The sequence below is a fragment of the Sphaerodactylus townsendi genome, linkage group LG09 (genome assembly GCF_021028975.2).
Source record: "Sphaerodactylus townsendi isolate TG3544 linkage group LG09, MPM_Stown_v2.3, whole genome shotgun sequence".
NCBI lineage: Eukaryota > Metazoa > Chordata > Lepidosauria > Squamata > Sphaerodactylidae > Sphaerodactylus > Sphaerodactylus townsendi.
Genome location: NC_059433.1, coordinates 34,124,214 through 34,412,571, shown reverse-complemented (window position 1 = coordinate 34,412,571; position 288,358 = coordinate 34,124,214). Strand labels below are relative to the sequence as shown.

The window sequence follows — 288,358 nt, the reverse complement described above, 5'->3', positions numbered from 1 at the left end:
TTATTTTTTTGAAAAAATTATGTGAGTACTAATAGGAAATCATGAGGTACTCCAGAGAGTTTGCTTTCTAACTCTAATTTAGAATTGTGATGAGAGAAAACGAATGCCATCAGATCTGACAAACAGAAACATGAGGTACTGCTCTATTTGGTGACATTAATGCATCAGGACATATACTGCTAGAAACATACCTCAGGAGGTGATAAAAAAAGATTTGATGGGAGCTGAGGAGGAGAATTACCTTTTTTTGGGGGGGGGTGTACGAAATGTGTCTTTCCCCTCTTAAAATATTATCTCCAAAAATCTATCATAATATAATCTTTTATATTTTTCCAACAGGGGAAGGAATTATAAAATAAATTCCAGGTCTGCATTTAGTAACATGAAGATATTTTTGCTAATCATCTATGAGGGGAGGAGAAATGTCATAAGACTCTAGCTGATGGAGATCTCTTCATGAACATTTTGTTTTTTTCACATTCCTGTGTAGCTTCTAGCAGCTTTCCATTCACATTAAAGTTGCTACAGGTCTCCCTTATAGTCCTTGCCTTTTTGAACAAGACTGTAATCTAAAGCTTCAGGCCTAAATAGTAACTCAAACTTTACTGACCTTTCCTGTCAGCTACTCAAGCACTAATGGCATGAAGCCTGCCCTGAGCTCTAACAAGCTGAAAAGTAGCAGCAACTACAGGCTCTGATGTAGTGCTTTGCCTCGATAAAACAGTTTCTTTTCTTTTTTTTCCAGGAAGGCGACTGTTTCTGTGCTGAACATACCATCCAACAATGCTGACTTTTAGTGTGGATAATTGGCATGACATTGTACTGATGGCATGGTGCTACGCTTCCAGCATGTGCACAGAACGAACCTTTCTGTACTGTACATACAGAGAAGGAAGAGTTATTGGGATGGACATGTGGAGAATCAGCAACAATCCCAGCATGGAATCAAGTCTCTCACTCTTGTTACATTTCTGAAGTGCATTGCCCTTGCATTCCCAAGTAGAAGAGCAGAGGTCTCTCTAACGCTGCCTGAATTGACCCACTTCTTCAGAGTTCCCTGCAGATATTCATACTAGGGTTCATATGGGTCATGCCACTATCAGGTGTTCCCTCCCTTGGTGTGTTCTTCATGTGGACAGAGGCAGGTGACCCTCAGGCAATATCAGCATGTCATGTCAGCATGCTTTATCTACCTGTCATGGACACATTGTCCACATAATGTGCTGTAACTGATGGTGTGTTTGAGGAGTTACTGAGGACTCTGGTGGTAATGCTATGCTCTCTTGACCTTGGTGACAGATATTCCTTTTGAGCATTTCCTCTCTGATGAGCAAGCACAGGATATCAACTGCAACACTGCTGCTGTACTGGTGTCAACCAGGGCGGAGCAAGGGGAAACTGTGCCCGGGGCACATACTTGCTTGCGCCCCTGCTGCAGCACCACCCACCCATGCCCCAGAACACCTGCCACGTCCCTGCCATGCCACTGCTCCGCCTGGGGCGTCATGTCATGCCGCCCCACCCTGTTGGTGCTATGCTACTGGTGTCAACCATGTGCTTGTGCTGGGATCTTAAAATGGGTCTGTTAGCAACAAACAAACAACAAGTCCCTTCACTCTCACTACTCTGTTAACTAATTAACCAATGCACTTTGTGCTATGTAGTGTGAATTTCTCTTTTTCATGCTGGATCTTTTGAATATACTGGATATGGATGCCAGTTCCCTCCTTTGTATGACTTTTCCCCCCCCAAAATGCCTTAGTCAGAAAAATGGAGCCCGCATAAAAGGTGCATAGCTTTTTTTTTACAAATTGAGTGCTGAATGACCAATATGTCAAAGTGCACTAGTTATTGTATGCAATAACAAAAAAATCCTCTACTCAATAGCTCCCTGCTGTAACATTAAAAAGGTATGAATCCATAACAAACTTCTGATAAAACTGTTTATCTTACCAAGTGCTGTTATAACCGTGAAAAATAAACCTTTAGTCTTTTTCATCCATGCTCATTTTAGTACAGATCATAAACTCTCAAATTCAATAAGGTATACAACACAATTCTACCTCCAGAAGATACAAGTGAACTCAAAGTGTTTTCTATATGCTTGACGGTTTATTATTGACATATATATTCTCATTTATCATCACTTTAATTTTGAATTTGCTGCATCAGAAGCTATGAATAATTTATCACGAATTGCAAGAGGGTTCGCTCATTGAGAAATGTTAAGAACTCATAAGCTGATTCCAAACAAAGGGAGGATAGTTTTGGAAAATCCTCTGTGCCACATCTGCAAGGCCTTCAGTGTTCAGCTTTGAAAATATCTAAGCTAAGTTTGAATCACAAGCAGCTTTCTTAGTCAAATGCACACAGTGGCTGAAGTGTGCTGCTTGTTTCATGTGTCCAGGGGTTCTTGGGTGTTCTCTTTCTCAGGGACAAATTGCACGTGGAAGGGAGAGGGATTTTCCAAGCACTGAAATTTGGCACAAGGTTTGCGGCTTAAAAGGTAGTTTTAAAAATTCTGTTGGCCTGATGAAAACTTTAGATTCTACCAAATATTTGCCATTTCAGACATTCCATTGACCCTCTCTCCTCAAAAAAAATCACAATACTAAAAAAGAGGTTAAATTGAGCTTTATGAAAAGCTAATTTGCAACACAAGTTCATTAATTGAATTCATTGTCAGTTCATTGTCGTCTGTTCTAATGGTCTGTCAAAGAAAGATCCCATAGTGGCTCAAACCATACTTCAGCCATATTGCTGTCCCTTGTTTTTCACACCTTGTTTTTCACACCAAATGTGATTTCAGAGGGGGAAAAAATTCCTAATCATATTTTCCCTCTAACCATTGACATTAGGATTCATATGTTGCCTTACTGTCAAGCCCAAGGGAGTACATTCACAAAATTCATTTAGTGGTCAGCTATGAGAAACAGACTACAGCAATTTTCTTCACTCTTGAATGCTGCTAATTTAACCCCACCATGACCCTGCCCGCCTAGTTACAGTTTAATAAGGCATTTGACCAGGCCTGTTTAAACTATCCCCTTCCGTATGTAGCAATGGCCCCTTCCGCACACGCAAAATAATGCATTTTCAAACCACTTTCACAACTGTTTGCAAGTGGATTTTGCCATTCCGCACAGCTTCAAAGAGCACTGAAAGCAGTTTGAAAGTGCATTATTCTGCATGTGCGGAATGAGCCAATGTGAAGCAGGTGAAGAATGGCACTAATACCCACCGCCAATCTGGTATCATGCCCCCAAAATGCCTTCTCAGTTCATCAGTGATCTGCTAGCTCCACACTGCTATGTTAGGAGAAAGAATAGATGGGTAACATGGGAGCAAATGCCCACTGCAGAGAGGTAGAGGAAGCTCAAATGCTCCTTCATGTACCTTTCTCAACTGGCAGCAGTGCAACTTTCTCAACTGGCAGCAATACAACTGGCCTTTTGTCACACTTCTATAGGGTTGGAGATTCGGACAGTCCAAATCCGAATTTTTACCGAATCTGCACTGATTCGGACAGATTCGGATGAGCAGGGGCCGAATCTGAGCTGTCCAAATCCTAACAGATCCGAATCCATGGGATTCGGATCACCAGCCGAATTGCGTTTTTATTTTTTGGTGATTTTTTCACGTTTTGGCCTGCAGGGGGTGCAATTTTAAACATATCAGCACCAAAATTTCAGGGTATCATCAGGAGACTGTCCTGATGATACCCTCCAAGTTTGGTGCAGTTTGGTTTAGGGGGACCAAAGTTATGGACCCCCAAAGGGGTGTCCCTAATCTCCATTCTTTCCAGTGGGAAGTGAGGAGATGAGGGCTACCCTTTTGAGGGTCCATAACTTTCAGCCCCCCTGAATAAACTGCACCAAACTTGGAGGGAATCATCAGGGGACAGTCTCCCCTGATGACACACTGAAATATTAGCTACCGATACATTCTACAAATGCGCCCCTGCAGGCACCCCCAGAAATTTGCACAAGATTCTTTGTTCTGCAATTTGACTTAGCTGCATTGCTGTCAATAAGGGAATTTCTGTATAGAGGGGGCACCGTGGAGTGCACATTTTTTCGCCATGGTAAAACCCACACAAAAAGGCTTTCAGTATTATTTTCAGGAGAGTCTCTGGATGACACCATCCAGGTTTGGGAACTTTTACTTCAGGGGGCAGTGGGAGATGGACCCTGCCCTTTGGGTCCCATAGGAATTAAACCCCCTGAAGCAAAATTCCCCAAACCTGGATGGGTCATCATCTAGAGACTCTCCTGAAAGATACCCTGAAAGTTTTGTGACCATAAACACTAACTCAGAAATGTGCACCTGAGCAGCCCTGTACCATTAGTTTCCCCATTGACAACAATACAGCTAGAATCACTTTCTGGGCCTAAAATCTTGAGCAGAATACTCTGAGGGGCCTTTATTTTGAGATGTATCGGCACCAAATTATCAGGGTATCATCAGGTGACTGTCCCGATGTTGCCCACCAAGTTTAGTGCAGTTTGGTTCAGGTATGGACCCGGAGCCCTTCGGGGATCGGGCGGTATACAAATTAATTAAATAATAATAAATAAATAAATAAATAAATAAATAAATAAATAAATAAAAGGCGTGCAACTATCCCCCATTGTTTCCAGTGGTAGCTGATAGGGGATGGGGGCTACACCTTTGAGAGTCCGTAACTTTGGCTCCCCTGAACCAAACTGCACCAAACTTTGGGGGTATCATCAGGACAGTCTCCTGATGATACCCTGAAAGTTTGGTGTCACTAGCTTTAAAAATGCTGGTTTGCGTGTTTCACCGCTCACTCACTCCAGCAGGCTTCATGTGTACAGGAGTGGTGAAACATGAAAACCTAATTTTAAAGCTAGTGGCACTATAAATTCAGAGGTATCATTCAGGAGACTGTCCTGTTGACATCTCAAGTTTAATTACCAGTTTGGGGTTCAGGGGCAGTGCAAAGCATTATGGACCCTCAAAGTGGGGGCCTCTATCTCCCCATTTGTTTTATCAATTGAGAGCTAAGGAGATGGTGGTTGGCTGCCATTTTGAGGGTCTCATAACTTTGGCCCCCCTAAACCAAACTGCACCAGAAGCTTGGGGGGTTAATACATCAGGACAGTCTCACAGATGATACCCTGATATTTTGGTGCTGATATGCTCGTAAAAATGCGCCTGCAGGCACCCCCCCCAAAATTCTGCCCAAGAGATTCTTTTTTTTTTCTGCGGTGACTTCTGCATTTGCTGTCAATGGGGGAATTTCTGGTGGAGGAGGGGAGCTGTGGGGTGCAAAGCATTTATCAGCAGGTACAGTCAATAGCAAAATGTTCAGGGTCTCTTCAGGAGGAGTCTTTGATGGATGACACCATCCAGGTTTGAGGAACTTTGCTTATGGGGGCAGTGGGGAGATGGACCCTACCCATAACTTATTGAGACCCCTTGAAGCAACGGTCACCAAACCTGGATGGTGTCATGAAGAGTATTCCTCCTGAGAGACACCCTGAAAGTTTTGTGGGTTTACCATGAGAAATGTGCACTCCACAGCCCTCCCACAGAAATTTCCCATTGGCTGCAATGGAGCCAAGCCAGCCACTACAGAGCACCCAGAATCTGGGGAAATTTCTTGGAAGGAGTGACTATGAGGGAGTGCAGTTTTAGAGCTACTGTGCCACCAGAACTCTTCAGGGTATTTGCATTACAAGTACTGTCCCTATGATATTCCCCAAGTTTGAGGTGAAGTTTGGTTCAGGGTCCAAAGAGTTATGGACCTTCAAAGTGTAGTCCCCATTTCCTGTTAGCTTCCATTGGAAACAATGGGGGGGATGGGGCACTTTGCACGAGGCCTGTCAATAACTTTGCCCCCCCCCTGAACCAAATCTACATAATTAACTCAGGGAAAATCATCAGATGACGATCTCCCAGATGATATCCTCGAAAGTTTACTAGTCTGCTGCTATCTTTAAAATTGCACCCCCTGCAGGCCAAAACGTGTAAAAACACCAAAAATTCAACAAAATAATAAAACGGACCCGAATTTTTTGGATTTACCCGAATTTTCGGGCATATCCGAATCGGCTATGATTCGGATTCGGGCATACAAATCATTTTATGCCCCAAAATACCCAAATCCGAATTTTACCGAATTTTTTTAGTATTGACCAACCGGCACCTCTACTTAGCTGGAACAGTATTCTCTATTGCTATAGTGGAGTGAGAAAAAATGGCCCCTGCCTGATCAAGGAAGGAAGTGAATTTTGTTGTGCAGTGATGGAACTAAAATGGGAGGAAATGTATGTGCCTGATCCTCCTATGCACCAGATGGGTGTGAATATGGTCTGAAAAAAGAGGGTGATTTGTATGGCTATCCATAGCAGCTTCCACACATGGACTTACTAGATCAAAGTATATTTGGTGCATGACTATTTCTACGTAGTCACTATCATTTATCCCCAAACACTCATGAAAAGAGGAGAGGAATTAAAAACTCCTTATGATCCTGGATGTTACCCTGAAAGACAATAAATATGTTATTACTGAATTATAATATTAAGCTTTCAGCAACAATATTAAAATTAGTGGAATGGCTAATTCAGTCTTTTCATCAGTTTTAAATGTTGTTTTAACTAGATATTTTATTAGTTGCATCCAGCAGTTAAACTGGTGATATGGACATCTGCTGAACATTTAGCTGGTAACTAGAAACATAAAAATTTAATCATCAGTTTCTTCAACATTTAAAGCACCTCTATCAACACATTTTTCATAAAGAAAAGTCATGCACTACTGTCAGCTATATTTATTACACCAAGGACCATTTTGATATAATAATAATGCAGATGTCTTCATTCCATAAACTCCCAGTGGTACTTAAAAACCAGGATTTTATTACTCATGCCTAGGGCCAAACAAAGCTATAAACCTGCTAAATTCTAATTCAGATACTGCTGCTGGGTTTTACGCTTTTGTGTGCTGTAAATTACAGTGCCAAGTAATCAAATATGGAGAAAAGTGGTAGCTCCAATTGCAGGCATGTTGATTCATGAGACTTCAGAAGAAATCAAGGAAGGGATTTATAACCAAAACATATTCTGCAGTTAGGTATTATACAGATGTGTACACAAATACATAAGCACCTCCCCAAAATGTGTGATAATGATGTTCCAATAGGAAAAGATTGAAGTGTCAATCAAATGCACCCTCAATTCTCTAATACAAAATACCTTGTTTAAGCCAGCACTTCCAAAACACTTAGCTTCAGTTTCCACTCAGCCCAATAATGACCCAGTGCTTGATGCACTAGCAATATAGGATGGTATTAAAAATATTACAATTGCTGTCTCCCAAGACATTTTATTATATTTGCAGCACTCAAAGAGGCTGACTGAAGAACAACAGAATTAAAAGGATGGGCAGATTTCCAATACTTCAAATGCCTTGAGGCAGCAGTGTGAAATATTTCATCATAAACAGCTCGGATGCTTGGGGTGTCCCATTAAAGGCCAAATGCACTTGCTTACATTTGGGTGATGGTGGTGTATAAAGGTATGTGTGACACTTTAAGGCTCATAAGGTGAACATTTTATCACTTTCTTTTTAAAATATAGGAATGCCAAGTCTAGTAGTCTTGAGTTTTGCCATTGGTTTTGGCTGTGGCATATTTGATATGAATTTATTAAATGAGTTTGAGTCCTATCTCTTTTACTAAATGAACATGCTCTGGCAGCCTGACAAAATGGTATTCTACCTGATCACATGTGCCTATAGTAGACAAACAGTGGGCTACTGGAGTCTAAAACATGTGAAATTGTTTAAGCTTTTATTGTACATAGAAATGGCACGAAGACACCACAAACAACTAATAATGCAATCCTAAGGAGAGTTTTTCAAGTCTATGTCAATTAAACTTAATCTGGAGTAAGTCTGTGTAGAATTGCTCTGTTAACTCCATTAATTAACTCTGCAGCTACCTGAACTGCTTGCACCAAAGCCCCAAGCAGATTTAGTGAACAGGTTTGGAAGAGTACAGCTTGGTTCCGGGCTGCCATGTCTCCTACTACAGTGGGAGATTTTCTGCCTGGAACTCCTTAACCTTCCTTTGCCACATGGTCAGGTACTGGTGAGGGAGAATGCTGTGGAAATTGCAGTTGCTCTGATGTCCTCATGTCTGTACTCTAGTATTCAACTGAAAGGCTGTGATAAAACCAGTGGTGAGATTCAAATAATTCAACAACTGGTTCCAGTGGTGGGATTTAAAATAATTTAACAACTGTTTGTTTACAAGCACCAATTTAACAACCGGTTCTGCCGAAGTGGTGCGAACCTGCTGAATCCCACCACTGGATAAAACCATAGTTTTATAGAGCCCTGCCCTACCAAGCCTTCTGCTAGTTGCCAGCACTTAGCTGGCAATTTTGAATTTTATTTAGGAGGGAACTGTTAATCTCTGAAGTGTTCCCAACCAGGTAGTTAACAGGACCTAGTCTAAATATGCAGCCGAATGACATGGTAGAAAGAATTCTTGAGTTTGTAGGGGAACAGAATAACACTTTCAAATGCTCCCCCATATTAAAAACAAAGCCTCTCTGAAAACAAAATATTTAGCACTTCAGAGAGCAAAATTCTAGTCTCATTTTTGCATATTGTGCAAGGTTTCAAGTTAGAAGGTATTATGGGCAGTCCCATTCAAGCAGCCGGGTGCCCAGATAGGGTGCCGTGGCCACACTGCCACACACAAATAAAGTCTTGCTGTTGTTGGAGAGCTCCCATTGGGCATAATGGACTTTCACCACTGAAAAGGTCTAAAGCCCTAGCCATTGGTATAATGGGGACAATGGCTGGGTGGAAGCTTAGTGTTAGCTCCTCCCCTGGCCATGCCCCCAGACCTCCCTCACTACACTACCACTGGTGGTGGGAGTGCAGTGATGCTGGTGCAGCATTCAGCACTGTATCCAATCGCTATGGAGGGCTATGGTGATCACCCACTGGCTAAACCCCCTCTTCGCTGGGGCAAGTGCCCGAGGGAGGGCAAATTTGCCGGTAAAGTGTTCCCAACACTGCTCCCAACAATGAATTCCCCACCTTTGGATAGGGCTGTAAGAAAGAGAGACTTGTCCTAAAAATAAATTTGCATCATTCTAGTATTGTGTCACCTCATTCTGCTGAATGTATACATCTGGCTTAAACAATTGGTTATGAAAGGGAGATAGACATTTTCTATCTTACATCCCATGCCTGGGTGACTCCATCCAGTTTCCAAGCCTGACATCTGATTCCCATTGCAATCCATTAGGGTAGTTAAGTACCCTCTGACAGCAGGACACCTTCCACATCCATTTGACCTTGAAGCCAGCACTGCAGTGGCTGGCAAGAGACAGGTTTTTTTAAAGGAATTGCTGTCAACAATAGTATGACATCACATTTGGGGAAGCCCGTGATATTCTTCTTCTTTAGGAATCCCCGAAAACCCTACCATGTTGTTTCTGGAAATTCCTAGAGAAGTGTGATGTCTGATCTGGATTTCCCTGTAAGTGACATTGTGCCATCACTGATGACCACCCCTTACCCCACCCAGTTTCTCGATGATTGCCAGACTGGTCCTGGCAGCCCTGTCCTCATATCAATCAGCTGTTTCATTTATTGCTCCTTCAAAATAAGTCAAGTGAAACATGACAGGAAGATACCATTTTTAAAGCTGAGAGTCTTAGGGTAGATGAGAAAGATATGCAGCAGAGACACCTGCCCCACACGCCTGGCTTGAGAGATCGACCTGATGCCCTGACTGTCCAAATGATGCCTTGGTCTGGCCACTTTCCCAAAATTCTCACCATAAACTGTACAGTTTAACCAGTTTGATTGATACTAAGAAAAGCAACCGAGCCACCATTTGAAGAAAGCTGTGCCAGCATCATAACACAGAATAGGTTTTCAACAAGCCCATTCTCAGAGGCAACCTGAATTAAAGATCCCTGCTTGACTCCTGTAGATGGCCAGATGACCACATTTTTTGTCTACAGGGGAGGTAGATAGGTGCCACACTAAAATAAAAATGTCCCAAGAATGAGAATATTTCACATAAATAAATTGGCTGACCTTCATGTGGGGGCAGAGATGAGCAGAGCTTTGTCTAACCCACCTGCCCTTCTTCTATATGCAAAATACTCTCACTTTACCTGCTGAGCCACAGAGAGGAATAAAGAGGGTAGTTTAAAGAAGAAACTTTTCACATATGAAATGATAGTGCATTTTCTTAAACTTAGATAAATATCCAAAAAAACAAAAACAAAATAGGGTGTGTTCATTACCAACTGATTGAAATAAGCAGAAATGTCAGGATTCATTCAGTTGTTTGAAGCCAATCAAATACAGGCACTGAAGTCAAAACAGAGGGTAAAATGACAGTAAAAAAAAACCCAGTTAAATTCAAGTCCATTAGCATCTTAGAGATCAAAAAGATTTGGGGAGTATAAGTTGTTGAGACTCGAAACTCATTTTATCAGATACAGTTAGATTCTGGACCAGTAGCACCTCAGACAACATTTTTCGGTTATATACTTTTGAAAAAAAAATGTGCATTAAGAATTGTTTGCCCATGAAACATTTTGTACAGCACAAAATCTCTATTTGGCTCCAACACTGAAATGGTCAACTATCCAATACCTTCCAATGATTGCTCAGAATAGGTTTTCACTCAAGGACTAGGATCCAAAAATCAGTCCATTCCTACTGATAGCCAGGGAAGACTCAGCTTGCAATTCCTTGAACAGCTGGCCCTCCAATTGCATGGCTAATCGTTTTTTTTTTTAAACAGAGGATGCTCTTGAAGACAGTTTGTGGTATGAGTTACCTTAGATGAAATGTAGTAGGATCATGTCACAGCAAAGCAATATGGCTATTGAAAGAAATCCTTAGGGCTCTTGCAAGCAAATTAATGCTGGCATTGTCAGTACTAGATAACTCCAGATTTATTCCTTGAGAAGGGCTTTGGGCCAGAGGTTCAGGGCAGGATGGCTTCTAAAGAAAGCCAAATAGCCGTGGAGAGCAAATGCTTTCAAATCTCTTCTATCTCAAAGGACTGAGCTGCTGATCTCAAAGCATCGACAGGTTAATGGGGCAGTAGGCAAACCTCCATATTATGCAACATTTAAAAAAACCCATGGCTAAAATACCACCAGTTTTTTCCCCCTCCAATGAGTCTGTAAAATGTGGGCATTTCTTAATAGAGCTGCCGGTTTCTTTGCACTGCCAGACAGATGGCTCTGGCACTGCTGCTCTGAAATCACTGTAACTAGTTAAGACAACAGGAATCTTATTATAGCTGAAGGAAAGTATTTGAGCTACAATTTTTTCATTTTGCAAACTAGATTAAGGACCCTAACAGTTCAGTATCTAAGATACTTCTTTATTGAAGTGGCAGTGCTCAACTTCAAGCAGAAAACTTTGCAGTGTGTGTGTGTGTTTATATACGCTGCAAAGTTTTCTGTTTGAACTATATACATGTATATAGTTTAAGCAATACATTTATTTTAAAAAGAAGAAAATGCGAAGCCCAGCATTCCAATCCTTTAAAGCATGTACTATTTTGAGTCATTACTATGCCACTTCTCCATGTACAAATTGCTTAAGCTGCTCATTATCTTTGCAACAAAACGTAGAGAGGAGAGATAGTGACTTACCTAAGGCTACCAAGGAACCCTTCGCATTCAGCACTGGTTTGAACATTCCACAGTCAGTCTACTGTATTTCAGGGCCAGGCTGGTCCTGTGGGCAGCCAAATGTAAACCTTGAGACTCTGTTCTCAGGCTTTATTCCCAGACATCTGTAGCCTGAGCTGGAGGTTGGGGATGGAGCCTGCAGCAAGGATTTCTCTAGGCAAAAGCAAAAGGCTAGGCTCCTAGTGTCTGTGCTAATTATGATCGTACCTCATTCAACTAAATCACTACTTTTGACTGCAAATGCTAAAAAGAAACATAGACACACTTACTTGTTTCAAATAAACTCACTTTTTTGCTCATGACAGTTGTCTCACTACCATTTGAGAGTGACTATTTTGAACCCAGGGTTGCATTCTATGTAGGATTTCAGTTGTTGTTTTTCTCTTTCATATGTAGCATAGTTGGAAAAGATCATTTTTCTGGGCTCTACACTGTTCAAGGCAGAATTATTGATGAGCATTTCAGGTTTGAGACTGGGGGGCACTTTTCTGGGATGGTTTCAACCCTAATGAAAAAGCAGATTTCCGAAGTTAATGCTAAGGAGCTGCTGCTCATCCACTTGGTCACTGATCTGTAGGATCCTGCAAGACCAGAGGTAGGATCCAGCAGGTTCTCACAGGTTCCCAAGAGTAGGTTACTAATCATTTGTGTGTGCCGAGAGGGGGTTACTAATTGGTGATTTTACCATGTGATTTTTGCCTTAGTTACGCCTCTCCTCTCATCAATAGTGCGCAGAACTTGAAGCAGTCTAGCAGGAGGTGCACCAGTGTGCATGGCAGCCTGCGCCTGCATGCATTCGTTTGCCTCCCAAGGACTGGCGCAGTGGCTGCGTCCTTGCCACAGCCCCGCCCAGGAATGCCCCACCCCCGTCATGCCCCGTCCAGCCCCATTGGCACTACGCCACAGTTTGAATCCCACCACCATGGGAACCTGTTACTAAAATTTTTGGATCCCACTGCTGGGCAAGACCCCATTTTGTCCTCCATGCTTTTCAACATCTACATGAAACTGGTGGGTAAAGTCATCTGGAGATTTGCCTTGTGGTGTCACCAGGGCTGCCAAAGTTCTCATGGGTGCCCGGACAAAGATTCCCCTTGCCCCAGGCTATCTCGAGACAACTACCCACCCACCCCCCGATATTTACAATGGAAACAAAGAGTCTTTATTTATAGCTGGCATCACCCATCAGAAAATAATGCTGTATGTTTTGAAACTAGTCACTAACTCCAGCAACATGATTTAAGTTGCAGTACCAAAAATGAAAGGAATTTGAAGCAGGTTATCTTCATGACAGACAACACGTAATAAGAGAGTTTATAAACAACCTGTCATGTATCTCCAATACTCAGATACTCAATCTGCCATGGAAGGTTGCTGTGTGAAACACTCTCAGCCAAACCTACCTCATAGGGTTGTTGTGAGGATAAATAGAGGACATAAGAACAAAACAGCTTTGGTTCACCATTAGGTAGAAAGACTGGGTATGACATTTATTGAATGACATTGAAAATATTTCATCATCATAGCCATATAGCTATGTAGCCTTTACAAAGGGCTACTAGATCTTTGACCAACATAGGGGCTTTCCCCACTGACAGAGTTGAACTGGTTTCTACCTAGGTTCGCCTCAGTGAATCCCCACTGCCACCGAGATCAACATTGTTTTGTCTCAGTTCCCACCCCCCCTCAGAACTGCGATATCCTTGTTGCAGTTATGAACTACACTTTTCTGCCGGAACAAGGTCGATACCGCTTCGAAGCTTCAAAGTGGGGAAGCATCGAAATGACACCACATCCGTTCAACCAATCACAAGCCTCTTTTGTGGCATGCGCAGAACGGGAGAGTCGTGGCAGGCAGAAAGCGCATGTAACTGTAAACTGTAAAAACTGTAAAAAAAAAAAAGAACACTCCCGTTTCCCGCCATAACACAAGCGCCAATCACGATCGAGGAGCGAAACAGGCACCAAGATGATCCCGCCCACTTAGCTCGGTTCCAGGGGGCTAACTCAGTTGCTGTGGGGACAGCCTGGAATCGCCCTCCACTGAAGGGAACCGAGTCGACCTTAGCTCCCTTCTGTAGTGGGGAAAGCCCCATAGTAATAATGATAAGAACCCAGTGCATGAGTTGGAAATTCTAACTTCTGTTCCACATGTACAACCACTGAAACAAATTAGTGTTCTATTAGCATGCATGTGAAGGGTAGAGGAGGAAGGAAGCATCTTTTTACTACTTTGTTGAAACATGGGGAAATATTAACTCCTCCTTTCTGTTCAGATATTTACAAAGGTTTAGTACTATGTTACTATTAAATAATTTCAACTGCCAAACAGAATAGGGATAAAGAGACCAAACATTGAAAATAGAGGGGAGGACATAGGAAAATTAAAAGAGAGAGAAAAATGAATGAGCAAGGTATAGGGGAGAGAGGGGCATTAAAGAAAAGAGAAGGAAAGGTTGTTGTTTTTCTACAACATACTAACTACCAACATTTTTCTCCACTCTTGCAGAAAGGAGAGTCTACCCTACATTCAGAGTGACTTTTACTTTCCTGCATCCCTTGTGACTGCAGCCAGAAGTGCATAAAAATGAAAATCATTGGGAAGGCATTTGGATAGATGCATCAGGATGCTAACTCCAAGGGCCCTCCAGCTGACTTGGGCTTTGAAATTTGTCCCCCCTCCCCCAGTACCCCTTTCTTGGCAGTCCTAGCTGCACCAGTATGCAGATGACACTCAGCTTTATCTCACACCTCCTATGAATCCCAAGGAAACCTTCAACAGATGCCTGGGGGCAATTTAGATATGGATTAGAGTTAATCTCACAAAGTTTTAAATCTCACAAAGACGGAGGTGCTGCTGGTGGCTGGAAGGACTGACCTGGGATTTGAAGTGTTTCCCATTCTGTTTGTGGTTGCACGTCTCCTAAAAGATCAGGTTCACAGTCTGGGAGTGCTGCTGGACCTGGGCCTCCTGGTGGATTAGCAGGTATCAGCAGAGACCAGGGATGCCTTCCACTAGCTCCAGTTTATGAGCAACCCACAGCCTTCCCTGAGTAAAAAAAATTTTTGCCACTGTGATACATGTTCTGGTAACGATTAGATTACTGCAATGCACTCTACATGGGGCTACCCTTGAAGAGTACCTAAAACCTATTGCTGGAACAGAATGCTGCAGCAAGAATGCTATTGGAAGTTGATCACAGGAAACATATCACTCCAGTCATGTTTGATCTGTACTGGTTTATAATCTGTGTCTGAGCCTGAGTGCTGGTATTGAGCTTTCAAGACCTATGTAGCCTGGCTATTTACATATGAATATACTCAACCATTATGATTATCTTCAAATGTCCTGCTTTGGGTGTTCTCAGTATTGGGGGCTAGACAATTGAAGGCTAGACAGGTGGCAAACCCAGATAAGGCCTTCTTAGTCTTGCCACCAAAATTACAGAATTCCCTCCCAAGGGAGATTCACATATCCCCTGATGGCTGATGACCTTTATGTTTCCTCTGGTCTACCTGTATTGCCTTTCCTTTTTTCTTTCTAATTGTTGTTGTTGTTGTGTATCTGTGTATCTATCTATCCATGTCTACAAAGATTTTTGATATTTTTTAAACTTTTCACTTGCCCTTAAGGTCCCCGATTGGGCAGAAAGGATGCAGACACATATTCTAAGAAAATGAAGACTTTCCTGATTGATGGTTGAATTCTCTGTTCAAAATATTAGTAGCAGTTTTATAAAGATACTAAATGGTGATAATGCAAGGTGGTTGTGGAATATGCTCACATGACACTCTGCACATAAATAAAATAGCAACCTAAATAACAAGTTCTCTCCAAGGTCTAATTTGTAATTTTAGAACAGAAGCTGGACTGTTACTCAACATAACAGGAAACGGATGTCATTTTAACAGTGTCAGTGATAAGGCCATTGTTATGAATACGCACCTGTTGATTATATAGCATGAAGTCATGTTGTACATATCTCACTCCAGGCCTATCTACCTGTCACTTTATTTCTTATGACTCTACTGCCATCATTTTAAGCAGTTTCTTTTTGCCTCTTCTGCCAATACAAGGCTAACGGAGTAAAAATAACGATTCCAAATGTTATGGAGCGTACAAAAGCTTCAACAATCTAGTTGGAATTCAAAGATGTTCCTAAAGGCTATTTGACACATTAAACAGCATTAAAGTCAAGTTAACCACTGCCAGCCCAGCCAGACATGATGGAAAATGTGATGCAAAAGACAGTTTTTCAAAAATCCATTTGTGTGTGAGAGAGGGCAGGTGCAGGTACTTATACTTGCCCTTTTCCCCATGCAGAGCTACTTGCAGCTTTGGAGGGGCACATTAAATCATGGAAGATGCATGAGGGAAGCTTAAGCACCCTTGTATCTGACCTCCCTTCCCCAATCTTCAAAGCAATGTCCTGGCACTGCTAATCAGCTTTTAAAAATTCCCATGAATAGGGTTACCAACAGGCCCGGAGAAAAATGTCCTGTCCTTCTCATAGATTTTCTCTGTGTGAAAATGTTAAGCTGAAGCTATTTGTAGCAGGGAGGTAAATACCTGGTAAATAACATCTCATGAAGATTCTGTTAAAAGGACAAGAGATTTTTTCCTCCTCCAGGTAGTTTACAATGCAACACACACAAAATTCTAACCATGGATCTTTAATATCGTGAATGGTTTGAGCTCGAGCACCAGTCATAGCTTCCAAGCCAGGATTACTGACAAGTGTATCCATTATCCATGTCTATTTTATTTACATTACATTTTAGGCATACATTTGAAACATCATAAACTTACACGTAAAATGTAATTATGGTCTTTTAAAAATGTCACAGTCTCTTAGAACATTACAAGAAGGGGCCCTCAAGGATTTGAGGGAGGCATATTATTTCCCCTTCCCCATTTTTTCCTCTTCCTCTTCTCTAACAGCTCCTATAGCCATTCCAGCTTCCTTCTCTATTTCCCACCCACCAGTCAACCTGTTTTTATCTGATCCCTGTCTGGAGCTTTGCCTTCTTGCCTCCTCTGATAGTCTTATCCCAGGAAAACTCAAGTCAAGTTGTGTAGTGCTGGCCACCATGCTGGGTTCAGCTTCACACTGCCAGCTGCTGGGTTGGACTGGACCCAGTTGTGAGCAGGGATGGAACAGAATGGGCAGAGCTGTAACAGGACCAGTAGTGTGAAACCCACACTATTTCTGGTTTCTCTCCTTCTTCCAACCTACCAACCTTTCATATGCCCCATCTTCAGAAGTATTCTTCATTTACACCATTTATAACCTACCTTTCTCTGCAATGGGGACCCAAATTAGTATGCATCATTCTTCTCTCTTAGGCCCTTTCTGCACACGTGTGGAAATGCACCTCCACCAGCATGAATTATACCGGTGGAGGCTCAGGGACTGATCGCACGCTAGCATGCGAGTGGCCCCGACTTTCCCCTCAGCCAGAGAGGTGGCTCCGTACAGAGCTGCCTTCGGTCACCCCCCTCCACTCACCATCCTATCCAGCATCGCTCTGGACGGGTGCAGGGACCTGGAGGGCAGCATGGGCTGGTCTCTGCAGCCCTCCAAAGTGACGCTGGATGGGACGGTGAGTGGAGAGGAGGGGGAAATTGGCGTCTTCCCACTGGTGCTGTTCGCACCATGCCAACGGGAAGATGGCGCTTTGCAAAGCGGTGCCTTCACGCCGCTCCCGGGCGGCCAGGACTGTGCGAACAGCAGCATAGGAACGGTGTTTTTGCTGTCCCTGGGTTGCTGTATTTCGCCCGTGTGGAAAGGGCCTTATAATGTAACTTCACAAAAATCCTGTGAAGTAGGTTAAGGCTGGAATCCTGTGCTTGGCCCAAGGTTTCCTGTGAGCTTCCATGGTGAGTAGGGAGTTGAACCTGGATCTCCTTGATCCTAACCAGAAATTCTAACCACTACACCAAACTGTTTTTCATGTGATAGTTTTTGTTGAATAGTAGTAAACCACAGAGTCTACATGAGACATGCTGGTGATGTGTTGTGAGTTACCCAATGGTTGCTCTGTACCTGGTCTTGATAAGTTCTGTCTCAAATCACCCTGAAAAGATACTTGCCCATTCTCCTACCATCTACTACCAGAAACCGAAGACTGGAGGTTGGCAGTACTGCTGTGGTTTCCTAGCAACCCCACAATGGCCACTGAGAAGACACTAATTTCTTTAAGGCTTGGGACTACATCTATAGTTATTTCTTTTTTAAAAAAAATAGTTAACATTCTACAGTTTGTTTGTTTGGAGGGGGGATTTCAGATTTTTTTCTGCCAACCCATCGCTGTTTCAGGTTTTCAGAAAGATGTGTCTTGTTTGTGCTTGCTCTAACCTCCAAATTTAAGTGTTCACACATGCCAAATTGAGAATTAGATACACTGAAAAATGTATCTATGGCTGATTCCGCATGGGCCAAAAACAGTGGTGTGAAAACGGTGTGAAAACAGTATAAACCCTTTTACACCATTTGAAACCCTTTTACACCATTTTCACACCGTTTTCACACTGCTGTTTTTGGCCCATGAGGAATCAGCCTATGAGACTCTCAGGGTGCATGCCATCCTCCTTCACACTTGACCACAACAGTTCGTTCATCATCAACACTTCCACTGCAGCTTCCTCCTCATATTCCCTCACTACCAACCCACAAAGCTCACTCACTCACCTGCTCCATATGATTGAGGAGAAAAAGCATCTCCTTCCACCCCACCCAAACTTCTGCTCCTCCATCACTTGTTCAGCAATGAAGGGCAGCAGTAGTGTCTCCCATGTCACCCACACCTACCTGCCCATACCCCAGACCACCTATTTAGCGGTGTGTGGGTGGTGGCAACTCCTTGTCTTCCTTCCCGATCAACAGCTGCTCATAGCGTGGGCGGTGTGTGACCTCCTCCTCTGATCTCTTTATCTACCTGCCTGGATGAATAAATCATAGAATCATGGAGTTGGAAGAGACCACAAGAGTCATCAAGTCCAACTCCCTGCCATGCAGGAACACACAATCAAAGCACTCCCAACATATGTACATCCAGTATCTGTTTAAAAACCTCCAAAGAAGGAGACTCCACCACTCTCCAAGGCAGTGAATTCCACTGTCGAACAGTCCTGACAGTCAGAAAGTTCTTCCTAATGTTTAAGTGGAATCTCTTTTCCTGCACCTTGAATCCATTACTCTATGTCCTAGTCTCTGAGACAGCACAAAACAAGCTTGCTCCCTCTTCAACATGGCATCCCTTCAAATATTTAAACATAGCTATCATGTTCCCCCTTAACCTTTGCTTTTCCAGTCTAAAAATCCCCAGCTCCCTAAGCCTCTCTTCACATAGGGCATGGATTCCAGATCTTTTACCATTTTGGTTGCCCTCCTCTGGACATGGTCCAGCTTGTCAATATACCTTCTTAAATTGCGGTGCCCAGAACTGAACACAGTACTCTAGGTGAGGTCTAACCAATGCAAAGTAGAGTGGTACAATTACTTCCCTCGATCTAGACACTATGCTCTTATTGATGCATCTCGGAATTGCATCGGCTTTCTTAGCTGCCATATCACACTGCTGACTCATGTTCAGTTTTTGGTTCACTAAGACTCCCAATCCCTTTCACATATAGTGTTGTCAAGCCAGGTGTCACCCATATGTGCATTTCATTTTTTTAAACCCAAGTGTAGAATCTTAGGCCGTTTCCGCACGGCCCATTAACGACGGCCTGGGGGCGCTAAAAACGCCGCCCCCAGGCCGGCGTTCGCACAGGTGCCGCTGCTGCAACGCAGCAGCGGTGACCTGACTCCGCTTCCCTCCCCCCAGGGCGGCCTCAGGCCGCCCTAAACAACAACCTTTTAAAGGGTTGTTGTTGGGGAGGAAGCGTCTTCCCGGCGGCGCGGTGCGAACTGCGCTGCCAGGAAGACGCTGTGTCCCTTCTGCGCCCCACTCACGATGTCCTCGTCGTCGTCTGCTGGGTGTCGCAGCCCCGCCCACACTGTCCTCCGACCTCCAGGGGAGACCACAAGAGTCATCAAGTCCAACTCCCTGCCATGCAGGAACACACAATCAAAGCACTCCCAACACCCCCAGCAGGCGACGACGAGGACATCGTGAGTGGGGCGCAGAAGGGAGAAGAGGCGGCTCCGTGCGGAGCCGCCTGCCGTCTGTTGGCCTCTGCTTGGCCCGTTCGCATGCTTGCATGTGAACGGGCTTCCGCCCCCACGCCACCAGAACTCTTGGCGGCGTGGGGGCGAATGGAGGCCGTGCGGAAACGGCCTTACATTTATCTCTGTTGAAATTCATTTTGTTAGTTTTGGCCCAGCTCTCTAATATGTCCAGATCATTTTGAATCCTGCCCCTGTCCTTCAGGGTATTAGCTACCCCTCCTAATTTGGTATGATCTGAAAATCTGATTAACATGCCCTCTATTTCATCATCCAAGGTGTTGATAAAAATATTGAATAGCACAAATGAGAAAGCAGTAGAAGCAGCTCCTTCCTCATGCATTTACAAAGCTTCCCCCTCCCCTGCAACTGCCAGAAGCTGATGAGGAGGTTGTTAAGCTAGGTGAGCATGTGGCTTGTGTGAAGGCAGTCAGGGAGGGGTATAGCAGCAACTGACCAGCTATTCATCTATTCTTCTCCCCACCGCTTGAAGCTGGGGGACAGCAGCAGATCCTGGTCTCCCTCCCTCACAGTGCTGCCACCTTGTTGGTGGTGCTGGGGACAAGGGCGTAACTATGGTGGGGCAAGCCAGAGCTTGAGCCCCAGGTACTGCTTGGGGGTGCCAGGCAGCCCAGTGCATCCCCCATAAACCCTGCCCCCACTGTTAAATTGCACCCCTACACCAAACTCCATGTAGAGTTCTGGGATAGGGGAGTACTTCAAGGCTGGGCTCCTTGAAGAAAATTTTCTGGTTTCCAGTGGAGAGGCTGCATCAGGATGTGTGGGGTTGCTCCTTTCCTTTCCATGACTGCCATAAACATCACAAATGAATGGTCACACAAGTGCAAAAGCAGTACAGGCCCTCATCATGCTGTCAATTGTATGCAATACAGTAAATTCTGAGCAACAATTGCTATCTGGACAATGTTATGTTGAATCCTGTTAATTGTAAGGTGTGAAGCCACTTGAAATTCTGCTCAATGATGAACAAACAATAAACTGTGAACAAATCAACTGTACAAAAAGCACAATTCAAGAGAAGGGACATTACATCCAGGTGAAATTTGAGGGTTTTAACATATTCTTTGTAAAAACCAACCTGCAGGCCGCAACAGGTCATGCAGCATCAATTAAACACTAAAGCACCATCTAGAAATACAGAGGGTTATCATTACAGATTGCAGACAGGCAGCAAGATCCTTAGCAATCTGTTTAAAAGCTTAGAAATATTTAAAATTCAGTTGCATGAAAGTATTTTTTCAGAAGAGTATTTGTTATGCTTATTATTGTACTTTATTGTAACCATCAAGTTAGTTTGATAAGCAAAGGGATTTGTGGTTTTGATATTCATATCTAGTACATAGGTCCAGTTGTCTGTTTATAATAATCACAATGTGTTCAACCACTAAGAGGTTAAGAAATAGAGGTGTTAATGTGAAATAGCACCATGTCTGAAACATGATGGACAGGCTGTGGGGGCTACTCTGTTCTCCCAAAATGGTGTGTCCACTGGGAAAAAAAATTGTGGTCGTTTGCTGAACCTTCAGGCAACATTGCAATAACACACAAAATAGTCAGCAACTTACCTGCATGTGTCACACAAAAAGTTGAATGACTGGGCTGAGTAAAATAAATTGTCACATATCTATGACAAGTGACTGATGATAAAGCTGCCTTAATGTCTGTCAGAAATTCAAGTGAATTTGTTAAAGCAAATCCCCAAATCTGGCTCAGTATTTTAGACTTTAAGTAAATCCATATGGACTCGGTAGGAGATATATTATCTTACTAGCTAGACAATCCCTAGACAAGCTTCTAAATAATGAAGAAGCAAGGAGGGTGGGTGGTGGGGGGACATAATGAGCATGGAAGATTTCTCTCGAGAGAAGTGCCAATTTGATGTGTGTCTCATGCTTGCTGATGATATGATATGTTATGATTTCATCTCTCAGTCCTTTGTCATGTATTTGGTGCTGTTGTAAATGAGATGCTGTGGATGGAAAAGGCAATCCATTGATCAGATTTTCCGTTGGACTCACAGTGCCAGATGGCCTAATTATTCCTAGCATTTCTCTCACACATTTGCCTTCTCTGGGAGAGAGGCTTGCAGTTTCTTTGTGGCAGGATTTTTTAAAAAGAAAATTGCTCACAATTTGATAGAAGGAATGCGGTTTAAGGATATCTGTTGAAACGGGTCTGGAAAGGCAACTGACAGCTGACTGAAATATTCATTATACGAGCAAGTTTGCCTGCTAGGTTGACTCCTTCTGTTTGTCCATTGTCCAAAAACAGATAAATGAGATGCTTGTTATCCATAATTATTGGCTGCAGCATGGAAGATACATTTAGCCATTGCAAATGCAAACATTTCACAGTCTGGTTGTTGTGGGTTTTCCGGGATGTGTGGCCATGGTCTGGTAGATCTTGTTCCTAACCTGCATCTGTGGCTGGCATCTTCAGAGGTGAATCACAGAGGGAAGGCTGCTACTCACTGTGTCCAGTGTGTAACAGACTTCAGTGTGTAACAGACTTTTGCTAGGAATAATTAGGCCATCTGGCACTGTGAGTCCAACAGAAAATCTGATCAACAGACTGGCTTTTCCATCCACAGCATCTCATTTACAACAGCACTAACTGGACACAGTGTGTAACAGTCTTCCCTCTGTGATACACCTCTGAAGATGCCAGCCACAGATGCAGGAGAAACGTTAGGAACAAGATCTACCAGACCATGACCACACAGCCTGGAAAACCCACAACAACCAGTTAAATCCAGCCGTGAAAGCCTTTGACAATACATTTCACAGTTTGCCAAGCATTCAGTCTATGGAATATTGTCATCCCATAATTTGGTATGTAAGACCCATTGTGGCAATGCTATTAGGGATGTACACATAGAAAAGTAACATTTGAATTTGATATTATCATTTCACAAAGGGCATTGTTATTGCTTTTATTAATTTTGGGGAGTGTTTTTATTATTGTTCTGAACAGTCATCATGACAGGGAAGATTTCTGTTTTCATTAATGTTGGATCTAAAACCTGCCCATCATTTCCTATGTGGAAAAATGACAAGGTTTCTAAGGCAGGGGTGTGTGTGTGTGTGTGTGTGTGTGTGTGTGTGTGTGTGTGTGTGTGTGTGTGTGTGTGTGTGTGTGTGTGTGTGTGTGTGTGTGTGTGTGTGTGTGTGTGTGTGTGTGTGTGTGTGTGTGTGTGTGTGTGTGTGTGTGTCACCAGTTGGCACAAAATTTTTACTGCCCCTGGTCCTCCATTTCACCAAAAGATCCTTCAGGATTCAAGGAAATTGGACAAAGGGATCTCTGAAGAAGGTATTCCCCCATTGTTCTCAGTTGCTTTCATTGTACATCAGTCACAACTTGAACTGGATTGGGCAAATGTGTTTGAAATGGAAGTTCTCCATTGTGTATTCCTGCGTGACAGGGGGTCGAACTTGATGGCCCTTGTGGTCTCATGCAACTCTGATTCTTGGAGTTGTGTACAGTACACAGTTGTTTCACGTTTGCCCCAGGCCACCTTGCTCAATGGAAAATTCAGAGAACAAAAGTAAATGTGACAAAAATAAATTTTAAACATAGCTTGTGTATTGTATTGGGAATCCTATAAAGAGGGAAATAATCCCTTTAGTTGCAAAGAAATATAACCCCCCCCCCCCATCTGAAATAAGCAAAATGGCCTGGTCTATGGCTGTTCTGAATGTCACAGGACTTGATTCTAACTAAACACTCATAGGATAGAGCCATTAACCTTCTGTTTAGTCCAAAGATCTGTAGCCAAATTGTTTTTGCACCACTGAATCAATGCCAACATGTACATTGGTAATGTGGGGTGTGGGAGGGAGATGAAAATTAAATGAACAAATTGAGGGAATCTGCACACACATTGAATCTGGCATTTATTTTAAACATTCTTGTTGTTCAACTGAGAGTCAAGAAGAATGAAAAATAGTGTGTAGAGCAACTTTTCAAACAGTGTAGCAATGGAAAAATGGATGCTTAATTATTTGTAGTGGGAGAAGCAGAAACCTGTTTCAGCAACACAGGTGCCTATCAAAATTTTATTTATTCATTTAGGATGTTTATATATTTAGGACCTTTCTCTTGATAGAGTCGGAGCCCAAGGTGAGTGACAATAATCAGACTACAGTTAAAATATTAACAAGCAATTTAAAAATGTAAGAAAAACAATTAATTAAATGTAGTTAAAACAAAGCTAAATGTAGTTAAAACAAAGCCAAGCCCAATAAACTGTTTATATAGGAAGCTCTGGCTAATGAGGCTAGGATACTGCAAGCACTTAGTCCTTGCAGGCTGCTCCTTCCTGCTTACAGAGTCTTCTGCCATACCTAGCAGCAATGAGAGCACTTCTCCTTTTAGATTGAAGCTGCAGCCTCTGCCTTTGTCTCCTTCATACACCTGGCCGGTTGCTTGGCTCATCTACAGATTTTAGTGCTTCTTCTGGCTACATAGTATTCAGCTCTGCTTTAGCTGTCAGGGAAGAGCTTGGTGCTGGCTCTGGCTCAGCTTGCAAAGAAGAACTCAGAGCTGGCTCTGTTGGCTGCATCTCCTCATGACAAGCTAGTTCTGGTCTCTCTGTGTCTCCAAGCTCTATCCCTGAATCCACTGAGACCTCGTCACCCAGGGACTGGCATCCTGCTGGCTCCATGCCTCTTCTTCTTCCTCCCACCCCCTGCCTCAATAGCTCTCTGCACCCCTCCTCCTATTTCTCCCAACCTCTGCCTCTATCACCCTGTGCACTTCTCCTCTCTCCCCGGCCTTGATCACTTTTCATGCCTCCCCTCCTCCCACGCCCTTGCCTCAAACTCTCTCCGTGCTTCCTTCCCCCAACCTTTGCAGCAATTGCTGTATGCCTCTCCTACTCTTCCCCCCGACCTCACTCTACATGCTTCTTCTTACCAGTTGAGCTTGCAATGAAACATTCCAGCAGAATTCACAAACTGTGAAATGGTTGAGTGATATTCATTAGATAGGGAACCTCCTATTTCCTCTGGGATTTCAGGTGAACAGATAAGGTTGAAAGCATGAAGGGAAGCTCTTGGTTAGTCAGTCACCAGTCTGGAAAGGCAATTATGTGACATCTTGAAGTGGATGCTGCCCTTGGCTGCCAATTCCTATCAGTTTCACTGATGTCAATGTTGCCACAGACAGGTTTGGCAGAGAACCATCTTGAGGAAGTTCCTTCTAACAGTTGCTCTGCAGTGTTGTCATCCCCCCCCATACAAACTCACACATGTGGCACATGGCTGGAAGCTTGCTCAGTGACTTGAGCCCACCACAGAGGTTTAGCCTGACTTATGTCATAGGGTTCTTGTGAGATAATGGTGGAGGAGAGAATAATTTTCTAAGCTGCTTTGAGTCCCAACTGAGAAGATAAGTAGATTACAAATAAATAAATGCTAATGCCCCACTGTTATCCTGATCCTATTTGGTGAGCCCTCTGAGGGCAATTGAGCAGCCCATTGAGGGGTTGGCTCTGTACTAACATCTGGCTCTCAAGCCCCCTAGTTTCTGCACCAGAGTCAAGACAGAGTTCCAGCAGTGCTTCAAGGCTACCATCCCAGTCTGTGTCACTGTGGGAGGAAGATTTCGGAGTGGAGCAATTTCCTCTCATAACAGTACTGTTAGGATATGGCCAAGGTCTAAATGATGAAGGGAAATCAATGGGAGGGGAGGAGATGTGACTCAGTGGTATAGCATTTGCATGGCAGGCAGGCTCTAGTATCTTCAGTTAAAAGTGCAGGTAGAGACCTCTGCTTCAGACCCTGGAGATCTGCTGCCAATAGTATGTATATAATTGTGTATATAATTATATAGGACCATCATTTTGTACTTTTGCTACCCTTCAAAAATATAGATCTGGCCAGATCTCGCTTGCCTTGAAAATCCCTTTCGGGGGGGGGGGGGGCACCATAAGCTGTCTATAGGGTTGCCAACCTCCAGATGGTGGCTGGAGATCTCTAGCTATTACAATTGATCTCCAGGCAATAGAGATCAGTTCACCTGGAGAAAATGGTAGGTGGACTCTGGCATTATATCCTAATGAAGTCTCTCCCCTTCACAAACCCTGCTCTTCTCAGATTCCACCCTTCAAAACAAACTCCAGGTATTTCCCAACCTGGAGCTGGCAACCCTAGTTGTCTATGACTTGATGGCACTATACACACACACACACACACTGTGAAAAGCACAATTGCTGCAGATAGGTTCATGCTGAATGTGCTGGTGTTTGAACAATATGGGCTAAAAGTCATAAGGACATTAAGGAAAAGCACAGGCAACTGAAATTAGACTTGGAGACTGACAAGGAAAAGAGTGGACCTCAGAACTCTTGTTATATGATCCCAACGGGCACAGCCTACTAGCAGATGGGTAGGGTTGCCAGTCTCTGGGTGGAATGTGGAGTCCCTAGGATTTACAATGAATCTCTAGCTACAGTGTTCAGTTCCCCTGAAGAAGATGGCTCATTTGGAGAGTAGATATTATGGGGTTATTTATTTATTTATTTATTCAATTGATATCCCACCCCCACCAGTCAGTCGGTCTCAGGGCATTGGCCAAACATTTTAAAACAATTCCACTAATACAAAAATATAACTATAATTAACACTCAGGATGCCATCAAAACATAGGTCTATTAAAACCCGCCCAGCTCAAATCACACATAAACCCTTGCAGAGCTATTCAGGTGCAGGCGACATTGGGAGAGGGCAATGCTGAAGATGACATGTTGTAGGAATAAACAATTGCCCTTAGACAAAGGTCTGGTGGAACATCCCTATATTACAGTCCTGGCAGAACTGCTTACGATCCTGCAGGGCCCTGCTGTCAGCTGACAGTGAATTCCACCAGGCTGGAACCAGGCTGAAAATGTCCTGCCTCTGGACAAGGCCAATAACAGGGCCTAGGGACTACCAGAAGATTTTTGTTGGAGGACCAGAGCCTCCTCCATGGGAAATATGGGGCAATGCAGTGCCTTAGATATGATGGTCCCAAATGGCTCAGGGCTTTAAAGGTAAAATCCTTGAACCTGATTCGGAATTTCATTGCTAACCAGCGCAGCTGCCAAAGCACAGGTGTTATATGCTTTCTCACAGATGGACCTGTGAGGAGTCTGGTCACTGCATTTTGTACCAGCAATTGTTTCCAAATCAGTCTCAAAAGAATAGAGCGAGTTACAGTAATCTGGCCTGGAAGGGACTGTCTTGTGGATCACAGTGGCTAAGCTGGGATGGGATAAGTAGGGGGCCAGCTGCCTGACCTGTCAAAGATGGTAAAAAGCAATCCTTGCCTTATTGGTGACCTGGGTCTCCATAGAAAGGGAAGAGTCTACGATCACACCCAGGCTTTTAATGATTTCAGCTGGATGTAATGGTGCATCACCAAATCTTGGCAGCTAGAAACCCTCCACTGGACCATCCTGACCCAGGATTGCTGTTTTTAGCTTCACCTGCCCTTTTCCAGCTAGCTACTGAAGCCCCTCCCCATTCCAAGCCCCTCCCTGTCCAGGTCCCACCTCCAAATCTCCAGGAATTTCACAACCCTGAGTTGCCAACCCTGCAGATGGGTTGCATATTTTGCACAACTGAAGTGTCAGATCATCTTCAAGGCCATACCCAAATTAAGCACATTACAGTAATCTATCCTCATGGGTACAACTGAATGGATCAGCATGGACACAGCAGATGTTTGCAGAACAGGGACAGTTTTCAAAGAGCAGCTGGAAAAAATGTTTTATACCATATTATCCTGTCTTTTTTGTTCTAACCGGAAGTCTGGATCTAATAAAATTTCCAGGCTTTTAAGTGAGCCCTTCCATAAATGCTTCACCTTACCAATAGTGGGGAGAACAACCTTACATGGTAATAAAATTTTACTAACCAGAATCACGTTGGTGTTACCTGGATTCAGTTTAAGTTTATTCTCTCTCATCCACTTGACCACCACATTCAGGTACTAGCCCAGTGCGGAGATGGCAGTTCTTGGCAATTCAGTCAACGTAATTTGCAGCTCAATATCATTGGCATATTAATGACACCTCATTCCAAGACTCAGGGGTCTCACCGATACTAAATATATATATGGGAGAGAGAGCTGAACCTCATAGGGCCTTTCCCACTGCATATCCCATGGATCTAATTCAGCATCTTTCACCACCACTCTTTGAATCTGGTCTGTTATAAAGGAACTAAATAAATAAAATAACCCTCTGAAGATGCCAGCGACAGATGCAGGCAAAACGTCAGGAGGAAATGCTGCAAGAACATGGCCATACAGTCCAGAAACCACACAACATCCCCAATGAAATAATCGTCCTTCTAGATCGATATCCTCTTCTACATGACAGTCCAATTAGGAAACATGGAAGCAACTGCTTTTCACTGAAACAAAACACATACCTAAATAATTGAATAGCATCAGTCAACCCATGCACATTGTGAGACAGACAGACAGACAGATATCAAATCTTAGTTATGGGATATATTTTGTATTATAAGCAATTTTGGACATGTTATCTGTACTGATTATTAAATAATAAAAAACATTTATTTATTTATTTAAAAAAAGAATACAAATCTGGCCAACTAAGGTCAGCAGAATCCCCATTTGCTTCCTGTAGATCAGCACAAATCCATTTTGCATCTCTCTTGTCAGCTATCTTGACATTTACATATTCTGTCCATTTGAATATAGTTTATTTGTGCAAAATTGTTTTCTTTGAGCTATAAAAATTAAAACTATTTAAATGCATGGGATCTTAACTAAAGATAATTGGAATCTTAAGTAAGTATAGAAGCACCCTGTACAGCATCTTAAATATATGGGGTTAATTACTGCCGTCTTGATCTGAAGTTGGAAGAGGCATTGTCAAGCACGTGTAGCTCCAGTACTAAGAGCATCACCCTTAAAGGCAGTATGGTGACCCCCACAAAAAACATGCAACTTTACCTTCTAAAATTATGACCGTCATAATTTTGATAAAGTGCTATCACTATGGTTGCTATTCATAGATTAATTAAATCGTAAAGCACTTTGTTTCATACACTTCAATGGCAGTTCAAGAACACACACACATTTTGTCTCACCAAGTTTGGGGGGACTGCCAGAAGGGGGCAAAATGGTGCCTGAGAGGCAAAATAGCGCCCCCTTTTTAAAAAGAAGAAGCATCTTTATAGAGCAATAGTGCAAGGGTCCCAACTTGGAAACTGTGGATGCCACGCAAAACTCCAAGAATTCCCCAAAGTTGTGCAGCAATCTGAAAATGCTGCGCAAAAATGAGCCTCCTGGGCAGACCCTTATCTGCATGGCACCAATACAGTAGCACATTGCCAGCTGTGTGCATAGCTTGTAGGCAACATTGATACCATGCTGATACTCTTTTGGTCACTGCCAAGTGTTTTCAAAAGTGGTTGGGACTATGTGGGGGCTTTTGCTCAGATTGGCTTTTTAAAATCTGATTGGCTGTGCAGATTTTTAAAAATTGTGTCAGCTTTAGCTGGCAGCCCAGTACAAGTATCTTCACTGCATGACGAAAGGTAAGCTATGTGAATACACAAAAATATGTTTAAACACTTTCCTTTTAAAGGGTATCTTGTTAAACGATGTTCTGCCTGCAATGTTGAACAGTTACTGTTACATTTATGCATGACTCGGTTCCCTGATGTATTGTGGTCAGCTCCACTTCTTGTAGCACTCATACAGTAGCTGGCTGTACCACCTACAAAAGCCATTTTATAGCTGTGACCACCACCCTGTGCCAGAATTCTATAAGATGCTAAACACTCATAAAAGTTGGGGACCCATGGTATAGTAGATATAAAACCAATTCAGATTACCTGGGTTACACAAATGTTGGTCTGACTCAGCAAAATAGTGATGCTGATTTTGAATCTGAGTACAAAAAGATAAAAGCTCAAGTTAATTGGTTCTGGTGGGTTTTCCGGGCTGTGTGGCTGTGGTGTGGTGGAACTTGCTCCTAACATTCCACCAGATTCACCAGACCATGGCCACACAGCCTGGAAAACCCACCAGAACCACTTGAATCCGGCCATGAAAACCTTCGACAATACACTCAAGTTAATTCTTTGGGACTTTGGGAAACACTTCTGTTTTAGAAAGGATGTCAGTATATATAAATCTTCTTGGAGTTTCAATGTTAAATCTTGAGCACTGTTAAAAACGATGTTGAGATTTATTTAACAATGCAATGATAAAGTCTACTCAGAATCATACTGAAGTCTACTCAATGGGACATGGGGTTTTGCTATTACTACAGTTCGCCATTGGTCTATTTTTAACATGTAGATGAAGTCTTTTTGGGGTTAGGTTTTTTTCAAAAAGAATAGAATTATGAGCCAATTTGCATTATAGATACATGTGCAGAGGTACATCCTTCTAAACACATTGACTTCCCTGGCATTAGATGGTCTGTTTAGGACTACACTATACATCTTTTAATGTTATAGTATCATGCCACATGCTTCCATTTGTAGACTGGTAGATTGAGCAACCTAAACTTAATAGTTACAGATCACATTTCATAACGGGCAACAAACTGACATCACTTTTATTTTAATGTAGCAAGTTTTGCTTTAATAACGTTACCATAATAGAAAATGGAAAATATTTAATGGCCTCTCCTCACAATAAGTGACTTTTAAAAATATTGTACGTTATCCTATATTTCCTTCAGTAACTCAGCATGGAATTTACTGAGGTTTGGTCTGCAATAAAGTTAACCACTTCCAAGGCAGATGATCAGCTAAAATTATTTAATGATTGACTGATATGTTATTAAGCAACCATTGTTCCTTTTTCTAGCTCTAGGTGTTACAGGAGTCAGTATAATTATATACATTCTCTTTTGCCTGTATACAGGTTGCTGCTGCATCAAAGTAATAAAAATCAAATCTCTTTCAAATAAAGTCCAATTCTTTTTTTATAAAAAACCCTGTCAATTTTACTCTAAATACTCCATTCATTTTATTTCAAATATGGAAGGCCACCATTTAATAATTCAACTTAAATTATAATAAGGTTAAAAGAAATGAGCTGTTGTTATATAAACAGAGGTTTACAGAATATGATATTTACCTGTACACACACACACACACACACACACACACACACACACACACACACACACACTGAGCTACTCTACACTATACAGCTAAACTGGAAGTAAATTCTAACCCTTATCACCATAGATGATGTTGGGTTGGATCCCACCAGCCATGCCACAAGCTGAGGAAAGAGAAGGGGGCAATTTTGACCACCGAGAAGGTCATTCTAAGATCACAGGACCCATGTGGACAAAAACAATGTGGGAAGGAGTTGCCATGTGGAGGAGAATCAGGCAAGACTGAATGGAGAAGCTGGTTGCATTCAACCCACAGTAATTGCTGCCTAATGGGAATCAGGATTTTAGCACAGATGATCCCAGAATCATGATGAATTAAATATAATCATTCTACAAATGATAGGCAAGCAATTAAATTGTAAGAGACCTTTTGTAACATAATACACTTTGATCTGGTGAACTCACCACATGGTAAAGAGCTTCCATTTTATCTGTATAGCAAGCCATCGTGTCACCTTAAGGTAGAATTAGATCTGTGCAAATTATGACTGTGCCTCAAATACTTCTGCATTCTTGAAAAGCTCCATAGCAGATAAAGCCTAGGAAAGGTCAATTTCCTCGGGTGCAGCACGCAGTTCTTCAGCTGCATGATCTGGATCTTCTGGACGTGGACAGGGGTTCAGCGATGACAGCAATAGCAGAAGTGAAATAGGGAAAACCAAGCTTGTCTGACTCCTTCCTTCTACAGTGGTTTTAAATATCAGAGCTCCAAGTAGTTTGGAATATAAGTCTTAGCATACTTTGTTTTAAAATAGCATCGATTCATTAATTTACAACACAAACAATGTAATTTACAACACAAACAAAAAGAGATTCAGCAATATCACTAATCCATGAGTGCAGATTGCCTCTAAAAATACAAAACCTACCCTTAAACAGCCTTGAGCAAAAGTGTCAGTTTCACTGGCTTTACATAGAAGTCTATCATTTATTCTGATGCCTTTCTTTCCTAATGGAAGGAAAAGAAAGCATTTGGACCTCCTGCCATTCACAGTAACCTTTTCTTTTCATAAGCAGGTCAGCCCTGGAAAGATTCCAGGCACACTAGCCTTACTTAACACTGAGATAATGCAGCAGTTTGATCATCTAGCTCTAAAAGATCCATTGTGTAATATTGTCTGTACTAGGAGAACTTCATCAATGCAATTTCCCTTCCTTCTACTGTGTTGTCTCTGGCTTATTGCACCCCAAAGGACACACTTGCAACATGAAAAGATAGAATGTCCAGAAAACAACAGCCTGAACAGTCTATTTTGTTGCATACATTCCTAACCCGGTAGGGGGGAAAAAACATAGTTCTCATCCCTTGGATGCAGTCCAAAAGGTTAGTCTCACTATATTTGACTGAAATTAATTACATTTAATCAAGCACTTAAGTACCGTTAATTTCAGCAGCACAGCTTCTCTTATTCTTAATGTCTGGGATGGCAAAATGCATGTCTTAATGCTATCACATTCCTTGTCCTTGAAAGCTGGAGCAAATCAAGTAGCACAAAGGTGGAGGAAACTGCTACACAAAGATGTTTTTTGGCTCGTTGTTTTACGAGGGAGAGAATAGGCTGCTTTTGTACGTATTCGCTTTAATGTTTAGTTCTAGATCTAGCCTGAATTTCGAAGTCAGCTTTTACTGCTTAATAATTCCATTCTAAATTTAGTTTACCCTTTTAAACCTATTGACTGGAATTGATTTGAAAAGGCGTATCTCGCCTTCGGATGGCACTGCATGTCCATTGAGGTCAATTGGACTTGCTTTAGAAGAAACATGCTCAGGATCCCATGGTCAGCGGTTTTGCCTTGTATTATATGAGTATTAACACATAGGTTATCATGTGCTGGCACATTGAGGGAACTTTGTGCCATCCTTAACACTAACAACACAAAACAAATCTGCCTTTCCATATTGCTGTTAAAAGGCACTTTGATGAAAATGTTGTCAGGCAGAGCCAAATTAGGAAAAGGCATGCTTGTGTTCAAATTCATCCTCTGAATAGGTGACTTGTAGGCCAGGTGCTCTCTTTCACAGTCTGCCCAACCTAACAGGACTGTTGTAAAAAACCTTACTGAGGTTATTGGATGGGGGAGCAATTACCTGCCACTCAGTTTGTCCAGCAACATAATCCTATTCCAGCTGTGCCCCATGGAGAAGATGGCTGGCTCTTGAATGGCAACAGGGCTCAAAAGGCCAGCAGTGCCAGTCACCCTTCATGGCTCCTTTAAGGAGCTGCCACTAAGTAGCTAGGCCTGTGGCCAGATGGACTTGAATATGGTCATGGAATTCCCCCACCACGGGATAAAACCATACTCCCATCTGAAGAATACTCATGCTGGTGGGATTTCCTGCATGGATGGAGCTCCAGTGACTTCTTTAAAAGGCAAGTCAGCACAAGACAGAAAAGAATGGGCCTTAGCTCTCTCTGCCGGGCTGTGGAGAGACCCAGCATAGGACTGAATGGACTCAGGGATAAGTGTAATCTGTCATCTCCCAATGCTAAGGGCACAAAGACTTCCTATGAAGGATATGAGAGGGCATACACATCTGTGGGCCCAATCTGGCAGCCCCAGCTTCCAACATGCATTTGAATACAAGGTTGTTTATAGAATCTGCAGTTGCAGTTAATAAAGTGAGGAAGTTTACATTGTTTTGCTTGGAAGTAGAATCTTGTAGATGAAACCTCCCCTGTGACCGCTTCATTTAATTTTAAAAGTTGATGGAACCTTATTTACATTCCCTTGACTGCCCCCATTCTGATGTGGATAATGCTGGAACAGGGCTGCTGAAAATAACGGGAGTGGGAGAGGAAAAGCCATACGGTTCAATACTTGAAGAGAATCTCCCCCGCTCTAAGCATGATCGGCTGCTGAGCTCATACGCTCCCTTCTTATCACCAGGGAGGAACCGCCAGCACAAGACCCTGTGCTGAATACTGTCAAATCTACATCTCTTATTCACTGAAATCCACAAAACAACAACAGTTAACAGACAGTTTAGTAAATGGTGTGTTGAACATCTACGTTGATGTATTCTAAAAAAGGATTTAAAAAAACCCTGACTGTTCATTTTCCTAATTCATTTTAACTGCCTTCCAAGCTGCTGTTAAAAACTCCAATTCAGCTGAAAACCCTGCTTTTCTCGCAACTGAAGACTTCCCTACAGTTCCCACAACAACAAAAGATGATCACTGCAGTAAGCCAGAGCATGACAAAATGAAATCCTATGCTGACGTTCTTTTCCTGTACATAACATTTGTTCAGGATCATAGTACACATCTTCCACAATTGCACTTTGCATTTGCATAGAAATTTACAGAGGTCAAGCCCATTGTGTTTTGGTCCAATCTGGCCACGAATCACAGCACAAAACCGAGGTGTAAAGATTGTGCAGATAACGCCTAATGGTGCAATTCTAACAAAGCCACACCCTTCTCAGCCCTGTGAAATCAATATGCTTAAAAAGGTACAACTTTTCTTATAATTGCATCGTAAGGTAGAAATCCTAAAAAAAACCTTCCTGGGAGTAAAATGCACAGAATAAACTAGGACTTTTGTATAGGCTTGTTTAGGCAGAAAGGAGGCAGAATCTTACATCAATGTGAAGATCACAAAATCTTAGTTTGGACAAAACACGCTATGCAGTACAATAGTGATCAACCCCTATGGGTGGCAAAGAAATGTCTGCAGAGGGCTTGAAATAGGACGAGGCAAAATATAAACCCAATACTGAGAAGTATTGCAGCATCCTCTAAGAAAAATGGAAACAAATCGAAAGGGGAAAACCAGAGTCAGTTTTCAGAATTCTTGTCTTTTTAAAACAGCCTGAAGCACTATAGGTAATACAGGTAATACAGCAGTTTTTAAATATATTTTTTAACTGACAGTGACGTTTTAATGAGGAATTTACAATGAAAATACGTCCACTATAATTCCAACATGCAACATGTCTACCAGTTATATTCTGCAAACATTATTTGCATTTTTCTTGTTCTTTGTGAAGGGGAGATACTAACAGAACAAAAAATAAAATTAACTGAAATAGATTTTTTTAAAAAAATAGATTAAATTGACAGCTTCCCTCTGCCCCCCAAAAAATATTCAAGTGCCCAATCATAGCTTCTTTGAACCCAAACAGTCGTTTTCCTGTGGTACACAGTTACGTTTGACACTTATATAAAAGTGAAAAGAAGGCAAGTTGGACATGAAACCCATTTATTCTGAATCTAAAGTCCATTAGCGTTTTGGTTACATTGACACATAGAAGGTGAATTTGAATTCAACCTGAGGTTTCTTCTTTTATCATTTGGAATCAGTGACCTTTCTGGTATACAGTTTTGGATTGACTATATTTGAAAGTCTTTGGATGCTAACAGAGAAAGAATCAACAGAAAAAAATAAATTTCAAAAGTAAATACAATTTCTGGTATACTCATAGCTACCATATAAACCTTATGAAGCTTTTTCAGACTTGGAGTTTCCTGGTTCTGATACACATACTAACGGCAGCTGCTAATACCTGCCTAATCGTGGCAGTCATGATCTGTTGTTTTTGTTTTCAACCTAAACCAGAGAGGAGACAACTCATGGGAGCACTCAGAGACCAAACCACTACATATTCAAGGCATTAGTAATCAAATCCATCAAATAAAGCACCAAAGGACTCCCCAAAGTGCAAAAATTGCTGTTGTTTTAAAGTATGTTCAAATAGAAGATTGACAGACTTCTGGAACAGTTTCTGAAAATGTCAGTCCCTTCAAAGGTTCCAAATTGTAACTCAAGAATCAGATGTGCACTCTCTTCCTCAAATCATGACAAACTCTTCTATTAGATCAGCAGATAGTGCAAGCAGAACTGTTTTATTCGTTAGTTTCACTGCAAGCTACGGAGTACGGATGTGCTTGTTTTATCTTATCAAGTGCTCTAGCTTGCTTCTTTAGCACAAAGAGAGTCAAAAAAGGAAAAGAAAGAACGATGAAGAACACAAGGAACACAAAACAGAATAGTTTCCAATCGTGCAAAATTTGCTTCACTGGATAAAGCACTTCTTGACACAGTAATGTCCAAAAAATTTCCCTCCCCCCAAAAGATACAGGATTGAAAATGAAGCCATTCTTATTTTCGTCTTCTTTTTTTAAGGCTGTACAAACACAAAAAGAAAAGGCGTTGCAAGAATTCTTTCTCAGATGTCAGACTCTTCTTGGCCTTGGGGGTTAAGCCCTGGAGAAGCAGTCAGGTGGTCCCAGCTGATTTGTCCCTTCCGGGCAACGAAAAGAGAATGAGGGAGGAAAGTCAATGATCCCAACAATAAAATCCAAAATTGACTTTACAATCACAGGTACAAATTGCTCAGGTTGATAATTTTGTTTCTCTTAACGATCACTGTCATCTAAAACTAATTAGAGCCGCAGGTTTCCCAAGGATCTGTCAAGAGTCAAAGCAAACAGTGGCGTTGAGAAGGGTTCTCATTCTTCTATTATGGCAGTCTGACTGGGCGGCTGGAGTTATTAGCATGTCTGGCCAAGTTCTGGGAGAGGGAGGAGGGTGGTTTTTTTAATGGTCGGATCCTTGTTCCAGCTTGCAGATCAGGCTTCACCATGACCTCCCTTTATAGTGGAAAGACTAAGAAGCCAGAAAAGGTTGAATATTTCCACCCTCCCATGAGGTTTCCCCTCTCCAGTTTGAGGTGGACTTTGTCTTCCCTCTCCATAAGAAGCAAGACCCCATTGCTGGCTGCTTCTCTGGTGACGTCTTGATCCCCAGCAAAGGCTGAAATCACTGGGTAGCCATTTTGCATTAAACTTACCTAAAATGCAAAAGAAAAACACAACATGAGTAGTCCTGGAAGTTTATGACGTGCCTCTTCACCAATCACAAAACGTTCTGACTGTATAGCATGCAAGTTCACAAGCTCAACCGCAAGTCAAAGTTACTTCATTTGGATATTTGCATCCCGCGTCAAGCGGAGAAACAAAATAAAAATGATGAAACTGGGTCTCCCCGACATGCAAATATGATTTGATTTCAAGCATGAGGCAGAGCAGGAGAGAGAAAGATACTCCTTTTAGGAACATTTTTGGTGGTAAAAGGGTGCCTCCTCACCCAGCTCGTGCACATTTCTCTCTCACCAGAAAATAGTCCCAGCAACAGAGAGCAGCCTATCGGTGCTCGCCCTGAGCTAAAAGTCTTGATCGCATCCTGCTATTTCACAGAGCTGAGAAAGGGCATATTAATAAAAGATTCAGTGTATGAGTTTTAATATGTGTCTCTGCATGCTCTGCTTCATTAGCCTTCCTGTGAATGATTCTGAAAAGGAAGGAAAAAGTAGAAGAGTCTCCAACATACCTGGATAGTTTGTCTGTTATATACTTTCACAACGTGGAAGCTGAAACTATAAATCCCTTTTCTCGGTGCTACAAATATACTGGAAGCCAGGTCAAAATGGTTGCCAATATTAACTAATACCTGAAGGGGGAAAAAAAGAGGGGGAGAAGGTCACGCCTTGATTCCATGCTTGTGGGAAAGCAGCGGTGGGTGAGAGAATTCTATAGCAGTCCTCAAAGCAAGGTAACACCAATGGCATTTGCCATACAATTAAAATGGACTGTAGGGGGAAGGAGTCTGTTTCCAAGGTGCTTTAAAAGGAATCACTTCAGACATCTGATTGATTTACACAGTGGTGTACCCAAAGCTCTTGGAAAGAATGAAAGGAACTTGACAGCAGCCTGTATCTTCACAGTGTAGGAGAAAACATAATATATCCTTTCTGAGACAAGACACACAGACACACAAGAGAAGGGAGAGATAACCTATTAAGCAAGTCAGCTAAGGGTTTTTTTTCACATTTTCCTGTGACAGTATTGAAACTCTCCCTTGGGGCTCACAATTTAATGTGTGTCCCTTGGGGCTCACAATTTAATGTGAAACAAAACTAGATTCTGTCATGTCTTATGTGATGCAGTTGCAGGAAAGGAAGGTCTTCAATTTTTTAATAAGTTACTTCTTTGGATATTTTTTCCTCCCCACCCCCATGCATAGGAACTAATTCAGTTAGGCTCAAACCAATGAGTGGGATGGATGCATTTGAGCCCACAGAGACAGCACTAGCCATGTGTGGATGCAGAGTGGTAAAAAGTGAATGCAATCTGCCAATTAGAATATTGCGAAATGATCTGCCAAGCCATGCTATGAATGTTTCAAAAGCCTTTTGCAGCGGAAAAGAAACAGGAATGGATCTGCAAGGAATGGACTTGTCCCTCTTGATCTAGAGCGCTAAAGAAACACAAATCAGAGCCTAGAAACCATCTCATCACAAATGTTTAAGATTCTCCCTCTCCCTTTCAGAATCCAATCGAAAATTTTGCAGCTAATCTCAGATGACTGGTTATGAGGCTTGCTTGGGATTTGAAAGCTCTGTGAAATTAATGCAGCCTCCTGCTGGTTCCATCTTAAACAAAGGATTATCAAGATCGGACTCAAAGCTCACTGGTGCAGTACAACACACTTTAATAGAAGAGCTCCACAGATTCTTGTTTGGGGTATTTTTGCCTGCTGGGTAGCTCCTTATTCAGAACTTTTTACAAGAGCCTCACTCAAGCCAAAAGTGTTCATTTGCGTGTACACAAAAAGGAGTGAAAACAGTATTCAAACAGTAGTCAGTGAAAAATGTTGGCTATCTTTTACATAGCCCAGATTCAAATCTTTTAAGGATATTAAAGAAGGAAAGATCTGCACAACCAGATTCTATTTCCCGATACTATTGTTTCAATTAAGTAACCAAGGCACACCTTTGCCACTACCTGTTATTTACCTGAAAGCTGTGATTAAAAGCTCCATACACAAACCAAAAATACATAAATAAACAAAATAAAAACTGCAATACTTAAAAGTCTACTTACTGTAAAGATTGATGAAGTCACATAAACATTATTAACAATTTTTAATGTATACATGAAGAACTATCGGTCTACTGTTACAGCTCTCTATGTTGACAGGGGGGAGACAGTAGAAAAATTCTATACTAACAAAAAGAAGTGCATTTCTGTAAATGCAAAATTGGTTTTTTGATAATTTGTGACCACTGGAAAAGCAAACAGATAAAACACGGTGAGAAAAGAGAACCAATAGATAAGTGATGTCAAAAAAGCTGGTAGGAGATTATTCATGTTGGGTCATTCTGGGTGGATTTCCATTCATCTTTGTGTACACACAAATAAATATTTAGCCTTAAATCAGTTGCCACTAACAAGTATCTTCAGTACATATGCTATATTTTAAAGATTTCAAAAAATCAGCACTTTTTCTCTTTTTTTCTGTATTTTAGCCATTAGATTGGTCACAATATGCGCATGAAGGCTACCTCCAATAACTAAAGAGGAAAAGCTTAAGAATGCAGTGCCTACAGCTGACCTCATGCTGCTCTACGCCCAAATTTTGCAACTTCCTCTCCACCAACCTTTCTGTTTTTACCCACCTTTTAAATCCCAGAACCTCAACACTGGCAAAACCAGGTGTTGGAATGTTAGTGGCAGAGAAGGGAGACACTGTAACCGAGGAGTCACCTTCTTTTCTCTTGCAGATACTTGGTGACTGCAAGATCATAGGCTAACTGGACAGCATGGGGCTCAACATGGAGGGGAGAGAATTGGGGAACACTTTTCTGGGTCCTTGGAGTCCAGAATGGACCTGGCCTAAACTACAAGTCCATCTTCACGGTCCACCAAAAACTGTTTTCAGCATGACTTGTAATGTGAGGAATGAGATGGGGTCGGGTGAAAAAATGATGCTTGAGCACTAAGGCTACTCAAGCACAGAACCTGCCAAATCCAAAGGTTGCCACCGGAGCTGCTAGGATGCTGACTATAAAGTACTAAAGTGAACCTAAAATTGGGAGTCAGAGAGAGAAGGTGAAGCTGGCAGGAAGGACTGAAGGGAGGGGCAGCTATGAGAATGAGGTTGCAGGAGAGTTAGTTCAGGTAGAGATGGAGTTGGGGCTCTGTTAGAGAAATGCCAGGGAAAGGACCAGTGGGTCTGCACCTGAGAAGGGTCACTGGGGAACAGGGCTGACTTTAGGAAGACCAGAGGAAAGGATGTGGGGGGGGGGGAATGGAGGACGTGAAGCAAAATGTAGCTGGGGTTAGCCATGCAAGTGAAGAATGGAAAGAGGATGCTAGTCATTGATGTTGGAAGGGAGATAGAGAGGCTCAGAGAAGAGATGGTCCTGGGACAAAAAAGAAGGCTGATCCATATGTAGAAGGGGAGAAAAGAGTGGTTGGTTTAGGGACAGCAAGAATGGAGACTGAGCAAGGAACAGAAAGGGTGATGGAAAGAAGAGAGGGAGATGCTACCACCAGGGGGCGTAGGAGAAGAACGTAGCTGGGGGTTGCGACCTGTGGGAGCTTCTCAAGAGAAGGGGAAAGGCTTAAGGAAGGGAAGGGAAGCATCACTGGAACGGCGGGGTGGGGCTTAAAGGAGAGGGGCGGGGCCGGCGTAGGGGGCGGGGCCGGCGCTGCCTGACCTGGTCGAAGTAGATGGTCATGGTGCGGTTGCTCATCTCGGAGGGCTCGTGATTGGTGCTGCGCGTGGCCGAGAAGGCCACCTTGGCGCTGCCGGAGCGGACGGAGATGCCGAGCGAGGAGGTGATGGCGCCGTCGGCGGACGGGCTGGAGTCGCACACCACCAGGCACTTGCCCTCCAGAACGATGGGCTCCGTGTCGTTCTGCGTGGTCACCCCAGGGCGGGCAGCCGGCAGCAGCAGGAGCAGCAGTGCCAGCGCAGGCGTCAGCCAGGAGGGGCCGCCCGACAGCGCCCCCCAGCGCCCTCTCGGCCGCCCGGGCATCTCGCCGCAGCGCCCGCCACCAGCCGCGGGCTCCAGAAGGGGCGGCCGGAGGGCGGCTGCCTCGGCTCTCGTACCGGGGCTCCAACGGGAGCCGAGCCGAGCTCAGGGCGCTTCTCCGGCGGGGCGGCCTCACAGGCGGGCGGGGAGCGCGCTGCAGCCTGCGGGGAGAAGAAGAAGCGATGTCAGAGAGCAGATCCTCCAAGGGCCACCGCGTGGGGGCGCCCTGCTCGGTCTCTCGCCAGGCCGGCGGAGGCTTCGACGGGGCGGTCGGCTGCTTCGTCGCAGGCTCCCTTAGGAAGCCGTCAGCCGCGTCGCCAGCCCCATCCTCCCAGCGAGAGAAACGAGTGACCCTTCAGCCTGTACTGCGGAGGGAACTGGTCGTTGCTGGCCTTCATGTACCATACAGATGCTACCGTCTAGCATAGTGTTGGTGTGTGTATACATGTCATCTGACAACCCCCAGCTGATCCCCGACATTTGTAGAGCGTGGCAAACATTCAGGCTGAAATCCCAGGAGCTTTTCTCTGGCACTCAGCTTCACCAAGTCCAATAGTACTGTTCTGAATAAACAGGCATAGGTTCAAACTGTTAACCGCCCCCCGCCCCCCATAAAGAAAAAAAGACATTGTAGGAGGATCGTCCGCCTGTCTCTTCGCTTCCACGCTACACTGTTCTTTAAGCGCTTTTCAGTAGTTTACACTGGGGGAGTTGAAATTCTGCACCTAGGTTCAATACGAATGACAGGCGCTCAAGGTCTCGCTCCGTCGCCTCTCCCAGATCTTGCAAACACGCGTCTCTCTCTAGCGCTTTCGGTTAGTTGGGAGGCGGGCGCCCCAGCAAAGCGGCATCCCCCGCTGCACGGGCTTGCTCTGGGCATCCCGCACGTTCCCACGAAATTTCCGCCTGGATAGCTTCGCTCCGATTTCTATTTTCCTCCCCGCCCAATCCGCAGGCCTTTTAAGCCTCGATCGGCTGCATCCCCGCCCAGTTGAAACAAATCCGGTCAATCCACGCAGGGAGAGAATTCTTTTTAAAAAATAAATAAATCCCACCAAATTTCTCCCGCCCGGCAAAGTTCACGAGTTCTTTCCCCGCTAAAGAAAGTTCGACGTCGGGGAGGCACGCCCGCCTTGCTCTCCTTCCCCACCCCCAGCCGAGAACGGACCCCAACCCAGCCCAAGAGCCGTGCCTCCCGCCTCCTTTCCTGGGGGGCAGGCATCCGGATTCTGAAATCCCTCCCAGGGAAATGGGGAGAGGGGACGCGCCGTTTACCTGGCAGGTCCATGGTGGTCGACAGTCAAGCGGGCTAAGGGTGGCCGTCCGTGGAGTTGTATTGCTTAGAGAAAATGAGCCGAGATTGGGCTGGCAGGAAGGAGAAGAAACAGGATTCGCCTCATTCTCTCCCGCCCATTGCCAATAATTCCCCCCCGCCTTTCTTCTTCCCACCCTCTCCCTCTCTCAGACACATTCACACCCGTCACTGCTTCTCACACCAGATAAACTCTAGACCCCCCCCCCCCCGGAGCGCGCGCGCACACTCGCACTTCCAGATCTGCTCTGGACAAATCTCCCCCCCCCCCCCCCCGCAACCTTACACACACCAGCTTCTTCCCAAGCTTTCCTTCCTCTGGTCAGTTTCCCAACAGGCGTGCCGCACTCTGGTCAATCCCCCCCCCCCGCCCCGCCGGGCGCTTGTGACGCTTTGAAACAAGGACGGCTTCAAACCGAAGCGCAGGAGACTCTTGCCCCGGAGCGACCTTCCAGCTCTCCCCAAAGAGCCACCCTGCTCTTTTTAAAAGACACTCGCTCGAGAAGAGAAAAGAAAAGATCGACGCGCCTTGGCCGATCACCCCCTCTCCTGGCCCTCCAGTGAAGGTCAAGCATCGGCAGCGGAAGGATGCCTGGAAGCCATTGGAAAGCACAAGGAGAGCCACCGGGACCGTCGTTTACGGTTGGCAACGGGCACACGGGTGCAGAAGTTCGAGAAACAGGTCCCCGGCAAAGTGCGAGCTCCGGGAAAGGGCAGAGAAAGCGGGTTTTGATTTCATACCTCTGGGCACCGGGTTTGTCTAAGCAACGGATTTCGTTTTCTTTGGGATTTGCGCCCCCCACCCTCACCCCTTAGGATATACGATTAAGCTACTTGGGGAATAAGGGGAGTGAGGCGGGGGATGCCTTTAGCCGCCCTGGACGCTCCAACTTCCAAAAGCGGTGGGAGCCCGCCACCTAGCGGCGAACATCGCCTTTGCTCTCGGATGGGCAATCGGAATTTAGAAGACCGGCGGAGGTGGGTGGATTGTTTGGGCGAGGGAAAGAGCATCGGTGGCGGGATTCCCGGGGAGAAGGGGCGGAGGGTGAACTTTCAGTGGACCTCCTTTGTCCCTCTCGCCTTTTCTCCTCTCTCAATGAGCCATGGAGGGCATCCAGTCTTCGCAGATCTCTTGCTGCTTTCCCAAGCCAAATGCTGCCATTAGGATAGACGTCGCAGTCATGGTTAGCCTCAGTTAAGGGCTGCCAAACAATTCTCGCAGCTCAGCTTATGCAGGTTAGTGATGAAAACCAGACAAAGGCGTGCAGGCAGGAAGAACCCAATCATTCAGTTTGCCATGTCCCCGGATTATTTTTGGCTGTATTTCAGAGCATTAAGAAAACCATTTGGCTCCTCAGAGGAAAGGATGGGAACAGAAAGCCTGCCCAACAGCCCCATTTATTTCCATACTGATCTTGAATCTACATTCACTAAGTATCAGGACTTAACTTGAAGCAGGGATCTCCTGCTTTAAATCCCTTGCATAAAGTCAATTCCCTAATATGGTCATCTTATTCTAGACTGGAATGCCTCTGACCCTGTTTAAGGAGCAACACCGATCAGCATCCACATATCAAAGTCAGGAAGAGCGATTTTTGAGGGGTTTTATTTATTTAAGATTATTTGCATTATTTATAGTCTGCCTTATCTCACTGAGATTCAAGGTGGAATACACAGCGAATCAAATGCAATTAATATTATCCAATAAACAAAGGTTAGGTTGCGGAAATGGGAAAACCCAGTTGAAACAAAGCTGAAACAAAGCTTATTTATTAACGAGATATGGTAAACGGTGCAGAAATTGCATAGTAGAATCATACTACATAGTAGAATCTGCCCATTGTGCTCAGTGTAGATTTTAACTGTGTCATTGTCTTATAGGTTTATAGCTATTGTATTTAATCTTGTTTATATAAATTGTTGTGCACCCCCTCCCCCGCCAAGCCTGAAAGAAACAGAATAAAATAAAAAGAAATATTTAACAGCAACACACAGTACATACTACATGCAGTACACTGTTCTGGTACTTTACTGAATGTTTTTTTTTCAAAAACATTACAGTACCAATCTAATTCCTTATGGAAAAACAGCCCCCCTGAATAATTCTGTCTTGCACAGTCTGAAGAAAGCCAGAAGGGTGGGAGGCAGTTTCATCAGGTGGGGACCACAACAGAAAATGAATACGTATGGAAAAACAGGGAAAGAGGCAGAACTGTAGTAATGAGCAAAAACCATAAAAGGCCTTGTAGGTCCATACCTTGAATTGGGCCGGGGAATAGGTGAGCAGCCAATGGAGTGACTGCAGAATGTAAGTTGGTATCCACATGGGTGCGTGAAATTCTCTCCTGTCTAAGAAGAGATTTCCCCACCTCGAGGATTATGACCCTCATACAACTCCCAAGGCTACTGGAGACTAATGTAGATCTAATGATCGAACATATGCAAAACAGTGCAGAAAATAGGAACAAAAGGAGCAAGGTGGTCACTGGAGCAACAACTGACCTGAGCACAGCTACAATTCATGTTCATTCTTCTTCAAGAGGAGAAGAAATTGCAAGTGACAGGCGAGAGAGGGAAATGGAATTGATCAGTGTCAAAGTTTAAAAAAAAAGTTTCCCCCTCCCATCTGACCCAGGGAGCTTTGACTCCTGAAAGCTCATTCTTTGAAAATCTGATGTTTCTCAAAAGTGTTACTGGACTCAAATCTAGATGGTAAAAAGAAAAGCAAATAGACTGGTGAAGACCTCCTGACAGCTTTAAGATGGAGCGATCATTGTGGCAGGTGAGAGGGAACAGGAAACTGGCCATTGTGGTCAGCGTTGGCTCAGCCTCAGCCAGGCACTCTCACACTACTTTCTGCAGTCTGCTCACCTTTGGCTGCTATATATTGTGGTGGGGGGCAGCAGACCTGATAATTGGGCTCCACTTTAGTCCACCCAGTACACAGGTGAACAAGCAACTAAGGCTCCCTGTCTGGTGGAAGCTGAGGTGTGTGTGGGGAAGGGGAGGAAGGAATTCTACCTCATGTCCCAGCAAACAAAAGTCAGCTGCTGTCCAGGGAGGAAGTTTTGGAGGCAGGAAATGCTTGGACTGGGAGTGGGTAGCTAAGTAATCTCTCGCCACAACGTGTGTGAGCAGGAGTGTGACGGTTTCTTTTGTCCAGCTGCTTCCAGCTAACTTGTGAAACTTCACATTCATGCTGGGTGCCACGGGCAGTGAGATGTGGCTGATTTCGTGGCACACAAAAACATGAAGGGCAGTAGCCAATTCCAGGTTTTGGGGAGGAAGACAGTAAAGAAATTAAGAAATAAAGAAATTAACGTAGATCAAGCAGACTTATTCTGTGTATGTGCATGCACAGACATTGAAGCAGTCAGCTTTGGTTTCCCTCATTTGACCTAGACCCTTGTGATCCTTGGGGAGATGACAGTTTGGCAACTCCAGTACCATCAATTCAAGGGAGATCCAGACAGCAGGCATTAAACACAAGGGTGGGAGGAAGAGGAAGAGATGGCGTGGAGTGAGAAATTAAAATGGCACTGAACACAATTGCAGAAGTGTTCCCCATGCACCTCACTGATAAGGCTGAATGAACAAATCACTAGCAGAGGGTTCAGAACTTTTAGGAGCAATCCTGGACAGACTTCTTAAGAAGTCAGAAAATGAGTTTTTTTCATGAGATGAAAGCTTATCCTCAGAAGGAGAAATAATATCATTCAGGTAAAAAGGAAACAAAATGGACAAAATTGTAGGGCATGATAATTATGACATCCTTTGGTTAGATTGAGAAAACAGGCAGATTAGTCCAGACTAGATCTCATTGACTGAGGTCCACATACAAAGGAAAGCAACTAGGTATTTTATACAATCCTTGTAAGGTGGCACAGTCTAACCTGACCTTGTTAGAGCTCAGAAACTAAGCAGGGTTGGCCATGGTTAGTGTATGCATGGGAGACCTCCAAGAAAGTGTAGAGTTACTATGCAAAGGCAGACAATGGCAAACTGCCTCCTTTTGCCTTGAAACCGCTATAGGGATGCCATGAATTGGCTCAGTTTCACATGAATGCAGTTTTCCACCCCCCGCCCCCCATAGGTATAGTAAACACATGCTAGGAGATGAATAAACACAAAAATGCAAATTAAAATGGATAAATTATGTAGCAATGAGTTACATAGGTCAACAAGCCAGTACTAATCACATAGTCCATAATTTCTACAAGTAGACATTCAGAAACCACAAGGAAGGTTATCAGCACAGAAGCAGTTCCCTAGACTCCCTTCAGTGTACTTTCAGTACCTGGAAAATGGGTGACAAAAAGTAAAAGTGACCTGAAATCACAAGTAAGAAGAAATAGAGAATAACTTCCTGGGTAGAGCAGCCAACATGCATAAGATTATATAACTCTTCATATAAGCTGTTAGATGATTATCTTGTGGGTCATTTCTTTCCTGAAAGCAAAGGAAAATAAACATAAAACAAACCTCCAGTAGACTATAGTTTTCAAACAATGTGAGCTAACATTCCAAACATCCCTCAAATGTGATGGCATCCATAAAAAAAAAGAAACAAGTTGATGTCACATGATCATTTGTGAGTCTTGATGTCCTGATCATTCATTTGTGAGTCTTGGGATTGCTTTTTGGAGTCAGGCGGGGACATCGGCTTCAGGACCACAACACAGGTTGAAAAGTAAAGGGGCAAGGACACAGCCTTGCTTGACACCCTTATTAGATTCCAAAAACCTTGTATGGTGCCTCAATCTGGCTAAATCACAATCTAAAGCCTCTTGAGTCTATACAATCTAGCTTTTTTCGCAAACTACTTGGAATTTCGAACACCGTGTCATATCTCTCTTTATGTTCGGAATTAGGTCTAAATCTTCTCGAAACACGTATATGGCTCTCCTCGCTTCGATACTGGCTGCGCCTCCATTTTCGATCAGAGCAGGACAGCCTAACAAAGCGAATGCTTTCGGATTCCTACCTCTCCACTTGGAGTCTTCTGATCAAGGAAAAAATTAATTCATTAGGCTTCGCTTTAGACTTCTTCATGAACATGGACGAAGCGCAAATAGTCAAACTTCTGTCGCTAAGGCTACTCGAATGGAAAACCAATTGCTTTCTACTCAGCACATGAAGGGCATTTTACCGGAGGGCGCCTACCTTCCCCCCTTCAGTAAAGGGCTACCAAGGTATTTCTACAATATATCTTCGCCGTACCTCCGACGTACCTTAATGCTAGCCCGACTGAACGCCCTACCCTCAGCAGTCCTGAGCGGCAGATTTCTCCAGATCCCATACCAACAAAGAACGTGTCCCTGCTCACAAAAAGCCATCGAAACAATCGAGCACATCCTCCTAAATTGCGAACTATATGCTTCATCTAGAAGACAATATATAGACCCATACACTGAGAACTATGCCTACTCATCAGACAAGGTCAAATCTTTCTATCTGCTTTGTGATCAGTCTCCTCAGAGATCCCTAGACGTTGCCAAATTCCTGGCGCTGGCACAACAGATTCGCCACAGATTTTAGTTTATTTATTTATTTATTGTTTTAACTGCTGGAAATGTTTTTTACTTATTTTATTTACTTATTTTAACTTGATTCTCCTCAACCTCTCTGTTGTATTTTAAACTCATGCCAATAAAAGGTTGATGATGATGATGACCACAACACAAAGGGTCTATGGGATGCACCACAGAAAATATTTGCCTAGAATGGGTCCTGAAAGATTTCATTTGTTTTGTTCCCCATCTATGGAGCCACTAGTGACTTTTGTCAGTACAATTTGCTTTTCTTAGCAAGGTAAATGACGTAACGTTTTAACATTTAAATTAAACTCTTCAAAATAAATGTAACCCATTGAATGATGAAATGACAACCAGTAGGTGTTCTTTGGAATAAGAAATACAACAACACTGTTACATTTAAATGTATGTGCCACCCTTTTAAAAATGTCAGTCAGCTTATTTGTCAGCTTATTTGTCATGAAAAGTCTAACTGTACAATCCAGGGGGAGGCCAGAGACAGCACAGCCACAGCTAAGCCAACTTGCCTCCTAAACTTTCTCAATGACTGTGGAACTGTTCTATGCAGGTTCTTGGGCTGTGTCTACCTTTTTGCTGGCATATGTTTGTGATCAGATGTAATTCTAGAACTTCAGGCCCCATCTAGAGGATTGCAACTATAACTCCCCCTACCTGCAAACATAGGCCGTTTCCGCATGAATGCGGAAGCGGCCAGGTCGGCGTTTCCGACGCCGATCTGACGACGCTGGGACCGTCCGCATGGACGGTCCTGGAAAGAGCCGGGCAGCCGGTGCCACGGAGCGCCGGCACCCGGCCGACCCGGCATGTCCCCGGGCCTCCGGCACGTCGTTGAGGCCTGGGGACATGCCCCCTGGCCCTGCGCGCCTGCTCCAGTGGCGCAGGGCAATGGGGCGTGTCCCCAGGCCTCGGCGACACGCCGGAGGCCCGGGGACAAGGTAAGTGCCGGGTGGGGGAGGCGTCTCGAAGCTGCTGCCATTCGCTCGGCAGCTGCTTTGAGGCGGTGTTTCCCCAACAAGAGCGCTTCCGAGCGCTCTGGGGAAACGCCGGCTTCGCAGCGGTCGGGCGGCGGTTGGGCAGCGCAGCTGTGATGCAGCCGCGCCTTCTGTGCGAATGGCAGCCTGGAGATGGCATTTTTGCCATCTCCAGGCCGCCATTAAATGCCCGTGCGGAAACGGCAGTACAGATTTTTTTTAAAAGAAGGACTTGCTAAACTGGCTAGTAATAAGATGCTTTGGGACATTATCCTGTCTTCACTTGCGCATATATTAGTAAGGAAAAGGGTGAGTTACAGTGGTGTGATAGAATATGTAATTTATCGCATGGCTGCAAAAATAATTTCTTTATATTTATTTTATTAAATTAAATAGCCCGCCCTTCCAGCTAAGGCCAGGCTCAGAGCATGATATGTGTATTGGGGGTAAGGAGTAAAATACAGGGGCTCCCAATCCCCACCCCAGGCACAAGGCATGTTATGTGTTTTGTGGAAGTGGGGGGAAGTAAAAGATTGGTCATTTTACTAACTTGCTGGTCCCTACACAAATAGTTCCATATTCTCTGACCGATATTTAAGCTCTCTGTAAACATCTATCTGGTAAAGGCTTCCAGTGGCTGCAGCACAAAGATAAAGAAGTGCATGTTTCTTGAATTTAAGACAATAAAGTCCAACCACATCCACTGCACTCTCTAGTGAGGCTGCACCCCAGTCATAATACTCAATCAGCATGAATACCAATATTCCAGTTTCACTGCACTGTGGATTACCGGCAATGACATGAATGGATATTGCATATTCAAGTTCTTTCCCTACAGCTGAAGCTACTAAGCATCTTGAATAAAAGCAGGTGAGTATCCCTGTGCATCTCATTCACAGTATTCCTCTGATGTGTTTTACATTTCAATGAGGTCTTCTGAATTTATTTTCCCCCTTTTTAAAAAGCCTGGCTTTGAGTTGTTATAATGATGCATGAACTATGCGTTCATCTTTGCCAAACTAGACAAAGACATTGGAGAGGGCTGTGGCTGGCTGGTAGTTCATGTTATCCATATGCAATAAGTCCCAGGATCAATCCCTGATGTCTCCGGTCAAAGACTCAGGCAGCAGGTGATATGGAAGACCTACCTGAAACCCTGCAGAGTCGCTGCCAGTCTGAGTAGGATAAGCTGACTTTGGCCTGATGGTCGAAGAGATTCATTTGTTCCTCCATGATCAGGTGTTCCATCCTTTGTAATGTATTTTAAACTGAATGACTTAATGTTTGTGGATGGAGTGGGGATTGGTGTAGGGTGGCATTTAATACCCATTTTTCTCTCACACAAATAGAGCTGCAATTGTCAATATGCAGCAGACAATTTGCTGGTAAAATATGGCATTAGAGGTATGATATTTATTAGGCATCATGATTAGGTACAGTCAGATCATATTTCTGACACTCTCCTCCCATGCTGCATTGTGCATTGGATGCGCTGTACTGTCATTCTTTTTTTTCTTTGATTGGATTATCCAGTTTTACTGCACTTTTTATTGTATGTATTATCCTGGTCTTTATTGCATTATTTGGTAATTTGGTAATCCTACCCAAGTCCCAGTGAGAAATACAGATGATAAATGAAGTTTAAAAAATTAAAAATTAGTATGCCCTGCTCCTAGCAGGCTAATCACTATGCAATTAAATGATATATTTCCTTATTTTGTAAGGTTAACTTTTTAAAAAGCTCTTTTTACAATACTTTGCCTTTGGATCAGCACTTCCCTTTTCAGTACATGAGTGATGCAAATAATCTTGCTTTTCAGTATTTTTTTAAAGGAAATCTTGCAAAACAATTAACATTTCAAAGAAGTTTCACACGAGAAATCTAAACCACTCATTTCAAGCTTGGTTATTGCTATAGTGAGATCCCAGCCATCAACATCATCATTGTTATTAAAGAAGCACTTTACTTTCCTCTTAAGCCAACAGTTTTATTTATAAGCTACATTCCCAAGGGATTGTTTTCACCCACTATTCCAAGAGTGCCCTTGGCATTTCACGCATATGCAGTACAATGCAGACTGGAAAGCTTACCTTGGATACTGTTTAGAAAGAGCTCTCTTCTGTTTTATGATGCATATTAATGCTGCATTCACACACACACACACACACACACACACACACACACACACACACACACACAGAAACTCAAATCTGCTTTTAGTATCATGTTAACGTGCACTGGAGGTTGTGCAGGTAAAGACAGAGGTGATTTCCACACAGCAATGGACTTGTGTGGTTTCCCTGCTGCTGGTACAATTGCTGATAAAGCAGCGGCAGATAGGATTCTCCCTTCCTTGTGTCAAAATATCATTATAGCAATATACTGTTATAACAATAGATGTGATGGGTTCTGTGAATCCTCAGCTTTTTTTTTTACTAAGTCTCTAGCCCTTTTGATTATGGAGGATGGGCAGCCCCATCCAAAAGGCCAGGTGCCTGGACATGGGGCCATGGCTGCACTGACCTGCCATTCCCAAAGGGGCTGTCCGGTACAATGGGGAGGCAAATAACTTAAAAATCTCTCTGATGCTTGAAAGCCTCCATTGTGCTTAATGGACTTAAATCACCAAACAGGTGGCATAAATCCAAAGCTCCAGTCACTGGCATAACAGGGGCAATGGCTGGGTGGAAGCCTACTAGCATTTGTTCTTCCTTCTGCCACATCCCTGGACCATTCCTGCTATGTCAGCAGGGGTGGGGTTGCAGAGATGCTGGCACGGTGATCAGCACCACATTAACCTCCAGGTAAATCTGCACCTCTACCAGTGCAGCTCCCTGCCATCCCCAAACTTACTGTTTACCTTCAGAGTGAGGCTGAAAAGGCCTAGCAACAGAGGAGCTATCTGATTGACTGTGACTTCCTGCATTCTAATTGGGCAAGTAACAGAGGGGTGCAGAGGACTCCCTGTCACAAACATTCTGTGATTGAAATTGTTCCTACTGATAACTCCCAGTAAGAGTTGCTTCCCTTAATAAAGTGAAAATTAAACATCTCTGAGGGGATAGCTCTGTCAGAATGTGTGACAGGAATTATTGATATCAGCTTAAGTGCTGGTGGAAGCAATCACATACATTGACAAAGGGTACTGGTGGGAAAGGCTTATTAATAGGCTAGTCAAAGGACCTTTATAAACTAGTGTTCCAGTGGGTCTGTAGTATTAGGAATTTCTTTGGTTACCTCAGTAGAGAGTTTATGTATTATTTTTGAAGGTTTTATCTAACTGTGGTGGGCTGTTTGAGGGTATTGTGTGAATGGTCCTAGCCTATGTTAGGACCCTGCATGGGAATAGCCATAAGCCAGAACATCTAAGCAAAGGAACTGTCCAACCTGTAAAACATCTCTGAAACTAACATCTAAGCTGAACCATAACTGAGTAATTTTAAATGCTGTGCTGAAGAAACCAAAAACAGTAAGTCTCTGTGTCAAGTTCTCTTGTGATTAGTATAAATATATTCCTGTTGCCTTATTTGCTGCATATAAATCCATCTCCAAGTTAATATTGCTACCTTTACCATCTCCTCTGCCTGTTGAATAAACCTGTGTTATCCTGTCTAAGTTGATATCTGCCTTAGTATGTTTATTTTAGTGTGCCTTTGAGAGAAGGGCGTGCCTGCGGGAAAGAAAAATAAAAGTCAGGAGACATCCTTTGCCTTTTGGCGTTTGATATCAGGACTGAGAGAAAGTGCTTTCAAACAAATGCTACCATTTTTCCGAAGCACCTCAGTCTCTGAAAGGAAAAAAGCAAGAAAAAATACAAGTTCATGGTTACCCTCCCTCGATGATATATATAGAAGGTTGGAGGGGGTGTCCGTTCACCCAGTGGTGGATCTGTCCCTCTGCCAGGATGGCCCCATGCTGCTTCCAGTGGAACCCCCCTCAAATGGGGAAGATACAGACTTACTTTTTAAAAAATGAATGCTGAGAATTCACATAACATATAGTACTACAAATATATATTGTCATAACAGTATACTTGTAACTTTATTTTTTAAGAAATAAAAAGCCTCCAGGGAAGTCAGAATAGGCTAACATGGGAATGGGGTCAGGGAAATTAGCTGCTATTCAAATTATTTTATCCACAAAGCAACTTTTTAGATTTTAGTGCAACCCCCCCACCCCCCCACCCCCCCAAAAAAATTCAGAACAAAACAAGTTTGAGAAAAATCAGAGAAAAGCCTGGGAAACCAAAGTGGTGCATTTGTCAATTTCCCAACAGCACTGGGACAAAAAACCCAGTGCAGATAACCCTTGTGGAAAGAAACATGCTTCATGCAGCCCAGTTCACACACACGCGCCTGTCGAGGGAATTTCATCTGTCAACATAAGAACAAGCCAGCTGGATCAGACCAGAGTCCATCTAGTCCAGCTCTCTGCTACTCGCAGTGGCCCACCAGGTGCCTTTGGGAGCTCACATGCAGGATGTGAAAGCAATGGCCTTCTGCGGCTGTTGCTCCCGAGCACCTGGTCTGCTAAGGCATTTGCAATCTCAGATCAAAGAGGATCAAGATTGGGTGCCACAAATCGACTTCTCCTCCATAAATCTGTCCAAGCCCCTTTTAAAGCTAGAACCCTTGTTTGCCACCTGCCTTGCCTCTGAACTATCTGACCACACCTTTGCCTGCTGCCTGCTTTGAACACAACATGCCATAACAGCAGCGCCCACTCTTTGTCCAAAGGCCATGAAGTTGTGGCCTAATTCTCATCCATAAAATTTGTGACCATCAGATTTCTTAATAATAAGTTGTCCTTTTTTTTTCTTCATTGGAAGCAGGCATACTTTAAGTCAAACAACTTGTATTTGGGATCAGTTTTGTTCTCACTTTATTCTGAAGGTGCTTGTTCTTTGTTCACTCATGAAGACATACTGGAATGGTACAACAAATATTCTGGATTGTGTTCCAGATTACAAGTGAATGGCAGTGGCAGGACAAAAGGGCCTTTAATGTCAAGAAAGTTTCACTTGACAAAGTAAACTCATTACAAAAACACATACACACACAACCTGCAACCTTAAGATAATGGTTGTAAGTGTCTGGTCTGGGAATTGGTGAAAAATCACACTGCTTCATGAAAGAAGGGTGAGCACAGGAGACTTTAAAATCTGTCCCAACATCCATTTCTTCAAAAGTACTTTGCCATATGCTCTGCACATGCTGTGTTCGTAAAATGTAACTCCAATGACTTATAAAACTCTACTTATTCTTGAGGAAAAAAATGATGAGGGATCTACAGTGGGGAACTATTACAAAGCATTTACTACTTAGCTGCGTTTCTCTAAGTGGCAAAGTTCTGCAGTTAAAGTGAGTCAGAGCCTGAGATAAAAGAAAATGGTCCTTTACCAGTAGATCCTTTGGATGAATAACTTCATTGCACCCAACTATTTTATGTTTTATTGTTATTGGTTTTTCAGTATATTGGCCAGCAAGTAGCAGTATATTATAGGCTCTTAACATCCAATAGTAAAAAAGAAGAGCAATAGGAACCAATATGGTAAGGTACTGGGATCTTCTTTGAACAGAGAATTCCCTGAAATGGCAATGTATTCATGTACCTGCAGTGCTCTACACGGAACACAATGTCCCAGTTTAAGCTCACTATAACCACTTAGAATATGATCTTGCAGACCCACAGTACTGGACAGATATTTCATCTTGACAATATATTTTGCTTCCTGAATCCTTACACATTACATGGCAGTGCAGCTGTAGATTCCCAGACTGGAAATTCCAAAACTGTATTGTCAAGAGACCTAGGACCAAAAGATAGATAGCTCTGATGCTGCTTTTCTTATCTTCAGCCTGAAGGAATGCAGTTCAGACAATAACGAGGGAATCAAAGGCTGGGATATGTTTTCCCAGTCTTTACCCAGCATTTTCCACCACCAAAAAGTCTACTGCAGGTAGTCTACTGCAGCTTAGAAGAATGCCTCTGTTTAGCAGTGCAGTGTTCACTCACAAGAAAACAAAACTCAGCTTCCAATGGGTTCAGCAAGCAGCAATTTCCAAAGGGAAGAATACAGAATTCTTTTCCTACGGAGGTTCTTCATGAAGGCTTTCCATTCTCCTGCATGGAGTACCAGCTGGCCAAAGCAGTCTACATTATATGCACATAACAACCCCGATATATTTGGGTATTCTGAAAGAAGGCAGGGTAAATATAGGAAATAAATGGATAGCATCCATCACACCTTTGGAAAGAAACTTTTCAGTTATTTTAAGTCTACACAGCATTCAGGACAAATATATCCTCACAGTTAGATAGAGAAACCAAACACCTGATGATCCCTTCCACATGCCAAACTGTTTCAGTACCTGTAGTCTGATCTGAAGCACATTTGAGAGAGGTACTTTGCAGAACTATGTGGTTATGTTAATTCTCAGCTTCTTCCTGATGCTTGCCAATTACACAATGATTTTTCATATACTGTAAGTCAATCAATACTTTGCTTGCTCTTAGTAGGTGAAAACAAGAGAAAAAATGATGATAATATAATAGAAACATTTTGTGCTGCATCATCATGTAATTGTTTAATGAGAAAGAAGAGGGGAAGCAAACAGCCTCTGGTTTGTTTGTATTGCTTCTGGAAAAGCAATGAATGAACAAAGAAGGAAAGAAGGAACAATGCATGGTGCTTGACTGGAAAAGGTTAGAAATATTATTTGTTTATTTGATTGCATGTTTGTTTAGAAAATCTGTATACTATCTTTCAAGAACCCTGTTCAAAGCAGCTCACAATTAAAACAATTAAAAACAAAACAAAAAGTAAATAAAAACAACTTTGGCTAACGTGTATATGTTAAGGTGTGCCGAATTGTTTCCAACACATGGTGACCCTATGAAACAGTGTCTTTGAAATGTCCTCCTGTCAACAATCTTGCTCAGATCTTGCAAACTCTGGGCCATGACTCCCTTTATAAAGTCAGTCCATGTCTTGAGCCTTCCTCTTTTCCAGCTGCCTTCAACTTTTCCTAGCACTATGGTCTTTTCCAGTGACTCTTGTCTTCTCATAATGTAATCAAAGTATGACAGGCTCAATTTAGTCATTTTAATTTCTAGTTCAGTCTTGATTTGATCTAGATTTGATTTAGAACTGTCTTTTTGACAGTCCATGGTATCTGTAACACTGTCCTCCAAGACCAGATTTAAAAGGAATCTACCTTCTTCCTGTCAGCTTTCTTCACTGTCCAACTTTCACACCCATATATAATAATAAGGAATAGTACGGCATGAATTAACTCGACCTTGGTAGCCAGTAACACATCCATACATTTAAGAATCTTCTCAAGCTCCTTCATGGCTGCCACCTTCTCACTTTCAATCTCCTCCTGATTTCTTGGTTGCAGTCACCTTTTGGTTGATGATAAAGTCAAGGAATGGAAAGTGTTCAACAATTTAAATTTCCTTGCTGTCCACCTTAAAATAAAGTAATTCTCCAGTAGTCATTACTTTTGTCTTCTTGATGTTCTACTGGAGTATTCCTGCTTCGGCATTTTCTCCTTTAACTTGCAGCAGAAGGAGTTTCAAGTCTTCACTGTTTTTTCCCCCCCAATGATGTGGTATCAACAGCATATTTCAAATTGTGAATGTTTGTCTTTTCCATTTTCACTCCACTTTCATTTGTATCTAAGTAAGCCAACAGAAACAGGTTAATAAAAACATGACATGAAAACACACAAAATTATCAATCTAAAATGATACTGATAAACCAATCCTCACACTCAGAGTGAACAATACTTGAAAAAGATGGATCATCTCAGTTATAAAGTAAATTATTTGGCTTGAATTACACAAATCATGTCTTGCACACAGGCAATCCTATTTTCCCTGTTATAAATATCTAGCCCCTGTTCCACTCCCATTTTAACCATCTGGAGAGAGGGGAGGTAAGAATGGGGGGAATAGTAAACACCTAGAATTTTGGTTGAACAGCATTACTTGTGAGGTGATATCATTTTTGGATAGTTGCAGGAACTGATGCAGAGGCCAGGATGTTTCCTGCTGCAGTGAGAGACAGGCAGCCCCATCCAAGCTCGTTGGTGGCAGGCTGCAGTGGCAATGCGGCACCCCCCTGCTGCTTGTATGGCGGCATGGGGTGGCTTCAACAGAAAAAAAAGCCTTCCCATCAAGGAGAAGTACCCACTGGGCCAAATGGACTTACACCACCTTTTTGGTGGTGTCAGTCCAAGGCCCAGGCTTCTAATGTAATGCTAATGTTGACTGCACCCTGTCAACTCCCTCAGCTACCCCTCCACACACCAGAATCACTCTTTTACTGGGGCAAGTGCCCTGTGGTGGGAAAATCCACTGGTACGGTGTCATGCTGCTCCCATGAACAGATTTCCCCCTTTGGATGGAGCTGCTAATCTCCCTACCTCAGTCATATACATATTTATTTCATCAGTCATTAAAGAGAAAATTCTATTTTTTTAAAGGGTCATAACATGGCCATTAACTTGCATCCTGGTCGGCTTCCTCTCACAAACAACTGGGACCTGGCAAATGGGTTCAGTTTCCCCCCATTCTTAGATTATGATCAAAGTCACAGCTCATATTTCTGTCTAAATACAATCTTTCCAGACACTTTCCATATCCTTCCAACTCTCCAATATTTCCAATTTACCTATACCAATTACATGAATTATTTTATTGATTACATAATTTATACTTTGCCTTTCCCCTCAAAGACAAAACAGGACATATTGTTGTGCTCCATTTTATCCTCATAGCAACCCTGAGGGGTAAGTTAGGCTGGGAGTGTGTGACTAGCCCAAAATCACCCAGTAAGCTACCATGGCAGAGCAGGAATTCGAATCTGGCTATCTCAGATTCTAGTCTGCTACTCTAACAACTGCTAAAGCAGAAATCCAGAATTCATGAATGACTCATCGTCCCACCAGAGCCCATGCAGTATCATATAACCTACCTGCTGTAATATTAATCAGATCATTGATTGTGTTCACAGGATGCATGGAAAAATCATCCTATGTTGTCCCTGAAACATCATCATCTGGAATATCTGCCCTTTAATCTGTATCTAGGTGGGCAAGGGGATCTGGGTGAGCAAGGGGGGTGCCATTCCCTAGCAACACACAGAGGGGGGCAGCAACAGCAGGTTATATAATATATATATATATGTATATAATATATGGGAGGTGTCAATTCGTACTTCTACTTTTCTTCAAAAATATATAGATCAGTCCTGACTCCAGTTGGGAAATACCTGAAGATTGGTGAAGACTGAGAAAGGGATTTGGAGAAGCCTTCAGTGTGGTGTAATGCCACTGCAGCCACTTTCTTCAGGTGAATTGATCTCAATTGTAATCCCAGGAGCTCTCCAGTCATTCCCTGGGGGTTGGCAACCCTTTCTGTATCTCTTCAAGGCTGGACTTGCTGCTGAATTGTGGAATTGTCCTTTTGTAATATTGACTCAAATTTAGGCAAAGTCCACATACCGTAGAATCATGAATACCCTAGATTTCCGTGTACACGGAAATATCCAAGAGGAGATTTAGGGTGCTTTAGTGCAATATCCAATCGTAGCTTATTGTACTGATTTTAAATTGGAGTGGTGATTACATATTTTGCAGATTTATTTTGTTTTTGTGTTTAATGTTTGTTGTAAACTGCCATGGGACCCTAATACACACACACACACACACACACACACACAGAGAGAGAGAGAGAGAGAGAGAGAGACAACATTTATAGCTTATTTTTCTGCCCTATTAGGATCCTGTGACATACATACATATGTGTGTGTGTGTGATGTTATTCACTCTTTAGTTAGAATTAATATCACCTTTGTCCACCCCTAAAATAGTTCACATTTTATCCATGATCCATGAACACCTGTTTAAATAGCTGAAGTCTAGACAATCCTTGGCTTGGTAGTTGTGTTGCAGGCCCAGTCAAAAGAAACTTTGTCCTCCATCTCCTTTAAAAATCTCTTCCTCAAGTCCAGTTGCCAATAAATAGTTCACATAGTCAAAAGGGTTACAAAACGGCACCCTGCTGCAGTGTATTATCTGGAGAGAGAGAGAAAGACCTTCTCATCTAAAACTCATGCGAAAAATTAACCAATGTGACCTAAAGGAGTGACTGCCTTTTAGCCTAGATTCGCCACATGAATCATACAGATCCGTGCTGCTTTCCTACAGCTGCTCTCCAATGCACTTTATTATTCCTCCTGTAATCTCAAGAGACTTGAATTTCAAAATCACTTTTCCTTATGATGCCACACTATTTTAAGAATTATGGTACAAGACCTCCTGTCGAAGCAGCTGACGGTTGATAAAGTATTGTAGGAATAACGTAAGTGAAACAACGTCATCGAGGGAGACATGAGGGGGGAACGTGATTGTTCTCCTTAAGTGTTTGAAAGGCTGCCACTTAGATGAGGGCAGGGAGCTGTTCAGGTTGGCAGCAGAGGATAGGACTCACAATAATGGGTTTAAATTACAGGAGGAAAGGTAATGGCTTTGTATTAGGGGAACAAATACAGTAAGAGTAGTTCAGCGATGGAATTGGCTGCCCAGGGAGGCAGCAAGCTCCCTCTCACTGGCAGTCTTCAGGTAGTGGCTGGACAAACACTTGTCAGGGATGCTATAGGCTGATCTTACATTTAGGGGCCCATATGGCCCCTTCCAGCTGTATGATTCTATGATTTCTAAGACTTCAACTCCTCCTGTCTATCAGTAAGCTGTTATGGAAGAAAAGTTTGCTAAATGAGATCAGTTATTTCAAAATTCTTGTTGAGCCTGTTTAATAAAGTACATCCTATCTTTTTAGCATAAGTGCTGTGCCACTATGTTATGCTCCAGTTAGTGTTCTCTGAAATGGCTGCCTCTATTTTGTAAATAGGGCAAACTGCACATGTTGCCTTGACTTAGCCTCTTAACTGCTGTCAATGACATTCCATTCTCTCTGAGTGGTACTAAATAGACCCCCTAGCTTTGGAAAGGAGGTTAACTGCTGTCCAATAGGTAATGGGAGAGTGGCAAATCCTTATTCATTTTATTGTAAAGCCAAAGAGGATAAGGGATGTAGAAAGTAAGCCATTAGAGATGAGAAGCTCAAGGCTGATCAATGTTTAATTTTGAGTGTTATTACATTAAAGAGGGTGAAGTAAATAGTAGATAAAGAGTATGACTTCATTCTTGTTGGTGGAATATATGCCTGACTCCTACAACAGATTGGCCATTGTCCACAATTCAAAATTAGCTTTGGTAGCTACTTGCTAGAGAACCGTTATCTCAAGGCTCTTTTTGACTTGCCATTCCTACTTGCATCTGAAACATTGGGGTTCTGACAGTACCACCACCTATGTAAGTAGGAAGACTTTGACTCTGATGGATCAATTGGACTATATCTAATGGTAAAGTGGTGTCATAAAAGCAGCAGAGGTTTACACTGACAAAGATGGAATCTACATATATGGGGAAAGGGACTCTCCAGGTGTGCAGAAAAGATGACTTTGTAAGTTTTGCAAGAAAAAAGAAAAATAACAAAAAAGGAAGCCTGGTGAGAACTGAACATGGTCTAGGTGCACCTGAACATGGTGCACCTGAGAGTCAGTTGAAATGAGGAAAGGGAGGCATTAATTTGCTCTAGCTCCTGACTGTAGATTCTTTGAGACAAAGCTCTTCATGGTGAGTTGGATTAGTTTCTCCATCCCACATTCCCTCATGGGTCCCAAGTTTCCTTATGGCAAATATGTCACAAAGAAAAAGAAATGGAGCAATCCATTTGGAAAATGGCAAACAAGATAAGGGACAGGTTTTTCCATACTCAAGGGAAAAGTGCCATTAAGCCAAAACAAAGTTGACTCAAGGTGGCCCTGTAGTATTTTCAAGATATTTGTAGGTGGTTTGCCATTGCCTGCCTCCACATGAGCTGAGAGAGCTCTGAGAGAACTGTGACTGGCCCAAGGTCACCCAGCAGGCTTCATGTGGAGGGGTGAGGAATCAGACTCTTCTCCAGTAGAAAAAAGCAAGAGTTGAGTAGCACCTCAAAGACTAACAAATTTTTTTGCAGTTTATGTGTCCCCACTAATTTCTTCAGATAGCTATTTGGTTCTGCAGATCAGAGTCTGCTGCTCTTAACCATTCATTATACCACCAGTTCCCCAATTAGTTCAATCTGATTTTTATTTTAAAAAACTTTGTTTCTGTTCTAATGGGACCTCAGAACTTCAACTCAAGCAATTTCCCTATTTTAGTGAAATGATAAATAGATCCAGGACCAGGGGGGGAAAGCATTTAGCACAGCCATTTCTATTGAAGTAAATTAAAAAAAACCTTGAGTTGTGTGCACCATATTCCCAATAATTTCCATAAATCATTAGATTAGAGCAAAATATTTTTTAGGATTTTCCACACAGTATGGACAGAGAATCCAGTCCTGAGACTATACAAATTGAACAGCCATGTAGGATGCTAGCAGGCCAATCCATAGGTGGCCAGGGATGATCCCACCACAATACCACCTCCAGAGGGCTTCCAGGCAGGGCAGGGAGGCCACGAACACGAAGAAATTCTCCAGCCCTTCATAACCCAAAACAAGCTTATGTTCAAAAGAAATGGGTGGCACAGCACAATATTTAACATCAAGGTATAAGTTCTTCTGGAAAACTCCAGCATCTATATCAGTTCTGCTCTAGCACTCATGGGTAAACATATCTTAGTTCGGGTAGCAAAGCCACCTACGTCCAAGAATTTCACTGGCCTCCATATCCCCTTTTTCTTGCAAAAATAACATGCTAATACAATACTGTTGCTATGCATTATGCATCCTAATCATTTTAGCAAAAGTTTATTTTGTGTGGTATAAGAAATAAACAGGTGGCAATAGTCATTTTCATTTATGATAATTGGCCCCAATTTTTTCAGTGTAAACTTATTCATAAGTGGTCATCTTTTACTTTCAAGTGAATCAGAAGTATATCCTAGGGCAGATACTTCAGGTTTCTAAGCAAAATAGCATAAAGTATTAGTTCATAACCTTTAAGGTGCATTTGTGCCATGTAATGTGCATTAACCAGGATAGCCAGTCGATTATCAAAAGCCTACAAGCACTTATAGAGTTATGTTGCTCTGCAAACATGGCAGCTCATTATACAGCAATGGACACCCATTAAGCACTAACATTAACCACATTAAAAACATTATCGTCGTTGAAGCAGAGAGCTGAAAAACTGTTATTCATCAATGACAACTAGACTGTGAAACTTGAAATGCTTAATGTTATCCATTAAGAAGTGAAGTAGCATTGACAGGGATCATATTGCTATGTGTCTGCACACACGCACACTGTGTGCTCACCATTCACACATTAATTCTCATTTGTGCATGTTGCCTGTGTCAATATGTGAAGTACTTGGCATTCTCTGAGGGAGCTGAATGCTGTTTTGAAGCTGCGCAAATCTACTGAGTCATGAAAAGGTGGAGAAGAAAATTAGGCCAATTAAATGTCATGCAAAAGGGTAAACGGTGAGAACCACTAAATCAGAGTTCACACACACTAAATACATCGCCAGGTATAGGTTAATATTCAGGAGAAATACCAAAGCACTAATGTAACAGAAGATGAAAAAATAATTTGTATATGGGGGTATAGTAAAATGATGGTGGTGGTGGTTGTTTTCACAGTGACATTCAGGAAACTGTAAAGTTCTATCAGTTTGAAGAAGCAGAAGAGCTTGGACTTATACCCCACTTTTCTCTCCTGTAAGGAGACTCAAGGCAGCTTACAAACTCCTGTCCTCTCCCCACAAGAGACACTTTGTGTGGTAGGTGGGGCTCAGAGAGTTCTGAAGAACTGTATTTAGCTCAAGGTCACCCAGCAGGCATCATGTGTAGGATCAGGAAAACAAATCCAGTTCACCTGATCAGACTCCACCACTTATGTGGAGGAGTGGGGAATGAAATGTGATTTTCCAGATTAGATTCCGCAGTTTTTAACCACTACGCCATGCTGGCTCTCTGATGCACAAATCTGATCATCCACATGGATGCCAAACACAGGTGACCACCTCTTCCCATCACTGTCCAAGTTTTCAAACAATGATATATCAAACGTATTAGAGAATCTCATCCCAGATATGTTTGTAAGGTTCAATAGTCAGGTAAGAGATGGCAGTAGAGGGCCATAGACCCAATTAAGGAAGCGTAATTACACGACCATCTTCACACAAGTTGCTGTGACTGTCAAGACTGATAGCAAAAACAACCCCAGAGCAGTTGCAAGTTGAACAAGTCAAGCAACTTTGTCATCACATCCCCATTTTAAAAATGCACACACACTTTTTCCATTTTATTTTCAAAGCAGAGGTTCCCTGGAGCCAGACAAAATTCCTTAATGCCCACAGTGTCTGCAATTGCCTTTTGCACAGGTTTTCAAATAAGCTTAAGGACATGTTTTATTAAATCATCTTTACAGTTTTGAGTTTTGTTTTCAGTTAATGTCCTTCTAGCTTTCAGTTTGCTGTTCAAGCAATCTTTACTTACAAAGTGTACATCAGGGGAAAATCTGAATCACTTTTATTGGTTTCAGGGTGATACTAAACCGCAGGACATGAAAGAGATAGGAGAGAAATTTTCCATCAACACATTGTGATGACGAGGGGTGTAATAAAGGGCTTTCCTCTCTGGTACCGGCTGCCCACATCAACATACTTTAAATGTCTGCCACAACCCTTTGTTTATTTGTACAACTCAGAAATGGAATAAAACTGAGATTGTTGTATCAGTGCTAACTATCATGATTAAGTTCTGGTTGTGGGTCCTCGATGATGCTTTCTATCAGCTATTAATTCTTGACAGTATTTAACTGTATAAACAAGAGTCTTGTGGCATCTTAAATACCAATGCATTGGTGGCAGCATGAGATTTTGTGGGTTTGATCCCATTTGGTTGAGGCATGAAGTGAATTTTCTGTCAGCAAGATTTTCAGCTAAAAAGAGAGAATCATAACAATGAATGGAAGATCTATCTTGATGATATTCCTATGCAAGCCTGAAAAATATACACATGTACGACACATGTATATTGCAGTATGTGATAACATAAACTAAGCAATCCATGCAGAGAGACAAAATGTCAGTTCTGTTGATACAAACAAATCTATTGATCAGTTCTAATTCAGCAATTTATAACAGGCATTCTTTCTTAAAGCTATAATTTATACCAACTGAAGCAAAAAAAAAAGGAATCCACACTGTTAGCCAGGAACAAACTCCTACAGAAGTAGCCCCCAAAATAAATGACAGAACATCTACAACTTCCAATGACACCCTCACTCCAATCAGTGATCTACAGCTTATTCTCAACGTTGGTACTTCTCTCCAGGTCTTGGATGATAGGCCTCTGTTTACATACTGCCCTCTAATCTCACAGTTACATACCAGCAACAGTGCACCAACCGAGGTAAAACCACAGGGACCAGGCACTGCAGCAAGCTTGGATGCCACCTGTGTTTATGAGGCAACACTATTACAGGTCCAAATAATGTCGGTCATACCATTAGGGATTCATTCACAGGCTAATGTGACATATGCTACTATCTGTCAGCAATGCCTTCCTGCGCTGTAAATAGGATGAACCGGTCAATCAGAATGCAACTGAATAAATGGACATGAATTTGTCATGATGTGGCAACATTCAAAAACTTTTGGGAGGACATCCCAGTTTTCCAGGATACATTGTTGTTGATCTGAAAGTCACCAAGGTTTAACAAAGGAACTTCAAAGGAAGACTCCTAGAGGAAATTTCAGGATTAGAATTCATCAATCGTTATGGTAATATTACTCACAGACTCAATTGAGACAGTGTTCTCTATTTGCATAGCTGTTAAATTGTTTCATTGCCAATGACAGCTGTTGACAAAAATCCCTGTGCGTACATGCATAGTTCAGACAAAGTCAGACAATTGTTTATGATTTTGTTCTGAATTGGCCCATTAGAGTTCCTGGAAGGTTGCTGCTCTAGGATGCTAAGAGGCCACTTGTAGCTTTGACATCGCCTGCAGTAGTACTGACAGATGTAGGGTTATTGTTGCCTCCTCTGAGTTTCCACCAGTTGGGTCCAAGTCAAGTGGTTCCTGCAACACTACCCTACAGACGATGCCTAGCCTAAGGTTGCCAGATTTGGGCTAAGAAATACCAGGAGATCTTGGAGATGGAGCCTGAGGAGGCAGGGTTTTAGGAGGGGAGAAACTTCAGAGTAGATAATGTTATAGATTCCACCTTTCAAAGTGGCCACTTTCTCCAGCTGAACTGATCTCTGTCACCTGGAGGTCAGTTGTAATAGCAGGAGATCTCCAGCCACCACCCAGGGCTGTATTATCCATAAAGCTGACTAGGCTGAAATCTAGGATCCCCACAGGGACTAAGGGCCCGTCAATGTACTTTTTGCTGAAACACTGTATCCAGTGCCGTAAGGCTTCAGCCTTTCTACAGGTGTTAACTGAGCGGCCATGTGAGGTGGTTGGGAGCAAGTTGCAAGGCATTCTTATAGTCAGCTTGTGTTGGGATGTCATGCCACCTCCTCCCTTATTACACCTCCATAAGCAACATAGTCTAGTCGTGACCCCGATTGCATGTGGGTGAGTAAAATTCTTCAGGAAATTCTCAAAATGTATATGGGGCTATGTACTGTGATCTAGAACCTAGTGTACCAGCAGGGTCAGGTTGTCAGCTGTAGTTGAGTGAAAGATTGAAGTGGGGGGGTGGGCACAAAGTACCTGAAAGTCTAGGGGCCTGGCCCTGGGTTAGTATGGCCCTCGCATCATCTCAAGGTTGGCAACTATAGTTTAGCCTGTTCTGAGACCACTGAGCGATTTGCTCCCAACAATTTGTAATCAATGTATAATATTTAGGATGGATTTAGATTGTCAACAGAAGGCACAGACAAATGTCTTAAGGGTAGCCAGAAGTGTTTGCACCACAGTCATGATTGGAATTTGGAGGAATGCCAAGCCTGGAGGTGGGCAGAGCTGCTTTCTAACCAATCACCGTGGTTTTTTTTCTCATTCAAAAACAATCCCCAAAGCAACACAATTTGCCACTATCTCTTGGACTGTAGAACATTTAAGGAAATTGCTGATAGGCTTTTAGAGTTATCAGGTAGAAAAACCAAGGGCATTATTAGAGAATAAAATCCAGAGCGCCAGGAGGCTAATGAAATATATTGCTCAGGTTCTTCTTTCCCTTCATAATTAATTTAGCACAATGAGAGAAGGCTATCTGCCTCTCAGGCAATTATCTGCATATTTTATTGGAAGGCAACACTTTACCAGGGTTGGCCACAGGGAAATCCAAGACTGAGATTTTTTTTATTATTATTAAAGAAAATGTCTACATATGCAGCATCCACTTGAGATGCAAAAAAGGTCCAGTTTTTTCTTGGTTCATCTGAAATATCACATCTGTTTGGAGACGGAAGTTAATAGCTCAAAAGCTATTCTGGGTTTTGACACTGCAGAAATACGTTGCTTGCAGCTGCTTAGCTATTGAACCTTTATGGGCTTGGAATAACTGTCCTGACAAACTTAATTCATGATTAGCACAAAAAGAAAAATAAAGGTTTGTATCCTCCCACATTTTTCATGCAGTCTCATCTAATTCCCCTCCTTACTCAACCCCATCCCACATGCATTTAGCACTGGGGAAAACAGGACCCCAATCCTTTTTTCCTCAATGGAAAAGCTGGTTGAATCCAACCAAAGAATATGTTATGTTTTCATGCATGTCTATGCAAGATGTGAGGTGTGAGGGATCAAAATTCCACTGAAGCTGGGTATTTACATTCTTTTATCAACAACTTGATCAAAACATATAAAATACATATTGCAAAATGTGCAGGATGACACATAAGGTGGTCAAGATCTTACCTTGGTTAATTGCTAGCCCCATGATTGTTGTGATCATGAGAATGCAGATATTGGGGGAATTTAATCAATGGCTAAAGAAGGAGGTACTTTTTTTCACATCGGTTGATCTTTCCCTGAAAATGATTGACCCTAATGATTCTTTCCTGTATGTTGCATTCTTTTAAGCTTAAAATGGGAGGGAAGACATTTAAAATGGCTGTTGGGACATTTGCAGGAGAGAATCTGCAGAGAAAAGAAAAAAATGCAACACATCTTTCTCATCCTCAGACTGTCTCCTTGCTGATGTCTCTTGCTTTCCACTAGTACTACATGTAGTGCATAAGAAATTTCCTCCTAGGAAAACATGCAAGCTTAGCATACTTTGTACTTGCCTTGACTTCATGATCTAGTTCCTCATAAGTTTCTTGAAATATCTAGCCTTCAAGGGTTATTAAATCTTGTTGGTGTTGTTTCCTTCTTGTTCCTACAGGTATCTATGCATTAAGTTACTACAGCTTGTGCACAACTCTGGGCAGGTAGCAGCTGGCTTGGGGACAATAGCATTAGAGGAATTTAAGGGGGGATTTATCATGATCAGAGTTCTTTGTCAGGTAAACAGCACAGAACACAATCCTGTCATATACCACAGACTATGGTGACAAAGAGTTAAAAATGATGAATCAATGTTCTATTCCACTCCAATGAAATATTAACAATTTAAGTCTCAGTCAGTACTAGAATAAACCACAACACCTTGGGATCTGAGGATCTAAACTGAAACTGTTTCGACATAATCAAGAGCATTGATCATGACTAGCACCACTCAAAAATGAGTACCTTCAAGTTTTTTTGAATTAAATGTTCATGTCTTCTTGCATGTTATATGGCTTCATTACAACTCAGAATTTTATAAGCCATCAGAATTTAATGTGAACTGCTATATAAAGTTTTCTTTATAGCTGCCTGCTTAAGAGACAATCCTTTTGATTGTAGAAGGAAATGTTTTTAATGCCAGGTATGGAATTAATGGGACTTTGGGCAGTTACACTACAAGGTTCAGTAGTCTCATGTAATCGAAAATCTTCATGATTACTTACATGGCTGTGCGTAAGAGTACTGCTCAGAATTATCTATACAGAAGTTAACACATTATGACCTTTCTCAGTTGGAAGGAGGTCAAATTAAAATAACAAACCATGTGGAACTTACTATTATGGCCCATACTCATTTGTCACACTAAGAAAAGAAATAGCACTTTCTTTTGGATTTATTTCCTGCTTCTCAGAGAATTCAAGAAAACTTTTTAAAAAAATTTTGGAAGGGAAATGATGCAATATGAATTTTGGAAGGGAAATGATGCAATATGAATTCTGAGTGCTAAATGGTGGGAAATGGTCTTGAATTGCTACAGAGATACTGTCTTTGGATGTTGATGCCCCATTTAGACTAGCATTAACTTAGTTTGTGCCAGTTGGTACACACCTGCTCAGTCTATATATTTCTAAATCTAATAAACACCAAGTATTCTGTTCTTACAAGGAAACTGATACTATAAAGCTGAGCTGTCAATTAGGTGGAACAGCAAGTCCTTTTTTAATTAAAACATTTATACCCCACCAACAGTAAAGCCCCTTTGTACAAACAAATACAACAAGCTCTACACAAATGTTAGTAGGTTAACAATACTCACAGAGGGGGGCAACCCCTCCTGCCTTTCCTCCCGCCCCCCCTTGGCCCTGCATCACCAACTCCTGCCTCCTCCTCCTCCTGGACTCCTGCACTGGCATGCAAGGGTTGATGGTGCCCACTGAGGGGGGGACACCTTCTGCCTTTCTTCCCCTGTCCGCCCTGTGTTACAAGCTCCCTCCTCCTTCTCCTCCTCTTCCCAGATGTCTGCTCCTATTGCCAGATGTCTCTATCACCACACCACAATTAATGGCACAGTTTCAACCACCAGCAGTTGCAACCCTCTCACATGGAACCACCAATGTCTGCTCCTACTCCTGCCCCTCCTGAGGCAGCTGCAGATGGTACAGTGACTATAATTATTCAGTGGGGGGAAAGGGTGAGTGTGCAAGAGAGTGAATGATTGCCACATTTCGCTGTTTTGTTTGTACTCTTTTTTAATGCATTCTGTGAAAGCCCCCTCCTCAAGCTGTGTATGTGTGGCAATTGTCTGAAACTGAGTTGGGTAAGGCAATTGGCTGAAAGTGAGTCATCACCACTACAGCTAGCCTTTTATATAATAGGATGCTTGTCCACATAGCTTTTTAGGTGGTTTCCAAAAACATTAAAACAACCCAAATCACAATACATGAGAACAGCAATAAACCACAACTAGAATTTAAAAAATAGCAGAGGAAAGGGAATTGTTATGGAACATCTTGCCACTTATACAACATCTCAGCTGTCTTTCTGTTTCCTTCAAGTGTGTAGGTGCCTGATTATGACCAAAGATGTGAACCTTTGGACAGCAACTGAAGGGCAAATGCCAGAAGACTCCTGGCCCATGGATCACAGCCTTTCACCTCTGGGTGAACCAGTCATTTGGTTTGTATTTGGAAACAAGCGTCTAGAAGGCCAAGAAAATTAGGGAATAAATTTTGATTTTTGATAGAAATACAACAATATTCTGGAAATAAGAAAACCTTCATCCTAGTTAGAAACAATTACTATTTTTCTTTTGTTTTCCATTTAAGAATTGGGTATTATTGGCACATTGTATTACACTTCCTAAGACAAAATAACCTGGATGCCAATCTAAGCTAATCTGTAGTAGGTTTCTTTTCCCAAAAATGGTATGTATTGATTATGCTTTATGAATATTTCATGTGCTATATCAAATTGGCTAATTATTGATTTTCTTTTTTCCCTTTTTATTTTCTATAGACAATTGGTCTCTGTCATAAAAAAAAGCTTTATAGCTACTATTGGTAATCTGGAAGCTAGACAGTACATTACTGTATTAATTTTGACCACTGGGGAAGGCTGTTTGGTTAAAATGTGCCTGTTTGTTAGGATCAAAAAAGTGTCCTATTGGATCCTTCAGTGTGTTGTAAGTGATTTTGTATGCTTGAGGTAGGCTATTGTGAGCCTATTACAAGTGTAGATGATTTTAATGTACAATAAATGTGTATGCTATTTTGATATGTAGTAGTTGTATATTTAGTGGCCCTTTTAAACATTTTCTTGACCTCCTAGATACTTTATACCAGTTTTGAAGGGTTAAGTTTGTTCCCCTCTTTTGTTTGTGCTGTATTTAAAATCTGCACAAGATATGGCTTTGTGCTTTGTTTATTTATGAATTGGCCACTTGTACCCAAAAACTAAAAATCAGAATCAAGCCTGGTTTAGGAAAAAAAGAGAAAGAAGGAATGAGGTATTACAAGGTTGATGTGTTAACGACTCACCCATTTTCTTCCCACTTAGATTATCCCAATTTCTTACATTAGCGCTCAATTTCACATAACATTCTGCCTCAGGTTACAGTTTAATACCTTGAAAATAATCTCATGCAACTCCACACACTTCTATAAATCCAGGAATACATTATCTTCCATCCATATATCTAACATATGGGAGCCCACAAAGACTTGCGGGAGGCATTTCATTTCCTCCTTCCTCACTATTTCCTCTTTCCAATTCCTTAAACCTCCTCACAGCCTCTCTCTTTTTTCTGCTTCCTTTTCTCTTTCTAGGGTTATCATCCTCCATGTGAGGCCTGGAGATCTTCTTAAATCACAACAGATCTCCCAGCTACAGAAGTCAGTTCCCCCTTAGCTCCAGGTTGGGAAAGTCTTGGATATTTGAGGAATAGTGTAAAGGATTCAATGGTGTTGATGGTGAAGTAACCTTGAGCGCATTCCACAGCCCGGGCGATGGGCCAGCTTCTTCGGCGGAGACTTTATCTTTGCGCGGGAGATGAGGACTCCGTTCCCATGGGAAGCAGGAAGGGGGGATGGGGTGAATGGTGTTATAACCTGTGCCTCTGGCGGGAAGAGTCATTCCTGCCACTACGTGTATGTGAGCTTTCTAGGATGTCTTAATAAACGGACTTTTACACCCAAAAAGCCTTTTATTTCTGCTTCTATGGAATTCCTTACATTGTGGCAGGAATCTTAATTCATCTATATTCCTGTGCAGTGGACCTCTTGTCTTGCGATGGAGAGGTTGAATGTTACTGCGGAAGTTGCGCGGTAGCCCCCAAAGAGGGTCTGACCTTTCCCTTCTGGATCTGGAGGAACCGGCAGGAGAACGGGCCTCGCTGGTGGCTCTTTCCCGTCCTCGTATCAGCACGAGTCTTCCTTTACTCCGTTGGAACGTAGGGACGGACGACGCACTCATGGGGACTTCCATGAGTCGCTTGGGGCGCTGTTCATGGATCGAGCCTGTGGATCGGATCTCTACCCGCTGTGGGATTACAAACCTCAGATGCAACCTGTCATGGAGGAGACGGGCTTGACCACCTTTCATGCGGCAACCCAGGAATCCATTGAACCATTCCTGGACTCGTATTTTGGTGATGCTCCCAAGGAACCACCGTGGCACAGCACTGGGGCCCGCCCAAAGGACACCGGGACTCAAACCTGGAATTGGGAGGGGTATCCGTATCGCTTCCCAATCGGACCCCTGATCCCTGGCCAGCGACCGCACCTGAGGTGCCTCGGGAGCTACCGTGGCTACGGCGGGCTACGGTGTCTCCGACGCCTCGCTTCCAGACGACGAAGAGTCCGAAGAAAGCCTGCACTCCCAGCCGGATCTGTTCCCTCTCCTTCGAAGGAGACCTGGGATGAGGAAGTGGGGCTACTCGCGAGATGCCCAAGAAGCATGGACCCGTGAACACCAGCTATGCGCGGAGAAACGGGCATAGTTGCAGCAAGAGCTGAAAACCTGCAGAGGGACCGAACGGTAACGCAAAGAAGTTCAGCTCGAAGTTGGACCGCTAAAGACGCGATACCAACGACAATATGCCCAGAATCTGTCAGTCCATGATAAAGTCCTGGAACACTCCAGACTGGATTTACAACGGCAACGCGAAAGCTGCCTTCAGGCTCTGCGCACGCAAAGTGAGCTTCACTGAAGCCCTTAAACGGGACCTAACTGGCTAAATTGGAACGAGAAAAGCTGCTTTGCATGCGCATTCAGGATGCATTGACTCCGCAAGGAGAGGGAGCTGGCTGCGCTGGAGAGGGAGCTAAGGAGGCAGCAGACCAGGAAGCCCTAAGTTGGAGTCTATGCTGTTACTGATCACGCCGGGTGCCAGGGGCCACGCACCTGGGTCCTGCCACTCCAAACGCCAGCGGCACCGGGCCAGCCCCCTCGCATAACAGCTGCCTGCCCAACCTGCTCAACCCGGCAACCACCTCCCCAGCAGGCGCCAAGAGCCGCTGAACGGGCTACTATCGCCCCCCGATACCAGCCCGCTTTTGATGGTACCGCTTCCAAACTTCCCTACTTCATTTTGCAACTCAATGCCCACTTGGAAGACTATGATGATTTATACCGGTCTGAGCGCGAAAAAATACGGGACATCGGCTCAGTCCTGGATGGGGCAGCAGCCGACTGGTTCGTGACTGTTTTGGATTTGCGGGATGAAGACTCTCGCACAGTGCCCGCATTCTCCAAGCCTTAAGAGCTTTCAAGATCCAGGCGCTGAATGAAGCTATCCGCACCATCAAAACCATCCAGCAAGGCAACCGCCCGTTTGCAGAATTTGCCCGTGAATTTCGTGCGGCGGCTGCTCGACTTCCTCCTGAGTGGCCTGAACGCATGAAATGCGAATACTTCTCGGATGCTGTGGACGGCAAGCTACGGAAAACGTAGCCTTTCTTCAGCCCCCATGGACATGGGCCCGACTCCTGACGCGGTGAGTGAAGGCAGCGCTCCCATTACTGTTCAAGCATTTCTGGCCAACCCCGCTAAACACACTCGCATTATAGCCTCGGCCCTTGTGGATTCCGGCTGCTCCCACTGCTTAATGCGGCCCCAGGTGGCAGAGGAGCTAGGTCTGGACCGAATTCCCCTGGCTAAGCCCATACCATTCACCCAAATGGACGGCAGCCCCCTCGGGAACGAAGGACCGGCCCAGTACAAAACACAGCCGGTTCTCCTCCGTTGCGCCGACCATTGGGAGAAAATTAGTTTTATTTTGGCGCCAGTGGCCAAACCCTCCATAGTTTTGGGCATGCCTTGGTTATTGTTACATGAACCAAAGTTCATTTGGAAAGAACGGATCCTAGAATTCACTGACCCTCCCTGCGGTGAACACATGAATTGGGGAGAAAACCCAACGTCTCCTGACACACACCCCTCCCTGGCTTCTTCAGCGATTGCTCCCGATTCTATTGGCATCCCACCGGCATATCATGATCTAGCCAGAGTTGTTCAGGAGCAGGAATGCGATCAGTTTCCACCCCACAGAGACACTGACTGTAAAATTATTATACAACCAGCGCAACTACCCAAAGGTAGAATCTACCGCATGAGTCCCAATGAGGAGAAGGAACTTCGTGCCTTCTTGGACAAGAACCTTGCTCGTGGTTCATACGGCGAGCTACCAAACACACACACGCTTGCTCCCGCTTTTGTTTGTAAAAAAGAAAGATGGGTCTTTACGGCTTTGCACAGATTATCGAGGTCTCAATGCGTCTCCTGTCCAATAAATATCCTTTGCCTTTGATCAAGGACCTTTTAGATGCACTCCGGGCAAAGGACGATTTTACTAAATTGACTTGAGAGAAGCTTACTACAGAGTCAGAATTGCTGGAAGGCTATGAACACTTGACTGCGCTTAACACAAAGTTTGGACAGTTTGAATACTTAATAATGCCATTCGTTAAGTACCCCCGGGCTTTTATGGCCCTTATCAACGAAGTTCTCCATGATTTATTGTACAAGGGAGTTGTTGTATACTTAGATGACGTTTTAATTTACTCACAAACCATAGAAGAGCATGAAATATTGGTTCGAGAGGTATTGAAACGCTTTCTTGACAACTCTCTCTTTGCCAAACTCTCCAAATGCTGTTTTCATCAGACCTCCATTGACTATTTGTTATCGGATCTCGCCCGAGGGCTTGAAAATGGATCCTGCTAAAATTGACGAGTCCTCCAATGGCCTGCTCCCCACCAACCGCAAAGAACTCCAGTCTTTTCTTGGTTTTGCTAATTTCTATCGTGACTTTATACCCCAATTCCCTGAACTGACTCTCCCTCTCACAGACCTCTTACGCACTAAGGGTAAAGATCCACTGTCCGCCAAGCCCGGGGCCCCCCTTTCCTGGTCTGAGGAATGTCAAACAGCCTTTCAACTCTTAAAGTCTGGCGCTATCGAACCTATCCTAAAGCACCCTGACCCAGATCTCCCGTTTGTGGTTCACGTGGATGCCTCGGACAAAGCACTTGGGGCAGCCCTGTTACAGAAAAATAAAGATGGTAGGCTGGTTCCGTGTGCTTATTTGTCTAAGAAATTCTCTGGTGCTGAACTCAACTGGACTGTGGGAGATAAAGAGACTGCGGCCATCAAAGTAGCACTCTCCACTTGGCGCCACTGGCTGGAGGGGCTAAACACCCCTTTCAGGTTTGGTCGGATCATAAAACCTGGCAGCTCTTTCCCACCCCCCTCAAGATGTCCGCAAAACAACTTCGTTTGGGCCGCATTTCTTTTCTCGCTTCTCTTTTACAGTCCATTTTTCCTGGGAAAACCAATAAACTGGCTGATCGCTGGGCCTCGCGCCTACCCGAGGGGTGGAGCTGCCCACGGTGACATTCCACGCACTGTTCTTTCCAGTTGGGGTTGGCTGTCACCTGTTCTCAAACGCTTCTCTCCTCCTCCACCCCCCATTCCTAGTCTCTGCTCTCCTTTCCCCAAGTGGGAACTTGAGGAGGCGGGCTGCACGAGCCTCCAGCGGAAGAAAGTGACTCCCAATTGCGCTTGGAGAATGGAGTTTGGCGGAGGGGGGGAATGTTGGTACGTGCCTCCCCCGCAAGCAGGTTCTTGAAGCTTGCCACGATGCCCGCTCGCTGGACATTTTGGCTTTTGAAAACTCTGCATTTAGCCCGCCGGGCAGTTCTGGTGGCGCGCAATGCGCAAAGCACATTGAGGCATACATTAAAGGCTGCTCGGTTTGTGCAGAAGCCAAACCATCTCGGAAAGCCCCATGGGCTATTGAAACCTCTCCCGGTGGCCTCCCACCCTTGGGAAGTCATCTCCATGGATTTTATTACTGATTTGCCCGAAAGTCATGGCAACACGGTTTTGTGGGTGGTGGTAGACTTATTTTCTAAGCAAGCCCATTTTATTCCATGTGCTTCCATCCCTCCTCCTCCTAAGTTGGCACGGCTGTTTATTCAACATGTTTACCGCCTCCATTCCGCTCGCTAAGGTAGGTCTCCCCATCGCGCCCCAATTCATCTCAAAGTTCTGGAAAGCGTTTTAGTTGTTGGGGCCGCTTCCTACCACGCTCAAAGTGACGGCGAGACGGAGAGAACGAACAGAACCCTAGAGCAGTATTTACGCTTGTTACACCAACTACCACCAAGACAATTGGTGCGAAGCTTATTCCGCTTGGCGGAGTACGCCACAACAATGCGGTTCATAGCAGTACAAAGAAAACCCTTTGAAATAGTGTCTGGTCGCGCCTTCGCGCCGGTACCACAACTAGCCGCAGCAGCTTTGGCCGCCCCAGCATTTCCACCATGGACTTCAGCCCCAGCCGAGGGATGGAAGCCGGTCCACACCGCCTTGCAACAACCAAAGGACTCCCAAAACTGCAAGCGGATAAACACCGCCAGATTTTCCTCATGCGTGTGGGCTCTTGGGTGTATTTATCTACAAAAATCTCAGAGACGGCATAAATATTCCAAACTGGGCAAGAGATTTGTGGGACCTTTTCAGATTACTAAAGTGATTAATGATGTCACTGCCCGCTTAGATTTGCCTAACTCTCTTAGTAACATCCATCCTGTCTTCCATTCCAGCTTGCTCAAGGAGGCTCCCGCTTCCGCTGCCTGGCACGACCCGCCGGAGAGGCCCCCACCGACTATTATTGATGGTCACAAGCACTACTTAAAATTCGACGCTTATCCTGGACTCTCGCTTTAATCTAAACGCTAATATTTAGCCCTTGGGTGGGATATTCCTCTGTATAATCAGTGGGTTTATTCCGAGAATATTGAAGCCCCCACCCTTATTTCTGCTTTCCACCGCTTCTTTCCAAGATAAACCTGGGGGGGAGGGGTCTTCTTTAGGGGAGGCAGAGTGTAAAGGATTCAATGGTGTTGATGGTGAAGTAACCTTGAGCGCATTCCACAGCCCGGGCGATGGGCCAGCTTCTTCGGCGGAGACTTTATCTTTGCGTGGGAGATGAGGACTCCGTTCCCATGGGAAGCAGGAAGGGGGGATGGGGTGAATGGTGTTATAACCTGTGCCTCTGGCGGGAAGAGTCATTCCTGCCACTACGTGTATGTGAGCTTTCTAGGATATCTTAATAAACGGACTTTTACACCCAAAAAGCCTTTTATTTCTGCTTCTATGGAATTCCTTACAAATAGGCCTTGGGATGATGAGGTTTGGGGAAGGAAATGACTTCAGTAGGTTATAATGCAATAGTCAGCTCCAAAACAGCCATTTTCTTCAGAGCAACTGATCCCTGTCATCTGAGAGCAGCTATAATTCCAGGTGATTTCCATCCTCCACCTGGAGGTTGGCAGTACTAGTTCCCATGGAGGAAATAGCTGCACTGGAAAGTGAAATCTTTAGTACTAAACCCTTCTGAGAGCATTTCCCTCCTCAAACTTTCCAGGAATTTCTTAACCTGGAGTTGGCAATCCTATTTCCTTCCCACCAAACAGCCAGCGTACCTTTTTCTGCTCATCTATCCCCTCCTTTCCTTCCCCTCCCTAAGCTGCCTTCCCCTCCCTAATCTAGATTAAAATAACAGGAGAACAATGTTAATTTAATTCAGTAAACATCTTTTTTTTGTGATCTCTGAAAACTTTTATAATAAATGTTTCTGCAGATTATTGTATTTGATATATATTAAAGAAGCCAACTCAAGGTTTACATAGCCTTTCATCCTTCAGAGTTTGGTAAAATGAATATCCAGCTTGCTGGGGGTAAAGTGTAGATGAAGGTAATGGCAAACCACCCTGTAAACATAGGCTGTTTTTACACTGTCAAAATGCCCCAAGGCAAATCTGAGAGCTTACATGCCGTGATGCTTTTTGAGCTGTTTCTGATTCCCAAAGGTTCCCCAGTTCTTCCTGGGAGTCGAGGCAGGGCTGGTGCATTACACCCCAACTGTTTCCATGCGAGCCCATTTACACTGCGAGGGGTGGTGGAGGGCACCACAAACAGGAGTGCGCCCACTCTCTCAAACACACATTTTAGACAGTAGTGTGGTGGTGGTGGTAGAGAGCGTCGCAAATGGGAGTATGCCCACTCTCTCAAACACACATTTTAGACAAAGGAGTGGTAGTGGTAGAGGGCACTGTGAACAGGAGTGCACCCATTCTCTGAAACACACATTTTTGGTGACAGGTGGGGGTCAGAACGGCAAAGCACGAAAAATGGAAGCACACAGAGGCAAGCAGAGTCACAAAGGGGCATTTCAAAAGAACCTCCAATTTGGCGGTTTTTGAAAGTCACTGGGAAAAGGGAAAATGGCAATGCAACACAGGGGCAGACCCTCTGCAGCTTTGGGGATTGTGAAGAATTCCTGAATGCATAGGAGTATTCCCCGTGCTAACAACAGTACAATTTCACTGTGAAAAAAATGTAAATGTCATGATATGGTGTCACCCTATGCATCAGTAATGAACCGGTGCTTGCCTTTACCTTTAAAAATCAGTAACAACTATATTTTTAAGGAGGGAGGAAAAACTTTACTTCAGCCAACAATTTTTAGTTAACAAAAGTCCTGTCAGCTCTTTACTTCCCACAATGACAACTCATCCCTCAGTCTCCCTAAAAACTGTTAACTGTCAACCCACTAGCAGTACTTCCCTCATAGTGCCTACGTCTTATGATTCATGTGACCAGCTTGATGGAATAATTACTTCAGTCAGTCTGCAAGGACTCCCTCAAATCATGCAAGTTCAACATCTTTTTTTGTTAACCCTTCCCCAAACATCTAAGATGCTTCAAGTTACAATAATAGTCTTTCTGAAATACAAATACTACACACAGTGATGACACAGCCCTCTTGAGAACCTCCAACTCCTACATTTCCTCACTAATGGACTCTCACAAAATCTGAAGGAGGCTCCAGAGTTAATATTTCCTCTTATGTGGCCAATTGCTTTCTAATGTTCTTCTTTCCTCCACTTGGTCAAATCAGAAGGAACTCAGTCACATGGAAATAAATGAACAGAAAGCAACAAAATGTTCTAGGGAAAGGCTTAAAAACCTGCTTGGTCCTGAAATGACGAGATATTTGAAAGCACATATTTCTGAAATTACATGTAGAAAGAGTCTATGATAATATCTCCCGATACAGCTGATTCCTAACATCATGAACATACAAAACCCAGAGGATGCAAATAGCAAATGAGAACTCTTATTGAAGCATCAGTACACGGTGTATGGGAGGCAGGATGCAATTACTGTAAGCTCTGCCCTCTTTCTTCCATTGGTCTCCTCATCAACTCTCCTTTCCCCACCTGCTATTCCTGTGTCATGAATTACAACCTGTTTTCAACTCATGTTTCTCAGGATATCCAAATGTCCTTTGTGGCTACTTGTTTCTGTAATTTCCTGCTGAGGCTTTGCCGGTAGAGTGGCTACTGCCATCCTTCAGTTTCCTCAGTAAGCTGTAATTGCTTTGAACAGAAGGTCCTGAAAAGAGTCTGAAAACATGGATATTTTTATATTTCTAACTTGTCCAGAGTACCATTTTCATTCGGGAGCAGGGGGTGGGCAACTTTCCAATGTTGTTTGTCCCTTTAATGACTTTTAAATATCAGCTATGCATTATGCACACTTTTTATTCCACATATTCCATGCATATGCAACTGATGTAAAAAGTGTTAGTTTTGTCAGAAATATTTATGTTGAAGTTTATTAATGTGGAACCTGGTACCATCCTTACTTCCATAATGTCTTGTTGTGAAACTTAAGAATGCAATCCTAACAGTTTCTTCCCACTGAATAAAATGGGACTGAATAAAGTTATAAGTAGACCTGCTTGGGCCTTCTCCTTTAAGATCCACAGGGAACATTCCCCTGCTATGTGTTTAAAACACTTGGTATTTTGTTCTTGTTGCTTTACTTCTAGTACAATAACTTGGCTTTTCATCTCATCCACTTTTCATCTCATCTCACTTAAAAGGTCTGGATTCCATGCCCTATGAGGAGCAGCCTAGGGAGCTAAGTATGCTTAGTCTGTACAAGAGAAGGTTAAAGGGTGACACGATAGCCATGTTTAAATATTTGAAGAGATGTCATGTTGAAGAGGGAGCAAGCTTGTTTTCTGCTGCTCCAGAGACCAAGATGAGGAGTAATGGATTCAAAGTACAGGAAAAGAAATTCCACATAAACATTAGGAAGAACATCGACAATAAGGGCTGTTCAACAGTGGAATATGCTGCCTTAGGGTGTGGTGGAGTCTCCTTCTTTGGAGCTTTTAAATAGAGGCTAGATGGCCATCTTTCAGGAGTGCTTTGATTGTGTATTCCTGCATAGCAGGGGTATTCTAACTGTGAACCTCGCTAACAGGGGGTTGGACTTGATGGCCCTTTTGGTCTCTTCCAACTCTGGCCGTTTCCGCACGGCCACGCTCGGGGATGCGTCGGCGTATATGACCCGTGCGGAAAGGGCCTATGATTCTATGCTTTCAGTTGTGGGTGTTCTGACTGAGACAAGCTGGAGAGGCTTAGAAAGCAATTCTAAGCAGGTCTACTCAGAATCCTACTCAGGTCCATTCAGTTGGGCTCACTCCCAGGAAAGTGTTCTTAAAATTGCCCTGCAAGAATCTTAACCACACCCTATTCCTCCTAAGTCATACCCTGCTGCTGCCTAATTTTACACAGGGGTTATAGCCTGAAAAAGGCATGATGCCCGTATACCATAACTGATACTCATATTGTTAGTATAGTCCACTTCCCTCTATTGAAATGAGTTTCTGAATCATTCTGTCCTAATGTAGCCACATTCCTTTGTGAAAATGCTCTCATGGAAAGTTCTGTTTTACAGTTTGCAGAAAATCCAAAGTGTGATGCTTCCACACCTCCTTAGGCAGGCTATTCCATAGGGTGGAGACAGCTGCACTGGCTCAGATGCATTTCTCAATCCTAAACTATTCAGAGGCAGTCTTAGGATGGTCCCTTTTGTGCATTAATGTACGTTGAGTTGGAATGTAAGAGCCAAGTGCTCATCCAGGCCTTATGTTCTAGGTGGAGTTCTGGCTGACACTCCGTTCACAACCGAGAAGCTACATTTGTCTAATGTTTCTCTGACTAAACAATATTTGCACTTTGAAAATATAAAACCACAACCTCATTAGTGGCAGTAATAATGTTTCATCCATTGACTTGGTAGGTAACTGAATAGCCTCTAAATAGTTGAAAGAATTACAATAAGGTTGAAGTGCATATGCGTGACCCTCTGTTCTCCACAAATGGAACATCTAAGAAGAACTTAAGTTTTCAATTGGAAGGGGATGGAAAGACTAAAGATCAATTTGATGCTTACCAGACAACACCACACAGATATATTTTATTTAATCAATAGTGCTCTGCATGCTACTCTGCAGAGGAAGGCAATGGCAAACCACCTCTGCTTACCTTGAAAGCCCCTTGCTGAGATTGCCATTAGTCAGCTGTAAATTGATAGCACTCACATATGTCCATTTGCTGTGTGCTCTCTTTGCAAAGTGTATCTTATATTCACCGGTGATTTTTCTGAAATCAGCATGCTTTTAGGAACGTAGTACAATGAAGTCACCAGAAGTACAAACTTAAAGTACTGGCAATGATATTCAAAGAGAGCCACACTCTTCTAATCTCATCAATTTCAATGTACTTAGAAAATTGTAACTCTTTTTTAGGATTGCACTGTTGATTTATATGGAGGAGGAGGAGGAGGAGGAGGAGGAGGAGTTTGGATTTATACCCCACACATCTGTAAAGAGGCTCAAGGCAACTTACAAACACCTTTCCTTTCCTCTTCCCACAACAGACACCTTGCAAGAAAGGTGAGGCTGAGAGATTTCTGAGTGAACTGTGACTACCCCAAGGTCACCCAGCAGGAATGTAGGAGTGGGGAAACAAATCTAGTTCTCCAGATAAAAGTGTACCCTTCATGTGGAGGAATGGGGAATCAAACCCAGTTTCCAGATTAGAGTCCACCTGCTCTTAACCACTGCACTATACTGGCTCTCATGAAGTCATAGTTTGGAAATTTGTGGAGCGAATTGCGAGCTATTCATAGAAAGTGACTAACCTATAATCATACAGTCAGTCCCTTGTCAGTTAAACTTGTCTATTTGAATTCTTCTCTCAAGAAATCTTGCAGAGCAAAAGTTTAAGGGTAAGATTCAAACAGAGCTGTGAAAATTGGAAAGGGGGAGCTATTAATGAGAGTTTTAATTACCATAATGGGATATTCCAGAATTCCATTTGTCTGCAAAGCCCTCCTCCAAGTGAGAAATGCATCCTTTCATATTTGGGACATAGAGGTATGTCAGTCTTATTGAACAAAAGGACACTATGCATGACCAGAGTATTCTCTTCACCCTGTCTGCATTCCTTCACTTTCACACCAAGGATTATCCTGGACTCTGATTTAGTACATCTTCCCTGATTTGCTTCTCCCCTCCCCCACAATAAACAGGTGTGAGCCTCCTTCCCTCTTGTCCTCTTAAGTCAAATGTGTCCTTTTTCTGTAATAAGAAATTTTGGAACTAGAACCTGGCTGAAACCTAAGTTTCAAGGAAGACAACAACAGAGTCTTGAGAAAGCGTGACCATTTGTGTACATTTGGGTCAAGTGGACATTACCTCTTAGTTAAATTTTCAATTGTTCATGTTCCCCTTCCCATCAGATCTCACCATGCCACAGATCATTCTGTGGTTTCCAGGAGCTGGGAAAGCATGATCTTTCCTTGTCCATGCAGGGCAAGTGGTGCACACCAGTATGCGTTTTTCTCTGCTCAGCTTTACTGGTCCAATATGTCTACCCTGCCCATGAAAGAGCAGTTCCCTTGGTATTTCTGGGGGATTGGTGGGGCCTCCTTAAAAAAATAAGACTTTGATTCCTTGCCCCTGTTACAGATCATTGAAATGGTGTCAAAAGAAAGAAAAGAGCTGGCCAACAACTTCCTGACTTGGAAACAGGGATAGTCAATGAAAAACATGCAATAGTGTGCCACAAAAGCGGTATTAAAATTGAGCAAAAACAAAGTAGTACACTTGGGGTGAAACTATGTCAATCACCATATAACAAATATATCAACTGTATATGTATTTTTAACCCATTATAAAAAGTGTAAAGACAATCACATCTTATCCATTTGAATTACAACCTGAATGATCTATCTATATATACATGTAACAAAGGATATAGACACCATATAAGGACATAGGTGTGTAACAGACATACCCTACAATAAATACATAATGCCTGTAAGGTCCAAGTCCAGTTGGAAACAGGGAGCCAGGGAAAATGGCAGCTCGGCTTGACAGAAGCAGCAATACACCTCCTCATGTGTAAAGTGAGCAAATGGTCCATGCTGTTTGATGACTATGAGACATTCTAAACCTGCTCAGAGGCACACATTCATGCAAATAAAAAAGTTGCAGCATGAAATTTTGTAATTTATCATTAAAAGCAGACCGTAGGCTAACTGAAAAGGGTCACTCATTTTGCTTGTTCTCTCTTCTTTCTCCTTCAGGAAAATTTCCCAATGAAAAAAGATGAAACAGCTTCTGTTTCTGCACACTCTTGTTTAGCACTACTGATATGAAAGTGAGGAAGGAGGTAGGAAGGAAATCAAGGAGCAAGGGACAGAAGGCTATTTACAAGACCTGGTAGATACGAACTAACAGATTCAGAAAGGGGAGAACTGATTTAGAAAAAGTGCACTAAAGCCATCTTGCAGGCCCCACCTTCCACCATTTGGGAGGAATTAAGGTGAAAAATTGCGTATACAGTTTCTTTTTTATCAATATAAGATAAGCAGTTTTAGAAGTGGCAGTTCAAAGAGGCAAGGCATACCTCTAATGGGACATTGTCACCGTGTGCTATTTTGTAGCTTTATGATTCAATTGAACCATGACTATCAAGTGATAGAATTCACATAGACTAGAAAAGCCAGCATGTCTAGTGGTTAAGGTCCAAACTCGCAGCCCTCCAGATGTTATGGACTACAGTTCCCATCATCCCCTGCCAGCATGTTGCTAGCAGGGGATGATGGGAACTGTAGTCCATAACATCTGGAGGGTTGTGAGTTTGACACCTATGGACTAGGACATGGGAAACCCAGATACAAATTCCCACTCAGGCCATGGAAGCTTGCTTGATGACCTTGGGCCTGTCATACACACTCACCCTTTGAGCCTGGCTACAATTTGGATGGGAAACCTCTAAGGAATACTAGGATCATGACACCAAGGCAATAGCAAACCACCTCTAAACATCTCTTGCCTTGAAAACCATACAGGGTTGCCATAGGTCAGCTGTGACTTGATGGCAAAAGGGAGCCTTTCTGCATACAAATAAACAGGTCTGCAGAATAGCTGCACAGTGGTATTTGATTCTCATGGATGGAGCAGCAACATAAAGTAGTGTCGGCTTACATGGGTGTTCTACAAAGAAATGGAAGAAGATAAAGCACCATGATATGCTTTGTCTTTGTACAACAATGTAATCACAAAAACCTCTTGAACTGTTGCAACCTTTAAAAAGCATTGATTCCCAGATGAAATTCACCTGTAAAGTAGACAATGACCTAAGGCTAAACACAGCTGTGATTTTCCTTTCTGCCTCTAAGATGGTGTAGTAGAAATCTTACAGATGAAATGAGAGAAAACAAATCTTATTAGTGTAGTAGTAGTAGTAATAAGTTTATTGTCTTGGCCATAGGCCTTCACAATCTCATCATACACAAACATAGTAAAATTAAAACCAACACAAAAAAACACCCCATTAGTACCGATACCAATTTCCCAGTAAAATAATAAAACACATCATCACCATTAGTAGCCTGATTCTTCTTGTGGCATGAGCAAAAATGCTACTCGGTTGGAAATGTATGGATCGCCATCGGATAATAGACAAATCTGTTTCTCTGTGTTATCAGTAAGCCCCACAATTGGGAGAATAATATATTTGGTCCTTATGTCATCATAAAGAGGACACTCCAAAACAATGCAGAATGTCCTCATCTGCCTCACTGCCACAATTACATCTATAATTAGATGCCGGCACATTACTGTATTGTGTGATATACACTACCATTGATATAGCCTGGAATCTGAGGTTAGTAAATGCCATTCTAAAAATACAAATTGACAAATTCTCTAAATATGGTGACCTAGTATGGTCCTTCTTAAATAGTTTAAAGAAAAAGGCAACTTTGGACTGATTAATTCAGTCTCTCTTATTAGTGTAAATCGACCAATCACATCATTAAACTGCACTTCTTCTTAGGAGCTCAATTGAACGTACAGAATTCTCTTCTCTTCCAAGTTTTCCTCACAACAATCTTGTGAAGCAGATTAAGTGGAAGAAGAGAGAGTCCCTACAGGTCACTACAGGTCATTATGGTTCAGAAGGGATTTGTGCCAGAGTCTAGAAGACCGTACTACAACACTTGGACAAGGATACGATGCTCTCAACATGTTGGAGCATAGCAGTATTAACTACTGGATTGGGAAATGTTTATAACAATTTATAAATGTTTATAAATGTTTATAACAATAACAGAGATACAGCTTTTATATAGGAAGGGACTTTATTTTTCTCGATGGAGCAAGATTAAATCTTGTGATCCCTATCTGCCCTCTAAAATGGTACACTCCAGAAACAGCTACACTTTGCTTGGCTAAGAATATTGCTTAGAATCCTAGCTTCAGAGCACTCAGCTTCTTTATTGACAATCACAATTGCACGTTTCTTCTTTGTGGGAAAAGACATGGATATGGGCTTACCAGAAAATTCAATACATAAACATTTGATTTACATAATGCCCTAGTGTAACCTCTAGGAAAAAAATCATGCATTTGCCAAATCAGTCTATGTATAGCTGAAACAATTTTGCTACAGATTCTCTTTGAGAAAGTAGTTGCTGCCCTCTTGTGGAAAATCACATGTAAGGAAAGTTTCTCTTGGCTTGCCATGTTAAATCTGGTCACATCTTTTTAAACATTTAAAAAAAGAAAACATAACAGCAGGAAAAAAGAGAAAGAACACAGAAAAGAGAATAATAATATAACAGCACATAAAGTATGGATCTGCATCAACTATCAATGATACTGAAGGAATTTAAAAAACAGTTTGGAATAAAAAGTAATAATATTTTGATATAAAAGATTTTCTGCAATCTTATAATTACTTGATTTAGAATTACTTACCAATATTGTGAACTGTTATGTATTTAAAAGATACACTTGGGTTTGTACACTTATACATTGAAAGCATGACAGTTGCACTTAGAGTTAAAAAACTTTACATTTTTATAATACTTAGAATAGATTCCCATTTTTCTTTAAATTCATGTACAGGTCTTCTATTTACAAAATTGGTTAGTTTCACCATGCAATAATACTCTCTTGTTTTGTCCTTGCAAAGCATTGGAGAAGGGATACTTTTCATTTTCCAAGTAGATGAATAAATGGTTCTATCTGCTGTTATTAAATACAAGAATAGTTCTTGGTGGCTTTTTGGGGGGGTAGATTTTTGGACAAGATACCCAACAGCATGACTTTTGTGTCCATTTGAAATGTAATAGCTTCTCAGCCTTTTGGCTAAGATCAAGTGTAGTATCTGTTCTTATCAGTTTATTTATTTATTTATTTTGCATTTCTGTGTGAAATAGTATCCCATTTTTTTTGTCTTGTTGCAAGTTCAAAATATGGTCATATCTTGAGGAAGGATTTGCACACCATTGTCTTATATATATACTAGCAGGCCTGGCCACGCGTTGCTGTGGCAATTGTCCTTCTCATCACAGTCCACAACCCACACAGATGTCCATGCAGGTCCAATGATCCCTAGCATAGCCTTTTGGGGTGGTCAAATGGAATCCATCTTTCCCTTTTCAATGCACATTGTTATATGGTGCTGTCTTGTTTTTTTAGTATAAGGTAACCCTTCCTTTCCACAACGGAACTATCCAGAGTGTGAATCCTGCTGTCCATGAGGCTGGTTGACACGCACAGTCCTGGCTTGGGTAATGCAGAACTGGGGCAAGCAGGCTATCCCAGTCAGGCAGCAGAGGCAGGGTGGTGAGGCGCTCAGATCGAGGCCAGCTCCCTGGGTTCTTAAAGGGCCATGTGCAAAAGAAGCGGAGCCGGTAGTGTTGGTTCGCCCCCACACCGTGGATTTCCTTAGAAGAAAAAGGCAAACTCCAGCTTGTTTTTAGTAAAAGAGAGCTGTGGCAAATATGGGTGAGGAAGTGGGTAAGTGGTGGTTGGATGTGAGGGAGGGCAGAGTGAGGTGTGTGAGGATGAGCTGGATGTGTATTGTGTGGTAGCAGTGGGTGAGGCACAGAGAGTGAAAGTTACCTGCGTGTGAGGGGGGGGGACTGCACCTGATGTCTCACATGGCAAAGTGTGTATGCATTTCACTTCCACTCGTATTACCTAATAGTATTACCTATTTACTGTTTTCATTGCTCATCTGTGGCCATCTGAGCGAACATTCTATGCCCTCATACCAATCCCTCAGGCTACAGACAGACAGGCTGCATGAACATTCTAAGGGTGACAGTTAAACAGAGACAGCTTCATGGCCTGGTGCGCCAGGAAAAAGACATTTTACCTGGCTCAGGTATGGACTTTCGGTGATTTGAAGGTCCGATTACCTGTCCGCAACAGGGAGGGACGTCCTGTGAAAATTTGGGGGCGATCTGTCCAGCAGCTTCTGAGGGAGACCATCAGGGACAAACACACTGTTGGATTTATAGATATATAGATATATACTAGCAGGGCACCCGTGCTTCACTACGCATACTTCATCACAGGCTCTCTATGAATTTTGGGGTGACATTCAGCATACTTCTTTACAGCCTGTTTGTGAACTTTGGGATGACATGCAGCATATTTCCTCACAGCCTGTCTGTGGACTGATGGGTTTGTTTTTGCATATTTTGCAGCAGCTTCCTGTAGTTGTCTTCTAATGCAATGTGTTATTGATCTCTTTCACCTGGTGGGCTCCAAAAGATGTCATGTGGAAGCAGCCGTTGTATTTTTGGGATGCAGAAAGGAAGTGTTCTGCCATTGGATGCTGATGAGTGAGAAGGCTGTGAAGAGGTTCAGGGTAGGGTTGAAGGACAGGGAGCTGGACTGGACTGCCACTGCAGCACATTCCTGGGGACTCATCCCGCCACTTCAGAGCATGACACCAAGCACAGGGTGATCAGAGGCCGAGAGCAATAAACTTGTCTCCACAGTAAGCAATCTGATGTCCATATGCAAAACCTGACAAATGTTTAGTAGTCCAAGGTGGTAGTGTGGTTTGTAATCTGTTTTGATAGTATTTGGCTGTAGCGGTGTTGTTAACGTGAGGGTGGGTAGAGGAGTACTTTTTCACAGCCTGTCTGTTAACTTCCGGGTGACATTCAGCATACTTTTTTGCAGCCTGTTTGTGACATTGGGGTGACATGTGAACTTTGGGGTGACATGCAGCATATTTCCTCACAGCCTGTCTGTGGACTGATAGGTTTGTTTTCAAATAGGTTCACATGCGTTGTGGAGGGCAGTGGTAGAGTGCAGTTGGTGAAGGACATGAAGCTAGTGGTGTTGAACTATCACCCTTAGAATGTTCGTGCAGCATGTCTGTGGACTCAGCGGTTGGTTTGCCCTTAGAATGTTCATGCAGATGGCCAGAGATAAGCATTGAAAATAGTAAATGGGTAATAAATTGAGTGAAAATGAATATTTTGGGAAATCCTTTCTTAGTGAGCACCTGGAGTATGTAAGGAACAGGTGTGCCAAATTTCATGTGTGTGGCTTTGGTGGTTTTTGAGTTCTGTTGATGAGTCAGTCAGTCAGTCAGTGGTATTTCACATTTATATATATACTAGCAGGCCCGGCCACACTTCACTGTGACTTTGGGGGGGGGAAATCAAAAGGGCAGCAGGGCTCCCTGGGTGGGTGGGATGCGGCTTGAGCGTGTGCACAAGGGATTTCGGCGGTTGCTGCTGGGATGCGCCAGGAGGGTCCTGTCCCAGGGCCGACGCCTGTGCAAGTGGCTTGCGTGTTTCCTGCGGAAGGGTTGTGAACAGTCCTCCTGCCTCTCCCTGTGGGGGGCAGCAGGGGTGTCACGTGGCGTGCACGCGCACGGCTCTGCGAAGACGGGCAAGGCACACCCCTTCCCTGGCACAGCGACCCCTGATTGGTCCGCTGAGGGATTGGGGAAACATGCCTTTTACCGGGCTCCGGTGTGACCTGTGAGCCTGGTGAAGAGCCGATTACCTGCCAGCAACGGGGAGGGATGTCGTGGCAAAATTAGGGAGCAATCGGTCCAGGCGTTTGGGCGTTAGGGCGTGACTAACAAAGTCACGGTTAGCTTTTTATATATATAGATGCCGTTTATATATATATATATATATATATATATATATATATATATATATGTCTGTGTGTGTGTGTGTGTGTGTGCGTGCGTGTGTGCGTGTGTATGTGCCAGGCCTTTGTAGCATATTCTTCACCATATGCTTTATTAAAATCACAAATGCTTAGGAGGCAAAATGGATAGGATTACCACCCAATTTAATAAGTAAGTGAATGAATGAATGAATGAATGAATGAATGAATGAATGAATGAATGAATGAATGAATGAAATAAACTGAAAAACTATCAAAGTTACTAGTTTGGAAGTATCTGCCATAGAAAAGAGAAGGAAATGTCATTGCTACCATATGAATCTGGTTTTGTTGTCCTTAAAGAATTAACTTATTGATATTTGAAAGTAATGTTCATTTGTGGCTTTAGGCACCATGATATTCTTGTCAAGGAAAAGTCCTGTTTCAAATGCAGGCAGTGCTGAGCTAGTAGATCATTTTAACAAATTGACGATGACCCTTGTGGACATCAGGCTTCTTCCATGGTGTTTGAGAAGATTTGTTCCCAGATTGTGCAGGCAGCAACACAGCACAAATATAAGTTGGCTATTGTGCAGATTTAAAGCTGTCTGGCATAATGCATGAGCTGAACATGGAACAATAAAATGGAGGCAATCTGGTGAGTTAATTTGACCCATCTATCAATGAGGGATCTGATCCAGGTAGTTTCAGTGTATGAATACAGTTTTGTCGAAGTTCTCGGCATTCTGGGATGAAATAAAGGTGCATGAACAGAGACCAAACAACAATACAGCAGAGGATTAACATCAGTGAGCACAATAGTTAGGGAATGCAATTTGTTCAGCATTGTGGATGGGATCCAGCCATCTTATCTACTGTTGAAAATTGGAAGAAAGAGTCACCTTTGACAATCAAAAAGATTATGTTGGAGATCATGGAACCATGCTTTGGAAGGTGAACTGTATGGCATTTTCTCTACTGAAGAAGAGAAGGAGGAGTTTGGACCATTACATCCCACCTTTCTTTCCTATAAAGAGACCCAAGTTGGCTTATAAATTCCTTTCCCTTCTTCTCCCCATGACTGACACCTTGTGAGAAAGGTGGGGCTGATAGAGTTCTGAGAGAACTGTGACTAGCCCAAAGACACCCAGCAGGCTTCATGTGTAGGAACAGGGAAACAAATCCAGTTCACCAGATAAAAGTCCATCTCTCAGGTGGAGGAGGGGGAGAATCAACCCCAGATTAGAGTCCACCTGCTCTTAAGCACCACATCATACTAGCTCTGAGGTCCCTCTCAGACTCCACTCTTAAATCTCCATTTATTTCTGAACCCTGAGTTGGCAGCCCTAGGTGGGACCCAGAGTTAGCAGCCTTTCCCAGGGTATTACTTTAAAGAGTCACACAGAGATCAAAACCCCTTTGACTGAATCAAAGCAGTCATTAACCACTAAATCACTTGGTGCTGCTTGGTAAATGGGAGTCCATTTAAAAATTAATTCCTGACACCTCTAAGGCAGATATTCAGGTTTGTTTCAGATTCAAAGTGTATTTCCCACCCAATAATCAATTTATCAATTAAAAAAATAAAATACTGATAATTCCAGCTTTGATTAAACAAAACATCAAATATATAACATGAACGTTGAGACACTCCATAGAAATCAATCCTGAATAAATATGCATGATGTGACAATTTTCCCCTTTGTTCACAAGCTCCCTGAGGAAACTTTACCCTCCAAAATTTCTAACAGTCACTTTCAGGGCTTACTGAGAAGCAGAACACCCCCACCCCCAATTTTAATAATGTGGTAGCACAAATATGTTTTCCTCACTTTTTATAATGAACCCCCACAAAAAAGGGGTAATCTTCTGCTCAGTATATACAGAGGACTATGATATGTTTGTTTGTTTTTTAAAAAAACTAAACCACAAAAACCTTTTTCATTGCTGTTAAGGCACCAGAGGTTTGGGTCCTTTAAAAGATGAAGAAATGAAAAGAAGTATTTATAAGAACAATAAAGGTTTGAGAAGGTAAAAATTGACTTGAAGCAGGTAAGTTATGGAGATAATACAAGTTACATTGATGCTGTAGCTCACAATTGCATTTGATACAAATTAGTTCATTCACTCGAGTTCAGCCCTTCTCAGCAGGGGCATACCATTATAAAATGGAGTCCCAGGCGCTGTGGCCCCCCACAGCTTTGAAATCATGCTGGTTTGTGTTTGTTTTCTGCCAAGCTGTCCTGGCCCCAGAGGTCCAGCAGAAACAGAATGGCTCTTGTCCATCTGTGCTTTGAACAGTCCTGAGGCAGAAGGAACAGTGTTTGGGGGAGTGGCTCAGGCAGGCTGGGGTGGTGGCAGAGAGGTGGGTGTAAAGCAAAGCCACCTCTGGCCTTTTGCATCCAGAGCTGACTCCTCCCAGTCACCCACCCTGCATTAGTTAACGGCCCTTCAACAACATTTCCCCACTGCCACTGCCACCACGCAGGAGCCCCCAGGGGTGCTTGGCTATGCCAGGGCTGTGCCATGTGCCCTGGGCCCACCCACAATGTCACAGCCAGGTTGTGCAGCATTGGTGCAACCTGGTCAGTGGAGCTTTAAAGGGGCCATGGCAGTCAGTGATGGGCAGGCCATGCTGGGCACGCTGCTAGTAGAGTTGGTGCTGCTGGTTGCAGTGGAGGGCAACAGCGTGTGGCAACACCTGCCCGACTCAGGGACTGCTGTGGGGTGGGACAGAAGGAACCCCCAGTCCCAGGCCAGTGATCTCTCACTTTCAGAGGGTGCCTTGCTGCCACTGCTGCCCCACCAGGCCCGTTAGTGCAGCGAAGGTGGGAAGGAAGGTCCAGGTTTGTAGGTGGGCAGCCTCATGTTGTCATCATCACCATTCATCTTTGAGTGGGAGTTACCATGGTGGGAAGAGTCAGATGTGCAAAGCACTTGGCTTGTGGGATGGGCTCAGAGGTGTGGGACAGTTGCTTCTGGGGAAAGTGATGCTTGAAAGTGGCACCTGGGTCATCTGCTCCCTCTGCTCCCCGCCCCCAGATACTCTATTGCTTCTCAGTAGATGCAATCTCAGGCTTCCTTATGTGGATGCTTAAATATATATAAATAAAACCATTTCAGTTATACAATTACAGTTTGGCTTCTTTTGCTTCAGTATAAATGTTTGACTCAACAGTCTTTTCTCTCACACAATCCTAGTTTCTGAGGATATGTCCTGCCCACGGGTTGATTTCCAGAGAGGGATTTTTCTCCAAAATGGTGGAATTCATCTCACATGCCTTTTGTATTATACCTAAATTGTCTAGAGCTTTGCCAAAAGGAGGGGGGGATTTCACTGCTTGAAAGTGGCACCTAGGTTATCTGCTTGATTTCACTGAATTTAATTTAATAAATACTGATTGATTCAATTCAAAACCTGAGAGATTCTGATAGGGTTTCCCCAGCCTATATAAAATCTGTTACATAGGTCAACAAACCGCTTTACAAAACCTTTTGATTTGTTTTTTTTAAGGCATGAGGTAAGACATCTCTCAGCATCCTCAAGAATAATTGTTGCAAACTCTGTTCCATTTCTTCTGAAATTTATTCTGAGCATGAGGTCATTATCAGTTAACCTGCAAGGCTGACAATTGTAAGTTAGCTACAACAGTGGGGGTGGAGGGAGCATGTTTGTAGATTTTCATAAAAATCTAAAAGCAAACTCATACTTTTTTGTTATTAAGCCCCATTTAATTTACAGTGATCTGCAGGTTTTGAAGGCAAGAGGTGTTTGGCAGTGGTCTCCCATCAGATGGTATTCCTTGGAGCTGTCCTGTCCAAATTTCAGCCAGTGTCAGAGCTGAGAGTGTGTGACTGGCCCAAAGTCACCCAGGAAGCTTCCACAGCATGAGTGGAAATTCGAATCTGGGTTCCCAGCTTCTTTTCTGATACCTTAACCACTACACTATGCTGGCTTCCTAAACACAAAGACTACAAAATCTTCTTTCAGAAACAGATCTATCTATCTATCTATCTATCTATCTATCTATCTATCTATCTATCTATCTATCTATCTATCTATCTATCTATCTATCTATCTATCTATCTATCTATCTATCTATCTATCTATCTATCTATCTATCTATCTATCTATCTATCTATCTATCTATCTATCTGTCTATCTATCTATCTATCTATCTATCTATCTATCTATCTATCTATCTATCTATCTATCTATCTATCTATCTATTAAATTTCTACCCTGCCCTCCCCCTAAAGGGCCTTAGGGCGGTTACAACATGTAAAACCAACAGTTAAACATCATAGAATTAAAACAGATAAATAATTATCCAAGTACAAAACTGATGGATAGGTAGAATGATTATGCACATTTTTGCTGCATGGTGAGAGTAAATGTCAGTTGCGGCAAGATTTCTTATATGAATGTATTTCTTCAAGTCCCACATTCACTTTTCGTTCTCTCTGCAGCAAATTAAACCACTTCAAGCACAATTTTAATTTTGCGCCTTCATTTTAGAGCCCTCCTGGGCAGCCTGACATACCTTCTGTTAAGCAACCACTTCCATTCGACTTGGCACACAAAAATTATCAATCAAATTAACAATATAGGTGTATCTTTTGACCAACTTCTACTGATGGATGAAGGACAGGCGTTTAGAGTTTTGAAACAACTCACTCTTGACATCGAAGGGCAGCTTCTCACAGCTGGAGCCAGTAGAACTTGCTCTCCCACATTTTATGGCATCTCACCACCTTTACCGGGTTTTATGCCTAAATACATGAGTAATTTAACCAGTCCACACCTTTGTAGATATTTTATGCTTGCTCGACTTAATGTGCTACCAACTGCCCAAACAAGAGGCAGATATCACAACATCCCACAGGGTTCCGGTTCCGGCTGCCGTGCTGATCGGACGTTATCTGCGGGGCTCCTCCATCTTTTTAAGATAAGTTCTACATTTTTTACATCCCACAGGAGAACAGAGCATGTTCCTGTGCAGCAGGCCTTCCTGAAACAACAGAACACGTGCTCCTTCATTGCAAAGATTTACCAGTCTATCGGTTACTTTTTCTTGAGGCCATCCTGAAGAGAAACTCAGCGAGATCAGACAGGGAAATAGTTTCATACTTGCTCAGTGACCATCATCCCCACACTACTGAGTCAGTTGCCAGGTTTTTAATTAAGGCACTTGGATCTAGAGAGAAATCTTTTTGTAAGCTTTAGTTATTTGGTTTCAATATATTTTTTAAATCACCACCTCTTTTATGCCATTACAGGTTTTTTGTTGTTTGTTGTTAATTTTTTTTAATTTTGCTTCACAGCCAGAGCAGGCAGATTTGCCAGTGAGCATGGCTTTGCCCCAGATGTCACACCCAGCCTTCTCACTCCCTCCCACTGCCAGCCACACCTTCTCCCTCACCCCTCTTTGGAGCCCCTTCAAGTGAAAGTAAAGAAATTCAATCATATGGGCTTAGCCAAAACGCATGGTCTCTGCATTCTATCAATATATCAAGATATTGACATAATAAACAAACGTCTTTGCACTCTCATGGGAGCAGCAGTAGTGGGGAGGGGGGATTTCTACTATAGCACAGTGTCCCCCTTTTTAGCAGTGCATGGTCCAGGGAATTGCTTTGCTCTTTCATTGCGGGAGGGGGATTATTTTTGGAATATCGATAAAAGTGCAGTAAAAAGACTGAGCCAGCAATCTTGACTACTGAGCACAATGCGATGTGCCTTTATGAATAAGAATAAGTGCCTTTAAGTTCTGTGTCTTTAAGAATAAGTGGATGGATGGAATTAGGAGAACCAGACTGGGAGAGTTCTCTGCAAAAAAAAACTGCATATCCAGGAGAGATTACCTCCTCATGTGTAAACAGAGAAATGCGAGGAGAGCCCACTGCAAGCCCATTGCACAGAGCAGAGTCTCGAGGTAAGTGTTCCATGAACAATGAGTCATAGAATGAATGCAGGAGGGTGGCTGTATGTGTCTGCAGTTTCCACTGGCGCCATTTGAAAGTCAAAACACACAATAGTAGCTACTTTTAATGAGACTAAGTTGATCAAATCTTTGGTGTTTTGCTTAGAACAAAAGATAACCCAAGAGACTAATGTTTCCATGCCACCATAAAGTCTATTGAGCCATAGGCACTTGTAGAACTCCTCTGCAAGAGAAAGGAGCAACAGCAAAAATAGTACCTCTGGGAAGGGGAGACAAAAGACAGAAAAGGGCAGCAGGAATAGCTCAGTCTAATCAGAGATCTCACCAGAGCTTTAAAACTAAGCCATGTCAGCCACAGTTAGTACTTGGAAGGGGGACCAGGGAGGAGCATTAGCGTTGTTATGCAGAGGATGGCAATGGCAAACCTCCTTGGCTTACTTCTTCCCCCTAAACCCCATGGTCGTGGGGTCACCATGACTTGGTTGTGAATTGATGACAATTATTATTTATTAAAGGGAGGGCAAAGGTGGGGAGAAAAAATAGTTGCCTATTTCATGTACAAGAGAGTCACAACTTGTGAAATAAAAATGTACATGATAACCAGCAGGCTTGAAAGTAACCAATTAAAACATACATAGCATTTAACTTGCTCAAAGAATTTAGGCTCATTCCGCACATGCAGAATAATGCACTTTCAAACTGCTTTCAGTGCTCTTTAAAGCTGTGCAAAATAGCAAAATCCACTTGCAAACAGTTGTGAAAGTGGTTTGAAATCACATTATTTTGCGTGTGCGGAAGGGGCCATAGTGTTTCAGAACTCACTCCTAGGTTGTCCAAAGAAAGAAGGACAACATGTAATAAAAGCAAAATGAACAATATTAAGTATAGATTCAGTTTGAGTGTATGGGAGCTGTCCTAACCAGATGTACTCAGAACTAATTTCCACATTGATCAATGGCTCTTACTCTCACAGTGTCTTTAGAATTGCAGCCACAGTCACTTTTCCCTCCAGGAGGATTTTGCCCTGGCTTTCCATTGAATTCCAAAAACATATTCCTTTCTTTGCCATTAGATGTCTCTGTTATACTTTTGAAAGAAGAACATTTCCCCACATTAAAAAAATCCTCTTAAATTATTCTAGCTTGGAGCTATTTTCTTCTGCCTTTTGTTTTATCTTATTATTCTCCATAGATCTGGTGAATGAACACTCACAATCTTAGACAGAGCTTTTGTTTAAATAGAATCTTGGAACACGTTGACAAAATAGCTGGAGGGAACACATAATAACTGGTAAAGAAAGGGACACAAAGGGAAGTTTAATCTTTCTTTGGGTTTCAACTCTCAAAGGTTTGTCTCAATGGCACTTTTAAAACACAAACTACAAGGCAATCGGTGGCTGTCCCATATTTGGCAGCTCTGTCAGGCTTCATGAACTATCTTGGTATTCAGAAGTCCACCAATAATATGGTGAATCAGGCAACCAGGCTAAATGCATAATCTTCAAGGCATGGCATAGATCATTTTTGTAATGAGGTTGCACACCACAACTTGTTCATAGTACAGCAGTGCCCTCTATTTTTTAAAAAAAAATCCTGTTATGTCTTTATCCATTGTTAAAAGCTGATCTCTTTACGTCTTTCCTTGGAAGGGTTAAAACATGCATATCCAGGAGAGATTGCCTCCTCATGTGTAAACAGAAATGCGAGGAGAGCCCCCTGCAAGACTCAGGTTTGAATTCTGCTCTACAAACTTGCTGAGTGACCTTGAGCCTGTCACATATTGTCAGTGTAATCTCATAGGGTTGTTGTAATGATAAATGGAGGAGACGAGAGTACAAAAAAGGAATAGATTGGTGGAAGGAGGGATGGATGATGAATACTTGATTTTTCCTTGAAATCCTGGAAAAAATGGGGATGGGAGGAGGGACTATTGACAAACTATGTGGCAGGAGATGAACAAGAAGAAGAGTTTGTGTACACCACCTTCCTCTCCTGTAAGGAATCACAAAGTGACTTACAAGCTCCTTTCCTTCCTCTCCACACAACAGACACCTTGTGATGTATATTGAGTTGAAAAAGAGTCTCAAGAGAACTCTGACTAGCCCAAGGTCACCCAGCAGGCTTCATGTGGAGGAGCAGAGAAATAAATCCAGTTCACCAGATAAGAGTCTACCGCTCATGTGGAGGAATGAGGAAACAAACCTAGTTCTCCAAATTAGAGTCCACCCGGTTCTCCAGATTAGAGTCCACAACTCTTAACCACAGATAACCAAGTTATCTAGAAGTAACGTGCCCAGCGGTAACTTGCTCTGACCTGGATAATCCAGGCTGGTCTCATTCCATCAGTTTTCAGAAACTGGATTGAAAACCACCAAGCAAATCCAGAGTGTCACTGTTCAGAAGCAAGCAATAGCAAACTACCTCTGAATAGTTCTTTCCTTGAAAGTTCTATGTGGTCACCATGTGTCAGCTGTGACTTGATGGGAAAAAAAACCCCTTTGTGAACTTGTTGATATAGAATGATACAGCTAGCAATATTTCCTCATTGAGAATATATTGTACATTAATGGTTCTTGTTTCTAAAGGTCTTTATATCTTCCCATCAAGGTATTATGGAAAGTTACATTACACATCATGTATAGCAGTTTGGCCAGTGGTGGGATTCAAACAATTTAACAACCAGTTCTGGTGGTGAGATTCAAATAATTTAGCAAATGGTTGTTTACAAGCACCATTTTAACAATTGGTTCTTCCGAAGTGGTCTGAACCTGCTGAACCCCACCACTGAGTTTAGCCCTTTCTGCACATGCAGAATAATGCACTTTCAATCCACTTCCAATGCACTTTGGAGCTGGATTTTACTGTGAGAAATAGCAAAACCCACTTGCAAACAATTGTGAAAGTGGATTGAAAGTGCACTATTCTGTATGTGTGGAAGGGGCCTATGCAGAGGAAATAGATTTGGACTTAGGGCAACAGGTCAGTGTTGCTGTGGATCTATGGCTCAGGGTGATTGTTCTTATGCCTTATGATGCTTGTTCTGTCTGCACATTTGTGAGTGAACTATTACAAATATACAGCTTAAGTGTTTTCTGCTCTACACACAAAAAAAGTCCATAAAGGCTACCTAAAGAATCTGACTAAACTGGGAAACAGGAACACAGAATGATGCACTTCCTTCTGTTTGACTAGTAAGACTTGGTGCAGTTTTTACAAATGCACAGTAAACTGATTTCTCAGGAGGTCTTATACATATCTAGTAACTATTGCATAAATCTGGCTGGTCAAACCAATAGAACAATGTAGATATAAAAGCTCCATTGCACCAGGCCCAGACTCCTTGTATTCATGCCTCCATCTCTAATAATCACGTTTTTTTAAACCTCTACACCAGAGGCGGTTGTAGCAGCCAATTGCTTCTGCTACTTTAACAGCAATGGGCAGCGTGCGGTGCTGGAGAAGGCACATAGAAGTTAGGTATCATTGAACATCAGCTGAAGTGCAAAGATCTATCGATCTGGTCTCTGCAGGAATTATAAGGCTCTGGGCATGTATTTCATCACTTGATTTCAGCCTCCCTCATTCATTCTTTAATTTGTTGAAAGTCTTGTTCTGCAATGGAAATCATTGAAGGACAATTGATCTAGAAGAATGAGGCTATTTTAAAACCTCACCTTTCACGTCAGAGTTGCACTTGAGTGTGCACTGCTGTTAGCCTTAGGCTGAAGATGCCATCTGCTCCTTTTAATAGCAAAGGAGCTGTGTGAACTGTAATTAATGCTGTTGGTGTAAAAAAGGGAGAGGGATGTGATAAAAATGCTTGTTGACAGACATAAACATGCATTAAAACATGAATGAGCCCAATCAGAACAATATGTATCTTTTTACTCACCATCTGTTCTGGAAAGATAAGGCCACAACATGTTAATAAAATACGTTCAAGCAAAATGTTGGTTCAGTGCATACATCTGATAATATAACAAACTGGTATTAGGTTGGACTAGCACAATTGATTATTACATTTTTATTCTGTTTTTCAGGCAAAATTTGGTTCCCAAAGCCATTTGCAAGAATCACAAGATAGTACAATGAAAGCTAAATATTAAGTGATTCTCAGGCAGGTGAATTCAGATATGGTAGCAGCCAGCAGAAGGACCCAGGGCCAATCTCCAAGTAAAAGGACCATATATAAGAAAGACATCTGTCTGAGACTCTAGAAAGCTGGTGTCTATCAGAGTAGGCAGTAATGACCTTGGTATGCCAATGGTCTGATTCATAGAATTATAAAGTTGAAAGGGAACTTACAGGCCATCTAGTCCAAACTCCTGCTCAGTGTAGGAGTAGCCTACCCCAACAAGCATTCTTCCAGCCGCTACTTGAAAACTGCCAGAGGGGAGCAGATTATCATTTCCCTAGGCATCCAATTCTACTGCTGAACTACTATTACTGGGGAAAAAATCCTAATGTCATGCTGGTAGCTTTCTGCACATTTATACCCATTATTGCAAGTACTATCTTCTGCTGCTGACAGGAACAGCTCTCTAGCATCCTCTAAGTGACATTATTTCAAATAACTAAAGAAAACAATCATGTCCTCCTTCAATCCTCTCTCTTTTTTCAGTCTAAACTGGAAGTCCCTCAGCCTTTTCTTGTAGCGCTAGGTCGCCAGGTCCCTGATCATCCTTGCCACTCTCCTCTGCATCAGTTCCATTCTTTCTACATCCTTTTTGAAACGAGGCAGCCAGAACTACACATAGTACTCCAGGTACAGCTTGACCAATGCTGTGTTCAGCAGGACTATGACGTCTTACAGTTTGTATGTTATGCCCCTGTTGATGCACCCCAAAACTGCATTAGCCTTTTTTTGTGCTACATCACACTGATTACTGATTACAGTCTACATGATCACACTGATTAGACTACCAGACTAGGATCAGGGAGACAGGTTTGAACGTGCCACTCTGTGCACTGCTCTGCCTACGTTTACCTGGGCCAGTCAATCTCTTATTCTAACCTGCCTCATAGGGTTGCTATTGTGAGGATAAAATGAAGGAGGGAAAGAATGATGTTGTAAGCTGCACTGAGTTTCCATTGGGGAGAAAAGAAAGGTATAAACATCAGAATAAATACATATAAAAGACGGAGTATAAGCAGAAGGGTTGGAGTTTAATGCAGATTATCTGAAAAAAATCTTTGAGATCTACTGCCCTATACCAGAGCTCCAGTGTATACCCAGTGTTTTTGCACGTTACAATTCAATGCAGCAAAGTTTATACTTCTTGTAACATACATGTTCCATGTTTAAGGAGCTCCCATGCTGTTAGATGTGCATGTGAAAAGTGCAACAGCATGTCCCCAGGAAGGTAACAGGTGGCACAATTCTAGCTAAAGGGAATCTAGATCAGTAACTATCTAGGTAGGATAAGATGCCAAGTCATGTGATCTCAATGAGGATACTTTTCTTCTTCCAGTTCTTTCATCTACCCCATAAATTGATTTTTTTCCAAACAAACTCCTTTTTTGCCTAAGAATACAGCATATTTAATCCATACAATAACAGAACCATCTCCTTAAAGTCTGCAGAAGTGCAATCCTAAACAGAATTACTCCAAGGCACTGCACTGTAAATCTCCAAGGTTCTTCTTTGTTTTCTGGTCTACTTTCTATTTCTTTTCTGTTCTAATTTACACTGAGGACTTGGCAAATTGTTGCCAAGTCAAGCCTGTCTTGGAAATATATTCTATAGAAGATTCCTTCCTTTCTTTGAATTTCCTTGTTAGCATGGGTGAAATAAGGCAATTACAGGGTGCGAACAAATCAGTAGCCCAGACAGTCTGAATTTTGAATAGCTTTACTTAGCACTTGAACAAATCCTGATCCAAAAAAGAAAAATTCTGAGGAAGTAATTGATGCTTATACTAACTAAGCAAATAAAAAATTAAGTATATATAGTAAACATATCCTTTTATCCCTAAATCTTAAAAGCCCAAGAGAAGGAAAAAGAATCATTACTATTTCTTGAGTTAAAGACAAATTCTTTCCTTTTTTTTAGATGATCTCAAATTAAGGAATGGCTTCTTCCTTCTAGTGTCCCTTTAATGGAGTCCCTTCTCTTTGGTCTCTCTTTGGTTTTCCCTCCCCCCTCCCTGCCATCACATTATTTGAACAAATACAACCCTCAAACATAAAAAATAAACATTTAACAACAATGGTGTATTACCTACAGATAAACATCCAGAAAAGGTTTCCAAATACACAAACTATATCCATACACAGTTGGCATCTATACATTGTACCATATATACTCGCGTATAAGTCGACTTTTTCAGTACATTTTTGTGCCAAAAAAGCCCTTCTTGACTTATACGCAAGTCACCCACTGCCACCTCTGCCCGCTGCCGCCACTGCCACCGCTGCTGCCGCTGCCACCGCTGCCACTGCCCATCATCCCCCTCACTCACCCACTCATCTTTTCCTTTCCCCGCAGACTCTGAGGCTTGGCTTCAGGGAAGCTGCTGCTCAGGCAGAGTGTCTCTGGAGCAATGCTCCAAAGATTGCTTAAGTGAATGCTCTGTCTGGCATTTCCTTGCTTGCAAGCAAGGAAATGGCAGAGCAGCCAAGGGTTGGGGCTGCTGGGGGAACTGGGAGGTGGCAGGGGGAGCAATCCAGTGGGGAGCGGGCACCCTGGCTCTTCCCTTCCCCCACCTGCTTTGGAGTTACCACCCTAGACTTATACATGAGTCAATAAGTTTTCCCAGTTTTTGGTGGTAAAATTAGGTGCCTCAACTTATACACAGGTTGACTTATACATGAATACATAGGGTACTTCAAATGTGGATAAGGTTATAAAATTTTCAGCCCATTGGATTATGGGCATGTAGCTCTCCAGTGTTATGATAGAAGTCTTTTGCCAACAGTTAAAACATGATGAATCTGTTTTTGTTAATTATCAGTTAGCCTCCAGGAAACAGGCAATTAATGTAATACAGGCATATGTATTCACAAAGATCATTGAATGATACAAAATTGATACGAGTACTACATCTTCCCAAAGCATATATTTCAATGATGCATTCTGCAAATTACAATGTCAACAATTAGATGATTCTTTACTGAAATGGTAAGGAGCAGCTTTACTAAAAAGTGTTCCAATATATCCTAAACACAATTTTTATTGAAACGAGTAGCAGTTTGCAATCCTCAGAAACAACCGTCTAAAGATAGGGCTATATCCCATCACTTTGTCAAAATAGGCCAATCTATCTCTATTTCATTCAATTCCTGAGACTTTGTATGTCATATTTATTAATCAATGTTGAAATTTATAAGCAAATATTTTATTTTCTGCATTGATTAAATGAGCATTTCTAGGAATAAGGTAAACTTTGAACCACATACAGTACATTCCTAAGGAGAGTTACTCCACTCTGAGTCTATGGTTTAGACTTGGGTAATTCTCCTTTGTATTGCATTGTTAGTACTGCAGGACTGTTTTTAAATACCAACAGATGTTGGAGTTGTAAATGTTGCTATTCACCTGAGATTGACAAATCATATCTAGGCTGCAGCTGAGAAAAGGACAAAAAACTTGTCATCACAGTTTATTGGTTAAAAGTTTTTTTAAAATACCCTATCTGTATGAGCCTTCCATTTAAAAAAAATCCTCCCCATTTTAAGATCTGAATTGGCCCATAATTTTATTTACCATGTGAAAATGGGTCAAATTGATATTGTTGTAACATTACGCCCCATAATTCTCTAACTGCAGAAATTGCAAAAGGATCAGGATCTAAATTAAGAAATTAAGAAGGATCTAAATTAAGAGGCCCAACACCAGGCTCCCACACCTTCTGAGATTAGGTGGATGGCAATATGGAAGAAGGCTTATTCATCATGGTACCAAAGCTTTGGAGCACTGTCTCAGGGGGTTTGTCTGTTTTCTTTTGTTACCATCTTCTGCCAATGGATGAAAACTTTTGTCATGATCCAGCCCAGTAACTGAGGACTCCTTGGAGGAGGAGGGCCCCTGTGCAACTAGCCTACAGCTGGCAGCAGATGATCACCAGGGATTTCAAGTACACCCTAGGTGTGGCCCACAGTTAGATCAGAGGCACCTCTAATTCCTAATTTTTCCCACCATAGAACTTGCTGAAGAGCCTGGCAGATTCTGGGGAACTTCTGAGTGGGTAAGCACTGGCTGCACATTTTTGAAGATAGAAGCACCAGACTTTCAAGGTGGTTCCAGGAGGCCCTCCTGGTAATAGCACCCAGTCTTGGTGAACTTTGCTTCTGGGGGTGGTGGGAGGGGTTGCGTTGAGAGAGTTCTGAGTTTTGTTTCTGCTAGCTTTAAGAATGTGCCCCCTGAAGGCCAAAACACAAAAAACACCAAAAATTCCACCAAAAAATCAGACGGACCTGAATTTTTCAAGTATACCCAAATATTCGGGTATATCTGAATATGTTATTTGTCTTATTCGGGCATACAGATAATTTCATGCTGCATAAATCCAAATCCAAATTTTACTGAATGTCTAGGACATTGATCAAGCCTAATTGTGAGAGAAGTGACGATCTGTCACTTCCTGTACTGTTAGGTGTAGGAACTGTTGACAGAGGGATTTTTATACCAAACAGAGCTTCTATAGGTTCAGTGCAGACTACCGTGAATGTAGCAATGGGATTTCCACAAAGTATACTAGAGTCCTGAACCTCCATGCCCCACAATACACATGTATTGTTGTTCTCCTGGGATCTATACCAGATCATTACAGGTAATGAGAGGTCTGTGTACCTACCTTATACTCACCCAGCCAGCCACTATTACTTGGAACTGATGGTCCTTGACTGAGAAGAGGGTAATGGGTTATTGCAAATGTTGACTGCATGAACAAGCAGTGTCATACTCAGCAGGTCAACTCATAATCCTACTGAGGGCTGTTCAATGAGGCTTACCCTGAGCGAAGGGTTCTTAGGATTGAACTGTAGGGATGTTACTGAATTCTATGAATATGCTGTTGAAAGTCAAAATCATCAGTCTCTGCCAATATTTTTTTTTGCTTAGGATAAACTTTGTCTATCTCCCCCACACCCCATCCTACCATACTACTGAAATTTGATAGAAATGTTACCATTGAAACTTATTTTGTGTTGATACTTATTTTGTGCTGATACATTCAAAGCCCCATGGCTAGGAACCAGCATACCTGAAGTGCTGCATACTCCCTTAAGAGCTTACCTGACCACTATAGTTATCTTCAGAGGTCCTGCTTCAAGAGCTCTTGTAGACAACTCAACTGAGGTCCTCAGCAGTGGCACCAAAACTCTGGAACTCTCTACTGAGCTATCACCTTCTGTTGCTATCTTATGCCAATGTTTCCATTTCTGTTTCATCTGGTGTTTCCTCAATGGTCCCTCCTTTCCTCCTCTACGTTTTAATTGGGTTTTTTGGATGATTTCCTATTTCCACTTTTGTTTGGATGATGTGTTTTTATTTGATTTTAAGACGTTTAAAATCATGTATGTTTTTAATCTGTTATTGCCTCGGTGGGGCATACATTTTGTAAATAAAGAAATGAATGTATTGTGCTTGAAATATAAAGGTACAGAATGTTTTTAAATTAAGTTAATAGAGTATAATGCAGGGAAAAGCAGAAAATGCCATAAAAGAAATAAACAAATCAGAACCACCAGCAAGGGGAAGAAATGAAAAGACAAGAAGAACAACATATGAAAACACACACACAGAGCGAGAGATGATGATGATGATGATGATGATGATGATGATGATGATGATGATAGATAGATAGATAGATAGATAGATAGATAGATAGATAGATAGATAGATAGATAGATAGATAGATAGATAGATAGATAGATAGATAGATAGATAGATAGATAGATAGATAGATAGATAGATAGATAGATAGATAGATAGATAGATGGATGGATGGATGGATGGATGGATGGATGGATGGATGGATGGATGGATGGATGGATGGATGGATGGATGGATGGATGGATGGGTGGGTGGGTGGGTAGGAAGATTCATTTATTCATTCATTCATTCATTCATTCATTCATCTATCTCTGGTATGAACTGGCCTTCCATGCCCCTTAAGAGAAAGCTTCTTCCCTCCCTCTGATATGAGTTTGAGATGGGATTATGCAGCTAATTGGATTTGACTGCGTGAGCTTGTCCGAAGCCACATTAGAGAGAGGGCAGGAAGCAGTTCTCCTTGAAGCTAAAGTAAAAGGAAGAACAATGGCCAGCAATAGCAGTTCATATGATCACTACTATGCTTGGAACACATAAAGAGGTAGTAACGAAAGAGGGAGTACCCTTGTAGTTACTTTGCTTTGCCCCCTTCCCCAGTTTGGAGTCAAATACATCTTTAAAAAAATAACTTGCAATATATTTTGACTTGTGATTTTACATGTTATTCAAGTAATTTTGGCAACACACACACATATTGAACAAGAAATCTGGTAACCAGAATGCTCCAGTCTATGTGACATGGTACATATTACCATATTCTTAGTATATACACTGAGGAGCCCACAGCCTGTATTGTATGCATTCCAGTTCCAATTTGCTGAATGTTTTACCCAGTGAATGATAAAAGTAATAATTTTGTTCTGTAGAGGCACAGCAACAGCACCCCTATTCTTTTTTTCTTGACAATACACATGGGAGGAATCAGAATGCAAACTACATCAGAAATTGATGAAACTGACATTTAAATAAGAGATCTGTCAAAGTAAAGCTGGCATTCAGTTATGTCAGAGTTCATTCATTTTAGTTAGTGCTCCTTGAATGCTATGTCTTATGACATTAATCCTGTATTAATTGTATGCTTTAGATGTCTAGACATTGACTGGAGTTCACAAAGAGAATAAATTTCAAATAACGCTGGTATTAGATTACGGAGCCCAGTTTTTAGATACAGGTGCCCCAATGTTGACTTCTGTGAGTGCTTTAATCCAGGTACAGAGTTCCTGCACAACTAAGAGAATGGCAGTGAAGAGAGCAGATGTACACATACAGAATTAGTGGAGAAATTGTCCATGATAAGGACATTCTCAGTACTCACCAAAGATCTCTGGAACAGATGCTTTGTATCTCTTTGATGAAACATGTTGGACTTGCATATCTGTGGGACCACCTCTCCCCATATTGCCCTTTATGCTCACTGGTGGTCCCTGGCCCAAAAATATCCAGCTGGCCTCCACAAGGGCCAGGACATTTACAGTTCTGGGCCCTACCTGGTGGAACAGGCTCCTCAGGGAGATCAGGGCCCTGCAGAATTAGAATGGTTTCCGCAGGGCCTGTAAAACGATGCTGTTCCACAAGGCTTTTACATCTGGCCAGCCGGGTCTAAACTGAGTTAACCGATATTAGTGTTCTCCCTGCAACGTATAAGGGTTGCACGTCGCTGTTTATTGTTGTTTGTATTTTGGATCCAGTGACATGAAATATTTTCACTGAAACAGGTCTTTCACACCTTGCCTCTCTCTCATCAGTCCCTTTTGACCTCTGAAAAGCTGAAAGGGAAAAACCTTGCCCTTAAGGCACGAGGAGAACTGCAATGAGAAGGGCAAATTGTGTAAAATCAACCTGCCATGAGCAGAAGAGGCAGGGAAGATGATTGTTCATCCAGCTCATGCTTCTTACCACAGCTCCTGGATCCCATGGCATTTTCTTCACAAGGGCTACTCAAGTCCATCATCAGCTTTTGAGTGGGTCAATACCAACTACTGGGAGAAGGGAATATTTATAAATATCTAGGCTCCAACCTAATGCCTTCATTTTTAACTTTAACATACTTCACTGGTTTCCAGGGAATTTGACAGACTTTACTGCCATCATTTTTGTTTGGCTTTTCTCTCTCCACCTTCCATCTCAAGACTGATGCCTGCTCCTCTCTACCACTAACAGAAGGTCCCAAATGTGTTTCAGATCATCTCTAAGATTCATCTCTGTGATGAAGTTGTATCCTGTAATTCCAACAGGCAAACTCGCACCAGCATGACAGATAGCTTTGATCTCCTGGACGGAGAGCTGGAAAAGCATAAGCAAATTTACCAGTAAGCAAATGGTCAAAACACCAAAGCCTAGATTGCCTCATGGCAGGGAGGGTAGTTTTCCTGGGAAGTGGGGACAAAGGCTTGAGGGGATTCTACCTCAAGACTTGACCAGAGAACCATCTCTGGGCCATGGGCTCCCGAGATAAAGACAGAGGAATCAAAAGGAATGTACTATGCTAAGAAATCTATGGCCGTTTCATACCCGAGATCGGTGTAATGGCTGACCTGGAGACGACGCAGAAACGCTAATCCCCAGGACATGCTTTATTCTGGCACAGGGGAGGCGCAGCTGCATGGCAGCTGCACCGCCTCTTTGCACTGCCTGACCATCCCTTGAAGCTGGTTATGTTTCCCAGCCGCTTGGAAGCGCTCTTGCGTTAGAAACACCTGGCCTGGTGGAAGCTGCTGCCGAAGCGGTACAACGGCAGCGGCTTCACGCAACGCCTCCCCCCAATCTCGCACCTCCTACTACCTTTGTCGCTTAAGGCTCTTCTCGAGTGCGCCCTGCTCCTCGCGCCGGCTGGAGCGAGGCGCTGCAGAGGCAAAGAGGCGTGGTCCCCAGGCTCCTGCGGCGGTACGCGGAGGCCGAGGGGACATGCCGGGCTGCTCCAGCTGTGTCATCGGGTCAGCATCGGGAAACACCGACTCCGGCGCTTCCAAGATTCGCGTGATTCGTATGAAACGGCCATATAATAAAATATATATTTTATTATTTTCGTTTGAAATAAAGCCTTTGAAAATTGGCAGTTTGGAGTGTTTGGTTAGAGAAGAACCCAGTAAGAGATGCAAGATTGGACCCCCCCCCCCCCATCTTGATCTCGTGACAATCTCACATTTCATCCCAATTCATCCCAATTCAAAAAATTGGGAACCAACTGCTTTAACTACACGGCTTCTCAACCCAGAGATTTCCTGTCTCCTTCCTTATTTGAAAATATTTCTCAAATTTCCTCTCCTCACCCACAGACTAAATCAGGATATCTCTCAGCATTAAAGGAAGAAACCAGATTGTTTGATTGTAGGTGAATGTGTCCTGATAAACCTTTGTGACAAAATAGATGAATATTATTTTCAAACAATAGCAGGAATAGGCACAAAATCCCATGTTAAAGAACAGGAAGCATAGTTATCAATTTTCTGACATTGAATTTCATGTTGCAGGAACAACAGAAAAGCAACACTGCTAACAATAGTACCCACAGACAAGAAAATCAGGATGGATCTGATTGCAGCTAGCTTTCTTTTTGCTATGCTGTATGAAATCAAAGAACTTCCTTTTGTGTCAGGTACAAGTACAAGTAAGAGCCATTTAAATGGAAATGAGATTGGAGTTATTTGTCACTATTGAAAAATGGTCTTGCAGCTACTCCCCTGCTAATTAGAAATCATCTGGTTTCAGGAAAGAAACAAGGGGATTTAAGGAATCCACAGAAAATAAGGGTGAATATTATCTCTTTGTTCTTGATTGAGCTGTGTTGTATATATACCTACCCACATTGAGGAAGGGAGCTTTGATTCTCAAATCCTTATACTTTAAAAAATCTTCTGCGTCTTTAAGGTGCTACTGGACTTGAATCTTGCAGGACTTTCCTGGTTACTCAATCTAGACCTTGGGAAAGGATTTCAGTTCCTCCCCTGGCCACTGTCAGTAAGTCTGAGGCAAACCTTCTTGCCAAGTTAATTCTTTCAACAATCGGAAACACTGCTTTTTCTAGGTACTTTTCTCTGATGCCATTACAATAGGAAGTCTGAACTGAAACTTTGACCATGGTGTCTCAGAGAAGAAAGCTGCAGCAATCTCAGTGCCACCCAACTTTCACTAATGGGCAGCCAGATCCCAACATTTTGGCCCAGTGGCATCCTAGTTCATCACCAAATTCAGGCAATAGCATTACTTCCTATAGTTTTCCTCAGGTAAGTCCAGGTTGGTAAGTGGGTATGCCAAGCCCTCCATTCTTGTATTTGATTCTACTCTTGAACTTTATTTGAGTGCTGAACTAGATTCCTTTTTCTGTATTTGGTTCTATTCCCAAACAATCTTCAATCATCACTGATACTGTAATCATTGGACCTCTTCATCAAGACAAGTAGAGTTTTTTTCTTCTTTTTATTCCACATTCTGCTTCCTCTACTCATATAACTCTCCACATCTTCTGATCTGCTTTCCTGTCTCTTAGCTTTTCCTTTCCCTGATATTAATAAGTGAATCTTACAACCAATGGTCTTTTTCCAATACCATTTTCATCCAACTTGGGGCTTAAAAATCCTTTCCTTGACAAACTCAATACACATGTTGGTCATTTTTGGAAAACCTCTTACCAGTTTCTTCTCTCAGAGCTGGTTCCTTTGGATGTGGGAAGTGCATGCATGAGTTTAAATGTAACTTTAATTAGGCTTTAGCTTGAAATAAAGTAAATGAACAGTAGGATTGTGATCATGTGTGTAGTTTCTGATTGGATTGTTATAATTAAATTGCTCTGTATTGCTGTCATTGACCAGTTCAGTCTTACTGTCTTGCTATCATTTTACTTCCCTTCTTTCTAAGCTGCATCCTGCCTGGAGTAATAAAATTACTTGTTGGTTAATCATCTCCCTTCTATCATTTCCCTTTTTTCTGGGGCCGTTTCCACACGGCGTTGATGGGGGTTGGGTCGGCGCATTCCACGCATGGGAAGACAGCCCCGCGGAGCGCCGTCACCCGGCTGACCCAGCGTGTCTCTGGCCGTTACTGCACGCGCGCCGTGAGACCTGGAGACACACACCGGCTCCCTGCGCTAACTGCTCCAAGCGTTGCAGGACAGGGAGCATGTCCCTCAGGCCTCAGCGGCGCTTTAATGCACGGACGCTGGAGCACAAGCGTAAAGTGAAGGGTGGAAGGGGAGGACGCTTCTTTGGAGTCGCTGCGTTCGCCTCAGACGCCTCGAGCCCGAGCTTAAGTTGGAAAAAATGGCGCCCTTGAGCGAGGAGTTGGAAAAATGGCGGCTTCGCTTCACCGGGTCGGAGTAGGTGTGAGGGTGCGTAGCGGCCGTGAAGCAGCTGCGCCTTGTGTGAATGAGCTTCCCCTGGGGTGGCGCTTTTGCCGTCCCCAGGCTCCTCACCTACTACCGATCGGGTATGCAAGGAAAGGGCCTGGGATAAGCACACACCTCAGCCCAGAATTGCACACACAATGGACTAGACCAGGGTAGGAACCTGCGGCTCTCCAGATGTTCAGGAACCACAATTCCCATCAGCCTCTGTCCAGCATGGCCAATTGGCCCATGCTGGTAAAGCTGATGTAAGAGTGTAGTTCCTGAACATCTGGAGAGCCGCAGGTTCCCTACCCCTGGACTAGACAATCCTTGCCACAGAGCTTGTGTTCTAATTGTATGCATGTGGAAGATGCCCTTCATAGGTCTGACCTGATATGGTGATCCATTTGGGTATCAGCATCTGGGACACAGGAATGGATTTCCTCTTTCTATCCCATTCAAAGTAAAGCAGCAGGAGGACTGCATTTAATTTCAGTGAAATTGTCAAGTAGCCAATTCTGTGTCTATGTGTTTGTGTGAGTGTGTGTGATCTATGTGAGTGTGAGTGTGATATAGTAAATAACACTGTATATAACATACATATAACATATATAACAGTGTTTCTATATACTGCATATAACACTATGACATCATCTTGTTCAGTATGTGGTTCCTGATTGTCTGGGATTTAAAATCTATCTCCTCTTTGGGAACATGGGACAAAGTGAAAGACAGACACATACAATTGCTCTACTCTGTTGTTGAGTGGGTCATTCCTTGTAGGACAGTTCCCCTGCAAGAACAGGAAACAGGAAATTGACTATGTCTAAGGATATAAACTTAGAAGGTAGACATGCTGGTTCAGGAAAAGCGAACACGCAAACGGGTGGAGAGTTATAGCTTCTAATCCTTCTATCTCTACCAGCAGATGGGTAGAGGAGCACTGGCTGCCATGAAGCTAATGAGGCTTAGAGGGAGTAGGTGACCTCAGAGTCATGCTCTCAGTGACCTTTTCTCCACCTACTGCTGACTTGTTTAGTTGTCTGCTGCATAGAATTTCCTTCCTTTCTTCTTATGGGGATTTTCACCCTCTTCTTGGAGTAGTATGCAATACACAAGTATAGTTGGTAAACTGCTGTGCAGGCTAGACCTTCTAGACTTGCATTAAAATAGAAAGTAAACAAATTCTTTTCTTTTTTTTTGCACATTGCATCTAAAAGTCAAAACATTTGCTTACGCATACAGGGGTCCTGAGTCTTTGGAAATGCCCTTGCCTATTTGAAAGGTGGCTGACGTCAGGCTGAGCTTGTCAGCTTATCTATAATTTGTACACTCAGATAAAAAGGAATTTGGAGCAAAGAAAATTAATGTTGATTTTTTTTTCTTTTTATCTTGAGTTAGTTCAACAGATGCTTCCTGAACAGTCCATCATGGCAATTGGATATCTTTTATCTCTGGATAAAATGGGGGTGATTATTTTAGCAAATGGACGAGCAAATCGTTTCAAGTCCTGTTCCCTTATCATGGCCCAGGGAATGCAGTTTGTAACACATAACATGAAATACCTGGGAAGAGATCAAAGCAGTCTCTGTTCCAACTGCTAAGGGAACTAGAATCCTCATTACCAGAAGGTCTGGCATGGAGACATAGATGGATGCTGGGGATAAGAGTTCTTTGTGCTAGGAAAAGATGCAAATTCAAAAAAGCACCTAGATGTTTATGGTAGTGCTGGGATCAGAAATCTGGGCTTCTGGGATGCAACTCTTTATGGTCCATCAGTGTTTTTTTTAACTGCATGCATTACAAACCAGGTAAATAAAAAGATTGTGTTAAACTGCAGGTCTCAGCCAGATAGCATATGGACAGAGACCATAAACATATTTCTAACAAATCACATTGCAACAGCAACAAGTCATCTGGCAAGCAGGAACAGCATGAGCAGCTATTTTGTTTTTGCCTGACAGTCCCACGTTTATCTGGCACTTGAGAATAACTCAGGAACAGCTTTTATACATGTTACATCAATCAGGGGCAACTTCTCACTTTTAATGTACTGGGAGGGCTTTCAGCAAGGGCGGTGGGGAGAAAGCTCATCCCAGTTTGCTACCCTCTACAGTCACACAGACACAGCCAGTAGCAGTCAGTGTAGACTTTCCCATCATTTTATGACCCAATTCCCTTGACATTAATATAGAAATGGATTAATATATAACCATGTCAAGGTTTCAGCTGTCCAACAACCTTGCCTGGAACCATAGACCGAGGTTTGGCCTTCAGGGGTCAGTTGTAAGCAGTTGGTAATCCCATTGAAAATGTAGCTTTCAGAACATAAGGGAAGCCTAACATACCCCATCTCACTGCTGTGAGAGTGTTTTTTCACTGCTGGATATCTCAACAAACACTGTTGTCCATTTCCCTGGAAACTGGTATGCCTGCCAGTGTCTTTCTCATTGTGCTTTGATGTTCAAACATCAGAGGAATTAATAACACAGTGTGCCGTATCTTCTGGAACAAAGAGTTGGCTTCCTTGGGTATTTTCATAGTTGGATAGTGAAGTGAATAAACTGGGAAAACACTGCTGAAATCTGAAATTTTAACTTAGCTGTCATAATTAGGATGTTTCCAAAATTCTTCTCCACTAAATTTCTCCACAGGTTTTGAAAATTATTTGTCTTTGTTCTGAGGAACCAAAACAATGAAAATTCTAAAATGTTCCATTCTGTTTCTGAGTTGCATCGAGATCCTTTTTGTGTGCTGTTTTACCAAGGTACAAAAGCATGTGTGCACATCTTTGAAACACCACAGAAAGATGCTCTCTTTTTTTGCATAGTTTTGCATGTACACATTGTTAACATAGGGGCATGCTAATAAACTGCAGGAACTAAAAAAGGAGCAAACAACCCATCTTCTATCTTCTGTTCTCTCTCTCTCTCTCTCTCTCTCTCTCTCTCTCTCTCTGTCTGTGTGTGTGTGTGTGTGTGTGTGTAGCAGATAATTCTATTGTACTTCCAGAATAACAGAATATTTTTGCCACATCTCTTACCTCCTTCTACTTGTGTTATTCTCTGCATTGCAAATGTGCACTTGCATGTTGTCAAACCCCTGCAAAAGACAATATTGTTTGGACAGTTTATATGGTGGCATCAAACCATTATTTCTATTTTTAAAACTGGATCCGATGGGAGGATAACTTTAAATATGGCCAAGTTTGTAAGAGGATTTTAAAGTTTTAAATTAGTGATTATTTTAATTCAGTATAGATTTTAACTTAACTATGTATTTTCAATTCTGTACGTTTGCCAATTTTATTTTTATATGATGCTGGTCAATGACTGTAATAAACTTACTACTTACTACTTATATGGTGGCATCTACATTTTGTGTGTGTAATGTTTTATTTTGTACAGATATGATTGGACTAATTGACTAAATTCTAAATAATCTTGATACAGTTAGTATATGATTAGCCTTCAGCGATGCTGTATGGTAGATTTTAGAAAATAGAGGGTGTAAAAAGATTCTGTTCCTGACACTCAAATCAACTGGAAACTTTAAATACAAGGGAATTAAGGGGAAATATGCAAATACTCTTCTTTTGAACTGTGATAGGATATCAGATACCCAAAAGATCTTATATTTGTTAAATAATTCTGAACTTGAAGTTTGTGAATTTGTGGCCAAGTTTTTTACCAGAAACCATACACTTTAAAGGATAGCTCTTTTTTTTTTTAATTTTGTAGTGTCACTCTGTTATTAAGAGATTCTTTGTTATTGTTTTCTTTGGGGAGGATGTATTATAATTATGCCAATAAAGGCTCTTGTATTGTATTGTATAGTGATTACATCAGGATTGTCTTTGCAGTATTTTATGAATGCACATGGATAGCAAGGAGAGAGAATGATGTAAATTAACTGAAAGAATTGAACTCTAAGACAAACCCTACAAAATTTTAAAATAAAAACAATGGATTTTGTTGTTGTTATTGTTTGAAATAAGACCATGTCATTCTGAACTTCAAATTTTAGAGAGAAATTTGGATAAGGAGAAATTTGGAAGCATGCTTAAATCCAATTGGTTACCAGCCTACAGGGCTGGGCTGCTGCTTTGTGCCAATTCCAATTTCAAATATGAGAGTACTATTGGCTCTGGGTGAGCCATAGTTTGTCTTATCTAGAACAGCCAATAGGAAAAGTGGTTAGATGGGGCTATTTAAACTTTTTCTCACTCTATGCAGCAGACTGGCCTGTCCACCTTCCCTGTTGATAATATATGTTTATTTGATCACCTTCTGGAGAGCAAACAGGATTTTTTTCCAGCTCACTTTCAAATTGGACTAAAAAGGGATTCTTTTTTTCACCTGGCAAGCACTTTGAGATTCTGAGCATGCACCATGAGCAGCTTTTGACCATCTGCCAAGTCTAAGAATGAATGCTATTGAATGCATATGTACTGAAACCACAGCTACACGAAAAAATACAAACTATTTTGCACTCTGAACCAATTACTGCTTCCCAATTGTCTTGGGAGTAATTTGACATGAAACACTAGGTTCCATTTTAACCATCAATATTAGGATTTATTTGAATTTTGTAACTACAAAATCTAAAATTGCAGCATTTTTTAAATTACATTTGCCACTTAATCAAAAAGAAGAATTTATGGTAGTTATACTGTATGTACCTACCCGAAAGACAAAGTAAAAATTACAACAGGAGTTCCATAAATGAGCCCTTATGGTATTTTTAACTATAACTGCAGGGAGCTTTGTTTAGGATTGGGACTACAGCGCAGAGGATGAAAATTAAACATGCTCACAATTGCTATTTTTGTAATCTCAAACACTTTGATTTCTACTATTCACAAAGAATGTCAATGTTTGCAGATGATACCAAATTATGTAGGGTGGTGTAGGGTGTGGTGTAGGATGTAGGGTGGTGTAGGATACCAAATGTATGGATGTAGGATGTACCAAATGTAGGATACCAAATGTATTTATGTAGGGTACCAAATGTATTTATGTAGGGTGGTGTAGGATACCAAATTATGTAGGGTGGTGAGAACCACAAAGGATAGAATAGAATAGAATAGAATCTTTATTGGCCAAGTGTGATTGGACACACAAGGGAATTGTCTCCGTTTGCTCTCAGTGTACATAAAAGAAAATACATTTGTCAAGAATCATAAGGTACAGCACTTAATGATTGTCACATGCATGCAGGAGGATTGCGAAGAGCTCCAAGCGGACCTTGATAAATTAGGTGAGTGGGCTAAGAAATGGAAAATGCAGTTCCAATGTAGCAAAAAATGCAAAGTGATGCACATAGGGGCAAAAAATCCAAACTTCACATACAAGCTACAAGGGTCAGTGCTATCAGTCACAGTCACAGACCAGGAAAGGGATTTGGGCGTCTTAGTTGATAGTTCCATGGGAATGTCAACTCAATGCATGGCAGCTGTGAAAAAGGCAAACTCTATGCTGGGGATAATTAGGAAAGGAATTGAGAATAAAACTGCAAAGATTGTCATGCCCTTATATAAAACGTGAATTGCAATCCACACAATTGGAGTACTGTGTCCAGTTCTGGTCACGCATCTCAAAAAGGATATTGAGGAGGATAGAAAAAAAGTGCAGAGAGAGAGAAGGGCAACAAGGGATGATTGAGGGACTGGAGCACCTTCCCCTATGAGGGAGAGGCTGCAAAGCAGATTTGGGACTCTTTAGTTTGGAGAGGAGACGGCTGAGGGGGGATATGATTGAAGTCTATAAAAATTATGCATGGGTAGTAGAAAATGCTGACAGAGAGAGAAATTTTTCTCTCTTTCTCACAATAATACTAGCAATCCAAGGCATTCATTGAAAATGTTGGGGAAGAATTAGGACTCAATAAAAGGAAACACTTCTTCACGCAATGTGTGATTGGTGTTTGGAATATGCTGCCACAGGAGGTGGTGATGGCCACTAACCTGGATAGCTTTAAAAGGGGCTTGGACAGATTTATGGAGGAGAAGTCGATTTATGGCTACCAATCTTGATCCTCTTTGATTTGAGATTGCAAATGCCTTAACAGACCAGGTGCTCGGGAGCAACAGCCGCAGAAGGCCATTGCTTTCACCTCCTGCATGTGAGCTCCCAAAGGCACCTGGTGGGCCACTGCGAGTAGCAGAGAACTGGACTAGATGGACTCTGGTCTGATCCAGCTGGCTTGTTCTTATGTTCTTATGTTCTTAATGCACCAGGGGTATATTTAGGGTGAGCCAAGCCAGGGCTCATGTCCTGGGCACCATTTGCTCAGGGTCACCCTGGCTACCCCCTTCCCACTCATGCATACTGATTCCCAGTCACTGGAAATAACTGCTGCAGCCACCAAAACAAAGACTATGCTGCTGCCTATGGCCAGCTCTAGACTGGGAGCAGGAAGGGGACTGGGAGCCAAATACCCACATGGGCTTACTTACCCCTTGTGAGGAGAGTAACTATTTTGCTTGTTCATTTGTTATGTCTTAGGACACTTTATTTTGATTGTTGGGAAAGCTTGCTACAAAATCATGTTTTCTTTCTCTCTTGTTTTTCACACAGTTTAGAAGCAGGCGTTTGCACTTAAGAGATAGGCTGTACTAACCATTGAGGTCAAATTTCTCATTAGGGGCATGAAATCACCATCATTATTTTCAGCTGGATACAACCCATAAAGCCCTAATTAAAAATTAAATTTTGGAAGGGAGGGGTAATTTGCTCACCTTCTAGAATGTTCTTACCAACTTGATATTTAATTGGTTATTTGCTAATTGTTTGGTGTGGTCAGTCTATGCCATACATTCATCACATTGGAATTAGCAGTCACCTTTCCTTTTGTGTTTGTCTACAATTCGCCTCTACTTTTGCTTGATGAATTTTGTTCATGTACTGAGGACTTAGATTATCTCTTACACGTATTTCTTTTAGTAAGAAAACAGCAGTGGCATAGTAGTTAAGAGCAGGTGTATTCTAATCTTGAGGAACCGGGTTTGATTCCCCACTCTGCCACTTGAGCTGTGGAGACTTATCTGGGGAATTCACTCCAACACATGCCAGATGGGTGACCTTGGGCTAGTCACAGTTCTTTGGCACTCTCTCACCTGCACCTACCTCACAGGGTGTTTGTTGTGAGGGGGAAAGGGAAAGGAGTTTTTTTAGCCCCTTTGAGTCTCCTACAGGAGAGAAAGGGGGTTATAAATCCAATTCTTCTTCTTCTTAAGTAAATTGTATCTTTACTATTTTATTGCGTTACCAGAAATGCACCTTATGATTATTTTACAACCCTTCTTTTAATAAAAATATTTTAAAAATCACTTTGTGTTTTGAATAGTGGTTCAGAACTCAGTGCTTGGCATTGCTACTACCCAAAGGCCTGGATAGGTCTTTTATACCCCTGGTCTCTCTCTCCCTAGCCACAGGAGTTAGGCAGGCCATCAGCCCTGGGCAAAGGCTGGGTGGGGCTCCCAGGCACTTGGCTGGGCAAGGATGAACTGGCAGATGCTTGGTACATAATATTGACTTAACCGCAAAATCTGGAGAGCCAAGGCCAGGGAGCAGGTACTTTGGGTATGACATGCAATTGGCTTGTCTTGGCCTGTGGAGACAAACTTCACTGCTTTGGTGCAAAGGCAAAACTAGGAAAAATGGAGCCTGGGGCAAAATCTGAGGGGGCCCCCACGACCAAAGAATGATTTTTTTTTGCACCAGGTAATCTCAAAGTCACCATCACATTATAGAGGATGCTCCAACTCACAAATCTGAACACAGCAGTGGTTCATGCAACACAACAGAAATTAAAAAATTGACATCATTTTCAAAATGCTTTCAAAATGTTCAACAACTGTTATACCACTTCAAAATGTTTTAAGTGTCATATGACTTAAAATGTTTTCAAAATGTTTTATTACTGCAGTGAAAATGTTTTATGGTGTTAAATCCAGCAATTGCCCCCCAGCATTGGAAACACAGCACAGAACCAGGAAGGAAAGAAGGGAGGGAGGGAGGGAGGGAAAGGACAGGGACAAATTTCATGTCAGGTTTTTCACAGTAGTTGCACACATTGAATTTTAATACTGACAATAGAGGGCACTTACTAAAACGAACTCACAGGGGGAGAGAGTGAAGGAGTTCTCAAATTACCTGGGCAGGTCAAAAACCCTAAGCAGAAAAGTCCATGTACTGGATGTCTTTTTTTGAAAGGGAGCAAACACCACTCCATCAGGAACTTAATTCTATCCTATCGGCTCGGATCCATCTGATCCTGCAGGAACATCCGAGAAAATCGGATGTGGTTTTATTTTTTGTTTTGTTTTTACATTTTGTCCTGCAGGGGGCGCGTTTTTGGGTGTATCGACACCAAAATTGCAGGGTATCCCCCCCAGTTTTGGTGCAGTTTGGTTTAGGGGGGGCAAAGTTATGGGCCCTCAAAGTGGGTGCCCATATCCCCAGTTTTGCAGCAAATACGGCAGCCCAGCCTAGCCTGCTTCATCCATTCATAATTCAGTCATCGGACTGGGAAGCAGCAGCAGTAACGAGTGTGTGAGTGGGGTCATTTTAGGGGGGTTGCAGGGGGGTATTTTGGGTTGGGGTGTTTGAGTTGTGTTGCTGCAGGAGTGTGTGTGTGTTCCCCCGCCCAGGATCCCTGCCGGCTAGTGCAATCAGCTGGCGTCTCACTTTTTCCCGGCTTGTTTTTTTTTCTGAATGAATGGAGTTTGCTGGGAGAATTTGGGGGGTTGCCGGGGATTATTTTGTGTTGGGGTGCTAAAGTTTTGTGCCACAGGTGTGTGTGTGTCTGTGTGTGTGTTCCCAGCCAAACCTTGTCAGCTGGGAGTGTTTGGTTTCATTTTTAAACTGCCGGCTGGGAGGTTTTGTTTTGTTTTTTGCAGGGCTCAGCTGCGTGCGCCCGGAAGGGTTTTTTCTTTTGCGGGGGCAGGGATCCCATGCTGCCCTTGCAGGGCTCGTCTGCGTGCACGCAGGGGGGGGTTTCTTTATTGGGGGCGGGGATCCCACGCTGCCCTTGGAGGGCTCCTCATGCATGCAGGAGGATTTTTTTCTCCAGACTCGCGGTGAACTGCAGTTCGGGGGCTCCGCCGCTCCGAACCTCATGGATTGGAGCAGCTGATGTTCGGAGGGCCTTGGCTCGGCCCAGCGGCACCCGAGCTTGCCTGAGCCACACCCAGCTCGGCCCGAACCACTGGGTCGGAGCTCCAGAACCGCCATCTCTAATCACATATAGAGTAAGCAATTTGTAATTCCCTAAACTTTGTAACATATGAATTTCCCCTGATAACACAGCATCTGAACACCTATATGTTTACCTCATGCTACAAACAACAGTTTGAGTGGGCGTTAATATTACCCCCAAAACATTTTGGGGGGAGGTATCATGACCTCTATCCAAATCATCTTATCCTCTTCTTGAATGTTATTCATGGTAATAGAAGAAAATCAAAATCTTTTCATGGATCTTCTGCTCCCTAACTATTTCAGTGGTATTTTATGCCATATACCAAGCCTTGACTTCCCGTTTAAGAAATCCATGGGGAAAGATGTGAAGTTGTTAGTTATACTTTTACATCCTGGATATTGCTTGACAATTTGAGGCTATGGTATAGACGAATCCCAATTTTCTCTCTTCTGTCTGATTCAAAAGTAAATGGCTGACATTTACTATGTCGGAGTAAGAACGAAGACCTCCAACATGGTTTAGTTGAACATTTTGTACCCAGATAAATGAATAGGTATTATGTGTTTAAATTTAAATGAAAACACTCTAACCCAAATTCTGAATCATGAAATAAAATAGGCTTAAGCAAGAATGAAACTACTTACCAAAATGTATAATTTTTCTTCAGAAGAGATTTTTTTCCCCTTCATGATCAGTTGGCTATCTTGCAGACTTATCTGACATCCAGGCAGAGAAAGGCAGAAACACCTCATCTGATTTTAGTTACATGGGACAATTCAGCTTTTCTTTCTGAGAAAAAACTGTTCATACCACCAAATATTTCTTCGAGAGTCTTGAATGCTTCCCAAGTGTCTTTGGTCAGTTCAACATTGTTCTCTTAAGAACGAGGTATTTGTTCTTGTTTACAGAAATTGCTTGGGCTCACCAAATCAAATATAGGTTCTTCATGTCTTACAGCAATCTCTCATGTAATGTCATGGAATCAAAAAAAGTTGGCAACAATGGCAAGTTAAAATGTGATGTTAAAGCTGTGCAGTGTTCATATCATGAAGCTGAAGTAATGAGCTGAATCATATTAGTGTTGAACTAATAGTGGATCTTACTTTGGAATACTTCTGGTGAATGAAACCTTGCTCTGGTAGAAAAGGTTGTATTTCACCACAGGAAGGCTCATTATTTGGAGGAAAGTTCCACCCTTTGCAGAGCAAACTCATAGTGTAACATAATATGTGACCTGATCTCTTGCATTATGTGAGGACTTCTTCATTCTTTGAAAACTACACTCCAGTTAAAATGCTTCCTCAGGTGTAAGTGTAATGGTGATTTCAATTGATTTTTGCAATAATAATGTCAAACCTTTGTATTCTGTTGCAACCAAAGCAAATTGTCTACGCATGGCCCATTCTTTTGCTGTCTCCTTCCACTTGTTCAGTGAAAAGAGTAGACAGGAAAGAGATAAGGGATAGAAATGACAGTGTTCTTACACAGTTCCAATTTATTTAAATGAGATTTTGGCAAGATTTTCTGAATTGGGATGTTGGGGAAAAGGAAGACTTAAGAGAGATGGAACTTTTTGAACACATAAGTAAGACTGCCTCAAAAGCCTAAAACCTGTTCCTTTCAAAACATTGTGAGGTACCATAGTTCTAATATCTTGTTGATTATCTGTTTCATGTGGGTGAGAGAGCAGGGGAAAGTACAGAAATAACTGTCTTACATCTTCTTTCCAACAGCAGAATGGTAGAAGCCAGGATGTTCATGCCACCGAGTCATGGAGAGATAATCAATCATTTGAAATGGTACAGGTATAATAACCTCTCTCTACCATCTTAGGATCTACTTAAAGACCACTGTGCCCTGAGGAGAAGGCAAGAGAGGACAGACTTGAGTCTGGAAGCTAGTATATCATGACTGGGGAGAATTCTGATATTTTCATGTTTTTCAAATTTTATTTTTGTTTTAATATTTTAAATTGTAATTTGCCTTGAAGACCTTGGAAGAAAGGCAATACACAAATATAGCAGTGAAGTACAACTTTTGTCACTGATCTGTAGATAAGTCTAATGGTAGCCTATTACATTAAAAGACACCCACCATGTTCATGAGGTAATTGAAGTGGCTATTATAGTGAAGCTTTTCCTGACATGGAAATAAGCAATTGGAAAAGCTTTACCTGCCTAATGCTAGGTTGCTGATATTATTTGTAAATGCACGATGAATGTTTGTATTTTCTATTTTTGCAATGAAGGTATATTAACCTAACGCACAGGTGCATTGCAATGTATTGCCAAACATGCCAGTACACAGGGGTGCTGTGTGGTTTCCGGGTTGTGTGGCCATGTTCTAGCAGCATTCTCTCCTGATGTTTCTCCTGCATCTGTAGCTGGCATTTTCAGAGGATCTGATAGTAGGAAAGGAAAGCAAGTGGAGTATATATACCTATGAGTAACAATGAAGATAGCAAGGTCAATAGGTGACGGCATCTGAATAGAAGTAGCCTGGCATGTGAGTAACAATGAAGTATGTAGCATGTGAGTAACAATGAAGGTAGCAAGGTCAATAGGTGAGGGCATCTGAATAGAAGTAGCCCGGCCTTTGTTCCCTTTGATTGTTTATTGTCTATAGTCATCCTGTGTTTGTGTGGAGCTGATTAGTCACTGTCTTGACTCTAGTGTTTTTCAACACTGGCAGCCAAGTTCTGTTCATTTTCATGGTTTCTTCCTTTCTGTTGAAATTGTCCATGTGCTTATGGATTTCAATGGCTTCTCTGTGTAGTCTGATGTAGTGGATGTCAGAGTGGTCCAGAATTTCTGTGTTTTCAAATAATATTCTGTGTCCAGGTTTGGTTTATCATGTGTTCTGCTATTGCTGATTTTTCTGGCTGAAATAGTCTGCACTGGCTGAAATAGTCTGAAATGCCAGTACACACATTGCAGACTGACTTTACTCTGGTTGTTGTGATTTGTACTGTGAACCTTTTTTGTATAGTTTAACCAGGTAAGGTGTTGGCAGGCACCATGTACACCACACTGAGGACCCCTGGTTTAGAAATTAAAAGCCATCCTCTCCCAAAGACCAATGCAATTTATGAAAGATCCTATTTTACATGCAAACTCTGAAAAAAAACTGCAAAAGAAATAGATCTTCTGGTAAAGTACCATTAAGGGATGTAAGTAATACTATGGGCTTTAAGAACTTAGATTAATGTGTGCAAGCTGTGAATTTTATGTCTTTAAACATCCCCAAAGGGAAATATTCAGAAGGAACAGTTTTCCTAAATAAACAAAAATGAATCTAGATTAATTTGTAACAATCCAATCTAGTGAACCAGCTGCAAAAGGATATAATTTCTTACGGTTGCAAATGGAAGGACCTTGTATCTTACCAACTGTATTCCCCCCACCCTAGTATTCATATGAAGAGACACAAAGTAAGTGAAATGATATCTTTTATTGGATAAACTTGGGAAAGTACAGGAATATATAAGCTGTTGAGTTTCACAGAACTCTTCATAAGGCTGATTTTTTTCCTGACAAAGGTTTCTGTGAAATACACATGCTTCTGTTGTTCCAATAAGAGTTATCACTCTTTTTCTCTGTGTCTTCAGTTATTTAAGGCCAACATGGTAGTCACCATTTAACTCATATTAAGGCATGTACTTAGAGTGGATAATTTTTAAAAAATCCATTAGACTGAAGCAAAGTTGTACTCAAAGATTCTACTCCAAAGTCTCTTCTGAAATGTTGATGTAAGCTATTATTTCAATATTCATACATTTGCTGAATATTCCATGAATACATGGCATCAATTGATATTTGCATTTAATATTTGATATTTCACATGTTATGGTATTTAACACAGGATTATATTTGCCAATTTGCTAATAAAAATATTTAATATTGGCCAGCATTTGCTCGATAATGCACCATTCCATTTAGCAGTCGAGAGATGATAGTTTAGAAGGCTTCCCTGGTGAATCCTGGGGTGCAAAGATCAAAACCATCACCAGATGCCAATAAGGGTAAACCACTCAAATTTCAAGTTTTGACTTTTTAAAAAAAATTGTATTCAAAGTTTGAATTGGAAATTTTCTGCACAGTCTGCAGCTGCCCTGATCAAGTTAGAAACCACATACATGTGGAAGATTACTGGTTGGATGGTAATCATGTTTGATTCCTATCTTTATCCAAAAGCCAGGACTTCATGTATACAGTCTACGGTAATTGTTTTTTAAAAATATAATATTTCACCAATCAGCTCTTGGGGATAGAGAGAGCAGAAGAATGAATTGTCCCACTCCCTCTGTCTCTTGCCTTGTTGAATAACTGATCAGTAGGATCTCACTTTTTAAAGAAAAACTATTCCATGCATTCTTTGTTAGATAAAAATCAGAATACACATCCCCATTTTGAATCCTTTGGTGAAGACATTTGCTGTTGTCAAATAAGAATACCATGAAACTCAATGTAAGAAATTATTATACATTGTTTTATGTTTCTTTATATAAAAAGTTACAGTTAGCAAGCATATGACACGAAGAAATGGATAGGAACAGTAGAAGTTATGAATGCATGCTTTTTACAATGTATCTCATCAAAAGGGATTTTTTTTGCCAACTCAAATATTCAGCAACACACATGCAAACCTGTTTCTGAATGTCAGATTCAATTCTATGATTTGATTTATATCCAACAAAAAATTCAACCCAAATTATAAATTGTTAAATACCTGATTTAATCATTTGGTTCCTGAAACTGGGTAATTGTTCCATTGTAACAAAACAAGACAGATAATAAATATAAAGAAAGAAAAAATACTGATGATAATAATAAATGATAGCAATGATTGTGGTAAGAGTCTTATTGCCATCCACTGATTTTACTCATTACTGATTGATGCCTTTTTCATGAAATTGGAACAGCTGGTCAGAGTCCAAAACACCTTTAGCTTGTAGTTCCAAGGCCGACATTTTCACAATTCACTGTAGAATATTCAAAATCACCCAGGAGCGCACTATTCTCAAGCAGTCTACATAATGAAAACAAGTTCAATGTAAATAATCTTCTTGTATGGCACATACTATACAAATAGAGTACAAGGACAGTATTGTGTATGACTTGAATTCAACATCAAACTCTGTACTCTCACATAAATTTACTAGCAAGTATGTCTTCTAGAAGTCTGCAGGACTTAAGCTGGTCCACAATGGTGCCGGAATGCATGCATTATACCTCAGATGATCCTTTATCCCAGGCACAAAATGTTTGCAAAATGCCTATGTACAGTGGTGGGATTCAGCAGGTGGTGGGATTCAGCAGGTGCACACCACTTCGGCAGAACCGGTTGTTAAAATGGTGCTTGTAAACAACCATTGTAAACAGTTGTAAACAACCATTGTAAACAGTTGTTAAATTATTTGAATCCCACCACTGGAATCGGTTGTTAAATTATTTGAATCCCACCACTGCCTATGTATCTACATATCATCCAATCAAGCTACCTACTGTAAAAAGAGTGTATAGACTGTGTGGGAAGTTTTATTTGCATATGACTATGCTCATGGACATCTTGGAGCCATTATATAAGGTTGTAAATGGTGGAGAGGGATGTGTGCAGGTCTGAGGTTTGTTGTCAGTTTATAAGGTTGGATCCAATCACCTGCTCTGCTGGTGAAAAAGGGAATTTAGGTTCCCATTTTACCACACAAAAGGTTGTGCTGGGGATCATGAGATTATATGGACAAAGGCCATGTGAGATACTCTGCAATAATGAAGGGAATTAGAGATGGCTGAATTTTTTAAAAAATCTAACTTTATCCAACCTACTATATATCCAAGTAAACATGTTTGGGACTGCCAGGATATATTGATTCCAGTGGAAATTAGGAACATCTACTTGTCCATGGATTGCAATACAAGTGATCCTGTGAGCTCCTTCTGCAGGTCAAAAAGGCTGGCACTAAGGCAACTAGTGACCTCAGTGTTGGAACTGATCTAGAGAAAGACATCAAGGGTAATGCATTGGGTTGACACTGGGAAAACTGAAGGCAGTACTTTACATCACAAAGGTGATTGGAGGGGAAGGACAACATTGGAGAAATGGTAACACTTCTTACAGTGATCAGTACCAGCCATCAAATCTATAGTCCAAACAGACTATTGGGGCAAACTAGACTTGTACTGCCTACAGACTACAGGGACAAACTAGGCTCCCAGCTACAAGACAGTGAAAAATATAAACCTCTGATATTCTTAAACACATTTAATTATTCAAGGTTCCAGTCAAACTATCTTTCAAGTTAAGGAACACTTGATCCAGTTGAGTCAAAATATAAAATAGACACATCTGTGGATTTGGAAGTATAATGCTAAGAAAGAAATATTTGTAGCTGTTCTATGCGAGAAGTGCAAATCTACTCCACACCCTCTCAAAAGAAAGCACCTCAAAATACTACCAGAAGCTGAAGAATTTTGTTTCACCTTGCCAGCAGTTTAGAATCTAAGGCCTGCTTTTACTCATACTTCACCATTTTCCACAGTGTTGCTTCTTTTCTATGCAGAATGTGCTCCTCCTGTGTTAAGAACTTCCATCTGTGCTACACATAGGAATTGTGCAAGGTGCCAAAAAGCACCTTGCGCCAGAGGAAAGCACTGTACACAGAAGGGTCACCTCTGCTATGAATGAAAAGGAGACCAAATTGAATCAAAGTTAAAGATCCAAGCCAGTGGGGTGCTGTCTGGTTTCCCAGCTGTATGGCCATGTTCTAGAACACGGCCATACAGCCCAGAAAACAGACAGCACCCCAGTGATTCCGGCCGTGAAAGCCTTCGACAATACATCCAAGCCAGTGTTTGTACAAATGGTTTTTCTCTGAAGTGAGTAGCCAGCTGAGTTTACCCCCTCCCCACAAAAAAACCCCAAGGCTGATACATATACCTCACTTGAGAATACATATACCTCACTACTTGCAAAAGTCAAACATTTCTTTCCTGGAAATTTTATTAGCAATATATAGCTTTGAAAATACACACATATACCGACTCAGTGATGTACAATGCAGTTCTTAGCAGAGTTATACCCTTATGTCCATTGACTTTTATGAACTTCAAAGGATGTGACTCTGCTTAATTCTGCACTGTTAAAGTGAGGCATGAATGCATGCATGGAACTTCATAATCCCTTTCTATATGCTTAGTGTGCTCAACAGGAATGAACATGTGGAACTTTGCCCAACACTTAAAAGAACAGATGTTTTAGCAAAATTTCACACATGCATCAGACACATGTGGAGCTTTGGATTCCAGTAGAAAAAAATGTTTGTATTGAAAAATTTACCAATACAGAAACAGACTGCAGAGCCATTAGAGCAAAATAAGATTATAACTGTTTAAACCTTTCAGTAAAAACAGTAATTAGAGCTACCAAAATGAAAACACAGAGATTAAATCCTTACACTCTAAATGTTTAACCAGTCCTCCTCTTGACACCATCAATCCAAATTGCAATAGAGTAAATAAAAGGACAGATGTTCCTACATTTTCATTTGGCTAAAAGTTTAGGTGGCATAAAACAAACAACCTGATCCACAGTTGTTAGTAGCAGAGAAAGACCTGGGACCAATACTGTTCACTCAGCAGGGAAAGGCATTATGTGTGAATCCCAGCTGAATTTTTTAAAAAAAATCTCCTGGCATTTACTCTACCAGTTGATTACTCAATACTGAAACTCTTGGTTAAATAGAGATTTGGGGGCACTGTTTTCTGCATGCTACATATATCCAGTTCCCAGAAGCTATCCTTCTAGCTCTCTCCTAATGCAAGGAGGAGAATATTGGATATTAGCAGTACGACAACAATACCACCACATGGAAATCTGTCATAGTCAGACAGAAAGAAAATACTGAAGAGCGCAGAAAAATGTTGGGCTTAACACTGGTCTGTAAATGTCTCCAAGATTACTATTAACACTGAACAAGTTATTTTTCCACCCAATTAATTCACATTGAAGCTAAAATAAGGTAACCCTTTTAACATCACCTTGGTCTCTCTGAAGGAAGGCCAAGTTGAAAAAGAGACTGGTAAGTTGACTGAGGTTCTCTGTACTCATACAATGGATCAAGCTGAAAGTTATTATCCAATAAAGCAACTTTATATATAATTTTCATACATAGAGGTGAATGGGTCATGCCAAGCTTCTCTTTAAAATTCAAGCTTAAAAGGCAGATAAACTTTAGTGAGATGTTATAGAGCAACTGAGAATAGTGATTTAATAGATTTATGCATTGTTTGCGTTATTGCAGCTCCTGCCTATCATGTGAATGCCTTTGTTTGCTCAGAGCTCACTCAGCCAGTAAAGATGCCAGCTACCTAGTACCATTTTGCTTCACAATAAAGCAAAACACACAAATACACCACAGAAATGCACAAAGCAAATGACGGACAGCTAGACAGTTTCAAAGAAAATGGATGGAATGCAAGAGATGGTGAATTGGGAGCTAGATATTTGTTCACTTACCTTCCATTTGTCTGTTACACCCTAGTTGTGTTGTACTCTGATTCGTGTTTGCTTAGAGACCCAATGAGGCAGAACCTGGAATGTTATGGCTATTTCATTCAACATAATAATGTTTGCATAGAAAAAAAAGAAATATATACATACACATTCTTACTTGTAAAATACCTCAAGAACCTGATCAACTTGTTCCAAATCACTTAAAAGTGGCATGCAAGAAGACAGCAGTACCGTTTTTGTTAAAGCAAGCAACCCTCAAAGTGGCTCACCTATGGATCTCATTGCAAGTGAGTGGCCTTAGGTATGCAGAGTGCTTTGAGGGCTTGGACTACCAGGTGGCTTATATGTACAAAATGAAACACATGGGGCACATAAACAGAACAGTAAAGACACCGAGAAAGAAAGCATGCATATGAAACACAGATCCATTTAAAAAGTACTGTCTGCCTCCAAATAAGTTGTACAGAACTGTTTTTTGTTCTTGTTTGCTTTTTTGCTTTTACTTGAAGCTTACAAGCTGAGAAGGTGCAATATGCAGTAAAAGAGTCTCTGTTTTTTTCTTTAAAATGGAAATAATGCCAGACTTTGAACGATCATTGGATTGGAAAGGTTTTTCCCCCCTGTATATATTATTTCATAAGCAAATCTAAAACAATAGCTACCTAAAACAAACTTTTAAAATCATGTTAGGCTGTAAATAATCAATAAGTACGAGAAGTAGTGATGCCATGGTCAGCTGCAAGATGGATATTGTAAATGAAAATATTGTCATTGGCTAAATAGAAAACTGTGTTTTACAAGAAAGGAAAGGATCTTTTCTCATTGATCAGTTCATCTGCAGTGGCTTGGGCTTAGGGCAAAATGCAGGGTTACTTTTTGTTATTTTTGAAATCATATGCATCCTGATTTGTATTTCAATGAAAATTCCATTAAATTTAGCAAAAAACTTCTTTGGTATAGTTGAATGCAACTGCCCTTTCTTGTATTTTTCTATCTTGATATTAAAATAGTTTTTTAAAAAAAGATAATAGTGATTTTCATGAGGATTAATGGGAAGGGAAAGGAATAGAAAAAAAAATAAGTAGAAAGATATTAAACTGTCCATTCACACAACTTGTGAATTTACTTGCAACTCTTCCTGAGAAAGAATTCACGGGCAAAACTGCTGCGGAACTGAGTTGAGATCTACTATTCAGTGATACAGGAATACAAATGACATTTCAAGAATACGTAGCTTTGAATTTTGGGGGAAAAACGGCTCTAGGCCTTTGTATTTGTACATGGATTCACATATGATAACTGCTATGTGTAAGTTCATCATAAGCTGTGTGAATGGATTCTAAGAAGAAAGGAAAAATACAGTGGCTTGAATGCTAAATGGAAAGAGCAATTAGAAAAACTGAAAGAACAAGGGAATACTTGGGATGGAACCAAGTCCTCACACAACAGTCTTCATCAAAAATCTATTGATACTGACCGCTGGACAGCTTTATCATGTCTGGAAAGCCTGTGACTCGTGGTTGGTACCTCTTCTATTTCATCTATTTCACACACATCTGCAGCGTCTTGTGAGTAGCTATGCTTCATGACAAGAATATTTCTCCTGTTCATGGGCTGGATGAGGGGCTTTACAGGCTGGGGTTGAATGTCTGTCAAGATAGGCGTATCTCTTGTGCTGAGGTTACTACGGCTGCCCTTAGTGCTGGATATCTGTGATCCACAGTGGTGGTCATGAATGCATTTGGAAGATGATCTCCGCAGTTTATGATAGTTTTCAAAGTCATCGGCAACATCGGCAAGGTCCGCTGTAGCCCCTGCCCCTCTCAGAGTGCATAACTCATAGTGAGGAGGCTCAAACACCTCCTGAAAGACTGTTTGATCAAAGTCTGCTTTGCGCTGGACAAATTTCTTTCGAGGCTGTTTGATCTGAACTATGACAGAGATAATGATAAGGAGGACCACAATACAAGAAGTGATTCCAATTACAGTTCCACCGGTGTTGGTAAGCTGGTCCAAGATGTTCGCTTTTCTCTTTTCTGTGTGGAGGACAAAAGAGAAGAAATAAATAAATATCCTTTTAAAAAATGTAACTGTGATACTGTTATCTAACCTGATACAAGACAAAGAGGGAGAAAGCAAAATACAATGTTCTAATGGCAGTATAATAATTTCTGTCGCCTGCGATTCTGAAGAGATAATAGTGCTCAGTGTCAATCACCCACATAGAGTTACAAAACAGAAATTGTTACAGGCTCCAATCCTCCATAGTCCGGTTCGTATCTTAGTATCTACAGTCTTGTATTTGAAGGACCTGATGAAGTTCAGGAAGGAACAGAATGAGGTGTCATCCTGGAGATTCCTAGTTTAAATCTTGCAACATTCTTTGCAAGACTCTTTCAGCCTCATCTAACCCCAGCCAACAGTATAAAGCTAATACTGACCCAATTTACAGGGCTATTATAAGGCTTACAAACAAGATAATGTCAATGAAACCCTTTGCTCTTTGAAAGTACAACAGAAATGATAAGAATTATTTTGTATTTGTCAACATAACAGCTTTTACAAGATCCAGCTTGGGATTGTAGCTAAAGTCATGATGTCAAAAATACCGGACTGTCCTGCTCTCCCACCCAGAGATAGCAGAGCTACGTTGTCATGAATTCTCTATAGCAATAACTTGGACCCTAGGGTTGAATCCAACATTTTATCTGTGGAAGAAATTAGCAGATACAAATTTCTGCCATTCTCCCATCCCCCAGCATTCCTTCTGACCACCTGAAATATTAACATTAACATTAAATATTAACACCTGAGTCTGCAGGAGCTGCATGAATCTACAGCAACATGGGTTGGGTTAAACTGCAGTGAGGAGTGGGAAGGATGTGGCAGGTGGCATAATTTCTGCTAGCAGAGTTACATTTGCAGAAAGACAGGAAGAAGGAGATTTTGTCTCCACACTGCATCCTCTGAATCATATGCCTAGTTGTCTGTGCAGCTATTGCAACCCCAGGAATCAACCTTCTGGAGTGTGGAACAACAGTGGAAGGGGAATTCAGCAAAAATCCACATTCGTCCTACTGATGGACTGTGCCCGATTTAGATGAAGAGAGACCCAAATCCCCCTACTTACTGCATCCCACTACAACTCAAAATGCTTCTGCTGGCAGCTTCCAGTATAGCATAACTTGTGATGCAGAGGTGACATAGAAAATGAAGAAAAAATCAGCACCTCCTTCCATCAATGTAAATGCTATTCCATGGCTGAAGACAACTCTGGATCCAACCCTATATTTCCTTGGTTTCAGTGATTATGACGGACAATTTGAAATAGCTGCATCTTGTGGATAATTAAATAGAAATACCTCCTTACCCTTGAAATATTTCAAATCCAAGCATTAATGATTTATTTGACATTGCTGGGGTTAGTTAACATTCAGCTGACTCAGGAAAAAAAGCAAGAATTATTACAAATATGGTTTCCAGAAAGAAAAAAAAACCTTCCCTGTGAGCCATTACTTACCTTTTTGATGTGATGTATTCCCAGGTTCATGAGCATAAATCAGTGGAACATCAGTGGCCTAGACCCAAAGGATAATCTTCACAGGCTCCTTGTCACAGCCTGTTCATTGTGGTAGCATAAATTTTGATTGCTGTGCTCCACTGGCCATGTGATTATCACTGTATGCTGAACTGACTCCCAGATACTGCCAAGTTTCATTTTAATATAGACTTTGCCCATAAAACGAAGAAATTTGTAAGGCTGAAGCAGTGCTTCAGTTGCCAAGGCCTCCAATATATTCCCTCATAGTCAGAGACACCACGGAGAAGGAGGCAGCAGCTATGAGGATGAAGTCACAGTGCTGCACAGGCAGGAAGGTAGTGTGTCTTCAGGCTCCCCCCCTCTGCCCCCACCCCCACCCCCTTGCTGCCTTTGGTATGTGTGTATTGCATTAGACAAATGCCTCAGTAGGTATGCCTAATTCAAAGCTGCTTCAGTATAGTAAGCATCAATAAACTGATAGCCACATTAGTCTTCCATTGTTACACAAGATAAAAGATACAAACTTCTTTTCATCTGTTATGCAATATGCACTGGTATAGCCTTAACAGAAAGTCAGAGAAAGAGATTATAGCTGTGGTGCCTGTTATCCCACTACTGTAATGATCACGAGCCCTTTCGACCAGTGAGCCATGAAGTGCAACTACAAAGCTGCTTGTTATCACAGACTGGAGAAAATACCAGAAATACAGATCAACCAATCTAAAGGGAGAAAAATCACTATGGTTGAATAATTTTTTGCTGCTTCTGGGTTAACACAAGCATATGAGAAAACAGCAGTCTGGGTGGACTTCAGTTAGTTCAGCATTCAGTTAACAGTGATGATCAAACTAGATGTGATGCTGTCTTCATGGGCACCAACATGATGCTGTTGCCATTTTAAAATTATTTTAAAATTCTATGAAGGCCTAATCTTGACTGGGCCTGTAGCATGGCACTCCTGACCCCTCACCCCTGGGATGCCTTTTCAAACATGTAGCTACTGGGGGATGCAGCCATTCTGGCATTTGATAAAGCAAGAAGGGGAAAGAGCATCACACTGCCAGGAGGCTTCCTAAAAATGGTCGTCATGAGGATGCTGTGATGTCTAGTTTGGCCCTTGGATGCCTCCTACAAACCTACAACCTTGCTACATTTTTTCTAGAGGTTTTGCCTGATTTCTCTTCTTCATTGAAGTCTCCTGTACTATGTGGCACTTGAGAGTTCCTGATCCACCAAAAGAGGGTTTTCAGGGAAGACAAGGAGTTTCTGGGGGGAGTAGAAAGTTAGAGAGGCAATTTTGTACAACCTTCTGCTTGCACACGCATAGTTTTTCTGTGGTGGACTTTTAATACTTTGGAGGACTATTAATTTAGAGGATTTTGTCTATCCTGCCATTCTTTGTGAACACAAAAGATGTTTTAAAGATGCATTTTTGTAAAAGATAGGAGTGCGTTTCTTTTGAGATGTCTTAGCGTAGTTATTTTTGTAACGTTTAAAAATGAATCATCATTATAGTCATTGTCTGCACTACGATGACTCAAGGCATCATAGACTGAAGTGAGCATCTGACTGCGATTACAGGTGAACAATATAAATAGCAAACCAATATGAGTTTGAATTTAATCAGACATGGAGACATGTGTTTGGATTAATGTTAAATGTTAGATCTGCATGTGGGACTTTTAAAATAATGTGATTATTAATTCCAAAAGGGATTGTTTTGTTAATGGGTTGTTTTGTATGGTTTTGTTTATTGTTATTGCTTCATTTTCATAATTCTATTTTGTTATTATTTCTCTTTTGTTTCAATGGAAGACCCTCCCCTCCAAATAATAATCTGCCCCTTTATGTTTTTTTGTACAAATTGAATGACGCTCAAGAGGGTTACAGTACTCCTGTGGAACATCCATAATACTATATCTCAGATAAATACAAAAAGAAAAAAAAATGGTCCCCTTTTTTGAAGAAATGGATTGTGCCCATGCTAAACATTAAAGTCAAAGAGATAATTGACAGGAATTGACAAGAAACACTGCAAACAGTAACACAGACATCCCTGGAACTTCTGAACTTGAAAAACAGTAGCATAAGAATGAGGCAAAATGACAAGGCAACAGCATTTGATGGCACAAAGACAACAAGGCATCAAGGCCAACATGCAGCAGAGGGGGAATGTGCATTTTTTAATTACTGGACAGGGTGTGATTGATTTATTTATTTATTTTAAGTGCTGAACTTGGGCTACACTTGGAACATTTCTAAAACACAGGGTGACTCACAGAAGGCATACAACAATATCATTTTAAGGAAGGAATAACACTTCAAACAAACTCCAAATTAACAGGAATTCTCAAAGAACCTCAGCAGCTCCTAGGGGTGGGAACAGTTGAAAAGCAAAAGGGTTCTGTATTACAAGGCAAGGACACACTGAAACAACACTCAGTCAGAGCAAGTCACACACTTAAGCACTTTATAAAGAAGACTAACCAATACAGCAAATCAGACTGAGGTGCAGTGAAAAAAAAAGGGTAATTAATGGATCAAATGTCACAGGAGGAAGCAAGAAATGGAAAGAACCAAATCACAACTCAAATAATATTTAAAGCACTGAAGAATTAGCTGTTTGCACACTGGGGCCGTTCGCACACAGAGGTTCAAGCAGCCCCAGAGTGGCTGTGGCCTGCGGAGGTGCCTCCATGGAGGAACTTCTGTTTTGTTTCCCCACACTTACTTTCTCTCCATGTGGAGTTCCGCAGGGACAAGGAGACATGCCCATGCTGCCATTCAACCCCTGGGGGTCGAAGGACAGCATGGGCATCTCTCCTCATCTCTGCAGAGCTCCGCAGAGAGAAAAGGTAAGTGTGGGGAAAGTAGGAGGCGCCTAAAAGCGGTGCCGGCTTGGAAATACTGTTTTCCAAAAGCCTTGTTCATTGAGCAAGGCAGGAAAACAGCATTGCCCCACCAGTTACGGGGGGAAAGCACAGTGCTGCCTCAATGCAGAGGCGGCAGCCATGCAAACAGCGCCCCTTGAACAGTGTTTTTATCATTCCAGGGGTGCTGTTTTTGGCCCATGCAGAATGTGCCAAAGTCCCACTCTATATCCATCACATATAGAACACCTAACACATGTATGCAAGCATAGAAGCTACACCTTACAATCAATGGAAAAAATCTCAGAGGATCTCTTTTCCATACCCATAGAGAAAACAGCTTTTCATTCACTTATTACAAAAATACTGCTTATAAAAACAAGAGAGAGAGTGTGCAACAACCTTATAAACCATTTAGGGTTTCATTTTTTTGTATTAATTATGATAATAACTAAACTCCCTATTTCTTAATTACTGTAATTAATTACTAATGAAATGTACAAGTTTAGAATTCAGATGGGGAAGTACTACTGGCTGTATATTGTAAAGGCTTTTCCAAAAAGGGAATATATTTCCACCTGAAAGCTGGTGGCTTTCAACACTGTTTAAGATCAAGCCTTTGTGCAGTAAATTGAAATGGTGAGGACTTTCTATTCATTCAGGTTACCATTGTGATACGATATTGTACACTATAAAAATGTTTTCAATTTAAGAAAAGTATCAAGGCTTAAAAATGCTTTCATGCATCTTTTTTCTGTGAAGAGGATAAAATCAAGGTTTGTCCCACAATATTATTTGTTTATTACTAAAATATATAAGAGAGGACTTTTAATGCAACCTTAAATACCGGGCTCAGAGATAAATCATGTCTCTTAGTGTGTTGAGCACAATAGAAAGCAAACTGTACAGATATGTGTGGAATGGCATGGGGAAATTATGTCACTCCCTTTGGAACTTTGGGGGCATGAACTGATACCAAACACTGATACCAAAAACAGACTCAGGTGTAACATTTTCATTTCCTATTTGTGAGAATGTTGCAAGTTTTTTGAGGAAATACTTGGTCAGGCGCAATCATTGCCTACATATTAGTAACGGCTAAATTATTTTATGTGTGCGTGAATGTTGTGAATGTTCAATGCTGTTTTAATGTATTTTAATATTTTAATGTCTCAGTTAGTAGATAAATGCCCCTTTTTACTAACTCTGTAATTTATAATGCCAATAAAGGCTTTGGATTGGATTGGATTGGATTTCCTATTTGTAACCCATGGATACTCATACTTTTTGCAAGTACCCTTTAATAATGATAATAAAAGAAATTATAACCATTATAATTACAATTAAGGTGTATCTAGAAGTTAAAAGCCTGCTCTGGCACCGCCCCAGAGTGCAATGTCAGTTCTGATGCAAAACTGGAAATTATGTCATAACACTGAGGCCGTTTCCACACGGCCACGCTGCAGGGGTGCGTCGGCGTAAATGACGCTGACGCACCGTCTCGGGACCGTTCGCACGGATTAAACATAATCCTGCTTTTGTGCCTTTAGTAACCAGTGGTTTTGCATGAAAAGGTTTTAGATTTTTAACTAACAGTATTTTTTTAAAAAAAATGTGACTTGCTCTGAATATGGAGGACATAGTGAGATATACATTGAAATATTTACATAACATGATGGGAAATCAAAGGTAAAGAGAACATTTCCAACTAGTTAAAAAACACATAGAAATGAAAATACATTATGGTTCCAACTAATTTTGATACTGAAGAAAATAAGATTTCCATACTCATAAAACAAATACATCCAATTTCTGTTCTGCATGTCTGTATATTACCTTTGCAGTGGTTTTCATCCCATGGATAGACACAGTTCTGAAGTCCATTGCAGACCAATGTATTATTAATACACATATTACTATGGCAAAAGAATGTGTTGGCTTCACAGGGGGCTAAAACAAAGCAAACAAGAAATCAGCAACATTAAGTAGTGCCTTTTTAACCTTACCAATAGATAACAACAACAATAACAATAACAACATTTAAGTACACAAGTCCCTTCCCTACAACAAGGGAGTGTCCATGAGGGGGAATAATTCAATGCAGAGTCATGCAAAGACTGTTGAATTTTGCAACTTTCATTTCTTTAATGTTTGTAGACTGTCTGAAAACTAGCTTAAAAGCATTTAGATAATACTAGTGAAGTAGCCAAAAACAGAACGGGACTGAAAGGAATTTGTGGCTGAACTCCATGGTGAATACTGCAGTTTTTGCTTCTCCATCATGTGTCATGAATAAGCATGGAATGAAATATAAAAAGAGCAAATATATGCAAGCTTGCTAAATGTTAATCACTGATATAAGATACAGAATTTAGCTTTTCTTTCATGCCAAGTTTGCAATCCCTTCATGAACAGTTTTAATTTCTGTGGGAGTTTTTTTGGGGGGAAGGGGGGGAGTTGCATATTATATCCAATCTTGTCTAACAGCCCCATCCAGATCCCCAGGCATTTGGGGATGACACCCCAAATCAATCCAGAGGGCTTTCCGCTGGCATGGGACGGCAGAAAAAGCAAACTCACAAACACACCCCTCTGGAAAACCATAAGGCTTAATTGACTTAGGTCACCCAAAAGGGTGGTGTAAGTCCAGGACCCGGGCTGCAGCGCAACCAGCTGCAAACCCAGGGTCGAAGTTGACTAACATTAGCTCCATGCCTGGGAATGCTCTGGCCTGCCCGCCCCCCCTGCTGGCTGGTGCGGATGACCCTTGCTCTGGCAGAACAGGAAATGCATTGGCAGGCTCCTCTGCCGCTTCCTATGCACATTAGCCCTCTCCCTTCTGGATTGGGCTATATGAGAAGGATACTTTGTTCAAACAAAACAGATTCATTAAGAACATAAGAACATAAGAACATAAGAACAAGCCAGCTGGATCAGACCAAAGTCCATCTAGTCCAGCTCTCTGCTACTCGCAGTGGCCCACCAGGTGCCTTTGGGAGCTCACATGTAGGATGTGAACGCAATGGCCTTCTACGATCACCTGGTCTGTTAAGGCATTTGCAATCTCAGATCAAAGAGGATCAAGATTGGTAGCCATAAATCGACTTCTCCTCCATAAATCTGTCCAAGCCCCTTTTAAAGCTATCCAGGTTAGTGGCCATCACCACCTCCTGTGGCAGCATATTCCAAACACCAATCACACGTTGCGTGAAGAAGTGTTTCCTTTTATTAGTCCTAATTCTTCCCCCCAGCATTTTCAATGAATGCCCCCTGGTTCTAGTATTGTGAGAAATAGAGAAAAATGTCTCTCTGTCAACATTTTCTACCCCATGCATAATTTTATAGACTTCAATCATATCCCCCCTCAGCCGCCTCCTCTCCAAACTAAAGAGTCCCAAACGCTGCAGCCTCTCCTCATAGGGAAGGTGCTCCAGTCCCTCAATCATCCTTGTTGCCCTTCTCTGCACTTTTTCTATCTCCTCAATATCCTTTTTGAGATGCGGCGACCAGAACTGGACACAGTACTCCAAGTGCGGTCGCACCACTGCTTTATATAAGGGCATGACAATCTTTGCAGTTTTATTCTCAATTCCTTTCCTAATTATCCCCAGCATAGAGTTTGCCTTTTTTACAGCTGCCATGCATTGAGTTGACATTCCCATGGAACTATCAACTAAGACGCCTAAATTCCTTTCCTGGTCTGTGACTGATAGCGCTGACCCCTGTAGCGTGTATGTGAAGTTTAAATTTTTTGCCCCTATGTGCATCACTTTGCATTTTGCTACATTGAACTGCATTTGCCATTTCTGAGCCCACTCACCTAATTTATCAAGGTCCGCTTGGAGCTCTTCGCAATCCTTTGTGGTTCTCACCACCCTACATAATTTGGTATCATCTGCAAAATTGGCCACCACGCTACCCACCCCTACTTCCAGGTCATTTATGAATAGGTTAAAGAGCACTGGTCCCAAAACGGATCCTTGGGGGACACCACTCCCTACATCTCTCCATTGTGAGAACTTCCCATTTACACCCACTCTTTGTTTCCTGTTTCTCAACCAGTTTTTAATCCATAGGAGGACTTCCCCTCTTATTCCTTCATATAGGCACTGAATCACAAATGCTCACAGACACAGTAGTAGAAACAAACATTCAGTGTTTAGTAGCCGGGCTCTGTCATATGGAACTCTTGACCAGACTAGACCAAAAACACTGCATCAAGGGAAAATACCTCTCTGAAACATACTCAGAAAGAGTAAGAGCATGTGTATTTGGCATAACCACAAATGGGAGGAAATGTAGCTAATGTTCTCATATTCCAACCAATTCCTGTTTTGCCCTCTACTTCAATAGAATCTGTTACTTGTGGATGAAAAATGAAACCAATGAGATTAATGTAAGAAGTCATTCAGTGGTAAGTTCAAGTATATATTCTACTTTAAAATAACTTTAAAAACAACAGATGCAATAAATGTTTGCCTTTTTGATACTTCATTAACAAAGAAGTTCACATTCCCTGAGCAGGAGGAAAGGAATAGTTGCCTAAGGCTCATAAATTGGTAGAATCAAGTGAATTAATATAACTAAAACCCTATGATGGAAGTGTTTCTGGAGGCCATTTGCTACATTTTGTCAATTCATGGTTGACAAAAAAAATCTGCAGCAAAATCCCATTAAGATTTGTATTATTGATACTAATTTACATATTCATACATTATTTGGAGTAAGGGGTGAATGCTGAGATGACATAACCAAGTATGCACATAACACCAATTTATTCAAGATGGAGAAAACGTAACAGGTTGAATTCAGTGGTGCTTTCTGCTAGAGCAGGGGTTTGCAACCTGCAGCTCTCCAGAGGTTCATGCACTACAAATCCCATCAGCCCCTGCCAGCATGGCTGATGGTAATTGCAGTCCAGATATGTAGTCCATGAACATCTGGAGAGCCGCAGGTTGCAGACCCCTGTGCTAGGAGAAGAATCGTTTAATGGAGGAAGACTCCACTAAAGACTCAAACGGGGTCTCTCCTCGCTTCGATACTGGCTGCGCCTCCACTTTCGATCAGAACAGGACAACCTAACTAAGCGAATGCTTTTGGATCCCTACCTCTCCACTTGGACGAAGTGCAAATAGTCAAACTTCTGTCGCTAAGGCTACTAGACTCTGAAAACCAACTGCTTTCTACTCAGTATATGAAGGGCATTCTACCTGAGGGTTCCTACCTTCCCTCCTTCAGTAAAGAGCTACCAAGGTATTTCTACAATATAACTTCACCGTACCTCCGGCATACCTTAATGCTAGCCCGACTGAACGTCCTACCCTCAGCAGTCCTGAGTGGCAGATTTCTCCAGAGCCCATACCACAAAAAGCCATCAAAACAATTGAGCATGTCCTCCTAGATTGCAAACTATATGCTTCATTTAGAAGACAATATATAGATCCATATATTGAGAACTATGCCTATTCATCAGACAAGGTCAAATCTTTTTATCTGCTTTGTGATCAATATCCTCAGAGATCCCTAGACGTTGCCAAATTCTTGGCGCTAGCGCAACAGATTCGCTGCAGATTTTAGTTTATTTATTTATTGTTTGTTTTAACTGCTAATCATGTCTGAACCTACTTATTTTAACTTGATTCTCCTCAACCTCTCTGTTGTATTTTAAACTCATGCCAATAAAAGGTTGATGATGATGATGACACAAATGGGAAAAAAACACCCTAGGACAGAAATTCTGAATTTTACTTATATGCTGTTCAGGTTGATTTGATTTGTGAAGAGCTAGGAAAGAGTTTTTTAGATCCTATTTTGAAGTTTCACTGAAAATGTAATTCAATGTGGTGGTGTGGTGAAAAGGGCAGATTGAATACTAGGAATTATCAGGACAGTAGCTGAAAATAAACCAGCAACTGCCATAACTTTGTTTAATACATTTTCAGTGTAGTACTCTTCTGAGTCATTGTATGGTTCAAATCATGTCCATTCAAAAGCATATTATTGATTTCTAATAAGGCACTTTGCTGCAAGGAAAGGCCAAAGCATGGGTAAAGGACATAGTTTCCCCAAGCATGCTGCATCAGAGCTTAAACTCTGATGCTCTGATGCAGCATGCTTGGGGAAACTATCTGCCCTGAGCTTTCCAGGTGCATTTTGCTGGACAGCCCTGAGTTCATAGAGCTGACGAAATCATATATTGAGATTTCATAAACAGTTCTGAGGTAGTCATGTTCTGTGGCAAGCATTGGACACAAGGTGGCAAACTAACGCTAAAAGATCTGGAAAAACTGAACTTAGCCCTTAGGATAGAAATTAATCTGATCACACTGCTAAAAGTAAAGCAGCAGTGTTTTCCCTGAGGATTGTGTTACAATTGAGAAAATGCACACAAAATATAGAAGAACGTATTTGTCCATGAGTGAAGGAAGGAGACCGAGGTGGAATGTGACAGGCATGTTCAGCTGTGCAAGCATTAAAATACTGTTCTTTTATGATACAAATTCAGAAATGCAGGACTTTAAGTTAAGGCATTCTTATGAATGCTGAGTTTCTATGGATGTTCTGAATTGCAAAACCCTCAAAATAATGTACAAGTTCAACTTTTTAAAATGATGCAATTATTATTATTACAGTCATGCTAAATCGTGTCCCCCAGGCTTCAGCCTAGAGGCGATGTTGCGGGGGGGGGAGGAATGAATGAAAGCCTCCTCCCCGCCGGCCGGCTGAGGATGTCACGTGGCCGGGTACCGGCACGTGACAGGGTCCAAACCAGCCTTTAAAAGGCTGCGTCGGCAGGGGCCGGGCCTCTTGTTGAGGCCGGCTGGCTTAAAAGGCCCTCCCTCCTCTCCCAATTTGAGGGTTTTTTGGGGATCATTGCATTGTTATGTTTTGTCGCAGTTCACTGGGTGGTTAGGGCATAAGAGCACATACTATTTTGGGAAGGCAGTTGCTTGCATGCCAGACCTTCCCACCTCGGGGGCCTCCATATGAGGTCTGCGGTGGCAATAGAGCTCTGGAAGGCAAAGCCTTGGGTCCGCGCTGAGAGCTCGCTGCCCGGCAGGGAGGGGTGTCACAAATTGGATTTTCGTCCATGTGGCATCTAGTAACTTCCTGTTCCAGTTCCCTTGGGGGATGTGCTGGACAGGGGTTCTGTCCGAAGGGCCTAAGGGGTCAGCTGGGGCTGCCCTATAACCAGGGTCAGTGGTTTGCTGCCTGGGGGCCAGGATGTGCTCTGTTATGCTCGTCCAGCTTCAAGGTTTTGGTTATACGTTAAATAAATTTGGGCTGCGGCCGATTTCTTTTCCAACAAGTATGTGTTAGTGTCTTTGTTGGAATGAATCTCCACATATCCCCATGCAAAACTGGCATTGTAACAGAGTGGTTACGTTTTCATGGTCTTTATATATCAAATGAGACATAATGGGCAATAATGTTACTTTGGCTGCAGTGCACCAGGAGGTGTTGCCTTTACATCTTTCTAAGCATTTCAGCAATAGACCAGAAGAAGAGAAAAACAGCTTGTGGTTCTCACACTGGCCTCTAGAGAACTACAATCCTGTATTTTCTTTTGCTTCTCCACTGCAGAAGTAGACATAGGAAGATGGCGAATAGGAGCCACAAGAGGGAACCTGAATGTAATTTCTTCCTCCCCCACTATTTTCTCTTTCCCTTCACCAAAAGCCCATTTTACAGCTTCCTTCTCTCCTTCCCATCCAGCAGCCAACCTACCTGCATCCCTATCTTCAGGTTTTCCTCTTCATTGGCAGCCTCTACCTAGGAAAATTATGGCCCAGGTGTGTGGTGTTAGCCACTGAATCAAGCCCATTTGCATGGTAGGGAACTCTTAAGGACTTGTGGCAGTGGCATACTGGGCCTAAATAGCACCTGGAGGTATGACCAGGTCCCCACGCCCCACTGCCTGTCTCTCCACACCCCACTTATGAAAGTCAGTAGGGAGGCTGGAGGAGGGTGGGGCTCAGGGGTGGGGCTCAGGAGCTGCTCGGACAGCCGCCATGGTGGCAGGCCAGCTCCTAGGCTACTGGACTGGCTTGCCACCATGGCGCCTGCCTGGGATGCCCACCACCGAGCCCCACCGCCCTGGTCATCTGCAGTGGCAAATGGCTCGGATGGATGATTCAGGTGGGCACCACAGTGGTAGGCTAACTCCTGCCCTCTCTGGCTTCTCTGGGGGGGGGGCGAGTGTCAGCCTGTCGCTGCAGCAACCAACTTGGCTGGTGACCGGTGCCCTGGCATGGGGAGAGCTGCCGGGCACTGGCCATGTTACTGTGCCACAGGAGAGGCTGGGCACGGGGAACCAGGCCAGTGTCCAACACCCCCATGTGATGAAACCATATGTGCCTGGGGACATGAGATATCCTGACTTGTGTGGGGTATTTCTTTTCCCCTTACCCCTTTCCTTGCACTATTTCCATTTTCCCTTCTCCTGGCAACCCCCATATCCACTGTGCTTTCCCTACTTCATTCTCTCCTTCTGAACCATTCACCAGCTCAGCTTTTATCTGCCTCCCATCTTCAGCTATATTTATTAATGATTTACCTCATTTATACTTCCCTTTTTCTTCTGTAGGGACCAAAGCAGTTCACTTTATGCTCCATCTTTTTTTACTCAGGCTGAAAGTATGTGTCTGGCCCCAAATCATCCAGTGAGCTGCCACAGCAAGATGAGAATTCAAGCCTGGGTCTCCCAGTTCCTATTGTGACACACTAACTCTCTACTACACTGGCTTTCATAGGGTGGCTGATGCTAAACAATAGCAAGCAGCTAGGTCTAGTTGAGTCATGCAAAGCAGATGGTATCAAGTCACCTAGTGTTTGTTGCCTCCCCCGGGTTCCAATCTCCAGGCGGAACCTGGAGGTCTCTCAGAATTAAAACTGATCTCCAGATGAGAGAGATCTGTGCCCCTGGAGAAAATGATGGTTTGGGATTGTGGTCTTTATGGCACTATATCCTGCTGAGCTCCCTCTTCTCCCAAAATGCTGTCCTCCCCCAAAATCTCTATGAATTTCCCAACCTGGAACTGGCAATCCTAGTTAGGCCTGGCCCCGAAGAGTCCTCCCTTAATGGCCAAAAAAGGACCTGTCCTCGCCTTCTTTTTTAGTCACCAAAACCCATCCTGAAAAACTGTGATTGTGTAGCCTCTGTTTCTTAAAGCTACAGGAGAGCCTTTTTATCATTTTTGAGTTTTCAAAACCTCACAATGCAGTTTTTTTTAGATCTCATAATTTTCTGTAAACCTGGGGCATTGTTCAGGTTTGATCTGCCTTGCTTGTTCACAGCTGCTGAGGATTTAAGTATCCTCAGATTTGGCTGACTTCACCATTAGAATATAAGATATTTTGATGGACAGAGAAAATTAGAGTCACATCTAGAATAAGGGAGCAGGTATCCAATGATATCCACTGTTTCATAAACACCATCTAATTTTTTAAAAAGACCTGGCTATCACATCATCATACCATAACCTTCTTTTCCAAAAAGTGAATAAATCTGGAGGTTTCATTCTTCCCTTGTTCACCGTCCAGTCATTGTACTGTTGTCCTTTCCTATTTGCTCTTGCAACATAATAGCCAGATCTAGACACATTAGCAGTATCCTAAATAGTACCAGGTAGAGTAGAACAGTTCTTGTTTAAATTGTGTTTTCAGTGATGCTGGAGCTTATACATTTATGCATTTTCTTCCTAGTGTGCAGTCATTTATACTTGTCATCTTTGAATTTTTTTTCATTTTCTGTCCAATGCTCTAATTTATCTAGGTCCTTTTGAATTTTAATCTTGTTCCTTCTGCAGCAGAAAACCTTTCACAGACCTAAGTTATATTACAGGACACAAATTAATGCAGTGAAATTCCAAGTTAATAAAAGCATGTCTCCTACCAATGCCAGAAACTATTCAATTCACACTATACAATGCTACCATTTCTGAACTGAAAAGACACACATATTTCTGTTTTAGTATATCAAAGCCTAATCCAAGTCAGTCTCACAAACTGGATCCCAATAATAATGTCTCAGATGGAATGTTGTTTCTTATCAGGGGTCTGCTGTGTAATGGGGAAACTGGAGAAAATTTGCTTTCTCTTCCATTAGGGAAAATCATCTTCAAGATAAAAGGCATGTTCCTAAAGCCACTGTTATGTTGAACCAAATAACCAAAGAAATCTATTTTGCCAACTCAGCTTTCAGCTCAAGAGTGCAGTTATAATTAATCATAATTTTTAATTCAAACTTTCTATTATTCGTTTGCAAAATTGCAAGAAACATAACCAAACCAAAATGATATTTGGAAGATTAATCTGCTAATTCACTGAACACAATCAGAAGCAAATATTCCCAAACAGTTGTATGGTTTAAGAGACACCTAGGTTTCCTTTGTGGAGGGAAAGGGGGGTTTCAATGCTTTCCTGCCACAAGACATTTTTTTGTAGTGGTCAAGAGCAGTAGACTCTAATCTGGAGAACTAGGTTTGATTTCCCAGTCCTCCCAATGAGTGGCAGACTCTAATCTGGTAAAGCAAGTTTGATTCTTCATTCTTCCACATGGAACCTTCTGGGTGATCTTGGCTAGTCACAGTTCTCTCAAAACTCTCTCAGCCCCACCCACCTTACAAGGTGTCTATTGTGGGGAGAGGAAGGAAGAAGTAAGTCACTTTGAGACTCCTTGCAGAAGAGAAATAAAGAGTATGAATCTAAACTCTTCTTCTTCATCTTACTTTATACTTCTGCATAAAGTTACAGTAATGATATAATAGCATGAGCTTGCTTTCTACCCCACCCTCCAAAGTACCATCCTCAGTTTATCTTTGATATTTTATTTAATACCTTTCTCATCCATCCCTTCCTCCAAGGAACTCATGATGATGTACATCATTTATCCCTCCTGCATTTTATCCTGACAACCACCTTGTGCCGTAGATTAGGCTGAAATAGAATCATGATTGGTCCACTCCAACATCATTGAGCAAAGTTCACACAGAGACTGAATTTGAACTTGGGTTTCCCAGCGGATAGTACCTCTGCTGAATGGGATCACAATATAAAGAAGAATGCTGTTCAAGGAGTGGATGAGCACAAACAATATGATTCCCAGGGCTAGATGGACTGTTGGTTTATTTATTTATTTACTAATTTATTTATATTAAAGCATTCATAGCCTTTTTTTCCCCTCTAGAAGCGCAAGGTAGCTAACAGAATGCAAGCATGGTCAAAATATTTTGGAATCAAAATAAAACAATATAGCCAGCATATTCAAATAAGGCAACTGCACTCATAAAAATTCCCTCTGGAACAAAATTGTTCTTACTGCACATCTGGAAGCCTGTAATGTAGTGCTTCGACAGAGCTTGTTCCAAAGGGATGGAGCCAGAATTAAGAAGTCCTAGGAACAGGTACTGGCAAATTTTGTCACACAGCAGAAGACAGAACCCATCAATTCTCAGTTCTGAACTTTCTTTTGGGTTGTCTCGATCAGGACTACATGTAGACATGAATCCATTCCAAACTAGGAAAAAGCCATGGCAACTCTATCCATTCCCATAATTTCATTTGTATGATCATACGAATTGGATTCATACACTGAATTCATACACTGAATTCTAAGTTTTATTTATGAAGCTAAATGACATGTATGCCTTTCACTTAAGAAGAAGAAGAGTTGCAAGGAGACTGCAAGGAGACTCAAAGGGACTTACAAACTCCTTTCCCTTCTCCCCTCACAACAAACACCCTGTGAGGTAGGAGAGGCTGAGAGAGCTCAGAAAAACTGTGACTACCGAGGTCACCCAGCTGGCATTTGTTGGAATGTACCGGCTAATCTGAATTCCCCAGACAAGCCTCCACAGCTCAGGTGGCAGAGCGGGGAATCAAACACGGTTCCTCCAGATTAGAGTACACCTGCTCTTAACCACCATGCCGCTGCTGCTCTAGCAAAGAAATGCTTTGTGTGGAGCATGCAAATACTGGCCCAAGCACCAGGGTGGGTTGGCCCGCAAAAGCCGGACCCAGGCTTCCTAAGCCCTACACTGAGTGAGTGGATGTACTATAACCCGGCCACATCAAAGTCAATGGTGGGGCCATGAAGCTAAGAGTTAATTGCCCAGTAACCAGCCAAGGAGTTGACGAAGCCATGGAGGGGGCCTTTCTTCCTGCTGTTGGCCCCCCGGCTCCTAAGCTGTGTCCCTTTGGACAGTGGGGGAGGGGTCTGGCCCATGCCCCAAAACATACCACTGAGTACAGGGCCTAGATACCCCACCGGTCTGAATGCCCTGCTTCCCCCCTGCTAACGCCTGCGCCACTTGGGTTAGCAAATGGCCCCTGGTGCATTTTTTCGATGCCATACGCTGACCGAACTACTTCCCAGCAAGGTGTCGCTAAGGAGGGAGCTGGATGGTGTACCAATTCCATTACGCCCTTCCCAGGAGGAAAAAAGCGGGGGCAACAGGATACACCAGTTCCCATAGGGGAAACGGACTTGTACCACCAGTCAAGGTAAGCCTTAACCTCGCATTCCCCATGGCTTAGCTCTCCGAAACAAGCACCAGTTCAGTTTGCTCCAGGCATCAAAGAAGGCTGGAGCAACCTCGTGCTGCCTAATATATATGGAGCGTGCTCCACCCCTTGAATTCATGCGCAGCACGTGATCAGGCCAGGTGTGGCTCGGCCGCCCAACCAGCCCAGGGCACGCATGCTCACTGCTCCGGAGCTCACCATGTGCCGTGCCCCCTGTCGCAATTACAGCCTAGTTGAATCTAGTGCCGTTATTTATTGTGATGGAAACAAAGAGCATGGAAGCAGCTTTGTTTCAGGTTCAAAAATGGATGGGACCTGGAAGTGACTGAATGCAAAAAAAAAATAAAGAATCAAGGAAACATAAAATCAAAACAGGGATTTTGAGGTTGAAATAGCATAGATGAGAAATTCAAAATTGTCCTTTAATGTCGAACTAACCTCAACAGCAAGCCAGTGAACCCCAAAAAGAAGTTCTACAGCAAACTTTTCTGAAATTATTGGGAGATCATCATGTGAACTGAGGAAATCATGCTTCCAGATGAAGAATGTGCTTAAGGCAATTCTGACTGGCAAGAAGGTCAAACGCTGCTAGAATTATAGGTATCAAGAGAATGAATCCTGTGAACCAGCTGTCAAAGGTGATAGAATGAGTTTCTGTTTTGATGTGCTAATAAAGGGATTTCCTCTGATCCTGATGCCCTGAATCTAAGACAGTTCTTTTAGGTTAAAAGTGTAGGTGTTTGTACTCAGAAGCTAAGCTCTTTGGCAGAGCTGCGGTCATAGCACATCTGTCATTAATCAGGTTGGAGATCACTGCTGGAACACTAGAAGGTAAGTATAATATTTATGGGTACAATTCAGGGGCAGCTTTTTCCCCCAAGTATTAGTTTAAAGTAGATTTATTCTTTTCCTTAGTCTTTTGTTTCTAATATTGATGCTACCATTCGGTATCTGCTAAGTGCTGTGGCGTGTGGGGGGACAGGGTTGCCTCCACCTTTTTGGAGAAATGAAGGAGAATAATTCCTTTTGGGCTAGCAGCTGAGGAAAAGAGGTGACTGGGCTATGTGAACAATACAAAATTCCACTTCACGATTAGCAGCAGCAATCCTCTCTTCCACCCAACAGTGGAGGATTAGCTGGTTGCCTAAACAGGTGAAGCAGGAAATTGCGCATGGCGGGGGGGGGGGGCTTCTCAGCCCAGTCTGGCACTTGCCTTTTTCACATATTCTGCAATGCACCATTTGGGGTAGTTAATTTGAACGGCACATGATGAGAGCAGAACCTTGAGGTTTCAGGCTAAGTGTCATCCTAAGAGACACAGTTTGGTGACAGTGTTTACTGATGTAAGCTGTTACAGGCCAGACTTGTAACTAGTAAAGGTTGACCCACTTTTGGTTGTTGTGGGTTTTCTGGGATGTCTGGCTGTGGTTTTATTTTGTAACAGTTGTTTACATCTGAGGCTGGCATCTTCAGAGGCATGTCATGGTAACATGTGTTTCTCTCCATGGCACAGTTTGGGAAACTCTCAATAGCCAGTTCATTCCAGCTGTGAAAGCCTTTGACAATACACTGATCCATTTCTGTTGTATAATGTTTTTATTCTGCAGGTATGGTGGCAAAGAGTTTGGAAAGAGGGGGACAGATGACAACACCTTCACAATGCATGATAAAGAGGAAGGTGAAGTTCTGTTGCAATTCATGTCAGGCATATAGCTTGATACTTTAAAACTGGGAACTTTTCTGTATGTGGTGCATAAATCCATTATGTAGGTAGAGCTTCAAGAGTCAGCAGTAAAACTTGGGGAGTTCCGCAGGGCCTGTAAGATGGAGCTGTTCCGCCGGGCCTTTGGAGGAACCAGCCGCCAATGGTACCCCTTCCTTGGCCCTTAACATCTGGGCCACCAAACATCTAATGCAGTGATGGCGAACCTATGGCACGGGTGCCAGAGGTGGCACTCAGAGCCCTCTCTGTGGGCACGCACAAACAGTCCCCGCACACACATCTAGGCTGACCTGGGCCGCTGTGCTCGATTATTAGCATTAAACCTAAGACCTAGTTTTGGGGAAGCAGTGTGGGTAACCCTGATAAGCACTGTTAAACCCCATTGATTTTCATGTGAAGAACTAAAGGGCGATCCTTTACCTGGGGGTAAGAGCAGTTGCTGGCAATGGGTTTTGCTTCTGAGTAAACCCTCCTAGGGTCGTGATTCACCCGTTGGAAGAGTTGCACAGTTGTTTCAAAGCAAAGCCACCAACTACCACCAAGCTTACTCCTGAGTAACGCACGCCTCGGAGCCCACCGTTTTTTCTAAACAAAAACCTCAGTATTCAGGTTAAATTGCCATGTTGGCACTTTGTGATAAATAAGTGGGTTTTGGGTTGCAGTTCGGGCACTCGGTCTCGAAATGGTTCGCCATCACTGATCTAATGAGACTCACCACGCCTCCCTCTACCGTGGGGAGGGAGGGATTTTATATTATTGGAACGCTGGACGCCACCTTATATCTTGATTTTAACTTTAAATTTAAACCTTGAGTTTTATATTCGGTAAATGCATTGGGAATTTTATCGCTGCTTTTAAATGTTTATTTACTTACATTGTGTTTTAATTGTTGTACACCGCCCAGAGCCCTTTGGGGATGGGGCGGTATAAAAATAAAATAAAATAAAATAAAATAAAATAAAATAAAATAAAATAAAATAAAAATAAAAATAAAAGGCTGGACCTGGCCTGGGCAATCCTGCAGTTCAAAGCTGGGTTCTGCCTGGCTGCCTCTATACCTCCAAGTGGATCTCAGGGGCCAGAGGCGGCCCTCTGCTACCTCCAAGATCCATGTGGAGATCTGAGGCAGGTGTATTTTTTGGGTTCAGATTTAATAACCCAATTTTTTCTTCCCTTCCCATTTCAGAATTGTTCTGTGCTTATAAGAGATAAATGTGGCCCAGAGAGCCTGAAACTGATATACCCTTTCACTAGATATGGAATAATTTTTGCTTCTCTTGATGCCCAGCAGATAGGCTGAGAGAGAGAAAAAGAGTGTGAAGGCTATGTGGTCAATAAAAGTATGGGCTGAAATGTGAATTATTACCTTTTATACTTGGTTAGAAGACCATTTTGAACCATCACTCACTGGATGGTGTTCCACCCACAAACCTTTGGTGAATTCCCAAATCAACATTCAAAAATCAGTTCCCCAGGCTATTTGAATATTCATGCTGCACTGAATATTAAGGAGTATTCAAGCACATTTCTAAAGAAGTGGCATTAGTGTGTTTGCTTCCCTGTGCCTGTATTCTAGCACTACATACCTTTGTAAGCATGCAGCTATATCTGATGATAGAAAAGCCCTAAACTGCAGTGATTAATGAAGACAATTTGTAGCATAGTGAAACATCATCTGTCTCTTGTGTTGAATTTGTTTTATTTTACTCTTTGCTCTGAATGAAACTAAACATCTCTTTCTCTCTCTCTCTCTCTCTCTCTCTCTCTCTCCCCTCCCCAGAATGCTGACTGCATTTTGGAAGATGCATACTGAAGGAGGATGAATATGTCATATTCTCTGGGTGGCAGATCTTATCATTACCACAAACACACAATGCAATCCTAAGTAGAGTTGCACCCTTTGAAGCCATATCAGTGGATTTAGATGGGTCCAACTCTGCTTAGGATAGGACTGCTAGCTCTCTACCTCTCAGGCTTTGCCTCTCACAGCTGGCACATCAAATAATCAATTTGTTTGCACATGCAAGTTATTCTTTATTCATATTTAATCTGCTGTCTCCTGCCCAACTAATATGGTAGCTGCCACTAAATCTGCTGGTGCCACTAAATCCTTCTGACCCAAACTGTCAAAATGTACACACAACTTGCACTACTATCCATGAAAAATGAGTGCATAATTAGCAGACACAAATGAACTGTAAACGATATAGCTGTGAAAAGTAGGTTGCTTACCTGTAACTTTTTTATTCTTCAAGTGGTCACCTGTGCCTCAGAACGATGTACAAAGACTATGAAGCAGTAGTATAATTTACTAGAAAACATCTACTAGAGAGATAATGCACTCTAGAAAGAGATGCAGCCTGTCTGCTTAAGGATAATATGTAATATCTAACAAAATGCTTATGTATAGTCACTGGACCTTAGCTGTTTCACAACTGCAAGAGCAAGTGCTTGGAGAATATCTATGGTTGAAGCTGATTTTTTTAAAACAAAATTCCATGCTTGTGCTTCAATTTGATATCTCTGTAAACAGATCCTGACTTGCATCCCAAGCATGAGTTAGTGACCATATGCCTGTTTGTCAGTTCTTGATAAGTAGTGAATCCCTGAATGCCTGCATGGTTGTTTCTAAGGTAGCACAATATCATTCCTTCAATTTAAATGAATCAAACTCTGAATATTCAAGACCACTTTGATCACAGAACAAATCAGAAGTAATAGCACTGGACTAATATGAAGTATTATCTCTGAAACCAGCTTGATTTATGTACAAGAGAAACATAAATTACCTTTTAAATCATATCACAGAAGAACTGGAGGATATGGTTTATGATTAGTAAGGTGTAGCAGAATATTCTGAATTCACAGCCAAATTTAGCAAGAAGACTGTTGTAAACAGCTCATCTTCAATTACTTTGTCATTAACAAAAGTGTTAATGTGTCAGACGATCATGTATGTATTGAGACATGGATGACCTTCTAGCCTGTCATTTAACTGGTAGTTTCAATCACAGATATACCCAGTGGTGGGATTCAAATAATTTAACAACTAATTGTTTACAAGCACCATTTTAACAATCGGTTCTGCCAAACTGGTGAGAACCTGCTGAATCCCACCACTGGATATACCCCATCTTTCTCCTACCAACTTCACCCACAACTTCTAATCTGCACTTTAGTGGATTGTAATTCAAAATGATCTAATATATACTACTTCAAAGCACTTAACATGAATGATAATTTGACAGTAACAAAGATACATGCAGTTTTTCTTTAAAAAGAAAAGAAACCTCCTCTAAACTCTAAACATATGTTTTGTTCACAGTTGTCTGCAGCTCATTAACAATCTTTGCTAATGATTGTTCCCTTGCAGTTTATATCATCTTGAGTGATTTGTTTCCTTTCAGCCAAGGGAGGGAACTCCTTCCCTATGCTATTCCACTTTTAAGAATTATGGGTATTTTTTCACTGTATCTATATAGATTTAATTAGCAAACATTATGATTTAAATGTAAGTTATCCTATTTTTCTTGTTATCTGTATGAAGTATCCTGCCAAAATACATTGTCATCTTTAATTATGTGCTGGGCTGTGGCTAACATGTGCCTGATATAAAGCACTCTGTCAATGTAATCCTGTATTTTGCATGTCAAAAACACACAAAAACATCCTTTTTGAAACTTTGGCTATTTCCGCATACACGTGGAAATGCAGCTCCACTGGCATGAAATGTGCCAGTGGAGGCTCGGGGACCATTTGCATGCTATCATGCGAGCAGCCCCGACTTTCCCCCCAGCTGGAGAGGTTCTCTGCACAGAGCCGCATCTCGGTCAGCCCCCTCCACTGACCTTCCTGTCCAGCATCACTCTGGAGGGCTGCAGCGACCCAGCCAGGCTGCCCTCCGACCCCTGGAGTGATGCTGGACAGGAGGTGATGGGAACAACGGCGGCATCCTGCCGGTGCGGTTCGCACCGCGCTGGTGGGATGCTGCTGCTTTGCAAAAACCTCACTCAACGAGCGAGGTTTAAAGTGAAGAAAGACAAGTATATGCAGAATACACACACACTTTTCCAATGACTTATGATGGTCAGTGTTGTAGTGTGGTAATTTTAGTGTGGTGTAGTGTGGTAATCTGGCCTCAATAGTCTTATGGATGTCTTCTCCCTTGCCTCACAAGATATAAGCAATATGAACAATTTCATAATTTTTGGCTCCGAATTCAAGATGAAATGTTGAATTCCTTCATATATACTATTGGAAAAGAAAAAAATCCTCCCTTCCTCACTCCAATCTATTTGTCCTATGTGATGCCCAGAATGTTGAATGTACTATTGAGTGTTCTTGTAACCACAATTCCCAAAATGCACCGAGGAAATACAGAAATAAAGAAAGTAAGACATGAACTAAAGGAAATCGAGGTGTCTACATATCCTTTCAGGATAAAGAAGACAGTGGAGTTGAGTCAGGGGTGTAGATGCCATGGGGACATGTGGGGACAAATGTCCCAGGTGCCCACCATTTGATTACGAGGGGTGGGGGGAGAAAAATTTGGATTTGTTTGTATTTTTTGCATTTTTAGTGTTTTTGAGGTTTTTGGCCATCAGGGAGAGCAATCATTAGGCTAGCAGCAGTAAAATTTTAGGCTATCCTCATGATGATACCACCCAGTTTTGGTGAAGTTTGGTTCAGGGTGTCCAAAGCTATGGACCCACAAATGGGGTGCCCCATCCCCCATTGTTTCCAATGGAGCTAATAGTAGATGGGGCTACCCTTTGAAAGTCCATAACTTTGGACCCCCTCAACCAAACTTCACCAAAACTGGGTGATATCATCAGGAGAGTCTCCTGAAGATATCCTAAAAACTTTTGGTACTGATAGCTTAAATACTTCTCCCCTGACAGACACCCTCAAATTTTCCCCAGATTCTCCCTTTAAATCCACCTGCTTTGGTGTGGATTTAAAGGAAGAATCTGGGCTGTCTAGTTTAAACCACATGAAAAGTGATGCTGTTTGGGGGGTGGGGGAAATCCACCCTGAAACAGCATTATTTTCAATGTTGTTTAAACTTGGGAGCCCAGATTCTCCCTTTAACGTGGATTTAGAAGGAGAATCTGGGCTCTCTAGTCTAAATAATGTTGAAAGTGATGCTGTTTTTTTGGGGGGGGGGGGATCCACCCTGAAATAGTATTATTTTCAATGTTGTTTAAACTAGAGAGCCCAGAATCTCTCTTTAAAGTGGATTTAGAAGGGGTGGATTCCCCCTTTAATGTAGATTTAAAAGGAAAACCTGGGCTCAGTCTAAACAACAATGAAAGTGATGCTTTGGAGGGGGTCCACCCTGAAAAAGCATCATTTTCAATGTTGCTTAAACTAGGGGGCCCAGATTCTCCCTTTGACATGAATTTAAAAGGAGAACCTGGACTCCTTAGTTTAAACAACGTTGAAAGGAATTCTGTTTTGGGGTGAATTCACCCCCCTGAAACAGCATCACTTTCAATGTTGTTTAAACTAGGGACTCCTGGGTGTGTTCTGATTTGTGAGTTGGGGAATGTTCTATAATGTGATGGTGACTTTGAGAGAACCTGGTGCAAAAAATCATTTTAGTTGTGAGAGGGGCGGTCACCCACACCAGCGGGGGGAGGGGGGAAGGAAAACTCAGATTTTGCCTCGGGCTGCATTTTCACTAGCCACGCCTCTGAGTTGAGCATTCTCTGACAGAAGTTGGAGCAAGGTGCACCTGCATTACAAAGAAAGCTGATTATCTGGCAGCATTTTAAAATCTTATTTAAGTGCCACTGCCATTAAAACCATTATTATCTGCACCATGAAACAGCACTTTGAAAAATAGCATTTATATTCCTCTGAATGTCTGTTAGCAAGACCTGCCTGTTTGTAAAGTTGCACTTGCCCTTTTCTTTCCCTTTCCTGCCACTAATTTCAGTTTCTAATTACAGACTTTATATTTCTGATTTTAAACAATAAGCTCAATTAAATCCTGAATTAAATGCTCTTAAACCTTTTGATTTGAGCATCCCCATCCAAGCCTGGAGGAGGCAAGCTGTGGTGCTGATGCAGCATTGCCCTGCCACCTCCAGAAGAGCTTTTTGGCAGCATGGGGAGCAGGGAAAAGCCTCATCACTATTGAAGAGACCCACTGGGCTCAATGGATGAACACCACAGAAAGTGTGGTGTACATCTGAGTGCCAGTGCACCATGCAACCACCCCAAACTCCAAAAGGGAGCCAACTAATGTTGATTCCGCCCAATGGCATAGCATGGCTGTGACATGGCATGGCAGGGGCGCAGGGCACACACATCCCCTGGCCATTGTTCCCCCCTCACTCTGCCCCTGGTTCTGCCCCTAGGAACACCCTGGCTCTCACACACACCATTGGTGTCTGAGCAGGATGGCACTGCAGTGCCACCTTGGCTCAAACTTCTAGGTCTTTTGGTGGCAGGGCTGCAGGATGCACAGTCACTGGCACCTCTGCCCCCTCTGCCAGGTAAGTGTTCCAGGAAGGACAAATGCACCAGTTCAAGGTCACACCACTTCCAAGGTCACAGCCCCTGCATCTTTGGATGGAGTTGTAAGAGTGTGTAAATGTATGCTGGATGATGGACAACATCTATTATTTCAAAATAAGAAAAACATTTTAACTCCTTAATCCCTTAATTTTTGTTCTAAAATATCAATGTCCATATTTATAGGAGTACAGCTGCAGTTACATAATATATGCAAAAATTAATTCATTCTAAAAATATTCATCAGGTTTTGCACAAGTTCTATTACTGACTATTAAAATGGTAAAATGAAGAAGAGACATTTTAAATGCTAGTGCAAGTCACCTGAGTATTCATGTTTCAGATTACAACCCACTAATTCTATGTTCTCGTTGTGCACTTTAGCACACATTATTCCGTCATGGGCTTGAGCCAGTCTGTCACTTGCATGCACAACAGCTTTGTGTGTGTTAGTCACCCTAAGGCCGTGGTGGCGAACCTTTGGCACTCCAGATGTTATGGACTACAATTCCCATCAGCCCCTTGCAGCATGGCCAATTGGCCATGCTGGAAGGGGCTGATGGGAATTGTAGTCCATAACATCTGGAGTGCCAGAGGTTCGCCACCACTGCCCTAAGGCATTCCAGAGTTTTGTTCCTCCTCCACAATAGAGCATATAGGAAGGCACCATTCAGGCCTTCTAGGATGTGAAAGTCTTGCATTTTCCATATTAGGGAAAAGCTGCTTAGACCTCTGTGAAGGCTTGGGGCAGCCAGAGTCAGAAGTGAAATATTTTTAGTGAGAACACCCAACAAAGTCCAGTGTCACTGTCCTCTTGATGGTAGCATATACTGATTTTGGAATTAATTGAAGACTACATGTTCATACCACACTTTCTCCTCACAACACAAAGCACACCTACAAAATAGGCCAAAGCAATGGTTGTTTCCTGTCCTGCAAGTGCTTGGCATTATTTACTGCTAGCCATCCTAGATGTAAACTGTGATGGTGTTCCTGAGGCACTCCCTCCCCTGCCTTGGTAAAGCCTGATTATACACTTTCCATGCTTAATCCCAAGTAGGAGAACAGAGATGGAATGCATCAAGATAAAGGTTTAGTTATGCTGTGTGTGGCAGAGGAACTAAACTGGAGCCATTCAGGACCAACTTTATACTATATATTTTATGTGTATAGACACAAGCACATATTGCCTCATCCAATCATCCAGAAAGACTACATTTGAGATCCATACAGCCTTGCATGTCACACCATCCACCATACTAAACAGATCATTTTCACATCAAGATACTGAATAGAAAGCGAAAACCCTACTTAGCCTAAGGAACCTCTAAAACTTCCATTAAATCCTTCTTTTTTCTCTGTTCCTTTCCTTCCTCTTCCCTCTAAGTGTTCAGTGGGCCCAGAATGGTCATTTCTGGCTTTCTCTCCAGACCAAAGGGGATTGGCAGCTGCTGAAAAGGGGGATGGCCTTGGCTCTGTCCATCATAGCTTCCCACTGCCTGTAATGACCTGGCACACTGATGACCAAGTATGTGAATTAGGGATGGGGAGGAGAGACCAGGCTGTTATGAGGAAGCACCCATGTGGTGAACTGATGGGAGTTTGGACTAATTATTATACAATGTCAGAATGAGAAAAAAACAACCCAAAACCTTACTTTGTTACTTCATATATCAGTGCTTACTCTGTCTGAAGGAAACACCATTAATCTTTTATGAGACTTGAATCATTTGACATCCTGATAGAGTCTTACGTTCTTGGAAAGATGTGAAGAGCATCTGGAATCGGCTGCTTCGACTGCCTTCATCTGCCCACATGCGGATTACTCCAAGACCTGTGCGCAGCATCACATCATTAGCAACAGTGCTGCAAAACTTAGCTTTTAAATCCTCCACTGAGCTACTTCCATCATAGACAGCCACAAAATTCCTTTTGCATTCATTAGAATTCTGCATTTCATAGTCCAAGAACCGTAAATATATCTACAAAACAAAAAAACAGTGAATATGACAGCATAAACCAACATTGGAACAAGAACAGTCAACAGCATTCTTTCCTTTTTGTAACGATACAGACTGAATAGCAAGAAAATAATCCAATTTGCTCCTGAACAATAGAATATTGCTCACGTTGAATGTTCTTGCTTAGTAACAAGTAGCAACAGTACCGGAGGTTGAATTGTATTTTTAGCTATTACTGAGTAAGGATTCCCTAACTCAGTATGAATCATTTTTCCACAAACCTTTTCTCTGAGAAACATATAATTTACTCATGTATGAAGTTATTTTGTTTGAATCAGAGACCAAACACAATGCATAGGTTTTCAACATTATCCAGTTGGGACTAGTCAACTAAAAAGCTCTTATACTTTCAGACACTGTTATGATATTTGCACATTCAGGAAAAAAAAAATAAAGCCAAGAATTGTTTTTAGTCCTGTTGGGCAATTTGTGTCATCTCTCTAACAAGTAGAAAATCTGCTGCTTGACAATTCGGCAGCCTCTCAAAATTGAGGCTTTAATCTTCTCAAGCAGTTTGTATGTTACATTTTTAAATTAATCAGATCTTTTTATTAACATCTTTGGAACTGAATACAGAAAAACCAGAGCAATTTGTAGATGTTCTCTAAAATGTTACATTTTAATGAAATTTCTCTTTTCAATAATCCTTAACACCAGTGTTTGCAATTTAGTTTTTTAAAAAAGCATCATTGTAATGAAGAATAATTGTACAACTTTAAAATCAAACTTTCTGTTAAGACACTATAATTTTGTTATAATCTATAGGAATTTATATTATATAATCAGATTTAAAAAGTTGAGTGAAAGTACACAGTCATACTGTTAGAAGTTTCAGACTCTGCTGGGCATTTATGAAAGTTCTGTTCTATCTGCTTGACTGTGGCTTGGTTCGGTTGACCCAGCAAAGAGAATACTGGTGTGTGGTATTATTTCATAACATCTCCCACCAAGCAGGCTTCAGGACTGATAAAAATTCCCACTCCTGCAGAAGCGAAGTGTTTGTATGTGGGTCTGTGTGAAGAAGGCACACTGCTCAATTTTGGATGAGGTGCTGACAGAATCTGACATAGATATTGGAAAGCAGCAAAAAGAGCAGCCAGCCATTGCTGAGTGGCTTGACTTAAGCACCCTGAGGTTTATGCACTCCCCCTCTCTTTCTCTCTGAGGATAAAATGTTAAGTAGTGAATCTATAGCCCCGCAGAAGTGCCCTCACATGGTAACTGTAAATTACGTTTGTGATTAGGGGTCTGTGTCATTCCTTTCATTTTTGTTATTAATTCCAAAATAAGCTGTTTGGTTATTGGATTTTAAAAAATGGTTTCATTTCCTTATTGTTTCTTTTGTTACTGTTGTTTCATTTTCACTTTTCTATGCCATTATTATTGCCCATTGGCAGAGGCGTATCAGGGGAAATTGTGCCCAGGGACAACACCTGCTCCGGGCACCCCCTGGCCCTCTACCCACACTCACCCTTGCCCCCACTGCACTCGGGGGCAGGGATTGGAGGTGGTGCTTGGGGGTGGCTCAGACAGGCACTGTGGCAGCAGGCCAGCTGTCTGAGCTGTCCCCTTGAGCTGCCCCAACCTCCCTGCAGGCCGCCTCCTGCCCTCTCCAGGCCCTGCAGGGAGGCAGGGGGCAGGGTGCCACAGCAGGTGGCCCAGGAGCCCCCCCATTGCCTCTGAGCCCCACTCCTGAGGACCTGGGTTAGGGTGCTAAGGGAAGATGCTGTGGTGGGGAAGAGGCCGGCATGCCAGTGTAACTCCCTGGTGGGGGACAGGCCTGGCTGCCACATGGCTGGGCCTGGCCTCACGCGCTGGTGAGAGGCGCTCCAGTATGAGGGAAGCCACAAGGCACCAGCTGGATTGCCACACCACAGGGGAGGCTGGGTGTGGGGGAGAAGAATGGAGCTGGAGCAAGACCATTTCAAAGGGAAAGAAACTTTATTTTCCCCTGTCCCTATCCCTCATGAAATTTTGTGAGCATTATTTGATTAAGCCCTCACCTGGATGGCCCAAGCTAGCCTGATCTCAGCAGATTTAAAATACTAAGCATGGTCAGTCCTGGTTATTATTTGCATGAGAGAACATTAAGGAATTCCAAGGCCACCATGCAGGATAAGGCAATGGCAATCTACTTCTGAATGTCTCTTGTTTTGCAAACCCTAGGGGCATTGCCATAAGTCAGTTGTTTGTTGTTGTTGTTGTTGTTGTTGTTGTTGTTTAATTAAATTTAATAAACCGCCCGCCCACCCCCGGGAGGGCCCTGGGCGGTGTAAAACAAATCAGTGCATAAAATTACAATAAATAACAAATAAACAAGAAATATACCCGTGATATTAAAACCCTTAAAACACAGCAGCATTAACATAACCTCCATTGATGGCGCCTGATCCCAAGACCAGGAGGGGGCTGGCAGTCCCAGATAGAATATTACATCAGCAGTGCCAGAGGTGGCATAACAAATAGCGCAGGGGCATCAGTGGGGGCAAGCAATCCGCGGCCGGCCTCCCCAAAGTCCTGGCAGAACAATTAGGTTTTGGTAGAGCATTAAAACGAGCCAAAGTGTACACTCTGCGTTGTTTGGGGTTGCACAGAATGTACAGATAGTTGGCACAGTAATCTGATCGGACAATTCCCAAGGCCTGTGGGGAGCAGCTTTTTCCCCCCTCCTGCAACATTCTCAGTTTCTCTCGTTCAACTAAAACAGATTTAATTTCATTATGAATTCTGATGGCAGACATAGTTTGGAACTGGTCAGCTGTTAAGCCCATGTTGTTAAGTTTCTTATCTATGTCAGCCAACCATTTCACAGATGTAGATTCTGATAAGAGTTGATGTATAAAACTATTGGGTCTGGGCTCAAAATGAATTTGGGTCCAGTACTTAAGTACTCTTGTCCATGCCATCAGTTCCATACTATTTTGTCCAGTTTCTCTGCATAGGGTGTCATATGGGACACACCTTGGTGACCCTAAAATTCTTCGCAAAAAGTATCCCTGTACTGACTCATAAGGTGATTTAATTTCGGGGAACCATATTGGGGCTCCATATAATAGTTGAGGGATTATCTTTGCATTGAAGATTTTCAGTGCAGCGAGGACAAATTGGTGTCCTTTAGAGTAGAAAAAATCGGGAGAATGCAGCTGCAGCATTCACCCTAGCTTTGTTCTCTGCTTGTTTTGCTGTGAGGGACCCAAGATAGGTTGTAACTGAATAGGAGCCCTAGATATCTAAACTGACTTACTTGCTCTAGGACATGGTTGTTCACTTTCCAGCTACATTTACACCTAGATTTTGCAAAGATCATGACTTTGGACTTGTCATAGTTAAGCGTCAGCTTATTTACATGACAGTATTCTGCACTGCAGTTTAGTAGGCGTTTTAAGCCTACTTGGGAATATGACAAAGAGAACAGCGTCGTCTGCATAAAGCAGAGGTGGATATATGCAGCGAACCTAAAGCGTGTGGATGGCCATCAATTTTAGTTAAGGTTGCAGGAAGTCATTGAGAAATAGGCAAAATAGACTGGGGGCCAGTGGGCAACCTTGTTTAACGCGTTTGTTAACGATAGTTGGTTCTGTTAGCGTGCCATCTCTTGAAGATCTTATTTGGCAAGTTGTATTAGGTGTGGAGGCAGCTTTAATTAGAGCTAAAAGCCTCTGTTCCATGTTTAGGGTTTTTAATTTATGCCATAAAAGTTCCCTATCTACCGAATCAAAGGCACACTTCAAATCCAGAAGAGCGACATAAAGCATGCTTTTTCTTGTGCCTACGTATTTGCTTGCAAGATGTTGGAGAATTAGACAGTGATCTAGAATAGAGTTACCTGCCGAAACCCGATTTGTTCTGGGCGAGTAGCTGATGTTTGTCTGTCCAGCTCTTTAATTTTTTCAGTAGATAGTTAGCATACAATTTGCCTACGATAGATAAAAGGCTGATCGGCCTATAATTAGAGAGGGACACTGGGGGTCTCCTTTTTTTATAGAGGGGTACAATGATAAGCCTTTAACCAGTCCTTGGGAATCATTAAAGATTTGTTGATATATGTAAATAATGAGGCAAGCACTGGAGCCCACCAGTCTGGGTCAGTTTTTAACATCTCTGCTACAATGATATCAGGGCCAGCTGCTTTCCCAGACTTTAGTTGGTGAATTAATTCAATAACCTCTCGCCTGTTAACTGGGGCCCATTCAGGCAAATCCTCGGCTGGGCTCATGCTAGAGCTTCGGTCAATCTCTTGGTCGGAGTAAAAAATTCCAGAGTAGTGTTTCTGCCATAATGAAGGAGTGATGTCAGCAGCTATTGGGAGATTTTGATACATGCCCCTATTTGTTAATTGCCAGAATTGTTTTGTGTTATTGGATAGGGTGGCATATAGTAGTTGCTCCCAGTTGCGCCTTATTGACTCTTGACGTTTTATTTTGATGTGGTTGCATAGAGTCTGTTTGAGACTAAACAATTCAGGAGGCGGGAATTTGGCCTTGGAGGCCCTAAATCTATTGTATGTGATCCGAATCTGTTGATTCAAATATTTGCACTCAGCGTCAAACCAGTCTCTGCCTTTGAGATTTCCCTTCCCTCTTTGTTCCCCTAAAAGGGACACCATTGTTATAATGCCAATAAAGGCTTTGGAATTGGAATTGAATTAGGTTTTGCAGGCCCTGCGGAACTCACCAAGGTCCCACAGGGCCCAAATAGCTGATGGAAGAGTGTTCCACCAGGCCGCAGCCAGGGTCGTAAAGGCCCTGGCCCGAGTAGAGGCCAGCTGCATCACAGAGGGGCAGGGGACTGTCAGTAAATTAGCCTCTACAGATCACAGAGGCCTACCTGGACATATGGGGTGAGAGTGTCACGAAGTTTCAACTTGACAGCACTTTACACACACATTTGATTACAGCTTTGACAGCAGTGGTTAATGGAAGTGATTGTCTTTGTGACAGGTGGTCTTAGATAAGAGCAGGAATGAGAAATTTGTCTCCCATGCATAAGTCCAATATGTTTGATCAGGTCTACTTCACTCATGCCTCTAAAATAAATTGGAACTTTTCCAGGTAACTTCAACAGAGGATGTTGTATAATGTGTTAACAAAAACACCTGTTTTAAGATGAGTGTTTAATTACTGGGGTAATCTCTGACAAGCTTTTTACACTGAAGTATACTTTCCATTGGTAGTCATTAGATTAGAAATGTAACTAAACTGTATTATTCATCCCAATAGCAGATGATTTGTTGCAGGAAATTTAACCAGGTTGCATCCAGCATCACTGGATATTGTGCAGTCATATAACCACTCACAGATGGAATGTCTTATCCACAAATCCATCTATGAAAGATTGCTCGGAATTCTACAATAGCACAATATGCAATGAGCTGTGTATGTAGCTGCCATTTATTGGTCCATTGGTTTCAAAAAGTCAAACACAATGGCTCTGGAAAGCAGGAAAGAAGGTGGTGGCAGCTGGGGGAAGGAGAGACAAGCTCTGTTAATGAACCCAGCATTGCCAGTTTCACCAGATTCACTGCTCCATCAATGGACTTTAAACAGGAAAATAAAAAAGAAAGAAACCAGCGTGGGAACATCCCCAAACCTTCCAATCATCCAGAGTGGAAGGAACTACTGTGGTGTGGTTGGGGAGGCAAGAGAAAACACTAGAGAATGTTAATGAATAGGGATCTCCTTTGCTTTCTCTTTGCTTTCTCTACTCTCCCTGAGTCGCATTTAAAGAGGATTTGGAAAACATGGGGATTCTCAGATCTGAGAGTGGGGTGAGTGCCGTAGGGGAGAAAATGTGTATGTAAATGAAAATCAAAGTGAAGGAGTATCCACGCATATATAGCCAGAGTTTTCACTAATAATGTAGTGCCTAAGTTAATAACTATTTCTCTATTCCAGATCAGTTTTCTGTAATCAGTTGATCTAAAAGCTTTACCCATGATAGAACAGACAGTCCTGACAATCTGCAAAGACCATTTTTGTTTTCTCTTATTCTAGAGCAAAATAAACAACCAAACAAAAATTTTAAATCTCCAAGCTTTAAATGAAACAAAAGAGGTGTAGGATGTTTTATTACCTAGAACTCCTGACTTGCAGGATGAAACATACTGATTTTAAGGGAATTCTACTTTTATATTATCTAGCATCATAAGCCGATCAAACTCTTACTAGTGCTACTATAAAAATGGAACACTTTTGCTTTCGTCCACAATGTCCTTTGCCTGAAAAAGCATGACAATAGATGCAGCAGTTTTTATTCTGCATTTCACACATTACTAATCATGTGCAATTGATTCAAGAATTCTATTACAATTATTTCAGGTTCTGTGGAGTATTTTTCATTCTTCTGGATCACTTTCTAATGGAGATTTTCCTTTGGGGGCTAATCTTGACCACTTGTACCTTTCATCCCTTTCACATATCAGCAATAAACCCTAGGTATCTACAGCAATTCCTTACTCTTCATGGCAGAGTACACCATTAGGAATAATCAGAAAATTATAAGGTTGAAAGGGGGGATAGACATTATCTGGAAAAAGCTCTTTTACTGAGGCAATAATATGCATTTTCAACTCGTTTCAGTACAGTAATCACTGATTCTACCATTTCAACTGCACTTTACTTTTGCATTCTATTTAAAAAGAAAATGGCTACATAAACCCAGTTAGTGTCATAGAACATATTCAGAGGACTTTGCTTAGTCATTTGCATAGATAAGAAATTTGTCCTATGGGAGTGATTGAGCAGATGTCTCATGACTATACCTTATTATCTTTGAAACCAAGAAGGAAGGGCAGCCATCATCTTTGCAGAACAAATACTGGAAAAGGTAAGGGACTCAGAAACACAATGTCCTCTGCAAACAATCTCCACCCTGGTTCACAGCTCATATTTTTCATCATAGCCTGGATACAACTGTTAGATTTACACATGGGTACTTCCACAGTGCCTTGACCTGAATGACCCAGCCTAGCCTTATTTCATCAGATCTCAAAATCTTAAGCAGGGTTGGGTCTGCCTAATACTTATATGGGAGACCACTAAGAAAGTTTGGGGTTGCTACACAGTGGAAGACAATGTCAACCTCTGTTCATCTACAGATCGCCACAAATCAGCTGTACTCAGGCAGCACTGTCCACTATCATTCTCACAGAATTCACTCTGGATCTAGTACTTCAGATTATGTAAAGCATAATATATAAAATACAAATACATTTAAGTTTTTATTAGCATTATACTCTCTTGAGGCCCTTTTCGCATGATGGCGGAAACGCAGCTCCACTGGCATAAATTATGCTGTTGGAGGCTCGGGGACTGCTCTCACGGCAGCATGCGAGCAGCCCTGCAGATCCGCCACACCGGAGAGGTGGCTCTGCATGGAGCTGCCTCTGATCCGTTGCCTCCAGTGACCTACCTGTCCAGCGTCGCTCTGGAGGGCTGCAGGGACCTGCCCACACTGCCCTCTGACCTCCAGGGGTCAGAGGGCAGTGTGGGCAGGTCTCTGCAGTCCTCCAGAGCGGCACTGGACAGGCAGGTCAGTGGAGGCGATGGGAAAAGCGTCGTCGTCCCGCCGGAGCAGCAGTGCCTCCTGTGTGAATGCTTCCCCCAGGGACGGCATTTTTGCCATCCCTGGGTCGCTCTATTCCACCCGTGTAGAAAGGGCCTGACTTTTTTTTTCAACTATCTGAAAACACCACACCTCACAAATTTCCCTGCATGATTTGCCAAGCTGTCAGGGACTTGAGCAGGCTGATTTCCCTCTTCCATACAAATACACCCTTTTTTTCTTAGCTGCTCTCAACATACGTAGGGCCATGAAAGAGAGGACAAGATTTTTAATCTCATGTAGTTCCCTCTAGGCCACCCCTAAAGGATTCCCTCCCTTGTTTTGTTTGCTTTATTTGTAGGATTGCCAGGCTACCAGAGGGAGAACTGGGGAGAGACATGGGAGCGGGCATCTAACATCATTTCGACAAAAACTCAGAGGTGGCATCATGCTGCTCTAGGAATTGCTGGAAATGGTATGGTTTTGCATGGAAATGATGTCAAATGGTCACTAGAAGACTGGCTAGCCTTATTTACAGCCATCTTTCTTGGCCTAACTGGAGAGTTTCCTGGGTAGGTAGAGACTTCTTATATTTCTGCAGGACTGCAGGTAATCTGGTTCTTCAGCTTTTGCTATCCACAGAAGAGCCCACAAAAAGATTTCACACAACTAACAATTGTGGGGTTTTTTCCAAACAAAATGAATAGCAGCTCTGTGGGACTATACGACAAAAGAAAATATTTGCAGCAGACTCATGTCCCATGCCACAGTCCTGATTTAAATCAAAGCCTCATGCAGCTGTTATTTACAAAATGCTAGAGATAGAGTCATGAATCTTGCAGCATCTTTAGTTTGTTCTTTTAGTTTGTTTTTAATAAAAATGACAACATTTTGTGGTATCTGAAAAGGGGGAAAAGATGTAGTGCAGCTTTTGCTTATTTAGAGTAAAACGAATCCCTGTGCAAGCAAGGGTCATTACTGATCCATGGGGTAATATCACATCACAATGTTTACTAGGCAGAAAGTGTTTACAAGGTGGTCTGCCATTGCCTTTCCCAGATGTTTACATTTCACCCCCCAAAATTCTGGGTACTCATTTTACCATCATTGAAAGAATGGAATGCTGAGTCAACCTTGAGCTGGCTTACCTAAAACCAGAGTGAATTGGGATTGAACTCAAGTCGTGAGCAGAGCTTTGATGCAGTGCTGCAGCTTATCATTCTGTGCCACGGGGCTTTGCTTATTTATTTATTGTTTATTTCATCTTATTTCACTATATATGGATCTCCTCTCCTGATGACACTACTCTGCTCTATTCCTGAACAGAAGTCTGACCCTTTCTACCAACTGGAAGCAAAATACCTCAAAGAGTTGGGAACATTGGATTCAAAATACGTTGGAGGAGGAGAGGCCAGTGTGATATTAAGGATGATGCAATTTAGGAGAGAGCATCTTTAAATTCCTGCTCAGCCATGGAGCTCTTTATATCATCTCTGAACAGTTACAATCTTTCAGTCTCACAGTACAGTGAAGATAAAACAGAGAAGGGGGAAAAGACATTTATGCTACCCCAGACTCCTGAAAGGAAGGGTGTGTTTTTTTTAAAAAAATCTGATAGTTAATATGTCTGTCAAACTCTTTTGATTTTCCCTCAGCTTCCCAACAATGAGGAAATAAGCCCACACACTGCCTATGTCCTGACCATATTCATTCTCCCTGGATCCTTTGCTTTTTTCTCGGATGTCTTTTATTGTTTAACATCCACAGTGATAAAGTGAGAATGCTGGGCAGAAATAAAGTGAGATTTATACTATTCTGTGGTTGCTGGTTTTTTTACTGCACTGGGAAATTTGCCTCAGGAGTAAGTGGGGCCATGGAGGAGAGTGCAGAAGCAGAAAAATGAATACCCAGTTTTCTCAGCCTGGAAGTTGGTTTTAGTAATTAATCACAAACCACCTTGCTGTAACTTTCCTGCATGAAGGAATATATGCCTCTGAGCAATTGCAGAATGCCTTTTATAACCAGTAAATAACTACTTCCAAGTGTCTATCCCCCCACCCCCCCCCCCCCCCCAAAAAAATCTAGGATAAGAATTGGAGAGATATAATTGTGGAAGTATTATATCTCTTCAATTCTTATCCTAGATTTAAACTTCAGAATCTTTCACAACACAAGAAGGATTAATACTATAGAAGCCAAATGACCGAGAAAGCATATTATCCAGGCAGTTTTAAACATCACCACATCTCAATTCAGATAAAAATGAGGTTTTGGGGAGAATCTAAATAAATCTGAGCTCAGAATAATCAATTCTTGTAGTACAGCTTTTGCTTATTTAGGGTAAAAGTAATCCCCTGTGCAAGTACTGGGTCATGGGATAATATCACATCACAACATTCTCAGAAAGTCAGAACTTTTCCCTCATTGCACAGTAACCACACACAACTACCTTACTGGGCATTTGGGGTCATTTATTTGGAGAAATTCTAGGCATGCGTCATCTAGAAGTCTTCCCACCCGACCCCAACTTTCCCAATACAGTCTGGAATCCTACCACCAACTCTTATGCTCCGCAGCATCTCTTGAGAGAAAAATGCAGATTTGCTAATTAAATCAACCAGGAACTCCAAATATGGTCATAAGTAGTCACACCTGTCTCTGTGTTTAGGATGACGAGGAGTGGGCAAAGTGGACTCTGCTCTCACCACATAATTTCTGACTCTGGACCTGTGGGCAACCCCAGAAGGGAAATAAAATGGTGAGTGCAGGGCAAAATTTGAAATAAGCTGATTTTACGAAGATATAAAATGCACCCATCGACATTTCTTGTATTTTTGCAGTGGTATTTGGAGACTAATGTTTGTCAGGGCAACGACATGCAATGAAGTCATTAGTGCCATGCTATTCCAACTACAGTGAGTAACAGCTACAGAGCTGAATGCTGGTCATGCTTGAGTTTTGCACTGCCACTGCAAATGTTGGGGCCATTAGCAACAAAAGTGATAAAAAGTTAACTTTAGCAGTGACATATATAATTTATGTTGCCTGATCATATTATGGCTTAAATACCGGTAATTATCATTTTTAAGGCTTGCATTCCAGCAAATGGGGAGGTGGGAAGGCCGGAGCCCGGCTTAAATAGGCCGTGCAACCCCACCTCCCCCAGGTGACCTCAGGGCACCGTGCATCATTGCTTGGCACCCTGCGGCCTGCCCGGCCCATGCCTCATGCACTACAAGGCCTCGCGAGCCCCAACGAGCTCGCGAGGCTGGGGAAGGAGGCAACATCATGGAGGCTGTCCCTTCCCCACCAGCAAAGACCGCCGCGGTCAATCGCAGCTGCTCTTTAGCAACAAAAGTGATAAAAAGTTAACTTTAGCAGTGACATATATAATTTATGTTGCCTGATCGTATTATGGCTTAACTAATTATCACCTTTAAGGCTTGCATTCTTGTTTTAATAGTAATTTTTTAAAAAACCAATGCTGGCTGAATTCTACTTTTTAGTTTAATTTGAAAAATAGAAAGACATGACTGCATGTATTAAGAGAAAACAACTACTGCCAACAGCAAATAACATATAACTCCAGTGGAACAGCCAGATCATAATCTCTTAATAGTGCATCACTTTTGATGAATTCTCTTTCTTTGTCTGTCAGTGACAGTTTGCTCTGACGACAAGATTGATTAGGTAGGGCAGGAAACAGTTGCAGGATTCAGTCAATATCCCAGCCAAGCTCATTGAATTCTCACACTCGCTCATCCAAGATCAAAACATATTTAGATAGGAGAACAAATATCCCCTGAGAGACTTATAAATATGCCACAAATACCTCAGAAGCATGTGTTTTGAAAAATAAGTAATACAATTTCTAATCACAGTAAATGGCGAGGTTCACCTCACTGGAAAGAATTCGCTTTTATGGCCTGGGAGTCTTCTGTAATATTCATAGACTTGTTGAAATTATGGTAATTCCATGCATAGGGAAATGCACATTGTACATGCTCAATACTTGGTTGAAAACTCAGCCATGGTTCTGAAAACAGGCTCCTATGGAGTTTTATAAAGCAAGCCTCTGGTCTGACACCTATGCTTAGAGAGGGTTTCACAAAGGTTTCCCTAAGCTAGTCTGAGCAAGGATATTGGTTAGGCAGACAGCGAGTGGGAAGAATTAAGGCAGGCGAATGCAGAGGGAGCACTATTTCTGGAGATACTTTCAGCTAGAGCAGCTGTTAAATTACTGACAATTCACTGTTTCATATCCCTATTGTATTGTTTCCATGCCTTGTACCAGAGCCTCCCATTGTGCTGGTGGACAACTTCTCAAGAATCCATCCAATTGATTATACTAATCCAAAGGAGTCTGGCAGTAGTGAATCTGGAGAAACTAATTGTCAGTTAACAATGACCTCCTAAGCAGTTATTAATTACAGCTGAACCTAAAAGGAAACCAGCCAGAGAATGGAGAACGTGGATGTGAGGAACATCTTAATGGCAGGATGGACAGTATCAGGTACCCACGTTCTGAGCAATTTGGGGCTTTAAAACCAAGAACTAGCACTTAAAGAATGTCTGACAAATTTAATAATCAAAATAAAATGGACATGAAGAATTGTATTACTTGAAATTGCAGGTTACAAACACATTCACAGAGTATCCTCTATAACTGGGAGTGCTAGTAAACAACTATTTAGGATGATATATATGCAGCCTCCCATCAACCAAATACCTATAAATCATGATTTTGTTATAGCGCCACAGACACAAATGCTCTCCAGAATGTGAGAGATTTGTCTTTTTCAGATTGGTCAGTCTTCATATTTCTAGTTATTTCACAACACTGCTAAAGACAGATCACTTTTAGAACTCTGCATTTTTAGTCCTGTGCTCAGCAAGCTGTAGCGTTCATTCAGGGAGCTCTTAAGCTATACTCAGCAAAGTTTCCTCGGCTGGCATTCAATCCATTTCCTCAGCCATTAGACAGAAGTGTAATACTTCTATGCCTGATGTTCCTTTCCCTGGTGCCAAGATAGGTTTCCACAAAATCATAGATCATGGACAGGGTGAGAAATAGGTGGAAGATAAGCAGAAGAGAAGATTTGTGTCAGATCTCACAGCCCTGACAGAGCTGCGGCTGCTTGCACAATTGGGGAGGGATTACTGCATCTTATTTTGACTTGGCAACATTTTGAATTTGTAGGAACTCCTTCAGACTTGATTCTCAGGGCCAAACCAATCCAGTTCCAGTGAAAACACACACACACACACACACACACACACACACACACACACACACACACACACACATTGATAAGTCTAGGATGCACATAGATAAGTGTGGTGAGGTAATAGGAAACATTATTTTCATGGTGTGGAAAATTTGTTGCAAGAAATTACTCATAATGTCTTATGATCAGCAGCAATCCCTGGCCATGAAAACCAACAGAGGCTGGAGACAAATAGCTGAAAATCAATGTGATGAACAAGAATAAAAAATGAGGGTTGAAGAAACAAGATGAACCCATCATCAAATCAGATGTTCTGATAATTCCTAAGAATATATCCAAACAAGAAATTTTCAGGTGCATTTTATTCATTTTTTTAAAAAAAATAGATTTATCCTTAATTAACCTGTGTTATACCTGCAATTTCATGTTTTGGTTGTTCAGTTTAGAATGTGGGCTTTGTTCCCCCCCCCCCCTCCAGAAAAAGTGTTAATTGTGAACAAATGTAGCTATTCATTCCTACAAATATTGTTTATTTAGAACATTTCTGTACCACCACTTCAGAGTTCTGTTTTAGGTAGCTTATAACATAAACTATGATATTAAAAAGAAAGAAAGTCTCTTGAAATGTACAGGGGGAAAAATAGAAAGTAAGGGAAATGATGTATGTAAAGAGAATTTCATGCTTCAATTCCAAAGGGTGTCTTCATTCCCTGTCATCTTCTTTGCATAGTGGGTTATGTACCAGCAAAGTTCTCAACATTTCCAGCAAAGTTCTCAACCTTTTTCTTTAAAAATGTACTTTATTATTCCAGAGTTGGGGTAGAATACCCTACAAAGTAAGACATGGAAATTGATATGTCACCACTTCACAGACCTGCTTGAGGCATTTACAAGTAAAACCATATGATACAACCATATGATACAACCATTTAAAAATATAAAGTGAAGGGCATGGACACCACAGGGCAATTGGCCTCATTAACACTGAGGAATGCCTGGAGATCAGAATTTCAGGAGATTGTCAACAAAGTATTTTATTCCCCTTCTAGGTCAGTTTGACCCCACTTTCTGTTAACAGTCCTGCTAATGTTATGAGGAAGGGTGAATTTCTATCCTCATTACAGTTTTTTTTAAAAAAAGAAAATATGCAGAAGTATCTTTGGAGATTCTTTTATGGGACATTATCACCTGCATGTTAATAAACAATGCCCCTCTGAAGTATAGCCACTTAACAGGTTTTTTTCCCTGTAACTCCTCCCAAATCACCTGAGAATAAACAACCAAAGTAATCTATTTGATTTTGTTTGGGGTACATTGTAACCCCTCCCCAAAAATTTATTGGAATACAAAAATATCCCCAAACCACTGATCCAGGGAAGCACTTCCAGAAAACGTGACCCAGGACTCATCCTGGGGTGCCGTTGTGGCAGGGGAGGAGTGAATGGCTGCCCTCCTCCCCGCTGCTGATCGGGACAAGTCACATGACAGGGGATCGTCATGTGACAAGAGGAACCGGCAGCGCCTATAAAAGGCAGCGTCTGGTTGGCTCACCCTCTTTCTGAGGCCAGCAAGTGAGAGGACCCACCCTCCCACCTTAAGTTCAATGTTTTTGGTTAAAATATTATGGTACTTTGTTAATTCTTTGTCGCAGCTCGGGCAGTTTTGGGAAGGCAGAGCTTGCATGTCGATACCCCATTGGGGTAGTGGAGGGCTCAATGGTGCAAGCCTTGGGGCTATGCTTGAGTGCTCGCTACCCGGCAAGAAGGGGTGTCACTAAATGGGTACGCACATAAGTGGCACCTAGTAACTAGCCAGGATGTGCCCCTTATGCTCGCCCAGCTTCCTAAGTTGTTATTAATAAATGGGCTGCAGCTGATTTCCTAGTCCAACTAAATAATGTGTCAGTGGTCAATGGAGCGAACCTCTGCATATCTGCACACAACATACTATGACAGAAATCATAGAGGGACATTGAAGGACAGGCAATATTGACTAACTGTGCAATCCTGTGAGGGGGGGGGTAGTTATGGTGTGGCCAGGGATGGCACAATCATGCTGCCTCCAAAAAGGCATTCTGTGCCATTGCCAGCACGTCACAGGGACCCTCCCCCAACTCCCATTGTATTGATCCATGCAGTGCCACGGCTGCACCTATCTTTTTGCTGACATAAGTCTGTGCTGGCAAATGGGAATGTTCCCAGGCTGAAAGGGCCCAGTAAGCTGGCACAGCAAGCCCTGCTCCTGGGAACTCCCCCTTTGGCATCAACACTGGCTCCTGCACCCGAGGGATTCAAGCATTGTGCACCTCCCCAGCACCAGAATAAGTGCCTCTGTGCCAGCATAAATGCCCCTTGCACCAGTGAAAGGGGCGTTTGTGTCGAAGGTGGGGTTATACTGTCTTTGGGGGGGGGGCGTTCTGCCTGCTCCCTCAGGATTGTCTTGTAATCTCCTCATAAGTAAAATTTAATGCAGCTTACTCTCAGGAAGGGATAAGAAAATCACCTTCAGACGCAGGACATCAGAAAGAAACAGTAATCAGGACAGACTGTATAACTGGTGCAGAATGTAAGTCACTGGCAATATTTCTTAGTTCACATGAATAAGCAGAAATGTGCTTCTGCCTGGACATCAGGGGAAAGGACAAGTCATGCAGAATTCTTTCCCCCTGTATTCCCAAAACAGAGTCCTAATAATGAACTATGCTTGCTTTGAGTGTGTTGTCAAATGAAGAAGGCCTGTGGGAAATCCGATGTTTTTCTTTAACATTGCAACACTTTTTTATTATGTACTTTTAGATACTTGAAAAAGCAAACTCTTCAGAAAAATTAAAATACTGTCTATATAGCTGAGACATTCCAGTCAAGATCCTCAAATTGTATTAATAACATTCCTACCACATAACACAGTATCAGACTAATAATATGCTCATCTTATGTATCCTACACTGTACAGAATGGAAGTAACATGAAAATGACTTAGTGCCAAAATTGACCATGCTAATACAAACTAGGTTATTGTTTTGGGTATCTGTATTACGCTGGTTTTAAATCCTAATTAATATATCATCTTTGCAATGTAGTTATTGCAACAAAAACACCTGTTAGAATTGAGTCCAATGTCACATGGGCACTGGATGGATCTTCCATATCATGTGGTTAAACAGGATCACATGGGCACTTACCATAGCCCTGTCAGTGATTCCAACAGAGAGAACATGAAAATGAGTCATAATCAGATCCTGCTCAAATAATATGGAACATGCATGCTTTACCCATGTATTGTAAGAGTGTATCACAGCAATCACACCACAAAGTTGACCTATAACAAATGAACTGGACCTTAATGCATTTCAATCTTTCTCTGTACTACAAACATATTACTTATTTGGGAAAAATGCATGGGAAAAATGAAAATTAAGTTGAATACCATAACTGATCACTCATTTTGTTGTACAATAGAACTGACACGATAAAGCTCAGTCTTAAAGTTCAATGTTTAGCTCCTATTTGGTGAAAGATCCCAAAACACCAGCAGCTTTGGCTGGCTAAAGCAAATATTAGAATATATGACCTGCTGAGGTAATAATGTAAAGCCATTGGACTGGATGTCCATTATAGCTTATGAAAACTCATAGTTTACTTGAAATTCAGGGAACCTCCTAAAACAGTTCTGTGAGCAACATGGAGATGTGCAATGGGAGGTTTAATTGGTGAGAGAGTGGGGAGAAATTGCTCTCCATTGCCAATGTGATGGGATCCTCAGCCCCGCACTCCCAATCCCTTCTGTTTTGAGTCGCTACCACCCAACTTCAGATGAAGAGGGAAGGAGATTTCAAGCATCTGGTCCCTTCTCTTCTCTTCAGCACCTTTCCTGAGCAGACTAGACTGAGTAACCAGAGCTGTCTTGACTTGTTCTACTCTCAGGCTTTTATCAAGGCAGTGCTGCAACTTATACACACACCCCCCTCATCATTTTCCCTCTCATACAAGGAAGGTGAGTCTCCTCTCTTGAGGCAAAGAGCTGCTTCACCTGTTGGCACATCTGAGTTCCATCCCCCCAGACCCTGCCCAGGGATGCTGCTGAGCTTCTGTACTGCATGTGGCAGCTTTCTAAACATAGCAACCATTCTACCACTCAGCAAACTCCCCAGTGAGATCTCCCTACCCACTGGTGGACAGTAGAAGTGCTTTGCTACAAAGTTTGGATCCAGCTAATTACTGTTGCTCATAAATGGAGACAGAGGAATGCAAAATGAATTGTGAAAATCCCAGTCGCCATACTTCCTTATACAGCAAACAAGGGGGGAAAAACCTTTTTGATGAAATTGGAAAATTTGTGGATTTTTTTTTTATGATCTGTGGTACTAAAGTCCACATAATGACTGGGCGGAGCAGCATCAGGCTTGCTTCTGAGCTAACCATATTTATATATCAACAAACAGTACCTATATGCCCCTTAGCACTGTGGGACAAATTTATCACTTCAAAGATTTCAAAGACATGGGGCATTTCTGTGAGAAAAGAGGGCACTTGTATTCCTTACATTTTTCCCTTCCTTACTTACATCCATGTTCCTTACTTGAATTAAGCATAAAATGTAAAAGTTAACAAAATGAGGTGAGTACAGGCTTATTTCTTAGTCAATACACCCCTGTGAAAACATTCATCATCTGTACTACACATAGCCCTTAAAGTAGCAGGTGACTGAGCTATAGACTTGCCTTGTACCTTACCTCAGCTGTTGCTATTTGCTCAGCTCATCTTACCTCATCTGCAACACCCTCCCATTTTCAATGTATGCTGCAGATAATCATACTAACCTGCCTTATAGGTTTGTTGTAAGGACTACAAGGTAAGGTATAGAAAGGGGGGTCTTTTGCATACTACATAAATAAATAATATTTTTGCATATTATATAAGTAAATAATTCTCCCCCTACCCCCAGTCATATAATATTGTTCTTTGAACACCAGAAAAATGCAAAAGCCCCAGAACAGACCTGAATGAATGATATTTGAATACCATACAAGTAATATGATAAGACTGTGGGTGTTTGGGATATAAATGGGTGACTAGGGATGTCCTGAGCCTAGAAACTTCCTGTAGCACAAAATGGCCTACCTGTTTTGCAGTGCAACTCATTATTTATAGCAAAGTGAAGGTTACATTGGGCAGTGACAAATTATTTCCACCCCCACCCCCCAAGAAACGAAAATAATAGTTTATAGATTCAGTGCTGCAAGCCTTATTAACCAAAGTCTGTTTGTACAAAGTAATGAATGCTGCATTAGTCAAGTCACTTTCTTAAATTAAATCCCAAATCAGAGAATGGAACAGGACTGACCTTGGATCGTGGTGGTGCTCGTATGTACCATTTACAGTCTACTGCCTCAGTTTCAGAAGCTTTCCCTTCCTTCCCAATTTGCACAGATTCCACAATTCCTTCGGATCCTCCCATCTCAAACTCACAAACTGAAAAAAAAATGAAATATAATAACAAAAAAATCAAGCCCAAGGAGGAAGTTGTTCTTGTTGTCATTATTATTATTACAAGAAAAAAATTGAAGACTTCCAAGTATTATGAAACATTGAACATACCGACCTGGCAATGGTTTCAAAACACCGAGGTCCTTGAAGTCAGGATCTTGAAATAAAATTGAGGAAGAGAAAAAAATTAGTCTTGTTTCCAATAAATTCAGTTACAATGCAGGATAAAAATCTATTCTGGAGGTTGGCAGAGAAGGACTAAATAAACATGACTCACAAGTCACATACTGAAGGATAATGAAATGCATGTAGGCATTTGAACAAGCTGAGATTAGAACTTCCTTTATGGAAAAAGCTTCCTTGCATCATAATTCCCTTCTTCCCCATTGATCAAAATGAGTCAGAAAAGTAGGGGTTAGTAGTAAAAGCTGATTTTATCATAAACAGGCTTGTAAATAAATCATCACAGATAATAATTGAAGTATGAAACATACATCAGGTAGGAAGGCCAGCCCACATAAGTAGTAGTGTGCAATCTATTAGTACTGTGTTCTCTGGGAAGAGGGACTTCTTTAACAGCCAATAAATACTTCGTGCTTTTCGAAAAGAGAAAGAGCTAATAGATTAAAAATCTAGAAAAGTCACTGGAATCCACAGAGTTATTTATCCAGGGCAAATCTGCTTCCCTGTAGGGGCATGTTGTAAAGAGTGTTGATTTTATTCTTCATAGTTCTTGCCTCAGGCCCCTTCCACACAGTAAATGTATAATTGGGATATATATAGTTGGGATAAATAAACCAGTTGTCCTGTTTCCGTGTTCACATGCATCCGTGCAGGCAATGATTGGAGCCCATGGAAACAATCCAGGTTGCTGTCACGCCTTCCCATGGAGACTCATCTCTTTTTAAAATTATTTCCCATGTGTAGCTACGCAGGTGTGCACAAATGAACCCCCACAGCCATACTGATGTCCCATGATATGACCATCTGCATAGCTAAGCAGATGCAAGATGGGAAAAAAATTAAAAAGGAAAAGGGAGGCAAATAAAGGCCTCCTGCCTGGCTGTTCGCTCGCAAGCGGCTGCAACCCAGGATTGTTTAAAAGACTTGCTTGCTTAGTGATTTTCAAAAAATCCAAGTTGGGGGAAATAACATGGGGCAGACTCATTTTGGGAGTGGAATCTGTGCAGAGTCCCCCCTCCCCCCAAAAAACTTTTTTTTAGCATCCTACATCCATGTTTATTGATATGTATGGAAGGGGCCTCAGGGGGTTTCCTAGAATTGGTACAGGATGCTGCTGGTAATGCAAAGCAAAACATGACATTGGTGCAAAGGTTGTCTGGCAACAACATTAACTTCAGAGGTAGATGTGCAAACTGGAGTATCCTGTAGCACGTTACTTCAAGAGTGCTTGCACCCTGAGTAATGAAGTGAGGTAATATCAGCACCCAGAGAAATGAATACCTTCCTCCTCAGAAATTTCCCACAGCCTGAGAATACTCCAGAAATGCTATAATTCACTGTAATGCACTTCTTTTCAGGTGACTTTGGGTGGCCACAATGTAGTGGATAGCAGAGGGAGAGAGGGAGCTAGCTAGAATGTTAACCTTTCAGGATCCGGAAGATATTGACAGATGCTTTGTAGCTTAGAGCTGCTTTTTCTGCTTTTATATTTGAAGGTGCTGCAAACAACTCTCTGCATTCAGGAAAAAAAAACCTTTTTTATATAGGTAAGGACGGTTTATAGGTATTTTATAGGTAAGGATGGTTTGGCTATCATTCTACTCAGTGAGCGTATTTGATATTCACCTTCCTAAGCAGCCATCCTTTCCCTCATCACATACAAAAAAATTGCTGACCCAGAAAACTTGACGAAAATCTGTTGGGACTCAGCCTACTAAAACTGATGATTAATACTTGTTAATTGGTTCAATGAGTTTATTAACTTTAAATTGTTTTTCCCCCAGCTGGATTAGACTGCAACAACCCGGTAAGGAGGGAAAAAAATTAAAAACATGTTTTTAAAGACAGCTTCTGAGTAAAAAAAAAACTAGGGGAACAAAACATGCACACACAGAGTAGAAGTTTAATTTCTACTCTGTGTGTGCACGTTTTGTATATATATAAACTATATTATGGAGTTTTACATGACATACACCATGCTGTGGTTTTATCTTCACAGTAATTTTTTAGATAGGTTACACCCACAAAATAGCCGCTTGTTTAATACTACTGGTAAGTCTGAGCAGAGGTTTGCCCACTTCAGTCCAATCTTCTATATACTGAACTTTCCATCTCTGAAACAGTATATATTCACTAAAAGGCAGTTTTGAATAATTATGCATTAATCTCCACATGGCACTCAAGTCATTGCAAAGCTTGTCTGATGAGGATGTGATGTGTTTCTGATCTCTTAATTGTGGTTAAGAGATATGAGATGGACAGAACTTGCCAGCAGTCAGGTAGGTAGTAGGGGGATGTTGATTTAATGTCAGGAGGATGGGGGTTTCCTACTCACTTTGCCAGACACTGAAAAACAAGCTATTTGCCAATTGCTCTACAAAATTGCTGTTTAATAAACCCAGTTCTGCTCTCAAGGCCAGGGACTAATCCTACCTCCTAGTTAGCATTTTGGGCAGACTAAACCATGACTAACATTGATGGAGCAAAGGAAGATATAATTGACTGCCCATTTCCTATTTCCCAAAAGGGATAGAATCATAAAGTTAGAGGGGGCCAAACAGACCATCCAGTCCAACCTCCTGATCAATGTAGGATCAGCCTGAAGCATCCATGACAAAGGTTCATCCAACCGCTGCTTGAAAATGGCGGAAGGATGAGCTCACCACCACCCTAGATAGTCAATTCTACTGCTGAACTACTCTTACTATGGTTACATTACAACTGCACTTCTGTTTCGGATTGTCTTACATCTACTGCCTACCCTAGACTAGCAGAAATGTTTGGAAAAGGAGTAAAACTAAACAAAACTGTCTACATGTAGAAAAGATTAGTCCCTCTAAGCTTGTACTAACTACATAAAAATCTGCCAGAGTAAAGGCCAAGATTATTTCCAGGCTTGAATACTCTTGGAAGTGTGTAGAAAGAAATTTGGGGGGGGGGGAGAAAGAGTGAGACATCTGTACTTATTCCTAATTTAGGACTAAAAATCCAGTATTTTCCTTCTTTCTGCCCCATTTTATATCACTAAATATGTTTCATTTCTTTTTTTCCTCCATGTCAATAATTGTCAAGAGGAGATTCAGTTTCCTATAAACCTGGGAATGTATTTTTGCTCATTCAGCCCTTTGTAAAAGCTTGTCCCATTTATCAGCAGCAAACAAGCCCCCACTCAATGATGAAAAAAAGTTTAGATTAGCATTTTAATTTTTTTTATTTTAGAAACATATGTTTTCTAAATTGCTTATAATTAATGATGTTGCGGTTTCTCATGTTTCAAAATCAATCTTATTCTGCTTGCTCTCTCAAGCTGAATACTTCTATGCTTCAATGGATAACAGTTCAGTCTACAAAGAGCAATATGTTGAGTATATTTGTATCTGTACAATTGATGGCATTCATTTTTACATGGACAGTTGGACAGAGTCTACTGTCAGTGTATGTCCAGAACTTTCTAGTTTCATTGGACATATGTAAACTGTCTGGTACAATTCTGGAAGCCCCCAAAACCATGTTTCCTATCACCTCCAGCACAATGTCATACTGTGAGAAGAATACTTTATAAAGAAACAAAATGGTTCTGTTCAAAGATTAAATAGCTATTTCCTGTAGCTGGCTTCTCACCCTCTCTCCAAGCCTTACCTTACAGGGTCAACTAGGAAAGAGGAAGAGTAAAATCTGCACATTTTGCGAAGATGTGTCAACCACTTGCAAATGCCCTTCAAAGATTTTAGAGCAGTTTTGGGTCAAGCATGAAGGTGTTTTCACATCAGCACTTACAATCAACAGAAGACCCATATCCAGAAGCAGGGCTGAATCTGCCAGTGGGAGCAGCATGCAGTCACACAAGCAGATTTGCTTCCTCAGGGCATTTGACTTCAGCAGAGGAGCGATTCCACTGGTGTGGGACTGCTGCTCTCCCCTGGCACTGGGACACGGTGCCAGCCAGGGTGCCAGCATCCCAGCACCATGCCACAGCTGGCAAAGCAGGGGTAGTTCAAGGGCTTGGTTGGAGAGGAGCTGATTTTAGTTGGCTCTCTTCCAGCCATTTGCAGCATTATGCCAACAACCAAGAATTCAGGCATAAGCCACCCTTTTGGAAGGCATAAGTTTATTGCGGTCCATAGGTTTCTTGGCAGCAGGGAGGTTTTTTCACCCCACACTGCTGGGAAGTTTCCTTGGGAGTGACCCTCCCCCCTCCACTGCCAGAAAGATTCCTGGGGTTGGTGTGTGGGGGGTGCCCAGGCGTGTGGTTCTTGGATGGGGTTGTTAGTCTTCCACATAGTTTCTCCAGACCATTGTCCTGCTTTCACACCACTACATCATATTAGGGAATACTCTGGCCTGAATTAACTCGATCTTGCTTGCCAGTGATGCATTCTTGAACCTTAAAACTTTTTCTAGCCCCTTCATAGCTCCCCTTTCCAGACTCAGTTTCCTTCTGATTTTTCTGTTGCAGTCTCCATTTTGGTTGATGGGGGAGCCAAGGAACAGCAAGTCTTCAACAATTCCCCATACTATATTTAAGTTTCCATCTCCAAGAGCAGTAAGGAGTAGGGGAGAAACAGCAAGAGAAGAGCCTGAACTAACAGTTACCTGCCCCATCTAGGCATTATCCAACCAGATCACTAGTTCACTCAAAACACAATCATTCAGATTAGCCATTCTATGCAATATAAACACAGAAAGCACTGCACAAAGTCAGGAACTTTGTGGAGCTTTCATTGATGGGGTCTGTTTGCTCAAGGTAATCTGTTATGTGGGGTTGTACATAGGTTAGACAGGCAGGGGCCAGAAGGTAATAGAAGCAGAGGTTTAGGCTTGCTCCCTGCCAATGATAAGCAGCCTCCCTGTTGTGAGGTAGGCCCTTAGACAGATTGAGAGCAGGTTGGAAAGCACAAGTCCCTTGGAACAGGACCTGGAACAGGAGTTTCACAGCTTTTACACCAGTTTTGTGGCACTATGATGCAGCAATATTCTTTCAGACAGGAATCAGGCACGAGGTAGGGCTAAAATGCATGTCACAATAATGTATACCTATTTTAAAATACATCTAAGTTTGCTCTGCGATTTCCAGATATTGCGAACAAATTATTTTCATAAGGAACAGAGATGTCTCCACTTGTTTCAGCTGTTTTCAAAGCACCATAGAAGCAAAAGGGCTGAGAAACAATACTGCAGCCTAAGAACTCTTCTTATCAGTCATCTGGAACAGTAGCACAGATCCATGTGTCCCCTACTGAGTCATGTGGACATCTATTCCATTGATAGGAACATTACAAGTCAAATTCATAATATGAGGCAGTGCTGTTCTGACCGACCCTGGTCATACATACACAACCCCATTCTGCATAGATGTTTTGCCTCTAGTCTAAAGAGATCAGAAGCAGGCTGCAGTGGAGGACAGTTAGGAAAAACTGTAGGTCTGACTCAATACAGGTTCACAGACCTTTGCTACAAACTGTTTATGTCTCTTTTATCTGCCCATGACCTAAAGTGAAGTGACATCTTCCAGTTCATGCCACGGTGAGGTCAAACACTGACCATTATTATTATTTATCTGACTGTCTACATGATACATGCTTGAGAAATTCACCTAATCTCTCCTACATCAAGCTTAACCAAAGGCAGAGAAAAGGCTCATTTGTCCCAGCAGGGTTTAATTAAACCTCTCCTCTAAAAGCGAGAACACTGCTTGGCCTGATTTGCAGAGGAATCACTCACAATATTTTCATGTTAAGTATAAGCCTGCTTCCCTGCTGAGGTTTTGCTCCTGTTCGACATGTGTATATGTTTGGAACATCCAGATGACATCTTCTCTGCTACCAGTTAATCATTCATGCTACATGTTTTGCCCCACTTTACTGCAATCTTTTCCAAACCTAGTTTGATGTTCTAAAAAAAGATGAACTGAAGTGGGTTTGTATACAACATGGATGGGGGGGCGGGCACATGTTTGTGTAGGTCCCAGCTATCCTGACAACATGTGTCTTCTTCAAGCCCCACCAGTCAGTCCTTCTTGTCACTGGAGGGCTTTTACCAGAGGTGGGATCCAACCAGTTCTCACCACTTCTCTAAAAATGGTTACTATTTTTTTCTGAGTGCTGAGAAGGGGTTATTAAAGCAGCCTCTCTGCCCAATAGGGACTGGAGGTGCGTGTGTGCAGTGGCACCACTGTTTGAATCCCACCACCATCGGAACCGGTTATTAAAATTTTTGGGTCCCACCACTGGCTTTTACATACTTAAAATGGCACTTCATCTGTTCCTGTAGAATTGTAACATTACAATGATCTATCTTATTTATTATTATTTACTTCATCTACACCCCAGTTTTCTCTCCTCCATTTTATCCTTACAACAATCCTGTTAGGTTGGTTAGACCAAAGTCACCCAGTGGCTTCCATGGCAGAGCAGGGATTCAAACCCAATTCTTCCAGATCCTAGTCTGACACTCTAACCACTGGCTCTCCTGATAATTTCTCTGAATACAGACAGACAGACAGACAGACAGACAGACAGACAGACAGACAGACAGACAGACAGACAGACAGACAGACAGACAGACAGACGCCTTTATTGGCATTATAAATTACAGTATCTTTTTATTATGGATATATTTCTTTACCCTCATCTCTGTGATAAAAGGGATTAGAAACTTACTTTTTGAAACCAGAAGCTGAAAATTCAGAAGACCTAATGGATGGATTGCTGTACATTCACAACGCTATAGCAACATGTCAACAGTTGATTTTTAAAAGCTCCAAAAAAACCCTCTGGTGGTAGAGGGAAATGGCAGCCAACTGGGTGGAATGTGGGAAGCAAACATCTCTGCCTTCACAGTGGGAATAAAAGATACACAGAGAGTCAGTGTTCTGTGGAAGCAACCTAAAACACCTGTTTCCTACATTTTATGGCATATCAAGCATGTAGTTTAAAACAAGTATTTAAGAGAAATAAACATTATATTTTTTATCAAGGTTTAAAGAGAGACACACTAAAAGCATAATGGATTAGAAGCTCCTATGAAGAACAATTGTGTTAAATCTGAGTGGAGCAGAGCCTGCATCATAATCTCATTTATGCACTGATCGCTAGCCTGCACGCTGTCAAAGAATGAGTGAAAACAAAGCTCTCAGTGGCTCAAGGCAAAAGAAAGCAGCCCATATTGCTACTGACATGACTAGTTGTTTTTCACATACACTATTCCCGTGATTCCCAGAGCTGTTTGAAATTATCTGGCATTTGAATCCATGTTCTTGCTGCCAGCCATGTTTCCCATCGTCCTTCCCATTTTAAAAGGACAGTTAATGGTGGAGCTGATTTTGATAAATGGAGCATCCATATCCTCATCTGTATCAGTTAAGGATGTCTGATGATCCTTAATTTAAAGGAGTGTTTCATGTCCCGTAACATCAAAGCTAGAACATAACAGATGCCCTTTACTTCCAAGCTGTATAGTTAAATTCAATAATATACTCCACAGCAAGTCTGCTGTAGTCCTTAAGGGTGTTGGCTCAGCAAGGAGTGCCCCTGAGGCTGCCAAATGCTACATCAATCTCCTGCCTCCAGAGTTCCTCCCTACCTAAAGAAGTTAACATTCCTCCCCTTCTCTTTTCCCTAGAGTACTACACATGATCTTAGCTAAAATGCCAAGAAGTGATCTTCCCAAGAACAGCAAATTATAAATGCTCAGTAAGGTTTTCCACACTCTCACAGACTTCTTATAAGAGTTTTAAAATGCCCATCTGGACATGCAGGTCATTCTACACTGAGCTTGTCACACTGAAGTTAAAGATTCTCAGAGAAGTATGAAGGAAAGGTGTGCTAAATACCTTGGAAGTATGAAATAAAAGGTGTGCTTAGGTGTGCTCTTGTGCTGGGGATAAAATGATGCAGAAAATGAGGTAGCAGTACTGAGGGATGGAATGGGACAGTGGCTGCCAACCACCAAAGTCTGACACACAAGGCCACTGACTTACCTTGCTTGTTCTTAACCGATTTATTGAATCTAATTACCAATACAGTTCCCATATAATGAATCAGAGCAAGAGAGTATCTAACCCTGTAAGCCAATTCTATTCTCCAGGACTCCAAGGCCCCTTTCGCACATGCAGAATAATGCATTTTCAATTCACTTCAACAATTGTTTGTAAGTGGATTTTGCTATTCTGAACAGTAAAATCCAGCTGCAAAGTGCATTTAATTGTGCATTATTCTACACAGTAAAATCCATCTGCATAGTGGATTGAAAGTGCATTATTCCACATGTGCGGAAGGGGCCCAAGCAGAGACCTTTCCCAATCACCTACTATTTAATTACTATCAAGTGAAGATAGAAAATCATCTAGACCCTCAAGGGTGAAAGTCATACACTTAATTATAGAGCATTTCAATAAATACATTTAAAGAGTATTCCTGGGATGCATGGGCTTGTTGAGAATATGAAGCCAGGATCTACCACACAATGCAAAGGCAATATATTTGCCCCAAGATTTTGACATATTCTTCATGCTGGGGCCAAAAGATTTGCACTTGCTGCCCATTTGTTTCCAGGCACATTTCAGAGTGCTGATTCTTACCTTTGTAGCCCCAAATAGCTTGGAGGCAGGGTATCCTTCAGGGGACATATTGCCCAGCTCATCAGTTAAGATCTGCCTCACAAACTCAGCTATCAGAGTCCCTGCCTTCAGACGTGAGGTGGGGGCAACTGGAGACAGGGAATTCTCTGTGGTGACACCTCATCTTTGGAATGCCTCTTTAAGGCTCACATGAAATCCACATTGCTTTCTTTGGGTGTCAGGCCAAAAAATTTCTTTTTACCCATGCCTTTTTAATTCAAGGGGAGGAGAAAATCACTGGCAAGATCACTGAAAGGGATGGTATAGAAATGCCTGATGGCCAAATGATCAAGTGCAATCAAAAGAAAGCATATAAATACCTAGGCATTTTGCACCTGGATAACATCAAGCAAAGGTAAGTGAAGACTGTAGTCAGCAGAGAATACGCCCAGAGGGTCAGGAAATTTTAAAATCTAAATTAAATGGCTCAAATACCATCAAGGCCATCAAAACCTGAGCCATTCCCATCATTAGGTACATCACTGGAATCATAAACTGGACACAAGATGATTTGGATGCATTGGGCAGAAAAACTCATAACATTTTGAGAATGAATTATGCCTTACACTTATGTAGTGATACTAATAGATTATTAGTATTATTAGAGATACTAGATCATCTCTAATTATTAGAGATTATTAGAGATCTGGTGGCAGAGGGTTACTGCAAGTAAAGAAAACAGTGAAGGAAGAGAACCATGTGCTGGTCAATTATGTGAATGAAAGTCAAGAATAGGCATTATTGATGTGAAGAACAGGAATTCCAGTGAACCAAGGAGGAGTACAGGAAAAAAATGTGATGAAAACAAAGATTGAAAGCTGGCACAACAAAACATTACATGGCCAGTTTCTGGAGAAGATCAAGGATAAGGTGGACAATGGAATGACATGGCTCTGGTTAACAACTAGAACTTTGAAAAAGGAAACTGAACCACTGATTTTAGCTGCTGAAGAGCAGGTGATTAGGACAAACAATCAAGGACAGAATTGAAAAATCCTCAGTGCAGATTGATGCAAAGTACAAATTGTGCAAGGAAGTCAACAGAACTGTGGAATACATACTCAGCTGCTGCACAAAAATTGCTCAGTCTGTGTACAAACAGAGGTGCAACTCAGTGGGTAAGATGATCCACTGGAGTTTACGTAAGAGTTACAACATCAGGACAGATAAAAACTGGTGGGAACATTGTCCAGAAAAAGTAATGGAAAATGAGAAGGTCAAGATTTTGTGGGATTTTCAAATCCAAATGTTGGCACATAATAAACGGACATCACAGTGGTTGAAGACAAAGAAGTAACCATCACTGACATGGCAATACCTGGTGACAGCAGAGTAGATGAAAAAGAACATAAGAAGGTCACTAAATACCATGATTTAAAAATCAAGATCCAGCAATTATGGCACAAACCAGCTGAGGTCATCCCAGTGGTAATCTGCACTCTGGGTGCCATTTTGAAAATACTAGGGCGGCCCTTGAAACGTATTCAAATTGACAAAATCAACATCTGTCAGATTCAAAAAGCAGCCCTTCTGGGATCTGCATGAATACTTCACTGATACGTTACAATGTCCTAGGCCTCTGGGAGAAGTTTGAATTGTAATGAAAGGCCAACAACCAGCTAAAGAACTGGCAGCTGTGAGATTAAACAAATAATAATTTAAACAGTATTTTAGCCTGAAAACTATTATTTTAATATCCTTTGTTCTATTCTTATGATCTATTTTCTTATGTTGGTCTAAGGCTTTTTAAATGCTGAATTTAATAAATATCTTTTGATTGTTATTGCATTTTATTTTGGTAAACCTCCTCAGGAAAAAAAATATGGCATAAAAATGTTCTAAATAAACATGGCATGATTTTTGAGGACTGCATCCAACCAGGCTGAGCCTGAACCACAGAGGGGATAGATCCCTCAGATTGTTACTCTACAAGTTGAATAGCTAAGATTTTGGACCCTGAAGGTGTTTCTAAAGGGCTAAGTAGAAGATTAAAGGTTTAAAGAGAGAGGCCTGTAGTTTTGCCAGATTAGGATGAAAAAAAGTTTCAGCCTGCTCTCAGTTTTCTCCTTATCCCACAGCCTCAGTGAACTGTCCAGGGTCCTGAATTTTCCCCAGCAGTGGTCTTCAGTCTGTGCAGAACAAGGACCCACTGAACATTTTTATGCCATCTGAATGCTGCATTTTGTGGTTCCTATGTAGCATTCAGACTCGTATTAAGGAGCACGAAAGACACTGTCGGCTTAACCATCCTGAAAAATCTTCAGTTACAGAACATGTGTTAAACAAAAATGGACATAACATTTTATTTGAGAACACTGAAATTCTGCACTATTTATTTATTTATTTATTTATTAAACTTTTATACCGCCCCATCCTCTAGGGGCTCTGGGCGGTTTAGAAGGTTACTATGTTAGACTGCACAGGGAGGCCATTGAAATTCACAAACACCAAGACAACTTCAACAAGAAAGAAGAGACTCTGAAAATTAACAAATCTTGGCTACCAATACTTAAAAAATGGACTGATAACCCCACCTGCATACAATGTACTCAACCATACCTTTGCATAGCAAGTTCCACCCAAACACTTACTGATTGGTTCCCCATCATGGGACATGAACAACATACCCCACTAAACTTTCCCTTCTCACTAGACACAGTGTGAAACAGACTTTTCTCTGTGATACACCTCTGAAGATGCCAGCCACAGATGCAGGCGAAATGTTAGGAACAAAAACTACCAGACCACGGCCACACAACCTGGAAAACCCACCACAACCAGTTGAATCTGGCCATGAAAGCCTTCGACAATACATTAAAATACTCTGTCTGACCTTTGCTACATATTTCCCAACCTTTCTTAATCTTTTTCCCACCAGCCGTGGAAGTTTCCTGTTTCTTATAACTTTTTCGCCATGGCAAGAGGGGGGGGGGGGATCCCAAAATGAGAAACAATTATCCTGTTAACTTTTATAGTTTGCTAAGAGAAGAAGGAATTTGCCATCCCAATCTGGGAGGGGGCAAATTTACTGATGGGAATGGTGTGCAGCCACACCAATGCATTTGCCCTCCCTGGGGTTTTGGCCCTGGCAGAGGGGAGAATCCACCAGTGTGCAGCCATCACCACCCTCCCCAGCAGTGGGACACAGTGCAAAACACCCACCAGCATTCTCCCCCCCGCCAGCCATGACTGGTGCAGCAGGGGTGGTTTGGGGGAATGGCTGCAGCTGAGATTGCAGACTGTCCTGTTATGCCAGCAGCTGGGACTGCAGACTTACAGCACTGAAAAGGTAGCATAAGTCTATTCAGACCATTAAGAGCTTCCTGGAAGCAGAGAGGCTTTTTGGCATTTTAAGCCTCCCATTCTGTCAGGAAGCTTCTTTGGGGGAAACAACCCAGTGCAGCCATGGCCCTACAGCTGGTTGCCTGGTCTCTTGGACGACGCTGCCCATTTGCTAACTGGGAATCTTACAAGATCACAACACAAATCAACTGAGAAGAAAATGTTAAAATAGTTTTATTGGGGTAAAAATTATTAGAGGATCTGAAGATACCAGCCACAGATGCAGGCGAAACATCAGGAGAAAATGCTACTGGAACACGAGCATACAGCCTGGAAACCCCACACCACACCACACCAAATATTGTTATAATGTTATAAAAATGTAAGAAGTTCTTGACATTGCTTATTTATGTGTAAACTTCATTTCATACCATTGAGGGGTGATGGATGAATTCATTGAGGGGTGATGGAGAAATTGGGCAGGTCAGACTAGGATTATATTAAGGTTTGGGGGAGGGTTGTGTCAGTGTTGCTCATGGCCTCTGACTGGGTACTTACTCCTAGCATGCATCCAGGTCACTTGCAGTTCCTCCTTGGCCTGTTGATGTGCTGGCTGGAGGTGCTGCTTTGCCCCTATAACTGCTTCTCTCCACACGTCCCCTTTACACCTCTGTGCCCACCAGTTTCTGGTAGTTCTAAGCCCAAGTTCCAGGAGAGTGGTTGACCTTGGGTCCAAGGTTCTCCTGCTGACCTGCTCTTGTTGGACTGGAAATCCCACCCTTTAAATTTGGGCTACTGCCCACTGCCCAGAATCCATTCCTGCCCTACTTGTCATCTTGGGGTCTCCAGATCCTCCAGCTGGGGCATTGTCAGCTGACAGCACTGCTGCAGCCAGTGTGGTGTAGTGGTTTAGAGCAGTGGTCTCGATAATCTGGAGAATTAAGTTTGATTCCCTAGTCTTCCACATGAGTGGCAGAATCTAATCTGGAGAACCCAGTTTGTTTCCCCTCTTCAACACACGAAGCCTGCTGGATGACCTTGGGCTAGTCACAGAACTCAGTTCCACCTCCCACCTACCTCACGTGACTGTTGTGGGGAGGGGAAGGTGTTTGTAAGCCATGTTGAGACCTCTTGAAAGTACAGAAAAAAATGGGTATAAAAACCAACTCTCCTTCTTCTGGACCCCTCCTAGTTTCTGCTACCTGGCCCCAACCTGCAGCTGCCTGCATTGTCCCAGCTTGGGCTGGCCTTTTTTTCCTCCAGAGCAGCATCCACTCTGCCTCCCTGCTGCAGCCACCTCAATGTGTCTTCTAATTGCCAACCTTCACCCTTCAGATGGAACAATGCAAATGACATGAGATCACTGTACTTCTCTATGTCTTTTTCTTAAAGAAACTGCAGTAAGGGAGATTTGGGGCTGGAAGCACAGCACTAGAACCAGTAAGATAACTATTCTCCCCATGCTGTCTCCCTGATTTTTTTTAATCCTCTCTGGCTGCTATTAGTCCTGATATAAAGGCTAAGGGTTAAGCCAGGCTACGGGTTAAACCTGATGCAGTGGAAGTCTTCATGTATTTATGCATGGCTCTACTGATTCACATCTAATGTAGGGGAAATCTGTTTTTGATCAAAAATAGAATATACAAGTGAAAGGAATGTTGTCAACTTTTAACTTATACCTTGCTATTCTCCATTTCCAAAGAACACACTTAAGAGATGGAGATAGTTGCCCACATTCATGCTTTCCATTTAAAAAACAGATTTCTATTCCCCCCCACCTCCACACACACTTATTTATTTATTCTATTTTAAAACTATACTTATTTCCTGGAACTCAAGGCCTTCTCACAACAATCCTATGAGGCAGAGAGAGAACGACTGTCTGCAGATCACTCCAATGAGATCTGTAGCAAACTTGTAAGTTGAACCCAGGCCTCTCTAGCTGTGGTCCAACACTCTTAACAGTACAACCCAATGGTAAGAAAAGGTGGACTTTTGTATGAATACATGAGGATGACCCCATGGAAAGCTTCATACAGCAATGTCACAAGACAGTCTAAGGGCTTGTTAGTGATCTGAAAGGAATTCACCACTCTCATCCAATTCTTGCGTGCCAAACGTGAGATAGTGTGAAGGTCCAATAAACATGATGTATCCAATCTGCAAGCAAGATTTTTATTTGTTTATAACACAGGGATCATTCCCCCTCCCCAACTATCTGATATTTGGCAGGTAGAAGAAGTAGAAGAGTTTGGATTTATATCCCCCCTTTCTCTCCTGTAGGAGACTCAAAGGGGCTTACAATCTCCTTGCCCTTCCCCCCTCACAACAAACACCCTGTGAGGTAGGTGGGGCTGAGGGAGCTCTGAGAAGCTGTGACTAGCCTAAGGTCACCCAGCTGGCGTGTGTGGGAGTGTACAGGCTAATCTGAATTCCCCAGATAAGCCTCCACAGCTCAGGCGGCAGAGCTGGGAATCAAACCCGGTTCCTCCAGATTAGATACACAAGCTCTTAACCTCTTATGCCACTGCTGCTCCTACGCCACTGCTGCTTGAGGTAATTTCCTTTGAGTAAGAAGTAAAAACCCTGAGAATCCCAGTTTGATAAATTTCACACTGAAACCAATGGAAATGAACAGCAAATTAAATAAGTACAGCCAATAGCCATAATGAAAGATTTAATGAACCCCATTTTTTTCAAAGGAAAATGAACTGAAAATGAAAACAAAAAGAACTGGGTACATCCCTTCTGGCTAATAATAAAAGCTTGAAGTGTTATGGTACATTGGCTAAACAAGAATAGCCAGTTTGTAATTTCTAATATGTAATCTAAAAAAAATTTACTTTTAGTCAACTTGACTGAAATGCAACGGAAGTTAGACTTCTATCAGCCCAAACCAGACCGTGAAGGTGGCCAGGAATGGCACTGCTGTTGCTCCACTCCACCACCTACAGAGGGCTTTCTAGAGTCACCAGGAAGGAGAAACAGCAAAAAAACCCTTCCTGGCCTCTGGCATAACACCAAGGTCAGGGCTGTGGTGGAACTGGCCTCAAAGCCCAGGTGGGATAGACTAACATCAGCTCTACCCCCAGAAATGCCCTGGCCAGCCCCAACCCACTGGCATTCATTTTGGATGCCACTGCAGCCCCACCATGGTTGGAACTTCTGACTTTTGCAGTGGTGGGGCTGAAGGCCCTTGGCTGCCCACGTATCAGGTCCTCCACTGGAGCATTTGCCCCTTGCACCGGTGGGGTGGGCACCTGCATCAGCACAAGGCTGCACTGGTTCTACATGTAGGTCTCCCTTCCCTCTGAATCGGGCTGCCCCATGCCAATTCTCAGCCCTGTTCAGTTGAAGTATGTTCAACAATTTCGCCTCTCTAAATTCCATTTGAATCCAGATTCTTTCAGTGAACAGGTTGGGCAAGAATGCTACCATAATCTAATCAGTACTTCCGAAAGGGTATTAGCAGAAATTGGGTCAGGACACATTTCTTCAAGATTAATTCATTTGAAAATATTGTATTGATATTCCTCTTTCAGCAGACAAGGCAAACTTTGCAATAAAATGTATAATTACCACAGAAATTATGAGTCAGGTGCCTTTTCAGACTGCTCTGAGGCTTCTGCCAGCTTTAAGTTCTTGCTATTTATAGGATGTTAATCTATTAGAACACACACACACACACACACACACACACACACACACACAAACTTGAGGGGTTGAAGCTTTCAAAAAATATGCTTTGTGTGAGAAAGTCTAATGATCAATCCTTGGCAGTTAAATTGTTTCAAGTAGAAATTGTTGGGAAAGACTTTTGTTTTCTGGAAACCTTTGAAAGACTCTGGCAGTCAAACTGAATGATACTGAGCTAGATGCACCAATCGTATGGCTTGTTAGGAGACTGCTTTACATGTTCAAGACACAATAACTTATTAATGTAGTACTACCATCGGTAACTGTACATAAGAAGTCAACTTGACTTAAAAAATAAAACTTCTATGACTTTTTTGGATATGTTTTTAAATAAAAATGCTTTTTAGTATGTACAGATGGCAGTCAGAAGCCTGCTGTATAAAACTTCTATTTCAGTGAACCATTTTCAGAGATGGAAAATTATTTGGACCTCTACCCAAGTAACAGGTGCTTATCCCCTGCCTTTGTTTTTAAGTGTTTTTTTCTGTTCCTGACCTCAATTTGAGACATGCTGGAACAGAAAAGCAAATTCTTCTAAAAGGCATCTTAGAGAGCCTGACCTCTTGCTTCATCTCACTTACGATTAGTTTATCAAAAACAACATATGTTCTGCTTTCTATTGTTTCATTCAAGCCTTCTGGGTTTTCTTAATTCTCTCTGAATACTTTGTTATCCCAGGAATGAAAACATCTAAAAATCAATTCAGCTATGGTGTAATATTCTAGGCAAAGCAATACAGAGGAGGAAGGGGCCCTGTAAACACATGCTGTATGCCTTCAAATGATAAATCAATGCCACACCAACTGTCAGAACAGTCTAGCCTTGCTATCAAAGTTTTACTTGAACAAGGAATACACCATTTTCTTGAAGCAAAAGAAACCATCTGAAGACAGCTGGTCATCTAATCAACAGCCTGTGTGCTTGTCATAGATAGCATGAGACAAAGTTACAGCAAAGTCAAAAATGACAAGATCCACCAGAAAGCAATAGCCATGAATTTGAAAACAGCATGGTGTTGCTAGGTGTTTAACCAATGCATCAAACATGGCAAAGATCAAGATTCAGTGAAAGTATTAATGAGAAGCAAGCTTCTCCACAGAAAGATGGCTGTTCAAGATGTTGATATGGTCTTCCATTTGTTACTGGAAACACTAAAGAGCAATATTCTTCTGCCTGAAGGTGAAGGCTTGTTTGTTTCATTTGGAATTCCCTCCTTCCTAACCAATATTTTAATTGTTTTTAAATGTTTTGTATGTATTTTAATGCTGTTTTTCAATTGTTTGAATAATATGTATTTTGAGGGGGGGTTGATTTTAATAGTTTTAAAACGTGATTTTATCATGTAAGCTTTAAATTGGGGGCTATCATGGTGTCCCTTATGAGGACAGAAGGGAAAATATAAATTTTGTAACTACCGGTAAATAAATAATAAAATCATTATCTTTAAAGATTCAGCTTCTCTTAGGCTCATTCCACACATGCAGAATAATGCACTTTCAAGCTGCTTTCAATGCTCTTTGAAGCTGTGCGGAATGGCAAAATCCACTTGCAAACAATTGTGAAAGTGGTTTGAAAACGCATTATTTTGTGTGTGCGGAAGGGGCCTTAGATCTGCCCCAGAAGGCTTCATAATATCATATCATCTTTGTAGCTATAGTTTTAGAAAACATGTTGGAGTTTAGAAAACAGCATGCAGCATTTTTCTTGTTGATTTCTTTGCAATTCCATCTGTAGGCAAACCCTAAGGTGTCATCTTTTGGTGTCACAAATATGGCTGGGAACATAGAAGAGTAGCTGCTGATGTTGACTAAAAAGATCATGGAAGGTGCTTCTGCAGGAAGAATCGGGGCTGGACCAGTCTGTTAGCTGCTCATTGGGATGTGCCAGGTAGGGACTCAAGAAAACCACAAAGAACATTGTTTCTGATATTGTTTTGATTAAAAGTAGAACTAATACAGCATCTATATAACTTTAAAGGCCATGCAACTATTGATAACATTGTGTGGTGTTTGGAGTTATACTAATTAACAAAATACTTGAGTCATAGCAAGCTAACAATAGTTAGTGATTATTATGAAAACAGACAGAAGCTGATTGCCAGCTTCTTTTTGGAAGAAACTCCTTGCCTTGCAAATCTGCTTAATTTTGTGCAAGGCATTTGATGTTTGTTTTTAACCAGCAAGTCACAGCTGACTTATGACAAAACAGGGTTTTCAAGGCAAGAGACTACCAGAGGTAGTTTGCCATTCATTGCTTCCACATAGTGAGCCTAATATTCCTTGGTAAACTCCCATCAAAATTCTGTCCAGGGCCAATGCTGCTTAGCTTTCACGATCTGGTGAGATTGAGCTAGCCTGGGCTATCTAGGTCAAGACAAGACATTTAATAAACCCATGTAATTGCTCTCTTATAAATATTTATGTAGAATTAACAGATGGTATTCTCATATTCTTTTAAGTTAGACAGAAAGTGTAGATGTTAATAGTTACTTTCATAAAGATAAAACTGGGGTACAGATTCTGTAGTAGCATTTACATTTACTTCTGTAGTAGCATTTCCTACTTTGCTAGGAAATGAATGTTTGGATATGGAGAAATCATAGGGAAACAGGCAGCCCAATCTGGGGGTGGACCTACCTCTGGAGCTGGTGCAAGGGGCAAAGGCCAGATATATGGGCACCCAGATATATGGGCACCCAGAAGCCACATTGCTCCAATTCACCCAACCCTTGAAGAAGCCACCATACCCCAGCCCTGTCAGTGCAGGATGCTGTGCCAACATGGTTGGGGGCATTCTGGAGTCGTGACGGTGGTGGTGTCAACAGTTGGTTTTCACCCAGGCTTTGACTGCTGGGATGCTGAGGCACAGGGCACAGAAACTTACTTTTTTGCAGGGCTTTTTTCTGTTTTTTTGCATCCCTGTGCCACCAAGAAGCCCTCTTGGTAAGGTGCCACTGCTGCATCCCACCACCGGGGGGCTCTTGATTGGGCTGTAAGACTTTTTAGGAGCACATTTATGCCAGAATCAGGCCTAACAAGAGTCATCCAGAACATCAATTTTTTTTATGTTTTCTAATATTTAGGCATTTCTGATTTATTTTCTCACAGAAACCTTAGATAGCTGTACCCTTGAAGGACAAAGCCAGGTAGTTGCACAAACATATAAAGACATACAGATCTCTTTAATGGGCCTGGGAACTTGGATCAGGTTGCCTTCTCTGACTGGCATCAGCTCTCCTGGGTTCATGGTAGCATCTTTCCCATCATATACTTCCTGATCTTTTTAACTGTAGATGTCTTGGGACCTTTTGCATACATAGCAGATACCACTGAGCCAAGGGCAGCTACTACCCCTAATATTTCCTACTAGCATTTTTCATTCTGCAATACAACCTTATATTACATGAGTCTCTCAAAATTTTAAAAAGTAGCAACTGGGGGTTCATATGAGGAGTTGGTTTATAGAAGACTTCAGTGAGAGAGAGAGAGATGGGGTCAGCATGTTATCATAGAATGAACCAACAGCTGCTACAGCAAAAGCAAAACAGAGTGGTGAAGCAGTTTAGAGCTTTCTAATTTTAAAAAGACAAGGAAGAACAGAGAGAACAGTTTTTCATTTTCAGCATCAGGTCAAGCACACTGGTCAACCCATGCATGCAGGATTTTGAAGTGTAGGTCAGTAGCTTATCCAGCAGGCAGGCAATAATTAAATTTCACTAGACTGAATAAGGTTTTTGACTGCCAAATGAGAAGATTTCTTCTAGCCTGATTGACAGGACTTGTGTAAAGCTACAGAAATAATGGCCCCCGTTTGAGCAGAATATTCCCTTGTGAAATGTGTCATGAACTAACACAGTGTCATACCTGGGCCAGCCGTTGAACACACAGCAGATTCTATCAATCTTAGGAACCATTCACAGGACAGATGCCTGAAAGAGTCAATGAACCCAGCAAGTTTTAGTAACCATAGAGAGGATTAGTATTTATGCCAGTTTGAATGGGGACAGGGAGAAATTTGTGACCACAAAAGACACAGAATAACTTTTAATAAACGATGCTGGCTGAAAGAAATAATCGGCGAGTCAACTAGATCCAACTTTTACCTCAGCCGTCACCTTACTGGATATTTGGAAAACCTCTGTCTATTTTTGGATGGGAAACTGAGACTAATATTACTGGGTTTTTTTGTCATAAGGTTTACTGAGATAATGCATATGATGCCTGGGCAGGATTACTCCTGTCTAAACCTAATGTTTACTCTGGACCTCGGTTGGAGTAACTTTGCATAAATTCTGTTCAGTGGGGCAAAGAGATGCACATACTTGACTCTCCCTTTAAAGTTAACAGAAGCAAAAAGTGACTAACTTTAAGGAAGGGACCATGGCTTAGTGACAGGGCATTGGTGTGGCATACAGAAGGTCCCAGGTTCAGTCCCTGGCACATCCAGTGAAAAAAGTGGTAGGCACTGGAGCGTCACTGCTAGTCTGAGTAGACCTTGATGGACTGATGGTCTGATACAGTAAAAGGCAGCTTCATGTGTAGAAGTGGCCCCATCATGCCACAAATTTTGCTAGTTTAGTTTGGTTAATTAGAACTAATATACTACCCTTCCCTGTTGGGTTCAGAGTGGCTCACGACCATTCAGTGTAATAACGTAACAGTAAAAACATTTTAAAACAATCCTGTAAATTATAATTATCCTAATTGGCTATAAACAGTATTCCATACTTATGAGGGATTGATGCATAGGTGTGTTGAGGTGGTGGGGGGCTCAAACCCCAGACACCACTGGAGGGGATCACATGGGGAGTGGCTGAGAGGGGAGGTCCCGGCCCTTCTTCACTTTCGGTGACATGCTGGCCCATGTGCCAAATGCAGGCTATGCAGGCCAGTTCAGGCTTTGCTGCACCTTGGGGAAGCAGATGCAAGGCCAGAAGGCAAGAGAGGGCCCAGGCATGAGAGGGGGGTTCAAGGTGCACCTCAGATGACCCCTGGTGGCCACTTCCCATGAGGGGTGCCTCTGCCACCCTGCCTCTCTGCAGAAATAGGGACCTATGTCAGAAGTAAATCCCACTGTTTTGCCCGCCCTCCCTCCCTCCCTCCCTCCCTTCCTTCCTTCCTTCCTTCCTTCCTTCCTTCCTTCCTTCCTTCCTTCCTTCCTTCCTTCCTTCCTTCCTTCCTTCCCCCTTTGTCTCTAAATCTGTAACACAAGGTATTTATAAATGGAAAAAGTTTTAATAGTCTTTATAAAAGTCTTTATAAATATCAAATAGCGAAGTGTTTATAAATGGGGAAGGAAATATTAACATCTTGCAACACGTATTGCTTATAATGGAAATGTTTATAATGTCTGTCAAGAAATCTACAGAAAACAATCATATTCTGAACGAAGTTGCTATGGCATACTCTTTTATTCAATGTTGTCTGCATACACTTGAATCTTGATGGGCTCCTTTATAGCATGCCACATTCAGCAGAATTATATTTTGTGTGGCAAAAATCTGATGTCCCAAAGTAAGGAAACTGTTGCCTTCCAGTTTTAATTTCTGGATCAGGCTCAAGGGTAGGCCCACATAAAGCAAGTTACAGTAGTCTAATCTGGAGGTGACTGTCACACAGATCACTATAACTGGATCAGCATGGGAGAGATAGGGGCTGAACTGCCTAGCCCTGCAAAGATGGAAAAATGCCAGTCTAGCCATGTGTATGACCTAGGCCTCCATCAATAAGGAGGGCTCCAGGAACACACCTATGCTTCTAATGGAGGGAGCAGTTCTTAAAGCCACCCCGTCAAGCTGAGGCAGTTGAAAGCCCTCAGACATCTTCCAACAGCCCAGCCAGAAGACCACTGTCTTCACTGGATTTAGTTTCAGAAAGAAAGAAAGAAAGAAAGAAAGAAAGAAAGAAAGAAAGAAAGAAAGAAAGAAAGAAAGAAAGAAAGAAAGAAAGAAAGAAAGAAAGAAAGAAAGAAAGAAAGAAAGAAAGAAAGAAAGAAAGAAAGAAAGAAAGAAAGAAAGAAAGAAAGAAAGAAAGAAAGAAAGAAAGAAGGAGGAGGAGGCCAGATGGTATCACATCCACCTCACTCTTATGCCTGGTAGAACAGCTCTGTCTTGCTGTTCCTGCATAAGTGTTCCACTAGATTCATGCCAGGGCTGAAAGGGCCCTGACCCTGGTTGAGGCTAAGTGAACTCCCTTTGGACCAGGAACAACCACTACGCTACTGTTTGCAGATGTAAATCTTCTTTGGGGAATGTGCTAGAAGAGACAGTCCCATAGGTACATGGGTCCCAGACATTAGTACAAGACCCTTGAATCTGATTAATCTTCTTGGAGCCAGTGCAGCTTGTAGCTGCCGAACATTTCCAAAAACTAAAGGAAATCGGAAAGCCTTGTCTACCATGAGTGATCAAAACCACTTTTGGAAACACTGTGAATGAAGCAAAACCTACACATTCAGCAGAATGACACAAGAAACCCTGAGCTAGAACAATGTGCAGACTGCAAGCTGGATAATCCCTGAGCCCAGCCACTCACTGAGAAAAGCAGAATATTAAGTCTAATAAACAATAATAATTAATAGTTAAAGACACATAGGCACAACACAGAGAGGCCTAGGCTAGAACTTGCTATGCTAGTTTTCTGCTACCATTTCAATCTACTAGACCAGGGGTAGGGAACCTGCGGCTCTCCAGATGTTCAGGAACTACAATTCCCATCAGCCCCTACCAGCATGGCCTATACTAGACATTTAGAGGTAGATCTGTGATTCAATGATTGAGCATCTGCTCTGCACGCAGAAGACCCCCGGTTTCATTCTTGGCATCTCTTGTCAGAAGGTAGAAAGTTTTATGAAGCCAGCGAGGCAGGCACATAAACCTAGAAAGCTGATGACAGTCAGAGTAGGCCAGACTGACTTTGATAGACCAATGGTCTGAAGTGGTATAAAGCAGCTCACGTTTCATTCAACCATTCAATACATACATTTAAAAGTTGAATCACTTCTGCAGAATGTCATGGAAAAACTGCTGAATTGGAATTCATATGCAGCTTTGAACAGGGACTTTGTTTAGCACAGGACAAAAAGTAATTGATTCTCCTTTCAGATGCATGTACACTATTCAGATTCATCCTACTTTGCTTAATTCATCAGCAGGTAGGATGTTGAGCAACCACTGAATGGTTTGTTTACTGTTTTGTCTGAATCTTGTTTTCATCCCTGCTCTGCAATACAAGCCCTCGGATTTCTTACCTTTCTTTATAGTTCCCCTTCCTCAGAATTCCAGGGGTATAAATGTCTCTGCCAACTGACCCTTATGCTTTATGCGTATGAAGGGATGTGCTCCGGCTCATGGACGTTTGTGGTATAATGTATTTGTTAGTCTTTAATGTGCCATAAGCACATTGAGTTAATTTAGGTGGCTTCTATTTTTATATATCACCTCTGCCACTCAGAAATTTATGAACCCATTCAGCTGCATGTATAGCCCAGGTCAGGATTGCAGAGATTCTGCAATTGTCTCTTCAAGCATGTAAATCTGTTTAAGCATGCATTCAGTTTGGATACAATCTTATTGAGATGAATAATATCTGGGAAAAGTCTTACACTGCATTGTGGGTTTTTTTAAAATTCAGATCATTTAAGACATGTGCAGGAAATGGCATCTCATACTTCATGACACATTTTCTCAATATAAACTGAAGGACCATATTGCTCCATGCATATCTGAGCACAGGAACAAACAGGGTTCTTCTTAGCAGTCTTACAGCCCCATCCACAAGCCGGCCACCCCGATTGCCACCCCAAAGTGGCTTCCTGGTGGTGTGGGGAGGCTTGCAAAGTACAACAGCTTTCCTGCCACTGAGAAGCCTCAATGGGCCACAATGGACTTACACCAGCCTAAAGATTGGCTTAAATCTGGACTGTGGCCTGCCATGTAACACCAGAAAATGTTCCCCAGCTCTGCCGCAACCCCAGCTGACCCCTGCTACACTGGTGGAGACAACAGAAGTGCTGGGACACTTGCATGGCATCCAGTGCTATGCTACAGCACCAGGGGAGGGGGAGTAGTGACAGCCACATGCCAGCTGTATCAACCCTTCACTGGGGTGATCGCTCCGAAGAAGCCAAATCTGTTGGTACTGCAGCACACCACTTTCAGAAGTGAATTTGGTTCCCTCTTTGGATGGGGCACCTGAGCAGTTTCTGTTTAGTTCCACCTACTATGAGTAGAACTAATATGGTTTTGGGCTTTCAGGATTGCAGCTCAAACCTGAAAGAATGGCCTGCCTTAGGTGGAAATCATCCATTGACTTCCTGTCAATCTATTTGTATTGAGTACGGAACAATTATTTACACTGAGTATTTAGCATTCTTAAAAGATGCTATGTGATAAATTTCAGTGTTGTTGAGCTTTTAATGGAATTCATAAGCTTTTTTGCATTTTTCCGTGTGCTACCTGGGGCCTATAGAGTAAAAGAAATGTTTGAAAGCTTCTAATGGGTGATTTCAATCACTGCTAGGAAACAATGTTGATGGATGGCAACAATTATAACTGGTTTCCTAATCCCTCTGATACAATCTGACAAAACTAAATGAATGAACACTTTGCAATTTAATCTTCATTCCAGTCATCAAAGAGAAAAACTGGGCTGTTAGAAAAGTGAAATAAACAAAAGAGAAAATGCTATAATACTTTTAAGAAACCCTCACATTCTGAAACAAACATATTTGATAATATCGTCCCTTGAGCCTTAAAAACCAGATACCATCTGGCAGATGATGATGGCTTGTAAGCCCTGTTACACAACAACTCCAGGCTTCTCTGTACGTTCGAGCGGATTGATATGTGACAAGAACACAATGCTTTATGCTGCTGCATTCACTTTCCTTGCGATAATTTTATAAATCATGAATGCCAGCTGTGATCAGCTTCTTGTTATTCCCCAAATTATTTATCGTTACTATTATCATCATCACTGATTGCAATCAAATTAGGTTCACCAGCAGAAATCAGTGGGACTTAGGCTTCATGCTTACTTGTCACAATACACTCAACTAGATTCACTTCCAAGTTAACAGGCAAATCAGTATACGGTTCAACATATTGGCAAGCATTTATGACGATGGTAGTAAATAAATTGAATTAAAATGCAGTTAAATGTTGAAGTTCATTGATTTCTGTTGAACTTACAGGTATCTAAATTCCTCTAGGTTTCACACATTTGGTTTCCTACTGTCAATATATGGAGTGGAGATGGCTTTTGCAGAGCAAGTTAAGAGCTTGGAGGTGCACATGGATCTGACCTTGGTGTTTGGAAAATATATTGGTGTAGTCTTTAGAAATACCTGATATGATCTGCATTTGGATTTCTAAGTCCCACCTGTTAGCTGATCTGCCCATACTAATCTACACTTTTTTAACCTCTCAGCTGAACTACAATAATGTGTTCTATGTTGGGCAGCTTTTGAAGACAACCCAGAAACTTCAGCTGGCTCAGAATGTAGCAACCAAATTATTGTGAAAGACTAGTTGACAAAAACCACCATATTTTACCTTTCTTGAAACACATTTTGCCTACCTTAAATAATTGGCTGCCAGTCCAGTTCAGGGTGCTGGCTATAACTTTTAAAGCCTTTCATGGCCTAGGGTTCACATATCTAAAGACCATCTCCTTCCATATATTCCAGTGTACCAACTGTGGTTTTCAGGATGCCTCCTGCTGGTAGTTCTTCAGCCAGGAGAAAAGCCTACACTTTCTCCACTGCCACTTCAAGTCTATAGCATGGGCTCCCTGAGCAGAAAAGATAGGCCACTGTATTCAGAAAATTTTAGGAGGCTCTTTATGACCATATTGTTTGTCAGGATATAAACTGCATGGGTTTCTTGGTGGAGAGGGTTATTTAGGGAGGTTATTTTGTTGCTGTTCAGTTGCAATGTTTTTAGTTATGATTTGTAAGCCACCTTGACCTGCAAGGAAAGGTGGGATGTAAATATATTAATCAGAACAGTGAAAAACAAGGCAAATTAAAACCTTACTTGTCCAGGCCACCCAACCTATGTTCCTTCACTTCAGTGACAGATTAGCTGCTCTGATTGGGACACATAGGAATTTGTGGGACTTCATTTAAATTGGCTGAGAAAAAGCCCTTTCACAACTGCAGATGATACTGAGCATCATTAGACAAACAGCTCTGGTCTTAAGGAAGACCATTTAAGCTCTAAGGGGTTAGCAAGATCAAAGTCAGTTGGCTGTTCATTGTATTTGGATAAGAAGTACCCTGAAATATTCTCTAACAATGGGAAGAGTAACTCAAAAAGACTCTTTGGCAAATGGGACTAGGAGTCTGAAGAGATAATTCTCTCATCATTATTGGACTCCACATACTGACTCACATAGGGAAATGGAACTGATGGCCAACATTTCTAGGTCAGTTTGGTTTACAGAAAAGGAAAAGTGAAGAGTGGTGATCATACCATTCTGACCTTGAAGCCAAGGTGGGACTACCTAAACAAAGGCAAAATCTATTGATCAGTCCCTTGGACAGCTCCCAGTAAAAGGCAAGGGGGAGGGGAGAAGCTAAATAAGACCCAATTCAGCAGTTAATGTCTCATTTATCTCAGTGCTAGTATTTGGGTTTATGTTTCAAGGGCTTCAGGACCTACTTTGCAACTGAAATATTACCTATACTTATCCAATCACCAAAATACTGTTTAAATGCCAGCTTCAGCCTCGTAATTACTACATATAATACACTTATGCTGGTCATTGACTATGATAATAAATACTGTACTGTACTAAATATACATGCAATTAGAATGGGGCAGATTCATCAATGCCATTTCTAAAATTGATTTTATCATTATAAATCCAAGAAGGACTGTGAGAGGCATTTTTGAGACACCTATTGGATGGAACTTTACTACGAATGAGCTAATAAAGTTCATTTCATTTCTATTCCAAGTTATTATAATTGGTTTCAGTTGGCCTCCATTTAATTGTTGTCTAAATTATTCTTTTGTTTCTTTTACATCATACTTATGTCATTTTAAAACAAATTATGTTAGATGCCATTTATATAGTGGATGCAAAATGAATGTTGAAAGATACCTTAATTTTAACAGGGAAACAAATTGTGTGAAGCAAGAAGCATAGGTGTGAAAATAGCCACTAGTTCCTTTCACTCAAAAGAGAAAGGAACTGAAATTAAACCAATCAGCTTTTGAAATTCCATCTCATCCCTATATTTTACTCATTAAGAGGAAGTACCTTATATACTCGCATATAAGTCTACTTTTTCAGCATATTTTTTGTGCTGAAAAAGCCCCCCTCGACTTTTATGCGAGTGAGGGTCCCACTTAATTCCTGTGTAGCGTTCCCCCTCTCCCGTCTTCGCTCTCTCCTGCCTTCTTTTCTGCCTTCCCCATTTCAGCCACTATCTTTGCCCTCCTCTGCCTTCTTATCTGCCTCCCCCCTTTCAGCCACTTTCTCAGCCTCCTTCTCTGCTTCGCTCTCCTCTGCCTTCTTCCCCCTTTCAGCCCCTTACTCTGCCTCTGCATCGCTCTCCTCTCCTTCTTCTCTGCCTCCTCCCTTTCAGCCACCTTCTCAGCCTCCTTCTCTGCTTCGCTCTCTGCTGCCTTCTTCTCTGCCTTCCCCCTTTCAGCTGCTTTCTCTGCCTCTGCCTTCTTCTTGGCGGCAGCCAGCCCCTGGCTCTCGGCAGGTGACAGCCAGTTGACCTGAATGAGCTGGACAAGCTGCAGGATGGAGAGGTTGGTGGCAGAGACCTTGGGATTGGTGGTATGGGGGATCAGTGGCAGAGACCACCAAATAGCACCCGACCGTATCTATTTTATTTTTGAAATTTACCAGTAGCTGCTGCATTTCCCACCCTAGACTTAACACGTTTTCCCAGTTTTTTGTGGTAAAATTAGGTGCCTCAACTTAGGCCCTTTCAGCACTGCAATGGTGCTGGGGTGTGTCAGCATATACAATGCCGACACACACCCCCGTGACCGTTCGCATGGATGGTCCCGGGAGAGCAGCAGGCAGTGGCGCAGCCTTCACACAGGCTGCGCCGTCACTGAACACTTACCTTGTCTCCTGGCTTCCAGCTCATCGCAGAGGCCAGGGGACACGCCCCCACAGGCTGGAACAACGGCTCTGCGACGAGCTGGAAGCCAGGAGATGAGGTAAGTGTTCAGGGATGGTGTGGGGGAAATGGTGCCTTCCAGCTGCTGCCATTCGCACGGCAGCAGTTGGAAGACGTTGCTTCCCAAAAACCTCGCTGGGGGAGTGAGGTTCGGAAGCAGTGTCTTCGCGCCGCTCGGGGCTTGTGAGGTCAGCGCTGCTGCGATGCAGCGGCGGCGTCCGTGCGAACCCCTCCCCAGGGACGCTGTTTTTAGCATCCCTGGGGCGCTCGTTACGGCCCATGCGGAAAGGGCCTTATATTCAGGTCAACTTATACACAAGTATATACGGTACCTCAATAATCAAAGCACTGCACATGGCTACAGATAGAGGGCTTTTTCAGTAGTGACATCACATTGTGCTCACCTACTTTGCAAATATTTTTCTCCACCATCCTAATCTGCAAGACTTCAGTGTACCCATGGAACTCTTCAAAAATTAGATTTGTGTACACAAAGGGGAAACATATTATTGGAACAGTGTTGAACATTTAAGGAAATGGAGAAGTTAGAGCTCTGTGTGAATATCAGACTTGGTGGATCGGATAATAATGGGAAATATCAGTAGTCAGGTGCATAAAAAGATGACAAACTTGGCCTTCGACCTGCTATAAGAAGCTACTAAATCACTGTTACTTCTAGATTGCCAGAATACCTCGAACAACTCTGGAAGTAGCAATGCTCTTTTCAGCTGTCCATTCTAAACTATTAAAATATTCTAGAAACTCTTGAATGATTTTTTAAAAAAAATCTCAAATTCTTAATTTGATTCCCCAAAAGTTCCAGTGTGTTCTATGATTGCTTATAGCTTTTGAAAACATCTGCAATATTGCTTGTTAAATCAGCATAACATATGCCTATGCAATTGTTACACATGACCATCTACATATGGCTTTCAGATGTTCCCCGGCATTTCAGTGCTGTCTATATTCAGGAAGTGTAAAGTTTGAAACAGCCCTCAATATGCAGGTTGTAAGCTGTTTGGATAGTTCCAAGAGGATACTTTCAAGAAGGAGAAACACTGATTGCTGAAGCGGTAAAGGTATAGATCACAGCAGTCACATGACCACAAATTGTGCAGTCTAGCTGAAGAGCGACTGGCTGGTTGCTCTGATCAAAAGATAACTTCTGTCAATTTACTACAACTCTTCCTAGAAAACCATAGCATCCTGCAACAAAAATGTTCAACTGCTGCTGAAAATCCTTCTTAAACCAAAGATTGGTCAGATGTACAAAGGCAGAATTCCTGAGTGTTGCTGTCACATGCATGGTTTAGTTGGCTGTTGGCTGTTATGAACATGTCATAAATTGGTGGCAAGAGGCATCACAATTTCCCATGATGAGACTTACTGGTAATCACTTTGGATTATGCATGTGCCAAATAATAGCTTCATATCTCTTATGAAAGTACATTACTCACATCCTTGAGTGAATCAGGGAAGTCCCAGCAACTTTATGTATATAGGATGGCACACTTTAGCATATGCTTCTTGTCAAGTTTAACCCTTCCTGCAAAACAGATGCAAAAGCTAATGAGCTACCTAATAATTTCCATGTGCTGTCATCATGACAGCAGTTTTCCTTTGGATGTAACAGACTTCAGCCGTGGGTAATCTGAGTGAGCCAGAACTCTAAGCAACAGCAAATATTTACTGGCCTGATGTTAGTAAGCATTTAATAGCACCACAAAATCTGCTGCCTCTGCTTTCAAAAGGCAGGAATAGCTCTACTGACAGTAATATTACCAGGTTTGTTTGTATGTGCCAGTAATATTTTGAGTGACGCAATGTGGATTGTGCTGTACTATACAGATTGTCAGCCCACAGAACAGTATCTCTGACAGGCAGGGATAGATGAGCATTTAACACATGAATGGGTTTGCAGATAAAATAAGAAAAAGAAACTGTGGTAGGGTCTTTTTCATTCATCCTTCATCCTTCTCCTCTCTGTATGCTTTTTTTGTCTCTAAAGAAAAAAAAATATATCTGAGCCAAATTCATTACTGGAATGCACTACAGCAATGATACATTTCCCAGGAGAATTTAACTCACTGATGCTAGCAGAGAATTTGCCCATGTTGGTTTCAATTGCGCGCGTGTGTCACAGTGATTCATGAACCAGTTACAAAATTAAGGACTTAACTTATTATGTTAACAGCCAATATTATCCAAGCACCTCTAGGGAAAACTAGAAAATAACCCTTTGAGTCTTAGAGTATGCATAGTTTACTGAAGTCACACTGTATTATTTCAACATGACTGGCTATTTAGTGTTGAAACTTTATTATTATTATTATTATTATTATTATTATTATTATTATTATTATTATTATTATTATTATTATTATTAGTTTTGTATACCGCCCTCCCGCGAAGGGCTCTGGGCGATGCACAACATATTGATATATATAGTAGAGCACAGTTTAAGACATAACAAAATACAACTATAATAACATATATGGGACGCTATTTGGATTAAACAATTAAAAACCCTCATTAAAGCACCGTGTTCCAGTATACCATCTCGCGTCCGACAACTAAAACCCTCCCAAGAGGGGAGCAGTAGGTCCCTCAGATGCTATGGGGACCATAAGATGTTATGGGGACCTAAGGTTGCCAGGTTTCTGCAAGGAGCAAAGATCCTTGGCACACACCAGAAGTGACATCATCATGTTGCTGGCAATACACAAATGTTCTGGTATTTGGAGCAAAAACTGACTTCTACCATAGAGTTTTTGCCTAAACACAAAATGTCGCTATATCTACCCACCACCATTATGATGTAACTGAGGTAGTGGATTACTCTTACTGTCAAGTTTATACCTAATCTGAAATAGCTCGTCCAAGAAGCACCATGCTTACAATGCCAGGTCAGTAAGCTGTGATGTACTCAAAATAAATTCTGTGATCACAACTGTGTGCCTCTTGGGCACACATATCCAAATTGTGAATGCGCACATTCTAGAGAACCTGCATAGCAGGCTTTCATGAGTTGTTGATTCTCCTCAATTCTGATGTGTGCATTGACCTATTCAGATTGAGTACTGAGGTTGTGACTTGCATAAAGAAGGGGTATTGCATTGCAAATTTGTAGCAACCCTCAGATGCTGTATTTGGCCCATCAGAGAACCCTGTGTACACTTGTGGATTTTTTCCTCCAGTGCACCAGATGGCACTTGCCGGATCAATTTCAGATCAGGAAAATAGTATGGGGCAAAAGGCTGATGCCTCTTCTCCAGGTATGCCACTGTCACAATCCAAATTGGGTACCATGTGCATGGGAATTGAGAAAAACCAACGACTAATGTGTAACATGGGCACATGATGGGAATTATTACAATCCTGCCCTGCATTCAAGTACTTTGCCCTGCCTGTGTGTGTACTCCAGAGGCATAGCTACCAAGGAGCCTGGGGGTGCATGTTGCACCAGGTGCGCGCCTGGAGGGTGCAAAAAAAAATCAGGTTTTGTTTTTTTTGTATTTTTACTGTTTTTTCAGTTTAAGACCTGCAGAGGGCACAAATTTTAGGATAGCAGCACCAAAATTTCAGGGATTTTTTGGAAGACTCTCCTGATTATACCACCCAAGTTAGGTGAGGTTTGGTTCACGGTGCCCAAAGTTATGGGCTCCCAAAGGGGGTGCCCCATCCCTCATTGTGTCCAATGGAAGCTAATAGAAGATGGGGGCTACAACTTTGAGGGTCCAAGACTTTGGACCCCCTGGACCAAACTTCACCAAACCTGGGTGGTATCATCAGGAAAGTCTCTTAAAGATGCCCTGAAATTTTGGTGTTGCTAGCTTACCAATTGCACCCCTGACAGCAGGCACCCCCAAATTTCCCCAGATTCTCCTTTTGAATCTACCCTCTTCAGCAAAGATTTAAAGGGAGAATCTGAGGTCCTCAGTTTAAACATTGAAAGTGATGCTATTTCAGGGTGGGGATAATCCACCCTAAAGCAGCATCACTTTAAATGTTGTTTTAACTGGGGACCCCAGATTTTCCCTTTAAGGTGGATTTAAAAGGAGAATCTGGGCATCATTGAAGTGATGCTGTTTGGGGGTGGATTCCAGCATCACAGTGGCCACGGGGTGTGTGTGCGTGCGTAATGCGGCGCGTGCGCGTCGCGTGCGCGGCGTCGCGTCGCGTCGCGTCTTGCGCAGCGCGTCGCGATGCGTCGATGGCGTCGGCGGCGTCGCGTCGCGTGCGTGCGCATGCGTGCGTAATCATGCAGGTTGTGTGTGTGTGTGTGCAAAACTCAGATTTTGCACCAGGCTCCATTTTCCCTAGCTACACCTCTCGTGTGCTCATATGCATGTTCTGCCTTTGTCTGCATGCAAAAACATGCTTTCTGTTTGTTTCCATCACCCCAAGACATAAAACCCAGCCTCTCAAGGAACCAGCACTTTGGGGTACCCTGATAAGGCTGCCTCTGAACAAGAATAGAGGCAGGGCTTCCAATTACTTTTGCTCCCACTGTGTGTGCATGCCTTTAGCATGGGATTTCAGATACAGTTTGCTTTCTTGTTACTAAAGATTAAACAAGAGTACATACATGGAAAATTGTTACGGCAGTATGAAAATACGTATCTAAGGAAATAAAACATCAGTCTAACTAAGCTGCATTACAAGACCTTAGATGGAGCAAAGACATTCCTATCACCCCATCCCCAATGCCAGAGCCTGACCTCTGTTATGCTGGCTGAAGGCATGGAAATGGCAGACCTAAGGGAATTTAATGATGCCACACCAGTACCACCCTCTGTCTGTGAGCAGGTTGGGAGTGATATCATGGCATCTTCAGCTGGGATTGGTGATGCCACATGGGTGACCAGAGAGGCTTGATGTCTCACAGGAAAAGGAAGCCCCCCTCAAAAGTCTGTTCTACTTGTAAGCGACCTGACCATGGTTTAGAGACCACTCCTTATATGCAGCACAGGCTGTTATTCTTCCCTCTACCCGACAGACCCACTGATACCACTTGGCAACCCCGTCTCCCCATGTTGCTTCCTTCAGTGGTGAGCAGCAGTGGTGTAGTGGTTAAGAGCAGGTGCATTCTAATCTGAAGGAACCGGGTTTGATTCCCCGCTCTGCCACTTGAGCTGAGGAGGCTTATCTGGGGAATTCAGATTAGCCTGTGCAGTCCCACACATGCCAGCTGGGTGACCTTGGGGTAGTTCTTCTGAGCTCTCTCAGCCCCACCCACCTCACAGGGTGTTTGTTATGAGGGGGGAAAAGCAAGGAGATTATAAGCCCCTTTGAGTCTCCTGCAGGAGAGAAAGGGGGGATATAAATCCAAACTCCTCCTTTCCCTCTTTTTCTTCCTCTTCTTCTGACTCAATGCTGCCACAATCCTCCATTTGTCAGCTGACTACAGCAAAGCACAGAGATTTGGGGCTTGACCTTTGGGTGATCACGGCAATCAAGCACCACAAGGTTCATGGCATTGCTAAAGTTCAGTTTCATTTCTCGGTGGCAGGATTAGACTTGAGGTCTCATTCCCTTCCCTTCCCTTAATAGGAATCATTGGGACAGGAGTCTGAAAAAAACTATTAAAAAACTATTAACATTAGATATATTTTATATAATCCAAGTTTAACAAGATTACAAGCATAGAGTGTCAATTCAGGGCATCCTGGTAACTAAATTACCATATAAGGTAAAAATATGAAACATATTCAAAAGAAGAGTAGGAGGAGGAGTTTGGATTTAAACCCTGTTTTTCTCAAACATAAGGAGTCTCATAGTGGCTCTGCTTCCTTTCCTCTTCCCATAACAGACACCTTGTGAGGTACGTGGGGCTGATAGACTTTAAAAAAAACTATAACTAGCCCAAGGCCACCCAGCAGGCTTCATGTGTAGGAATGAGGAAACAAATCCAGTTCACCAGATAAGGGTCTGCTACTCATGTGGAAGAGTGGAGAATCAAAGGCCGTTTCCGCATGGCCGAGGCAGCGGCTGTCCACTGGCTTAAAGTAAGCTGGTGGAGTGTCAAGAACCGCTCACATGGTTCCATGCGGGCAGTCCCGACACCGCTGCTGCCCGCAGGGGTGGCTCCACACCAAGCCACCCAGGGTGTGTGCAAGGGACTTACCTTGCCTTCCTATGCAGCTCGGGTCGACTGAAAAGACACGCCCACGCTGCCCTCTGATCTGAGGGCAGCATGAGCGTGTCTTTTCATCTGTCCTGAGCTGCACAGGAAGGCAAGGTAAGTCCCTTACACACACCGGAGGGACCAAAAGCGGCGCCCTCATGCCGATGCGGTTCACATTTAAAAGCAGCATCTCCGTGCCGCTTGGGAGCAGTGAGGCCGGCGCTGCTGCGAACAGCTCCCCAGGGATGGCATTTTTGCCGTCCCTGGGGCGGTGTTTACTGCCCGTGCGGAAACAGTCAGAGATTAGAGTCTACCATTCTTAACTATAACATCACACTGGCCCTCAGTTTCATATTGAAGACACAACATTACTCCTGATCTGTAACAATTAGCAACACCTTTTGAACTGATACATGCAAATGTTTAAGGTTTTTATTAGTCTCAAGTATGTCACTTGCAATTTGATCTTACTCAGTAATAAGTGCCATTAAGTTCAGTGGGTCTTAATACCCAGTAATTATGCTAAGAATGGATTTATGTGAAGAAAGTTAAGCACATGCATCAAATGCTTTCTGTTGCAAGTCTATTTTCTGTTAAGAGGCACTTTTACAGGATTAGGATTGGTATTTCCATACAGAAAGATTGTTATGATTTATTCCAGCAAAATTTGTGTCAACAATGGGCACTTCAGTTGTTGTTGTTGTTTTTAATTATCATAGTGTTTGCATTCATTATATACATAACACAGTTTACCCTTATAAATCCATGCAAATAAATGGGTTTAAAATGAAGTTACTCTACATAGGATTGCGCTGGAACCAGTCCTTCCAAAGCTGTTCTTAGACAAATGAGGATTAAATTCCCTGCCCATAAGGTGTTGTTGTTGTTGTTTGTTTGTTGATGTTGTTTGTTGTTGTTTGACCTGATAGCTCTAATTCTGATTTTTGCTTGCATAAAGAGCAGCACATTTATGTATATCCAAATCTCAGACAGCTGGAAGCAAATTCATTTTCTTAGTGACCATCATCACCTGCTGCAAGAGGAGGCTCTTCTTTCAATCAATATCTATATGCTAATTTGCTAATTAAGGTCTAAACCACATTCTTTTTAAATGTAGTAAATGCTTCAAATCTAAATAGAATTATTTCTGCCATTGGGGAGCAAATGTTGGTTTTCTGATCTGGCAGTTCTTCCAGTGCCTCTCTGCCTGGTGGATACCGCATGGGCCAAAAACAGTGGTGTGAAAACCTTGTGAAAATGGCCCATGCGGAATCCGCCCGTTTCATCTCTCCCAGTGTCAAGACAGAAAACTCTTTACACTGTGAACAGCCTACAACACATAGCTGTAGACTATATAACAGTTTCAAGAAAACTGTACAGGAACAAAATAGATGAATTCTCTGAAGTGATCTATTCATAAATCTTACAACTCTATACAATCAGCAAAGATGGCAAAGTACAACACAAACGAAATATAATTCACGCTGAATAACTTTTACCACCACCCTTCCACACAGGCCCCTTCCACACATGCAGAATAAGGCACTTTCAATCCACTTTCAATGCACTTGGCAGCTTGATTTTACTGTGCAAAATAGCAAAATCCACTTGCAAACAATTTTGAAAGTGGACTGAAAATGCATTATTCCGCATGTGCGGAAGAAGTATCAGTTTCACAAACACAAGTACACACTTTGAACCACTGACCTAGCTAGGTATTTGGATAAAAATCCAACCTTGTGGGCACTTCAAAGGCACATGGTGTATGCAATATTCTCTTGTAGGAATTACAAATCTTGTAGGAATTACAACTTCAGAGACTAACCCATATATCATCCTTGACTGAGATCTGCTGCTGATACTTTGAGCTGCTGCAAAATGTATATCTGAGTTAGTCCCTGAAGTTTACATCAGGACACCTGTACCTAACTAAAGTAAATGTATAACTGAATCAGCTTAAGGAACTGAGGTGATTCCCCCCTTTTCACCTCCTGTGCTTGATCTCAGAGATTATCATGCCAGAGGGTTTTCAAAGTTTAACCATAAAACATTAGAATAAGATCAGGTAGAAATTGGGTGAGAAAGAAAAAAGCAGACTTACATACAAATATTAAGATTTTATTAATAGTATAGCTCAGATGGCAAATGGCTATTTAATAATATTTCAGTTTGCTACAGATTTCTAAATTCTTTGAAAAATGATAGGCTGTTATATAGCTTAAACTTTAACTCAGAAGTTCATGTGTAAACTCTGGTGCTTACAGAATAGGACTCTTAATCTGACATTTATCATCTCCCCTGCCAGCATGGCCAATTGACCATGCTGGTAGGGGCTGATGGGAATTGTAGTCCATAACATCTGGAGTGCCAAAGGTTCACCACCACGGATCTAGAAGGAATGGAGTACTCAACCAATTCCCTTTTTCCTCAGATTTGCCAAACTGTAAAGGATCACTTCAGAGCTTTTGAAATAAATCTACCTCAGAACCAGGGATGGAAATTCTTCTCCCATACAAAGGTTAAACTCCACTCTTGGCTAGAGATTGGCCCCTAACGGACACCATCTTTTTCACTATGCCAGCTCTGTTCTACATAGTTCAGGAAACAACCAGGTTCTGTTTTTAGAAACTGGGCTAGGAATTCTTCTTTACCTGGAGGTTTATTCCCCTCTTTGGCTAGAGTAGGATTCTTTTTCCTTTAAAAACTCTTTCCCTCCAGGACCATAGGTCTGTACAGACACTAAATACACCTGAATTATATAGTTCCAACCAATAATCCTGTCAGCAGCCCTCACTGAGTTCTAAACTCCAATCACAGCATGTCATTCACACACACAGGGCTTATTAGGAATTAACCCTTCACAGTCAGGTTTTTCTGCCTCTGCATGTTCCTAGCTTTGAAGTAGCATTATATGGAATGAAGTTTTTAGATGCCATTTTCCTCAGATCCATTCATAGATGGGGTTAAGAAAAAAATTTAAAAGGTTAATGCCAATTTAGAAATGAAGTGGAATTTACAATATAAAGAAATGTACTTGATATTAGCCCAAAGGCCAAGAAGTAACATAGGCCCTTTCCGCACGGGCATTTTATGATGCCCTGGGGATGGCAAAAACGCCATCCCCAGGGAGCCATTCACACAGGGGTATACAGCTGCTGGCAAGCAGCCGCTAAGAGCCCTCGCTACCGACCGGCGTTGCCGGGCGCTTCCAGAAGCACACTTTCCTGTGCTTGGAAGCACACTTTCCTGGAAACACCGGCTGGGAGCTGCTTCCATGCGAACGGCAGTGGTTTGCGGTGTTTCCCCCACCTCCCTTCACCACCTTTGTCCCCGGTCTCCGGGTGCGCCACCGGTAGTCTGGGGATATGCCTCCCCTGCGACGCTGCAACAGGGCTGGCGCGACGCTGCTCCGCTGCACGCCGCCCCAGTCGGCTTTAGGACCGGGCCCATGGGATAGTCCTAGCGTTATCGGATCGGGCGGAATTACGCCAATTCCAAACCCTTCCGTGGAAGGGGCCATAGAGAAACATATACTGCCAGTAGTACTAAAATTGAATAAAAATAATTGATGAGACTTTTAGTCAAATGAGCCAACCATTAAACAACAGGAAAGGAGTAAAAGAGTTAAGGAAAGAACTAAGAGAATTCTCCCAACCATGGTATCAAAAATAATACATACATTAAGACATCCGAAGGATCTAATAATCTCTCTATGCAAAGGAAAACTACTAATTCAGAATCTGAGATGTCACAGATCACTTTATTGTATTTAAAAGCACTGCCTTTAGTTTTTATGCTTTTTTGTCAAGGGTGAACAATGCAGCATACACAAATCCAATTCACATATAATAAAGAAGATCTGTTATAAACAAAACCATATGGAAAGCCAACCTGCTCCATACACCCAAGCTGTGCAATTCGCCATCATGGTCATGAAATCAGTACCAAATAAATTGGCAATTTGCTAAGCAAAAGAAAAAATAGGACAAACGTTATCTTCACTGTTCTGGAGATATCAGTAAATTATCTGATATCTTAAATAATTTCTGATACAAAATACCAAATTAATCAATGATACCTAGCTATTTTTTTACAGCCGATCTACTCCTTTAAGTATATTGACTCCCTCTAGACTCTGACGTAGAAAGAATTCTGTTTGTGAAAGAAATGGAGCACAGTTGGATAAAAGGAAAGGTTTTGGGTTCCCTTCCTGTCCATTCCATTTGCGTAAAAACATAGATTTGCCTCTCAGGTCCACTTTAGGGTTCTGGGGATGAAGAAAAAAATTACTCACATGCCAGTTCACATCTCCATATGTTCATGACATATGTGAGAATTTTAATTCATCTAGAACTGGGATACTGAAAATTGAAAGGGGCTTTCCCTTGGGAGAGTAAAATGCCTGAATATTGCATTCCAGCTTGGGTGGATGGAGGTTCTGTAGCTCCACTGAACTTATTAAAACCATAACCAATCTAATATTCACATCACACATCTGGGATATCATGTAAAGGAAACCAGCAGTTTCATGAGTTCACTGTCAAAGTCAAAGTTAAACATTTAAGAAACCTTTGACCAGATGGTGCAATATTAGGGTTAGAAGAATCCTGACTATATCTGCAGAATTGTATGGTTTGTTTTTCTCCGTACATATTGGCTATCCAGGCCATGAATTATTCATGGGTTGTTTCTTTTCAAACTACTACTATTATTAAATAACTTTAAAATGGTGGTGGTGATGACACATCTATTTTGGCTCTGAGATATAATCCACAAGAAAAATCTTTCAGAGGGCTCAGTTGGCTGTAGCAGAAGAGGTGGAGGACTGTTGTCCTCTCCTACAAAAAAAAGGTAAATTTTACTTAATGGTGTGGTTGATTCAGGCCATTATCTGGCAATTGTTACAATGACCCTGTAAAATAGATCTGTATTATTAGCTCCAGGGTAAAAACAGTGGTCTGAGACTGAGAAGAACGTGAGGTTACCCCATGAATTCAAAGCAGTGGTAAGAGTAGACTTGGACCTGTTATGAATTAATTTCTACTCATCATTACATTACTTTTTCCAAATGTTCACTGTTTTTTATTTACTTCCTCCCCCCTCAACCCCCAAAAAGTGCTGGTGTGTGTATGTGCCTGCTGCCACAAGTCACTTTTTTGACTCGTGGCACCCTCTATGAATCAATGGCTGCTTCACAAGGGTTATCGAGAGAGCCTCCACGCCGGCAAGAATTTCTGCTGCATGGAGGCGGGAGGCCGCTTGTGCATGCCAGTATGCAGACGGCCTCTGAGAGTAGGCCGGCAGGCGGGCTCCGGCATGGAGTTGCTCTTCCCCTCGTTTCCCCACTACCTGTCTCCGCTGCCGGCCTCAGGCCAAAGCCCTCAACGCTGCCCTCCGGACCTCCAGGGGTTGGAGGGACAGCCAGTGGGCGGGGCTTCGACGGCCAGCAGGCGCATTTACAGGGACAAGCGAGAAAGGGGACGGGAAACAGTTATTGTTCCCCCGGGCGGTGCTGTTCACACCCACGCCACCAGGAACATCGCTGAAACTGGGAAAACAACCCTTTAAAGGGTTGTTTTTCAGGGCGGCCTGACGCCGCCCTGGGGGAGGGGGAGCGCCGCCTGTGCGAATGGCTCCCTGGGGACGGCGTTTATCCCGTCCCCAGGGCGCCATTTAAGGGCCGTGCGGAAACGGCCAATGTCATCAAAATCTCTTATTGTTAACAGGTCTTGCAAACTGAGGGCTAAGGCTTCCTTTATAAAATCAAATCTCTCTCATGTTCTTCTTTTTCTGCTGCCTTTAATTTTCCTAGCATTCTTATATTTTCCAGTGACTCATTCTCTCATAATGTGACCAAAGTATGATTGCCTCAATTTAGTCATTTTAACTTCTAGGGACAGTTCAGATTTGATTTGATATCTTGCCTTTTTGGAGGTCCGTGATATCTGTAAAGCTCTCCTCCAACACCACATTCCAAAGGATTCCCGTTTCTTCCTGTCACACTTCTTCATTATCCAATTTTCACAACCATGCATAGTAACAGGAAATACTAAGGTATGAATTAACTTCATCTTCATTAGAAGAAGAGTTTGTATTTACCCCTTACCTGTCACTCCTGCAAGGAGTCTCAAAGCAGCTTAAAAACTCCTTTCCTTCCTCTCCCCCAGAACAGCAGCTTGTGCACTTGGTGGGTCTGAGAGAGAACTGTGACTAGTCCAAGGTCACACAGCAAGCTTCATGTGGAGGAATGGGGAAGCAAATACAGTTCACCAGATAAGAATCTGCCATTCATTTGGAAGACTGGGGAATCAAACTTGGTTCTCCAGATTAGAGTCCACTATTCTTAACCACTACGCTCTGCTGGCATTCACTGGTGACATATCCACTGGTGAGTTGCATCACAAAAGAAAGACCCAAGCGTATTTGTAGGGTGGTTTCCTTCAAACTTCAATAGTGTAGCAATGCCAGAAGAATGATAGAGAACACAAAAGGGCAACAACTGGACTCTAGATTATATTTAGACCCAGGCATTATTTTTTTCCAACCCTGCCTCCAACCCGTACCTGGATAGAAAAGTTTGTGTTCCCAGCCTGGCAGGTCCCTTCTAGAATAATATCACTTTTGTTCATCTGCTCATTTCACAGCAAAAGGGATCAGTATTGTCCACACCCAAAATGTTGTGCAAGAGACCTATACATTCCTTCTGAGCCAGGACTGAAAAGCTCCCAGTATGCAGCAAAATGATGTTCCAGAGTCCTTTGTTAACATTTTCTTTCAGGATGAAAAAGCTGGGCATCACATGCTGATTTGGGAAAACATTTCTGTTTATCGAGACTTATGGTATTAAGAGGAGAATACTCAAAACATCAGAAACAAATCTTCTCAAGGGAAATCACTGGGCACAAGAAACCAGATGTAAAAAAGTCCTCTGTTCTCAGTTGCGGTTTCTGACATGTTCTAAGTGTTACAAAAGCAAAAACAGATTTTTTTTCCTGTAATAGAATGTCTGCAGAGTAATAGTCAAGAGAACCAACCAGAGCATGACAATCATGTTAAACAAATCATATATCAATTAGGATGACAGAAACACATCGATAAATGAAATAGATTCCCCAGAACAGATGTAAATGGAAACATGAGTAAATTTATATCCCTCCAATGCTTAATCCCTCAGTCCTAAACAAATGCCAGATTTAGAAATGCAAACAGAAACAAAAATGCAGACATTTCAATTACGGCAAACGTATTGCAGTTTGTTAAATGGCATGAGAGAATAAAAGGGCTCGGGGTAAACAGCCGCAATGAGATATGGTGATCGTGATAGGGATATTGGCAATTAGTTCCAAACAATCATACTAGTTTTACTACCAAGAACTGCTAAACTTTTCCGTTTATTCTGCTTTTTTATTAGACCAGTGAAACATTTCTTGAAGCTTTGCAACTCCCTCTGTTCCCACAGTTATCAGAATTAGGCTCAAGGCCGTGCTTGGCATTCTTGTTATAGCTAAGGGACAAATAATATTCAAATGAATTCTTTGCAGTCACAGTAACCATATTGATCCAGGTATGCTCAGCATTTCACACCACTCTAATATCTGGGTTTGCGAGATAATTGTACAGTGAAACAATTGTAGGGAAGCCAACTCCAGCCTGAGAAATTCTGGAGAATGTATGAGAATATATGTGACTATCAGAGGCGTAGCTAGGAAAAATGGAACCTGGTGCAAAATCTGAGTGTTGCACCCCACCCCACCCCCACCCCCCATGGGCAGCCACTGTGATGCTGGAATCCACCCCCATACAGCATCACTTTCAATGGTGTTTAAACTAGGGAGCCCATATTCTCCTTTCAAATCCACTTTAAAGGGAGAATCTGGGGTCCCCAGTTAAAACAACATTGACAGTGATGCTGTTTTGGCATGGATTCTCCCCCACCCTGAAACACATCACTTTCAATGTTTAAACTGCAGACCTCAGATTCTCCCTTTAAATCCATGCCGAAGGGGGTGGATTTAAAAGGAGAATCTGGGGAAATTTGGAAGGTGTCTGCTGTCAGGCATGCAATTAGTCAGTGAGTATGTCTTGCAATTCTTGCATTGTTTCCACTGAAACATTTTTTTCTGTTGGGTTGTTGTATGCAGCCACTTTCAATCGGAGATTTATAGACTGTGTTAAATATTTATTGTTGTTATTGCTTTTAAGACTGTTTATTGAATTGTACTGTAGTCTGATGCAAGCCACCATAAGCCTTGAGGGAGTGGTGGAGTATAACTCTAATAAACAAAAAAACAAATAAACTGTTTTCTTTTGGTATCCTATCTCATATTGACAGATGAGGTACTGGCTATCAAACAAGCAGCATAAAAGAGTGCAAAGTTAATAACTGACATGAGGATGCTGAACATTCAGTCACCCTGAATATAGTGTGAATGCCTAAAAATTACAGAACTTTAACTTGTCTTTTTGCTTCAGTGGCAATTCAGATCTCCCAGCAGGGTTACCCTGTAGCAGCAAGAAACATTTTCACAGGAATTCTGTTTAGCATCTCAACTATTATATCCAGTAAGGAATGTAAGATGAAGTGTGTTTTTTTAATTCATTCTGGGATGCAAAATAATTGCACATTTTCCCCTATAATAACTAGAACTATGCCTTAAGAAGTAGTCCTATTAATTCCAGTAGAATTTGGTTATAGTTAACTATCCACTAAATTATAAGGCAAATGCAGGACTGACAAAATGTAGGACTAAACCCAAATATCTAGAAGCAGAGCTCTGTTCATGGAATGAATCTTTCCTGCCTTGCTTTTGTCATTTCCCTCTCCAGAATATATAACAGGCTGCTCCTGCATATGAAAAGATCCCCAGGAATACCATGGGATGCAGCAAAGAGAATGGCAATTTGGTGGGAATTCTGCAGTTGATCACTCCTTGAGTAAGCAGAAAGATCAAGTGAAGGATCTTGCCTGTAGACAACAGCACCATCAAGAGTCAGATTTACTATGCCTGAGATAATGTATCTTATCTTAGAAAAGCTGCATTCAAGGAAAGGGAAATGAAGGAAATCATCCCTACTCATTATTGTAATAATGCTTTACTTAGTGTTAACACTTTATGTTCTAGTTAGGCCTGTTCTAGTAGAACCGTCTGAAACCAAAGCAGTGATGGCTTCAAAAGGAGGTGCTGCTGGAGACATTCCTGCCATCACCTCGCTTCATGAGGAACACTGAGAACTATGTGGCAAACATGCTTGGCAGGCAAATATATCATTTTCAACAACCACAATAACTCATAAATGTATTCTTGGATCACTTCATCTCATAGCCATCCAGCTTCAGCAGTATGCTGGACAGTTTGCAGATGCAAAGTAGATGCAAATTTAATTTCTTCCCATCTTGCAATCAATTTTGACAATGTAGAGAAGATGAAATCAGTTTTTGCCTCCTCTCAAGGGTCATGGATGGGTGGGGCAGGTAATTAAATTACCACAAAGAGAGGGGAAACTATAACTCCTTCAGGAATGTGCGAAAAATCACATTGAGACACACCAGCAAAAATGAGCAATCAGATAGAGGCAGACACTAAATTGCAATACTTTTATATAATTCCACAGTGTTCAATGTCTATAGGGCTATTTTTGTTTGTTTGTGTTTTATTTACCCAGACAAGGCAGCAGCAAAAAGTAGTGGTGGGCTTAATATGCACATGGGGGGAGGGTTTAATGTGCATACGAAACTAACTCAGCAAACAGTTACACTACTAGTGAGCAACACAAACTTTTCACTAAATAATCAGTTCCCAGTCACAAGGGGTGAGCAGAATGACCATCAAACTGATGGGGGTTTTTTTAGCACCTCTAACAAGAAGAAACTTCTCAACTATCATGAACAAATAATAGATCGTCAGGGGCAGACAGGGTTGGCTTTAGGAGCTGAGGTGCCCAATTGAATCTTTGTGTGTGTGTGTGAGGTCTCAGGTTCACAGTAAAGGTCTGTAAAATCACAGGCATGGGTGTCAAATAGATGGCTTGAGCTTTTCCAATACTGGCCAGGCAGAGGTCAGAGCTGAACTGTGGGCCTAGCCTGGCCTGGGTCAAGCACTGAGCTGTGTGCACCATCTCCAAAGTTCACATGGACTTCAGAAGTGGAGCCCCCAGTTCAATGCTGGGCTTAGACTTGCCAGTGCTGGAAAGGTTTGGGCCAGATATGAAATTTCAATGGTCCACATCAGTCCTGGGTCATATGTTTGACATACCGGTATATGTGTTTTTAGTATAACCTGAGATAGCTAGGGCTTCTCACAATGACTCTAGAACTACAGAAAAATTCACATCCTGTGAGCAAGCCTGTTAGCCTCCAGGCGGGGGCTTGAGTTCTCCCAGAATTATGCATGACCTCCATACTACATGTTAATTTCCCCTGGAGAAAATGGTAGCTTTGGAGGATTGGACTCTATGGTACCATGATGCTGCTGAGCTCCCTCCCCAAACTTGGCCTTTTTCCAGGTGCCACTTCCAAATCTCCACAAATCCCCCAGCTGTGATTTGGCAACCCTAATCAAAGTTCAGAATGAATGAATATGACCAGTGAATGCACAGAGATATGTATGACATTACCACGCCTCTCCACTAGGGATGCCATCCTCCAGGTGAGACCTGGGGATCCTCCAGAATTACAGTTCGTCTTCAGACTACAGAAATTAGTTCCCCTGGAAAAAAAATCTCATTAAAGACTGTGGGGAATTATTTTTGGGCTCTGGATGCTGTTTTTCAGAGTAGAAAGACCAAATTTGCAGCATGGTTACAGGTGACTATCCTCAGAAGAACCTCCAAGTTTGGTAAAGTTTGGATGAGGGGGTTCAGTTTTTTAGGCCCTCAAAAGGGTTGCCCCCGTCTTCCAGTGGAAACAATTGAAAACTCCATTGGATACATTAAGCATCCCCCTTTGGGGGCCCATAAAATTGGATCCACTTACCTAACTTCACTGAACTTGATGGTTCTTCTAAGGAGAGTCATCTACAGCTGTGCAGATAATTTGGTCTCTCTCATCTTGAAAAACACTCTCTCCCTCTTCTTTAGCCTCAAAAACTTCCCCATAGACTTTAATGAAGCAAAGTATTTTCAGATATTCAGAAAAAGACAAAAACAAAACATTTACCAGTATGGGTACTCAGTTTTGTTTTTCTTGTGTTGTTGTTGTTGTTGTTGTTTTGGTAGGAAGGTTTGACATTTTCCAATAAACCAGAATCTGAAAAATATTGGGGGGGAAAGATGCACACTCCTAACCAGAATGTTAATCTGCCTTAGTAGTAAAAAATGAGGAACAGAAATTAAAATTTAACTTAGCTTCCATTCCAGATAGCATGCAAGGCATCTGGAGATAAGCTGGGCCAGAATACTGAAATTCCTTTCATTTTTGGCCCTGGCATTTCCGTGTTAATCCTGGAGCTGGTTGCCAATTTTGAGATCCCTCGTTTTATTTTCTGATGAGTTATGCCTGCCACAAATGGACAGACAGATGGACATGAGGATTCTTTTATTATTATAGATGCATGGTAGCAGCCAGTCATGTGATTTATTTTATTATGATAATTTGGAATGGATCAGGGTCATACAGGGAGGAAGATGGAATCTTTGTCTAGAGGTCCATGATGGCTTTCAACAGCCCTAGATCAAACTAACAGTCCAGTACAATCACATGTTCCCATTCTCACAGTATTAAAATATTTATTGGTTGTACAAATATGCTAAAACTATGGTTTTGGGCATAGATGCAAATGTATGAAAACACAGACATCATTTCAAAAAGATTTTGGGGATTTTAAATACAAGAGCAACATAATTTTTCAATTGCCCTAAAACCTTATTGGAAGCAATCATATTTATTTATGCTACATGACTTTCAAAAAATGATGCCTCCCATCCTTCCACTGTTCACGAGCTGCAATCCATATACATATATTTGTTTCTGAAGACAGACAATATAACTGACTATGTGAAGCGCTGCTGACTGACATTTACATCAATGAAGCTGAATACAAACACAGATGGTTTCCACCACCTGATGAAATTGAACATAATAATGTGCCATCTGAGTCCACAGCATTGCAGATTCCAAGGGGGAGAAACCAAGATGAAAAGAAATCTGATTATTCCAGATGAATAAGAGTGATCAGCTTAGAGCACAGCCTCTGTGTCTGGATCTCTGTCTGCTGCACGACAAAATTGACTCACCGCAGAAAATGACTCTAAGCAACAGATGCCCTCCAACCATCTGCCTTTGCAGACAAGAGAAAACTGAATTCCATGCCATTAGGGAGAAACTTGTTGAAACAAGACTTTTCTAAGTGCCTTTGCCAATGGGCCACTTTCCCAGACTAGAGGTCGTTTTAAGACATAATCCTGCACATTATTTTTCTTCTAATGTTGACATCAAGGGAACTACACACTGCAAAGGATAACTCCAACATTAGAAATAAACTCACACCATGCAATTGTCTGATATTATTCCACTCAAAATCACTCCAAAAATGAAGCTTCAATCTTCTTGGCCTTATATTAAAAGGAAAAGTAATGATCAATGTATTGTCGAAGGCTTTCACGGCCGGATTCAACTGGTTCTGGAGGGTTTTCCGGGCTGTGTGGCCGTTGCTGGTGGATTTCGTTCCTAACGTTTCGCCTGCATCTGTGGCTGGCATCTTCAGAGGTGTATCACAGAGGGAAGTCTGTTACACACTGTGTCCACCAGACCACGGCCACACAGCCCAGGAAACCCACCAGAACCAAAGTAATAATCAGTTTTGATGAGTTATTTACATAGCTGTCAATGAATAAAAAGCTCAGACACACACACCCTTCACATCCTCACCAGACCTAAATGTCAATTTTTAGTATCATACTCTGCCTACCTTTCACCCTAACATACACAAAATATTTAAAAAGCACGGGGAAAGTGCTTCTGTGAGGAGTACTTCGTTCATGTAAAGGTCCATTCTGAACAGCACAAATAAGACTTCCTGAGGATGCAAAAAAAAGGCATCCTGGAGAGGAACTCCACACAGCTTTTTCTTCAAGATGTCCTCAGAATGCCTTATTTTAGCTCAAGGCATCCCTTTTGTAGTCCATAACATCTGGAGTGCCAAAGGTTCGCCACCACTGCCTTAGGAGGAGGCCCTACCCTTCTTCCTTTCTCCTTTCTTTGAGAGTCAGCATGGAGTAGTGGTTAAGAGTTTACGCTCTAAACTGGAAAACTAGGTTTGACTCCCCACACTATCACATGAGCAACATTCTCTTATCTAGTGAACTGGATTGTTTCCCCACTCCTACACATAATGCCTGCTGAGTGACCTTGGGCTAGTCACAGTTCTTTGAGACTCTCTCAACCCCATCTGCCTCACAAGGTGTCTGTTGTGGGGTGGGGAAGGGAAGGGAATTGTAAGCTTCCTTAAGTCTCCTTAAAGAAGAAAAAGGTGGGGTATAAATCCAAACTCTTCCCATTCTACCTTCTGTTTTTCATATCTTTTCCCCATTTCCCTTGCTTTGGCTGGACACTTTTCTACACAGACCACAGAGAACACTACATTGTATACAGAGATTTATAGGGTGTCCACATCTTGTTAAAGTTGCATAAGCTGTATCATTTGAACAGAAAAAGCAGATTTCATCTGAGCTGTGTGCTGGCCTAGGAAGATGTCCTAAAGAGCAATGTGAGTCCAGGTCTGGCAGCCAAACCCACCATTTTCTCATTAGGACTGGTCTATCTAAGGAGGCGATTTGCTCAGAAACTGTGGATAAACCCCTGCTCCATGGCTCCAAGCGCTTCTGGAGTCTGCTTGCTCCAGTGAAAGCAAAAATTGTAGCGGGGGGGGGGGGGGCAACACTGTGATGTTGCATTTCTAGTACAACCAGAACTGATGCTGCAACATCACACAATGTTGCTTTACACACGCACATGCATGCACGCACAAAACACACATACCATTTTATTCCTGTTGGAACAAAGACTCCTTGGGCAATCCACTCACAGGGACATTTAGACTTAGTAGGAGCTAATTTATAAAGCAGGATTGGTTGGTCAGGCCCCTGCCAGCATGGCTCACTTTAGACTGGTGGTGGCGGTCTCCTTACATCTCCAGCTATTTCTCCCAGGCTTCTGCCAGCATTGGCCACGGGCCATGCTGGCAGGGGCTGATGGGAATTGTAGTCCATAACATCTGGAGTGCCAAAGGTTCGCCACCACGGCTCTAGACTTCTTGCTTACTAGTTGAAAGTATGTATATGTGCATTTTAAAATTATATTTAGGAGTGGGACAAGCACCCCTTTATGCCCCCCACAGCAGAGGCATGCCCCCTCCGGAGACATGTGGAGACAAACATCCCGAAGTGGTGGCCATTTAGTCACATGGGGGGCAGAAAATCACCCCCACAATCCTCCTTCACCCTGTGTCCCACATGGCCAGTGCTCTCAGGGGAAGAAAGGGCCTGCCCCTCTGCTGCTCTCTCTCTGGCAGTACAGGTAAGCCAGCTGTGGGGGGTGCCACTTTTTGGCTGGATTGTGGAGCTGCCAGTCCATGGGCAGCAGGAGGCTCGCTCAGGAGCAGAGCGGAGCAGAGACTCCTGGGTGGTGGCCGGGGAGTGGCTGGCCATGGGACACCGCCAGGTGTGAATCACTCATTCTGAGCAATGTCTCGAGATCTTTGACAGACTTCACCACTAGCATCCTTAAGGCACTTTGCAAAGGTCCTGGGAGGTGCACAAATCTTGGATTGAACACACTCACTCACTCACGCCCCACCCCCAATTACCTGTGCAATCAGGCCGGACCTGCCATGTCTGCTCGGGGAGAGCTGCTCCATCTACCTAATTTTAATTCCTATTTTCTCCAAGGAGCTCAGCAGAGCATATAGAATTCTGGCTTCCTCTATCTTCACAATCACCCAGTGAAGAAGATTAGACTGAGATAAGCTAGGTTGGATTCTGAGCATCTGTTCCACTAGCCTTCTTCCATCTCAACGTTACTACACCTAATGTGAGATAGTCTTCTGACAATAGAAGACTATCTCACATTCGAACTGACAGGTCCGAATTCATCGAATGAGCTTTCAGTTTGGGCAAATGAGGATTGAAACCCAGGTTACCCCACACCAAATCCAACATTCTAGTTGTGTACAGAACTTGCACACGGTAGACATTAGTCAAGAAGAAATAACATAAATAACAGGACTATGTGCTTTATTGTCCCACTGATACTTAATGGAACACAATTACCAGTGAATTGATGAGAAGACATATATCATCTCAGCTGCTCTTCTCAAATCAAGTCATCATAGATACAAGTTTTTATTCCATTCATACCAAAAGCTTACTGAACTCCACCAAAGCATTTGATGGCTGCTGCACTGCAGTTTGACTGCAGCCGCAAATTAACAGACACATTTTTTTTCTACAATTGTAATCAGACGGGAAATATTTCATTAGAAACATGACAGTAGATTTCCATTTTACTTTCATAAATTAAACCAGACAATTTGACAAATGACTTAATTGGACCACTGCAATGAAGATTAAGAAAACCTTTCATGGAAGAGCTTAATTGAATTCATGCTAGTCACTAGATCTCAGAATCTTTTACAAAACAACTATCACTTTGTTCTAACAGAAAGAAGAGGGGGAAAAACCTGTTTCTTTCAGCCCTTTGAAAGCAAGAGAAATAGCGTAGGAAAATTCAGTAACATCCTATTGATACTATATAAGAATTAGTGTGTATATTTCAATAAAATCAAGATGTATTTTCACTTTCCCTGTATCAGATATACCAACGCACTTACTCCAGTATAAGAGATCAATTGCATGAAACAATTAGGTGAATGCCAGTGGCCCACTGATAATAACATACCCACATAGTGGCTAAGCTTATCATATACAACTTTATTTGCACTGACAGATGCTACTTGCACACAATGAATGTGTTATTATAGAGAGAATTAACATGTGGCTGAAGCTTCAAACACCTGGGCTATTATGGGATGGTACTGTTCACTGCATGGAAAATATGGCGACATTATCCAAACCATTCTTCACTACCCAATGCAAATGATTGTGTTTTTAAAAACCATTATAAGCCACTCTGTTACAATAAACACAGATGGTAGATGGAGAAATGCACTATTGAAAACAGTACATATTAAATGTTGTGAGAAAGGGCTGATGCATTCAGAAAATAAAAAATAAAATAAAGCACACATGTTGCTATTTCTATGGGCTCTCTCTTTTAAGTTGAATACTATACATTAAAAACATTCCTCCTTGTTATCATTATACAATATTATCCAATCCAAACTCCAAGTTAGAACAGCTTGTACTCACCAGGTGTGAAATTGTATCGTGCAGAAAATCCCAAAGATTCAAGTTCACCATCAGCAAAAAATTTAATCCACAGGAATCTGCCACTGGATTTTATTTTTGGTGGATTTTGTTCTCCACAGAAGCGACCAATGATTGGTGAAAAGCCAAAAGGTCCATCCCGCACTTCAATGTGATCAAATTTACATTCCCAAGAAGGCTCTATAGAATATTTTTCATCGAAATGTAATTCAATACATTGTCTCGGGGCAGCTGGAAATTAAAATGAAACCATCAGTCAGTTTTCAGCTCTAAATTTATGTTCTTTCAAATTTATGTTCATTCCCAGTTATCCTACACAACATTTTGGATTTTCTAGAAGTGATTGTCTCTGCAGTAATCACAAGACATTTCCTATCTATTGCTTTTCCTAGGAAAAAAGTATTTTGCTTTCTAAAATCCAATAGGGCTGGTAGTTGTAATCGCTGAGTCTGTAGAAACTGGTCTACAGCTAGGATGCACAGGGACATCTTCACACACTGGGCACTTGCCCAGGAGTCCCACAAGCATAATTTATGTATGTTCTTGCTAATCTATGTATGTCCTGACTTGCTGTCAAAAATAAATACTATACTAAACTATAAATATCTGTGTTGGAAAATACATATATTTAGCCTGTGTTTCTTAAAGATAATGAACAATATTAATGTTAATTTTTATGATAACCAGTGGACAGTGGCATTCACCTTTGATTTAGTATCACAGTCACATCTACAACAACATGTGCATGGATGTGTACATATCTCACAAACTACATAACATGAAAAGAATATATATTAACCTCACTTCAACTCACCTGACAGTTAATAGTAATGGTATTGGTTGTATTTATGTGCCATAGGTTATTAGAGAGTGAATTTGAGAGTCATTAAGAATAATTATTCAAGATTACGAATTTGTCAACAATTTACACTTTTATTCCTGTGAGTGATTATGTAGATAGTGGCTCCAGTCATTGCTTTGCCCAAGAGTCTACAATTGTGTTAAGAAGGCCCTGAGGATGCAATGAGCTTAGTTCATGCACCCAAATCCATGGGCTTGTTTAACACTTTCCTGTGGCTACAGTTGTTCATTCCTGGCTCAAAGACTTCTATCTGCAGGGGTTTCTGATTTTGGATAGTGTTTTTTGAGGAAGCGGAAAGTTGTTGCTATAGGAAGTGACTATCAGAATTGTGCATTATGCATAACTTCTTATAGTTTTCAACAAGGTAATGCCTGTGGGTTTCATGGAGCCCCCCAATACCCTTCCTGGCATCCATTTTAGAAAGTCGGTGGGGAAGAAGCTATGAGAAGCTATATGTTTAGTTTGGCTGAAGGAGTGGTTCATACTGAAAAACACTAGATGTCTGGCTTTGGAAAGTAGCCTTTGGCATGCCTATCTCTTGTATGCCTATCTCTGGTATAATAAGGATAAAGTTAATGAACAGTTCCTCTGCCATCCCATTAGATTTGACTTGTAAAGAATCTGGAAGAAATACAAACAGAGACTGAACACTCATTTGCTACTCTGGGTTTCACCACATGAAGTACTGCTTGGTAGATGTAAGACAGATAATGACAGTTGGATAAGAGATTTAGATATAGTTGAAAATCAAGTTAGAAATGGAAAATTAGAACATAGACTAAAATCACAGGAGGAGATCAACATATCAGGAAGAAACTGTGATTGGTGGCTACACAGACAGCTTAAGAACTGCTTTGACAAAGATAATACATTTTTCCAGATGGTAACAGACACAGATGTATTAGAGAATTACTTATTGAAGACAAACTCACATCTGATAAAAAAAGATTATGAGGCTGGTCTAGTTTTAGACATAGAGAAAGAAAATGTAAAGGCTTATAAGATCAGTTGGGCAAAAAATATGGGACATAATATTATGATAGACACCTGGGAAAAAATATGGACCAGATTTAAACTTTACAAAGAGTTATTAAATTAAATTATAATTTAAAATATAATTATATTAAAGAGAACTATTGTAAGATGTTTTTTTCATTGGTACATGATACCTCATAAGCTAGGCAAGATGAAATAAGGTTCTGATAGGTGTTGGGGATGCAGTACTTTATTTCATCAGTGGTGGACTTGCAGGAAGGCCAAAGATACATAAAGAAATATCAAAGGTCTCAATGATAACTTAGAGATGAAGCCTGAAATGTACTTGCTAGGAATTCTATATGTTAAGAAAGATAAGAGATATGCTGATTTGTTTTGGTACCTATCCACTGCTGCAAGAATAATTTGGACCAAAGATTGGAAAACATCAAGGATTCCAATTGTGCAAGATTGGCATCTTAAAGTCATGGAGTTTGTAAGAATGGCTAAACTGACTGGTTATATTTTATTCAAGTCTGATATGGAAAGTGGGTAGATTATATTTGATAAGGATATAGAAGTGATAATATTGCAGTAGGTTGTATAACATTATAAATAAATATGATTATAATGTTTTAATGTTATTAACTGTATATATACAGTTTGAACAAAATTGGTGAAGGTAGCCGGAAGTAATATATACATGTTAATTTTTATTTTTATTTTTGTTAGGAATGTCAGATAGTGGTATTGTCATCTACTATATGTTACTTTTTCATAATGTAATGGCCAGGGACCACCAGCAGATTGGCCTCTGCTGAGCACAGAGGCTGACTCAGGACATATGGGGCAAGACGGTCCCACACTATAAAACATGCATTTATCTGTGCATCTGTTGGTTTATGAATGTAAAAAGGGGAACATCTTTCAAAGTACAAAACACTTATCCAGTGGACTGAGTACCAAACCCATGGGTGCCATCCCTTCTGCACTATTGTAAGGACTACAACTTCCAGCATGCACCAGTTCCCACTGTACTAGCCCCAAAGCGGGAACACGTCAGCCAACGGGAGTCAAGGGTGGGAGAAAGGGGGAGAGGGGATTGGACCACCTCCACTACGAACCTACAATAAATGCTGGAACCGAGGAAGGAATCCTCAGTTTCAGCACCCTGTAGTTAGGGTGACATAAATCAATAAAGTTCCTTTTTCTAAAGTTAGCTTTGTCTAAGTGTGTTCAGCCTTACAACTATCCACAATTACTTTTGTGGCTGCTGTGCAAATTCCTCACCCACCCAACAACAAACTCAACCAGAAACTACCTGTTTTGTGGTTAGGCAACTTCTGGCTCTGGTCCAGTTCTCTCTACACATATGCATCATGAGAAGGGTTGCCAGGTTCCCCCATCACTGACGGGAGATCAGGGGGGTAGGGTTACCAGATCCAGACTGGGAAACTTTTGGAGATTTGGGATGGAGCCTCAGGAGAACAGGGATAGGGTTCGGGTTAATGGGGTACAGTGTTACAGAGTACCCCCTCCAAAAGAATTTGTTTTCTCCAGGGGAACTGATCTCTGTAGTCTGAGATCAGCTGAAATTCTGGGGATCCCTAGGTCTCACCTGAAGGCTGGAATTCCTAATCACAAACTACCCAAATGTTTACAATCTCCAGTGGATGATAATGAAACATAGCACATGTATTGGTAACATTGCTGCAGACATAACTGGGAGCATTAAATAAAATTATACTTTAATCCCTGTAGCTGTTCAGGGTTCAGTTGCTTTGCTTATTAGATTAACAGTACACTCCTATGCAAAATTATTCCAGAAACAAGCAGGTTTGAGTGGAGTAACTCTCCATAGTGCTGCAAGTTTCTCTCTTATATTCTGCATCTCACTATGTTGGAATGTTTACAATATTTATTTATATTATTTACAAAATTTATATCCCACCTTTCTGCCCTTACAACTATAAATACATTGAACTATGAATCTATTCACCTCATGGACCATCTTTTGGATTAACAAAATAGATTGAGCTGCAGCAAAGCATTATGTGATGGTTCAAAGGATTATTTAAGAGCTTTCTATGCCATTAGCCAGGGAATGGGATCACATTAAAAAGCAAGAAACAGTTAGAATTAAATTCCCCATTTTAGAAAACTTGATCATTGCCCCAATCCATAATAAATCTATCTTGCCAGAAAAAAATGTTGTCTGACAGAAATGATAGAACCAAATTTTATTTTTAATATCTTTTTAAGCTAGATATTATTTTATTTCCAGTGTACAAAGTGTGAGTAAATAAATAAAAGTGTTAGTAAATAAATAAGTGTTCAGATTCATTGGGAGATGTAAATCAATATAGAATGCAAAGTTTGGTGGATTTTGTTCATGTTTCCACTAGAGAATCAGATTAAATACACTTCTTTAAAACACTCCTTTAAAAGTCCTGGAATTTCCTTCTCATTATATATAATTAATCTCCTCATCCACAGCACACAATTGGTGGGGTGGAGGAGTCAATTCAAGGCTAAAAACATTTTAATTTCAGTTTACAGACCAAACATACTATTCGTTTTGTACAAATTCATTAATGGTTGTTAACTCCAGAGATGTTGTCCCAACTGCTTCTCAAATCACATAAGGCAAGGGCTGGTTATAAGCATTATATAGGAAGATGACTTGAGGAAGTATAAAACTGACTCTCCATCTCCTCTACCTAGGCATTTGGCATGTACTATCATCCATGTGCCTTCTCTAGGGACTGCATAGAATTAGCCAATGTAACCCTGGCCTCCATCCCCTGCCTTATAAAATATTGAAGTTCATATTATTTCTCATACCATGTGCTGCAAAATGCCAGTTTCCATGTTTGTATGGGTGGATAGCAGAGTGTCCCAGCCTAAGGCAAAACAGCCTGTTTTCAGAAAGTTAATCTATGAGTTACTCCAGGCAATTATCTGGACATCTCATAACATGCATCTTTTGATTATCTCACCCTACCAGAGTATTCCATTGACATGATGGAATCTGCACACCTCTTGATTACCACACCTCACTGAACTACCTTGACACAATAGGCTCTGAAAACTTCCTTGGTATCTGATGCTACATTTCACTACACCTTTTCAGAAAATGGCTCTGCAACAAATGGTTGCTTCCTTGCATTCCCTCAACCTATTGATACACTTTTCCTAAAACCAATCAATCCCTTCCTAATCTGATGCCTCAGCCAAATTTGAATAACCTAAGTGGAGGCTCCAAAGAGTTACTCTGCATAAAGCCATTCTGTGCTTCCTGATATCTAAGAGCAATCTAAGAGCAATTGACTCCATTGTCCCCGGGGGTTTAGAATAATAGATAGAGCTTTTGATTAGCTCAAGCCAGCAAGCCCAGCGTGGGAAATTCCAGAGAATTTAGGAAAATGAAATGTAAACTTACCTGGGCAAAAGGGTATACAAGTACTGTACACCCAAACTCCAATGCTCAATACTGGCTTGCACCTCTCTTGGTCTAATTAAGTTGAGACAAGATATCATCCTTCACTTGGATTCAGATGCTGGTCATTTGAATCCTTGCCTTCTACAAGATCTTTTCTGCAGATTTAGGTAACGTATGACCCCCTGCTTCCCCAAATCCCATTCTATCTTCCCACCTATCTTTTCCTCCCTATCTATATACTTAGGAACTGTGTGTATGTGCCTTAACGTCTCACTGTGTGACTGTTTGCAACCAAAACTTATATAAAATATTTAAAACTACAATTTGGTCTTTTGTGAATTCTCTGCAGATATGTTTCAAGCTGTTTCTGGTATACATAGTCTTAAATGTTCCCTACCCAGCCTGCCTCTCGCATTGCCAAGCCAAGTTATTTTCCCCATTGCTACTTAAAATAGTTGTGTGCTGTTACACTCTTAGCAGCTGGTGGAGATTCCTTAGAAATAAGTTCACAACCTGTGAAAGCTGGGTAACCCTAGGCACTTTTGGGCCAAAGGGGATTTTTTGAAGTTCCCTATTATGTATGCTTTTGGTTGTGTATTAGGTTTTTTGTGTGCTCTGTGCTATGTGCAAAATGTCTGCTCCATGCTCCATGCTTTATGTTCCATACTCCATGTTCTGTGCAAAATGATGGCAGATTTGGGAGGTTGGTGCCTGAGGAGGACAAAGTTTGAGGAGAGGAGAGAGCTCAGCAGGTCTGTGATGCCATAGAGTCTGCTCTTCAAAGCTGCCATTTCCTATAGGGAAAACTGATCTTTGTAGTCAGTTGTAATTTTAAGGCAACTGAAGATTAGAAGCAGGAGCAGCAGTGGCGTAGTGATTAAGAGCAGGTGCATTCTAATCTGGCGGAACCAGGTTTGATTCCCTGCTCTGCCACTTGAGCTGTGGAGGCTTATCTGGGGAATTCAGATTAGCCTGTGCACTCCCACACATGCTGTTAAGTGATCTTTAAGTTAGTCATTGGCTTTTCTGAGTTTCTCTCTGCTCTAACCCACCTCACAGGGTGTTTGTTGTGAGGGAGCAAGGGCAAGGAGATTGTAAGCCCCTTTGAGTCTCCTACAGGAGAGAAAGGGGGGATATAAATCCAAACTCTTCTTCTCTTCTTCTAGAAAAAAAAGAGTTTGGATTTACACTCTGCCTTTCTCTACTGTAAGGAGTCTCAAAGTGGCTTACAAACTCCTTCTCCCTCTCCCCACAATGGACATCTTGTGAGGTAGATGAGGCTGGGAGAGTTCTGTTAGAACTGTGGTCACCCAAGGTCATCTCGCAGGCTACATGTGAACAAGTGGGAAAACAAATCCAGTTCATCAAGGAGCAGTCTGTCACTTGTGGGGACAAGTGGGGAAAAAAACCCTGGTTCTCCAAATTAGAGACCACCACCCTTAAGCACTATACTACACTGGCTCTGAGTGGCCCACTGGGAGGTTGGCAAGCTTAGGTTGGAGAGGGGGTGATGGAGTTGGGCATATCTAAGCAGAGTTCATGTGCAGGCAAGGATAAACAAAGTGGAAAATAAATTCCCTGCTGGGTCTGGAGCTAAAGTGGGGTCACCAAAATGATGGCAGCCATGAAAGACTGCCTAAAGCAGTCCACCATTCAAGATCCTTCATTTAAATATTTTAGTTTAATCCAAGTTTGGTTGTCTTGTGTCCTTATGGGGGGAAGTTCTAGGGCAACAGATCTAGAAGTTTGTATAAGCCAAAATGCAACCCCATCCTTGTGGGTGAATGCCAAATCTATATGTGATTCTACCCTAGGGGAAAGAATATAGCATCAAAATCAGTCTTACTGCCATCATAGTCAATGGAACTAACTCATCATAAAAACCTAATACTTCTGCTTCACTGAGTTGCAAAACAAGCTATAATGAGTCCACTGAAAATAAAAATGAAAAGCCAAAAGCAATATATCCCTCAACATTTCTTCATTCAATGTTTTTAAGCCATTATGTGTGTATTGAAAGCAACCGAGCCCCACAGGAAAGACTACACAATCTCTTACCATCTGAAACATAGCACTCAATAGCACACTGAGAAGAAACCCGCAAAATTCGGTGCAAGCTTCTTACAAATTACATATATTTATTAAATAACTTTCTTTTTCCTGAATGGGAACCCAAAACGTCTTAAATCCATTTTATCCTTACAACAACCTATGGGTTAGGTTAGGCAGAGAATGTGTCACTGGCCTGAATCACCTGATAAGCTTCTCTGGCAAAAATTGGAATGCATACCAGGGTTTCCAAATCCTCAACTGACACTCTGAACAACTGTACCGACCTGGAATAATACCAAAATATTGCAGTTAAATGCCTTCCATACTGAAACATAACTGCCAGAGCTTCGAGTTTCAGAATCAGTAGATTTTTGGTCTATGTAGCAATAGGTAGCAGAAAGATAACCACGGAGACTGTAAAATCCTGTGATCTGCTATGCAGCACCAGTGGAAAATAGGCTGATTGATACCAGTGAAAGGAGTGTCCTATTTTAACAAATGGAAGAGACACTATGAGATGTATGAAGAACTTTGTCAAGACTGAGAAAAGTACAAGGCCATAGTATATCACTAATCATATACTTTATCTGTCTTTCAAATACACTAGCTAGTAGTTCTTTTAATAAGCACATATTTGAACAGGGAGAAACTTTGGATTTCTTTTGTATGCCACTCACCCCATATTCTGAACCACTGGATTTATTCCCCTGGCCCACTAAAGTTTGCTAGGCCTGTCCATCCTGCCAAGCCTAGATAGTGTGTTTAAACTGGCTCCAGCCTCCGGCTGGATATTTTTACAGTCTCATGTTGGCAACTGTGACTGAAAGCTAAAGTGGGGCTTTTAAAAAAATTCTTGCAGCAAACAAGCCAATGTCCAGCTCTTCTTGACTTGTTTGTCATCAAATGCTGCAGTCTGCCATTACAGCCTGTATCTATTCTTTTAATATAATCCTACACATGTGCTAACAATTCCAGAGGCCTAGTAACATTCTATTATTGTACCCTGTTGGCATGCTTCCCTATTCCTACTGTAATCTACAATGTCTTCCACCTTTTTGGAGTGAACGAAGACAGGAGATGAGATTCATAAGTGGTAGGGCCTCAGAGAAGTCATCACAGATTACCAGCATGAAGTAGAGTTGATGGGTCTGATGAAATCTGATTAAAGTCCAAGGGCTTTTTACCCCACCCATAGCAAATATCAACGTTAAAGTTGCACGAAAGTTGCTATGAAATTCAAATGTGGTCGTCCTGCACCCTGCTTCTACTACCTGAAATCCTACCCATCTTTTTAATTTAGATTCTAATTACCTTTCTTCAAAGACTCCTGATAACATGGGAAAGACTGTTTAATGCTCGCATGTCTTGTCATCTTTTTCATCTAATTATCTTACACAAGTGCTGTCTGGAGGTTTTGCATCTGCTTAAAAAAGGGCTCTGGGTTCTAACTAGAAGCAGAGCAACAGTTGCCGTGAAATAACTCCAACAATTAAGGCTTTAATTTTTTCCAGTCTGTAATTTCATGTAGCTGACAGCTGAAGCTAAGGAAAAAAAACTGTTTCCGTTTAAAAGAGTGTCTGGAAATGAGAGATTGATCTAAACATCTCCCCTTCATAAATATAAACAGCTTCTCTGCTAATGGCTTGGGAGAAGCTTCAGTACCTCCAGTTGCTCAGCAATTGAACAGGGGAAGCCAGGGTCATTTTTCTCTTAAAAAATAGATTCTATGCTGGCTTTGAAGGATGCCTTATGAATACAAAGGATATGAACAGAATTAGCGAATATTATTACTCAAGCAGATAATTATATAGATGTGCTTGGGAACAGCAAAACACCAGTGCTCTTCAATACAGATACAGTTATAAAGAGAGAAGAATGCCATTTGCTTTAAAAAATGAAGATTGCCTTCAAGAGAATTGTCCCTGCTAATTTGGCACTGCTTACCACAAATCAGACCCGTCCCTATTATGGAAGCAGCCAAAATGGGATAGTTCGTCCATATCTATGTTGCAGGGATTTTTCAGCAATATCTTTTTATGTTTAACAAATAAGAGTGTTACTGTAACATTCACATTTGGATCAAAAAGAACCACTAGACCCATTACATTTTAGTTCTTCATCTAGAAGTAAAACCATTGGTCAGGAGTGTACTGATGAATCTGCATTAGTAAAAAAAAAACTGTGCCACCTACTACATAAAATAAAGCTTGCTCTAAAAATAACACATATAATTTAGTTCAGTCTATTACAGGTAGCGTTAAGTTAATGCAATTTTCATATATAAAGAAGAAAAAGGAGCAAAATTATGTATTCATTATGGACTTTTTTCATAATGTTGATACCAAAAAGTGGAGCTTGCAGGCTCCATAGTGGGTTGTATGTATGTGCCAATTTGGGACAATTATCCACACAATCTAACCATTTGTAGTGTTTTGATATGATACCACACATGACATGCATATTTTAGACCTTAGTTTATCCTAATATCTTAAGAAATGATGAAGCTATCTTCTTAGACATTTGCATCAAAAGGAGTACTATTCTACAGACTGCACAATTATCAAGTGTATCCTTGCCATCTTCACTTTCTTCCCATATCAGGCTCTAACCATGGTCTTCTGTGCATTAATTAAAAAAATGGAATAGCATGTTCCTTGCAGTAATGCTATCCTTCCCCAAAGTGAAAAAGTTCCACCCTGTGAATGGTTGGATAAACACCACTGTCAGTTCAAATTCCTATAAATGGCCAATTTCAATCTATAATGCAATTGGGGACATGATAAATGGTCCCAAGGAAATCAAAATAATGAAATATGATACCAGCAATATCAGTCCTCAGGAACATCAGGATGAAAACTGATGTCTTGTAACCATAGAATATGGATAGTTAGATCAATGGGAACTCAAACCACAGCTCTTTCTACTTTGATACCACCGGTATGGAACTCCCAGGGGGCTCTATCACTCTATAGTTTAAGGCGTCAAATTAAAATACTAATTTTGCCATGCATTTGGTTCATGATTGGTGTGCAGCTAATATCTGTCTTAATTTGTTCCCTTGGCTTTGGTGCTGTCATTCACCTATTATTTTACATGGCTATTAATGATGCTATCAGCTCGGTCTCTTAGTCACTCGGTCTTTTAGTCAGAAAAGTGATAGCTTTCTTAAATAAATCACCACATGAAACTTCTTGTTTCAAAACAAATGGTGTTCAAAATAAAAAAAACTAATCATGAACTAAAACCCTAATTATGAACTTTTCTGAGAACAGTGCTTCCCCATGCTCCTTTCATTTGAACCTATTGGCAGTCACTATGTTAATGGAGCAATTTGTTCACCAGAATCAGGGGCTTCTAACTTGGATAGGTTCCTAAGACTAAACCATAATGCTGTTTTCTCTTTATTTCCCAGCATACAGAATGGTTTCTCTTACACAATATTTTTTCTAGCCAAAGATTACTCTAGCAGCACAGGGGTGTCCAACTCTGGCACTTCAATTCCCATCAGCCCCTGCTCTAGCATTTTTACCTTCCCTTCATCTGAGAGATGATATTGCTTCCTGGTTTAACAATTGGCCCAAGGGAAATTTTAAAAATAGTCTTGTATGTTCCATCCCATTACAGATCCTTTGTTCTAGTGCAGGGGTCTGAAACCTGCGACTCTCCAGGTGTTCATGGACTACAATTGGCCTTGCTGGCAGGGGCTGATGGGAATTGTAGTCCATGGACATCTGTAGAGCCGCAGGTTGCAGACCCCTGTTCTAGTGAGACACCCCTTAGCAATACCAGTTGTAATCTAAGAAAGGACTTCAAGTGCATGCATGTATAGAGATGGTCACGCCACAGTGGGACTTCTATCCTTAAAGATCTGCCAAAGTCTGAGTCAAAGCCATACATGTGTTTTGGTGAAAAAGGGCCACAGCACAGTGTCTTTGCACAATTAATATTTATACAATAGCTTTGTGAAAGTACTACTCAGGAAATAAGAGTCACCCCATTGAAACAGAAGGGTTTTCTAGTATTTTGTTTTGACCATCTTTGAAACAACTGTCTTGTCCTTGCTAGTAGGCTTAGTGAGGGGTAAAATAAAACACTTGGTTGGATACAGTCAGCCTTTTCTCTTACAGCCAGATCCAAAGGGAGTGTGTGTGTGTGGGGGGGGGGGTAGAGTGGTGGTGGGGATGGTGTCATGGCATCCCCTCCAACAAGGCAATCAGTGGCACAGGTGCCAGGAAATCCCATTTTTGGAAATGATTTATGCCACCTGTTTTGGCATAAAAAGGAGGCATTCCTAGGCCAAAACTCCACTGGCAGCCAACTAAAGTTGGATCTACACCCAGGAACACTGTCAGAATCCCCCCTGTCCACGCGAGCACAGTTCCAATGGCACAGAAGTGACAGTATGGAGGAAAACTTCTGGATTCAGGCACTGCAGTGTTGTGCCACCAAGGTAAGTGCCTCTGTGCAAGTGTCCGTGCCACTTTGCACAGTGCTGGTGGCAATAGTGCCTGTGCAGAGATCACACTGCTTTCAATATGGCTTCACACACATACACACTCCTTTGGATTGCATAGTCAGTCTCAACCAATTCCTCTCCTTGCTACAGTTTTCATCCTGATTGGTTTTTGGCCTTGCATGTCCCATGATCCCAAGCATAGTCTTTTGGGTTGTCAAATGGGAACTCTCATTCATTTTTCAACAATAGAAAAGTTGGTTGGATCTAACCAAGTAGTTACATCCAGTATGACAGTTCTTTTGTAAAATTTCTTATACTGAGATTTGTATATTTCCAAGTTCTACAAAAGCAACATTGTAGAAGAAATGTAGAATTCATTACAGGACATTTGCTGAATCTAATTATAAGAGTACATTTCACATAGACTTGTTCTGGGTATAAATAATCTGGGAATCCATGTTATCATAATCTCAATTTTAGCAAGATAAAACCCTTCAAATTCTTCTTTTAGAAGATTTCTCCACATTTTTGAAGACAAGACAAGAAATAATGTGAATCCTATGTCCTTGTCATTGTTAAGAGCTCTTTTTCTGTTACATCTTCAACAGACTTTTTAATTATTATTATGTGGATATTTAAGATAGTTTTCCATTAAAACACTCTCACTTATCCTGGAATATGTTAGAAAATGGACTTACAGCTGTAGGCAACTAAGGATCTTGACTTCAAGAAAAGTCATATACACTCGTTTAAAGAGGTTTACAGAAGCACTAGGAAAGTGTACCCGCAATGATTCATCCAACACATTATGGCATATGTGCAGGCCAATATCCCTAAAAGTAGGAGGGCTTCATGTATTCATAATCAGGTTTATTGGTTTCTGACGCCCTGCTTTCCAAGATATTGCCAAATCTTGATAGCCAGCACTCTTTATTCATTGGTATAATTTTCTACAACTGAAAATAAGTATTGTGATGCCTAGCAGCAAGAACTATTGATAAAATTAAAATTCAGATCCTCTGAAGATGCCACAGATGCAGGAGAAATGTCAGAAGAAAATGCTACTAGAACATGGCCATACAGCCCGGAAACCACACAACACCCCAGTGATTCTGGTCGTGAAAGCCTTTGACAATACAAATTAACTTTCAGTTACAGAAAATTTTCTACTGATCAATAAGAACTTGGTACAAAGCCATAAAGGCAAGAAGAGAGAGATGGGGGTTCCCTAGATGCCCTAGTACTGGACAGTATTTTTCTGACTGGTAAAGAAGTTCTAAATTATGTCATCTGCTTCTTTAAGAGCTCTCTTTCAGTTCTCTGGCCTTGGTTCACCAAGAGAAAAAGGGAGGAGCTGTTATGGCAAGGGACTGTAAGTTCCATCTCATTACAGATCCTTTGTTCTAGTGAGGCAGCTTAGGGCTCTTACTTTCCCTCTTCAGACAGAAAATAAACAAGAGATGAAATAAGACTAGCAGCTGCCACAATGTATCCCTGCTCATAATTGTGGCTGTTGATACAAAGCACTATGCTGTGGTAAAGAGAGGGAAGGGAAGAACAGCAGAAGGGTAACAGACAAATGTACATGGTCACACGATATAAATGCATGTTTTAACTTTTAGGAGGTAATTCTGGATTTCATCAAGTTATGTTACTGAAAATTGTTATTCAGGAACAGTTGTCAGGAACTAACTGGTAAAGGAAGGGTTAAACAAGTAGCCCTACAAGCAGGTAGGAAGACCCCTTTTAGCATTAAGGAGAAGAAAAAGTGAAAAAAATGTGAGTTAAGAATGACAGTTGAGAAATGTCAGTTTGGGATATGACAGAATGAGAGTGTATTGAGTGGTGCTAAAGTGTATGGAATTTTGAAGACTAGCAAATTGGATAAAGGTTTTTAAGGTGAACATATAGTTCTTGATACTTTAACATATCTTGAGCTGTTACCTGTGTTTCGGAGCATTACCTTCTCAACCAATTGTCTTGATTGGGTTGCTACAACAGATTTTACTAGTAATATATCTCTGAATGTTCTATATATTCTTCTTCATAAAATATTTCATTTTTGAAAGGACTAGTTAAGAGTGTCTTAACCACTCACAGCTATTACAGATTACTGGGGTTAAGCATGGAAATGATTTGTTGGGAAACTAGGTCTTCATCACAAGGACTCATTCTGCATGGGCCTGTGAAGCGGCGGCACACCAGCATATATGATGCTGGTGGAGCCCCAGGACCGTTTGCACACTCCCGTGTGGGCAGTCCTGGAGCTGCTGTAGCCCGCAAAGGCACCTTCGCATGGATGCACCTCCATTCTGTTTGTAAACTTACCTTCTCTTCCCTGTACAGCTCCACAGGGATGAGGGGACATGCCCCCATAGCCATGGCAACACACCGGGGGTCAGAGGGCAGGAGGCATTTCCCCTCATCCCTGTGGAGCTGCGCATGGAAGAGAAGGTGACAAACAAAATGGAGGTGCCCAGAAGTGGCGCCTCCAACCCGGAGGCACCAGGTTAAAAATGCTGTTTTTGAAAAAAAACTCGCTCATTGAGCAATTCCCCGCTGGTTGGGGTGGGGGGAAGCACAGTGCTGCTTCGTAGCAGAGGTGGCAGCTGTGTGAAGCACACCCCTGGAACAGTGTTTTTACAGTTCCGGGGCACTGTTTTTGGCCCATGTGGAGTGGGTCAAGTTAAAGCAAACGTGGAATACTTCACAGTCACAGTTCAAAGTAAAGTTCTTGGTTTTGGCATCCAAAATAGAAGCAGAGATAGGAATGAGGGTAAAAAGTGAACTGCTTTACTGAGACCCACTACAGGGGCAAAATATATTGATGCTGACCTGATTTGCTACATGTGGTGGCTAAACTGGGTTAAGGCCATTTCATCCCAGTAACTTTCCTCCCTTAAAACATACTCACTACTTTAAACAGTATTTTCCCCAAACAAGAATGCTTTATGACAAGCAGGTTTACCATTTAATAGAAATATCAAAAAGTCTTCAAAGTGCTTAAATATGAGAATGATTGTCTAAGATCGACAACATAAGGAGCAGCACATACCTTCTATGATGTAGACACACTCCCTGTCAGGAGGATACTTGTTGGGATAATTGGGGGATGTGAAGATGCCTCCTTCTTGGTTTTTTGTCCACGTTCCACACTGCACTGTCTTTTGTCCTTCTGAAGTTGCTTGCTTTTCTGGGGTGGGGGGGGGGGGTGACACAGGTATGAATACACATTAAGACATCTTTGGTTGACTTAGATCTATCCAAATGACCATGACTGGTCATTGTGATTCAACCTGTGCCTATCTCCTACCAACTGTGGGCAAATCAATTAACTCTCAGCAGCCACCCTTCACCTTGTATATCCTTTCCCCAGGCATAAAATAGCAAGATTGGATAGACTGCATCCCAGAAGGAACAATACATTTGGGGGAAATGTGGTAAGGTTGCATGGGTTTTTTTCTTATATCTATGTTCCTTTTCCCTTATCTCACAAAATATATATTTTTCAGAAGCAACACTCTAGATGTGCTGCCTACATTGACAGAGAAGATGGAATCAATTAGGTATGCTAGGAAACTACTGTGCAACATGTAGAGAGATCCACGGATTCTGAAATTACATGGTACTTTTATAGAAAACCATCTCTATTGTTCCACAATGGTTCAGTTATTCTGATCTGTGGGTTGGAATTGTGAAACACCCCATCTCTCAAATCTTATATCTGGATGGATACGAATGATATGGGAATGGTTCTGCTCTGGAGCTGGAGGTGAACTGCGACACAGGTATGAATACACATTAAGACATCTTTGGTTGACTTTCTCTCCTGTGATCCTTCTGAATGATTCTATAATTGTAGCTACCACTGTCTGACCTTACCCTGTGCAATGTGGAAGAGACCATATTCTTATTCCATTCTGCCCTTTCCTGACTTGATGCAAGCACCTGCAAGCCACACTCTGGCCCCTTCTGCACATGCATAATAATGCACTTTCAATCCACTTTCAATAAACTTTCCAGATGGATTTTACTGCGCAGAATAGCAAAATCCCCTTGCAGACAATTGTGAAAGTGGATTGAAAGCGCATTCATCTGCATATGTGGAAATGGCCTCTGATCTGCATGGGTCTGCCCTGAAATGCAAGGCTATCGTTGCACTATTTGTTGGTATCTTTAAAAAAAGTCAACACACGTTACACCTTCAGTAAGGTTTAAGAGATTCCAAATATTTTGTACAAACATACCTGCTCCTTTTTTTGTTGCCCCAACCCAATGTAGGATGATAAAACTTGCTACAACTGAAAAAAGAAAGAATTGGCTATTACTTACAGATAGTTACAGCAACACACATGTAACATTCCATTATTAAAGTAACAAGGCACTAAACATGCAAGGAATCATGTGCCACACTTTGTGGCTGCATTTAGAAATGTGTGATTTCTTAGTGCTGATCCAGATCAGCTCCATAGTCTTTGATTGTGCTTTGCACACTACTCTGTTTTCCCCACCCTTGCCTTCTTTCTTCAAAATACTGTTAGGGTCTATGAAAGGTTTCAGGGTATAACCAAATATTCAAACTATGTTTTTGTAGAGTGCTGAAACCAATGAATCATCCACTACCATCATTGTTTGTGTTATTATTCTCTGGTATTATAAACAAAGACATTTGATGATAACCTGTGCTTGCTTATTTAACTTATTTGATCCATTCAAGACAAATTACAATGTTATTATCTGCAGAACTAAAAAGTACATATTTCCACACAATGAATACTCAATGTCCCATTTTTTTTTCAAACCAGCCTTCTAAAACAGTTGACTTCAATGGATACAGAAGAATATAACTCCACTTAGGGAGGTGCTGTAAACAACTCTAGCAATATTTTTATGCAGATTTTTTTTTACTCCTAATTTTTCGATCATATTAGCTGTGGAGAGGGAAAGTCTGTTTTCAATCTAAATTTCCTGTTGATACCTGTAAGTTATCACATGGCAGTAGGCTCATAATCCCTGTGCCACCAGAGTCCCTCATAGGCATAAGGAATCGCTGGCCTGATCCTCAGATGAAAAGTATACTATAATCCAGATGTCCAGCCAGATCCAAGCTAATGGCAGCCTTCTGATATTGTATAACTGCTGCATCATGCTAGGCTGCCCCCACCCTGTCAAAGTCAATACCCAAAAACATAATCGTCCTATGGATTTCTGAAGCTTTGCACCTTAATCTCTGTCTTGCTTAACTGCACTGGAAGCATCTGCTGAACCATTTCTCTGATTCCATCTTGTTGAAAATCTTACCTAAATGGCTCCTGAGCTCCTGACTCAGCTGTCAGCCATTCACCAATGCCCTAGACTAATATTATGTGGCCTTGATCTACTTCACTATTGCATATAATTAGCTGACCTAAATAGAATGTGCATACCCATCTGTATGAGACATATCCATTAAGTTAAAGGATGTTGGTCGAGCACTAAGATGTATATCTTTAACAGCTGAATGTCCAGATTTCCCTTGCTGGTTTAGAATACAAAAGTTTTGAAATGGGCTATTGTGGAACGACTTCCTTCCTTCTATGTCAAATCAGTCCCCTTCTTCAAAAAGGGTAAATTATATTTTTATAAATAGCTGCAAACATTTATGAAGAAACTACAGTCTTGGAATACCCTTAAAGAATCTGACTTTCAATATAATTACACTATGACACTTAGTATTGCCCATTGCCTTATACAGTTTAGCCTTTCTAGTTTAGCATACTATATGATGTAGTCAATATAAAACAAATCTGTTTGCAAAGCAAGCCATGGGATTCTGTCTCTGCCAAAAGGGGCAGAATAGCAAGTCCTAAGAACCCTTCATCTTTTTATATTTCAATGATTCAGTTTGCTTCATGTTAACCCAATACCATAATAATTACATTAAAAGTATCATAGAGTTAGGAGTTGATTTGCAGCCTGGTACACTAAGCTCTTCTAAAACAGACAGGGATGCTGAAAGGGAGGAGGGTTATGAGATCAAAATTCTGGGAACCCACGTGTGGCAAGTCCCTTCATCCTCAGACTCTTTGTGGCAGGTTCAGGAAGCCTCCTACATATGCAGGCCAAGTTTTCCCACCTTTCAGTGTCTGAGCTGCTTTAATGGAAGTGTACGAGGTGTTTAAAGCTTATCTGCTCAGCCTTAAGATTTCCAGAAAGGTGACTCCCTTTTGGCAAAGGTCTCCATCCCTTTTGGCAAATTCCCCTTTTCAAGATTTCCAGAAAGGTCTCCATCCCTTTTGGCAAATTCCCCTTTTCAAGGCATCAGAGAACTGAAGCAAGTTCAACATACAAACAGAAGTAACATTTACTGAACAAACTTAATGGGATCAGGAGATATTTCAGTGGATGGAAATCAGGCAGAAATTAACTATATACAAATATCAGACCTGGCACAGGCACCGTTCTTAATTTAAGCTTTATAAGTTTCTTCAGTTGCTTAGATGTTGTGAGAGGTTCTTTATTTTAAGATGGTTCAGTTAAATGTTACTAGCTAATGAATTCATGTTGACTTTGGGTTCTAACAGGCTGGTAACAGTGATGGGATTCAAATAATTTGACAACTGATTGTTCACAAGCACCATTTGAACAACCGGTTCTGCCGAAGTTGTGCGAACCTGCTGAATCCCACCACTGGCTGGTAACCTTTCACACATACACTCTTGACACTGTTAGCTACCTACTTCAAATAAATCTCCCTCCTGAGGTAACTATAGCAAAACACTAATATGCCAGACTGGAAATCCACCTGTGTGTATAATTCTCATCCTAATTGGTTTAGAAAGATTTTTTGTTTATGGTCACCTGTGGAAAGTCTCACTACTATTCCACCTTCAGCTTTGACCACGCTGCATAAAACTCCCAGTTTTCTCCTATCTGTGTATTTTCTATCTATGTTCAGCACACACTGAACTCAGTATATTTCAGGTTAGATCCTTTCGGTGACTGAAATTTCATCAGAGTAGATATTTAACACACTCTGGCCGTTTCCACACAGCGGCAGAAAGGGTCGGGTCGGTGTAGATGACACTGACCCGACCCCTCTGAGACTGTTCACATGAACAATCCCAGTACCTCCCAGGACGACCTACCTGTCCTGCGGCCCTCTGGCACATTGCCAAGGCCAGGGGACACGCCCCCCTGCCCTGCGCGACCGCTCCGGAGTCACAGGGCAGAGGGGGCGTGTCCCCAGGCCTCGGCGACACACCGGAGAGCCACAAGACAGGTAGGTCGCCCGAACATGGGGGGAGGGAAGGCGCCTTGGAGCCGCCGTTTTCCCAAAACCTCGCTGGGGAAGTGAGGTTGGAAAATGGCGGCTTTGCGCAGCTCGGGCGGCGTGGCTGCAAAGCAGCTGCACCCCCTGTGCGAACAGCTCCCTGGGGATGGCGTTTTTGCCGTCCCCAGGGCGCCATATTCCGCCCGTGCGGAAAGGGCCATAGTTAAGGGACCTAATGTTAACTTGCAGAGGAAACCTTTTCTTAGAGTGATACCTCCTCCCTCTTTGAGTCCACCAATCAAAGTGCAGGTCAGCTTACACAATCAGGGTGCTTTCTAGTTCCTAGGAGGTTTTTCACCACTCTGTAGTGATAGCACCTTGTTCCACTGACTGACTTGCACTTTTAAACCTCTGGTTTTCTGTGCAGTCCATCACACCATGCAATCAGGCTAATCATGTCATTTGCTCTTATATACTGTTTGGGTTGACTCTGAAGAATGAGATGAGGAGACACAGATGGAATCTTTCTCAGAGATTTTTTGGGGCATTTCAGCAGCCCTTCCAGAGGAAACTCTATTTAGGAGGGTTTGTACTGGCAAAGTACCCTTTTTTTGGAGAAGGAAAGGAAGAGCCAAAGGAAATACTGAAACACCATTGGGAATATAACTTCTGTTCCTGTAAACTGCAAGGTTTGTTTAACATCTATATAGCCATTAGTACTTAAGAATATATTTACTGAATAACATTCGCAAGAGAAATATGCAAATGTTATTTGCAGGGGGTTTTGTCCATAGAAATCTTGCTTGATTTTCTACATTTTTCCTTCTGAAAAATAGATAGTTGCAGTGCATAGGATTCTGTAAATGTTCAGAATCCATTCCACTTTGAAACAGAAGCACAGTGTACTTTACTAATGTGCATTTTATGTGGAACAAAATACAAAATTACTCTAGGCTTATTGAAGTCAATACAGCGCACAAGTTTCTAGATAATATAAAGACCTGCTCTTTATGGATCAATAGAAGATATAGTTTGAGAGCTTTAAAAACTGGTCATTTTTATAGTGAATTGAACACATGCAACTGTGTAACCATATAATAATCAAGGTTGTAATAACCCTCTGAAGGAATTAATTATGTTTCTTGTTTACATTTAAGGAGGTAAAATGAGAATAAACTGTTGACTGAATATGCCTACTGGGCATCACACTGCACTCTGCTTCTCTTTATAAATACCAGGAAACATCATTAACCAGATTTTTGGGTCCAGAATGAAGTTTGGGCATTTAGACAATCTAAATGAAACACCTGCCACCCCAACCTACTACTTCTTAGACTTGGCCTGCTGGGTACTAACATGGCTTAGTAAACATTGTTGGGACCTCTTTGACCCATTTTTTCCATTTTTACAGATGTGATACATATATACACACCTAAATGAAAAGTCTTAAATGTATCCTTTCCACTCAATACATTATTTAACAGCAGCCTTAGGGATGCCAGTGAAAGCGATATCCCCATAACTCTTATATCTTGTCATAGTCTTCACAAGTACTTATATCAGGAGCATTGTCACTACATTGAGAGTGTCTAGTCTCACAAGCAGCATTTATCAGTTTCCTGAAATAATGGGATAGCCTGCACTCTCCATAGATGATATACCTCATGCAACAACTTATATCTGGGCAGAGGTCAAGCATTATTTGCGGTAAGGCCAATCTCATTGAGCACTTCGCATTTATCAAGAAATGGAGAAAAACACTGGTTTTAGCGTATGTATAATATATGTGTATATATTTCATCTTCAATCCTTACATCACTTTTTAGAAATTTTATGATATATGAATTTTTACTGTAGAAATGAAAATACCACGACTCATAAAATGTATGTCAGCTAGTATGTATGTCAGCTAGACCACCGGAATAAGAGATCAATCCTGATGCCTAATTTATTTATTTTTTCTAATAAATCTCATCCACACCACTCCATAGTGGCCAGTTGTACCCAGTCAAGGCTGGAAGAGAAAGTTTATGCCAAGAGCTACAGAATATGTGCTACAAAGTTAAGAAGAAGGCATACAGAAAGACATGCTGAAATTCATTGAATAGTAATCCAAAATTATGCCTGAAACATTTTTATTTCCTTAAAGTGCATGATATAATCCCATAGCCATTGTGAATGTGTCAATGATGCATCAAGCATTCCAAAAATGAGGAGAAGGAAAACTTTCCTCTATATTGTTCAGGGAAGAAATAGCATCTTAAAACAGATGGTCTTGATCTAAAGAACATTATAGAGTGAGTTACTGGCTTTAAAAACTAACATTCCTATATTGGTTTATAGCATAATCTCCATTATTAAGACTGAATGATTCTGTTCAACAGTACATGCATAACTCCAATGACTTGGCATTCCAGGCTTTTGCTCAAGAGAATGTAATTTTTAATGGCACTTACTTCCAAGTAAAAGGCTAATGGACAGGCTGTATGTGTAAGTATGTACAGGACTGCAGTCTCATACATATAATTGGTAGTGAGTACAACTGGTTTGGGCAGACTTTGCTTTTGTACCTTGTTAATGATCACAGCCATATTGAATCCTGGATACATAACCCCCTACTCATTACTCAGTTATTTCCATCTGAAAGCTGGAATAACATCATCCTACTGCAGTCTGTTTTGATCACAAGCAAATTAAAGTGTGCAACTCACATCAAATTACGTTACTAGCCAAAGTCCCTTTGATTCTAATAATGAAACTGACATTGTGAGGCCATTTGCACTTTAAAAAGTGTTATAAAAATTATTCATGCTTATTAGCTACAAAGCACCTGCATACTAACAACTTGGCTGTGCTTACGCATTAGTTTTAAAATTAATTTTATTCACATTATTAGAAATGTACTAATGCAAAAAAAAAATTCCTTTCATCTGATGACTTCATGTGGCCTTCATCAAAGAAAGGGGGGTGAGGACTGACTATTCATGAAGGTTTAAACTATCCTGGAATCCTCCTCCTTTCTTTTCGCTGTGCAAGATGGAGCTATGTCATGAGGTCTATCTTGTGACTTCAGTTCAATTTTTTTTTACTGCTTGTTATATTATCAAGACAACTTCAGGCAAAGTAAGGAAGTACAGGATGGATCAATATATGTTTATATATAGTAAAATGATCCCTGATTCTCTCCAATAGATTGGTGCCTCAGCATAGCTTTGTCGGCGGTCAGTGGGGACCTCCTACTCTCTTCTTCTCCAGCAGGAAAGATGGTTGTTTCGACCACAGCATCAGAGGCAATTTTGTACATGTTCCGAAGGCTGGCTCAAATGGGATTAAACTGGCTTAAATCCAAGTATTTCGCCTTGTATTGTGGGACGGGATGTCCTCTGGCTTTAGAACATCTCTATCCAAGGTCCAGTGTTAAGGGAAATCGTCAGCTCGCCGACACATTCAGCACCATGGACAGCATCCTCCCCGTTTGAGGCGCGACGCGGACCCCCTCGCTCTCAAGTTTCGCGGGATTTTTTTTATCATATCCTAAAGCCCTGTCCTAAAGCACTTTTCTAAAACGTCGGAGGAGAACCTGCACTTCGTTTCTTGATGGTGACGACAACCGCCGTCCAAATACAGCAGCAACAGTGTTAATCCCGAGTAACGACAGCCATAATTGAGTTTCTGCACCGGATTAATGTCGATGTGTGGGATTGGCAATAGGAGTGGATGTCCCTCATTTGTGTTGGTTATAATCTCCCCGGCGAACTCCAGCTCTGGTTAACCTACTCCATACGAGGACATGGGATTTATAAGAACATACCAGAACATGGGATTTATAGGCATTTAGGAGAACATGAGATTTACACTTAGCAAGTATAAACGGCAAAGCCATCTGCTGTATTGAACAGACTAACGGGGAAGTCAGCCCTACTCCAATACACGAGACTGACTTCCAGATCATAATTGAAAATTGCCAGGGTGGTGGTTGCTTAAACGCTCCTTCTCATGTCGTGGTTCAATCCCCTGACTACTAGGAATTTCCATCTGACATCTCTTTTTGAAAAGTGTGCTCCTCGGGGCCTAAAAAAATCACAGCTCGACTACAGGCAAAACAAAACAAAAAAAAGTAACAAGAGTTTCGCAGGTCACTCCCCTCACCCTTTAGGCAAGACTTGGAAAGCTGCAGCTCTCGATCTGGAGCTTTTCATCCTAGTCCAAACAAACCCCAGAACTCAATCCCCGGGCTCAACTGTCCAGCTAGCTTTCTGGCCGCCTGGGAAATGGAGGCTGGGAGGGTGGGGGGAGTCCGAGTGGGGAGATCTACACCTGCGCCACAAAACTGTCTGCATCAGATTTCTGTACCAGTTTGTTCCCGATCCTACTCTGAAGGAGACGCCGGCGGTGAGCGTCGGCCCAGGGCAGGGGCGCCAGCCGGGAGCAAGGAGCAGGCGAGATACTCACTGTGAAACAAGCTGCGCCCATGGATCATGTCTGTTCCTTACACCCGGGGCTTCGATCTCCACTAATTCCATTTAGAGACGGGAGGGCTTCCAGCGCTGGGAAGAGGATGGAGCGGAGCCACCTGGAGCCCCCGCGCGCTGCGCCCCCGACCCGAGGGGACCCGCGTCGCCCTCTGCCTTCTCTCCTCTCGCCTTGATCAGCCTCCCTGGTCTCTTTGTTTCAAGCTTTTGTAGCTCCCTGGAGCTACTCTGAAGCACGGGATCTCCTGAAAGTGGCGGTAGAGCAGCAACTTAGAGCGCCACAGGGAGTCTGCATAACTGGCCGAGAAGGACAAGCGACAGAGAGACCTGGACGCACCACCTCGCCTCCGAGAGCTGGCAGTCCACCGCTGGGGCTGGAGCAAGGCTGGGGGGAGGAGGGGGGAAGAGGAGGAGGGCTACTTTCTAATCAGAAGTTGGGGAAGCTCCCTCTCTAATCGCTAGTTTCTTGTAGAGCAATTAAAGCAGACCCAAGTCTCTTCCTGAGAACGTCGAATGACCTTTCCTAAAGGTCCTTGGGGGGTTCTTGTGCTGCATGGAAGGCAGGATGAGGAGGTCCGGCATCAGTTTCCTGGCGGGGGAGGGGTGTGTGAGAGAAAATTTAAAAAGAGCTCTACAGGGAGAGGGGAGTTGAAAGGAAGGGGGGAGACAGATCTACCCCAGGGGGAATGGAATCATCTTGTTGCGCCAAGCGGTCCTCCGGAGAGCCGAGAGCCTTTAAGACCGACCCCAACCATGTTGCCAAAGCTTTAGATCGGCCAGTGGGGTTGGAAGCGCAGCGTCACCGGCTCAAGTCTTCGGCTGGGGGATGGGGGGAGGAGATCCTCCTTTCTCCTACAGACTAGCTTAGAATAGGGAGAAGGGGTTTAAATCCGTGTCCCCCCCGCAGCGACGCTTGGGTTCCTCCCCCTCCCTTCTTCATCTTCTCCTTAGCCAAACTGCTTTCTTTCCGGAGAGAGGGACTCTTCCCGCTGCCAGCTGCAGTCTTTCCGTTTTCAAGCGGGAGGTGGCAATAAAAGTTTCGCCCTTTATCCTCGGGCCGGACAGAGCAAGAGGGTAGCCTCTTTCAGTCAGTGGCGAGGGAAGAGGGGACGGGAAACGGCTCCTACTCCCAGCCGGCTTCTCGGCTTGTTCGCTTTCCTCCTTCCCATCAAGACGCGCACCATCCCAAAGAGATGTGGAGCAAGAAGATCAGTGGCCAGGACGGAGCCGGGGGGAGGGAGACCGACCTAGGCAGCTACATCCAAAGGGGGAGGGACGGAGAGAGGCAGAACCTGCATTGGATCCCTTTCTAGTGTTGGTGCCGGTCCACAGCCGCTGCCAAGGGCAAAGTCCGCATTACCCGCTTCTTTTACGCACAGGGATTTCCCAGCCTGCGGCCTCTGCCGCTTCTCTCTCTCTCTCTCTCTCTCTCCCCAGCTGCAAAAACATCCACGCAGGGGAAAGGGGAGGGGGTGGAAACACGGGGGAGGGGGCAGGTGGGAGGAGAGGAAAGACGCCAGTCAGCAGAACCGTTTGACTGTTCAGGAACGGGATGGGAGGGGGGGACATGCACGCACCCCTCTGCCTGCCTGCTGCTGTCTGCTTCCACTCCCACTACACCTGCTGCTTCCTGAGCAGATGCTGGCAGAGGGAGAGACTCGGCTAGGTGCTGGAAAGGGAAGGAGGTCCTCCTGACCACGGCACACCCAGGGATCCAGCAGCCCAGGCGACCACTGCCCAAGAAACTCTGTGCCTGGACTACAGAACAAACAGGAACACTAGAAAAGTGCGCCGAGCCTTTTTCACTGTGCAAAGAAGAGTTTCCTGGGAAGTCAGCCCCTTCACTTACTCCCAAGGAAGTGCCTGAGAGACTGCAGCCTTAAGGATCCAGCTGTTTTGAGGGAAACTGTTTTAGCCCAAAAGTCTGTTTTAGCCAAAAAGGATTTGTGAAGGACCAGGTGCAAAGCCCTCAGAGGATGGCTTTCCTTTACTGGATTCACTCCGTTCTTGATGCCTGGTCCTAAGACCTCAGATGCTGATTTCCTGCTGCTTCCGAAAAAAACCAAAGTGGATGTCTTGCAAGTGACACTCTACCAAGAAAAGGAGATGGTGGATGACTATCTTTCAGAAGAAGAAGAAGAAGAGTTGGATTTATACCCCCCTTTCTCTCCTGTAAAGGGGCTTACAAAGGGGTTCAAAGGGGTTTACAAACTCCTTTCCCTTTCCTCCTCACAACAAATACCCTGTGAGGTAAATGGGGCTGAGAGAGCTCAGAAGAACTTTGACTAGCCCAGAGGCAGAGCTACCAGTGGGCAAGGGGGTGCACATTGCAAGCACTTGGGGGCGGAAAATTGCTCCTGTGGCATGCCCCCCTCATAGCTCCTTCCATACTTAGTTCACACTGAAAGTGGAGGCTGGAAAAGCAGCCTGTTCACTTGAGGCTGAAAATGGCGTGGTAGGAACTACACTTCCCAAGAGACCTTGCGAGCCCCAAGGTCTCCTGGGAAGTGTAGTTCCCACCAGGCCATTTTTAACCTCAAGTGAACAGGCCACTTTTTCCAGCCTGTACTTTCAGACTGAACTAAGGTAAGTGTGTGTGTTGGGGGCGGAGGGCCAGGGGATGGGGGCAGAAAATGCAGTGTGTAAGGACTTTGGGCATTAGCATGGGTCTAGCAGCACTCCTGGATCTAGCCTGTCACCAGCTGGCATGTGTTGGAGTGCACAGGATAATCTGAATTCCCCAGATAAGCCTTCACAGCTCAAGCAACAGAGTGGGGAATCAAACCCAGTTCCTCCAGATTCAGAAGCAGGAAGCCACTTGAAAAGAATGAAACTGAAGTCAGGAATCAATGGCAGAGAAGTCCTGGGGTACTCCTGGAGACTACAGCAGGATGAGATGTCTTGTTTTGGAAATGGGTATCATTTCATGCAGTACCAGAGGCATTATAGGGAGACTTGTCTTCTTACCTAGGTTACTCATTTCAATGAGAAGATGCCTTTCAGGCACTTAAACTGAATTCAGACATGGCTTCCCATGGGCTCCAGATCTTTTTATTGACACTGATGAAATCCCATTCACTTTCAGAGTCTGATCCTAACTGCTGAAGCTGCTGGGGCACTTTAAGGACTGCTTGTGGCATACCTTTGGTGACCCAGAGATATTCATCAGACGCATCATTCATTTGCCCCTCAAAGGTTCTTCTTTGATGAAGTGGGCTATAATCCAAGAGAGCTTCTGGCACAGCTGCAATGCAATCCTAAACAGAGATACATATTTCTGAGAACACTGGCTTTCATAGATTTAGAAGGATTGCACTGAACAACTATTCCGTTTCAGTGGGGCCCAAGATTGTAACAAACTCACATGCAACTACCTTGCTTAAAGTTGATCCTGGGAAGTTTTCTGGATGCATGTTTCGGGTGACAGATTCCTGGGTACAATGACTTGGAAGTAATCCTTCACATGCACATCTCTCACATAATTTTGTGGGGCATTGCAACCTAGACCATATTTCACTTCCTTTGCATGGTGAGCTGTGTGGAAGGTTGAGTTACACAGAGACCAACTCACACATGTGAAAGTTGTTCACACAATATGAATTTCTTCTCCTGAGTTCCAGACGGCAGGTGGGAATTATCCCTACACAGTCCCAAACTACACATTAAACTAGCCACAAATATGCAGATATACTGTCATCAATAAAGTTCCAGGTACAGCAAGAGCTTAAATTCATCTTGGCAGATGATCTGCTTCTGCTTCTGCTTCTTCTGCTCCTCCTCCTCCTCCTGCTTCTGCTCCTTTTTTGCCGGGGGAGCCTTCACTTTACTGTCTGTAACTTGTCTTATTCATCTTCCTACCAAATAAATTAAGACAGCACTTTAATACATAATCTCCCCACCACCACCACCACCACCAATCAGGCTGGGGAGCAGGAAAAAGACAGCTGACTCACCCCTCAGGGAACAACTTTCCTCAAAGCGTTGGGCATCATCACCTGCCCTCCCCCATAGTCACAAACAATCCATCTAGAGCAAAAACAGAAAAGTGCAGGTCATAGCAAACAATGCAGAGGGGCAGGGGAGGGAGGGGAAGAGACTGAAAACATCTCCTGCACGGCAATGCAGGCATCAGTATGGCTAAGTTTCAAGTTATGGTTTGCTTACAAAAGATTACAGTACAAAAAATAGCAGGAAGAAAACAGCTGAATTGGCTGTTCTGAAGGGAAATGTGCTGTGTTGCCTTTTCTCACAGTAAGAATCCATAGTCTCCCTCTTGCCAGATGGATGCTGCACGTTGTTGAGGAAGGGAGACACACGCTGTAGCTCTCAGCACCAGTTGCTGGCTGTGGGTAGTGTGCCATCTGGTGAGCCAAATGGGGAAAAATGAGTGTGTCCTGCAATTGCAGTGTTGGCCTTGGAAGACAGGGGTTCTAATCCCTGTTTGGCAATTGAATGCCTTAGGGGAGGTCCTTCTTTCTCCCTTCCTCAGTATCTGATGACTGGGGCGTCATTCATTTTATTGCACATCTATGAATATTATTAACAGGTAATGCATGCATTTGACTGGCCAAACGTCTATTAATATCTCAGGTTTCACACACACACACACACACACACACACACACACACACACACACACACACACACACACACACACACACTGCAGCCACATTTAAATATGTGCTTGGCTCTCTCCTATTTAAGTAAATGTGGTTTATTTTATTATGGCTAGCAAGCTTGTGAGCATTCTATTTATGCACATGTCAGGTTGTCATAAACCTTGACTAGGTCCACATATGATTAGATGTTATGTTCTTATAATTATTCACTTCCTTGATGTGGAGAGGTAACAATGTCGATCCTCAGAAAGCTAACACAGACTACTCTTTAGGACAACTTCAGTGCACAGCAGAAGCAGGCAAACAAATGTTCGCATTGGCCCATGACTCAAAGTAGTTACTGCTAGGGGCACTTTCTACACATGCAGAACAATGCACTTTCAATTCACTTTGCAGCTGCATTTTACTGTGAGAAATAGCAAAATCCACTTGCAAACAATTATGAAAGTGGATTGAAAGTACATTATTCTGCGTGTGTGAAAGTGCCCTAGGTGATTTTAGTTAGTTAGCTCATTTAGGTATAGACAATCTGCCAATGAAAATGTCTACCAGGTGCTTTGCGCAATAAAATACAATAAAAGTCAGTTAAAAAACCATAAAAACCAATACAATAACATTGCCTCTTCCTTATTATCCCTTTCCTTATTAATCTAACCCACTGTTGGTTAACGAAATTGACAACTAGACTGATGTGGCCTTTTCTTTTTAAACAAACTTCACCATCCACCTCCTAGGGAATATTATCCAAATAACATGGAAAAAGGTGAGTAATCTCTGAGGAGAACAGCCTACACATCTGTCACTGTGAGGAAGGAAAAAGATGGCTGTCCTATAAGGGAGAAAGAGGATCTCTACCTAATAGTACCAATACATAGATGTGTGAAATGTGTGGTATATGAAGATAGCTAGATCCAAGGAACTAAGCTTTTGGCTATAGCTGGAATGATATTACAAAAAGAAATCCAAGGTAATGTCAATAGTAATAGATAACACAGCATCAGCCATGCACCACTGGAGAAAGTCCTTGTATTTGAAAAAGCATACTGTGCAAGCCTGCTTCTTATGACTTATTTCATATCATTGCTGTGGAGGCAAACATAATAAAGATGGCAAAAATACTTAGCAACTTAAAAGTGCTTTGTGATAGGAAGCAACAGGTCAACAGCAGTGGAGGTGTTTTTGGAGGAAGCAATGGCAAATGTGTGGTAATAATGTGATAGAAAAAGGAGTGAAGAAGAGCACTGAAAACAATTCATAAAAAGCATAAGGGATTCTATGACCATTGTGAAGCAAGACATTCACAATATTTTCTCATGAAAGATACCTGACAGCAAAACATCATAGAATTAGCTACCACAAGGGTGCATTTAATGATAAATTGATTTTGGCTAACACTCAGCGACAGGCTGGATATTTTATGAATGTTGTCGACCAAGGGCATTTTTCAGAAAGGTAACAGAGTTGTGGTTTTAGTGTAGGTGTAAACAAAAATGCATTTTTAATTTTATTACATTGTTTCATTGAATTCTGTGTTGTGTTTATTTTACAGTTGGTTGCATTGTTTTTAGCTTTGTCTCAGTGAGTCTCAGTTAGAAAATCAAACCATAAATGAAGTCAGCAGATGTGCTGTTTGATTCTTTTGACTGAAGTGTCCTTAACATATCCAAACCAAGTAAGGTGCCAGAGAGTATGGCTCCTTTTAAAAATTCAGTCTGATTTTCTTGATACAGGAAATTACTGGGTGCTTAGTGATGAAATTGCTTCATGAACCAAGCCTAAACTTGTAATTCTCCATGAGGAGTATGCTGGAAGAAACATGACCACATGACCATAGGTAGCCATATTTTTAAAGGAACAGAGCACACTTCTTTTCACATCTCTGAAGAACTTAGGTGAAGTATACATATCTATGTATCTAATTCCCAAGTGTTGCCCCCATCTGAAGATAACTAAATCTGTGATTGGTACTGCACTTAACCAAAACAGATATTTCTGTAGATTTTAGGTACCCCTTAGATTTGCAGAAAAATCTGATGTTTAAAAAAGAACACTGGAGGTTGAATCCCCACAATTTTTAAAAAAATCAGTTCTCTGTGCAAGTGCATAGAATGCACTTACCTTTTGAAATGGTGGCTGCCACCACTGCCATCCACTCCACGCCTCGCCATCTTGACAGTGGATGCATGGAGCAGCTCTGGGTTTGGCCACCACAGCAGTAGATGCCAAGTGAGGCTTTGGGCCTGCCTCTTGCTGCAGGTGGTGGGGGCCTGGAGCTGTGATGAACAGGGAAATGGGATCACCCTTCTGAATGTCACAAATCTGCCATTTGTCATATCTGTTCCACAGTTACTCCACTGGTTACTGGTCAGTTAGTGGGTTCAGTGCAATATGCTGGTTATCACTTACAAAACATGGTCTTGGACTACATATCTGCAGGACCATCTATGCTCTGCCACAGACAGGAGAGTTGCTTATTTCAGAAAAACCTTCTGAAGATGGCATTTTCATCAAAAGATAAGAACAACAAACTTTCTCTGCTGTGACCCTCATCTTCTGACATGCCCTGGCTAGGATGTCTGGAAGGTTCATACACTTCCACTATTCTGTAGCATGTGTAAAACAGAAATATTCAGGAGAGCATTTTTATTAAAGAAATAAGTATGTGGTATAATGCAACAGTTCAGAAGGATGCTTTTATCAGGGGACAGTATCATAATCATTGCACTGTTATATTTTTGTAAACCACAGCACATAAATGTGGCAATGCCAGCAATGACAATGGGTGAAATGCAAATGACAACAGAAGGAAAAACAAACAAACAAGGTCATATTTGTACATCCCAAGTCAAGGACCAGCTATGATTCTAGTCTTCTTCAGTGCAAATGTAAAGTTATACCTTTTTTAGCTCCTGCACTCAGAAGGAGTTAACTCTGCTTATTACCCTGCCAAAAATCTTTTATTGAATATTTCCACAGAGGTCTTAAAGGAGAAGTGAACAGCTTGCTTTTCCATCTGATGGCTATTTGAATGATAGCTCATCCCACTCAGTACACTCTCTTATCAGCCTTCTAAAAATGAGCAGTCACCAGTTTAGCAGTTTGAAAAGCACCAGGCAGGTTGTTAGCAAAACATCCAAACCATTCATGGAATGTTTGAATATGTGACTCAGAGAAAACCCTCTGAATATACAGATCCATAAATACTTAATACATGATCTGTGAGTAATGCAGAATTAAGGTGGCATAACAAAGATGCTTTTTGAACAACAGCCTTAAGCTGTGAACGACTGTGAATGTTAGATTTTTCAATGCTCCACCAGTGTATAGCTTAAACATTCTACTTGTCTTTAAAATTTCCTCCACCAGTCAAAAAAATGTGGCACAGGAAACTATCTGGATCGCTGGCCAGATTTCAGATAAATCCAGTGGAAAATGGGTAAGTCATAGAAGTGTAAAACATTTGTTCAATTTCTGAAAGTTGGAGAGAACTTTCCTTTTGATTCTCTGAAAATATGCCCAAATTGGATGGGGGAAAAAACCCTTATAGGTCAGCAGACATGAATGGGATTAATCTGTTCATTCTGTTTGTCATTTATTTTAATTCAAAATAAGTGGAACAAATAGAACTTTTCCAGAACAGGTTTTCATAAATTTTCAAATGAATGTGTCTGTCAATATATTAAGTGAGATCTTAAAAAAACAATTTCTAGAGGCACTTAACTGAATGATGGAGTAGGTATACATACTGTATAAATACAAAGTATTATAGGAATACATTTTGTCCTGTAAATCAGTTCTTATTAAACATTTCTATGACTGTACCCTCCTCCACCCCCACCCCCCACCTATCCCGCCATGTTTATATTTGTGATTCTCAGGGAAGAAGGTAGAATAAAAGAGCAAGGAAGTACATCAATATGGAGTCCCAAATTATACATGATGGTGCATCTTCAAACTAATATACAATTGGCTGATTCCTAATTCACTGATTGGGTCCTTTTTGCCACCCTCCTTTCACTTCAGCTTCTGAGTCTTCCCCATTTCCTGAGCCTGCTCCAAGGGATAGAGGAATATCACGGAGGTCTGCAGTGGGAGGGGAAAGTTGGCAAAAATCATGACTGCTCCTCAAGTCTTAATTAAGACAAGCTGAGACTCCAGGTTATGACAATGTCAAGAGGCTTCCAAAAATGCTAAATAATCTAATACTGATTTTTAAAACATTTTTTAGGTAGTATCCTCTTCATAATTATAGGTCTTGTAGACTAGGGGTCTTCAACTACAGCTCCCCTCCAGGGATAGCCTCTGAGTGGATTAGGCACCCCATCAGCCCTGTCATTGGGCCATGCTGGCAGGGGCTGATGGGAATTGTAGTCCGTAAACATTTGGAGGCCCGTAGTTTGAAGACCCCTGTCCTAGACAGTAACTTAATGTAGCTTGTGTGTGAATCAGGCCCTGCTGCTGTTCCTCCACCAAAGCATAAGTGTTGTTATGCTGACAGAACAGCCATCTGGGATCCAATCCAGCAACTACACCATTTGTGTGGCTCTATGCCAAGCCTGACAGAGCTCAGGTGGGGATTCGGTTACAGTGTGAGACAGGTGTGGAGCTAAGAAAGACAGAGGCTAGAAAGCTTACTGAGAGACAATGGTGTCAGGTGCTGAAAGGCAGAGCAGGGCTAATTCAGGTCAGAGTGAAGGTGGGGAAGCCAAAGGTTGTAAAGTGAAGTCCAGGTAAGTCAGCCCAGTCCAGGGGTCAAGAATTCCATTAATAGCAATCAGCAGTGGCAAAAGGCACAGGCTATTTGAAAAGTTGCTTTTGCAAAGCTGGCTACTCCATGCTGCCTTTTATGATACTCCCCTTTAGCTTGTCTTTACCTTGGGAAGACTCAGCATTATCTATGCAGCATCTTGGGGAACTTCCAGCCTTGCACTGTATCTTTCAATCAGTAACTGCTGTTGGTAACACATCCTATGTTGCCTGTTGGGTTCAGGTAAGCTGGGTGGGCTATGGGTTCTGGTGTCTGCAGCTGGAGTTGGGCCAAGGGAGTGAAGTGCTTCTGCAGGCACTCTGAAATCCCTCTCCAGGCACATCTGTAGCTCAGCTTCCTTCTGCCGAGCTACATCTCCCTCCTAAGGCTCTGGTTGAACTCAGACTTCATCTAGTTGGGGCTTTGGTGAGGCTGGGTCATCCTGACAATACTCTGTCTCTGATGTTTCCGTGTTGCCTGAAACCAAGCCCACAAAAGGCGCATAAGAAAATCAGAAAATCTTTAGCTTTAACTGTGAGCATGACTATATTTGTAAGAGCCTTAGCTCTTATTTCAAATGGTTGGCATTTTCAAATTCAGTGTCCATGACTACACTGGCGACATCTATTGCTATTGATTACATTCAGCACACAAAATAAAATACACATTTCATGACAAGTCTACAGTACTCTATTGAATACTAAGGACTCTATTGAATACTAAGGAACAAACAATGTTGCAGTGGATAAAATGGGACTTGCAATGACTTCAAAATAATGTTAAATGTATTTCTTTTCAAACCTTTTATTGTGCACTGATTTCAGTAACTTTGCATAATTTTCCTTAAGTCAATCTCAGAAGCTCAGTTCAAAGATTCTAGTTTTCCTTGGGTTTGGTGCCAGTCTTTTGGTGTCAGACATTTCAGAGTAAAATATGTCTGCCATATTATGTTATTCTATTCATTTTCATAGAAAGCCAGAGTGGTTTAGTGGTTAAGAGTGGCAGGCTCTAACCTGGAGAACCAGGTTTGATTCCCTACTCCTCTATGTGAAGCCTGTTGGGTGACCTTGGTCCAGTCACAGCTCTCTCAGTCCTCAAGGAGGCAGGCAATGGCAAACTACCACCAAAACCCCTGCTGCCATGAAAATGCTATGCGGTCACCATAAATAAGTCTGCTTTGATTTCATTTTTAGTCAGCAGCAGCAGCTGATGCTGAGTTCAATGGATCTTATTTACATATTCATAGGAATGCAGACTGAGAATTTTTGTATTGGCTGTTGATGAAATATTGGTTGAAATGCTAAAAGGCCAAAACAGCCATGGAATATGCCCTGCCCCCTTTCCCTTACTTTTACTGACAACAAAGTGCCTAGCAATGGCTACTGTGCCATAAAGCTACAGGTGCCACTTCTACTGGGGGTTTACCCTGCAATGATTTTTTTAAAACTTCAGATTTTTCTGCAAACCCAGAACATTTTTCAGGTTAGAGGAAAGAGCTATTTTCTTTGTCCATGGCTCCAGTCTCAGCAATTAAGTACCCCCAGATTTGGCCATGCTGAGAATGAGATACATTGATATTTTAAAGGCCTTCTCTATATTTTCTTTACACTATATATCTTCAGAAGGCCCAGCCCACATAAAGCTGCAGATTAATTCCAGCATTATTTCAATGACAAATTAGTCCTATACCACGGCATTAAAAAAAAATAGTGATAATCTCTAGGATGACCTTCTAAAAGTTAGTTTAAATATTTTTGTCTTCTTAATTAACATACAGAAAGTTATTCCCCCTTCTGATCATGTATGGAATGCAACAATGCAATATTATTCTGACTACGTGATCTAAGCATGTTGATTATATTATCCTTGAATCCTTTTAGATAATTGTAATGCCATTAATGTGCAACTGGTACAATAACAGCCACATATAGAATAATCATGACTGTTTACACAGGGCTATTGTCACACAGTGACATTTTTAAGGGCATTTTTAACAGTGTCCTAGAAATATGTACTCTAAAGTAGAGATTACTTGCTCAGTCAGAAGGATATAAATGCACCAACTAAAATATTTCTTGTTAATCTGTGGTCCATGATCTCAGTATAGTTCATCTAATGGCAGTACTTTCTTTGTACTGACTTCATGCCTGTGACTTGGCAAGAGTTACTTTTATAGTGGCATTTAGGAACCCATAAGTGTTAAAAGTGGAGAAAAGGCAGATTTCTCTATTTTACTATATGCATCTCAATTGGGCTATAAATGACATAATACATATTAGCAAGAGAGACCTTACATGATGCTATGGAACAATGGAGGCGAAGAATTCAATATATGATCAACCAGCATCAGCATCCAGAAAGTTTCCCATTCACTCCCATTCACCCCTTTCCATTTCTACTCTACTTTCCATCTCTAGTGCCTGTGTGGTGTAGTAGTTAAGAGCAGGTTTACTCTAACCTGGAGAACCAGATTTGATTCCCCCTCCTCAACTTGAGGAGCAGATTCTTATCTGGTGAGCTGGATTTGCTTCCCCGTTGCTACACATGAAGCCTGCTGCGTGACCTTGGACTAGTTACAGTTCTTCGGAACTCTCTCAGCCCCACTTACCTCACAAGGTGTCTGTTGTGGGGGAGGAAGGGAAAGGAGCTTGTAAGTCACCTTGAGTCTCCTTACAGGAGAGAAAGGGCAGAACATAAACCAAACTTCGGAACTCTCTCAGCCCCACTTACCTCACAAGGTGTCTGTTGTGGGGGAGGAAGGGAAAGGAGCTTGTAAGTCACCTTGAGTCTCCTTACAGGAGAGAAAGGTGGAATATAAATCCAAACTACTACTACTACTACTACTACTACTACTACTACTACTACTACTACTCCTCTTCTTCTCCTTCTTCTTCTGTCACAGTTCTTCAGAACTCCCTCAGCCCCACCAACCTTTCACATGGTGTCTGTTCTGTTGTAGGGAGAGGAAGGGAAAGGCATTTGTAAACCTCTTTGAGTCTCCTTAAAAGAAAAAAAGGGGGATATAAATCCAAACTCTTCTTCAGGTTTAAATTTGTTGGTTCAGTTAATAGCAACCTCAGCAAGAGAAATGCAAATTATTTACGAGACAGGCTAAGTGCTTTTCAACAATCAAGCTTCATCCAGTGGTGTCTTTCTGATGTGTTCAGTTAATGCATAAGTGGTACTTGAACAAATGATCCAATCTGGAAAAATATAAGATTGCAAACAAATGAAAGATATTTTTTTAAAAAATCCAGTTAACTTAGAATTCTGGAGAAGAATGCTGATCCCACTATACATAAATCTACATTTAGTACCATGTAACCCAATAGCTGATAGGAGCTAGAAAGGCATTCTCAAAATATGGAGAGAAATACAGTATTATATTTAAAGATATTACTGAAAGTTATTTTTTCTCACATGTTCAAAAACAAATTGAACAAGGTTTGAAGATTATGATTTGTCATGATTCATATTACCATATTTTCTACCAGATGTTGATTTGGGGAGCATTTTACATAATGCTGTAATATATTATAAAGATGGAAAGCATAGAGCAAATAATCTGGAATTGATCATGGGGTATGAATGGAAGGGAGCTGTCAGTCATAATTTATTTTGATATAAAATCAGATACATCTTAAAACCAGAAAAATACAATACAAGTGTTAACAAATTGAATAATTCATTATGATCCCACCTTATTAACCAACTGGCTATGTATGCTGTTTGCTGTCAAGATGAAATTTTGCCACATCTTATGGAGCTGCGGAAGTGCTGCTCCAGGTCAGGCTTGAAAAGCTGGCACATTGCGGTGCCATACCATGCCAGGATTTGAAGCAATACATCATCACCAAATGTACAAATGCACTTCCTAAAACTGATGTAATGCCCTTCCAATCTCTACTTCAGACAAACAGGTCAATTCCTATGCAAAAATTGCAACCGTCAAAAACAAGTGGAAGAACATTTGAATATTATAGAATATTCCATTCCTGACCTAAGAGGGAAAGTCCTCTAACAGGGATGCTTCACAAGGATACTACAATGTGAGATTGCTGAACTGGAGTTCATTTATAAATTCAAAACAATACCCCCCCCCCCCGCCCCTGCAGGCTGAATAGGGACATAGGTTTTTTAATCTCACTACTGATGTTAATTCTCTGCCCCTAGCATTTGTCCCCTAGAATCATAGAGTTGGAAGAGACCACAAGGGTCATCAAGTCCAACCCCTTTGACATGGCATACTTTCAATTATTTAAACATAGCTATCATGTCCCCCCTTAACCTTCGTTTTTCCAGTCTAAACATCCCCAGCTCCCTAAGTCTCTCTTTGTAGGGCATGGATTCCAGACCTTTTTGGTTGCTCTCCTCTGGACACAGTCCAGCTTGTCAATATCCTTCTTAAATTGCAGTGCTCAGAAATGAACACAGTATTCTAGGTGAGGTCTGACCAATGCAGAGTACAATCATTTCCCTCAGTCTAGACACTATACTCTTACTGATACATCCCAGAATTGCACTGGCTTTCTTGGCTGCCATATCACACTGCTGACTCATGTTCAGTTTGTGGTCTACTAAGATTCTCAGATCCCTTTCACATGTACTGTTGTCAAGTCAGGTGTCACCCATTCTATATCTGTGCATTTCATTTTTTTTACTTAATTGTAGAATCTAACATTTATCTCTGTTGAAATTCATTTTGTTAGTTTTGGCCCAGCTCTCTAATCGTTCCAGATCATTTTGAATCCTGCCCCTGTCCTCCAGGGTATTAGCTACCCCTCCTAATTTGGTATCATCTGCAAATTTGATTAACATGCCATCTATTTCATTATCCAAGTCGATTTCATTATCCTGTTCTAATCAAGCTACAGTGGAACCTTGGTAATTGCCGTCTTTGGTTTCAGAGTTCATCGGTTGTGCCCAGCCGTTTTTCTTCCTCGGCTGTCACTCGTGTTAACCTCATAAAGGTGTTCGCCTACGCTGTTTGTGCAAATTTATACTTTTTGTGTAAATTTGCTATGCCGTTTGAGTAGCACATGCACAATTGGTGTAGCCTTGGTTTACGCTGGTTTCGGAGTTCACCGAGTGCTGCTGGACAAATTACCGGTGATTACCGAGGTTCCACTGTAGTTCCATTTTGTATTGTACCTCTGCATCCTTATTTCTTTATTTGCAACATTCCTCTCACATTCAAATGTGGATATAAAGAAGCGGGAATCTCCATTCATATTTTTCTCTAAAGGGAGCTTTGACCCTTGAAAGCTCAAACCTCATAAACCTCTCTAAGGTGCTACTGGACCTATCTGTTCCACTGCAGACCAACATGGATACCTTTTGAAGTTGTTTAAGTCAACTTTGTGACAATTTAAAAAAATAAATAAAATGTGATAAATTGGTAAATATGGATAAAATATGGTTGTTCCTTTGGAATGTTAGGAGACAAGACTGTGGAAGCAATCCTTGTCAGGACTGCAACTCCTAGCATGCACTGGTCCCCGCCTTTTTGGAAAAAGAGTGGGAGAACAAACTGAGAAGCCACATCCCACCAGAGCGTCAGAACCAATGGGAGACCAGGAGCTGGTAGGAGGGGAAAAGCTGATTGGTTGCTATCTGTTTTTTTGTAAATAGTTTAAATACTGGAACGGAGGACAAGCATCCTTAGTTCTAGCACCCTGTACCTAGGGTGACATAAATCAATAAAGTTCCTTTTTTAAGCTGCTTTGAGTGTGTTCAGCCTTACAATCCTAAGCAGGTCTACTCAGTCTTGTGTTATTAAGTGGGGTGTACACTCAGGGAAATACCTTTAGGATTACAGTCTTAAAAAGGAATATGCTCGTTTGGAAAAATTAGAGCACTTGAAATTGCAGCCAAATTTCCTATATAAATCACTTCTCAAGCTTGTAGAAATAATTGCAAAATAAAATTTCTCCAGCAGATTTTCCATATGCCTAATTAAAGAAAAGGCTTGTCTAAGATTGAAGCAGATATTTGCGGTAAATTTTCTTTAGATTATGTCCTTGAAAGTCAATGAAGTGAGAAGAATAAGGAACGTGAATGTCCCATTGAAATAACCAATTGTCCAAGACAACATGTGTTGCAAAACCTGCAAAATATGAATAAATAATGAACCTAAGCACGATTTTATTACATTACAAGCATTTGTCTGTCCAAGCTGTTTATGGTTGCACAAGGGAGCAGGGAAACTTTGTTCAGAAATGAGCAAAATTAGAAAAGCCAGACACTTCCCACAAAAGTTCTTCTGGAAGCTGTTACGAGAAACTGCCAGGACAGTTTTATATAGCTTCTCTTTTATCTGAAAGAGTGGCAACTGTGACTTATGAAGCCTCTGAAATATTCCACCTGGAGATGGAACCAGGATATACATAATGGCATAATCTCTTTTTACATCCTTGGAACCAGGATATACATTATGGCATAATCTCTTTTTACATTCCCTGTTTCCTTTCCAGGATCCATTCCAGCTGGCACAACAGTGGAAGAACACATGAGCAGAGCAGTAAGACACCCTTCCTTAAAGTCACCGGTGCATTGAGTCCTGTGGGGCAAAAACTCAACCCTGTTTGAAGGGAAGGAATAGCATTAAGATATCATGCATAATAGAAAAAAATGTGAAGCATCCGAACATTATCCAACACTTGCTAGTATCTGGATTTTTACAGTTTCAGCCCCTTCCGCACACGCAGAATAATGCACTTTCAATCTACTTTCACAATTGTTTGTAAGTGGATTTTGCTATTACACACAGTAAAATCCAGCTGCAAAGTGCATTGAAAGTGGATTGAAAGTGAGTTATTCTGCATGTTCAGAAAGGGCCCCACTTATGGAATAGCCAGAAATGTCTGCAAGGACTTAACTGAATTGAATTAATTAGGGTTTTTTCTTCCTGGCTCATGAGTCTGGATGTTATCTTGGATCCTATCACCAAGCTAAGGTTATTTTTAAAAACATTCAAATATACGTGACATAGAATACAATCAACACTAAGTTTTTAAAAATCTCAGTACAGTTGTAACAATACCCCACATACTTAAAAGCTTCCTATCATAACAATCTTAAATGCACTGACTGGAAACAGTTCTTTGGTGTCTCAAGCAAGAGTCTTTCACTGTTGTGCTTCCTATACCCACTGATCAAACATTGCACTTTCTTCAGGAAAAAGATGTGCTTTACCACAACCATTTACCAGATCTCCACTAGACTCAATAATAATTTTGTATACATTCTGAAAATCTCTTCAGCCAGGGACTCAGTCATGGGAAGTGATGCAATGTATGGTCCTTCCACACCACTTCAATAATACTAAAAAATCCAAGGCACAACAGAGGTGCCCAGACTTTGCTTCCTTCCCATACCAACACTGGTCTAGTTAGTATGAGGCATAGGCCGTTTCTGCACGGCCATGGTAGGGGTCAGGTTGGCGTAGATGACGCCGACCCAACCCCTCTGGGACCATTCGCATGAATGGTCCCAGAACCTCCCGGGATGACTGCGTAGAGCTGCGCCGTCGTCATGTCGACCTACCTGCCCTGTGGCCCTGTGGCACGTCGCCGAGGCCTAGGGACACGCCCCCTGCCCTGCGCGACCGCTCCGGAGTCGCAGGGCAGAGGGGGCATGTCCCCAGGCCTCGGCGACGTGCCAGAGGGCCGCAGGGCAGGTAGGTCACCCGGACATGGGGGGAGGGAAGATGCCTTGGAGCCCCTGCCGTTCGCACGGCAGCAGCTCCAAGCCGCCGTTTTCCATAAAGCTTGCTTGGGAAGCGAGGTTGGAAAACGGCAGCTTTGCACCGCTTGGGCGGAGCGAGGGAGCGCGGCTGCGTTTTTGCCATCCCCGGGGCGCCTTATTCCACCCGTGCGGAAAGGGTCACTATATTGACAAAAAAAAGGAGCTGCGATATGGGCTCTTTTCACATGGTCTGTATATCCTGAAGTTTCCAGCATGATGCAGGAGGGATGTCCATTATAATATTTCTTATTCCACAAAGCTGGTGTCCAAGGGGCATTAGAGAGTTGGCCTAAAACATCTACAGATAATGACAAAGTATCAATCCTTCAACACATTCTCTTGTGCAATCATCACTGAAACAAATGTAAGGTATTTAAACTTTTACATAGACTCCTATTCATTGAACTGAGGCTTAGCTTTCAGATCGGTCAAACTGGCCAAGAAAACAAACTTTACATAGGGAGGATGATTTAAATAGGACTGGTTCAGAAATAGACAACTATGACATTCCTAAGGACTGCCAGCATAAGTGTGGGGTTAGTAAGCCAACTTTATTAGATCAGCAAGCTGTCTGAATTATCTATGGATAAGGAAATGTAACCAACCTAGACACTTGGGCTTCACTAAAAAGCAAACTCTCCTGGCATTGGACATAATTGCCTGATCAGGGCTGACCAGCATTGAGTGTTGCTCCTGAACAATCAGCATCTTCTGGCAAATTTGGATGTGCAGGCTATGAATGGCAAGGCTAATTTACTACTCTGTGCCTGGAGCCATGTACAGGACAGCCCAACCACTGATTAACCCTTTGAGTAGCCTCTTTGGGAACCCAACTAAAAGTTCAGGAATGAATTAATTAGTTCAGCTATTGAAAATCGAATAAACTGTATTAAACACATACTTTGTGTCTAGCATCTTTCTTTTTGTAATGTGGGGGCAAAATAAACTCACAATTTTCTCAGAAAAAGTGCCCTTTTCTGCATTTTTAGAAGAAATATAAAAGTGGGTAAAATTTAACACAGACACACAACAATTCTCATCTGTATCACCCCATTCTTTTTAATAGCTGGTAAAATTCAGGTGGAAATACTTCAAAGGGAGTTTCAATCCATTCTGTCTCAGTGCAATTTCTTTCACAAAATTGGTGGTCTTCCTATTAAAATTATATCACTGTAGTCCAGACGATTTGGCTCTGTGACTGCATTACTATCCCCAAGTAGAACACACACACAAAAATACACAAAGTCACTCTACTAGTTTCATTTGAAAAAGGTAAATGTAGACTCCTGTGCAAGCAACCTGGCATCACATCATTATGTTTACTAGGCAGACTATGTTTATGGGGTGGATTGTCATCATCTTCCCCAGCATTCTGCACTTTATTCCCAAGAAGCTGGGTATTCATTTTACTGACCTTGGAAGGATAGAAGGCTGAGTCATCCTTGAGCAGTCTACTCGAAACCGACTTTTGTCAGGATCTAACTCAGATCATGGGCAGAGTTTTATCTGCTGTATTGGAGCATATCACTTTGTGCCATGGGACATTAAAATAAATTATTGTTGAATTCAACCATCATGAATCCAGCAAAAAAAGTCAATTTTTACTGAGAATTTGTTTTTTTTGTTTTATTGTGAATGTTTTACACAGCAGCATCTAGATACTATTTCTTCTGAAGCTATCCTTGTCTCCTATTATATATCCACCCAACAGAAAAATTAAGGAAAGTATTTTCCTTCATAGTCCCAGTCTTTTGGGGAAGCATCCTAGAAGTAGTGTGGCTGATCTGTTATTCTAGCCCTGTCATTTTTGCCTATCTGACCCCTAAAGACAAAAGGGTTTGTGTTCCTCAAGTACTTATTTGGATTGCAAATGCAGCCTATATAACCCCTCCCTGCAGTATCCACTGTTCTAGACAATAAGTTCCATGCATTTGCCAACCTATTGAGTGTCTCCAACTGATGAATCATGTTAGCTGTAAAGGCACAAAAGTTGACATATACACTGGACATATAACTGATTTTAAATGATGCATGACTTGACTATCATGACCTTAGGCATATTAATCCAAGCAAGCCAGTAAATTATAAGCCAGCACCAATAGTAGCTATCTGGCCAGCCACCCTGCGGGATACTGCCAACTGCATAGGCACAGCACTACTCAGAATAAGTAATCAATGACATTGTCTGAAGTGTCCGCTTGAGAGAAAATAGTTGTGATGATATTATTTGATTTTTGAACATTTTTCTTTGTGAACACTGAACTGTCAGGAGTCTATTTTCTTGTTCAAATTTGTTTTGTGCTCTTTTTACATTCACACAGACTTTTATGTGTTCATATGCAAAAAAATGCATTCTGGTTTTCACCTCTTTTTTGTTATACCTTAAAAGTTGCACAAGATTTTGTGACACACAGACTGAAACAATTAACAAATATTCAACGGATTTTCCCTTTGACATGAGAATTAATGCTTTATTGTCATGTATTTTGGGAGTATAATTCTAAAATAACCGAGAAAGAGACCCTTGGTATTTATGATCTTAATTTTGGTAAGAAAGAAGAAATTAGAAGTGTGTGTGTGTGCGTGCGTGCGTGCGTGCCTAATCTCTTTTCCTAAGATCAATCCTATACATTTTAAGAGGATCCAAGATGTATTTTTTTTTATTCTAGATATAAAGAGTTCAGAAACTGTTTTCTTAAAAAGGCTTTGCATGAGGATTTGTCAAGACTGATAGAGGAATAAATCTCTCAGTAACTGGGATGATGTGTTCAGGAATGGACTGAGAATTAAGAGCATAAGATTGTAGGAATTCCTGAGAAAAAAATCTAGTACAGGAGATTTGTATGAGTTAGACTCCTTTTCAACTGGTTGCCCCAAAGTGCTGTGTTGGAAATCAGGCCATGTAAAAGGGATGCTGAGATTTATTGTGTTCATAGCTCAATATTATATGGAACTGCACTAAATATTGTGTGTTTACTTCTTAGATTGCAATGTTTGCTTTGGAGGGATCCACTATACTGCAGAACCCATCCTGATTTGTTGAGTTTTTAAGTACCAATAAAATTTATTTATGTAGACCCCCCAATAGGTTTGAACATACGTATTAACTGCAGTTTTTTCCCCCTTAAGTGTTGCTCTTTTGGCTCCCTTCTTTGTATTTTCTTAATCTACTTTTCTGTTCAAATAGGGACCATGCAGTAAACATGATGATGTTAAAAAAAAAATGATGATATAGCAATCAGAATTAGCAAGTTAAAGACATCCCTATAAGAGTGACTAAAACCAATTTGAAACGAGAACAATTGTTCCTAGGCTGGCCCTATAGATGACCTTAGCCAATTAGGATTGATGTACAGAATGTAATAGCAAATTAAATCTATTTAGAGTAAGGTCAATGTTTCTGAACACTTTATTCCCTTTTACAACAACCCTTTGAAATCATTGAAAGGGAGGTGCATATCAGCACTGATTATAATATTTATGAAAATGTACCTCATCCAACTTATCAGGTCCTATTTCTGTGTTTACTTTTGAATGAGTGGAAAGCAAGCAGCAAAGAGCTATCCAGTTCTTCCATGTTTTTGTGCATTGTGCTAATTGGAGAAGCAAATGCTAACGTTGTTGCACTGCTATAATAAGAGCACTAGAAAACACAAGCTCAGATGCACTCCTCCAAAGCTAATGGTGGCTGCTGTATAGATACAATGTATATGACAGATTTCCAACACTGCAAGTTCTCAGAGCTTCTGACAACTCTGGGTATACCACACTTCGGCCTGTTTTCTGATGCTATTTAGTGAATTACAGTTTCTACAAAAATATATTCATTCATACAAGCTAAGGTTAAAAACAATTTTAGAATAAAGGTACATGGGAAAATTCCAGACATAAGAAAGGCTCCCAATACCTGCTTTACTATTACAAAACATACATGGACCATGTCTAGTTCAACATTACTAGGCTCCTTTCCTACAGATACTCTTGTAGCTATGGTGAACTTGTAATAATCAGGGCACCAGTGTACTTATGGTCTTGTCATGCATAGAAGAGCAGAAACCAATTAAAGCAAAAACAGCAAAAACTATATATCTTCCATACTCCCCAAATAGATCAAACCTTAAATCCTGTTATGCAGACTGGATCTTTAATGCACCCTTTTATAATCAAAGACAGTAAGCAAGGAGGAACAGGAAAAAGTTGTGCTGACATTCCCTGTATGCTTGAACTTTCACAATGAGCTGTACATCACCTACATGTCCAGTGCCTTCAAAAATGCTGTCAAATTGCCTCCTCAGACCAATTCATTAGTTTGGTTGGCATGTCAGGATTGTTAGCAGCCCTCTTGAAAGGTCACTATATAGCTTTAATTGCTGGTCCTGTGCCAATACAGTATCCCATCATGGGCAATCTAAAGACCCTGAGGCTTGCTGATCTTTTTAAAAGCTGCTACAGTCTAATTGCAGGTAAGCACTGGTACCTGTCTGTGGGATGGTTTCTCACAGACAGGTAATCTAATGCCTTCAGTATTAGTTCTAACTCTACCCAAGGGTTGCTAGCCTCAAGGTGGGATTTGGTGTTCTCCCAAAATTAGAACCGATCTTCAGACTAGAGAGACCAGATCCTCTGGAAGAAATAGCAAGACAAAAAAATTGCACTGGATTTAGGCTCACCTGTAATGCATCAATCACAACATCCAGGAAAAGTGTGTTATGATTATGTATTCATAAATATGAAACTCAACAATATGCACCACCATGCTTTCAGTGACAAAACTGATAATGGAATGCAATTGCAAATGCATACTCAGTTTTATCCAACAACTTACATTAGAATGATAATAACAAAAAACAAAACAAAACCCACAGAGCTAGTCAGTCTTCCTGCTAAAATCCAACCTCGGATACAAACTTTAAAGGATTTTGGTTCTTTGGAGTGAATAAATAAAGTGATATATTATTGTGTTTTACAAAACATGAATTGCTACATTGAAATACATTTACATGTCAGATGAATATTGTGTGCAGATGTGCGGAGGTTCGCTCCATTGACCACTGAAACCTTATTTAGGTGGAATATGAAATCAGCCGCAGCCCGTTTATTAATAACAGCATAACAACATAGGAAGCTGGGTGAGCATAACAGAGCACATCCTGGCCCCCAGGCAGCAAATGCTGACCCTGGCATACAGGGCAGCCCCAATCAACCCCCGGGCCCTTCGGACAGCAACTACTGCCCGGCACATCCCCCCAAGGGGAATTGGAACAGAAAGTTACTAGGTGCCACTTGAGCGCATACCCATTTAGTGACACCCCTTCCTGCCAGGTAGCGAGCTCTCCAGCATGGTCCCAAGGCATGCACAATTGATCCCTCCACTACCCCCAGACCTCTTAGTGAGGCCCCCAACGTGTGAAGGTCCAGTATGCAAGCTCTGCCTTCCTGATAAGCAATTACCACCCAATCAGCCTGAAATCAATACTGGGAAAGATTCTAGAGCAAATCATTAAATAGCCTGTAAGTACTTAGAAGGGAATATTGTGATCACTAAAAGTCAACATGGTTTTCTTAAAAACAAGTCATGTCAGATTAATCTAATCTCTTTTTTTGATGGAGGGTTCTCTGGCAGCAAGATTTTTTTCTTTTTTTCTGCCTTCCCAGGCCACCATAAAGTCCTCTTGGGGGAGTGCCGTTGTGGTGCTGCATCTTGCCGCAGGGCCTTGGATCAGGTTGAGGGAGGGCTATAAATGGGAGCCATGCTTAGGATCCAGGCCAATATCTCTGATCGCTTAGTTCACATGATGTTTTCCAACATGAGTGTGTACTTCAAGACTGACTGGCATGACATGATATGAATTGTATGTCCTATGATTTGCATTATTCAAACCACTTCTCTGCTAGTAGTCTTTTCCTTCCATGCCTATTTTAACAAGTGACAGAGCTCTTTTTCGTCTGGGATACATGACCTGCAAACATTGTTATCACGAGACAGAAATGGAATGTAAATTCTAAGCAGTGTAGATTATTCAAATTGCAGACATGGAGCATGCAAAACTGTTCTTTAGATCTCACAAAGGAAACACCAGGAAAACATCTGAAATGTTAACTGAAAAGGATAGTTGGGAAAAAATGCAGAAATCAAAGCTTTTTCCCCTCTCCCACCTTAAAGTTAGGCATGGCACAATTTTTCTTTAACTACCACCACACGTTAATTGCATTCACTAAATTTTTAATAGTCCAACAGCTTGGGAAAGCAAGACAGCACAGATCAAGCCATGCTTATGTTCATGTATCACTATGACTGATGCTATTTATTCACAGTTTAGGAAGACAGTCAAAGAACTGATCTGCCAATGAATGTCAGTCTAGCCCAGAGGGACATCACCTTGCAGGATTTAATTCTTTGTGCTAGATTAAGTCTGGTGTTTGCTGGAAGGCATGTTCTCTCTGGGGGCAAATCTCACACATTTCTAAGTGGAGATTACTAAACATGGAAGGGTGATTTTTTTTTTTTTTTGGTGCTGGACTAACCCTTTTGCAGAGAATGTTAGAGAAAAGAATATGCCATGCTAAGGAGGTTTATTTTAGTACATTGAGAAAGATGGGTTTCCCATTCTTGTTTGTGTGTGTGTGTGTGTGTGTGTGTGTGTGTGTGTGTGTGTTGCTCAAGATCCTAAGTTAGGATGGATAACAGTGTACTTAGCAAAGATGCAAAGCAAATTAGTAAAGCAACTCTGGTTAATTTCAGAGTTCAAGATGCTTTTTGGACTTTCGCACAATTAGGAGGAAACTGTAGTCATCTTTTTCCCCAACCATGTTAATGAACTTTGATAGAAGTATTTTTTGTAAAAAAAAAAATGCCCTGTTTTACAGCAATAGTAAATAAATATATAAAAAATGGCATATACTTTTAATATGGAAACAAACAAGCAAAGAAAACCAGGAATTTTGCCATAGCAAAAATAGCTTTTCAGGCAATGCATGAAAATCAGAAGGAAAAAATGCATTTTTGTATGCCCCCATACTTAAACAAAGGACTAGAACTGAGAGGGATTTGAAAGTTCTGTAGGTACACTGTGCACTTTTAAGCTCTGTCCTTCTGTTCTTGAGAAAAGTCAATAAAATTATATTTGTGCAGAGTATCATTAACTCATTCTTTACTAATGCTTTTTGGGCTGTGAGGGGTGTATGAAGAGAATTCAAACCCTTGGAAAATATGTTTGGTGTTTTACCAGGTCACATTGATAAAGTTATAATCAAAACTGAAAGAAAAATAACAAGTTTCAATAGCAATCTTAATGGCCCGCAAGAGATTCCTAAATTCAAATCACAAAATGGTGGCCAGGAATCTCTTTGAGGGGGTGAATGTGGACAAAATGGGGGAATAGAAAACATTTTGCAAATGTTTTGCCAATGTTCTTGGGGATTTCGGTGGAAAAGGCCATCGATATGCTGCTGCTTTGGCACCATGATCAGCATTTCTACCTACATTTGCTGCAGTTAGTCAACTGTGTGCAGTTGGAGGAGCAAGGGTCCCATGGGTTGCAATAGCTCAGGAACAAGCCAGGCTGAATGGCCCCTGAGATACCATAAGTCAGATTTGCAGGGTCTATTCAATTCAGACCTGGCCAGTGGCACCCTTGATGGATATCAGCTAACCTGCTACCATTTCTTGCACCACAATCAACCAGTGGTAGTAAAAGAGGAGCCAGCTGTTGAATCAGCTTAGCAAGTAAGCTGAACACTCTTTGTGGATACTGCTGGACAGATCTGAGTTGAGTAGGTTGCACAGAACTACTGATTGTCCCTGCCAGCTTGCTTTTGCTGCCAGCAGCCCTCCAAAGCAGCACTCCACTAGAAACTTTTCTTATAAGTTAAATAATAACTCCACCCCTTGCCCAAAATGCATGTGTATAAAATATTGTCAAGTAACAGCAAATGTATGGCAACTCCTTATGCAGTCCTCAAGGCAAGAGATGTTCAGAGGTGGTTTGCCATAGCCTGCCTCTGCATCATGACCCTGTATTCTGTGCAGGTCTCCCATCCAAATACTAACCAAAACTGACACTGCTTAGCTTCTGAGATTTGACTAGAGCCAACCAGTTCAGCACACTGGCCCAAATAAACAGCTTCAATTCTCATCAGATATAAAGAATACAGCAAGTCTTTGGGATGCATAAGCTCCGTTTTTAGGGATAAGACATGCTTGTAAGCGATGTTTGATGGACTGCACCAATTATGAGGATTGAAATGCATTCACTTTCACCTGTTGAAACATCCAACCACAGTTATCCCTTTACTTTCTGTTAGGGTTCTCCTAATAACATTCAGAGCTAGAAAAGCACTGTGGGAAACGAAACCTGTACTTGCTGGAATATTTCTGCTATTTTTTAAAGTCAAGATAAAACCAGAGCTTTTCTTTCTTTCTTTCTTTCTTTCTTTCTTTCTTTCTTTCTTTCTTTCTTTCTGGTCTAGTGTGGGGGTACTGCTTAACTTACTTTTTTCCACTTCGGCTTCACTTTCTACTGGTTTTATTTGTTAAAAGACTTCTGATTTTGAGTTGTGTAGGGGATTGCACAAATTGGTGGTTTGTGATTATTGTTGCCTTTTTAAACATTTCTACAGGATTGGCTTGGGGGCTGTTCTTTTCTTCTTTGAAGTATCTGGAACAGAGTTGTCTTCCCGATTAGTGGACTTGATGTATTATGTTTTTGTTAGTTTGAGTTATTTAATTGTTCAGAAATAAATTCCAGTAATGTTTTAAAACTTTTTAATGCGGGCATATTAGAAATTGGTTTTTAAAAAAACACCTCAAATTTAATTTCAGGAAATGGTTTGTTTCTCCCTAATTAGGCTAGTGCAAGGAGATTAAGAAGCTAAAAGGTTGCTTGTCAAATAGTAATTAGCATAAATTTATTACAAAAATAGCTTTTCATTGTCTACTCAGAGCATCAAAACAATTGAAACTAGGCAGTTTTAGAAAAACAGTTCTTTAGTCTATCCAATATTTCCATTTTTCAGGCAGGAGCACCTGAATTCTTAAAAAAGAATTAACTGCTCTTTGTTGAATAGGTAGAAAAGGTTTAAAGGGGTTTCTTTATTCTTTTCAAATTTTCAAATTTCATCTTGACATTAGTTTCAATTAAACCTTAATCAGGTTTTAGAATAGAAAATCACTAGTTCTTAAAAACTAAAGCAAGGTTAGGTAAACTTTAATAATGCACATTTAATTTTTCTTGGGCAGAATAAGAGTTGATACAAAGGTTTCAGAGTCTGGTAGATTGTAGTGCAAGTAGCTAGGTACCTAGCTTCCCTCTTCTAGTTAGAGTTTGGCCCAGGGGCAGAATGAGCGGCAGGAAGGAAGTGCTGCGGAGCACGAGGGGAAAGGTAAAGAAGAAGACTAGATGAGTGGAGGGGAGGTCTGCAGCTTCCTCCACACCTGTGCAGAGGCCTGTTTCACAGCTGCTTTCTACCACCCTGACCTCTGGCTGGGGTGGTGCGGTGAAGAAGCCTCACAACACCATCTTCCTTCAGTCTGTCGATGGAGCACAGCCTGCAAAAGTGCCTACAGATGCTGGCACTGGGCAGGGTTCTGCTACTGAGTCTGTCCCCTCTCCAAATATTGTTGAGACTTAACAGAAGGAGGAGTAGCAACCTGAGCTGTCTTTGGGGTGAGTTTGGGGTAAGCTTGCCCAAGTCTGCTGGAGGAACTAGAGGAGAGATGGGATGTCCCTTCTCCAGTTCTTCTAGAATCCAGAAGAGAGACAGAAGGGAAGGTCAGAGGTGGCACAAGAGTAGGGAATAGAGGTGCACTCCAAATTGCCACTATTTCAACCCCTTTCCCTTGTGTGTGTGTGTGTGTGTGTGTGTGTGTGTACCAATATTTAAAGGTCATAACCAAATAATCATAGAGATGAAAGTATCCACAAGTGGGCTACTCTCAGGTATAACCCCCCGCTACAAAGGGAACACACAATCAAAGCAGCACCTGACATATGTTCATCCAACCTGTTTAAAACCTTCAAGGAAGGAGACTCCACCACCGCGGACAGTGAATTCCTCTGTTGGACAGCCCCATAGCTCGCGTTCTTCCCAATGTTTAGTGGGACTTTTCCTGCACCTTGGAATCCATTACCCAAGGCCCTAGTCTCTGAGGCAGCAGAAAACAAGCTTGCTCTCTTCGTGCGGTACCTTTCAAATATTTAAAAATAGCTTTCATGTTCTGTTAATCTTTGCTTCCAAACATCCCCAGCTCCCTTGCAGGGTTTCCGTGACGTCTCCCGGTTTACGCCGGCAAGAATTCTGCCGGCATAAGGAGGGCCGCTCAAGACGCAGTACGCGGCACCCTCAGGGGAGGTCGGGCGGAGGACAGCGGCCCGCATGGAGTCGCTTTCTGTCTCTTCTTCGCTTCCTTAATTCACCCTTGTCCCTGTCGTTGGTTCATTGGCCTCCGACCAGGGGTCGGAGGACAGTGAGGGGAGGGGGGCTTCAGAGGCCAGCAGGTCAACGACGGGGACAAGGTGAGTGGGACAGGAAATAGCGGCGACCGGGCGGTGTTGTTCGCACGACGCCAGGAACACGCGAAACAGGCAAACAACCCTTTAAAGGGTTAGCTTAGCGGCCTGACGCCTCTGGGAGCGGGGAGCATTGTGGGTCTTCATGCTGCATTGCAACAGCGCCGCTTGAAAGCGCAATGGCCCCTGGGGATGCATGCTTTTCCGGCCCACAGGGCGCCATAAAAGGCCGTAAGGGAACGCCTGGAGTCTCTTTGTAGGGCATGGATTCCAAACCTTTTACCATTTTGATTGCCCTCCTCTGGACACATTCCAGCTTGTTAATATCTACCCCTTAGTCTCCAAAAGATGTTGACCCAATTCAGCACATATAAACAAGAAACACATTTGGGGGCTCTTAATATCTGATGAAGAAACATGCGTGGGCACTCTCAATATTGTTATGGAAAACCATAATCCATAAAGGGATTCTGTACAGAAGTTGCAGACTTGTTTTTGCATTAAAGGCTCTAACACCAACAGGAATGTATTGGTTGACATCAAGGAAATAGAATTATTTAATGTGAGCTGAGGAGTATTTAGCTAGGTTTATTGTTTCATTATGGTGCATCAACAATTTACTGAAATTGAAATGTAATTCTAGTTACTTAAACTTTTTACTTGCCCCACCTTGTTATCACCTATTTGCGTATTTTAAGAGGGAATAACCATTTAAGAAAACTATACTCTTGGATTTCAAGTAATTAATTGTTAACTGGTTCTGTTGGCAGTATTGATACAAGGCTTTTAGTTATTTTTGAAGTCCAACACTGGTAGAAGAGAGGACAATGTCATTCCGTATACACAGTACAGAGTTGCTGAAGATCCAATTTAGATGGGTGGGCTACTTACAGAGGACAGATATTGCTTCAGATAATTTATAAATAGATTGAAAAGATGGGTAAGGATTTGATGGTCTGCAAAGCATTGTTTAACCCCAATAGAAACTGGATAAGTGGTAATTAGGATGAAATCTTAATCCGACTAGTAGCCACTACATGAAGTTTTAAACCAAAAAAGTTAAAAAGAGCCATTGTGGCTTAATTCTATAGAACTCCATTTCCTATCCACAATCTATACCCCTGGGAATCAAGTCAAATGCACCCCCCTTTATAATTGGACTGAGACATATAATGATCCTCTTTCAGATTTCGAATATTTGCTAGAAAAGCAAGTGAGAGGCAGTTGTCAAGGGTTGATTTCCCTTTTGTAAATCCAATCTGTCCTAAGCCAATTCTATACTTAGTCAATCCAATAGTTGATATTCAAGATGCTTGAAATAGAGTTTACTTATGATAGATAAGAGGTTAATTAGATAAAAATTACTTGGTTTTTCAGGGTTACCTTTTTATACATTTGAATTATTATTGAATTTAACCAAGAATAACCAAGGAATAATCCCATAGTGGTTGATAAGAATAAACAGATTGGCAAGCAGTAAGGCCCACCATTCTTCATTTTTCCCCAATATCTCAGCAGGTACCCCATCAGAGCCAAGAGCTTTGACAAATTTTAGCTCTGTGATTAATTTAATAATTTCATCTGAGTTTACAGGAGGCCAATTTGGGATATTTAAAGGGTCAGTTTCATCAGCATTTAAAAGAGGACTAGATGAATCATTAAATATTTCAAATAAATAGTTCACCCACATTTGAGGAAAAATAGTAGGATCAGTTAAAGGTAATTCAAATGACTGGAAATGGCTCTCCAGAAGGTTTTGCAGTCATTTATTTTTATTGCATTTAACAAGTGTACCCATTGAATGCCTGGCAATTTTAGGCATTTGGTAAATATTAATATCATATTGTTTTTTATTTCCTGTTACTGTTTGTTTCTGTCACCAAAATGGGTGATGGATCTGGTAGGAGGCTGTCAGTCTCAGTTGTCAAACAATCCCAGTTGATGATCTGAACAGATTTAAAAGCTGCAAGTGCTTCCAAATCAGAAAGATAATGGATAGTTCAGGAAAGTGCAGGCAGTTGATGGCTATGATCTGTCTGTGTAGTTAGTTGAACAGAGTTGAAAAAACTGAGCCTTGAGAGAGTAGAAAAAATTAGGAATTAAGGTCTAGAGACTCATTCCACAACTTGTATTTACTTAACATACCACCACAGCAGAGACTGAAGGTATTCTGATGGCTATGGAAACTTGAGCCTCTCTAGAATGGTCGAACTTGAACACCCTTTTCCTCCTTTGCCATCCACATTGCCAATACCTGGTAGAGAAGGTGGAGCCTCCTCCTCTGCCACATAATCAGTTGTATGCCCCACCCACCTGCCTTCACTCATCTATCTGAGTAGGCTGCTAGGAGTGCCAGACACCCTATGCCAACCAGAGACAGGATAGACAAACAATTCCAGCTGCTTCTCCTAGCAACAGCAGCTGCTTGATCACTCAGGGAGCATTAACTGTAACCTGTTTGCCTGCCAACCTTATCTGTTTCACAGCTATGCTTGGGAAGGGGCCCACTGAAAAGCAATTTGTGAATGGCCCCAAAACTGGAACCAGCCCTGTTTGAGGTCACTATTTTCATTTAAGCCACCCTCCACCATTGGCCCATCCTAAGCCCAGAACTGGAACTGAAAATGCAGCAGAGTTAGAGAGTTCTGGTTTGAACTAAAAGTACTTTTTTGAAATAAGACATGTAGAATAATGCACTAAACTGCTTTCTAGTGCTCTTTGTAGCTGTATGGAATCGAACCAATTTGCAAACAGTTGTGAAAGTGGTTTGAAAACACATTATTTTGCATAAAGCGGAAGGGGCCGGAGTAAATTCACATGGTCTATACAGCTAACATTCACCTGGTATTCCTAACCGAAAGACTCCCCTCAGGGTCTTTGTTTGTCATCCATTTTATTAATTCTACAGGACATGTCCAAAGTGGAAAGCTACTGAGGAAAGACTGTCCATTCCTTCTGCGCCTTTTCCTTTGATGTTTAGCAAGCAGCAATTTCTTTTGTTGCAGTTTAAGGCCTAAACTTGATTTTTCAACAAACTCATTCCTTTGATTAAGAATGACTTTGCCAGTCTATGCCGGGTATATAAAATTGTACCTTACAGTATGTTCTGCCTTAGGAGATATAAATTTGAATTATAACCAGTCAAAAATCTCGAACCAAGCACACCCTACTAGTTAGACTTGAAAATGTCACTGACATATCTTCTGCCTTTAGATCCAAGCTGGCAACCTTGATTCAGCTATCGCTATTAGGTCAGTTTTCCAGACGTGATTCCACACACCGACCGACTTGGGACCGGGTTGCATGAACGGGTCCTGGTGAACTGGCTGGATGATGGGTACAGAGCTGCGCCACGTTGAGATCTTCTTGTCTTCTGTGGGTTCTCTCGGCGCTGCCGCCGGCTGGGATGCCCCCTGCTCCGCGCCGACTGCTCAGAGTCTAGGGCAGAGGGGGCATGTCCCTGTGGCCTCGGCGACTCACCGAGGGCCTGCAGGGACAGGTAGGTGAGGGCGGAAGGGAGGCTTGGAGCCACTGCCATTCGGGTGACGGGTAGCGTTTGAAGTCAGCCAGCTTGAAAACCTCGCTGCCTGGCAAGTCAGAAAAACGGCGGCTGATTTGTGGCAGAGAAAGCTGGAAGGGAGTAAGAAACCCAAAGAATGCAAAACACAGGTTGCCTCTTTTTGCTCTCCCTGAAAAGAGATTTCAGAAACTTCAGAGATTCTCTGGTCTGAGACACAGTAAGTTTGGGAGAGGGGAAAATATGTGTTTGTCCAAGAATCCAACCTGAAGGGAATGAATGTTCAATGGAAAGAAGACCACAAGGTGCAAAATGGCTCCACATTGAATCAGAATGGTACTTAAGTTTTCTTAAACTGGTGATTGCTATTACAGTGCAAACATGAAAAAAACAACCTAACAATCTACTGCTGTGGTTCTTGAATCTACAGCCTTCCTTTAAAAAAAAAAAGAAAAGAATGAGTTTGACTGACAAGCTTAAATGTTGGAAAAGGAAAGGTCTGGGAATCTTCCTCCCTTCTCTCTATTTGGCCCAATTACTAAAAAAAAAAATTATTAGCAAAGAGGTTTTATACCTTGAATCTTTTAATTTAAGAGATTAGAAAGTTCTACACCAAATCAGAAATGAGAACAAAATTTGGAAGGAGAACCTAGCTCTAAGACTTTGACAGCTTCAAGATTTTACCTGCTCCTTTATTGGCCATTACTTGGCATAGCACAGGATCTGGTCCCTTCTGTTTTTAGCATCTGAAATAAAAAAGTCAGTTTGGAGTAGGCAAATCTTGGAACTTATTGCCAATTACCTCTATCTGAAAATGTCCTTGAAGGATTTGCCTTGGACCAATTCCAAATTTATTCTGCATGAATATTTCCAATCTGTTGTGTTCATTCTAAGTCTCTTTGGACTGTTATACATCTGCAATTGGAAACTGTAGGTAAAATATGTCAGTCTTAGGAGAAAGTAGCAGGGGAGTTTCTTGCTCTGTATAATTAAAGTATTTATTCATCCCACTTTCTGTCTGGAGCAGGCGCCACAGGACCAGGGAGCGTGTCCCCAGGCCTCGGCAATGCTCCGGAGGGCGGGGACATGCCGAATGCGGCTTGAGGCGCCCGGCGGCTCGATGAAGCGCCCGGCGCTCCCGATGGCGCCGGCTGCCTGGCTCTTTCCAGGACCATCCGTGCGGACGGTCCCAGTGTCGTCTGGTCAGCATCAGAAACGCCCACCCGGCCACTTCCGCATTCATGCAGAAACGGCCATTGTTTTTCATTTTACTATATTCTTTTTTAAATTGGAAATGGAAGCAACAGAGGAGAGTAAGTTCTAGATCTGTTCAAAAATGGATTTCAACCAATATTTAAAGGTCATAGAATCAAATAATCATAGAGATGAAAGCATCCACAAGGGCCATCAGGTATAACCCCCTGCCATGCGGGAACACACAATCAAAGCACTCCTGACATATGTTCATCCAACCTCTGTTTAAAAACCTTCAAGGAAGGAGACTCCACCACTCTCCGTGACAGTGAATTCCTCTGTTGGACAGCCCTGACAGTCATAAAGTTCTTCCTAATGTTTAGGTGGAATCTCTTTTCCTGCACCTTGAATCCATTACCCTGCGTCCTAGTCTCTGAGGCAGCAGAAAACAAGCTTGCTCTCTCTTCGGTGTGGCATCCTTTCAAATATTTAAAAATAGCTTTCATGTTCTCTGTTAATCTTTGCTTCTCCAAACATCCCCAGCTCCCTAAGGTGGTTTCCGCACGGCCCCCGAGGCGCCCCCATGCCAGCAAGAATTCTGCCGGCATGGAGTGAAGAGAACTTGTCGCTCTTACGCAAGCTATCGTCGCGACCTCAGAGGAAGACGGCCGGAGGACCGAGGCTGACTCCGCATGGAGTCGCTTTCTGTCTCTGCTACTCCGTCCTTAACTCACCCTTGTCCCTGTCGTTGGCCTGCTGGCCTCCGACCAGGGGTCGGAGGACAGTGAGGGAGGGGCTTCAGAGGCCAGCAGGCCGACGACGGGGACAAGGTGAGTGGGACAGGGAAGGGAAACAGCGTGTTCCCGGCGGTGCTGTTCGCACCACGCCGCCAGGAACACGCTGTTGCGGCAAAAACAACCCTTTAAAGGGTTGTTTTTTAGGGCGGCCTGACGCCGCCCTGGGGGAGGGGGAGCACAGTCAGGTCTGCGCTGCTGCATTGCAGCAGCGCCGCCTGTGCGAATGGCTCCCTGGGGATGGCGTTTTTCCCGTCCACAGGGCGCCATAAAAAGGCCGTGCGGAAACGGCCTAAGTCTCTCTTTGTAGGGCATGGATTCCAAACCTTTTACCATTTTGATTGCCCTCCTCTGGACACATTCCAGCTTGTTAATATCTACCCCTTAGTCTCCAAAAGATGTTGACCCAATTCAGCACATATAAACAAGAAACACATTTGGGGGCTCTTAATATCTGATGAAGAAACATGCGTGGGCACTCTCAATATTGTTATGGAAAACCATAATCCATAAAGGGATTCTGTACAGAAGTTGCAGACTTGTTTTTGCATTAAAGGCTCTAACACCAACAGGAATGTATTGGTTGACATCAAGGAAATAGAATTATTTAATGTGAGCTGAGGAGTATTTAGCTAGGTTTATTGTTTCATTATGGTGCATCAACAATTTAAGATTGTACTGAAATGTAATTCCTAGTTACTTAAAACTTTTTACTTGTTCAATTTTGTTATCACCTATTTGCTATTTAAGAGGGTGTCAACTATTTAAGAAAACTATACTCTTGGATTTCAAGTAATTAATTGTTAACTGGTTCTGTTGGCAGTATTGATACAAGGCTTTTAGTTATTTTTGAAGTCCAACACTGGTAGAAGAGAGGACAATGTCATCTGCATACAATAGTAATAGAGTTGCTGAAGATCCTAATTTAGATGGGTGGCCATTTACAGAGGACAGATATTGCTTCATATAATTTATAAATAGATTGAAAAGATGGGGTGCAAGGATTTGATGGTCTGCAAAGCATTGCTTAACCCCAATAGAAACTGGATAAGTGGTAATTAGATGAAATCTTAACCTGACTAGTAGCCATCACATGAAGTTTTAAAACCAAAAAAAAAGTTAAAAAGAGCCATTGTGGCTTAATTCCTATAGAACTCCATTTCATCCACACCATACCCCTGGGAATCAAGTCAAATGCACTCTTTATATTGATCAAGGCCACATATAATGTTCCTCTTTCAGATTTCGAATATTTGCTAGAAAAGCAAGTGAGAGGCAGTTGTCAAGGGTTGATTTCCCTTTTGTAAATCCAATCTGTCCTAAGCCAATTCTATACTTAGTCAATCCAATAGTTGATATTCAAGATGCTTGAAATAGAGTTTACTTATGATAGATAAGAGGTTAATTAGATAAAAATTACTTGGTTTTTCAGGGTTACCTTTTTATACATTTGAATTATTATTGAATTTAACCAAGAATAACCAAGGAATAATCCCATAGTGGTTGATAAGAATAAACAGATTGGCAAGCAGTAAGGCCCACCATTCTTCATTTTTCCCCAATATCTCAGCAGGTACCCCATCAGAGCCAAGAGCTTTGACAAATTTTAGCTCTGTGATTAATTTAATAATTTCATCTGAGTTTACAGGAGGCCAATTTGGGATATTTAAAGGGTCAGTTTCATCAGCATTTAAAAGAGGACTAGATGAATCATTAAATATTTCAAATAAATAGTTCACCCACATTTGAGGAAAAATAGTAGGATCAGTTAAAGGTAATTCAAATGACTGGAAATGGCTCTCCAGAAGGTTTTGCAGTCATTTATTTTTATTGCATTTAACAAGTGTACCCATTGAATGCCTGGCAATTTTAGGCATTTGGTAAATATTAATATCATATTGTTTTTTATTTCCTGTTACTGTTTGTTTCTGTCACCAAAATGGGTGATGGATCTGGTAGGAGGCTGTCAGTCTCAGTTGTCAAACAATCCCAGTTGATGATCTGAACAGATTTAAAAGCTGCAAGTGCTTCCAAATCAGAAAGATAATGGATAGTTCAGGAAAGTGCAGGCAGTTGATGGTTAAGATCTGTCTGTAGAAGTTAGTTGAACAGAGTTGAAAACTGAGCCTTGGAGAGAGCAGAAAAATTAGAATTAAGGTCTAGAGAAATTCATTCCACAACTTGGGTAGGCTTACTAACATACCACAGCAGAGACTGAAGGTATCTCTGATGGCTATGGAAACTTGAGCCTCTCTAGAATGGCTGAACTTGAACACCCTTTTCCCTCCTTTGCCATCCACATTGTCAATACTGGTAGAGAAGGTGGCTCTCCCTCCCTTTCTCTGCCACATAATCAGTTGTATGCCCTACCTTACCGTTCACTCATCTATCTGAGCAGGCTGCTAGGAGTGCCAGACACTTATGCCAACCAGAGAAAGGATAGACAAACAATTCCAGCTGCTTCTCCTAGCAACAGCAGCTGCTTGATCACTCAGGGAGCATTAACTGTAACCTGTTTGCCTGCCAACCTTATCTGTTTCACAGCTATGCTTGGGAAGGGGCCCACTGAAAAGCAATTTGTGAATGGCCCCAAAACTGGAACCAGCCCTGTTTGAGGTCACTATTTTCATTTAAGCCACCCTCCAACATTGGCCCATCCTAAGCCCAGAACTGGAACTGAAAATGCAGCAGAGTTAGAGAGTTCTGGTTTGAACTAAAAGTACTGCTTTTTGGAAGGGTGCTAGAATATTGAAGTTAATGGTTTCCTGGGAACTTATTACAGGCAGTAGAGGAAGAAGAGACAGAGGCTCATTCCGCACATGCAGAATAATGCACTTTCAAACTGCTTTCAGTGCTCTTTGTAGCTGTGCGGAATCGCAAAATCCACTTGCAAACAGTTGTGAAAGTGGTTTGAAAACACATTATTTTGCATGTGCGGAAGGGGCCGGAGTAAATTCACATATTCATACAGCCAACATTCACCTGGTATTCCCAACTGAAAGACTTCGTAGGGTCTTTTGTTTGTCATCCATTTTTATTAATTCTACAGGACATGTCCTAAAGTGAAAGCTACTGGAGGAAAGACTGTCCATTCCTGGGTGCCTTCTTTTTCCTTTGATGTTTAGCAAAAGCAATTTTTGTTGCAGTTTAAGGCCTAAACTTGATTTTTGCAACAAACTCATTCTTTGATTAAGAATGACTTTACAGTCTATGCCGGTGTATATAAAATTGTACTCACAGTATGTTCTGCCTTAGAGATATAAATTTGAATTATAACCAGTCAAAATCTGAACCAAGCACACCCTACTAGTTAGACTTGAAAATGTCACTGACATATCTTCTGCCTTTAGATCCAAGCTGGCAACCTTGATTCAGCCATCGTCATTAGGCCGTTTCCGCACGTATTCCACACCGACCCGACCCCTCTGGGACCGTTCGCATGAACGGTCCCAGAACTGGCTGGGATGATGGCAGAGAGCTGCGCCATCGTCAGGGAGACCTTCCTGTCCTGTGGCCACTCAGCGTCGCCCGAAGCAACATTCAGGGGACATACTCATGACTGCTCTAAGAGTCGCAGGGCAGAGGGGGACATATCCCCAAACCTCGGCTGACTCACGGGAGAACCGCAAGACAGAGTAAGGTAACAAGGGCGGAAGGGGGGAGGGCGCCTTGGAGCCACTGCCATTCGCACGGCAGCGGCTCCAAGCCGCCGTTTTCTGAAAACCTCGCTGCCTAAGCAAGGTCAGAAAACGGCGGCTGATTTGTAGGCAGAGAAAGCTGGAAGGAGCAAGAAAACCCAAAGAATGCAAAACACAGGTTGACTCTTTTTGCTCTCCCTGAAAAGAGATTTCAGAAACTTCAGAGATTCTCTGGTCTGAGACACAGTAAGTTTGGGAGAGGGGAAAATATGTGTTTGTCCAAGAATCCAACCTGAAGGGAATGAATGTTCAATGGAAAGAAGACCACAAGTGCAAAAATGGCCCATGGCTGAATCAGAATGGTTTTCAGGCTTTTCTTAAACTGGTGATTGCTATTGTGCAAACATGAAAAAAAACAACCTAACAATCTACTGCTGTGGTTCTTTGAATCTACAGCTTCCTTCCTTTAAAAAAAAAGAAAAGAATGAGTTTGACTGACAAGCTTAAATGTTGGAAAGGAAAGGCCTGGGAATCTTCCCTCCTTTCTCTTATTTGGCCCAATTACTAAAAAAAAATTAATAGCAAAGAGGTTTTTATACCTTGAATCTTTTACTTAAGAGATTAAAGTTCTACACCAAATCAGAAATGAGAACAAAAATTTGGAAGGGAGAACCTAGCCTTAAGACTTTTTGACAGCTTGATTTACCTGCTTCTTTATTGGCCATTACTTGGCATAGCACAGGATATGGTCCCTTCTGTTTTTAGCATCTGAACAAAAGTCAGTTTGGAGTAGGCAAATCTTGGAACTTATTGCCAATTAATTTCTGATCTGAAAATGTCCTTGAAGGATTTGGACCAATTCCAAATTTATTCTATGAATATTTCCAATCTGTTGTGTTCATTCTAAGTCTCTTTTGGACTGTTATACATCTGCAATTGGAAACTGTAGGCAAAATGTCAGTCTTTAGGAGAAAAGTAGCAGGGAGTTTTCTGTTTGCATAATTAAAAGTATTTATTCATCCTTAATTTTCTGTCTATTCATATTGCATAATCGGTGTAAAGGATTTACATTTCACAGTGAAGGACATATAGATTTGAGGTATGCCCCCTCTGACCCTTACAGTTGCCTAACTCCATATTCATATGGAAAAGAGGGCAAATTGTCTTGATCTGGAAGGATATGGATATGTGTATTACTTTAATCCTTTGACATAACTGTCTGCTCTTCAAAATATTTTTTTCTCCCAAAGATATGACTATCTTTAAAAAACAGCTTGTCTCTCCATAGCCTTTATTGTCCAATTTCCTGAAGGTATGCACATGAAGTGTGCACTTTGGTCGCGTTCACTCATCTCCAGGATTAAGGCCGCACCTCTTTTCAATGCAACACTGACACAATGACTCTAACCAATGTTATACCATTCTAAATCCATTGAAGTCAAAGGAATTAGTAGGTGCAACTGTTAGGTTGGGTTTTGTAGGAGTACTCATTCAGTGTATTAAAATGCAGTCAACCAAGGCTTTTGGAGGTGAAGAAAGGCTTTGTCAATTTCATCTCCAATATAGTAGGTATTGTAATGTATGGTTCTTTGAAGGGTTCTTTGTCTAGATATTTCAAATAAAATTGCCCCTTTGAGACATAAAAACAAAAAGAAAAGAAAGGATTTGGGAAGGACACTCCTTATGAAAAGCAAGAGAAGACAAGGACAGGAAGCAATGTTATCAAATGGGCAGGCACATGAGTAACCTAACTGCTTTTAAAAGAAATCCCATGATGTTCCACTTAACATGTGTTCTGCAGACAGTATCCCAAAGTCTGCTGCTGCATGGACCCAAAACCACATGGAATTCTGTTTGCAATCAAATATTCAAGATGACAAAAAAAGAGGCTTGGCTTGATAAAAAGCAAGCATTTCAAACCAAATAGCTTTGAATGTCAATCAAAATGTCTGTGAAATTACATCTCATATATCAGTGTGATTGTTGCAATCTGGGATAGCAATCTGTTTTATTTTTTAAAAAAACTTTATCAGACAACTGAAAGGTCCCACAGCGCTTATGATGAAATAAGATATTCATCTCAAAGCAAAAGAAATATAGTTGTAAAGATGACAAGGGTACTGCTTTAATTGTGTACAATGATGAAATGTAGATTGGCAAGACAGGAACAGAGGCATATATTGGCAGATCTAAATTGTTCAAAACCAGTGTCCTAACTTGTACACAGAATGTTACAGTTAGCCACTAGACTTGCCAGCAAATTACAGAAAATATATGGAATTTGGCAGTGGATTTGTGGGTTCAACTGAAATGAATTCAACATAGAGTTTGGGTGAGTCACCAAATGCCACAGAGTTCATAACGAAACAGATAGCATTAATAAACCTAACACGCTCTGTGTTTGTCAAGAGGCATTCAGTGGTACATGTGAAACACATGGGCTTTGGAAAATGCACACTGGAATAGAGACAAGGTGCAAATACTAGGGCTTCTTGCTTCATGTACATAGGAAAAATGTTTCCTATAACATGTGAAATGATCCTAAGAAAGATTGCAAGAGCTGTGTATACATGGTGAATGGAGGGAGGGAGGCAAAACAAAATCCTGTTAATGAAACATTTTACATTTGCTCAGAAAGTATATCCTGAAATGTGTTTAAAGTTCTGTATTCCCCATAGTGAGCACTTTTGCATCTGCACACTGAAAACTGCAGAAACCATACACAATGTTCTGTATTATTGCCCCCTTCATAACCGGGCCAGAACAAAGTTCCTCTCAGCCTTATTGATGGGCTTAGAATTGTGGACAGACCAGCAGAAGACAGTTTATCTGTTAAACAATGAATCCAGTTACGCTGTAGAGCAAACAGCCAGGTTTTTATGCACGGTCATAAACAAACGATCTTAATTTTGCTACTTACAGTAAAATCCAGATGGGGGTTGCTTAGCAGTGACTGGAGGCAGTGCCATGAAATGGTACCGCACTGCCTCCAATGGATCACCAGGCAGAGTAGCAAGCAGTTTGGCAAAATAAATAAATAAATCCCACTG

The 288,358-nt window shown here is 41.9% G+C and overlaps 2 protein-coding genes and 1 pseudogene across 8 annotated transcripts; 1 reads left to right on the top strand and 2 right to left on the bottom strand.

Annotated features, from left to right (window-relative positions):
- Nucleotides 1-35,247: 35,247 nt before the first annotated feature.
- CBLN2 (cerebellin 2 precursor) lies at nucleotides 35,248-42,956 on the bottom strand. 3 transcript variants are annotated; one of them, XM_048508330.1, is made up of 5 exons: nucleotides 42,938-42,956; nucleotides 42,160-42,249; nucleotides 40,567-41,045; nucleotides 37,395-37,514; nucleotides 35,248-36,855 (listed from the first exon to the last, which is right to left on the bottom strand). In XM_048508330.1, the coding sequence occupies exons 3-5, from the start codon at nucleotides 40,885-40,887 to the stop codon at nucleotides 36,658-36,660; spliced, it is 639 nt and encodes a 212-aa protein (XP_048364287.1). In that variant the 5' UTR covers nucleotides 40,888-41,045; nucleotides 42,160-42,249; nucleotides 42,938-42,956; the 3' UTR covers nucleotides 35,248-36,657. The 3 variants fall into 3 exon arrangements, with proteins under 3 accessions (XP_048364287.1, XP_048364286.1, XP_048364288.1); XM_048508329.1 differs by lacking the exon at nucleotides 42,938-42,956 and adding an exon at nucleotides 42,489-42,921; XM_048508331.1 differs by lacking the exons at nucleotides 42,160-42,249; nucleotides 42,938-42,956 and adding an exon at nucleotides 41,610-41,815.
- Nucleotides 42,957-85,589: 42,633 nt separating this feature from the next.
- Nucleotides 85,590-85,688, top strand: LOC125439537 (annotated as a pseudogene).
- A 37,412-nt stretch (nucleotides 85,689-123,100) lies between these two features.
- NETO1 (neuropilin and tolloid like 1) lies at nucleotides 123,101-249,930 on the bottom strand. 5 transcript variants are annotated; one of them, XR_007245464.1, is made up of 11 exons: nucleotides 248,526-249,923; nucleotides 241,069-241,122; nucleotides 239,877-240,014; nucleotides 225,017-225,265; nucleotides 174,718-174,759; nucleotides 174,460-174,587; nucleotides 156,079-156,307; nucleotides 135,392-135,505; nucleotides 128,622-129,180; nucleotides 127,148-127,236; nucleotides 123,101-123,661 (listed from the first exon to the last, which is right to left on the bottom strand). XR_007245464.1 is itself a non-coding variant. In XM_048507836.1 (11 exons), the coding sequence occupies exons 1-10, from the start codon at nucleotides 248,551-248,553 to the stop codon at nucleotides 127,162-127,164; spliced, it is 1,602 nt and encodes a 533-aa protein (XP_048363793.1). In that variant the 5' UTR covers nucleotides 248,554-249,920; the 3' UTR covers nucleotides 123,101-123,661; nucleotides 127,148-127,161. The 5 variants fall into 5 exon arrangements, 4 of the variants coding, with proteins under 4 accessions (XP_048363793.1, XP_048363794.1, XP_048363795.1 ...); XM_048507836.1 differs by having other exon boundaries at nucleotides 127,148-127,222; nucleotides 248,526-249,920; XM_048507837.1 differs by lacking the exons at nucleotides 239,877-240,014; nucleotides 241,069-241,122 and having other exon boundaries at nucleotides 127,148-127,222; nucleotides 248,526-249,919.
- Between the last annotated feature and the right edge of the window lie 38,428 nt (nucleotides 249,931-288,358).

What these genes read in the sequence shown, in the direction of transcription:
- CBLN2 (XM_048508330.1), bottom strand. Translation starts at nt 40,887, where the DNA reads ATGCCCGGGCGGCCGAGAGGGCGCTGGGGGGCGCTGTCGGGCGGCCCC. An exon ending in TGACCATCTACTTCGACCAG is followed by an intron (nt 37,515 to 40,566) that starts GTCAGGCAGCGC and finishes TTCCCCCTTCAG; the next exon opens with GTATTAGTTAATATTGGCAA. An exon ending in ATAACAGACAAACTATCCAG is followed by an intron (nt 36,856 to 37,394) that starts GTATGTTGGAGA and finishes TTTGCATTTTAG; the next exon opens with GTAAGTTTAATGCAAAATGG.
- NETO1 (XM_048507836.1), bottom strand. Translation starts at nt 248,553, where the DNA reads ATGATCCATGGGCGCAGCTTGTTTCACA. An exon ending in TGGGCGCAGCTTGTTTCACA is followed by an intron (nt 241,123 to 248,525) that starts GTGAGTATCTCG and finishes TTCTTTTTTCAG; the next exon opens with TTGTAGCAAGTTTTATCATC. An exon ending in TGTTTTGAAACCATTGCCAG is followed by an intron (nt 174,588 to 174,717) that starts GTCGGTATGTTC and finishes TTTTTTTTTCAG; the next exon opens with TTTGTGAGTTTGAGATGGGA.